The 288,358-nt window shown below is 45.9% G+C and overlaps 3 protein-coding genes, 3 long non-coding RNA genes and 1 pseudogene across 9 annotated transcripts; 6 read left to right on the top strand and 1 right to left on the bottom strand.

The window, feature by feature from the left end:
• The first annotated feature begins 48,279 nt into the window (after positions 1-48,279).
• LOC112441864 (uncharacterized) lies at positions 48,280-61,426 on the top strand. Its single transcript, XR_003029800.2, has 3 exons — positions 48,280-49,153; positions 57,341-57,446; positions 59,844-61,426. It is a non-coding gene; the product is annotated as an uncharacterized lncRNA (long non-coding RNA).
• Positions 61,427-64,908: 3,482 nt separating this feature from the next.
• Positions 64,909-137,138, top strand: PPP2R5A (protein phosphatase 2 regulatory subunit B'alpha). 2 transcript variants are annotated; one of them, NM_001081728.1, is given in 13 exon segments: positions 64,909-65,596; positions 97,405-97,601; positions 103,721-103,822; positions 119,363-119,455; positions 123,639-123,769; positions 124,428-124,487; positions 125,404-125,512; positions 126,333-126,386; positions 132,395-132,445; positions 132,726-132,845; positions 132,926-133,053; positions 134,082-134,183; positions 135,925-137,138. In NM_001081728.1, coding segments are annotated over 13 exon segments (1,470 nt in total). In that variant the 5' UTR covers positions 64,909-65,406; the 3' UTR covers positions 136,058-137,138.
• LOC112441935 (uncharacterized) lies at positions 71,613-71,713 on the top strand (annotated as a pseudogene).
• A 1,139-nt stretch (positions 137,139-138,277) lies between the features above and the next one.
• PACC1 (proton activated chloride channel 1) lies at positions 138,278-173,791 on the bottom strand. 3 transcript variants are annotated; one of them, XM_059875545.1, is made up of 8 exons: positions 168,788-168,873; positions 166,692-166,781; positions 149,596-149,805; positions 148,084-148,235; positions 145,604-145,746; positions 144,280-144,424; positions 141,588-141,695; positions 138,278-139,777 (listed from the first exon to the last, which is right to left on the bottom strand). In XM_059875545.1, the coding sequence occupies exons 3-8, from the start codon at positions 149,705-149,707 to the stop codon at positions 139,616-139,618; spliced, it is 822 nt and encodes a 273-aa protein (XP_059731528.1). In that variant the 5' UTR covers positions 149,708-149,805; positions 166,692-166,781; positions 168,788-168,873; the 3' UTR covers positions 138,278-139,615. The 3 variants fall into 3 exon arrangements, with proteins under 3 accessions (XP_059731528.1, NP_001040045.1, XP_059731529.1); NM_001046580.2 differs by lacking the exon at positions 166,692-166,781 and adding an exon at positions 173,636-173,676 and having other exon boundaries at positions 139,024-139,777; positions 168,788-168,884; XM_059875546.1 differs by lacking the exons at positions 138,278-139,777; positions 144,280-144,424; positions 166,692-166,781 and adding an exon at positions 173,636-173,791 and having other exon boundaries at positions 141,584-141,695; positions 168,788-168,884.
• A 10,335-nt stretch (positions 173,792-184,126) lies between these two features.
• Positions 184,127-190,700, top strand: NENF (neudesin neurotrophic factor). The gene is given in 4 exon segments (NM_001076419.1): positions 184,127-184,306; positions 188,188-188,248; positions 189,087-189,190; positions 190,138-190,700. Coding segments are annotated over 4 exon segments (510 nt in total). The 5' UTR covers positions 184,127-184,138; the 3' UTR covers positions 190,315-190,700.
• Positions 190,701-208,041: 17,341 nt separating this feature from the next.
• Positions 208,042-214,531, top strand: LOC112441863 (uncharacterized). The gene is made up of 2 exons (XR_003029799.2): positions 208,042-208,220; positions 209,714-214,531. It is a non-coding gene; the product is annotated as an uncharacterized lncRNA (long non-coding RNA).
• A 30,063-nt stretch (positions 214,532-244,594) lies between these two features.
• LOC101906463 (uncharacterized) lies at positions 244,595-287,430 on the top strand. The gene is made up of 4 exons (XR_009490918.1): positions 244,595-246,007; positions 270,086-270,224; positions 273,200-273,387; positions 274,554-287,430. It is a non-coding gene; the product is annotated as an uncharacterized lncRNA (long non-coding RNA).
• The last annotated feature ends 928 nt before the right edge of the window (positions 287,431-288,358 follow it).

Here is a 288,358-nt window from a genome sequence, read left to right as displayed (position 1 = left end):
TTCATGGCAGCACTATTTATAATAAAATATAATACAAATTAACTTACTTACAAAACAGAGACTCACAGACACAGAAAACAACTTTATGGTTACCAAAGGGAAAAGGGACTTCTCTGATGGCTCAGCGGGTAAAGAATCTGCAGGAGACCCAGGAGACACTGGTTCAATCCCTGGGTTGGAAAGATCCCCTGGAGGAGGAAATGATGACCCACTCCAGTATTCTTGACTGAAAAATCCCATGGACAGAGGAACCCAGCGGGCTACAGTCTCTGGGGTCGCAAAGAGTCAGATACAACTGAGCGACTAAGCACACACAACACAAAAAATGGAAAGGGTTAAGTGAAGGTTGCTCAGTCGTGTCTGACTCTTTGCGACCCATGGACTATAGGGTCCATGGAATTCTCTAGGCCAGAATACTGGAGTGGGTAGCCTTTCCCTTCTCCAGGGACTCTTCCCAACCCAGGGATTGAACCCAGGTCTCCCTCATTGCAGGCAGATTCTTTACCAGCTAAGCCACAAGGGAAGCCCAAGAATACTGGAGTGGGTAGCCTATCCCTTCTCCAGCCGATCTTCCCAACCCAGGAATCGAACCTAGGTCTCCTGCATTGCAGGCGGATTCTTTACCAACTGAGCTATCAGGGAAGCAGGGGAGGGATAAATTAGGAGTTTGGGATTGGCAGATGTAAGGTACTGCATATAAAGTAGATAAACAACAAGCACTTACTGTATAGCACAGGGAACTGTATTCAATCTCTTATAATAAGCCTGAGAAAGAATATACATATATTTATATATCAATCACTTTGCTATATACCAGAAACTAGTACAACATTATGAATCAACTATGCTTCATTTAAAAATATAGAAATGTTCATTTATATTAAATAGGAGATTTCACATAAAATCCAAAGTTCCAACTTCCCTCGAAATGTTAGAAGAGTTGGAAACACTGGCAATAATTGGCAAGAACAAAGTTGGGCTGCTCCCCTAAGTGGAGCAAGTGTTCTCTTGTTTTGCCACAGTCCCCATCTCACTCTGTTGCCTGACACCCTGCTCATATTCCTCATTCATTTTATATTCTAGCTTTCTGTAGGCATTTGAACTTGCCACCCCAGCTACAGTTGCCAGACAGAAAAACAGAACTTAAGTTAAATTTGAACTTCAGACAATCAACAAATAAGATTTTAGTATTTGTCCCAAATAATGCTGGACATCTTGAATTTTTATTTGTTAAATCTATCAGCTCTAACCCCGGATCCCTAGCACTCCATAACCTGGCCTCTTGATTCCAACTTTATCTCTCATTAATCTCCTTTACCAGAGAAGGCAATGGCAACCCACTCCAGTACTGTTGTCTGGAAAATCCCATGGACAGAGGAGCCTGGTAGGCTGCAGTCCATAGGGTCGCTAGGAGTTGGACATGACTGAGTGACTTCACTTTCAGTTTTCACTTTCATACATTGGAGAAGGAAATGGCAACCCACTCCAGTGCTCTTGCCTGGAGAATCCCAGGAACAGGGGAGCCTGGTGGGCTGCCGTCTATGGGGTCGCACAGAGTCGAACATGACTAAAGCAACTTAGCAGCAGCAGCAATCTCCTTTACAGGTTTTAACTTCTGGCCACACCAGACTGCTCACCAGTTTCCTAAACATGTTATTTGCAATCTTCTCCTGTCTTGGAGATTCTACTTCTGTTCCTCTGCAGTCATATAAGATTAAATGAACAGCCTTCTAGACCAAGTGGATGTTTCCACCCCCGCAGAAATATTCTCTGCCTTGGGGATCACTTCTTTCTGTCAATGCTTGTAGCAGTATTGATAGAACTCCCTCAGCATTTATCATTTTGAACTGCAGTGATACTTATTTTTTCTAGGTAGAACAGTTCTCCAACTAGATGATAACTTTGAGTTTTTACTCATTATTGTATCCCCAGGGCCTAACAAATCCTTGAAAATAGGGGGGAGTTGGCATGAGTACATACATGTAAGACATAAGGATGATGTATCAATTAGCTTTTCATAACAAACTACCCCCAAACTTCATGACTTAAAATAACAAGTATTTATTGTAGCTCATGATTCTGTGGGTTGGTTGGGTGGTTCCTCTGATCTGGGCTGGTTTGTTTGGGACTGGATGGTCTGGGATGGCCTCACTTGTAGATCCAGAGCCTCAGGTGACTTGCAGGAGAACAATGGGTATGGTCAGAGCCTCTTTGTTTGGTACCTGTCATCCCCGAGGGGACGTGTTCACAAGGTGGCAAACGTTTCCCACCAGAGAGAGCCTCCACTGTGTCAAATTTGCTATCATCCACTTGCCAAAGGCTTCCCTGGTGGCTCAGACAGTGAAGAATCCACCTGCAGCGCAGCCAAGCCAGGCTTGATCCCTGGGTTGGGAAGATCCCCTGGAGGAGGACATGACAACTCACTCCAGGATATTCTTGCCTGGAGAACTCCATGAACAGAGGAACCTGGCAGACTACAGTCCATGGGGTTGCAAAGAGTCAGACACGACTAAGCTACTGACACACACACACTCGCAAGAGAAGGTTGTACAGATTCCACAGAAGCCCAGATCCATCAAATAGAGAAATAGACCGCTGCTTTAGGGGGAGAGGGACAAAATCACACAAGAATAAACTGGAGACAATTACTGCAAAAGTCTACCTGAGATGATAACAAGAACCCAGCTTTCATCTCAGTTAAACAGATATGCTTCAATCTTGGTCTCTACATATCAGTTAAACTGGACTTCTTGTGATATGCCTTATTCCTTTCCCCAGGGATCTTTCCCTTACTGTCTGCTCTGCCTGGAATGTTCTTCCCCACCTCCTTGGCAGGATAATTGTTGCATTTCCTTCAAGTCCTTTTCTGAAGTGACTTCATGTGGGAAGCCTTTCCTTACTCTGCAGACCACATCAAGTCTCCTGCTCTGCACACTCAGAGGACCATGGACGCTGCTTTTACAGGACTCGCAACCATTGTTATGAATTTCTTTGCTGTGTAGTTTTTTTTCTTAATATATATATTTTTAATTGAAGTATTATAGTTGATTTACAGCGTTTCAGGTGCACAGCAAGGCGATTCAGTTATACATATACACGTGTATTATTTTTGAGATTATTTTCCGTTATAGGTTATCACAAGATACTGACTGTATTTACTTGTGCTAGATAGTAAACCTTTGTTGCTTGTTGCATATCTATTTTTTTAAATTAGAAATCTAGCATTCTGTTCACACTAAGTCAAAAGAGTGGAATGGAAATGTCATTCATTTTTCAGTTAGGCAAAAATTCGTCAGTGTTCTAATGTTGTGTGCTTTTTGTGTTTAGCGTCATCTCTCCCTCTCAGCAGAAAGAGCTCCGGGACAGAGATTGGGTCTGTCTTGTTTGATGCTGACTCCTCAGCATCTAGCCTCATGTCCGGCACATTGTAGGTGCTCAGATTTGGAAGAATAAATGAATAAACATATGAATGAATGGCTGACATGCTCAGCCATTCTGTGCTCAGAATGGAATAAGACTGTTAAGAGTACTCTGACTCTGTGGGGGTAGAAGGCCATGGAAAACTGCAGTCTGTTGGGGACATAAGAATGGGTTGTACAAAATTATTCAAGAACTTAGGAGCAAATAGAAACTAAACATCAGATTAGTTCAGTTCAGTCACTCAGTCCTGTCTGACTCTGGGACCCCATGGACTGCAGCACACCTGGCTTCCCTGTCCATCACCAACTCCCGGAGCTTGCTCAAACTCATGTCCATCAAGTCATCCTCTGTCATCCCCTTCTTCTCCTGCCTTCAATCTTTCCCAGCAATTACAGTCCAGCATCTGATGTTTCATACTGAGAAACCCATGAAGAGTATGAAACACCAGATGCTGGACTGTAATTGCCATGGGAGATTAGGGAGAAGAAATCTGGATGTGCCAAGTGATTACCGAAGGCATCACCTAGGAAGTAGCACTTGAACTAGGTCCAGAGAGAAAACAGGATTTCAATGCAATGAAATCAGGGAAGGAAGCTAATAAGTTGAGATTATGAGTTTGATCCGCTATAACACTTATTACACTGGTGTCCTCATAAGCGGCTGATCACATGAGGAACCAGGCAGGAGAGTAAGTGGAGCCATTCCCGAGACCACTGAAGCAGCTCAAGATTGCTTCAGAGGATACTGCCAAGTCCAGTGTCATCCACATAAATAAATAACAGTTCACTCAGAGACCAGACTCCTCTGCCCCGTTAAAAGAGAACAACATAAACGTCTGCTTCTACTGCAGGAAACCTTGTTCTAATGCTCTGTGTCTCCCACTCTTGTTTTTCCCGTCTTTTGTGTTTATCTATTATGAAAACTTCCAAACATACACAAAGAAAAGAGTATAAGAAACCCCACATTAAGTTCAACAAGCATCAATATTTTGCCATACTTATTTCATCTCTCTCCCTATTTTCCCCCCAAAACATTTAAATTTTTTATTTTACTTTACTTCTGGCTGTTCTGGGTCTTCGTTGCTGTGCAGGCTTCTCTCTTGTGGCACCGAGCGAGGGCTACTCTTGGTTGAGGTGTGTGGGCTTCTCCTTTCGGTGGCTTTTCTTGTTGCCGAGCACAGCTCTTGCGCGCATGAGCTTCAGTATCTGCAGTGCATGGGCTTAATTGCCCAGCAGCGTGTGGGATCTTCCTGGATCAGGGATCAAACCGGTACCTCCTGCGTTGCAAGATGGATTCTTTACTACTGAGCCACCGAGGAAATCCCCTGCAAAGCATTTTAAAGCAAATCCTACATACCATGTCCTAACATTCCGAACCACGTCAGTATGCATCTCTAAAGGAAATAAGATCATTTTCTTACATAACCACAATACCTTTTTTCACACCCAACAAAATGAAGCATTATTCCTCAATGTCACTTAATATCCAGTCCATATTTAACATTTTCTGAATATTTAAAACATCTTTTTGCAGTGGGTTTATTTGAATCAGGACCTAAACAAGATTCACGGATGGAGTTGACACATTTCTTGTACCTCTTTAAATCTAGCTAGACAACTGTTAAATTAATTAAACAGGGAAGTCATTAGGCAGAGGTGGCTCTAATTCTGTGGCAGACTATAAAAGCAAACCAAAATCTAAGCCTGTAAATGCCTCACGATTATGAAATAAAAACACTGAGGAGAACCAATGACGAGCAGCCAACGAGGCTTTAAGCCAAAGCCAATCAAATAATTTCCTTTCTCTACTTCCTCATTTTCTCTATGTAAGTCCTTCTCCTGACTCCTCTTGCAGAGTGCTCCTAATCACTTCGTTTGGTGCCACCCAGTTGGGAATTGATTTTTGCTCAAATAAACTTTTTAAATGTTTACTATGTCTCAGTTTATCTTTTAACACTGTGGATGTTCTCTTCTAATTGGGGCTTCTCTTGGCTGCCAACCACCTCAGCCTCACAGCCTTGATCTGTCCCCTGAATGAGCAGGGAGTTGAGAGGTTAGAAGATTTCAATATGGGAAGAGGACAGGTGGATGGAGTGAGTATCAGAGTCCTCAGATCTTACGGAAAAAAAAAAAAATTCCAACGGGCTTCAGGGCAAACGTTTAATAAGAGACTCTTAAAACTAGAATTGACCTACATAACTTCCTAGCACTTGAGAATGACAAGAATTTACCGAATTGTAAGAGTCTGATTCCTACAAATGAGAGGGACGGTGAGAGAAAGGAAATCTGGATGAACTGATAGACAATGGACAAGCTCAGGCAGGACCAGTTACACAATTTGCAGACGCCCAATGCAGAAAACGAAGATCATGGCATCCGGTCCCACCACTTCATGGGAAATAGATGGGGAAACAGTGGAAACAGTGTTAGACTTTATTTTTCTGGGCTCCAAAATCACTGCAGATGGTGACTGCAGCCATCCAATTAAAAGACGCTTACTCCTTGGAAGGAAAGTTATGACCAACCTAGATAGTATATTCAAAAGCAGAGACATTACTTTGCCAACAAAGGTCCGTCTAGTCAAGGCTATGGTTTTTCCTGTGGTCATGTATGGATGTGAGAGTTGGACTGTGAAGAAGGCTGAGCACCCAAGAATTGATGCTTTTGAACTGTGGTGTTGGAGAAGACTCTTGAGAGTCCCTTGGACTGCAAGGAGATCCAACCAGTCCATTCTGAAGGAGATCAGCCCTGGGATTTCTTTGGAAGGAATGATGCTAAAGCTGAAACTCCAGTACTTTGGCCACCTCATGCGAAGAGTTGACTCATTGGAAAAGACTCTGATGCTGGGAGGGATTGGGGGCAGGAGGAGAAGGGGATGACAGAGGATGAGATGTCTGGATGGCATCACTGATTCGATGGACGTGAGTCTGAGTGAACTCCGGGAGTTGGTGATGGACAGGGAGGCCTGGCGTGCTGCGATTCATGGGGTCTCGAAGAGTTGGACACGACTGAGCGACTGAACTGAACTGAACTGAATGCAGGAAAAAAAAAAAAAAATCCCAGAGTCCTGGTTAAAAAATTATTAGGAATTTCAAGATACTATACAGATAGATAACTAATGAGAACATACTGTAGAGCACAGAGAACTCTGCTTAATGCACTGTGGTGACCTGAATGGAAGGAAGCCCAAAAACGAGGGATGCATGTGTACATGTACATGTATGGCTGATTCGTTTTGCTGTATAGTAGAAACTAGCACATTATAATGAAGAAGGAAATGGCAACCCACTCCAGTATTCTTGCCTATGGGTAGAGGAGCCTGGTGGGCTGCAGTCCATAGGGTCGCACAGAGTCGGACATGACCAAAGTGACTTAGCAGCAGCAGCATCAACACATTATAAAGGAATGATACTCCAAAAAAATTAATTTTTAAAAGATGACAACAGAAGAGCATTAGAACAAAATGCAGGGACCTTGTGAGCACAGGGACCTAATTGCCAGCACAATGTGCATGCCCACCCATGAAGCTGATCCTTGCACCAGTGGCAGAGTTAAGAGGCCCCAAGGAGCTGTTCTACAAGACAAAGCTTTCTCAGTCTGTCTCTCTCTTGCATTTCAGAGACATGAAAACATAGCGGAAACTGGTTCCATGTTGGGTGGTCACTACCAGCACCTCAGGGTGGTGAACAGCTTTAGGAGCATCACAGTGTTGGGCACGACACGGTTCTCAGGTCACAAACAGTGCTGGTTCTGGCTCCCGTAGCCTTTACACTAGTCTGTGTGAGCACACGGGCCCTACAGCCAGAATTCCTGGCTCTGCGTGCAACCTCTATCACTTCCTGGGTCAAGTTACTTGAACTGTCTGTGCTTATTTCCTCATCTATAATATGGAGCTAATAAAAGTACCTGCCTCATAGGGTTGTTTAAAGATTAAATTCGTTAGAATTTGCTGGCACCGGGTAAGCACTATGTGTGTTTGTTAAATCCAGAGGCTAGAATTGGAAGGGCCCGCACAGATCTCTGGTAACGTGGTTAACAGGACCAAGACCAACTCTGCTCTTCTAGTGGAGGGAGGCTGTGCCTGGCATGTTTATTCTGCTCCCCAGAAACTTACACAGTGGTCATTCACTCTGCAAGTATTTATTGGGTATCTGCTACGTGGCAGACACTTACTGAGTAGAGAGTGAGCCAGGCATGGTCCTTGTCTTTCTGGGGATGATTGTCTAGCAAAGGGAGAACTTTGCTGCAAAGTCAGCCCTGCCCGGTATGGGACCAGGCCCTATGCCTGGTAGGAGGAAGAGGAGACACCCTGGCCTGTTTCCCACCAAGCTCTGCAGCTAGTAACTTGGTTTGATTTCAGTATCCTGATTCCCTGTTATCAATCCTCTTTGTAAAGTTCTATTTTGACCCAGCCCCTGCCTGATATTTCATCATTCCCCCCTCTAAGATGCAACATTACTTCCTGCCCTGGAACCTAGACACCCCAGTAACTGCTGTTGAAACCCCGAGGTGCTATCAGCTGCCTGGCTGACCCCCTTGGAGAGGCTCCAAGGAACCTGGGCTAGATGGAGTCCACCTTGATGAACAACTATGTCACACTAGCCTTTCCAGGGTGACCTGAATGCATGTGTGTCCACCTCTCCATTAATTAGTCCCCACCCTTGCCCTCCTGGCCTTAACTCCTGGCCATCCCTGCCTGTGAGCAGCTGTGTAGATCTGAATCTCTATCCTACCAACAGTCAAGCCCAGCATCCGAAGGATACAGGCAGGAGGGGCTGTGGGAGCCCACTGGGGGAAGTCTCCTCTCCTTCAACTAACAAATTCTTGGCCCCCTGCCTTTGAGGGGAGTTTGTGGCAGGATGACGTGGGAGGGTAAGATCAGGTCATAGAGGTAGGGGGTGAGTGGTGCGTCGAGATGCCAGCTGATTTCCTTGGGACCATTTTGAGGCTGTTCTAGAGCATCCTAGCGACACTATTTAGTTCACCACCATCCTGGCTCAAGGCCTCGGGGCAGCTGGACTTTTCAGTAGCTGGTGATAAAAAGTGGCAGGTGGGAGCCAAGGGTGAGTTTTTCTGCATATCTTCCTCCTCCCCCAGATCTGCATTTTAGAATTTCTGAAATGGTGAGGCGGAAAAAAGTTTCTCCAAGGTCACAAAGAAGCAGTGGCTCTGAATTTCCTCCCTTAGGGCCACAGAAACTAAGTAAGTTAGAGAATTGCAGGGCCTGTCCGTTAAGTATTATCAGAACAGCAGAGAACCACGTCCCAGAAGGGTAACCCAAAGAAAGTCGGAGGGGGACTTCAGTGTGTAAATCTAGGGTGGCCTCAGAACACTTTGGCCCTGGGAAGGGAGCACAGCGCCCAGCCTTCAGGAGGCCAGGCGGCAGGACAGACAGGGGACAGTGCCAGGGCCTTTCCCCTTCTACTAGCCCTTCGCTTTCCTGCAGCTTCCAATCATCATCCTGCAGAAACCCTCGGATTCTGAATGGAGAACAGAGTCAGTCTTGAGGCTAAACTTTGTAAACTAAAAGATTTGAAAACAATTGATGTTGATGTCTTAAAGGACAAGCCAACAAAGCAATCAACAGTATCTCCTAAACAAAACCGGAGGCTGGTTGGGGAAGGGAAGGAGTAAACAGTGCGACTTCCCTAAAGCCTAGTTGAGCAGAAGAAACTTTTTAAATTCTAGAAAATAGTAGCAAAATATCCAGGAAGAGAGAAGTAACAATTTACAGACCATATAGGATACAGAGTTCTGCGGCGGCAGAAATCTCGCCTGTCGGGTGTCTGGGAAGACATGGACAGGGTAGAATTCGAGCCCTGGCCTCGCTGGCAAGAATCTGCTTGCAATGCAGGAGACCCGGGTGCGATCCTGGGTCGGGAAGATCCCCTGGAGAAGGGCATGGCAACCCACTCCAGTATTCTTGCCTGGAGAATCCCACGGACAGAGGAACCTGGTGGGCTACAGTCTATGGGGTCACAGAGTCGGACACGACTGAGTGACTAACACACTTAGCACACTTGCTGGCTGGGGAGAATCTAGATTCCTTCCACATTATGAAAGACCTACTGGGTGCCAGGCACTGTGATAAAAGCCAGGAGCGTGAAGATGAGCGCTGGGTGGGCTCTGTCCTGACGTTAGTGCTCCCAGCCTACGTAGGCAGCAGGTATGCGAACAGAGGGCAGGGCAGGGCCCTGGGAAGAGGTGTGATGGTTGAACGGCCAGGGAGGTAAGCTAGAAGCACGGGGGGTGTGTGTGTGTGTGTGTGGTCTCTGGTATGTAGAAGGAGAGAGAGTTTTCTGGATGAGCTCCACTGAGGATATGAGCTGAGTCTTAAAGCCTCAGTTTCGTCTGTAGACCCAGAGGAAGGAAGAAGAGCATCCTAGGAGAGGAACAGCTAGTGAGAAAGTATTGTGAGGAGCCACAAATTGGAGACAGGGCGAGAATTTAGAGAAATCTGTGTGACCGGGACAAAGGTTGCTTGTGGGCACACCCCTATTCCCATCATATCAGGGGAAAGGAGGCTGAAGGAGTCTTGAAGTCCTAGGTGTCAGATAAATAATGTGCCTGTTTATCATGTAAGGCATCGGGAGCCAGCCACAACTTTTAAGCAGGAGAGGGTGGCTTCATGCCGACCTTTGCAAAGGTTATTGGGAGGGGAGAGTCCTGGGGCTCAGAGAAGCCAGAGGAAGGGGACCAGTTCTGGCGATGAGCAGGTGAGGTGTGTGCAGCAGCTAATCAGATGCTTACAGCCATGGGGTGTTGAGGATGGATTAAGGACAGGAGTACTATTTGAGGGGGAAATGCCCTGTGAAAGCTGTTTATTTTGACAAATGTTCTCCCATTGCCGCGTCCCTGCCCTGGTGCACGTTTCATCTGGGGATTGTTAAAAGAGCTGTCATTTCTGTAGCTTTCTGAAGTTTGGGTGATGGTTTCCTTTCCCACTGAGTTGAATTTTCTGCTTCTCAGGAATCATGAGAGTTGACTTCAACATTTTGATTTCTGAGGGCTTCTTGAGAGTCTGTTGCCCCTGGTCTTTGGCTGAAGAAGGGTCTGTAACTATCACAATGGTGTAAATTTTCTAGAAATATCTACTGCAATCAGCTGGCATGATTGTGTTTCTTTAAAAAACAAACAAACTTGCCAGGGTGGTCCCTAGATTCTGCAAAAGGCAACCCTTTGCCTCCCTGCACAAGTGGTTAATCCCGTTACTCAGCACACCCCACTAGATGGAGGTTTTATAAAGTAGTTCTGCCCTCACAGGAAAAGCTGGGCTAGAAGAAAAGGGCACTGAAGGAAGCGACTTTTGTTCTAATGCCAAATCCCTGGGAGACTGGTATTTGGAGTGTTTACATCCTCCTGACTTTTTACATGATTTCCCCAACTCTTACATTTCATACATCAAGAGCAAAATAGAACTTGACTCTGGTTTATTACACGGTAGGTCTGCCAGATGGCTCCGGAACAGTGGCTTTGCCATGTGCATGGGCTGGTTAGTCAGGAGACAGGAGCAGACGGCGAGTAAGTTGAGGTCGGGGTTGAAATTCCTATAGAGGCCATTGGCCGGGCACACCCTGCCCTTAGCACGCTCTGGCCCGGGTCACCAAGGGTAACAGGGTAGGGAATGGCAGCCCAGCCCCGCTCTCATAAATCGTATTGCATGTCCTGAATGGTGGGTCAGTGACTAGGAATTTCAGGCATAATGAGACCTTGATTAAGAAGGCCTGTGGGAAGAAGACACCATGATAGGTCTCAGCTGTGATTTGTTCCCCCCCAGCTTTCATTAGTGATGTGAAGCAGTGTTGATTGTAGCAAATTCTCTACTAAACAGAAAATACCTTGCTGCTCCAAAGAGAAATACCTGCCTTAGAGCATCAATTTGTCCCCAAATCGTTGTCGTACACAAGGTAAGGCCACGTTTCCTTCCCAGCTTCCTCCTTCTCCGTCCTTCCCCGCTCACTGGTGGCCTCTCCTCCCCTGCACCCCCTGGAGGCCTTTCTTCTCCTTATTAAAGCAGAACAGGCTCTTGTTTGGGTTTGCAGGCTGACAGATTGGCCTTCTTGGAAATGATTTCTGTCACCCTCTCTTCAACTAAATGTTGCATTTCAAAGTGTTTCCTGGGGATCGTGGCTAAGAGCTCATGGCCTAGAACCAGATCAAAGCCAGGCTGGGATCTGGTCCTGAGGGTTACCAGTGGTGGGAGGTGGGCTGAGGGCTTCTCCTGGCCGAGCCTCAGTTTCCCCTCTCTGTGAAGGAAAGCCCACACTGATGCAGGGCTGTTTTGAGGACTGAAGGAGAGAACGCATGCTGGCTCTCAGAATCTCCCGGCACCTGGCAAGTCTCAGCTATGATTACTGGTTGGTGAACTGCTCCGTAAATGGCCTTTTTCTACTGGGAACTTAGTGTAACAGCTAGCAAGGGGAGAGAATGTTTTCAACTGATTGTATTAGGAAAAGTTTCAAATGGGTGGAAAAGGTGAAGGAATAGTACAATTGACACTGGAGCCCCTCTCCTTGATTCTACAATCGCTTACATTTTGCTGTATATACACATTTTTTTTTTCTGAACCATTTCAAAGTAAAATATAGACGTGACCCTAAACACTTAAACACACACCTCTTGAGCAATAAGGGCATTTTCCTACATGTTCACAATAATCTTTATTACATTTAAGAACATTAATAATGATTACCCTGAATTACTTAATTCCTAATCCATATAAAGGGGGCTTCCCTTGTGGCTCAGCTGATAAAGAATCCGCCTGCAATGTGGGAGACCTGGGTTCAACCCCTGGATTGGGAAGGTCCCCTGGAGAAGGGGAAGGCTACCCACTCCAGTATTCTGGCCTGGAGATTCCATGGATTGTATAGTCCATGGGGTCGCAAAGAGTCAGACATGACTGAGCTACTTTCACTTTCAATCTATATAAAGAGTTTCAAAATGTCCCCCATTAAGCCTTCTAACAGATTTAAAAAATTTTTTCTCAAGGCCTTGCAGAGTTTAACCTTTATTATTTATTAATGGCTATGTGGTATGCAGGATCTTTAGTGCCCTAACCAGGGATCAGATCCTTTCTCCCTTCAGTGGAAGCTCCGAATCTTAAACAATGGACCTCTAGGAAAGTTCTAATCATTTGAGTCGCTCAGTCGTGTCCAGCTCTTTGCGACCCCATGAGTTGCAGCACGCCAAGCCTCCCTGTCCATCACCAATTCCCGGAGTTTACCCAAACTCAAGTCCATCGAGTCAGTGATGCCATCCAGCCATCTCATCCTTTGTTGTCCCCTTCTCCTCCTACCCCCAATCCCTCCCAGCATCAGGGTCTTTTCCTATGAGTCAACTCTGCGCATGAGATGGCCAAAGTATTGGAGTTTCAGCTTCAGCATCAGTCCTTCTAATGAACAGCCAGGACTGATCTCCTTTAGAATGGACTGGTTGGATCTCCTTGCAGTCCAAGGGACTCTCAAAAGTCTTCTCCAGCACCACAGTTCAAAAGCATCAATTCTTCAGCGCTCAGCTTTCTTCACAGTCCAACTCTCACATCCATACATGACCACTGGAAAAACCATAGCCTTGACTAGACGGACCTTTGTTGGCAAAGTAATGTCTCTGCTTTTGAATATCCTGTCTAGGTTGGTCATAACTTTCCTTCCAAGGAGTAAGCATCTTTTAATTTCATGGCTGCAATCACCATCTGCAGTGATTTTTGAGCCCCCCAAAAATTAAGTCTGACACTGCTTCCACTGTTTCCCCACCTATTTCCCACTAAGTGATGGGACCAGATGCCATGATCTTTTCTGAATGTTGAGCTTTAAGCCAACTTTTTCACTCTCCTCTTTCACTTTCATCAAGAGGCTTTTGAGTACCTCTTCAATTTCTGCCATAAGGGTGGTGTCATCTGCATATCTGAGGTTATTGATATTTCTCTCAGCAATCTTGATTCCAGCTTGTGCTTCTTCCAGCCCAGCATTTCTCATGATGTACTCTGCATAGGTGTTAAATAAGCGGGGTGACAGTATACAGCCTTGATGTACTCCTTTTCGTATTTGGAACCAGTTTGTTGTTCCATGTCCAGTTCTAACTGTTGCTTCCTGACCTGCATATAGGTTTCTCAAGAGGCAGGTCAGGTGGTCTGGTATTCCCATCTCTTTCAGAATTTTCCACGGTTTGTTGTGATCCACACAGTCGAAGGCTTTGGCATAGTCAATAAAGCAGAAATAGATGTTTTTCTGGAACTCTCTTGCTTTTTCCGTGATCCAGTGGATATTGGCAATTTTATCTCTGGTTCCTCTGCCTTTTCTAAAACCATCTTGCACATCTGGAGGTTCACGGTTCACGTATTGCTGAAGCCTGGCTTGGAGAATTTTAAGCATTACTTTACTAGTGTGTGAGATGAGTGCAATTGTGCAGTAGTTTGAGCATTCTTTGGCATTGCCAAAGTTCTAATAGATTTTTTATTTTTTCCAAACAAAATCCAATCAGGAGTCTGACATTGAATTTTTTGTCTAGTCTCTTTGTTCTTTTATATTTGGAGCAGTGGAGAAACACCGAGACCGACCTTGCTCCTGAAAGGCTGCAGGTAAAAACGGCCACGGTTCCCACTGAGGCCCCCTGGGGCTGGCACCTTTCCTCACACGGGCCCTGCAATGTACCTGCGTTGTTTGCTTTGTGGAACACGTTCACTCCTGGTTTTACTGCTTGATAACGTGAGGTTAGGAACTCTTATTGTCTTCATATTCCCACCACCCACACGGGACCGACACACAAATGGTCAACAGAAACCAATGGAAGGAAAAGCGATGGGGTGGGAAGGGGGAAGCAGAGGAGGGGACTGGGAAGGAGGCCGGCCTGGCCCTGAACCTGCTTCTCAGGCGGTAGGTGCCTTGGGGGACGGGGGACCTTCTGCTGTCCTGGAGGCGCTGCGCTCCTTGGATTTGGGGAGGACAACTCCCCTCTGTGGCCTGCGCCTTCTTCCTCCTCAGGCTCCTTTCCCCACTTCCGCCTCCCTTGCCTGAGCACTAGCTGGGCTCCCCTTGGACCCTTTGTTAACTTTCATCTCTTCCTCTCAGGAGACGCAATAAACATTTGACAGTATTTTTAGAAAGTAGTCTATCATAGATTATCTCTCCCTACCACCACACTCATTTATCCAGTACCCTGGGGGGTAACTGCCACGTGATTTCCACCTTCAGGAAGGAAATTCCTGACACAAAGGGAATCCTGGCGTGCATGCACTCTTTGTCAGGAAGGTGTCAGGATACCTCTGAGAGCAGGATCTGCTGAAGGGAAAGGACACGTCAGGGTGGATGAGCCCCTGAGGCCAAGAGGAGCTGTCTCCAAACACAACTGACACAGCTGGGCTCAGGCTTCAGGGTCAAAGTGTTAGTCCTATTCAGTGTAGAGAGAACAAAGACTGAATTGGCTGGGAACAGACCAAAGTTTGTAGACCGAACTTTCTCATGCATGCATGCATGCTAAGTCTCTTCAGTAGTGTCTGACTCTGTGCGACCCCATGGACTGTAGCCCACCAGGTTCCTCTGTCCATGGGCTTCTGCAGGCAAGAATACTAGAGTGGGTCGCCATGCCCTCCTCCAGGGGATCTTTATACCTAATCCCTCTGTAAAATGCTGAGCTGAACAAAGGCAGAGAAGATACAGGGGATGAAGGTTGGAAACTAGATTATCTGCATGGTGGGTTGGCTAATTTCCATTCCAGGCTCACCTCATGGATATGGTTCTCCATCACCTCTCCTTGCTGAGAAGTTGGCTTCCAGTCAAAGTACATAGGCCATTTAATTATTAATCTGAGCAAAACATTGTTAGGAAAGTTAAACTGTTGAGTGTGTGTGTCTGTGTGTACACACGCGGATGCTTTCTGGGTTATCTGGCTGTTTTGTTTTTTCTGTTTACTTTTCTGGGCCCCTGCTCCTCACCATTGGTGGAGACGCCTATAAGGTGATCATGACCAACAGTGAATCCCTATGAGCTGTTCGGTCCCCGGCTCCTTGGATGTGTGTGGAAATGTTTGTCAGCTGTAGAGGGCTCAGTACACCAAAAGTGGCTGACCTTGACCTTCGATTGGACAGTGTATCTGTGACCAGGAAAAAGTTCAGTGTTCATGTTTGATGATGGTTTTATGCCCTCCTGTCAGTAGAAAGTATTTTATAGAGCTTGCTGATGGCCCAGGGCTCCAGGAACTATCATCATTATTTAGCCAATGATTTTAATGAGTCTATATAAACTCATTCTATTTTTACATTACTAACAGGGAGGGAGAAGTTGGAAGATTAAACAGAGGGGAGGATGGGTTTTAGCTTCACTGCTCAGGGCTACTGGGAAGACTTTTACAGAATTGCTGTTGCTGCTGCTGCTAAGTCGCTTCAGTTGTGTCCAACTCTGTGCGACCCCATAGACGGCAGCCCACTAGGCTCCTCTGTCCCTGGGATTCTCCAGGCAAGAATGCTGGAGTGGGTTGCCATTTCCTTCTCCAATGCACGAAAGTGAAAAGTGAAAGTGAAGTCACTCAGTTGTGCCTGACTCTTAGCGACCCCATGGACTGCAGCCTACCAGGCTCCTCCGTCCATGGGATTTTCCAGGCAAGAGTACTGGAGTGGGTTGCCAAGGCTATGGTTTTTCCTGTGGTCATATATGGATGTGAGAGTTGGACTGTGAAGAAGGCTGAGGGCCAAAGAATTGATGCTTTTGAACTGTGGTGTTGGAGAAGACTCTTGAGAGTCCCTTGGACTGCAAGGAGATCCAACCAGTCCATTCTGAAGGAGGTCAGCCCTGGGATTTCTTTGGAAGGAATGATGCTAAAGCTGAAACTCCAATACTTTGGCCACCTCATGCGAAGCGTTGACTCATTGCAAAAGACTCATGCTGGGAGGGACTGGGGGCAGGAGGAGAAGGGACGACAGAGGATGAGATGGCTGGATGGCATCACTGACTCGATGGACGTGAGTCTAAGTGAACTCTGGGAGTTGGTGATGGACAGGGAGGCCTGGCATGCTGCGATTCATGGGGTCGGACATGACTGAGCTACTGATCTGATCTGATCTGATCTGATTCTCATTATTTCCTTCTTCCTATGGCTGTTCTTCTTTATTTTTCTTTCTTCCTTTCTCCTTCCCTTCTTTCTTTTCCTCTTTCTTTCTTTCTTCAATATTTACTGCATGCTTACAATGTATTACACACAGTGATAAGTGCTGGGTATACAGAGATGAACAATACATGGCCCCAGCCCTCCTGGAACGTGATTTAGTGGGGAGGCGGAGACACAGTTCATTCCAACACAGTGGGAAAGGATGGAGGTAAGCTTGGTGGAGAGGCCCTAAATCCAGCTTGGCTTGAGAGAGAGGCAGAAAGCTTCCTAGAAGAGATAACTGGATGATTGATTAGGAGTGGGCATTGGGGGACAAGTAGGGCCCAGAGCCTTTACCTGGGAAACCAAGTCATTCATGTGGTTCAGGAGGGCTGGACAAAGGAATTGGGGTGAACTCTGGGGCTGTGGGTTTTCCATGGATGAATGACCACAGACTTTGATGTCACTTGGTGTAGTTAGGACCACATGGACAGGTAGAAATGAGGCCTCCTTCTACTCTGGGAAAGTACAGGTGACCTACCCAGGAAGTACTGAAAATGATCCAAGATGCCTGCTCAGATAGCTGACCCCAGGGAATCCTGGCGGACATGGGAGAGAAAGTGAGGGGAAGCTCACCATTGAAAACCAGTGCTCAGGGCTGAAGAGTTATGTTAAGGGTAAGCAGGCAAGGTAATGAGGTATGGATAAAGATCAGTGCGTACCAGGGTGGGGCAATGTGGGTTGGAGAGTCAGAGAACTCCTGGCCTCCTACCAAACAAGGTCTAACTTGCGCTGCAAGTTTTATTGGGACCTCAAGAACTCAGGAGTTCTTTGGTCAGTAGTCAGGCAAGTGGCCACAGTAGTTCTGTTCCCCAAGAACAGAGCCCTCCATGAGCTGCTTCATGAGCTACAGGAAGCAGGAGAGCTCAGATAATCTCAGGAACATGAGAAGGAGTCAATTAAGGGAAATTTGATTTCTGCTTCTTGGAGGTCTCAGTCTGAGTAGAAAATGCATATGAGCCCGAAAGATAAAAGTATCATGTCCAGTAATATCAACTGCAGCAATATTAATACCACTGTAGTCAATGTCTCCTCTGTGGCAGAGTGTTTCATGTATATTTCATTTAACCTTCACACAACAATAGAATGATATATAATGGTAGAAGTCATTATGACTCACTCATTTCATAGGTGGGGAAATTAACGTTTAGATGGGTCATAGGTGTGGAATCATAGAATCACTTATTAACCCAGAACATTCTAATTCTTAAGCCTCTGATCTCCTTACTGTGAATACTCAGTGCCACCCATCTTTGAGGACAACAGTCCAACAGAAGTGGAGGAGTGGAGAGCCCCTAGACACGGGTGAACTGCTTTTCTGTAGCACAACTGGCTGTTATGAAGATGTATAATTTTTAAATTTCCATTGCTTTAACTACTATAGCCTTAGTACAATAAAAATATTAGCATTAGCCACAAATATATGATTTATTGAGAAAAATATGGAATCAGAGAATGGGCTCTCTGAAGTCGATTACCTTGATAGTTATATTGTGTCCCCACAGAATTCATCTCTTGAGGTCCGATCCCGGTGTGATTGTATTTGAAGGCGGGCCCTTGGGGAGATAATTAGATTTAGAGGAGGTCATGAGGGCGGGGCTTCCATAATGGGATTATCACCCTTAAGAGTAAAGAGATGCCAGAGTGCTTTCTTTGCCTTCTCTCTTTCCTACCCCCTACCTCTGCACACCATGTGCAGACACAGTGAGAAGGCGGCCGGCTATATATAAGCTAGGAAGACTCACCGAGAATGGAATATACCTACACCTTGATCTTGAACTTTACTCCCTCCAGAACTTTGAGAGAATAAACCTCTCTTAAATCATCCAATCTATAGTATTTTGCTAGAGCAGCCCCTAAAGACCAAATTAGTAGTTGACACCAGCAGCTGGGTAGACACATGTGTGTGTGTCTGTGAACTAGACCCCCTTGGTCAGAGGGTTGTTGCCCGTATCTTGAGACTCTCTCACTCTCCACGTGACTTTTGGATGTTCTTGTCTCATTGATATTTATGAATAATTCTTAGCGCAATAGGCAGTGTGTCAGTCTCATAATCTGAAGGTCCTGAGTTCGGGCCTCAGAAAGGGCAGCTTGTTTGGCTTCCCTGATAGCTCACTTAGTAGAGAATCTTCCTGCAATGTGGGAGACCTGGGTTTGATCCCTGGGTTGGGAAGATCCCCTGGAGAAAGGAAAGATTACCCATTCCAGTATTCTGGCCTGGAGAATTCCATGGACTATATAGTTCATGGGGTCGCAAAGAATCGGACACGACTGATCGACTTTCACTTTCGTGCAACAATGACTTTTACAAAGCTTTCTAGGGAAAGTATGTGAGCTGCCTTGTGAGTCTTCAGCAGATGAGATGTTGACCGCTGCCCGCCATCTGTGGGGCCCAATGAATGAATGGTAGTTCGCGCAGCAGTTCTCACCACTGAGGGGAGAGCCAGGGTCTGCACAAATCGCTGGACTGCCTGCCTGGCTCCTCGCTCTGGGTGTCCGCGAGCCTGAGGGAGGCACACGTCAAGTGTATCGCAGCTGCAGTCCTCTTGAACACCCACTGGACTCCCAAGCTATGTGGTCTCCCAGGAATTTGCCACAGGGAGTCTGGTGTGTGTTCAGAGGGACTGCAGCTGCGGTCCCCGTGAGGAGAAACGTGTCCTCTAAAAGCAGATGAGCAGAGAGCTGTGGCTTGGGACAGGGACAACAGCATGCCTCAGGCTTCCTTAGCAGCCTGGTACCCCTCGCAGAGGGACCACATTGCTTTTCAACATGGGCGGCCCATCAACTCCCTGACTAGGAGGAACCTGCAAAGGTCATTCAGTCCAGTGCTTCTCAGTCTCTTAGGTACGAGAGTTTCATCTGGGAATTTTGTCAAAGGGGAGATCCTTACTCAGTAGGTGGCAAGTGGGGCCTCGGTGTCCTGTATCCTTAACAATTTCCCAGGTGAGGCTGACGCTGCTGGTTTGTGGACCACCCATGGAATAGGGAGAATCTACTCTTTTCCTCTATGTCAATGTAGGCTGAACTTCAGCCACCATCTCAGTCCAATAAGAATCCATCCTGCTGTAAAGAAGGAAGTTCTCTTGTTCAGTTTTCTTACCTTCTGGGAGTTCTGCTTAGGAAGACCAAATCCCTTTAGTCAAGTCCACTGAGGCCCTTGGAAGACCAAATCCCTTTAGTCAAGTCCACTGAGGCCCTTTGGCCAAGTTTTCCTCTCAGTGGAGATGGAACTCTAAAGTAGCCCTCTCTCATATCATAATACTTGATTATTAAAGGCTACTAAGTCAGATCTATTTTTTAATATAATTTTATTTATTTATTTGGTAGTACTGGGTCCTCATTCCTGTGCAGGCTTTCTCTAGTTGCAGCAAGCAGGGGCTACTCTCTAGATGCGGTGCACGGGCTTCTCGTGGCAGCTTCTCTGGTTCGGATACAGTCTCTAGGGTGCATGCACTCAGTAGTTGTGGGTCCCAGGATCTAGGTTAATAGTTGTAGTTCACGGGCTTAGTTGCCCCTCGGCACGTGGGATCTTCCTGGACCAGAAATCAAACCTGAGTCTCCTGCGTTGGCAGGCAGATTCTTTACCACTGAGCTACCAGAGAAGCCTGACCTATTTTATTTTATTTTTTTAATATTTATTTATTTGGCTGCATCGGGATCTTCATTGCAGCGCTCAGGATCTTTAGTTATGACATGCAGGATCTATTAATGTTCCCTGATCAGGGATTGAACCTCACCCCCCTGCCTTGGGAGTGTGGAGTTTTAGCCACTGGACCAGCAGGGCCCAGACCTATGTTTAAAAGCACCGCTTCTCTTTATGTTCTTACCCCTGCATTATCCAGTTTGGTCAGGAGGAATGAAATTATCGGGATGCTTTTGGTGGAGGAATTAGCATTTGGAACATTCATGTAGCGGCTCATCCAACTGGAACATCCTCACACACTATCCACTCTGTTTTCTCTAATAAACGGGGTGGCAGATGTTATAAAAGTCAAAACCTGAAGGGAGAAGGAAAATCTCCACTGAACCTTCAGCATCATCACTGTACTTATCAGAACCTGATCATAGCATTGATCTCAGGTGACAAGGACCTACTTTAGGTTTTATCTTTTCTCCCTGACTGTATATTTCTCCCAGTTGAGAGACTTGGAAACAAGGATTCGGTCATCTACCCTGGCTGAGCAAAGGAATGTGAATTACCCACAACATGAACCAAAGTCAGTAAATTGTATTTTAAGTACCCAATCATCTGTGACAGGTGCCTCGTCACTTTCATCTCTGCTGTAAACTGTGTTTTCTTTCCACCCCAGAAAGTCTGGCATCTACTTTTTGCACCTTTGTGTGTTAGTCCTTCAGTCGTGTCTGACTCTTTGGAACCCCAAGGACTGTAGCCCACCAGGCTCCTCTGTCTATGGAATTCTACAGGCAAGAATTCTGGAGTGGGTAGCCATTCCCTTCTCCAGGGAATCTTCCCGACCAGGGATCTAAACCCTGGTCTCCCACTTTGCAGGCAGATTCTTTACTGTTTGAACCAACAGGGAAGCCCAAGTTATATACAGCACTCTAAAGAGTGCCTGACACTTAACAGGCATTTAACTAATGTAAACTGTTAGCTTCTGCCAAGAAACAACTGGTGTGGGACTAAGATTACTGATATGTTGATATGCCTGTTGTTGCCACAGTCAAATCTTCCCCTGTGCCTGGGGGTGTTAGGACCTCAGCAATGCCACAGCTGGGAACTTGGCCCCAGCGGGGATGGGAGCCACAGATGCTGAGCTCGGCATAAGCCTCCACCCCACTGGACAAACCTCATCCTCACTCATTTGATCTAAATGGAGCTAGGTAATCAGTTAGCGCTTGATGGTCAAGATAACAATGATGATGATAAAGAATCTGTGTAAAGTATAACTTAGATATATAGCCATTCATTTTATGAACTCAATTTTATAGTCATCATTCATTCCCACTTTAGTATGGGGAGTCACACAGTCAGACAGCTGCACAATGAAATAAAGCCTGGGAATGCCAAGGTATGTCATTTGTCATAGTCCCATGCTGGAAAGGGGAAAGTCAAATTGGAAAGTCAGTGATGCCTGCCTTCAGTTGATAAACTCTGCTGCCTCTAGGCCTGCAGTTTCCCTGGGCCTCAGATTCTTCTGTGGGTCTCTTCCTTAGTGAAGCTCGTGGACACCTGCAGGTCCTGGTAGTTTATGGTTGGAGAGCTCACATAAAACTCCTTACAGACATCTGTTAAGACACTCTCACAGTGTTATCATTATATGTAGGTGAGTTTCTCAGTGGATCCTATTTCTTTCTATATTCCTAGTGACCCTTCTAAGGGGTCCTTCTGTTTAGAAAAAGGCAGAGTAGGCCCCCTGCCTTCCCCAGTGAGGGCCTGGCTGCTGGTGGTATTAGGACATTGGCAGGCAAAGCCATTTTGAAAAGACAGTGCCAGCATCAGCCTCCATTGTATGATTCCAAGTAAGTCCCTGAAATAGCTCCACCACTAGTCAGTCACTGAGCCCCATTAATAAGGGGCAAGTCTTCTTCCTCAGGTCAAGGGGAAAAGGTTTAAACATACAATGAGAGGTAGAAGTTGCTTTAATTAGCCTTGAAAAGGGATATTAGATCATGTCTAAGGTTCATTCCAGTTCTGGGATTCTAGAACCGGAACAATCTTGAGCTGAAGATAGTTTGAAGCTGGGCTGGAAAAATCCCAGTGGAAAGAAGAGAGAAGAAAAACTCCAAGATGGTTTAGAAAGAGAGTGAGAAATGCTTTGCGATTTTTCCATTTGGTGACCTGGCTGCATTTAGAGTCATTTTTTCAGCTCTACTGGGTTCACCTTTCTAAAAGGCTTGCCTCTCTGAGATTTAAATCAGCTCACCCGTGTTGCTAATTGGTGCAGCTTGAAAGTAGCAAAAGAGCAGGTAATTCAAGGTCTGGCTCCTTTGCTGTGCTTGTGCAACCTCCAGCACGCCCAGTTTGCACATCCCCGATCCTTGTGGTCCTGCAGTGGCCTCCTTCCACTTACAAGGTCTTCTCTCTGTATCAAGATGTCATGGAGTCAGATAGGCCTGGCATGAATCCCACTGATGGCTATGCAACTTGAACATATTTAAGCTCTTTAAGCTTCAGTTTTCTTACCCATAAGATGGGATCACACTAACCTATAAGCTATTATAGAGTCACGATGAGAATCAAAAGTGGACATTCATACATGATCATACTTAGACATTAACTGAAAAGCTTTGGAGACTTCCCTGGTGGGTCACTGCCACCAAGTTAAGTATCTGCCTTCCAGTGTAGGGGTGGATTCAATCCCTGGTCCGGGAACTAAGATTCCAAGTGCCAGGGTGGGGGGCGGGCAACTAAGCCTGCATGCTGCAATCAGAGAGCCCACAAAAAGCTCGCACTCTACAACGAAGACCCAGTGCAATCAAAAAAGGGAAAGCTTTTGATATATGTCCAAGTGTGCCATTTAGTAGCTGTGGGACCTTAAGTGAGTTGCTCAATGTCTCTGTGGCTCGGTTTCCTCATTTGTAAGATGGATATAATAAGAGTACCTACTCCATCGGTTTGGGGTAGTGATTAAGTGAATTGATATGTATAAAATGCCTTGAATAGTCATTTGCATGGCAAGTGCTATGTGATGTTAATATTATTGCTATTATTATGCAGCATACCCAGCATAATATCTGGCACAGGGTAACACTAAAAAAGTAATTCCCTGTTCCCCAATAGCTTTAGTACTAAACCTGCTGCCAGGCCTCTGGGATACCTTCCTCTCTGGTTGCCCTGCTCAGCCAAGCTTCTCTCCAGCTAACAGGAAGCTGGGGCTCAGGAGCTGCTTAGCAATCAGGCATTTGAGGCATGTGTTTGGTTGCGCAGATAAGTCAGCAGGTGTGTCCAGATGAGACCAAAGGGGTGGTGTTGTTCAGTTGCTCAGTCGTGTCTGACGCTTTGCAACCTCCACGGGCTGCAGCACGCCAGGCTTCCCTATCCATCATCAACTCCCAGACTTACTCAAACTCATGTCCATCAAGTCAATGATGCCATCCAACCATCTCATCCTCTCTCATCCCCTTCTCCTCCTGCCCTCAATCTTTCCCAGCAAGGGGTGAGAAGGGCCAACAAATTTCACTGTCTTTATTCCATTATTTGTCTGAGGCTCTAGCCTCAGTGGGGTTCGATCCTTAGGTTGGGAAGATCCCCTGGAGGAGGGCATGGCAACTCATTCCAGTATTCTTGACTGGAGAATCCCATGGACAGAGGAGCCTGGCAGGCTACAGTTCACGGGGTCACAAAGAGTCGGACATGACTGAAGCAACTTAGCACGCACTCTAACCTCAGGGACTGAGGTTTTCCCCAGAAAGGGAAACCAGAGTGTGTGACTTGGAGCATCTTTCAGGAAGCAGGCAGATGTACTGTCTTCCTGGGGGGAGGAGTCCCCAAAACAGATTGTACCCCTACAATTTGATGGCCCTTGGCACAAGCCAAAGGAGGATCTTGGTGAGCCTTGGTGGGGATGTTTTCCTAAGCCTGCAGACTAGGATACAAGATTCTAGTCCCAAAATTTCGGCTCTGCACGCAGCACTAGGCTTCCACACGCCGGGGAAGGTTCCTGGCGCTGGGCCATCCAGGGAGAACAGCTTCAGGAAGGCTGTGGTGGGGGAGGGGAGCAGACCGCCGTCCACTGCACTGGTCCAAACTGGCTGTGCTGAGGCTGCGCAGAAAGTACTCTCTCACCGGAGAGCAGACTCAGTCGTGAAATCAGACACTTACCTGGCAGGCCTAACCCATGCCCTCAAGGAGGTCACAAATCCCGTGGAAGAAACAGAAGGACTTAAAAAGTAAACGAGTAATAACAAGATGTCTGAAGTCATCTGCTTGTCCTTGCAGATATCAGTGACCTGTAGGGCTCTTTAAATTCCTGAGATTCTAGGTAGTGCAAACCCTACTAGCGCAGACAGAATAATAATATCTGCTAGATACTGGCTACTCTTCCAAAGGCTTTTCTGTGTTACTTCTTTTAGTTTTCACAGTAGCCTTTTGTTGGAGGCCTTGTTGTCCTTATATTCACACGAGGAAACTCAGGAACAGGGAGGCTAAAAGACCAGCCTAAAGTTATACAGGAAGGAGCCAGGATCCAAACCCAGGCTCTCTGGCTCCAGAAAACACACTTTCACCCTCCCAGTTAAACTACCTGGAGCTAGGCAGGGTGAACCCAGGGCCTCACACAGGAAGGGATCCTTTTCTCTGTCAGGTCATAGGGAACCCTCTGGTTACAGTTAATGGGGTTTAACTCGGAGTTAACACCCTGCCTGCCCCTTGTACAGAAGCTGCTTTCTCACTAAGTCCCTCAGTCGTGTCCAGCTCTTTGTAACCCCGTGGTCTGTAGCCCGCCAGGCTTCTTTGTCCATGGGATTCTCCAGGCAAGAATACTAGAGCAGTTGCCATTTCCTTCTCCAGGGGATCTTCCTGACCCAGAGATCAAACTTGAGTCTCCTGCCTTGGCAGGTGGGTTCTTTACCACTGTGCCACCTGGCAACAGAGGTCACTAATTCAGTCACCATCCAGGAAAGGAATCCCTCTAAGGGCAGAGGTCTCCTGCAGGCCCCACACAGCCCTTTGGCCAGCCTCCAGATGACTGCCTTTGTGGGGGAAAGGATACCAGTCCAACCAGCTGTGACCAGGATGGTGGGAGGTCATGTGATACAGAGGAATCAGATGGTTCCCTGCAGCCTCAAAGAGCCTGACTCACACGTGTGGATGGGCTGCATCCCTAACCTCACTGAATTGTTACTGGCTGCTCGGCAATGGCACCCCACTCCAGTACCCTCGCCTGGAAAATCCCATGGACAGAGGAGCCCGGTGCACTGCAGTCCATGGGGTCGCTAAGAGTCAGACACAACTGAGCAACTTCACTTTCACTTTTCACTTTCATGCATTGGAGAAGGAAATGGCAACCCACTCCAGTAGTCTTGCCTGGAGAATCCCAGGGACGGGAGAGCCTGGTGGGGTAGCACAGAGTCGGACACGATTGAAGCGACTTGGCAGCAGCAGCAGCAGCTCACTTACAAGTCTTAAAATATATGTATATATGGGCTTCCCTGGTGGCTCAGACGGTAAAGAATCTGCCTGCAATGTGGGAGACTGGGTTCGATCCCTGGGTCAGGAAGATAGCCTGCAGGAATGCATGACAACATACTCCAGAATTCTTGCCTGGAGAATCTGATGGACAGAGGAGCATGGCAGGCTACTATATATACATATAGAATATATATATATGTGTGTGTATATATATATATTTATGCTCTGTGTGTGGGCTTAGTCGCTCAGTTGTGTCCGACTCTTTGCAACCCCATGGACTGTAGCCCACCAGTCCCCACTGTCATGGAATTCTCCAGGCAAGAATACTGGAGTGGAGTCCAGAGGATCTTCCTGACCCAGGAAGTGTATTTACAAGATTGTTTATAATAATGAAAAATAATACTATCCAGCTATCCAGCCATTGGAGATTGATTAAATAAATTAAGGTGCACACAAACAACTGCTTCTTGCCTGGAGAATCCCCATGGACAAAGGAGCCTGGCAGGTTACAGTCCATAGTGATGCAAAGAGTCGGACATGACTGAGTGACTAAGGAGAGAGAAACAAGAGATTAACATGTAGCTGTTAAAATCAATGCTATACAAACATATTTATTAACATAGATGGTTTTAGCATGCTGCTAAATGTGACAACCCACCTGAGAAACAAAATGGATATTCTGATCCAGTTTTCATAGGAAAAAAAAGTACATATGTGTATACAAAAATATCTCATTTGTGTACACAAAATATTAATAGATGCTATCTTTGATAGGAAGGATGACAGATTGTTTCATTTCTTTCTTGTTTGCTTATTTATATTTATGTTTTTATAGTGGACATTTATTTTTTCACTAATAATTTCCATTTCTGAGAATTTATTCTGTGCCAGGCAGCACCAAGCTAAGTTATTGACCCTATTTCACAGATAAAGAGATAGCCTGGGAGACTGGGAAGAATTTGTCCAAGATTAAGAGCTAGCAACGTGGGGAGCTGGGGTTTGAACTCAGGCAGACTTCGGAGCTAATAGATTCACATGACAGACCACTAGAAAAGGTACACAAGGGTATTCAATGGAAATCCACCCTTTTGCCCAAGTTCCCTAACCTCACATTTCCCTCATCAGAGACATCCACTTTCGCCATGCTGCGGATCCCTCCAGAGAAACATTTATACCCCAACATGTATGTATCACAATTTATTGACTAATCTGTCCCACTGATTTGAAACATAACTTTTATGGTATTAGTATAATAGATTCTTATATGTATTTATATTACTCCTTTCTGAGCAGATAGTAGACATTTTAAAATATATCTTGATTTATTTAGGCTACCCAGGTCTTAGCTGAGGCACGCGGGATCGTTCATCTCTGTTGCAGCGCATGGGGTCTCTTTAGTTGCAACATACAAACTCTTAGTCGTGGTTTGTAAAATCTCGTTCCCTGACCAGGGATCAATCCCGGGGCCCCTGCATTGGGAGTGCACTGCCTGAGCCACAGGACCACCAGGAAAGCCCCCAGACATTTATTTTTATGCAGTAAACTTATTTTTTAAATCTAATAGTATATTACAAATAACCCTAATTTTATAAAAAGAATCATCTCACCTTAAATATGAGACAGCAAAATGTTTAAACGTCTTCTCTCTTCCATTTTTGGTGGAAAGCAAATAGTATTCACTGTGGAGAATGATACTAGGCCAGTAACTTACCTTTGAATTACAGAATATAAGAGCTAGAAGGGATCTTAGAGGTTGTCTAGCCCAAACAGAGGAGCCTGGCGTGCAGTCCGTGGGGTCACAGAGTCAGACATGACTTAGCGACTGAACAACAACAACTAGCCCAATTCCTTGTTCAGCAGATGAGGACACTGGTCTTCTAAGTGCTTGGTAGCAAAACCTTGACTGAAATCCCCGTCCAGGGCATTTTCTGCACCATCATGCCATGCCAGTCCACTTGCCCCACTGACACACAAAGAGGACTGGAGTCATCTAGTGCGGAGGTGACAACTCTAAGCAGAGGACAGGCTTTCTTCTGATGATGGTCTGTTGCACTTTTCAGGTCTACTGAGAAGCAGACATGGAAATTGGGTTTCATTTACTGTAGATCTGATAGTGAGAGTTGATATCTTAATGGGAATCTCCTATCTGGAAAACTGCTACGTGATTCCATGTGAAGGCAGGGGCCAGACCACAGGTCTTCTCCCCGTATTCTTTCGTCTTCTACAGTAGTTGAGTCATATCTGCTGCTTGGGGTATTTTCAGTTGTCTTCCCACCATTTATCTTTCTGGGAAGTAGGGTAGTGACAGCAATTCAGTCAGCATACTCTAAATATTGCTCTTAACCCTTTGTGAAGCTAACTTTGAGAAGCTGCACTGATAACTTTTCTTTGTCAACTTCCCTAGAGAATTCTTGGCATCTAGCCATATTAGTCAAGGCTTTTCAGTTGCACACACCAGAAACCCCACAGGAACAAGTTTAGACAAAAAAGGGAATATATTGGTTCATGGGATTCAAGGGAAGTTGAGTATCTAAACTAAGCAAAGCTTCAGTCAGTTCAGTTGCTCAGTTGTGTCCAACTCTTTGCAGCACACCAGGCTTCCCTGTCCATCACCAACTCCTGGAGCTTGCTCAAACTCATGTCTATCAAGACGGTGATGCCATCCAACCATCTCATTCTCGTCAAAGCTTAGGGATACATGGATTCAAGAACCACTGGAACTAAGGACTTCAGGGCCAGGCCTTTGTCTCTGCCTCTTGTCTCTGGTTCTCTCTCATGGTTGCTTCATTCTCTTTCATGGCACAGGCTGGCTCCACTTTCCATGTCCATATTTCCTTGTGATAGCCTTTTTCACCAGAGATGAACTTTCCTGATAATTTTTCCTTGCCCCAGGTTAAGAAATCCCATAGGAGGGCCCGTGTGGGTGAGCCATGACCAGGTGCTGGGTCATGTAAGAACATGATAGTGTCGGCAGGAACACATTGTTTGTCTAGAAGGAAAAGCAGACTTCCCTGGTGGTCCAATAGTTAAGACTCCCCTCTTCCATTGCAAGAGGGCACGGGTTCGATTCCTGGTCAGGGAACTAAAATCCTACTTGCTGCATGATGGGGCCAAAAAGTAAAAACAAAAAAAATAAAAGGAAAAGCAGGTCCCAGAAGACTGGGAGGTATTTAATGAGACAAGGATAACCTCCACCCTCTCCTTTGAGATAATGAGTTTGAAAAGAGACTGAAAAACTAGAAGGTGAGTGAGAATCTTAAAAACATAAATATAAAAATCTGGAAAATGGGATGTGCCTCACCAGGGACATTCCTTTTTATAATGACTGACATCCAGTGGAAAAAAAGACCATGGTGAATCTTCCTTGACAAGGCCCCCAAAGAGACACACCTGGGTATTGTAGGACTTAAGTTTCAAGAGATGTGCCCTCTCACTCTTCCCAACCTGCCTTTCAGAGACCTAAACCGTGGGGGTAACAATCCTGTAATTTTAACTGTATTTATAAATCCCTGATCCTTTGTGTAGTGCCTTTTTCTACTCGGTGCTTAGTCTGAATGTTGCTATTTTCACAGAGGAAATCAGAGGAAAGAGGCTGTAATTACAGGTCCAACAAGAGCTCCGGAAGCAGCGAAGGCAACAGAGAGCCGGTGGCTCCGTGCCCTCTTCCGGGTTGCAGCCTGGACGTCTCCCCCCTCTTTTCCTTGGGCCTCGGTCAGCTCCTCACGGCTTTATGTCATATCTTTCTCCCTTTTGTTTGCCAGTCCAGCGTGTCACGAGACAAAAAGAGAAAGTTAGAACTGAAAGTCAAGGAATTAAAACTGCATGATGTTGGGGCAGACCTGTCTCTTGGAGATAATTCAAATGGAAAAGAAAAGGGGGGAAGAAAAACAACCAAAAAACCACCATTTCAGGTCATTGGCCTTTTTAAACAGACCGCCGGCAATATTTACTCCTCCTGAAATAGCACAGTCACATGAAATAAAACCGTGTTCTGTAATGCCTGCAAAACAAAAGGACAATTTACAGGCTGGCATGCTCACTGAGGGCCCTCTGTTTGCCGGCGGATCTGGGCCTTTGCTTCCTGACTCTCCTGGTTACCTTCTGCCCAAGGTCTGCAGCAGGTCTGTGGGGGTCAAGGTCAGATTGCCTTGGAGACCCTCCCAGACATTTTTTCCTCCTCAAAAAATTTGGAAAGGTAGCCAGAGAGTTGAGAGAAGGGTTGGGCGTGGCAAATGGGGCCTCCACCGCAGCCCCAGTGCCTGGGGAGCCCATGACGTGGGATGCGCTAGTAACAGGAGCAGCTGCCAATGGGGCCCGTCACCCTCCTGCACGATCCGCTCTGTTCCCTCTCTTTCCTTTATCCCTACTTCTTCATCTGTTCCCTACCCACCTGTCCTCCCATCCACTTTCCCCCATTTTCCCCTCGCCCTTTTTTCTATTCCTCTTTTGCCTTCTCTCCCTATTCTTAATTCTGCTGGGGCTCCTCATGGACCGTTATATTTTTTCTTTCTTTTTTATTTTTTTAAATTATTAAAGAATGATAGCACATTTACAGGAGCCTTGGGAACTACAGAACAAAGTTACATATAGTTCCACTACATATTACAAATTATTTTTGAAGTAGATAAACTAAGATTTTTAGTTGGAGTTTCAATATCAAACTCTCAAAAACTAATAGAATGAATAGACAGAAAAGTAGAAGGCTATAGTAGACGTGAAAAACACTATGAACCAAGTCAACATAATTAAGATTTATACAATTTTTACCCAGTGGCAGGATATAAATTCTACTCAAGTTCCCATGGACTATAAACCAGGAGACACTAGAACATATCCAGGGACATAAAACAAGGTGCAAAAGTGTCATGGTCTAAATGTATTGAAATCACACAATCTGTTCTCTTACCACTGTGGAATTATGTTAGAAATCAATATCAAAAGATATTTGAAAATAACCCACATATTTCCAAGTATAATTGGACATTTATTAAGAGAGATCTTTGACATGGCCATTGAAAGCCTCAATAAAGTTAAAAGACTGATTGTAGAGAAGAAAGCATTTAAATGAGAAATTAATATCAATATGATAAATTAATACAAAAGGTACTTTAAAAACCCTATGTATTTGAAAATTAAATGTCAACTTTTAAATGACGGGTATATCTAAGAAACCATAATAAGGAAAATTAGAAAATATTTGTAAGAATAAAAATTAAAAGAGAATTTACCAGAATTGTTGCAGTTAGCTGAAGCTGCTCAATACAACTAAATGCAAAGGGGAATCATGTAAGGAATGAAAACAAATAATGGACATTAGCATAAAATTTTGTGAAATTTGAACAAAGTCTATACTTTAGTTAATAATACTGTGACACATGTTAATTTCTCATGGACATTTATGGATTAGCCCTGCTGGAAGGTATAAACAGGCTTCTGGTGGTGGGTTAATGAATGCATGGTCACATGCCAGGTCTGGGGTCATGGTAAGACTCAGACCCCACTGAGGACTCAAGGGGACATTCTTGGCCTCATTCTTCGAGACATCCCCCCTTAGTTGCCCAAGATTCCCTTTTTAAAAAAAATCAAAAGCTATTTTTTAAAATAATTTTTTATATTTGTGAATATGTTTCTTCAAAACCTTCTACATCCATTGATTTAGTCTTTATACCTTGGAAAAAAGGTAAGTGTTAGCTGCTCAGTTGTGTCTGACTCTCTGCAGCCCCATGACCTATAGCCCTCCAGGCTCCTCTATCCATGGGATTCTCCAGACAAGAATACTGGAGGGGGTTGCTATTCCTTCCTCCAGGGGATCCTCGGGATGTGAGCAAAGTAGCTTAGAAAATGGAAAAATAAAGATGTCTGGACTTGACATACCCAAGTCAGTCAGAGAACTCAGTCTCTGTGGCCCGGCCCTGTCAGTCCCTGGTTGAGGACCACCCCCCAGGTGTGTAGACTGCAGGCCCTTCAGCCTGCAGAGACCCCAGGCCAAGGCCACCCTGAGGCCTGAGAGCAGCCCTTTGACATAGCAACGCAGATGCTGACTCCTGGGAGTGAAAAAACACACAGGTTCTGCTATCTTCTCTTCTTTTTTATCCTCTTTTTCCACAAACAAATGTGCATTCATGCTCAGTCGCTTCAGTTGTATCTGACTCTTTGCAACCCCATGAACTGTAGCCCACCAGGCTACTTTGTCAATGGGATTCTCCAGGCAAGAATATTGGAATGGGTTGCCATGCCCTCCTCCAGGGGATCTTCCTGACCCAAAGATTGAACCTGTGTCTCTTGCATTGCAAGTGGATTCTTTATCACTGAGCTACCGGGAAAGCTCTTTCACAGATGTATCAGAACCTAGTACATATTATCATGTAGCATGGTGCTAAGACCCAGTATTTGTTGATAGAGAAATCACATATTGACTGATTAATCGATCAACAGACAGACTTCACTAGAGTCCTAAAAGTAATTGTCTTTACAGCTCCTCAGTCCCTGTTTCTTTGGCTTCTGTGCTTCAAAAAAGACAAAAGGAGACCCATTGCAGATGCCAGAGAGAGGCTCTTCCAGAATCCAGGGTGAGAAATACATTAGCCTGAATCCCTGGCTTATCAAACTTGGACACTGTGTTGATCCTCAACTTTGTCACCTGGAACTTAATGAAATCAGTTTCCCTAAGTGTATACATTTCTTTCCTTCACACCAACAATCCAGCAGGTACCGCCTTCATTTTCTTTTGTACGTACAGTAAGTGGGAAAGAGCCAGAGACGTGTATACAGTGTTCCATTTCCCCACGTCTGAATGGGATATGGCTCCAGTTCTAAGAAGGCAGGACTGACGGGAACTGAATGCTATTTGATGCTTTAGGGGTTTCCAGTTCAAAGAACTGGAAGACAGAACTGAGGCATGGAAAACAGCATCCACACAGAGGGCAGAGGTCAGGCTACAGTCCTCAGGGTCGCAAAGAGTCAGACATGACGGCCATGGCTCAACATGTGCTTACTGGGTATAGGGTTTTGCAAAGAGTCGGACACGACTAAGCGACTGAACTGAACTGAACTGAACTGATGCTTGCAAAACCTTGTGAGTGTATTAAAAACCACTGAATTGTGTACTTTAAAGTGGCAGATTTTTGTGGTATGTAAATTATATCTCAATTTTTTAAAACAGAAGGAAACAATTGGGAAACTTTGGGGGTGATGATGGATGGCCCAAGATCCTAATCCACCAGAGTTACAAACTAATAAAATTTTGGTTATTTACGTTAATGCACCTTCTTCTGTTATCGGAATTGTTCCTCATTAGGCTGGTGATGATTGGGATCATGGCTTTCCATAAGTATTGAAGGAGGTGTGGTCTTGCAAACTGTACAGAGGTTATGACCTCTCTGGTTGTCCATGGTGACCCCATATCTCTGTGAACCTCTTCAACACTTATGATCTCCACTGCCCACGACGGAGGGATGGAGATTTTTTTCTAATTGTTTCCTGAGTGTCCATTTTATTTTCTTAGCTGCAATGTAAACTTTTTGAGGGTAGAAACTGTGTCTTTTTAGAAAATTAGGAATTCTCTCTTCTTCTCTGCCTTAAGCGAGCACCCAAAGGTGGTCCTCGATCATGTGACCTTCTCATGCTGACTCTAAACTGGATCTAGATCTGGAGTCTGGCAGCAGGACCTACGCTGTGTGAGCCTTCGACTCTGGACAGGGCTATATTCTATTTGCTGCTAATCTCTTAAGATTCTTCTCTGAAGGTCGGGGATGGTTCATGGAACCAGAGATTTTTCCTCATTTCTGTCCTAATGCTTGGCATCCTTTGTTCCCTTCAACAGGAAAGCTAGAATGACCTCTGCAGGTCATGTGTCACCTGCTTCTTCTGGGTCACAATATACTCCAACATGGAGAAGGCTGATTATAATAATAGATTTGATATTATTAATAAACTCCATCAAAACTGAGGCCTAACCAACAAAGCCAGTTCAAAAGTCACTACAAGTTTTCTCTTTTTTATTATCGGTATTTTTTCACTGAAATATAGTGGATCATAAAATGTTGTGCTAATTTCTGCTGTACAGCAAAGTGATTCAGTTATATATACATATATTCTTTGTTTAATATTATTTTCCATTATGGTTTATCATAGGCTATTGGATACAGTTCTCTGTGCTATACAGTACGGCCTTTTTGTTTATCCATTCTACATATAAAAGCATACATCTGTGCATGCCCCTTTCCCACTCCATCAAGTTTTCTCTTCCAGTGGAAGAAAAAGGAACTTCCAATTAACATGTTAGTGTTTATCTCCCTCTATCCAGTTCCTCCTACGTTTCCTAAACTTTCAGGAATAAAAACAAATCATTTCTGACAGTGGTGAGTTCCTCTCTGCTCCGGGAAGCCCAGTCGGGAAGGTCATCACGTCCCAGCCGTCCTTTGAGTGCTGTGCAGCCCCCTGCCTCTCACCCCTCCAGCAGAGAAACAGACCAGCACAGCCGGGCCTCCCCTTCAGGGCCTGCACTTCAGAGTCTCCAGACACGCAGGTTGGATGTTGACTGGAAGGCTTGGATGAATAGTAATGTCACTTCCTTGTTGCAGAGCTGGCAGACTGCCCTCTGTTCCTGCTGGCTGAGAGCCAGAGATGGCCCGAGGTCTACACGTCCTCTCTGCAGCCACATTCTCAGCCTCCCTGTGGCTGGGGCACGTCTGGACTCAGCATTTCTGCCTCCCAAGGGGATACGCGTGCTTGTGAGTGTTATGTGGATGTTTGTGGAGTTTGTATATATTATGGGCTGGAGAGTTTGTGTGCATGTATGGGTGTGTATATTTTGGGAGGTGAAGTTCTACATATATGTAAAACTCAGTATTTATTGCAGAACAGTCTAATAATAAAGAAAAATATAAGTGAAAAACTACTCATTATCACCTTAGTGAACATTCTCCCTTCTCTCTCTCTCTCCCTATATATATATATATATATATGTTGTTCAGTTGCTCCATTGTGTTCAACCCTTTGTGACCCCATGGACTACAGCACACCAGGCTTCCCTATCCTTCACAATCTCCTGGAGTTTGTTCAGACTCATGTCCATTGAGTTGGTGATGCCATCCAACCATTTCATCCTCTGTCGTCCCCTTCTCCTCCTGCCTTCAATCTTTCCCAGCATCAGGGTCTTTTCAAATGAGTCATTTTTGGCATCAGGTGGCAACCCACTCCAGTGTTCTTGCCTGGAGAATCCCAGGGATGGGGGAACCTGGTGGGCTGTCATCTCTGGGGTCGCACAGAGTCAGACACGACTGAAGTGACTTAGCAGCAGCAGCAGCAGCAGCAGCAGCCAAAGTATTGGAGCTTCAGCTTCAACATCAGTCCTTCCAATGAATATTCAGGGTTGATTTCCTTTAGGATGGACTAGTTGGATCTCCTTGCAGTCCAAAGGACTCTCAAGAGTCTTCTCCAGCACCACAGTTTGAAAGCATCAATTCTTTGGTATATATATATAAAACCATTCTCTGAGGTAGGTACTATCAGTACCCCTCTTCTACAGATGAGGAGACTAAGTCATAGAGATCAGCAATGTTAGCCTCCAGTCAATGGCCTCACAGCCAGTAAGGGTGCAGAACCTAGATTTGGACTCAACTGATTCAGGAACTCTGTTCTTCACCATAGGGCCCAGAAAGGGAGTTCATTCATTCATTCAACATTTACTGAGTGCCTAACATGGGCTATGTCATGAAGGTAAAAATATGAACAAGACCCAGATCTTTTTGAGACTCAAAGTCTTTTGAGGGAGGAAGATATGTAAATAAATCATTGCAACTCAGAGTAATAAGGCAAATTACAGAGAGAACAAAGGGGAAGCTATTAATACTAGCTGGAGAATTTATGGAGGTGACATTTTAATTGTGTCTCAAAAGAAAGAACAAAGAGAAACTATTTACAACAGAGTTAGGGTGGGGGACCTTAAAGGATAAGGCCATTTCAGGCTGGGCAAATAGCATGTGCAAAGGTACTGAAATCTCAAGTCCGTGGTGTGACTGCAGGGAGAGTAGGCAAGCCAGAGCAGGTGTGTGTGTAGGGGGCAGCTTACAGATGGGAATACAAGACTGTTGAGGGTCTGGGTGCTCCACTGAGGAGTTTGGCCTTCATTATATAGGCAGGGGGGAGCTACAAGGGTGTTTGATCATGGTGATGCTTTAAAAGAACAGCTAGGCGGTGGCTCAGATGGTAAAGTGTCTGCCTGCAATGCACAATACTTGCAGTAGTTGTGGGTTCAATCCCTGGGTCAGGAAGATCCCCTTGAGAAGGAAATGGCAACCCACTCCAGTATTTTTGCCTGGAGAATCCCATGGACGGAGGAGCCTGGTGGGTTACAGTCCGTGGGGTCGCAAAAAGCTGGACACGACTGAGTGACTAATACTTAGACAGCGTCCTGCATGAAGGTTCAGGGTGGAGCGGGATAGCGAGCCGAGATGGTATTAATAGTTACGTGTGAGGCAGAAAAACAATGGTTCTCAGTCCTGACTGTCCAGGAACACACCTGAGGAAGGAGCCTAAAACTCAAAAGAAAGATCTGGGCTGGAAAGATTTTAGGGAGCTATGAACATATGGGTGGAAAGTTGGAAGTTGTAGAAATAGATAATGAGGTGAACTCAGGTGAGTGAAGTTGTTCAGTGGTGTCTGACTGTTTGCAATCCCACAGACTGTAGCCCGCCAGGCTCCTCTATCCATGGAATTCTCCAGGCAAGAATACTGGAGTGGGTTGTGATTCCCTTCTCCAGGGGATCTTCCCGACCTAGGAATCGAACCCAGGTCTCCTGTGTTGCAGGTGGATTCTTTACCTCTGAGCCACCAGGGAAGTAGACAATGTTTTGATACAATTCGCCTAGGGTGGTACTGAAAGGTGGTATTGGCTTTAAAAACTTCCCAAATGATTCTACTATGCCAACAAGGTTGGAAGTATGTTAGCACAGGGCACTGGTTATGGCTACAGGCTCTTAGCTCCAAGGCTTACCAGCAAGCAGGGGACCTTGCACAAATTACTTAATATCTTTAAGCTTTCAGAAGTCTTCTCATCTGTAAAATGGAGATGGTAATAGCTACCTCATTAGCTTAAAATTGAATCAGGTAAGGTATCTAGGAATTTGAGCACTGTTCCTGGCACATAGTAAGCATTCAATACCTAGTCATTATTTTTATATTTCTGTGATTCTTACAATTACAAGAGGATTGAAACTAAATCAAAGGCAGGGAAGATAGCAAGAAGAATACGAATTATAAAGACATTTCAGGGGTGGAAAGATGGGGCTCAATGAGCAGTTAGATGGACGATGGGTGAGGAAAAGAGAGGTGAAGAGAATGCCCTGATTTCAAGCTTGAACAACTCGAGTGGAGCTGATGCTATCACTGAGTCTGGCAATGCAGGAGGAATAGGGTACAAGGCAAGAGAAAAGAGAAGAGAAGTGTTGGGATGGAGGAAACAGTCGGACTAGAGATATTGAGCAGGGTACTTGAGGACCACGCAGTAAAGGCATCTAGCAGGAAGTGGAGTTATGGTCTGGAGTCAAAAGAGAGGTCTAGGCTAGGTTTTTTGGGGAGCCATGAACATATAGGTGGAAAGTTGAAACTAAATAAGTAGATGGATCTCTCGGGGCAAGTATACATAGTGAGAAGTGATGAGAAGCCAAATCTAGAAATTCAAATGCCCACAGGTGAGGGGCAGGGGGTAGGGAGTCTATCCTCCAAGAATGAGGTACAGAGTAGAAAGAATAAAGTAACAGGAATTAACATAAGGAAAACACTCAGAAATAACTGGCTGCAGGGAAAGAAACAAGCCCAAGATGGAAAGCGGTCTGGTTAAGAGTGTTGAGCAAAATAACAGATTTTTTAAATTTGGTCCCTTTGATTCAAGAGTGCTCTTAAAAGATTTTCCAGTTCCCTCATTTTGCCCACTCCTTTCAAAGGGCATCTTTTCCTTCCAAATCTGGATGGCAGACCTGGGGGCAGGAGCCGTGGCACAAAGCCTCAGCCACACCCAGCCCGGCTGCCGTGAATCATGGTACAGGGCATCACTGCGGGCAGCCGTGTATGCGGAGAAACTTGCCTGAAGCTCGCAGGAACCAGCCTGGGGAAGTCCCTGCCGCCCAGCATTCCTCTCCAGCTCTGTGTGATTCACAGAACCTACCTGACCCCTTCCTCCTCATCTCTACCCTCCAGTCAGGCATCCTCGCCTCCCCATTCTCCATCTGGGGGAGTGTTTTCAAAGTAGCTCCTTCCCAGGAAAGATTTAGAGGAACCAGCTCGCTCACTGAGCCCAGAGAGAGACCTCAGAAGTGGGCAGTGTTGGGAACCGGGTCTGTGCAAAGAGCCTGGCTGCTGAGGACTGGTGGAAAACTTTCTGAAGCTCATGTTTGATTGTAGTGGTTCTCAAAGTTTGGACCAGCAGCATCACCTAGGGGCTTGTTAAAACTGCAGATTCTCGAGGCGGGTCCCAGACCTACAGCTTCAGGAGCTCTGGACGTGGAATCCTGCAAGCCCCTCTGGGTGGTTCTGACCCATGTTCAAGTTCCAGAGCTGCTGTCCTGCATCTTTAACAGAACTGGAAACACCAAGGTTGAGAATCTTTTCTGTCTCTCTCACCCTAGTACACAATTCTGCAGACAGAAGAGCATAATAGATCCTAATCAGCAAGTATTTACTGGGGACCTGGTATGTGAAAAATTCTTCACAACACTGAAGTAAACACACACACATTCACACACAGACTTTATCTTTGAGAGCTCACGGCACATGCAAAAATTAGGTTGAAGACTGGGTAACGCAAGGTGTAATTGTTGAAATGAGTGGATTTAGACACTACTACAAGGAAACGTTGGCCAAATCCAGAATGCAGGACACTACAGGACCTTGTTTGATTTATTTACTGAGGTGATGGCATGGGGAGGGGAGGAAAATTGGACTACTCTAGTTTAGTCATATCTGACTCTTGGTGACCCCATGGACTGTGTAGCCCACCAGGCTCCTCTGTCCATGGGATTATCCAGGCAAGAATACTGGAGTGAGTTGCCATGCCCTCCTCCAGGGGATCTTCCCAACCCAGGGATCAAACCCAGGTCTCCTGCATTGCAGGCAGATTCTTTACCATCTGAGCCACCAGGGAAAGATATTCTGCTTTAAAAGGAGTTAAAAGAGATCTCACAGACAAAACCAATTATGATAAATAAGCGTGACATTGTTTGGATCCTGATTAAAAAAAACAGCCAACTCTAAAAATGATTTTTTTAAGAACAACTTTGGAAACTTGAATATAGACTGAATAATAGGTGTTAAGAAGAAATTATGATCAGTTTTATTAGGTGGGATCATGGCTTTGTGGCTATGTATAACAACGTCCTTTGGGGGGACACATGCTGAGGTGTTTGTGTATAAATTTGTCTACATTGTCTACAATTTGATTTAAAGTGTTCTACCTTCCCCCTAACACACCCCCAAAAAATGTGGAGACAGGATAGATGAAATAAATACGGCAAAATTTGATGGCTGTTAAAGGTGGCTGGTGAGCTCATGAGGGTTTTATATCAGTTTGGAAATCTTCATACTCCAAGTTTTTGCTTGTATGTTGGTAAGTGATGTAGACCTGAATGGTGGAGCAGTTCCGAGCTGGGTGCTAGAGGAAGGACTGGAGCCCTCAGAGAAAGATTTGTGAAGGGGATGTTGCCAAGTACTTTCTTCCTCCTTGCCTGCCTCTCTCCCTCCCTAGGAGTTAGCACCTCCCACATACCAAGTGGGGTACAGTATAGTAAAAGCAGCCCAATGGGAGCAGTGGGTGTCCTCTGCGGAGAGGGGAGGTGGTTGCAGAAGTCAGCTGCCAGACTGCAGAGGAGTGTGGGAAACGCCAGGCTGCCTGTCTGGCTGGACTTTGTGTTGTAGGCAGTGATGAGGCTTCTGTGCAGAAAATGCAGTGATGAGATCTGTGTTCTGAGTGGATTCATTTTGACATACTAGGCAGGATGGAGAGATCTGGAAGGGGGCTGTTACCAAGGTACAGGCTTGAAAACGTGATAAGGGCTTGGGCTTTACAGAGTGGCAATGACGAAGGGCCAGTCGGGTGACATTTTAAGATGAACCAAGAAGCAGCCAGAGCTGCCGGTGACGATTTAGGAAGGTGGCAGGTGAGAGTCAAAGATTCACTTGAAGGACTGGGTACATGGATGTACTGCTTAATAGAAATGACGAAACTGGGCTGATTTGGGAGATGAGGATGAAGAGTTGATTTCGAAGGTGCAAAATCTAAGGTGAGAATAGAACTGAGCTGAGTTATATCAAACAATGCTTAGTCGCTCAGTCGTGCCCAACTCTGGGACTCCACAGACTGTAGCCCTCCAGGCTCCTCTGTCCACAGGATTTTTCAGGCAAGAATACTGGAGTGGGTTGCATTTCCTTCTTTGGGGTATCTTCCCAATCTAGGGATCGAATCCGCATCTCCTGTGTCTCCTGCGTTGCAGGCAGATTTACCCGCTGAGCCATCGGGGAATAGACTGTTCCAAATAATAGGCTGATTTGAGGGGAAGTGAGGAAACTCAGAGTCAAATAAATCGACTGGTTACATAAATAAAGCCTGATGAAAGTTGGAGACTGGAGTCTGAAAAAGAATATGGAAAAGCGAGTGGCTCAGCAGAGATAAGAAGTGAAACTCTGGGGACAGTGGGGGAGGCAAGTGGGTGTTTCTAAGATGGTGAAGAAACCCTGCTTTTGAAACCCTGCTCTCTTGTGGTGTTTGCTTCCCGTTTGAGATAGGAGAAACTTCCTAAGCTTCCATCCATTGGGCATGGCTTGGTGGCTCAGAGGGTAAAGCGTCTGCCTGCAATGCGGGAGACTTGGGTTCAACCCCTGGGTCAGGAAGATCCCTTGGAGAAGGAAATGGCAACCCACTCCACTATTCTTGCCTGGGGAAGCCCATAGACGGAGGAGCCTGGTAGGCTACATTCCACGGGGTCGCAAAGAGTCGGACACGACTGAGGGACTTCACTCACTCACTCACTCTAGGGGGCATCAGTGTGCACCACGCTGCATCTCAGTTGGATACTGATAGCTGAAGGACACGCGGCACCAGGCTAGAAGCTCCAGAGGGTGGGGATCACTCATTACTCCAGAATGCAACGTGCTTTCTGGAGATGCCCTGGTAGCTGCTGCTGAGCTCCCAGCTTTGAGCCTCGCAGAACTAGGGGACTAGTTCTTGCCCTGAGAACCCCATGAACTATATGAAAAGGCAGAAAGATAGGACACTGAAAGATGAACTCCCCAGGTTGGTAGGGGCCCAATATGCTACTGGAGATCAGTGGAGAAATAACTCCAGAAAGAATGAAGAGACGGAGCCAAAGCAAAAACAATACCCAGTTGTGGATGTGACTGGTGATGGAAGCTAAGTCCGATGCTGTAAAGAGCGATACTGAATAGGAATCTGGAATGTTAGGTCCATGAATCAAGGCAAATTGGAAGTGGTCAAACAGGAGATGGCAAGAGTGAACGTCGACATTCTAGGAATCAGCAAACTAAAATGGACTGGAACGGGTGAATTTAAGTCAGATGACCATTATATCTACTACTGTGGGCAAGAATCCCTTAGAAGAAATAGAAGAAATGGAGTAGCCATCATAGTCAACAAGAGTCCAAAATGCAGTACTTGGATGCAATCTCAAAAACAACAGAATGATTTCTGTTTGTTTCCAAAGCAAACCATTCAATATCACAGTAATCCAAGTCTATGCCCTGACCAGGAATGCTTAAGAAGGTGAAGCTGAATGGTTCTGTGAAGACCTACAAGACCGTCTAGAACTAACACCCAAAAAAGATGTCTTTTTCATTATAGGGGACTGGAATGCAAACAAGAAATACCTGGAGTAGCAGGCAAATTTGGCCTTGGAGTACAGAGTGAGGCAGGGCAAAAGCTAACAGAGTTTTCCCAAGAGAACACACTGGTCATAGCAAACACCCTCTTCCAACAACACAAGAGAAGACTCTACACATGGACATCACCAGATGGTCAATACCAAAATCAGATTGATTATAATCTTTGCAGAAAAAGATGGATAAGTTCTATACAGTCAGCAAAAACAAGACCAGGAGCTGACTGTGGCTCAGATCATGAACTCCTTATTGCTAAATTCAGACTTAAATTGAAGAAAGAAGGGAAAACTATTAGACCATTCAGGTATGACCTAAATCAAATCCCTTATGATTATACGTGGACTTCCCTGGTGGCTCAGACGGTAAAGCATCTGTCTACAAGGCGGGAGACCTGGGTTCGATCCCTGGGTTGGGAAGATCCCCTGGAGAAGGAAATGGCAATCCACTCCAGTACTATTGCCTAAAAAATCCCATGGACAGAGGAGCCTGGTAGGCTACAGTCCACGGGGTCGCAAAGAGTCGGACACGACTGAACAACTTCACTTTCACTTTATGATTATACAGTGGAAGTGACAAATAGATTCAAGGGATTAGGTCTGATAGACAGAGTGCCTGAAGAACTACAGATGGAGGTTCATGACATTGTACTGGAGGCAGCAAAGACCAAGGAAAAGAAATGCAAAAAGGCAAAATGGTTGTCTGAGGAGGCCATACAAATAGCTGTGAAAAGAAGAGAAGCAAAAGGCACAGGAGAAAAAGAAAGATATACCCATTTGAATGCAGAGTTCCAAAGAATAGCAAGGAGAGTTAAGATAAGAAAGCCTTCCTCCATGATCAATGCAGGGAAATAGAGGAAAACAATAGAATGGGAAAGACTAGAGATCTCTTCAAGAAAATAAGAGATACCAAGGGAACACTTCATGCAAAATGGGCACAATAAAGGACAGATATGGTATGGACCTAACAGAAGCAGAAGATATTAAGAGGTGGCAAAAATACACAGAAGAACGATACAAAAAAGATCTTCACGACCCAGATAATCACGATGGTGTGATCACTCACCTAGAGCCAGACATCCTGGAATTCAAAGTCAAGTGGGCCTTAGGAAGCATCACTACAAACAAAGCTAGTGGAGGTGAGGGAATTCCAGTTGAGCTATTTCAAATCCTGAAAGATGATGCTGTGAAAGTGCTGCACTCAATATGCCAGCAAATTTGGAAAACTCAGCAGTGGCCACAGGACTGGAAAAGATCAGTTTTCATTCCACTCCCAAAAAAAGTCAATGCCAAAGAATGCTCAAACTACCACACAGTTGCACTCATCTCACACAGTAGCAAAATAATGCTCAAAATTCTCCAAGCCAGGCTTCAACAGTATGTGAACTGTGAACTTCCAGATGTTCAAGCTGGGTTTAGAAAGGCAGAGGAACCAAAGATCAAATTTCCATCATCCGTCGGATCATCGAAAAAGCAAGAGAATTTCAGAAAAACATCTACTTCTGCTTTACTGACTATACCAAAGCCTCTTACTGTGTGGATCACAACAAACTGGAAAATTCTGAACGAGATGGGAATACCAGACCACCTGACCTGCCTCCTGAGAAACCTGTATGCAGGTTAGGAAGCAACAGTTAGAACTGGACATGGATCAACAGACTGGTTCCAAATAAGGAGAGGAGTACATCAAGGATGTATATTGTCACCCTGCTTATTTAACTTATATGCAGAGTCATCATGAGAAATGCTGGACTGGATGAAGCACAAGCTGGAATCAAGATTGCTGGGAGAAATATCAATAACCTTAGATATGCAGATGACACCACCCTTATGGCAGAAAGGGAAGAAGAACTAAACAGCCTCTTAATGAAAGTGAAAGAGGAGAGTGGAAAAGTTGGCTTAGACCTCAACATTCAGAAAACTAACATCATGGCATCTGGTCCCATCACGTCATGGCAAATAGATGGGGAAGCAATGGAAACAGTGACAGACTTTATTTTTTTTGGCTCCAAAATCACTGCAGATGGTGACTGCAGCCATGAAATTAAAAGACACTTGCTCCTTGGAAGTAAAGTTATGACCAACCTAGACAGCATATTAAAAAACAGAGACATTACTTTACCAACAAAGGCCCGTCTAGTCAAAGCTATGGTTTTTCCAGTGGTCATGTATGAATGTGAGAGTTGGACTGTGAAGAAAGCTGAGCACCGAAGAATTGATGCTTTTGAACTGTGGTGTTGGAGAAAACTCTTGAGCGTCCCTTGGACTGCAAGGAGATCCAACCAGTCCACCCTAAAGGAAATCAGTCCTGAATATTCATTGGAAGGACTGATGCTGAAGCTGAAACTCCAATACTTTGGCCTCCTGATGCGAAGAGCTGACTCACTGGAAAAGACCCTGATGCTGGGAAAGATTGAAGACAGGAGGAGAAGGGGATGACAGAGGATGAGATGGTTGGATGGCATCACCAACTCGATGGACATGAGTTTGAGTAGACTCCGGCAGTTCGGATGGACAGGGAGGCCTGGCGTGCTGCAGTCCATGGGGTTCCAAAGAGTCGGACATGACTGAGCGACTGAACTGAGCTGAACTAGGGGACTGTTTGTCAATAATTACTGGGCTAACAAACAAGGGAAAAAAAATGTCACACGGGGCAAGATTTCAAGAGCAGAATTACTTCAGCTGCCTGTGGAAATATCACCAAGTTGTGCAACAAGGCTTTTGGGGTGAAAAGCACACATTCGATCTTGGTCGGACAGTCTGACCATTTGTAAAGCACAGCCCATTTTCCCTTTTTTGGAGCTGCAGACAGGACAGTGGTGAGTTGCCCACCCTCCACAAAATAAAAAAAAATAAATAAAAGAGAGAAAGGCCTGATACTTAGTAACACTCTAGAAGCTTTGTGTTGGGTTCTCTGATTCTTTGTTTCCGGAAAAGGACATCAAGAAGCCAATAAGACACAAGATGGGTTATTTTTTTTCTCAACTGCTTTCCTTCCTGTGGAAAACCTCTCTAGCTCTGCCCATCCCCTCTTCTTTACCCCACCCTCACCCCACGGCAAAGCCACTTCCTCCCCAGAGTCTTGCCTCTCCACTGACACCCCATTTCTCCTCTGCTCCACACTCCTCCTTTCACAGCTGCCAGCCCAGTGCTCACACCCAGGCAGCTCGATCCTGGCCGAGATTCCACCCTCACTCAGCAGCCTGGACAGAGCTGGCATGGCCAAGCGGGGTCACCTTGGGAGAAGGCAGGAAGCGGTGACTGGGGTGGTGACTTGAGAGCACAGCCCATCTGGGCCCTGTCTTGCTGGAGTCATTTTAAATATGACTTCCTATTATTACCACTCGTAATATTCTTAATATATGAAGAGAAGCTACCATTGAGTGAGTACCTGATTACATGCCAAGCGCCTTGCAAGACTTCTCATTTAATCTTCCTGGAAACACATAAAGTAGGTGCTGTCACTGTCCCCTTTGTATCCATTCATCCATTAATGGACACTTAGGTCCAGTATTCTTGCCTAGAAAATCCCATGGATGGAGGAGCCTGGTAGGCTACATACAGTCCATGGGGTCACAAAGAGTTGGACATGACTGAATGACTTCACTTTCACTAGGTCTCTTCCATGTCTTGACTTTGGTAAACAGTGCTGCTGTGAACACAGAGGTGCATGTATTGGTTGACCAAAGAGTTTGTTCCAGTTTTTCCATAACATCTTATGGAAAAACCCAAACAGACATTTTGGCCAACCCAATATCTTTTCGAATGAGAGTTTTTGTCTTTTCTGGATATATGCCCAGAAGTGGGATTACTGGATCATATGCTATCTCTAATACCATCCCCTTCTAAAACATAAGGAGATAAGGGTCAGAGAGGTCAAGCAACCTGCCCAAGAGCAGACAGCAGCAAGTGGCCATGCTGGGGTACAGACTCAAATATGCCTCATTCCTGATCCCCTGCTCTTAACCACCATGTTACACTGCTTAAAAGGCATTTAGTTCAACTTATTCCCACCCACTGAAGTAGGGAAGACCATTTCAAACAAGAAGCTCTTTGGAAAATGAAGCTGGTCACCAGACGTCTGGGGTTATACTTAGCCTCAGAATCCACAGGGACCTGTAACTGGTCATCTGCAGGGAACCCTGCTCTTTCTCAAGCTTGCAGTCACCAAGCTCCCGCTTTGCCAAGCCTCTCGGACCACATCCTACTTGGGCAAGTGGTAATAGGGCCAAGGTCACAAATCTGATTCCTTTCGTGGTTCTGCTCACATCCATCTAACCTGTGGTCACAGATGGTACTCCTAACTTGGGCCAGCATTTCTCAAGTGTAGACCCCTGGATGGCAATGAAAGTGGCTTAATATGATCCTCTATTTTTAAAAAATAGACAATAAACTATGAAACTAGATCAATTGTCAAAAGTTACAACTTTATATAAAGATAGTTATCTATTTGCAGTAGAGACCTGGCATCTCACTGAATCCTAATCCCTGGGATTAGGAAAGGCCAAGCTCCCAAATTTACTCCTTTTTCCTTAAAAGTATACTGAGAAATTGTAGAGGTGTTCTAACAGAGGCGAGGCATCAAATTTTAATTGTTCTGAGCTTGTTGAGGTCATGACATACCACCTCCTGACATCCCTGAGACAGCAGTGAAGAATCTAGTGTTCAGTAATTGGCACAGATCTGGTCTTGGGCCAGGTGTACGGCAGAAATGAACAGCTCCAGAGAAAACCATACAGGTTGGCCTCTTGCAACCATGGCTGAAGACTGTGGGGATTGCGAATTGTACAAAACAGGCTCAAGGCCAATGAGGGAGGCGAGCTCCTCTGTGTACACAGCACTGCAGAGGGCCTGGTGGAGAGCCAGGGCCATGTGCAGAACTTCGACCTGAGTGGAGGTGGCAGGGAACACACTCATGCAGGTGAAAATAGGCGTGGAGACATGCACCCACAAGGACAGTACACACAGCGATGAGGGGGCAGAGACACGAAGGGAAAAGAACCCCGTGGGTTTAGAAAGGGAATAGATGTCCAAAAGAGGGAGAGCATGGAGCTCAGAGGTGAACAGTTTAAGCCTAGATGGGGAGAATAATGTGTCCCTGTGTGTGGACATGGGGCCCAGGTCAGAGAGGGCTTGTGGAGCTCAAGGCTTATGCCCAGGAGAACACTGGAGATGAAATCAGCTGTTTTCTGTGGCACCATGCCCATGCCAGATGGTTTGGATGGTTTTACCCCCAATCTATAGCCTAACTGATTAATTCATCAACATTTATTGAGCTTCAGTAAAGTGACTAGCATTGCGCAAGACAGCAGAAATATGATTATGGTTAAAAGATGGTCTTACCTTCCAAGAGCTTATGGTCCATAAGTCTAGTTAGGGAAATATTAAAGCAAAAAGATGATCACAGCATATGGTAATAGAGACAATGATAGAGACACGCTATCAGGAGCTCAGAGATAACCTAGGGGGGAGACCAAGCTCCGGCAGGGGGTGTCAGGGATGGTGGCACCCGAGGCATCTTAAAGAACAAATAGAAAATGGAAGTGGTTTAGGTGCGAAAATGCATTCTCAGAGTTCAACATGGGCAATGCTATTGAAAGGAGAGAGCATATGGGGAATTAGAAGTATTTAGGTGTGGCAGGGTGTGTTAAGGAAGAAGAGACAGGCAGGACTAAATGGCAAACCAAGGTTGCAATGGCAAGCATCTTGGGATTAAAGATCTTAAGTGAACGTGAACATGAAGTCGCTCAGTCGTGTCTGACTCTTTGCGACCCCATGGGCAGTAGCCTGCACCAGGCTCCTCCGTCCACGGGATTTTCTAGGCAAGAGTACTGGAGTGGGTTGCCATTTCCTTCTCCAGGGAGTCTTCCCGACCCAGGGATCGAACCCAGGTCTCCCACGTTGTAGACAGACGCTTTACCCTCTGAGCCACCAGGGAAGTCCTAAAGATCTTAAGGAGGGAAATAATGGTGTTAGATTTAATCCTTCAGCGGTTGATAGTCATGGGTCTGGAGTGAGAAGAGAGAATAGTTTTATGGAGAATAACCACAGCGCCTCTCCTGAATGCCCATCATCTCTCCCTTAACACTTCTGTTTTCTTTTTTCGCCCTGTACTATTCAGTGCCCACACCAAGAACGTTGTGAGGATATCTTGATTCTACTCCACTAAAGAACATGAGCAGGCCTGGGGTTAAGTTCAGAGGCCTCCATGTGAATTTCTAGATTTCATTCCAAGGTATCCTTCGAAAGTACCCAGGAGACTGAAAAGTAGTTTGGTAGGAAGATGCCTTGCAAAGTCTAGCAGATATCTCCTACCTCTGCTCCAAAATCCCAGGGTAAAGGCAGATGTGAACATGAACACATGTTCATGATATTTCTGATGTTAGTTCAGAACAATCTGAGAATAGATAGGGTAGATAGATGAATAGATAGATAGATACACAGATGGGCAAATACTGGTATTGGTATCACAATCATATTCTGCTACTCAAGTTTCTCTTTTTGATAGCTACCTTCTCTATTGTAAGAACTTTAACCTATTTACATATAATTATTTTCCCTCTAAAATGGTTTAAAATGCCCATTTGATTTCTAAGACACAGTGGGTATTGGGGGCACGGACTACCTTTTTAAATGGGCTGGTTTCTTTCAAAACAGGAAGCAGTACCAGCCAAGTTCATTAAAAATCAGCATCAGAGAATACTTACTAAGTACTTAATTATGTAATCAGATTTTGGCTTGGGGGCTGGGTACAAAGTTAGAAAGAAAGAGAAAGAGACTGGTTGTACCTAGCTGGGTGAAAAGAGAGCAAGGGACTGAGCCAACTGGGTCCCTCTCCACGCATGCTGGCCTCTGGTGGCCCACGTCTTTGAGCCTGGGGGCCAAAGCCCCAGACCTGAGATGTCCTACTTCTCCAAGTCCAGTGATTAGGGACCCTTTTCCCTGGGGAGGATCCACCCCCTTCTGGGAATGATTGTCATCCGTGCACGGTGCCTAATGACACAGTCTAACTTTAGAATAGCAGAATGTTTTTAAAGATGTAGATGTACATTTAACTGGGAAGATGTTCCAGGGGTTAAACCTGCCTTTTCCCTGCCCTTGCTTTGTACTCCTTTGGACCTCCTTTGTAGGTTGATCTACCTCTCTGTCTCAACGTAGCAGTCAGCCTTTTAGAAAACATCTTCGCTATATTTTTCAGATTTCATAGCATTATATCATTATACAGAATCATAGAACTTTGAGGAGGGAAGGCACCTCCTCAAACCCACATGAGTCACTACCCAAACTCACACTGAAACTAGTGATAAAGCCTGAATCCTGTCTCTCTTATCCCTACCATGTTGCCTCCCTTTCTCCTTGCCAATTCACCATCATCTTAAAGCCACAAAAATGCAAAACAAACTTGAACTTTGTGTTGAGACCTAAGCCTATGAGTCATGGTTGAACAACAGCTTCTTTCTCTCCACATTAGCTGTGTTTCCTCCACTGCAGTCCAAACAAGAATCAACCATGCTACCGTGAACGTCATTAAAACGACGTTGGTTCACTCAGTGGCAACGGAGTGGCAGTCAGGGGCTCCTGTCGTGGAACAGGCACTGTTTGGATCCTGCAGAATCCGGGTGGTAAGTTGTCTTATCCTGATGGAGTGAGCAGGGGGATTTCTGAGTGTAGACAGCACCTGACCTCGTTCACTTTCAGATGGTCAGCAAAGCCTCTGGTGGAGAGGAGGATTTCCAAACATCTGAAATACCTGAGGGCAGGGAAGGCTCCCAGGGCAAGAGGAAGGAATTTTTGGGAATAAGCTGTCTGAAATCAGCAAAAGAACTGATTGGAATGAGACCTTGTGTCACTTTCTAAAATTGGACGTGGCTGAAAATAGCTATTGGAGGGACTTGGGAAAGAAGGAGCTTTGCCTTGAGTTCTAGGAATGTCCCGCAGGGTGGGTGTCCACTTTGCTTCCTGACCTCTGTTCTGTCCTTCGCCACCACCTCTGCCCCTCTCACTTCCCACATCAGCTCTGTTCTGCCTGTTCATGCTTATCTCAAACTTCTGCTAAAAACTTCCTCTTTCCAGTGATGCTCTTTGTTCTTTGTAGAGGATACTTGATTCTCCCGAGTCCAAACTCAAAAAAAGACCTTCCCTCTAATGTTTTCAAATGTTCCCCACTTGTGGACCAAATATTTTTTGAGCAATTATCATGTACTGTTGGAAAATTCACAATTTATAAAACATTCACCCTACATGATTACTTTAAAACAATATGAAGTAATATATGGTTAAATGTCAAGGAAATGGCAACCCATTCCAGTATCCTTGCCTGGAAAATCCCATGAACAGAGGAGCCTGGTGGGCTACAGTCCATGGGGTCACCAAGGAGTTGGACACGACTTAGGGATGACAACAACAACATACGTAATGGGTAGGAGGTGTTTAAGGAATTTAGAAGAGACAGAGAGATCATGTTGGAGCTGGAGTCCATACTGAAGGCTCCACAGAAAAGCAAACCTCCAGACTAGATGGTAAAAAGATGGAACTGGGGAGATTTGAAATAAAGCCAAGCTTAGCGAACAAATACTTGCAGGAGGAATTTCATGGTAGAGAATAATAAAAATAATGTTTAACAACTAAAGAGGATCTTATGGTTTGCAACTGCTTTCACACATACACACACACTATTTGAGGGGTACCTCACCATGCAGCTTGTGGGATCTCAGTTCCCTGACCGGGGTTCAAACCTGGGCAGTGAAAGAGCTAAGTTCTAACCACTGGACTGTCAGAGAAGTACTTCCCCCACCTCTACTATCCCTACACTATTGAATTTAAGAGCAGTGAGCTGAAACAAGGTCCTGCTGTATAGAGGGGGAACAATATCCAATCTCCTTAGGATAAACCATAATGGAAAGGAATTAAAAAAAAAAAAAAAGAATGTATGCTACTGCTGCTGCTAAGTCGCTTTCAGTCGTGTCCGACTCTATGCGACCCCATAGACGGCAGCTCCTCCGTCCATGGGATTCTCCAGGCAAGAACACTGGAGTGGGTTGCCATTTCCTCCTCCAGTGCATGAAAGTGAAAAGTCAAAGTGAAGTTGCTCAGTCGTGTCCGACTCTTAGCGACCCCATGGACTGCAGCCTACCAGGCTCCTCTGTCCATGGGACTTTCCAGGCAAGAGTACTGGAGTGGGGTGCCATTGCCTTCTCCCATATATGTGTTAAAAAAAGAATCTTAAAGAGTGGATATGTATGTATGTTGTATATGTGTAACCAATTCACTTTGCTGTATACCTGAAACTAATGCAACATTGTAAACCAACTATATTCCCTTAAACAAACAAACAAAACAAAGAGTCATGAGCTGAGCCAGATTACAGACACTTCTGAACACCAGCTAATACATGGAAGATTCAGCAAGTTTGTGGTGGGCACCTACCTCCTATCAAACAATTCTGCATCCCTTAGCTCATTTAATTCAATAACTAAACTTGTGAGAAACATGTTGTTATCGCTATTTTACAAATGAGTAAATTAACGGTTAAGAAATTTCTCAAGGACACCTAGTTAATAATAATAATAAAACAACAGCAATGGCTATTACACATAGTAATTCCAACGTGTTAGATACTATTTAAGAATTCTTATAACAACTCTTACAGTGAGGTAGGAACTATTGTTATTCCCCATGTTTTAGATGGGGAAAACTGAAGCATGGAGATGTTTAGCAACTTGCCCAAGATATACAATTAAGAAGTATCAGAGTCTAGACTTGAATTTACGCTATTTGAAGTCTCTACCCTAGAGTGGCCAATAGAAATACAGTGCAAGATACAGATGTGAGTCACATATGTAAGTTTAAATGTTCTGGTGAAAGTGAAAGTTGCTCAGTTGTGTCCAAGTCTTTGGGACCCCACTGACTATACAGTCCATGGAATTCTCCAGACCAGAATTCTGGAGTGGGTAACCTTTCCCTTCTCCAGGGGATCTTCCCAACCCAGGGATCAAACCCAGGTCTCCCACATTGCGGGGAGATTCTTTACCAGCTGAGCCACAAGGGAAGCCCAAGAATCCTGGAGTGGGTAGCCTATCCTTTCTCCAGTGGATCTTCCCAACCCAGGAATTGAACCAGGGTCTCCTGCATTAAAGATAGATTCTTTACCAACTGAGCTATCAGGGAAAATAAAAAGAGGGGAATTCCCTGGTGGTCCAGTGGTTAAAATTCCATCCTTCCACTGAAGGGGACACAGGCTCAAACCCTGGCCAGGAAACTTCCTGGAACCCATGTGGTACAAGCAAAAAAATTTTTTTAATAAATAAAAAGTAAAAAAGGTAAAATTAATTTTAATAACATATTTAATACCAAATATCTTTAAAATGTTATCATTTCAATATGTAATTATTATATTTTATATTATTTATATTTTTGTATATTCAGTTCAGTTCAGTCGCTCAGTTGTGTCCAACTCTTTGTGACCCAATGCACTGCAGCATGCCAGGCTTCCCTGTCCTCCACTGTCTCCCAGAGTTTACTCAAACTCATGTTCTTTGAGTCAGTGATGCCATCCAACAATCTCATCCTCTGTTGTCCCCTTTTCCTGCCTTCAATCTTTCCCAGCATCAGCGTCTTTTCCAGTGAGTCAGTTCTTCACATCAGGTGGCCAAAGTTTTGGATGTCACATTTTTATTCTAAGTCCAATGTGTACTTTTAAACTTAGACCACATTTCAATGCAAATGCTAAAATTTTCATCAGAAATATTTATCTTCTATTTCATACAATTTATAGTTTAAAAGAGTAAAGTTTTTTCAAATTATTTCAAGCATACTGAAAAGTTTTCCAATGACTGAGTTGAGTTCTAAATATCACTCTTTCAATGTGGGCATCTGTATTGTCAAACTTGGTTTTCTTATTTTAGAAGAAGTGACCTGACTTTGAAGCAAATTGAAATCAGTTTCAATTCTATCTAAGTTAAGTAATTCACTAACTTTTCTGTAAACCCAGTATTATTAACGTTCAATTCAAAGAAGTATTGCCCAAATTGAAAAGCAACTATGAATTCATCGATATTCATATTCATATAAAATATTCATATTTTTATTTCAGTTTTTGCAGCTGACTTACATAATGCTCTTGGTTACAATGAAAATCTTCTGTATATTAATTCATGTTTGAAAATATGAAAATAAATTATTGTTAATGTTATTATTGTGAAAAATTTCAATTTCAGTATAAATTCTTATACCTTCTTGATAGTACTGGTGCCTGTTGGGGATCCCTGCTGTAGAGTCTCTTCTAAAAGCCACAGGAGTTCAACAAGTTCTCTCCATTCTGCCTGGTTGGAACTTGAGTGTTTCCCAGCTCTGCTAAGGAGCTCAGTTCACTTTTAGCAATCTGAGTTCTCTTTCCTGAGTCCCATAGAGTTAGTTGTACGTTATGAGTTTAGCATTCAGCTTAAGATTCAGGGGGACTCAGGATTTCTTTCTCCATATACCTCCCTGTTCTCTGCTATTCTGCCTCAAAAAATACAGCTACCTCATCCTGCCCAAACTCTGATCTTTTTGCCCTCGTTTTAGCAAGACTGTTTTGTCTGCTTGGATCCCTCTTCTTGTGACCTGGAAAGTGCCTCCAGGCAGAAAGCTAGGCATATTGTCCAGATACCTACTTCCTTTGTTTCTCTCCTCCCAGGAATCACAGTCCTGCACTGTCTCTTGTACGATGAAAACAGTTATTTCATGCATTTTTGCCCCAATTTCTTGTGTCCTGTGAGAGGGTTAATCCAGTTTCTGTTAATATTCATGTCTGGAAGTGCAAGTTTTTTCATCGTGATTTCTTTTTGCACTACTAAAATAGCTCTTGCTTAAGTCAATAAAAATATTTTTCTGTACACGTCAAACTGTCTTCTAACTTTCCTCCTTGATGTCACTGACAGGCTATTACTTCCTTTCTCCCCAGGAATCTAAATCAATGCATTTCCTTTGTTTTTGTTTTTGCAACCCATCTGTTCTGGCTTTTACTCTGCTGGTGCTACTTCAGTGTCACTTTTCCTGTGGGTGGACATTCTCTGAAGTGGTGCTCAAGCCTCTCTTTCTTCCTTTATCTAGCTCACTTTAGGGAATCCTTACTCTGCTACCTGAAAGTTGGCAGTCTGTCTGCTGGCTGGATCTAACACACATTGCAGAGAATTCTCTCCGTGTCTGGGTTTCCCCTTTCATAAATGCCCAAGTATCAGCAGGAGGAGAAGGGGACGACAGAGGATGGGATGGTTGGATGGCATTGCCGACTCGATGGACATGAGTTTGAGCAAACTCCAGGAGTTGGTGATGGACAGGGAAGCCTGGCATGCTGCAGTCCATGGGGTTACAGAGTCGGACATGACTGAGCGGCTGGACTAAACTGATCAGCTCAATTTTACCATTTTTAAAATACAGTGACCCCGACCAGGGAGTTAGCTGGTGCCACCCTGCATTGGAAGCGCAGAGTCTTAACCACTGGACCACCTGGAAAGTCCCCGCTGAGCCCTATTTGCGAGAGCACCGAGGGCCGCTTTGTTCTTCATCCCTCACCCCACAGCGGCTGAGCCCTGCTTCTCCTCCTGCAGCCCTTCTTCACGTTTAGCCTTGGAGATCCCCGAGGCACACGGCAGGCTGCACATCTTTTGCCCATTTGTTTCTGTCGTTCTTTTTTTTTTTCCTTGAAGAAGAAAGAGAGGTTTGTGTTGTTTGTGTAATTTCCCTCTTTGCTCTGGCCTACTCCAGGCGGCCAGCCCAGTCTAGTCTTCATCTTTCCCTCTGTTAATATCTAGCATGTCATCACCTCTTTTTAAAAATAAAGATCCAGCTCTCCACCTCAATGACCTTAAGAAACTCTGTTAGCTCGACGTGCCTAGCCTCAGATTCATCTTTGTGTCCCCTTTCCTTCCTTCCTCTGACACTCCTTTCGTTCCCCTGCCACAAGAGAAAACTAAAGGCCTCCAGTTCACATGGCCCACCAATTCAAATTCTTGGCACCATTTGTAATTCTTCCCTTTCAGTTGCCACCCTCACATCCATCCAGTCTCTGGTATTTCCTTGTAATGTCTTTCATACCTGTTCTCAGGGCCATTTTTAGTTAAAGCCTGTGGTCATCAAGGAAGGGGGAATGAGGCCAGGCGGGGTGCAGTGAGTCAGGATTGTCATTTGGGAATTTTTTCAAAATACTGTAGAGGTTAAAAAATCTCCACTGGGGGCTGATACACTCTGCTTAGCACCACTCAGTCAAGTCCTTATCCTGGACACCTATCCTCACTTTCACCTAATCTCGTTGGCTTCCACTTTTCCCACCCACTGCTCTTAAAACACCTTCAGTTCAATTCAGTTCAGTTCAGTTGCTCAGTTGTGTCCGACTCTTTGCAACCCCATGAATCTCAGCATGCCAGGCCTCCCTGTCCATCACCAACTCCCGGAGTTTACTCAGACTCACGTCCATCGAGTCGGTGATGCCATCCAGCCATCTCATCCTCTGTCGTTCCCTTTTCCTCCTGCCTTCAATCTCTCCCAGCTTCAGGGTCTTTTCCAATGAGTCAGCTCTTCGCATGAGGTGGCCAAAGTATTGGAGTTTCAGCTTTAGCATCAGTCCTTCCAATGAATACCCAGGACTGATCTCCTTCAGAATGGACTGGTTGGATCTCCTTGCAGTCCAAGGGATTCTCAAGAGTCTTCTCCAACACCACAGTTCAAAAGCATTGGCTCTCATCAAATACTGTCCTGAGAGAGAAGTCATTAATATCTTTTCCTGGGCTTATGCCTCATCTCTTCCCCTCGAGTTGGTGCTCCCTTAGGGCTGGGACCACAATATTTACCCATAGGCTGTGTTCATAACAGGCCTCATAAATCGGTGATGGTGCTTGTGTGGTCCATAGGATGACCAGCCCTCCTGGTTTGCCCATCTGTGTGTGCAATTATACCATATTTCCTTTGCTGCATGATCCCTGCTTTGTCCTCTTAGTTGAATTTTTTTAATATTTATTCATTTATTTATTTATTTGGCTGTGCTAAGTCTTAGTTGCAGCATGCAGGACCTTCCATCTTTGTTGGAGTGTGTGGGATCTAGCTCCTTGACCAGAGATCGAACCCCGGCTCCCTGCAATGCGAACTTGGAATCAGCCACTGGACTACCAGGGAAGTCCTCATAATTGATGTGAGCTCTCCCCACTGATGGTGAACTCCATGAAGTCAGTCTTGTGTCACTCATAGCTACCCTCTGAGCACCTGGAATAAACCAGGGACGTTATAGATTAATGGATATTTTTTGAGTGAATGAGTAGGAGACATTGGACACCATTATATCTCTTGATAAGCTCATTTTCCCTCTAGGTAACAGTACTTCAGAGCGCCAAATTTACAAATTTTTTACAGTGCTGGGCATCTTATAGCAGTGAGATTTCAATCCAGTCAATTAAATTTCTTTGTGAATGTCTCTATACAGACTGAATAAACAGAACTTGAATTTCCACTGATTTCTTTTTTTTTTTTTTTTAACTTTTGGATGTCACTGTGTACAAGTTTTGAAGCTTGAAATTCTTTAGATCATCTTACAAGCGCAAGTAGGTAAGTGTTAGTCACTCCGTTTTGTCTGACTTTGTGTGACCCCACGGACTGTAGCCTGCCAGGCTCTCTAGACAAGAATACTGGAGTGGGTTTGCCATTCCCTTCTCCAGGCTCCACTGATTTCTACAAGAGAAGAAAAGAGAACCCCAGAGATGCTATATATAAAAAAATTGTTCTTGGACATGACAGAAGTCACTGGAAACAAGGAGAATAGGGGAATCCTAGGACAATAGAGATGAGTATCACACAGATGAGAGAGACCTTAATAATCTTGTTTGATCTCTTTCTGCCAGATTCATTGTATGAATAATGCCTGGTATATGGTAGGTGTTAAATTTATAAAGGTGATTATATATACCTACCCAGAGACACACACAGTTTAAAAAGAAAAAAAACAACTGTGTCCTTTGGCACAGACGTCAAATCTTAGGATCTGGAAACACTGGAGAATTTCCGGTTCAATAATTCCTGAAAATCCTGTAATATTACTAGTACTGCTTCTTCAAAGCATAGACATCACCTGATACTGAGGATATAAGGTTAATTTCTTAGACTTTCAGACTGACTATTTTTTGGAAGTTTGAGCCAAAGTAGCAAGCCAGTAGAGAGAACACATTGCCGGCATGCAGCCACTAAGGTATTTTAAGACAGGCACTGCTTCAAAACTTACTCTATGCTTCCTCCAGGCAGATGGAAGAAGACCAGTTACAGGTTTGTATAAAATCCACGTGTAAGTGGAACAGTAAGTAGCATATAGTGTTTGTTTATGGGCTTCCCAGATAGTGCAGTGGTAAAAAAAAAAAAAAAATCCACCTGCCAACGCAGGAGATGCTGGAGATAGAGACATGAGTTTCATCCCTGGGTCAGGAAGATCCCCTAGAGAAGGAAGTTGCTACCCACTCCAGTATCCTTGCCTGGAAAATTCCATGGACAGAGGAGCCTGGAGGGCTACAGTCCATGGGGTCACAAAGAGTCGGACAGGACTGAGCAAGAATAACAACAGTATTTTTATAATTACTGTGCTGCGAAATATAGCCAGAGAGCAGTCCTGTTTTGAATTTAATCTGCTTTTTTTTTTTTTTTTCTTTTTGCCCATTCACCTCCAGGTCAAATTCTGATTCAAGGTGTGGTATAATATATTCTTCTGCTGAAATGGATTTTTTTTTTTTTTTTGGTACCATGTTGTATGAAATAAGTAAATTCATTGACTGAGATATTGAAATCTTTTTTCTCAGTTCCCTCACCAGGAATTGAACCCAGGCCCGTGGCAGTGAAAACCCAGAATCCTAACAACTAAGCCACCAGGGAACTCCCTGGAAATCTTTTTAGTAATGAAGAAAGGTGGGTAAATTAGTTTCTTTAATGGCAAGTATTCTTCTCTGTTGTTTTTGTCCTTATCCACATAAAATTTCTGTTTTGTTTCAAGAATCACTTCAAACATTACTCTTTCTATTACATTTTCTCTGACCCTCTTTGCAAACCAAATTTGCTCTTCTTTCCACTGTGTTTACACAGTGCTGTAAGGAACACTTAAGTTATACTCTTTGATCATTTGTTTGTGCTATCCCTCCTCACTAAATTGAAAGGTCCATGCTTCATTTATCTTTCATTCCTAGCATCTGGCATATTGCCTGCCACATGGATGGCACTTGAAAAATACTTGCAGGGTTGATTTAAAGAGTGGAGAGTTCACCAAAATAAGTCTTTTAAACCCCACTCTGCAAGGACGAAAGGATATGGCATGAGCTGAGTTCCTTCAAACTATTCTAGTTCCTCATCTAGTATACAGGTAAAGCATTGCCCACATCAGGGGTTATCCAATATTTTCGACTCAGCCCATTTAGATGGGGCAAAAGACCTCACAGCTATGGGAAAAGGATTCAGAGATCATCATAAAGTCTAAGTGTACCAGCAAATGTTTTGGGGGAATTAGTAATACTTCTGCTGTACCAACAGTTCACATTCACTCCTTCTGCAAGTCCTATGTAATCCTCCGCTAAGATAAATCTCCAATCTAACCATCTCTACAGCCACTGACCTTGTCTGAGTTCTTGGTTGACCAACACATCAGCCTGTACAATAGCCCACAACAAACTTATTTAATAATGACAAGCTTAACTGAAAGCAATTTATAATTGAAAGCAAAAATGGCATCAACTGAAAACCATGACCACCGATCTTGCCCTGTTGACAAGGGATCCTTCCTGAAAATTGCCGAAATTCCAATTGTCTCAATGTGCACTTGTGTTTGAACAGTGGCCAGAAAGACAACACAAAATCAGAGTTCTTGGAAAAAGCCTAAAAAGTGCTGAATTTAGTTTATGAAAACCAAGTGCCAAAAATCTTTGACCACTTGGAGAGTAAGTTATTAGTCAGAAGATCTCATTGTATACAGAACAAAAGTCTCCTGTAAGTCCTGAAAAAAAAAAAAAAAAGGACTTTCCAGTTTGGATCAGTTTGAGGTCTGTGAAGAGGACCTTCTTGGTCTACCTGGGGTCAGGTAACAACTTGATTTGATTAGCATCTAAGGGCCCTTCAAATTTCATATTTTATTGATTCATAGCATGCATATATAATATCTGTAACATGAGTGAATTAATAAAATAATGAAAGAATGAATGCATGCTACTGGTACTGCTAAGTCGCTTCAGTCGTGTCCGACTCTGTGCGACCCCATAGACGGCAGCCCACCAGGCTCTGCGGTCCCTGGGACTCTCCAGGCAAGAACACTGGAGTAGGTTGCCATTTCCTTCTCCAATGCATGAAAGGGAAAAGTGAAAGTGAAGTCGCTCAGTCGTGTCTGACTCTTAGCGACCCCATGGACTGCAGCCTACCAGGCTCCTCTGTCCATGGGATTTTCCAGGCAAGAGTACTGGAGTGGGTTGCCATTGCCTTCTCCGAATGAATGCATAGATATGAATAAATCTGTATGAACTTTGGAAGCTTCACTGATGTATAGAGCAGTGGTTTTCAAACTTCTTCAGTGATGTGTGCTCAGTTGCTCAGTCGTGTCCAACTCTGCAATTCCATGAACTGTAGCCCGCCAGGCTCCGCTGTCCATGGAATTTTCCTGGCAAGAATATTGGAGCAGATTGCCATTTCCTACTCCATCTTCAGTGTTGAAATACCTATAACTCATGTAGCTTTTGGTAGAGCCTCTAAAAATGTTAATTTATTAAATCTTAAGAGAGTAAACTGATTCTATCTCTAGAAGCACATAAAAGAATCTGATAGCATTGATCGCCTCCCAGGAAGAGAATTTTACATAATTTAAATGTACTTAAATAAGAAGGAATGGCATATTAAAATTAATGGTTTATGATGCTATCTTGACTTAGATTCAAGTACAGTAGTGCAGTTGTAAGAATCAAAATTCTAAGAAAGATACAAGGGAAAAATCTTAATTTATTTTGTTTCTGTAAATTGGGAAAAGATCACTACTATTTGATTTTCAGATAAAGCATATTTGTTTGGTGTTCTATAGGAGTACCATTTGGGAATCATGGTTCTTAAGGAAAGAGAGATGTTGGCAGCCAAAACTTTGCTTGGACATGCTGTAGAGAATTTCACAGTGATGTGAACATAATACTGTCTCTGATGCACTCTTTAAAAAAATTTCTTCTAGTATTCTTGAAATTTAAAGCATAAATAATATGCTTAGCCATCAGAGTTGCTGGAATGTTTTTTCCTCTGATGCACACTTTAAACCATTAAAAGACCATGATTTTGCTATTGTAGGTATTGTCATCTTACTCAGTTCAGTCGCTCAGTCATGTCCGACTGTTTGCAACCCCATGGACTGCAGCACAGCAAGTTTTCCTGTCCATCACCAACTCCCAGAGCTTGCTCAAACTCATGTCCATCGAGTCAGTGCTGCCATCCAACCATCTCATCCTCTGTCATCCCCTTCTCCTCCTGCCTTCAATCTTCCATCATCAAGGTCTTTTCCAGTGAGTCAGTTCTTTGCATCAGGTAACCAAAGTACTGGAGCTTCAGCTTCAGCCTCAGTCCTTCCAATGAATATTCAGGACTGATTTCCTTTACGATTGACTGGTTTGATCTCCTTGCTAATTTTCCCCAGCAAGCTAGTCATTGTGAATAAAATAATGAAATCAGTAAAGAAATCAAGTCATGTGAGGATAAAGTAAAGCGAAGAATTTGACAGGGATGAAGTCTTGGCCTCTGACTTTTATATGGGTCTTCACATCTGGGAAAAAACAGGAGTTCTACAGCATGGAATCATCACTGACACTCATCCTTCTCAGGGGTACAAACAGTTCAGCACTGAGATTGTGGTTTTCTGTTAGATGATTCTTAGTGATCAAATCTGTTTATGACTCAGATACCTTATTCACTTAAAACAGTGCATGGAAAAGAAATGATTAATATCATGCACGTGATAATTTTTTGGACATACATATATTCATAAAATTATCAAGTGCATGATATTCACTTTTCCAAGTGTTTGTTTTATGTATCATATTTAAAACTCATGCCAATATTGTAAAGAAGTCTGGTTACTTTTTTTTTTTTTCTGATATACAAATGTGGAAACCAAGCCTCTGAGAGGGTAAGTGACTTGATGGGACCTACTATAATTAATAAAGTCAGGCCTTTTGAGTCTTTGGCTATAGCCCTTTCCATCCCCCCAAAATGTTTGGTAACTTGAATCTAGAATGCCATCTTGCTCTCTTCTTCGATTTTGACTCACACTTTCTTTAAAATATTTCTCAAAATTCTTCTCCAAGAGGCTGTTTCAGAAAACCCAGACAGTTTTGCTGGTTCCAAGCCTCCCAAGAATTTGTTTCCAGTATCTATTTTCTATCTGTTCTATTCAGCCTCTATTTTCCATTATTTATTACGTCATATTCCAGTATGAATTTTACCTTTGTTGGTGTGCTTTCTGCTATTTATTTCCCCTTCTTAGCCTATGCAAATTCTCTTTATTACAAACTCTGGACATTTAAGATCTATTTTAAATAACATCCAGGTGACTGGAGAATAAAGTTTCAAATATTAATGTGCATAAGAATGACCTAGGGAACTTATTAAAAAATATATTTCTCAGGGGACTTCCTTGGCAGTCCAGTAGTTAAGACTCTGTGCTTCCAATGCAGGGTGCGCAGGTTCAATCTCTGCTTGGGGAACTAAGATCCCACATGCTATGCCATGTGGCAAAAAAAGATATTTTAGTGCTTTTGCCATTGGTTCTGATTCTGTGTGTCTGGGAGAATTCTGTGTGTCAGGCCCAGCAATCTGCATTTTACACAAACACCCCAGAGGATTCTTACGCAGGTAATCCAATGACTATACTTTTAGAAACCCTGTTCTTGAGAATTAAAAATTAGATTGGTACATACTGCATATTTATACTTTGTTCAGTAAGAGATACAAAGGTATAACTGAGTCCTTACTCTTTTTTTATTAATTTCTTTTTGGCTGTGCTGGGTCTTCATTTCTGCACGCAGGCTTCCGCTAGCTGCAGAAAGTGGGGCTACTCTCTAGTTGCAGTGCTTGGGCTTCTTACTGAGGTGGCTTCTCTTGTGGCAGAGCATAGGCTCTAGGCTCGTGGGCTCAGTTATAGTGGTATCCAGGCTTAGTTGCTGTAGGATCTTCCTGGACCAGGGGTCGAACCTATGTCCCCTGCACTGGCAGGCAGATTGTTTACCAGTGGACCACCAGGAGGTCCCTTACTCTTTCGATGTTTACAAACAGCCGGAGAAGAAAGAGCATAGCACCTGCAATCTCTGATCTTATATGAGGGCAGACTCTGTGAGTGGTGTAGGTGATAAATGCTCTGTGCTTAGTTGCTCAGTCACGTCCGACTCTTTGCGACCCCATGGACTGTAGCCCACCAGGCTCCTCTGTTCATGGGGATTCTCCAAGCATGACTACTGGAGTGGGTGGCCATGTTCTCCTCCAGGGCATCTTCCTAACCCAGGGATCGAACCCAGGTCCATCGAAGGCTGTTCTTTACCATCTGAGTCACCAGGGAAGCCCCAATAAATGCTTTACGAATTCAAAGAAGAAAGGCATCACTTTGAGCCAGATTATCATGAAAGGCTTCAGGAAAGATAGGGGTTGAGCTGATTTGAAGAAAAGATGGGCCTAAAAAATATGGGAGGTGGGGAGGGGATTATTTCAAGATGTTAGAGCTAGTGATGGTCAAGGAAGCTGCTTCTAGGATATCAGTATGTGGAATGAGGCGTCTAAATTGAAAAAAGAATTTGTGTAGAGACATGGCACAATTTATGCCTGGAAAGACATCCACGAGTTAGAATGAGAACCTAGAATTGGGACTTTATTCCATAGGTACTGAATGGTTCTTCACACATGCCAATAAATTAAATGCGGCATTTAAAAAGACTTATCTGGCAGTGAGTTTGAAAGCCCTGAACTACATTTGGGGATCAGTTAAGCAAATTGTAAGGAAAGCTTGGTTTGAACGTTTGTTAATGTAGATTCAACACAGTCTGGAGATTGATTGGATGAGAAAGAGAAAGATGTCTAAGATACTGCTGAAGTTTGAACCTCCTTGACTAGGACGCTTGTGTACAATTTCACTACTCAGTGAATATAAGGAGGGAAATATTTTAAGGTAGCATTTGATTCTAGATCTAGAATTCAACTTCCTACCACCTTCTTTACCTGTGGATCAGGTAATGTTGCTTAAATATATGGCAGCTATTTTTAGCATGTCAAAAAGAAAAGATCTGGGGCTCGTCGAAGAGAAATAGAGATTGGGGTCCACTAGGCCAAAGACGGTTACTCTTTGGAAGAAAAGTTATGACCAACCTAGATAGTATATTGAAAAGCAGAGACATTTCTTTGCCAACAAAGGTCCGCCTAGTCAAGGCTATGGTTTTTCCAGTGACGTATGGATGTGAGAGTTGGACTGTGAAGAAAGCTGAGCGCTGAAGAATTGATGCTTTTGAACTGTGGTGTTGGAGAAGACTCTTGAGAATCCCTTGGACTGCAAGGAGATCCAACCAGTCCATTCTGAAGGAGATCAGTCCTGGGATTTCTTTGGAAGGAATGATGCTAAAGCTGAAACTCCAGTACTTTGGCCACCTCATGCGAAGAGCTGACTCATTGGAAAAGACTCTGATGCTGGGAGGGATTGGGGGCAGGAAGAGAAGGGGACGACAGAAGATGAGATGGCTGGATGGCATCACTGACTCGATGGACGTGAGTTTGAGTGAACTCTGGGAGTTGGTGATGAACAGGGAGGCCTGGCGTGCTGCGATTCATGGGGTCGCAAAGAGTCGGACACGACTGAGCGACCGAACTGACTGACTGACTGAAGCCAAAGACAAGACAAGCTGTGCAGTTTACTTATTTTTATTAGGCATCATTATACAGAAAGCACCAGACAAAAAACTAAGATGACCAGCATTTCCGGTCTTTAAGAAGTTTAAAATCTGAATGGAACCTGTAAGAGATTCTAGTAAGAGTAAACGGCCAGTCCTCAAATCTACAAACTTCTGATCAGCGAATTCATACTCGTCCTGTGGAAGCAGTTCAAGGTCTCCAGCTGAAAAAGGGAAAATTAATAGGATGTTAAATTGGGAATGAGAAACCTCTTCTTGGAGGATGTGGATTTGGGAAAGGCTTTCAAGTAGTAGGCACCAGACAGTCCGAACTCGCGGTAAAACAGCTCTCAGGAACGCGTTGCCAGAACCTTCAGAGAACTGTAAATTTATCCGGTAACTTCCAGTTCAGTTCAGTTCAGTCGCTCAGTCGTGTCCAAGTCCTTGCGACCCCATAAATCGCAGCACGCCAGGCCTCCCTGTCCATCACCAACTCCCGGAGTAACTTCCAAGTGCGCGGCTTAGGGCCAGAGAGGCTCCAAAGCCCGCCCAAGAGTCCAGCATCTCGCTCCCATTGGACAAGCTCATTTCCTCGCCTTCCTCCGCGGGGCGACTTCAGCCATCAATCACACGGCTTGTTGCTCCACCCCTTTCCAGTGACGTAACACCTGGCACGCCTTCTCGCTCCAGCCTCCAGTTGCTGAAGCGACTCCCCACCAGTCGCTTCAGCTCCTTATTGGCTAGCTGAGAGAGGAGGAAAGGGTACGGGTCTTCTCTTTTGCTCTCTAAACTCCCTCGTCTAGTTTCCCGGTCTCCTCATAGGCTGTCCACGAACCCATAGTCTTGAGCTGTCGCGCAGGCGTGCACATACGCTCACTGCCCCTCAAGCCTTCGAGTTACGCGGTTGTGACGTGAGAGGGGCACTCCGTTAAAGACTTACGATTGGCTGTGGCCGAGGTCCGTCACGTAACCACGCCCCCTCCCTCCGCCCAACCTCCCAATTTGATAAGACCTTGCAGGAGGCCACGCCTCAGCCCGTTGGACCGCTTCGCCCTGCGATTGGCTGAGGGAGCTGGCATGCTTTCCCACCCCCCACCCCGCAACTCCTTACCGAGCTTCCGAGAGGCTGGCCGGACCCCGCGGAAGTTGTCAGTCAATCTCCTCCCTCCCCATCCCCCGCGAGGCCCCGCCCCCGGGCCGCGCGCCGCCAACGCGCGCGCGCACACGCACTTGGACTCCCCCTCCCGCTGCCCGCCCCTCGCCTCTCCCAGCACCTTCTCAAGTTGTAGCGGCCGCTCGCCAGGGGTTCTCTGTGGGCGGTGGAAGGGCGCGTGGGGGAGGGGGTCCGGACCGCTGGGCGCTTCGAGGAGCGAGTTTGTGTGTGTGTGTGTATGCGCGCGCGCGCGCGCGTGCCCAGGGCCGGGGCGGCGGGTCACCGCCCCGGGAGATGAGGGGTCGGCGCTGACAGGGAAGAGCGCCGGCGGTGGAGACAGCGGCTCGGAGGGGCCCAGCGATGGCAGCGCCTCGGGAGGAGGCTCGAGACAGGGCGGGCTGCCCTGGCAGTGGCCACTGAGGTGCTGGCGGGCCGGCCGCCCGGGGACCCGGGCCGTCAGGGACGAGAGGCGCGTTCGACGTCCGCACCATCGCGCCCTCGCCTCAGTTGTCTGAACTTCGGGCTCCTGTCCACCCGCCCTCGGAACTCGGGAGTCAACAACTTCTTCACACACCACCCCCTCTCCGCCCCCGCCAGCCCCGGGGAGCTCGCCGAGCGGCGGGGACCGGGAACCTCCGGCCCTGAGATGTGGCCGTGAGGCGTCGGCGGGCGGCGAGAAGAGAGCTCGGCGGGCGCCCGGGAGCAGGAGGGCGGTGCGGCTGGGGGCACGGGGCGGAGGGGCGCGAGCTCCTCGGCGCCTCTCCCCCGCCTCCTCCTCCTGGCGCTGCCCGTTCCGTGCAAGCCGCAGCGGGAGCTGCCAAGCGCCAGGGCCGCGGAGATGTCGTCGTCGTCGCCGCCGCCGCCGCCGGCGGGGGCTGCCAGCGCCGCCATCTCGGCCGCCGAGAAAGTGGACGGCTTCACCCGGAAATCGGTGCGCAAGGCGCAGAGGCAGAAGCGCTCGCAGGGCTCGTCGCAGTTCCGCAGCCAGTGCAGCCAGCCAGAGCTGCACCCCTTGCCCCAACTCAAAGGTAGGTAACCTCCGAGGGCGCAGCCCGGGGAAGAACGCGCGGGTTCTCCTCGGCGTCGCCGGAGCCTTTGCTTTCTCGGGCGCGGGGGTGGGGGGTTCCTTCTGCCCACCTGGGGCTCGCGTTCCCCAACTTTCCTTGGCGTCCTCCCACCGTCTTTATGATTCAGACAGGTTTGATGTTAAAAGAGTCTTGCTTTTTCTCCCCCTTCACTTATCTGGGTTCACTTTAACTCTTCCCTTCTTGGAGGAGGCCAGCACCCCTCCCTCCCCACCTGCGCGCTCGGGTTCCTGCCCTTGGGATTGCAACTCTCCTCCTGAGTCTGGAGGGGTAGACTTTTTCTTATTTCAGTCTTCTTCTTCGAGTCTTGCCCTTCCCCATCTTGTTGTAACAACCTGTCTTACGTTCCGACCTTCACTTTTCTGAGACCTGCCTCCTCTTTTCGGCCTCTCTTAGTTAATCTTTTGCTTTTCCAATTATAAAGCGTCTTTGCGCACATTATAACTTTTACTTCCCTTTGATCTTTCCAAAGAGTCTTAGGACCAGAAATCCTAATGCGTACACCGGTTAAGAGTTACCTGCCTTTAGATTGATTTATAAAGAAAAAGCCTAAAAATCTGACCAGGGTAGTGTCTTACTTACTGGGTCATTAGATTTAAATGTTACTCTTTAGCCCAAAGAATGGAAAGATTTAAAATATTGTCTGAATATTTGCAATGAAACGGGAACTTAGTTCGCCAAGCAGTGATTCCAGGGACTCTGTAGGTTTGTACAGTAATTCAAATTGGTGTCCGTGCCTAACGCCTTACAAGAGAACTTGGCACTCCTTCTGGCTCACTTACTTTTCCCACTAGGTTTAGAGGATTGAAAAAAAAAAAAAAAGAAATTGGTTCCTGACGTTCTAGTTTATTTTTTGTGTGTGGATTACTACCTTTTAATTTTATAATTTTAACGTCTTTGCTTTTTATGAGATAAGCATTGTCATGGAACAAGATGATAATGGTCCTAAACATTTGATTTTTTTTTTTTTTTTTTTCTACAAAAGAAACCTGATAGAAATCTAGATCATCTGTTTTGCAAGATCAGGAAATGAAAGTTTCTGTACCGAAATAGATAATGTTCAGGAGGTTTTTCGATCAGTTTCAAAGAGCTCCAGCATCCGGTTCAAGGCCAGCCTGGTTCTGATTTGTCTTTAGGCCTAGGAATCCAGTCTTAGTTTGGCCAGGAGTCTAAAGAAAACCCCAGATCAAATCACAGTTGACCTGCAGTAACTTTGGAGCCCCATTCACATCCTACACTACTATCCTGCTTCTTGGGGTTCTTCTAAGCATCCCACCACCAGAATCACACTGGCTTTTGAAAGAAAGTTTTATTTAAGATGAGTAGCCTGTAGTACTGCGTTTTTCATTTGCTCTTTAGTATACAAAAATTGTTCAGACATAGGCATCATAGCCTACAGTAGACCACGAATGGTAGATGTTGCCAAGACTTTAATTCTTGAGTGATGTCATAGCTATAAAACAATATTATCTTACTTGTTAGGACATTGAACTGCTATTCATGAATTTAAAATTTTAAACTTAACTAAAACATTGTAGTTATTTTTACATTATTGGGTTTTTTCCCCATTAAATTGGCAAATTATTTTTGCAGTTTGAAGGTTTGGTGCTAGTGTTAGTGTCTTTCTTTCATATGTCTTTGCTTTTCAATGAGATATTGTGGTTCTTTATATTGTCTTTTTCATTTTTTATCAATTTTTATTAGAGTATAGTTGCTTTACAATATTGTGTTAGTTTCTACTGTACAATAAAGTGAATCAGTTCTACATATATCGTCTGTTTTTTAGATTTCCTTCCCATTTAGATCACCACAAAGTACTAAGTAGAATTCCCTGTGGGTTCTCATTATCTATTTATTTTATACATAGTAGTGCACATATGTCATTCCCAATCTCCCAGTTCATCCCACCACCCTCTTCCCTGCTTGGTGTCCATACGTTTGTTCTCTACATCTGTATCTCTATTTCTGCTTTGCACATAAGTTTATCTTATATTGTCCTTTTATATATAATATTTATTTATATTAAATAAAAGTAATTGAATATTAAACATACATTGATAGTTACTTCAAGCCAGGAGATGCAACTTTAATGTATTTTGCTTTTAAAAGCCTAGCAAAAATATACAGTCAGTAATCATCTAAGTTGTATGGTGTATATAGTTCGACAAGTTGAAGGTGCCATTAAATGTTTTATTTATAATATTTTGCTCACTAGTAGAGAAAAAAAATCTAAATTTTAGATTTAATCTATGTTTTTCACATGAAAATATAGTACTCTTTATAAGGAAGTTTATGTATTCAGGATAAATTTATGTAAATTTAATTGAGGAATAAGATTCTTACTTAGATTACCCACTATTAGGAAAAATGACTTTTACTCCCGATGCCAAAATGCTTGAAAAGTGGCTTTTTAAAAATTCAGTTGCTTCACTTAGAACTTTGGCAGTGTCCTTGATACCACATGTTGTGTGCTTTTTCTGTCAGTAGTAGTTTTTTCCATTTGTGGCCTTAACAAAAACCAGTGGAAAGCCCTGTAATATGTGTATGAAAGAGAATTTTTCTTCCTGCTCTGAAATGCCATCTTACAGTGGAGTGATTCAGGTATCTGTGGGCATCCAAGATCTTTTCAGTGTTTATACCAACCTGCTTATGTTACACTTTGTCCACATGGATCTGAGCTGGAAAGGTGCCAGCTGTTTTCCTCAAAGCATACTGTGGGTTAAAGATTAACAAAATAATCCCACTTTTTCATCTAAAGAAGTTTATTTGTGCAGAATAAGTAAGTGGGTTGCAGAATTTTAATGGTAAAAATGTTCAGAGAAAATAATGTTTTATTGGAGAAAGTATTTTAAAAACAAGCCTTGTTAAAATGAGTTTTTAAAAATGAGAAACTGTTATATAGGCCCTCAATCTGCCTTGTATAGCTTAAAAACAATTTTTTTTCCAAAACGCTTGAAATTTGTTACGTTAGTTCTGTACGGTCTTCTGACTAAGTATGAGAAAATAAAAGTAGGGACAGTCTATCAATCATTTCTCTGTATTTATATTTACATTAGTATTGTACTTAATTTTTCTACTTTAAACTTTTCTTCTAGTAACCAACAGTTAGGAAACTTATAACTTAAAAAAAAAAATAACCTGTTAATGGGAAGTTTTTCTGTCTGTTTGACCTGTTTTGTGTCTCTGAAATAATTGGTTTGGTAGAATAATAGATGTTATACAGTTATATAACGGCATTTATAAATTATTTTATACATTTCTTTACATTTTAAAATTATAAGAACAATATCGATCATAATTGAAATAAGTGAAACAGCCCAGAAAGTTGTGTAATACCTAATCCCGGGTATCTGTTTCTTTTTCGCACCTACTGAGGTAATGTTGTGTGAGAATCCACTACCCTGTATTTTTACAAAAATTGCATATCATTGTGTCATCCCAGCAACTCTGTGCAAGACCAATATTATTCCCAGATGTGACGTTGAGACTTAGAGAGCTTAGTTTCAGGCCTGTGATTATTTCTCTGGGTGGCAGTTGACACTGGTACCCAGGTTAAATGATTAGAGTATATTTGCTGTTAACCTGCTTTATGAACATTTGAGCAGGATGATAATCGAGTTGGGTCATTGGGGTCAGCCCTGGGTCAAAGGTAAAAGTTTAATCTTTCTGAGTTACTATCCTTATCTGTAAAATGGGGATAAAACCTTCTATCTCCCTAGGATTGTGGGGCTTATGTGAAATAATGTAATTGGTGCCTAAAAATAGACAAAGAATATTAGTTCCCATTCTCTTTGATATTTGAAAATCCAAATTAAAAGTATTTTTTAAATGAAGGGTTCACATAAATAGTAAAACTTTGCTAGTGTAAAGTATAAATTATTTATAATCAGATCTCAGATATGATCTATGTGCACTGAGGTGAAACATCAGCATAAGTGTGGATATGGAAATAGGGTAGAGTGACTTTTTAAATGTTGAATGCTATAGTTAGAAGTTTTTTTTATCAAGCAAAGAAATTGAATTAACTAGTAGAATTATATAGGTGTGCGTCTCTCATAGGAGACAGACCGTAAATGGCAAAGAACAGAATGAAACTGGCGTTGAGATTAAAGTCCCCTTAAGATGAGGTAAAGAATTTCCCAAATTTCCTCAGTTTCTTGGTTGTTATATTCTTAGAAGTTGGGTCCTCCTGGAGGTATTGAGGCTTGTAATAGTGGTGTTCATTTGAAGTGTTCCCTTGTCTTTAGGGAACACTTTTTTTTTGTTTGTTTTTCGTGATATATGTAGTCACAAAGAGTCGGACATGACTGAGCAACTGAACTGATGTGGTCTTTTGGGTATCTGGTACAAGAATACTGACGTGATTTGAAATTTCCTTAACCAGTGACTTTTTTTGTGCTGGTGAGGAACACTACTCACTCAACTTTTAAGGTTTATAGATTTTTTCCCCCAAAGTTAATTTCATTCATCTAAACCCAAAACCCATTTTAGTAATTGGGATAGCATTAAAGGAGAGTTGAAATTCCCCTGAATATGTTAAAAGTGTGTTTACAAAGGAATATATAACGTTTTAGTCATTTTACAGCTATCTTCTGGCAGTATTAATAATACCATATTTCTTCTAGTCAACTTATATTTTAATTTTTAAAAACTTTCAGGATATACCTCTAGAGAAATTAATATAGTGTCATTGTTGGCCTTCACATGAAGGAAAAACTTTTCCATTTAAGTCTTAATTTAACATTTTCAGAATTCCTGTTTAGGGTCAGACTTCTTTTTCCCCAGTTTTATTACCTCCTCTGATTCTTAATTGAACTTTGGATCCTTTTATGAAGTGCCTGTAAAGTAAGACTCAAGTTAAATGTGTTTCAGTAAAATAGTATGATCACTGGGACAGAGTACTGTCCTGTAAATAGACTGAAATTGTCTTCCTGCATTATTGATGAGTCACAATCACTTTGGGCTAGTTGGTTAACCCTTCTAAACTTCAGTTAATCATTTTTACTTGTAAAAATAGTATTTTCCCTTGATACAGTCTTAAAGATGAATTAGTCTTTAGTGAGTTAAAGACTTTGGATGACAAAGACAGGTTTATCAACAAAAATGATACATTTGGAAAATAATAGATTTTTGAATATTCTTTGAATTTTAACTTTTTAAAAATTGTAAAAAGTCGGGGATGGAGACTAGCTTATTTTTATTTGTATGTGTTTAGCAGGGTTGTCAACCCTGGCTGTGCCCTTAGTTTTAAAAAACATCAGTGCCTGGGTCTTACCCTCAAGTGACTCTAAATAAATTGGTCTAATGTAGGTTGCAGGCATTTGTATTTTTGAAAGCTCCCAGAATGATTCTAATGTGCAGCCAGGGTTGAGAATCACTGGTTTGACATTATCTATTGATTTAATTCATTAATTGAGACTTTGTCCTTTTCTCTAGATTCTCATGGCTCATTACCCAGCCTGTTAACATTTCCTGCCCTTACTTCACCTGCTGCTATTTACTTTTCACTCTTAACTTTGCTGCCCCCTATGGCTAATCAGGTACTTTCCTGAAGAGCGAGAATGCTGTTGGATTCTGGAGTTTTAGACGTGATCTTTTGTATTTTGTTGTAGTTCGCGTAATTAAAACTCCACTGTTATCCTTTGATACAAGGTGATCAGGTTTGTTTTTTTTCTGTAATTTTGGAGCTGTGGCTGAGCTGTCAAGCAGAAGTGAGAACATAAGAAAGCAGTTTGCCTAGTTTTAATCCCATTATCCAGGGTAACATAATCCCAACCAATCTGGAATGTAAAACTATTTGCTGTATGTTCACAGCATTGTTCCACCTCTTGAAGACTTAGAACTAATATAACTACTGTATAAATTGACTATTAGGTGTTGAACAAATGAGATATTGTTGATCATAACTGTGTTTTTGGTAACGCCTTATATTTATTTAGCATCAAGTAATGTTTTTCTTGTGGTTGCCTTGGCAGCACATATACTAAAATTGGAACTATAGAAGATTAGCATGGCTTCTGCACAAGGATGACACATATTTGTGAAGCATTTCAGAATTTTGCAGAATAAACAGAGCATTTGGGGCTGGGGGAGAGAGAAAGAAATTTTTTCTTCAGAGGGTTTTCACATCTATCCTCTAAATCTTGACCATAGTCTTTAACTGAAGGTAGGGCAGCAATGACCTGGGGCCATTTACATTTTATAACCGTCTCTTGTCGTTGGCCTTTCTGCCAGCCAGTTTGAACAACACCCGTATTTGTTGATTTGTTGTTTTGAGTCAGTTTCAGTCGTTATGTACTCCTCTTTGCAGAATGAGATGGTAAGATTTTTGTGAAAGCAGAAGTCACCTGTGTTTTCATATCCTGTTATAGGACCAAAATACAGTGTTATGTGCATAACAAGTGTGATCATGTAGACAGTCACTGTTTTGATTAAGAAATTACCTGTTAGCCCTCCCTTTACACCTTTATTCAGGGTTTTTTAAAGTAAATTAATTTTGGGTTTTTAATACCATGGTAAATAGGAGATATAGTTTTGAGACAGATGATTGCTTGCTCCTGTATTTGGGGCTTTGCCAGTGACTGGTGTGACATGTAACATTATTGCTAGGGAAGGTATTGTGTAAGATCTGTGTGGAAAAGTAATACTGTGTTGACGTCCAGATGTGGACAGCTGTATTTCAGATAAACTGAAATAACTAATTTCCAGTAATTTCTAAATTTAAGGTTCAGTCTTTATTTATAAGGACCTTGAAGGAGATGAAAGGAACAGATTTTAAATATATAATTACTTGTAGTGCATTATTATGTAACAGGTAACCCACGTGATGTACCAAAAGAATTTTACACGACAGGCTACGTTTACGTGAAATAAGCTGTACTTGTCTGAGCAGGATATTCACTAATAAGCAGTTTCAGACCACTTTTTATGTATATGTTTTTCAACTCTTCCCTGAAGAAATTTATTCATGTGGGTTTTTGTGTGAGTAATCGTGGATTTTAGAAATCCTGCAGTTTTGATCCATATTTCTTAAAGAAACCTATTAGGATTTTCTGGTAGTTTGCTGCGTATCATAGGTTCACATTATAAAATCCAAAGAACCTATTTCTAACTTGGATACTGAAGGCAAGGGATTCCTTGGGAACTCACTCCTCCTACTGGAATGCTGATGCTAATTGCATTTATAGTTCCCTTACTGCGCTGTTGTATCTAGTTGAGCCTTCCAGTGCTGAATGGGACCTCAGGAGTCATTCTGGTTTACCTTTCATTGGGAAAGAGTTTCACTGTTCTTAAAAAAAAAAAAACAAAACCTATGCAGGAGACCTGGGTTCGATCCCTGGGTTGGGAAGATCTCCTGGAGGAGGGCATGTCAACCCCCTCCAATATTCTTGCCTGGAGAATTCCCCATGGACAGAGGAGCCTGGCGAGCGACAGTGCATGGGGGTCACAAGACTTGGACACGACTGAGTGACTAAAAACACACGCACACACACAAAATAAATATCTTATTTTCTCACCAGAAAAGCCTTCTTTAAGGTAGGGAGAAAAAGTATAGGGTTTTTAAGCTCTTAGATGCTCCCTCAGAATCTGCTTAGTTAGTGAGTAAACTGCACAGACAATAACTAAAAAAATGTTAGCTGTATGAAACCAGAATTTTTTAAAGACTGGACTTAACTTGTAGTAAAGGAGTATAAAATATTAACTCTAGCTTCAGAAATGATACATTTTCTCTGTTTGATTGGTCTTTGCCTTTGATTCACACTCACTGATAAAGGATGTTCTAGAATTATAATTATTATCAGGAGATGATTGTTTGAACTCATGGTTAATCCAGTGCCTTTACATTTATAAAGTAAAAATGATGAGACAGTTTTTGTCATAAGCTCTGAATTTTGATTTAGCAAAGAGGGGTGTCTTGAAAACAATTTTCCAAACAGACTTTTCTAAAGATAAACATTTGTTGAAGTCATGCTGCTGCTGTTGCTAAGTCACTTCAGTCGTGTCCGACTCTGTGTGACCCCATAGATGGCAGCCACCAGGCTACCCCATCCCTAGGATTCTCCAGGCAAAAACACTGGAGTGGGTTGCCATTTCCTTCTCCAATGCATGAAAGTGAAAAGTGAAAGTGAAGTCGCTCAGTCGTGTCTCTTCAAGACCCCGTGGACTGCAGCCAACCAGGCCCCTCCGTCCGTGGGATTTTCCAGGCAAAGTACTGGAGTGGGGTGCCATTGCCTTCTCTGGTTGAAGTCATGAGTAAAATAAAATATAACTTCTATAGGAATATATGCTTTTTTTTTTCACTTGTAGTACCATTCTTTTAATTAGCCAGAGGAAAAATATTTTGTTTGCCTGCTATGAAACTGGAAATATGCTTTGCTTTCAAAATCTAGTACAGAAATATTTTTGTCTTTGATGTTCATAGTGCTTAAATTTTAGGTGAACCATTGTAGAGGTTAAAATTTTACTCAGTAAAGGTAATAAAATGATAAATGCTTTTTCTTTTGAAATGTCTTTAGGAGCTTGTGGTCTGGTGGGGTACATCTAGACATGTAAACTGGTGGTTTCAATTAGCGACAAGTGTTGTGATAAGAGTAAGCAGTAAAAGCCTAGGGGAGTGTGTGAGGGACCCAACTCAACTTTGTGTGTGAGGAGAAAGATCAGGGAAATCTCCCTGGAGAAAGTGACAGGTAAGCTGAGACCTGCAAGGCTAGACATGTTAGACCAAGACAGGTGAGTTCTAAGAGGCCTGCCAAGGACAACGTGGCCATCGTTAGGGTAAATAAGTGGCTGTGATTTGCTTCATCTCTTTGCATGCCCATGGGCTGTAGCCATGGGATTCTCCAGGCAAGAATACTGAAGGGGGTTGCCATGCCCTCCTCCAGGGGATCTTCCCCACCCAGGGATTGAACCCTGGTCTCCTGCATTGCAGGTGGGTTCTTTACCATCTGAGCCACCAGGGAAGCCTGTGACTGTGATAAAGAATATTACAATAGGGAACTGGCTAGAGAAGAGATTGGAGCAACATTTAGGGTCTAGGTAACAGCTTTGGTGCTATGTCCTGCAGTTATTCCTGACAGTAGTGTGAAGAATGTTTTGGGAGATGAGAATGAAAAATCCTGGTTAATGCTGGCACAGTAATACAAACAAGAGGTAATGGTCTCCTTGTCTAAGTGGGAGTGAGTGATATCACAGCAGGGACTTGGAAAGAAGGAAAAATCAATGATGATACATTGCTGACTTGGGCAACTAGATGTATGATAGCAGTTTACTGAAAGGGAAAAAGAGTAGATCAGATGTGGGAGAAGATAGTGGTTCTACACGTGGGATGGGTTGAACTACCTGTGGAAATAGAAGTGAAGAGTCAAGTAGGACATTAGATATTTGGGTCTGGAGCTAAGTAGAAAGAGCTGCGCTAGGAATCAGCATTTAGAAACTTTAAAGATGATTCTTGAAGAGATGCAAATAGAAGCAACTGCCTACTGGAAATGTATAGAACAAGAAAAGGGCAAAGAATATCATCATTTAGATGATGATCAGAGGAAAAGGAGCAACAGCTTGAGTGGAAGATAGGAGAGAGTAGGGACAAGGTGGTCAAAGGAAGAAAATGTGTTTTTAAGTAGGGGTGAGGTGGGGCTAGTAGCAGTCAGAAGAGCTGCTGACAGGTCCAATATTTAAGAACTGAAAAGCTTCAGTTTTGGTAGTCTTCAGGCAACACTGGTGACTTCGAGATGTATTTCAGAGGGTTGATGATCTTGAAACCAGAGTTCTCTAAGGTGGGGAGTGAATGGAAATGGAGAGCCAAGTCAGTAAGTATGGACATCTCTTTCAAGAAGCTTGACAATTAAAAAAAGTATCACTCGAGCTGCTGGGTGGAGAATGGATTGTAGCAGAACTAGATTTTTAGGAGGAGGACCAGTCAAGAGTTTGTTTTAAAAGGCTAGATGGGAAATGATATGGCTAGGTCTGGATGGTAGCAATAAAGATGGAGAAAAAGAGATGTGTTCAAAGTACAGCTAAGCTGGGACCTGTTGATGAATTGTATGGAGGAGATGGACAGACAAAGGTGTAGGAGTCAGAGATATTTCCCAGGTGTTTTAGCTTGGATCGCTAGCTGAGTGCATAGGTCTACCACCACTGAGAAGGAATACGTTAGAAAAAGAACCAATAAAGAGGGAAAATTCAGGGTTATCATTTAGACATTCTAAGTTTGAGATGTCTTTCGGAAACCTGGGTATAAATATCAAATAGACTTTTGGATGTGTGAATCACAGAGTGCCCATTGGTAATTTCTGTAACTTCTAAACATGAATTAAAAGATGTTGAGATTGTTTATTAGAAAATGTTGGTAGTTTGAGATGCTGACCACTATATCTTTTGGCCAAAATGGGATTACCTAGCCCCATTGAGTGCAGTGTCTGTATAAGACATCATATAGTGGTAAGATATCCTTGATATATGTGTGAGGTGATCACAAAATATGTTGGGACAGGTGCATGAATAGGGTAAGCCACTTAATTGACTGTTTTCTGCCTTTAGACTAGAAGTTAAATACTTTAGGACTTAAGATCCATAACTTCCTTCCCAGTATTCAGGCATTCAGTGCTTGGTTTTAATATTTATTAAGTAAAGTAATGAAGCAAATGCTATTAAATTGATTTAAAGAAAAACACCATTTTGTGCCATGCAATAATTTACAATTTTATAATGATTTATAATTGAGTGATAGTTTACATACAGCTCCAAATTGAGCATTTTGTTGATGAAGAAACCAAAACATATAGGTTATATTCTTGTGCAAGTCATTTATAACTTCATCTTCTCAGTTAATTCCTCCTCTTTAATATGAAACTGAAGATATGTATTATCTGCAGTAAAGCAAAATTAGCACTTTATTTTTTATTTTTAGCACTTTGTGTTCTAACAGTGCAAAGGAGAAATAGTTGAGAGCCTTACAAGAAAGATACTGATTTGTTATAGGACCTGGGCAGGTAGGCCAGTATTGAACATAGGTTTTTCCAAGACCCTGTAAAGCAAAAGATCTTTATGTCTTAAAACTAATACAATTATGTAAAGTTTAAAAATAAAATAAAATTTAAAAAAAAGAAGAAGAAAAGAAATATTTTAATGACCAAAAAAAAAAAAAAAGATCTTTATGTCTTAAATTCTCCTGGTATAAAAATGCTTTGTTGATCTTCTTTGCAGGTCTTCCTTTTGGCACAGTTCTTCCATTTTTTAAGTAACATAAAATTTTCCTGTAGAAGAAATTGAAGAAGAGTATCTGTTTTATGAATGAGTACTGAGAAGCAAGATGCAGTGAACTTTTAAATCAGTTAGCACATTTGTGTCAGCTAGATTTATAATTTGGTATCTCTACTCAGTTAAAAGTTATAATCTGTAATTAGCAGCTTTGAGGAATTATGGAATTGTTATGGGATATCACAAACTGATTAAATTCGGTCCACTTATTTTTTCCTCTCTGTTGCCCGCTACACGTGCTATGTACAAATAGTTTTTGAAAAAAAATTTTTTAACTGTGGCCACGTTACATTGTACTTTCTAATCATTATTTCCCAATTCAAGGAAGGAAAATAAATTGGAGCCAGATAACTGAGGCTTAAGTATAGTAAAAGTCAACTGGGCCAATTCATCTTATGACTTGACTGTTACTATTCTCCTGCTAAATTCCCCCCCAAAACTGAAATTAGACAATATGTCATCTCCTTAAGTAGTTATCTACATACATTTGTGCTCCCAGACTAAATTTGAATCAGAAGTGGAAATAAAGTAGCAAATGTAACAATGAAATATTTTTAAGGTGCATTTAATTTTCACAGTTGTATTTTCTTCATAGGAAATTTCTATGATTCATGTAAGAGAGGTTAAAAAAATAACCCAGCTTTTACATACCTACCAGATACCTAGGCACTGATTTTGGTACTTCATATAGTTTGATAATTCTGTTTTTAATTTGTACCACCTGGGTAAGCTTACACATGACGTATTTTAATATTTTGAGAACTGCTTTAAAAAAAAATCTAGAAAAGTAGTTTCTTCTGTGGAATAAGAATGACTATTTTAGGATACAATACTTGCAATGAGTCATAAGTAATCTCAGTTTTCATGGTTTTCTAAAATAAATTCATTTAAAGACCATGCAGTAAGAAATGTCATATTCTTAACTTCCCTATTTCTTGTATAATGGCTTTATTATTTTTGTATAAACTTACAGACTCACTCTTAAAAAACAAGCCAAAAGAGAATCTTAAAAGATAGAAAGTAAAAATCCCCAGCCAGGAGAAACTTCTAAAATTTTGAGCATCTTCTTAGATTTTCCCATTAGTGAGATCATATAATAATGTATGCTGTTCTATAATTCATTACTTTGACTTTAATAAAATATTATAAATAGCGCATTTCTTAAACAAAAAATGAAATCAATTTAGAATTGTTTCTGACTATATTATTTTTGGAAATGCTGAGTCAAATAATTTTAAACCTTGATTTTGAAAGTTCATTATGTTATCCATAAAAGGAGAGAAAATAATTTCTAAGAGTAGTGGTACTTTATTTTAGGGAGATTATACATGGATCTCTTAGAAAATCTAAAGGAATCCATCATCATCTCAGAAAATACATACAGTATTTTATATATAATTTCAAGGTCCTTGAATTGCACCACCACCACCCTGAAGCCCATCTCTGGTCAGATAGAGGAGAGGAGTGGGTAGGGTATTTTGTGGACTATCATAGGCCTTGCTCTAGAAATCTCAACAACCTTGTTAAAGTAGGTAATCCTTTTTCTTAACACAATAGCAGGTGTTTCTTAGGGGGTGCAGGTAGGGTTAGCTAAAAGACAAAACTCATCACAGCTATCAGAACCATCTATAAAAACGCTTAATACTTCTTGTTCCCCAAAGGCCCCAAATGAAACAGTTCAGTTCAGTCACTCAGTCGTGTCCGACTCTTTGCCACCCCATGAACCACAGCATGCCAGGCCTCCCGGTCCATCACCAACTCCTGGAGTCCACCCAAACCCATGCCAGTTGAGTTGGTGATGCCATCTAACCATCTCATCCTCTGTCGTCCCCTTTTCCTCCTGCCCTCAATCTTTCCCAGCATCAGGGTCTTTTCCAATGAGTCAGCTCTTTGCATCAGGTGGCCAAAGTATTGGAGTTTCAGCTTCAATATCAGTCCTTCCAATGAACATCCAGGACTGATCTCCTTTAGGATGGACTGGTTGAATCTCCTTGCAGTCCAAGGTACTCTTCAACTTCAATTCTTCGGTGCTCAGCTTTCTTTATTTCTTTATAGTCCAACTCTCACATCCATACATGACCATTGGAAAAACCATAGTCTTGACCAGATGGACCTTTGTTGACAAAGTAATGTCTCTGCTTTTTAATACGATGTCTAGGTTGGTCATAACTTTCCTTCCAAGGAGTAAGCGTCTTTTAATTTCACAGCTGCAGTCACCATCTGCAGTGATTTTGGAGCCCCCAAAAATAAAGTCAGCCACTGTTGCCACTGTTACCCCATCTATTTGCCATGAAGTGATGGGACTGGATACCATAATCTTAGTTTTCTGAATGTTGAGCTTTAAGCCAACTTTTTCACTCTCCTCTTTCACTTTCATCAACAAGAGTGCTTCTAAAAACCTTTACTGTATTTAATGAACAGTAGGCTTTATAATCAAATTAAGCAGATTGATAGAGATATTCCATTTATTCTCCTGGGAGCCTGTTTTTCAGTATTATGCTTCTCAAGGTTCTACATTCCAAGAAATCCACGTAACATGCCCCACTAGCTTATCTTCATTTCTTGTTCTTATCTACTTTAAAGTGGTTTTTTAATTAAAAAAAAACAAAACATAGTGAATTTTTTGAGATAAAGATTGAGCAGTTACTTTAACCCTTCTTTAGTAGTTCTGGACATACTCATATTTGAACAGTAGTTGAGTAAGACATGTTAATATTTATGTTCTTTAAAGTTTAAGATAGTGTTCTAGGGGTTTTCTTAAAATGGTATATACAGTTGTATATTAGAATGCATTATCAGACTGGTAGGGTGCATATATTCAGATTCCTAAAATGTGATATCTACAGTTTTCCCAGCATTTTCAATTTTAAGGAAATCATAGATCCTTAAGTCATATTTAGTTACAGTGCTATGAATCATTTGTTAATAAACATTTCCGTTGTTACTTTGTAATAGCTTGATCCTCTAAAGTTTCAAATAAAAGCTGATTTTAGACTCCTAGTTATTAATGTTCTAGGGGTATTGCCAAAAAAAGCTACATGTCCTATATTCTGTGCCAGTTTCTTAAATTAGAATCTTGGATTGCATCCTCAGCGTGTCACTGTAGTGGTATTGCTGGGTTGCTATGATACGGTGCTTGTTCTATAATTTGTAGCATGAAGCTTATATGAGCGCCTACTTTAGATTTCAAATATGTGAGCAGCAGTAATTGGGAATATGTTACCTTTTTTCTTTTAAGAAAAATTATACCTATAAAACTGTTACTTCTATTATGACTTCTGATACCTAGACCTTCAAACTGTTCTTAGATGTAAAATAATGAACAACTTGAAATAATTTAGTTATCGCTATGAAGTTTATCACATTAACTTTTATGAAAATGAACAAGAAGAGGAAGATTTTATGATAATGAATATTTTAAGATTTCAATGTTCTCAGTATTTGAGGTCTTGAAAGAAATGAATGTAGACTAGATTTTCTGATAATATTCATTTAAGACAGTACCAATAAAACCATATGACAAGGGAAAACTCCAAGTTATATTACTGTTCTGAATGTAATTATTTTATTCAGTGTACTGTTCTTAAAACCAGCCTTATTAAAACATGGCCATATTAATAAACTATTATTATCATTTCTTTTTAAAAAATGTTACTGAAGTATAGTTTATTTGTAATGTGTTAATTTCTGCTGCGTGGCAAAGTGATTTAGTTATGTATATGTATATATTAACTTTAATATTATGGTTTAATATTATGGATAATATTATATATTATCATTAATATTATGGGCTGTGGTCAACCTAGACAGCATATTAAAAAGCAGAGATATTGCTTTGCCAAAAGAGGTCCGTCTAGTCAAGGCTATGGTTTTTCCAGTAGTCATGTATAGATGTGAGAGTTGGACTATAAAGAAAGCTGAGTGTTGAAGAATTGATGCTTTTGAACTGTGGTGTTGGAGAAGACTCTTGAGAATCCCTTGGACTGCAAGGAGATCCAACCAGTCTATCCTAAAGGAAATCAGTCCTGAATATTCATTGGAAGGGCTGATGCTGAAGCTGAAACTGCAATACTTTGGCCACCTGATGCAAAGAACTGACTCACTAGGAAAGACCCTGATGCTGGGAAAGATTGAAGACGGGAGAAGAAGGGAATGACTGAGGATGAGATGGTTGGATGGCATCACTGACTCGATGGACATGAGTTTGAGTAAACTCCGGGAGTTGGTGAAGGACAGGGAAGCCTGGCGTGCTGCATTCCATGGGGTCGCAAAGAGTCAGACTCAGCTGAGCGGCTGAACTGAAACTGATTATGGTTTATCAGAATATTGATTATAGTTCTCTGTGCTATAAAATATGACCTTGTAGTTTATCCATCCTATATATAATAGTTTGCATCTGCTAATATCAAACTCCCAATCCTTCCCCTCCACACTCTCCTCTTCCCCTTGGCAACTGCAAGTCTGTTCTCTATATCTGTAGCCTGTTGCATTTAATATGTCATTTGTGTCATATTCTAGATGCCACATGTGAGTGGTATCATATGATACTTGTCTTTTTCTTTCTAATGTATTTCATTTATTATAATAATCTCTAGGTGCATGTTGCTTCAAATGACATTATTTCATTCTTTTTTATGGCTGAATAATAGTCCATTGTTTGTGTGTTGGTGTGTGCGTGCATGTGTGTGTATATATAAAATACTACAGTTTCTTTACCCATTCATCTGTTGATGGGCATTTTGATTGTTTCTATGTCTTGGCTATTGTAAATAATGCTGCTATGAACATAGGTGTGCACGTATCTTTTCAAATTATAATTTTGTCTGGGTATGTACCCAACAGGGAGATTGCTGGATCATATGGCAGTTCTAGTTTTTTGAGGAAACTCCATACTGTTTTCCATAGCAGCTGCACAACTTACATTCCCATCAACAATGTAAAAGTGAAAAGTGAAGTCGCTTAGTCGTGTCCGACTCTTTGCGACCCCATAGACTGTAGCCTACCAGGCTCCTCTGTCCATGGGATTTTCCAGGCACTAGTACTGGAGTGTATTACCATTTCCTTCTCCAGGGGATCGTCCCAACCCAGGGCTCGAACCCGGGTCTCTCGTATTGTAGACAGATGCTTTACCATCTGAGCCACCAGGGAAGTACTTGTAGACTTTTTGATAATGGCCATTCTGGCCTGTGTGAGGTGGTACCTCATTGTAGTTTTGATTTGCATTTCTCTAATAACTAGTGATGAGGAGCTTCTTTTCATGCGCCTTTAGGCCATCCGTATGTCTTTGGGGAAAAGTCTGTTTAGGTCTTCTGCCCATTTTCCAATTGGGTTGTTTGTTTGTTACTGAATTGTAGAAGCTGTTGGTTTAATATTTGTTTATTTTGGAAATTAAGCCTTTGTTGGTTGCATCATTTGCAAATATTTTCTCCCACTCCATGGGCAGTCTTTTCATTTTGTTTATGGTTTCCTTTGCTGTGCAAAAGCTTATAAGCTTGATTAGGTCCTGTTTGTTTTTGCTTTTATTTCGGTTGCTTTGGGAGACTGACCAATCGCTGATATTTTTTCTGTCAGAAAAGAAAAGAAAATTAGTCGCTCAGTTGTGTCTGACTCTTTGCGATCCTGTAGACTGTAGCCTGCTAGGCTCCTTTGTCCATGGAATTCTCCAGGCAAGAATACTGGAGTGGATTGCCATTTCTTTCTCCAGGGGATCTTCCCAACCCAGGGATCAAACCCCAGTCTCCTGCATTACAGGTAGATTCTTTACAGTTTGAGCCACCAGGGAAGCCCCAGTAAAATTTCTGTCAGAGAATTTTTTTAAAACTTTTTATTTTGTATTGTGGTATGTAGCTGGTTAACAAAGAGTGCTGTGATAGTTGCAAGTGAACAAGGAAGGAACTCAGCCATACTTAGTATGTATCCATTTTCCCCCAAACTCCCCTCCCATCCAGGCTGCCGCATAATGTTGAGCAGAGTTCCATGTACTATACATAATGTAGGTCTTTGCTGATTATACATTTTAAATGTAGCAGTGTGTACTTGTCCTTCCCAAACTCCCTTACTATCCCATCCCTCCAGCAACCATAAGTTCATTCTCCAAGTCTATAGTCTCTCTCTGTTCTATAAGTTCAACTGTATCATTTCTTTTTAGATTCTACGTATAAGGAATGTCATACAGTATTTCTCTTTATCTATGTCAGAGAATGTTTTGCCTGTGTTCTTATTATTAACTCTTACATGATGGTTTTTAATTTTCATTTACATGTTCCATGAAAATTTCTAATTTAGTATGCTAGATTAGTATAGGCAACATAAAGACAAAACAGGAATATTCTAAGCATCTGTTGTAAACATATACATTTATGGTGGAATGAAGTTTATGTGATTATTATGTGTATATGATCTTTAAACTGTAATTTATCTTTAAACTTTTACTATCTTTGAATAATATCTTAGGTATTTGACATAAAAGTATTTTAGAGATCAGGACTGGATTAAATTTTTTAAACATCTTTATTTAGATATGATTTATGTACCATAAAGTTAATCTTTTAAAGTATATAATTCAGCGGCTTTTGGTATATTCACAGATAAGTGCTACTATCACTATAGTCAATTTAGAACGTTTTCATTATCTCAAGAAGAAATGTTATACTCTTTATTACCTCCATTATCCCTTCATCCCTGCCATCCCTACACTAAGCAATCACTTATCTATGTTCTGTTTCTACAGATTTCCCTATTCTAAACATTTTGCATGAATGGAAGCATACAATTATGGCCCCCCCTTTTTTTTGGCATGCTCAGTCGTGTCCGACTCTTTGTGACCCCATGGACCGTAGTCTGCCAGGCTCCTCTGTTCATGAAATTTCCCAAGCAAGAATACTGGAGTGGGTTGCCATTTCCTTCTCCAGGGAAATGGCAGTAGTTGTGACAGGAAAAGAAAGTGAAAGTGAAAGTTGCTCAGTCTGTTGGACTGTTTGCAACTCCGGACTATACATGAATTCTCCAGGCCAGAATACTGGAGTAGGGAACCTTTCCTTTCTCCAGGTGATCTTCCCAACCCAGGGATCCAACCCAGGTCTCCCACATTGCAGGCAGATTCTTTGCCAGCTGAGCCACAAGGGAAGCCCAATAATACTGGAGTAGGTAGTCTATCCCCCAGCAGATCTTCCTGCATTGCAGGTGGATTCTTGACCAACTGAGCGAGGACTTTTTGTCTTTTCCTGACCACAGCCTAACTTTAAATTCCAGTGACTTTCAGCTAACTGCTGTCTTGTTTTCAACAATGCAGTGGAGCATCATTGTTCAGCAATCCAATCAAATTCAGGCTCCTTTGAAGGAATAGTTCTTGATGTTAATGTTGGGTATTTGTTCTGACACCAGGAGGGCTCCTCTAAGCTGCTCCTTTATCTGGTATTGTCTTGGAAACTCTCCAGCATAGAGTTTAGCCTTATATCCTCATTGAATCTACAGATCTCTCTATTACCTTTTACCACAACTGCCACTGTCTTGAGAGATTCAGCTTAAATTTTAGCTTGAACTTTTCATGCTCTGTTGAAAATGAAGCCAGTTCCTTTGGGAAGAGACAAAACAGCCGATTTATGGCTTGTTTCTCCCCCTTCCCCAGGCAAAATCTTGTGAGCCAGAGCTCTGGAGCTGGGAGTGGGGAAAATGGCATGCTTCTCTCTGAGGAACAACCCATTTTAGGAGCTGAATATGAGGTGGAGAGGGGGCAGGCGTCTGAGATTTTCTTGGCTTTCATCTTCCAGTATGGAACCACAACCTTACAGTCCAGGACTAAGGTAATTGGAGCCCCAGTGTTTTCAGTGGTTCTGCACCAAGAGTAGAGTCTTTGTCCCATGGATCGAGGTTGGGTAGAAGATCGGACTTCTACTCAGGTAGGAGAAGGACTTCTACCCTTCTTGACAACACTGGCCTGGGAGTTGACCTCAGCAACAGGTAGCTGTGGGCAGAATGAGAACTGCCAGCATTCTGCTCCACACCTGAAGAAAGCTGTCTGACTGGGAGCTGGAGGTAGAGGGATCCTTGGGTGTACCTCCCTGGAGTGGAATTTCTGCCTAGCTGAGCTGATAGGAGAAAGGGAGAAAGCTGTCTTGGTTCAGATACTAAGACTGGCTTTTCACTTCAGATATTCATAGATGCTCTTGGATAGATGATTCCTTATTTACTTTTCGCCTTAGGATCATTTCCAGAGGCTTTAAAAAGTTATTTTTAAAATGATTTTCATCAGTTTCACTGGAGAGCAGGTCTGTGGAGCTTTTAAGCTTGTCTTGCTAAAAGTTGATCTCCCTGTGGACTAAAAGATTTAGCTTCTTTTATAGTAATAATTTGTACCTTACAATTATCTAGAAATTCATAGCTTGCAGGTATATAATAATGCCAATAAATTTGAAAACTTAGAGGAGAGGAGTTGGGAAAACCCCTTGAAATAAACAAACAGCTTTCTCAAACTGACACAAGAAGAAACAAAAGTCTGAGTAAGTCTTACATCTATTTAACTGAGTTCTAATTAAAAACCCTGGCAAGGACAGTTCAAGAAAAGGTGATTACAGACCAATATCCCTTATGAACATAGATGGAAAAATCTTATACAGAAGATAAGTAAATTGAATTTAGCAGCATATAGATAATACATCATGATTTATGTGGGATTTATGCCAGGAAGCTAAGGTTGGTTTACATTCAAAATGATTTGCTGAATAAATATTGATAGAATAAAAATGTCCTATTATTACTTCAGTACAAATAGAAAAGTAGAAAATTCCTTTTCTGTATAGTTAGCTTCTCTCTAGTACTTTTCCATGCAAATTCCAGCCATTCAAGAGGCTTGATCTGCAGTGTCTATTTAGCTCAGTCTATTTGGCTTTTGCTCTTTTGAACCTGTATTGTTTCTTCCTATACTGCAGTTACAGATAGAGCTGTTACAGTTGTGGAACTCACTCTCTTTTCCTTCTCTCAGGAATAGCAGTCCTGTACTACCTGTTTTCCAGCATCTGAAGACAGTTACCTCATGTATTTTGTCCAGTTTTTAGTAGTTTACTATAGGAAGATTGGTCTGCCAGAAACACAAGTCTTGCCCACACTTTTTGTCAACCTTATGCAATAAGTATGAAATGATATATGGCATTTCATACATAAACTCATATATATAGTTTATATATATTTACATTTTTCTCCTTAGCTAGTGTGGTTAAAAATCTTTTCTTCTTTATTGGTGCTTTGTGTTTCACATGCCTTTCTATAGGTTTATTTTCTTTATCTTACTGATTTATAGATTTTTTGTGTTTGTGCGTGCTGGATGCCATTCAGAGTTGGTTAGAAAACTCTAAATACTTTATAATTTTCCTATCCACATTTAGTTTTTTAGTTCTCTTGGAATTAAATGTATAAATAAGTGAGGGAATCTAACTTTTTAATATGAATAGCAAGTTGTCCTTGCATAATTTTGAAATTCCCCACTGACTTTTTAAAAAAAAAAAAACAACACCAATTTTATTGTAGATTAATCTTCTGTGTATGTGCACATGTTTGTAGGTGCCTTATTTCCCTGGCCAGTGGTCTTTTTGTCTATTCCTGCACAGTACCATTTAGTTTTAATTACCTTGTGTGATAAGATCACTGTTCCTTTCTTTGTCTTGAAAATCATCTTGGCTATTCTTGGTTGTTTATTTTTCCAGATGAATTGTGAGAGCAACTCTTCAAGTTCTAGCAAAACACCCTGTTGTAATCCAAAATGTATCTCTGTTATTTATGTCTTTGATATATTTCTTCAGAGTTTTATAATTTTTCTCATAAAAGTCATGTTTTGTTCTTTGTTAGATCTCTCAAATCACTTGCCCCTGGAACCAAGTCACCATATGATGAGGAAGTTTAAGCCGTATGGAGAGGTCACGTATGGGAGTTCTGGCACTAGCCCTAACTAGTCGTTCAGCCAGAGGCCAGAATCAACTATAAGACATATGAGTGATTGAGCCTTCATATGATCGCAGTCCCTAGTTTTCTAGTTTTTTTAGCTTGAGGTCTTAGATATCATGAACCAAAGATAAGTTGTCTGAATCTCTGACCCAGTGAAATTGTGAGAGATAATAATTATTATTGTTTTAAGCCTCTAAAGTTTGGGATAATTTGTTTATTAAGCAGTAGAAAATTGGGCTTCCCTGGTGGCTTAGAGGTAAAACGTCTGCCTGCAATGCGGGAGACCTGGGTTCAATCCCTGGTCGGGAAGATCCCCTGAAGAAGGAAATGACAGTCCACTCCAGTATTCTTGCCTGGAGAATCCCATGGATGGAGGAGCCTGGTGGGCTACAGTCCCTGGGGTTGCAAAGAGTCAGACACGACTAAGCGACTTCACTTCTTTCACTTTCAGTAGAAAATTAATACACTGGATACCATTCTGGTTATGATTTGGCTTCTCCTATAAGCAAGAGAGTTCCAGAAAAACATCTACTTCTGCTTTGTTGACTATGCCAAAGCCTTTGACTGTGTGGCTCACAACACTGGAAAATTCTTCAAGAGATGGGAATACCAGACCACCTGACCCACCTCCTGAGAAATCTATGTGCAGGTCAAGAAGCAACAGTTAGAACTGGACATAGAACAACAGACTGGTTCAAAATTGGGAAAGGAGTCCGTCAAAGCTGTATATTGTCACCCTGCTTATTTAACTTACATGCAGAGTACATCATGTGAAATGCTGGGCTGGATGAAGCACAGGCTGGAATCAAGATGGCCAGGAGAAATATCAATAACCTCAGATATGCAGATGACACCACCCTTATGGCAGAAAGCGAAGAGGAACTAAAGAGCCTCTTGATGAAAGTGAAAGAGGAAAGTGAAAAAGCTGGCTTAAAACTCATTCAAAAAACTAAGATTATGGCATCCAGTCCCATCACTTCATGGCAAATAGATGGGGAAACAATGGAAACAGTGACAGACTTTATTTTTTGGGGCTCCAAAATCACTGCAGACGATGACTGCAGCCATGAAATTAAAAGATGCTTGCTTCTCAGAAGAAAAGTTATGACTAACCTAGACAGCATATTCAAAAGAAGAGACATTACTTTGTCAACAAAGGTCTGCATAGTCAAAGCTATTGTTTTTCCAGTAGTCATGTATGGATGTGAGAGTTGGACCGTAAAGAAAGCTGAGCACTGAAGAATTGATGCTTTTGAAGTGTGGTCTTGAAGAAGACTCTTGAGAGTCCCTTGGACTGCAAGGAGATCCAACCAGTCAATTCTAAAGGAAATCAGTCCTGAATATTCATTGGAAGGACTGATGCTGAAGCTGAAACTGCAGTACTTTAGCCACTTGATGTGAAGAACTGACTCATTAGGAAAAACCCTGATGCTGGGAAAGATTGAAGGCAGGAGGAGAAGGGGGTGACAGAGGATGAGATGGTTGTATGGCATCCCCGACTCTATGGACATGAGTTTGAGCAAGCTCCAGGAGTTGGTGATAGACAGGGAAGCCTGGCGTGCTGCAGTCCATGGGTTCGCAAAGAGTCAGACATGACTGAATAACTGAACTGAACTGAACCTGATAGGTCTGCTTAAGGTTTAACTGGGCTTCCCTGGTGCCTCAGTGGTAAAGAATCTGCCTGCCAATGCAGGAGACGTGAGTTCAATCCCTGAATTGGGAAGATCCCCTGGAGGAAGAAACTGCCACCCACTCCAGTATTCTTGGCTGGGAAATCCCATGGACAGATACAGTACTTGGAATAATTTCTCATCCTAAGTTAATAAATTAGCATTTGTTACTATGTCATGAGCTTGGCTCATTTGTATTTTATGTGATAAGAAACCATGTATCTGCATGTATAAGGCCGAGGAATAAACTCATTGAAAATTCATCATGAACACCATGTTTCTTGAGAAACTGACCTTCTTCTCTTGAGAATGAATTAACATACCAATGTGGTTGAGATTGGAAGTTTTCATGTATTCCATGATACTTATATAGTCAGATACAACTTGTACTATGTTAAAAAACCTGAACTTGTCTTAAATACCTGTAAATTTGGTGGTACGGTCTTTATAGGTTTCATAAACTGACACCAAAGAATACAGTGTAAAACTTCCTTACATTTTTCTAAAGACTGTAATTTACTTCAAAAACTCCTTAAAAGTTCACTAATATCAAATGAGTCAGGTGATCAGCTAGGTTCTATACTTAACTACATAGGTGTTACTTTTTTCTCAAATAGTTTATTCTGTGAACCTTGAGATATCTTGTGACTCCAGCAAGAATCCACCTTGGAAGTCATGTTGCATCACTTCCGCAGTATTCACTCTGTTCCCTGGAAGCAAGTCTCTTTAGTCCAGCCCACATTGACGGCAAGAGAAGTAGACTCCACCTTCTGAAGAAAGGAGTATCAAATAATTTGTGGACAAATTTTAGAACTACTGCGCTTGATAGTTTGCAGTAGTTCTAGGCTTCCCTGGTGGCTCAGACGGTAAAGAATCTGCCTGCATTGCAGGAGACTTGAATTCTATCCTGGGTCAGGAAGATCCCCTGGAGAAGGAAATGGCATCCCACTCCAGTATTCTTGCCTGGAGAATCCCATAGACAGAGAAGCCTGGTGGGCTATAGTCTGTGGGGTTGTAAGAGTCCAACACAACTGAGAGACTTAACACTTAACAGTCCACTTGATAAGCTTGAAATTAGTACAAAGGAAGTTTTATAAATTAATGATATTACGCTTAACGTATCCTGATTCTCTGTCTCACAGTACAGGGTATAGTTGTGTTTAATGGTCCTGGTAGACTTAAAATCCTTTGACTAAAGTTTTTTACTGCAAGAGGAGAGAGTAGGATGAATTGAGAAAGCAGCATGGACATATATACAGTAACATGTTTAAAATAGGTAAATAGTAGGAAGCTACTGTATAGCACAGGGAGCTCAGCTCAGTGCTTTTTGATGACCTAGAGGGGTGGGAGAGAGGCTCAAGAGGAAGGGGATATATGTATACTTGGAGATGATTCATGCTGTTTGTACAGCAGAAACTAACACAGCCTTGTAAAGCAGTTATCCTCCCAATTAAAAATTTTACAAATAAAGTTTTTTACTCATTGAGTAGTGTTTGCATGGGCACTGTCTTTACTTGCTTCTAAAGAAAATGAAGAAATAATGATGGGAAAGTGCATTCCAGCCAGTACATGTGCAGACGGGCCACCTGGGGAACTTGGAACTGTCAGCATGAATGGAACTTAGGATGTAAAGGGGGAATGATGGTAAGTGAAGTTGGAAAGGTAGTGCCCCTCAGTTTCTCCTTCTCTCCTTTCACCCTCAGCTTTTGTCATCTTTACATTTTTAAGGTTAATATTTTCTATGGCCATAATTTCTTTTGCATTTCTTTTCCGTGGGGATGGTCTTGATCCCTGTCTCCTGTACAGTGTCATGAACTTCATTCCATAGCTCATCAGGCACTCTATCTATCAGATCTAGGCCCTTAAATCTATTTCTCACTTCCACTGTATAATCATAAGGGATTTGATTTAGGTCATAACCTGAATGGTCTACTGGTTTTCCCTACTTTCTTCAATTTAAGTCTGAATTTGGCAATAAGGAGTTCATGGTCTGAGCCACAGTCAGCTCCTGGTCTTGTTTTTGCTGACTGTATAGAGCTTCTCCATCTTTGGCTGCAAAGAATATAATCAATCTGATTTCGGTGTTGACCATCTGGTGATGTCCATGTATAGAGTCTTCTCTTGTGTTGTTGGAAGAGGGTGTTTGTTATGACCAGTGCATTTTCCTGGCAAAACTCTATCAGTCTTTGCCCTGCTTGATTCCGTATTCCAAGGCCAAATTTACCTGTTACTCCAGGTGTTTCTTGACTTCCTACTTTTGCATTCCAGTCCCCTATAATGAAAAGGACATCTTTTTTGGGTGTTAGTTCTAAAAGGTCTTGTAGGTCTTCATAGAACCGTTCAACTTCAGCTTCTTCAGCGTTAGTGGTTGGGGCATAGACTTGGATTACTGTGATATTGAATGGTTTGCCTTGGAAACGAACAGATCATTCTGTCTTTGAGATTGCATCCAAGTACTGCATTTCGGACTCTTTTGTTGACCATGATGGCTACTCCATTTCTTCTGAGGGATTCCTGCCCGCAGTAGTAGATATAATGGTCATCTGAGTTAAATTCACCCATTCCAGTCCATTTTAGTTCGCTGATTCCTAGAATGTCGACATTCACTCTTGCCATCTCTTGTGTCAATTGACCGCTTCCAATTTGCCTTGATTCATTGACCTGACATTCCAGGTTCCTATGCAATATTGCTCTTTACAGCATCGGACCTTGCTTCTATCACCAGTCACATCCACAACTGGGTATTGTTTTTGCTTTGGCTCCATCCCTTCATTCTTTCTGGAGTTATTTCTCCACTGATCTCCAGTAGCATATTGGGCACCTACTGACCTGGGGAGTTTCTCTTTCAGTATCTTATCATTTTGCCTTTTCATACTGTTCATGGGGTTCTCAAGGCAAGAATACTGAAGTGGTTTGCCATTCCCTTCTCCAGTGGACCACATTCTGTCAGATCTCTCCACCATGACCCGCCCGTCTTGGGTTGCCCCACGGGCATGGCTTAATTTCACTGAGTTAGACAAGGCTGTGGTCCTAGTGTGATTAGATTGACTAGTTTTCTGTGAGTATGGTTTCAGTGTGTGTGCCCTCTGATGCCCTCTTGCAACACCTACCATCTTTCTTGGGTTTCTCTTACCCTGGGCGTGGGGTATCTCTTCACGGCTGGTCCAGCAAAGCGCAGCCATTGCTCCTTATCTTGGACGAAGGGTATCTCCTCACCGATGGACAGGGAGGCCGGCGTGCTGCGATTCATGGGGTCTCAAAGAGTCGGACATGACTGAGCGACTGATCTGATCTGATCTGATGGCCATAATTAAGTTTTATGTGAATTGTTAATTATAAAAGTTGAAAGCCAGTGGGCAGGGTTTACGTGTGACTGCATAGGCTCCAGAGCTGCATAATATATTTCCTTTCTTGTTTAGTTTTTTTAAGTATTTCCTGGAATTTCTAATTGTCTATTTTTTTCCCACCTTTAACATACTCTCAGTTTTTTCCTCCAAATCTCCATGTGATAAGATACCCTAATTATTCTGCTTTAGAGACCAGTTTCTTAGGGCCTTCTTTCCTCCTGCTCTAAACTGATCCAGTTTTTCTCTAGGTCTGCTTTTCTTGAATTTCCATAATTCCTGGATTCCATTCCTTTCCCTTTCTCCCTATTGCTCCGTCATGTCCTCAGAATTTCCTATAAAAGGTTGTTTGAGGGTGCTAAGTTTTCCAAGTAGTTGCGTGTCTGAAAGCACCGTTTTTGAACCTGTATCCTATTTCTGCTTTGTTGACTATGCTAAAGCCTTTGACTGTGTGGATCACAATAAACTGGAAAATTCTGAAAGAGATGGGAATACCAGACCACCTGATCTGCCTCTTGAGAAACCCATATGCAGGTCAGGAGGCAACAGTTAGAACTGGTCATGGGACAACAGACTGGTTCCAAATAGGAAAAGGAGTACGTCAAGACTGTGTATTGTCACCCTGCTTATTTAACTTATGTGCAGAGTACATCATGAGAAACACTGGGCTGGAAGAAGCACAAGCTGGAATCAAGACTGCCGGGAGAAATATCAATAACCTCAGATATGCAGACGACACCACCCTTATGGCAGAAAGTGAAAGAACTAAAAAGCCTCTTGATGAAAGTGAAAGAGGAGAGTGAAAAAGTTAGCCTCAAGCTCAACATTCAGAAAACGAAGATCATGGCATCTGGTCCCATCCCTTCGTGGGAAATAGATGGGGAAACAGTGTCAGACTTTATTTTTGGGGGCTCCAAAATCACTGCACATTTTGGAGCAGTGATTGCATCCATGGAATTAAAAGACGCTTACTCCTTGGAAGGAAAGTTATGACCAACCTAGATAGCATATTGAAAAGCAGAGACATTACTTTGCCAACAAAGGTCCGTCTAGTCATATGGTTTTTCCAGTGGTCATGTATGGATGTGAGAGTTGGACTGTGAAGAAAGCTGAGCGCCGAAGAATTGATGCTTTTGAACTGTGGTGTTGGAGAAGACCCTTGAGAGTCCCTTGGACTGCAAGATCCAACCAGTCCATCCTAAAGGAGATTGGTCCTGGGTATTCATTGGAAGGACTGATGCTGAAGCTGAAACTCCAGTACTTTGGCCACCTCATGCGAAGAGTTGACTCATAGGAAAAGACCCTGATGCTGGGAGGGATTGGGGGCAGGAGGAGAAGGAGATGACAGAGGATGAGATGGTTGGATGGCATCACTGACTTGATGGACATGAGTTTGAGTGAAGTCCAGGAGTTGGTGATGGACAGAGAGGCCTGGTGTGCTGCAATTCGTGGGGTCACAAGGAGACGGACACGACTGAGAGACTGAACTGACTGAACCTTGTTATCAATATCAGAGGTATTTTGAAGCGATGATGATAAGTATGAATATATTGGTATTTCAAGTCTGTTACATTGGCCTAGTAAAAATAGCCAAGGAAAAACAATATGTGACCTTACCACCTGAAAGTACTACATTGCCATATTGAAACACCACTGAGTATGCTTCATTTGCAAGCATGCTTGTAATGGGGAAACTGAAGTATAAAGTCGTCAGTGTAGACACTGTCAGTACTTTTTACATTTAGTGAACAAAATTATTATACATTCTTTTTCTCACAAATTACTTTTTATTCATATTTATGAAATACAGCCAAGCTATAGTCTTATTTTTTCAGCTTATTGAAATACATTTTTTGTCTCCTTTTCTTATGAGAATATTCTGAAAATTGATGTTTCAGAAAGATCCCTAAGAGTTAGGCTATATTAAACATCTATTTTATAATTTTTTAATGATGAAACCATTGATCTTTTCTTACTAGGATAACCATTATAAAAACTTGACCGATATAAAAATGCTATGTGTCTTGAACCTAGAAGTAGGCCAACCAATAGTAGATGACAGGAGCATCCTCTCTTCTCTCACTTAACCTTTTACAATCTGATCAACTCCTCCACCATTGTTTTACCTTAGCTTCTAAGAGACTCAACGCAGAGTGCTTAAATACAACAGTCAGATACCTTGTATAGCTTTCCTGCTTTTAATTAATCCTGATTTTATTTTTAATTGTTCTGTTCATATTTAATCTTGTAAGCACTCTCAAATTCTTTTTGACTCCAGGTTATATTTTTTAAGGTTTTGTATCTTGCCTTCTTCAGCGATCAATGCAAAGAAATAGAGGAAAACAACAGAATGGGAAAGACTAGAGATCTCTTCAAGAAAATCAGAGATACCAAAGGAACATTTCATGCAAAGATGGGCTCGATAAAGGACAGAAATGGTATGGACCTAACAGAAGCAGAAGATATTAAGAAGAGATGGCAAGACTACACAGAAGAACTGTACAAAAAAGATCTTCATGACCCAGATAATCATGATGGTGTGATCACTCACCTAGAGCCAGACATCCTGGAATGTGAAGTCAAGTGGGCCTTAGAAAGCATCACTACAAACAAAGCTAGTGGAGGTGATAGAATTCCAGTTGAGCTATTCCAAATCCTGAAAGACGATGGTGTGAAAGTGCTGTGCTCAATATGCCAGCAAATTTGGAAAACTCAGCAGTGGCCACAGGACTGGAAAAGGTCAGTTTTCATTCCAATCCCAAAGAAAGGCAATGCCAAAGAATGCTCAAACTACCGTACAATTGCAGTCATCTCACACGCTAGTAAAGTAATGCTCAAAATTCTCCAAGTCAGGCTTCAGCAATATGCGAACCGTGAACTTCCTGACATTCAAGCTGGTTTTAGAAAAGGCAGAGGAACCAGAGATCAAATTCCCAACATCTGCTGGATCATGGAAAAAGCAAGAGAGTTCCAGAAAAACATCTATTTCTGCTTTATTGACTATGCCAAAGCCTTTGACTGTGTGGATCACAGTAAACTGTGGAAAATTCTGAAAGAGATGGGAATACCAGACCACCTGATCTGCCTCTTGAGAAATTTGTATGCAGGTCAGGAAGCAACAGTTAGAACTGGACATGGGACAACAGACTGGTTCCAAATAGGAAAAGGAGTACGTCAAGGCTGTATATTGTAACCCTGCTTATTTAACTTATATGCAGAGTACATCATGAGAAACGCTGGGCTGGAAGAAGCACAAGCTGGAATCAAGACTGCCGGGAGAAAAATCAACAACCTCAGATATGCAGATGATGCCACCTTTATGGCAGAAAGTGAAGAGGAACTCAAAAGCCTCTTGATGAAAGTGAAAGAGGAGAGTGAAAAAGTTGGCTTAAAGCTCAACATTCAGAAAACAAAGATCATGGCATCTGGTCCCATCCCTTCATGGGAAATAGATGGGGAAACAGTGGAAACAGTGTCAGACTTTATTTTTGGGGGCTCCAAAATCACTGCAGATGGTGATTGCAGCCATGAAATTAAAAGACGCTTACTCCTTGGAAGGAAAGTTATGACCGACCTAGATAGCATATTGAAAAGCAGAGACATTACTTTGCCAGCAAAGGTTCGTCTAGTCAAGGCTATGGTTTTTCCAGTGGTCATGTATGGATGTGAGAGTTGGACTGTGAAGAAGGCTGAGGGCCAAAGAATTGATGCTTTTGAACTGTGGTGTTGGAGAAGACTCTTGAGAGTCCCTTGGACTGCAAGGAGATCCAACCAGTCCATCCTAAAGGAGATCAGCCCTAGGATTTCTTTGAAAGGAATGATGCTAAAGCTGAAACTCCAGTACTTTGGCCACCTCATGCGAAGAGTTGACTCATTGGAAAAGACCCTGATGCTGGGAAAGATTGAGGGCAGGAGGAGAAGGGGATGACAGAGGATGAGATGGTTGGATGGGATCACTGACTCGATGGATGTGAGTCTCAGTGAACTCTAGGAGTTGGTGATGGACAGGGAGGCCTGGCGTGCTCGATTCATGGGGTCGCAAAGAGTCGGATGTGACTGAGCGACTGATCTGATCTGATCTGATCTTGCCTTTTCAACTTGCTTCTAAGCTCTTGAAGACAGGAAATCATCTCTAACTTTCAAAAGTAGCTTCAATGGACTGTTTTGAAGTTAAATAAATAGACATAGGAAACACTTAGAATTGTATTTGGCATGAAGGAAATGCTAATGTTAGCAGCATTATGTTTTATTATGTTCAGACTACTTTATAGAACATGTACTTATAGGAGGTATTTAGGTTAAGAAAAGATTTTTCTGTTCCTCAATACTTAACAAAAATTTGAGGACTGGACATTTGTGTTTTAACTCAGTGCCAAATGAGTTGAAATGTTAACTGCTTTCTAAATATATCTAATGTTTGGTAAAATCCAAAGGTGACCTCTTCCATCCAAATATTAGGTAATGCTGGGACATAATTCTGGAGGAGAAAGCAACTTGAAAGAAGTCTTTAGGCTAAGTAGCACATTACGGAATTGAGAAGCTATGAAAAACATTAATTTATTCTCAGAGGAGGCTGAAGAGATAGGTGCCCAGAAAAAGAAACTTACTTTTTATATGTAACATGTTCCTGAATCTACTATTTGCTAGTCTTGAAGATCATATTGTGTCTTTGAACATGTTAGCTGTAGGCTACTAGCCTGTCATGTAAGAGAACCCCATGGACTTTAGCCCACTAGGCTCCTCTGTCCATGGAATTTCCCAGGCAGGAATACTGGAGTGTGTTGCCATTTCCTTCTACAGGGGATCTTCCTGACCCAGGGATTCAACTCGCGACTCCTGCATTGGCCAGTGGATTCTTTAGCACTGGGGGAAAAAACCTGGGAAACCCCCTATATATCCCATGTTAGTAGTAAAAGAGATGAAAAGGAAAGCCTGCTCAGTGAATGATCCTTGCCCTTGAGGAACCGTCTCTGAGTTGGGAAGATCCCTTGGAGGAGGGCACTGGTAGGTGGTGGTGGTTGTTTAGTCTCTAAGTCATGTCTGACTCTCTTGCGACCCCATGGACTGTAGCCCGCCAGGCTCTTCTGTCCATGAAATTTTCCAGGCAAGAATACTGGAGTGGGTTGCCATTTCCTACTCCAGGAAATCTTCCCAACCAGGAATTGAACCCATGTCTCTTGAGTCTCCTGTGTTAGCTGGCGGATTCTTTACCACCACATCATGTGGGGAGCCCTAGGATGTCACGGCTGTAGTCTAAATGATCAATGTGTGAGTCATTAAAGTGGCAGAGGGAGTGACAAGAAGAGGATAGATTCCAGATAAAAAATGGAATCAATAATACTTAATGATTGATTATGGTAGTGAGATAGGAGGAAGGTAAAATTTCATTCCTGGCATGAATAATGGGATTATATGGTAAATTTCTCACTAGGCTTTTGAGAGAAATTTTACTTTATGTATGTGAATAGCTTCTGCAAAATAGTAAACATATGAAGGTAACTTCTGAGTAGGTCATTTCTAAGTTTCTCTCTATTTTTATTTATAGATGCCACCTCAAATGAACAGCAAGAGCTTTTCTGTCAGAAGTTGCAGCAGTGTTGCATACTGTTTGATTTCATGGACTCTGTTTCAGACTTGAAGAGCAAAGAAATTAAAAGAGCAACATTGAATGAACTGGTTGAGTATGTTTCAACTAATCGTGGTGTAATTGTTGAATCAGCGTATTCTGATATAGTAAAAATGGTAAGCTTCTAGACTTAAGTTCCTCAGATTTATATAAATTCAAGTAAGATCTGAGGTGTAATTACAATTTAATGAGATTGATTTTTAGTAAATGTACAGTAGTTGATGTACTCAAAAGAATGTTTTTTAAAATAGTCCGTTTGAAAGATTATCCATTCCAGTGATGCTGTCATTGCTTTATGATAGTTTGGGAATTCAGTAGCCACAATGACTGGTGGCTACCACATTGGAGAGTGTGGATCTAGAACTTAGGAGAAAGATGTAAGCTCAAGATTATATGGGTTGGTAGGTAATTAATGTCATGCAGCTGAATAGAGAAAGAATAGCTAAAGGGCGAAGAAAAGACTAATGAAAAAATACGGGGCTCTCCACATCTCAGAAATGGATCAGGGAGTCAAATATAGACCATTCTTATTTAGGACATTTTGATATCATATATGTAGCTTCTATAGCACTGAATTTTAATCAAAACTCAGGACCTTTAAATGATATAAACAAACATTTGAAATATCTGATGCGAAAAAAAAAAAAACTATTGAAGAAAGATTGTTCAGGGTACTGTTTATTAATTATTTAACCATATTCTTCAAACTGTAGAAATTTGTTTAGGATGTATGATTTTTGTATTTTAGTGCATAACAAAATATAGAAAAATTCATTTGGAATAATTAGAGTCACCAGGCACACAGTTTAAACTTGTGTTGGTTGTGGAAGGTTCCACAGAGTCAGACATGACTGAGCTACTAACACACAGAAAGTTATAGCAAGTATGATCTAAACTAAGTCATACTCTTTGCATTGGTCACTTAAGGCTTTCTTATCTCGCCTTGCTATTCTCTGGAACTCTGCATTCAGTTGGGTATATCTTTCCCTTTCTCCTTTGCCTTTTGCTTCTCTTTTCTCAGCTATTTATTAGGCCTCCTCAGACAGCCACTTTGTCTTCTGGCATTTCTTTTTCTTGGGGATGGTTTCGGTCATCACCTCCTGTACAGTGTTATGAACTTTCATCCATAGTTCTTTGTGCAGTCTGTCTACCAGATCTAGTCCCTTGCATCTATTCGTTACCTCCACTGTATAATCACAAGGGATTTGATTTAGGTCATACCTGAATGGCCTAGTGGTTTTCCTTACTTTCTTCAATTTAAGCCTAAATTTTGCAATAAGGAGCTGAAGATCTGAGCCACAGTCAGCTCCAAGTCTTGTTTTTGCTGACCATATAGAACTTTTCTGTCTTTGTCTGCAAAGAATATAATCAGTCTGATTTCGATACTGGCTATCTGGTGATGTCCATGTGTAGAGTCATCTCTTATGTTGTTGCAAGAGGGTGTTTTGCCAACATATGCTGGGTCATAGAAAAAGTAAGGGAATTCCAAAGAAAAGTCTACTTCTGCTTCATTGACTATGCTGAAGCCTTTGACTATGTGGATCACAACAAACTGTGGAATATTCTTAATGACATGGGAATCCCAGACCATATTACCTGCTTCCAGAGAAACCTGTATGCAGGTCAAGAAGCAGCAGTTAGAACTGGACATGGAACAACGAACTGGTTCAAAATCGGGAAAGGCTGTATGTTGTCACCCTGCTTATTTAACTTACATGCAAAGTATTTCATGTGAAATGCTGGGCTGGATGAATCACAAGCTGGAATCAAGATTGCAGAGATAAATATATCAACAGCTTCAGATATGCAGATAATACCACTTTAATGGCAGAAAGTGAAGAGCAACTAATGAGCCTCCTGATGAAGGTGAAAGAGGAAAGTGAAAAGGCTGGCTTAAAACTCAACATTCTGAAAACTAAGATTATGGCATCTGCTCCTATCACTTCATGGCAAATAGATGGGGAAACAATGCAAACAGTGACAGACTTTATTTTCTTGGGTTCCAAAATCACTGCAGATGGTGACTGCAGCCTGAAATTAAAGGATGCTTGCTCCTTAGAAGAAAAACTATGACCAACCTAGACAGCATATTGAAAAGCAGAGACATTACTTTGCCAACAAAGGTCCATCTAGTCAAAGCTATGGTTTTTCCAGTAGTCATGTACCGAGGTGAGAGTTGGACCATAAAGAAGGCTGAGTGTCGAAGAATTGACAGTTTTGAACTATGGTGTTGGAGGATCAAACCAGTCAATGCTATAGGAAATCAGCCCTGAATCTTCATTGGAAGGACTGATGCTGAAGTTCCAATACTTTAGCCACCTGATGCGAAGAGCTGACTCGTTGGAAAGGACCCTGATCCTGGGAAAGATTAAGGACAAGAGAAGAAGGGGGTGACAGAGGATGAGATGGTTAGAATGCATCACTAATAGCCATGAGTTTGAGCAAGCTCCAGGAGATGCTGAAGGACAGAGAAGCCTGGTGTGCTGCAGTCTATGGGGTTGCAAAGAGTCAGACATGACTTAGCTACTGGGCAACAACAAAATAAGCTATATGTATATATTTGAGTCAAATTATTCTGTAATTTGCCATATGTTAATAAATTCTGGGATTTAATTCATTTTCCCAAGCAAAAGGTATGTTTTTTGTCTTAAAAAAACTTTTTTTTTTAACTTCTGGGTACTTCATTTCTAGTTAAGAAGCCTACTCACTTAGTTCTTTAAAGCTTTTTGGTGTATTTGGGATACACAGTTAATTTTACTGGTGGCTACAAGTATACTTTTTCTTTTACTACCAACAATAATAAGTATGATTTCAAAGGCAAATTATGCCCTTCTATGGGATATATTCCCTTTTAGAGTTCTAGCTATGACTTTCGGCCACTTGTTGTGAAATTGATATCTATTAAACTATCTATTGGCTCTTCCCCATATATAGGTTTTGAGTTTTAGCAAATCAAATTTTAGATTTTTACTTTCTAAGTCTTATGGGTTGTGCGTGTGTGCATGCTAAGTCAGTTTAGTTGTGTCCAACTCTTTGCAACCTTGTGGACTGTAGCCTGCCAAGCTCCTCTATCCAAGGGATTCTCCAGGCAAGAATACTGGAATGGTTTCCATGCCCCCTCCAGGGTATCTTCCCAACCCAGAGATAGAACCCACATCCCCTGTGTCTACTGCATTGCAGGCATATTCTTTGCTGCCGAGCTACTGGGGAAGCCCCTTATAGTAATTGACAGTTAACAGTTATTTGGCATACCATAAATGCCACTTCATAAGAATGGTTGCGAATTTGCTTATACCACCAAACAACCATAGTTCATCAGATCGAGTTCCTTAAATCAAGACAATCCCCATGGAAAAGAAATGCAAAAAAGCAAAATGGCTGTCTGAGGAGGCCTTACAAATAGCTGTGAAAAGAAGAGAAGCGAAAAGCAAAGGAGAAAAGGAAAGATAAAAGCATCTGAATGCAGAGTTCCAAAGAATAGCAAAGAGAGATAAGAAAGCCTTCCTCAGCGATCAATGCAAAGAAATAGAGGAAAACAACAGAATGGGAAAGACTAAAGATCTCTTCAAGAAAATTAGAGATACCAAGGGAACATTTCATGCAAAGATGGGCACGATGACGACAGAAATGGTATGGACCTAACAGCAGCAGAAGATATTAAGAAGAGGTGGCAAGAATACACAGAAGAACTGTACAAAAAAGGTCTTCATGACCCAGATAATCACGATGGTGTGATCACTCACCTAGAGCCAGACATCCTGGAATGTGAAGTCAAGTGGGCCTGAGAAAGCATCACTACAAACAAAGCTAGTGGAGGTGATGGAATTCCAGTTGAGCTATTTCAAATCCTGAAAGATGATGCTGTGAAAGTGCTGCACTCAATATGCCAGCAAATTTGGAAAACTCAGCAGTGGCCACAGGACTGGAAAAGGTCAGTTTTCATTCCAATCCCAAAGAAAGTCAATGCCAAAGAATGCTCAAACTACCACACAGTTGTACTCATCTCACACGTGAGTAAAGTAATGTTCAAAATTCTCCAAGCCAGGCTTCAGCAATACGTGAACTGTGAACTTCTGATGTTCAAGCTGGTTTTAGAAAAGGCAGAGGAACCAGAGATCAAATTCCCAACATCCGCTGGATCATGGAAAAAGCAAGAGAGTTCCAGAAAAACATCTATATCTGCTTTATTGACTATGCCAAAGCCTTTGACTCTGTGGATCACAGTAAACTGTGGAAAATTCTGAAAGAGATGGGAATACCAGACCACCTGACCTGCCTCTTGAGAAACCTGTATGCAGGTCAGGAAGCAACAGTTAGAACTGGTCATGGGACAACAGACTGGTTCCAGATAGGAAAAGGAGTACATCAAGGCTGTATATTGTCACTCTGCTTATTTAACTTATATGCAGAGTACATCATGAGAAACGCTGGACTGGAAGAAGCACAAGCTGGAATCAAGATTGCCGGGAGAAATATCAATAACCTCAGATACGCAGATGACACCACCCTTATGGCAGAAAGTGAAGAGGAACTCAAAAGCCTCTTGATGAAAGTGAAAGAGGAGAGTGAAAAAGTTGGCTTAAAGCTCAACATTCAGAAAACAAAGATCATGGCATCTGGTCCCATCCCTTCATGGGAAATAGATGGGGAAACAGTGGAAACAGTGTCAGACTTTATTTTTGGGGGCTCCAAAATCACTGCAGATGGTGATTGTAGCCATGAAATTAAAAGACACTTACTCCTTGGAAGGAAAGTTATGACCGACCTAGATAGCATATTGAAAAGCAGAGACATTACTTTGCCAACAAAGGCAAAGTCATATGGTTTTTCCAGTGGTCATGTATGGATGTGAGAGTTGGACTGCGAAGAAAGCTGAGCGCTGAAGAAGTGATGCTTTTGAACTATGGTGCTGGAGAAGATTCTTGAGAGTCCCTTGGACTGCAAGGAGATCCAACCAGTCCATCTTAAAGGAGATCAGTCCTGGGTGTTCACTGGAAGGACTGATGCTAAAGCTGAAACTCCAGTACTTTGGCCACCTCATGCGAAGAGTTGACTCATAGGAAAAGACCCTGATGCTGGGAGGGATTGGGGGCAGGAGGAGAAGGGGACGACAAAGGATGAGATGGCTGGATAGCACCACCGACTCGATGGACGTGAGTTTGAGTGAAGTCTGGGAGTTGGTGATGGACAGGGAGGCCTGGCGTGCTGCGGTTCATGGGGTTGCAAAGAGTCGGACATGACTGAACCACTAAACTGAACTGAACTGAACCAAACAACATTTGTCTCATCCTCTATTCCCCAAGTAATTTATCTTAAATGACCAGTGCCTCAAGTGTTAGGGCCTTACGTTACTGAACCATTTGGTCTGTCAGTCTGTTGATCATTCTTCAAACACTTTTGAGTTGGGCTCATAATCTATTCTTTGCTAAAGAAGGACTGTAGTGTACTTTGGTACTAAGACAGTATGAAAGATGAGTTAGAATCTAAAATGAAGAGTCTCAAAGCATACCTTTATTTCAGAGAGATTAGTATTTTTTAAAAGGCTCAGGGTAAATGAAACCAAATTATCTAAATCAAATCATCATCAGTTCAGTTCAGTAGCTCAGTTGTGTCCAACTCTTTGCGACCCCATGAACCGCAGCATGCCAGTCATCCCTGTCCATCACCAACTCCTGGAGTCCACCCAAACCCATATCCATTGAGTCAGTGATGCCATCATGGTGTATTATAAACTATGTCTGTAATGGCCATATACCCCCATCCTCCTCCGCTTTATAAAATGTGGTGTGTGTATAAGACTAGAGATATTTTACCAAACTCTTTTGGGTTATAAGGTAAGTAAAAGTCTGGGTTAAAGTATGGGAGAAGTTGTGGAAAGATGAAAAGAGGAAGTTAGGGATAGGGAGAGTTAGGAACTTTATGCTCCCCTCCCCCAATTTCCTCCCCTCCACTTTTTTTTTTTTTAAGCAAAACTTTGAAAAAAAAAAAATTTGTGATTTAAAGAAGAGGAATCTGGAGGTAGTCTATATGAAATTTGATGTCTGTAGAGGTCAGAGTTATGGGATAGAGAAAATAAAGAAATAAATGGCTGCCTTCATATCTTGAAGAGGTTTATAGGTTTTGAGCTAAACTTATAGTCACAGCTTTTTTCTTAAAGTTATCTTTAAAATATTTCATTTTGCATTTTTAAATTTAACTGAACAACAGAGAAGTCTAAATTTATTTTTCTTTACAGATCAGTGCTAACATCTTCCGAACTCTTCCTCCAAGTGATAATCCAGATTTTGATCCAGAAGAGGATGAACCCACACTTGAGGCCTCTTGGCCTCACATACAAGTATGGAACATAATTTTATTTATGCTGTTCTGCTGAAATCGTGGAACTCTGTTTTAGATTTGAGTGTCTATTTAAAGTACTAGATTTTTAATACATTTTCTTAACATTTCCTTTTCCCAAAATATTGCTTTTCATTTTTTTAATAGTAAATTACACTTAACATTTACCTTTTAAACTGTTTCAAAGTATATTCCTTAGCGTTAAGTACATTCGTAATGCTAAGCAGCCATCACTGTTACCTAGTGTAATAGGCACCTTTTCATTACCTTTTCATCATCCACAGTCTTTTCATCACCCCAGATGGAAACACCCTTGTCATTAACAGTCAGTTCCCATTCTTTACCTGCCCCCTACCTCCCAGCCACTGGCAGCTATTAATCTACTCTCTGTGTCTGTGGATTTGCCTTATATGCTTACCATAATATTTTCAGGGTTCATCAATATTGTAACATGTATCAATATGTCATTCCTTTTAATGGCTGAATAATATTCCATTATATGGACATACCACATTTTGTTTATCCATTAATCAGTAGATGGACAGTTAGGTGGTTTCTATTTTTTGGCCTTTGTGACTAGAAGTGGTATGAATGTGTAAGTTTTTGTTTAACATGTTTCCCATAAGTTTTGACATGTTGTGTTTTTATTTTTATTGATTTCAGAGTGTTTTCTAACTTCCTCTGTGACTTATTTGGCCCATTAGTTATTTAAGAATGTGTTTAATTTCTGGGCTTCCCTTGTGGCTCCGCTTGTAAAGAGTCTGCCTGCAAGGCAGGAGACCTGGGTTTGATCCCTTGATTGGGAAGATCTCCTGGAGAAGGGAAGGCTACCCACTCCAGTATTCTGGCCTGGAGAATGCCATGGACTATCGTCCATGGGGTCACAAAGAGTTGGGTACAACTGAGGGACTGGGCTTCCCTAGTAGCTCAGCTGGTAAAGAATCTGCCTGCAATGCAGGAGACCCTGGTTCAATTCCTGGGTCAGGAAGATCCACTGGAGAAGGGATAGGCTACCCATTCCAGTATTCTTGGGCTTCCTTGATGGCTCAGCTGGTAAAGAGTCCACCTGCAATGCCAGAGACCTGGGTTCAATCCCTGTGTTGGGAAGATCCTTTGGAGAAGGGGGGATAGGCTACCCACTCCAGTATTCTGGCCTGGAGAATTCCATGGACTATATAGTCCATGGGGTCACAAAGAGTAGGACAAGACTGAGCAACTTCCACCTGAATTTCTGGCTCCCATATTTCTTTCTGTTACTGATTTATAATTTTATTTCATTGTGGTTGGTGAATATACTTTGAAGTTTTCAATCCTTTTAAATGTATTAGGCCTAGCATATAGTTTATCATGGAGAATGTTTCATGTGTGCTTGAGAAGAATGTGAATACTGTTGTTGCTGGATGGAGTGTTGTGCTGAAATCTCTTAGATCTAGTTGGTTGTTTTAAGTTTTCAGTTTCCTTGTTGACCTTCTGTCTAGTTCTCTCCACTATTGAAAATGAAATATTGAAATTTCCTACTGTTACAGTTGAATTGTCTGTTTCTCTTTTCTGTTATGTCAGTTTTTGATTCATGTATTTTGGGGTCTTATAAATCATGTTTATAATCATTTTACAGTTTTTGTGTTAAAATACATTTTGTCTGATATAGTATTCTATAACCACTATTTGAATACTATATATAAATACTAATAAATTTACGTATATAAATATTACATAAATTTATAACCACTATATAAATACTATATATAGTATTTTACAGCTACTCTCTAACTCTCTTTTGGTTACTGTTTGCATGATATATCTTTTCTGTACATTGACTTCTTATCTATTTGTTTCTTTGAATCTAAATTTTATCTCTTGGGAATTCCTTGGTGGTCCAGTGGTTAGGACTTTTCAGTTTCACTGCTGAGGGCCTAAGTTCAATCCATGGTCAGGGAACAAAGATCCTGCAAGCCACACAGTGTGGCTAAATAGTGTCTCTTGTAAACAGCATGTAGTTGAAACCTGTTTTTTTTTTTTTAATCAGTTTTGACAGTCTCTGCTTTTGACTAATGTTTAATCCATTTATATTGAATGTAATTGCTGGTAAGGTAGAATTTACGTTTGCTGTTTTGGCCTTCCCTGGTAGCTCAGTGGTAAAGAATCAGCCTGCAATGCAGGAGATGTGGGTTCTATCCTTGGGTTGGGAAGAACCCCTGGAGAAGAAAATGGCAACCCATTCCATTATTCTTGCCTGGGAAATCCCATGGACAGAGGAGCCTGGCAGGCTCCATGGGGTCACAGAATCGAACACAATCTAAACTAAGCAACATTTTGCTGTTCTATGTCTTATGTCTTTCTCATTCCTCTACCCCTCCGTTATTGTGTTTTGTATTAAATACGGATTTTCTGGAGTACCATTTTAATTCTCTTGTTTCTTTAACTATACTTTTTTGAGGTATTTTCTTAGTACTTACCCTAGGGATTACATTTTAAAATGAACTAGTTTGGTTGAATAGTAGTAGTATTCAATTTTAGTAGTATTAGTAATTTTAGTAGTATACAAAACTTTGGTCCAGTATACCTCCATTCCCTCCCCCTTCTTCTGTGCTGTTATTGTCATACAGATTGGATCTTTATGCAGGCATTTTATTGCACTTTACTTCATTGCACTTTGCAGATATTGCATTTTTTTTTTTACAAATTGAAGGTTTGTGGCCACCTTGTGTGAAGCAAGTCTATCAGCACCATTTTCTTACTTCATGTCTCAGTGTCACATTTTGATAATTCTTGTAATATTTTCAACTTTTACATTGTTATATTTTTATGATGATCTGTGATCAGTGATCTTTGATGTTATTATTGCAAAAAGATTACAGCCTGCTGAAGACTCAGATGATGGTTAGCATTTTTAGCAATAAAGTATTTTTAAATTAAGGTATGTACATTGTTTTTATAAAACATAATGTGATTGCATATTTAATAGACTATAATGTAAACATAACTCGAGAAGGCAATGGCACCCCACTCCAGTACTCTTGCCTGGAAAATCCATGGACGGAGGGGCCTGGTAGGCTGCAGTCCATGGGGTCGCTAAGAGTCGGGCATGACTGAGCAACTTCACTTTGACTTTTCACTTTCATGCATTGGAGAAGGAAATGGCAGCCCATTCCAATATTCTTGCCTGGAGAATCCCAGGGACAGCGGAGCCTGATGGGTTGCTGTCTATGGGGTCGCACAGAGTCGGACACGACTGAAGCGACTTAGCAGCCGCCATAAACATAACTTTTATATACTTTGGTAAGCCAGAAAAATTCATGTGACTTGCTTTAGTGCAAAATTCACTTTATTATGGTGGCCTGGAACCAAACCTGCAATATCTCCGAAGTATGCCTGTACATTGTACATCCATCAACCCAGTTTTATAATTACTGCTTTATGTGGTTGACTTGTAAAACAAAATGAAAGAGTTATAAATAAAAATACATTTACACTCTTTCATATTTACCTATGTAGTTACCTTTACCCATGCTCTTCCTTTCTTCCTATGAACTCAAGTTACATACAGTGTCATTTTGTCTCAGCCTGAAGGATTCCCTTTAATATTTCTTGTAAGGCAAGTCGATTAATCTGGGAATATCTTAATTTTCCCTTCATTTTTGAAGGACAGTTTGGCTGAATATAGAATTCTTGGTTAACTGCCTTTTCCCCTCAACACTTTGAAGGTCTCCTCCCACTGATCCTCTGGTGTCCATGGTTTTTTATCCAAGTCAGTTATTAATCTTACTAGGATCTGATGTAGGTGATACATTATCTCTTTCCGCTTGGAAAATTTTCTGTTCGTCTTTAACTTTTGTCAGTTTGATTATGTTGTCTCTAGATATGGATCTCTTTGACTTTATTCTACTTGGAGCTCCACTGAGCTCCAGTTGAGTTCCTTGTATAAATTAATACTTTTCATCAAATTTGAATTGTTTTTAGCCATTTCTTCAACTGTTATTTCTTCCTCTTTCTCCTCTCCTTCTGAGACTCCCATTGTGTGTAGTATGTCGGTATGATTGATGGTATCCCACAAGTCTTTGAAACTCTGTTCATTTTGTGTTCAGTCTTTCTTTTGCACCTCAAAGTAGATAATCTCCACTGACCTGTCTCTCTGCCAACTCAAAGTGTTTTTCATGGTTTTTTTGTGGGAAAGCAAATTTACTGAAGTCCTCACTCTGCCATTGCAGAAGTCCTCTCTGAAGCACATCTTTTTAGTTGAGACTGAGGGAGGAATAGTCTTCCTGCCCTAATGCCACTGTGTGACAACTCACTCCTCATAATTATTGGAAAACTGGTAATAAAAACTTACTTTATGAGAAGGACCAATTCTTCCATTAAACCTTCTCCAGCCAATTCTTTCTAGCCCTAACTTCTTTATTCAAACATTCCCCTCAAATACATGGCTTTAGTATAAGGTCATCTGAGGTTCACCCAGTTAACTGAATCACATTGGTGCTACCAATACTTAAATAACTAGGGCTCTTTAGATAAAGATTCAGAGCAGAACATATTGTAATTATTATGCTGTATTTAAAAACTGTTACAAAGGTTCCATTATAGCTATGAAATATACTTACGTGTGTTTAGGGTTTCGTCTGCATGCATGCATTGGGGGTGTGTGTGTGTGCTCAGTTGCTCAGTCATGTCCAACTCTGCAATCCCATGGACTGTAGCCCCCCAGGCTTCTTTGTCCGTGGAATTTTTCAGGTAAGAACACTGGAGTGGGTTGCCATTTCCTTCTCTAGGGGATCTTCCCAACCCAGGGATCAAACTGGGAAGCCCTTACAGGGTTTCTTTGCGCATGTTTTTATATGGCTAGTCTTTATGATTGTTGGTTTTTTTATTGTATACATTAGGTTTTATTTTTGCTCTCCAGAATGTCTAATTAAAATGCTCTGAGAAGACCCATATGATGCCTTCAGTTTACAGATATTTTCTTACTTGTAAAATAAGCAAAGCTGTGAGGGAGAAAGTAAAAGGTACTCTTGCCTAATACTTCCAACTATAGTGACTTTAATATTTTTTATTGGGGTATAGTTGATTTACAATATTGTATTAGTTCCAGGTGTATAAATAGTGATTCAGTATTTTTTATAAATTGTACTCCATTTGTAGTTATAACATATTGGCTATATTTCCTGTGCTATGTAATATATTCTTGTAGCTTATTTATATTATAAATAGTTGTTTGTACCTTGTAGTCCCCTACCCCTTTCTTTTCTCTTCCTTCGTTCCTTTCCCCAGTGGTAACCACCCGTTTGTTCTTTATATCTGTGAGTCTGCTTCTTTTTTGTTATATTCACTAGTCTGCTTTATTTTTTAGATTTCATGCTTAAGTGATATCATATATTTGTCTTTCTCATTTATTTCGCTTAGCGCAATACTCTCCAGTTTCATCCATGTTTTTGCAAATGGCAAAATTTCATTCTTTTTATAACTGAGTAGTATTCCCTTGTATCTTTTTTATCTGTATCTTTTTTATCTGTTCATCTGTTGATGGATACTTAAGTTGCTTCCATTCTATCTTGTATATTGTAAATACTGCTGCTGTGAACATTGGGATGCATGTATCTTTTCAAATTAGTGTTTCTGTTTTCTTGGATATACACCTAGGAGTGAAATTGCTGGGTCGTATGGTAATTCTGTTTTTAGTTTTTTTCAGAACCTCCATATTATTCTGCACAGTGACTTTATCAGTTTACATTTCCACCAGTAGTGCACAAGTCTTCCTTTTTTGCCCATATCCTCACCAATATTTGTTGTTTGTGGTCTTTTTGATGATAGCCATTCTGAAAGGATGATTTGTATATTTTTAAGATAGTGTTCAGTCAGTTCAGTTCAGTCGCTCAGTCGTGTCTGACTCTTTGCGACCCCATGAATCACAGCACGCCAGGCCTCCCTGTCCATCACCAACTCCCAGAGTTCACTCAAACTCATGTCCATCGAGTTGGTGATGTCATCCAGCCATCTTATCCTCTGTCGTCCCCTTCTCCTCTTGCCCCCAATCCCTCCCAGCATCAGAGTCTTTTCCAATGAGTCGACTCTTCACAGGAGGTGGCCAAAGTACTGGAGTTTCAGCTTTAGCATCAGTCCTTCCAAAGAAACCCCAGGGCTGATCTCCTTCAGAATGGACTGGTTGGATCTCCTTGCAGTCCAAGGGACTCTCAAGAGTCTTCTCCAACACCACAGTTCAAAAGCATCAATTCTTCAGCGCTCAGCTTTCTTCACAGTCCAACTCTCACATCCATACATGACCACTGGAAAAATCATAGCCTTGACTATAGACGGACCTTTGTTGGCAAAGTAATGTCTCTGCTTTTGAATATTGTATCTAGGTTGGTCATAACTTTCCTTCAAAGGAGTAAGCGTCTTTTAATTGGATGGCTGCAGTCACCATCTGCAGTGATTTTGGAGCCCCCAAAAATAAAGTCTGACACTGTTTCCACTGTTTCCCCATCTATTTCACATGAAAGGATGGGACCAGATGGCATGATCTTTGTTTTCTGAATGTTGAGCTTTAAGCCAACTTTTTCACTCTCCACTTTCACTTTCATCAAGAGGCTTTTGAGTTCCTCTTCACTTTCTGCCATAAGGGTGGTGTCATCTGCATATCTGAGGTTATTGATTTTTCTCCCGGCAGTCTTGATTCCAGCTTGTATTTCTTCCAGCCCAGCATTTCTCATGATGTACTCTGCATAGAAGTTAAATAAGCAGGGTGACAGTATACAGCCTTGACGTACTCCTTTTCGTATTTGGAACCAGTCTGTTGTTCCATGTCCCGTCCTAACTGTGGCTTCCTGACCTGCATATGGGTTTCTCAAGAGGCAGGTCAGGTGGTCTGGTATTCCCATCTCTTTCAGAATTTTCCACAGTTTATTGTGATCCACACAGTCAAAGGCTTTGGCATAGTCAATAAAGCAGATATAGATGTTTTTCTGCAACTCTCTTGCTTTTTCCATGATCCAGCGGATGTTGGCAATTTGATCTCCGGTTCCTCTGCCTTTTCTGAAACCAGCTAAGATAGTGTTAGTGACCTAAAATCTGCAGGCAAGCACAATGAAGTGTTTTTCTAGAGAATTGAATGTATTTGCCTACATATAACCAATAATATTAGTTTATCAGATGGCTTGCTGATTGTGTTTAGGTAATTATGTATGTCTCTGTGTGTGTGCTCAATCGTGTCCAACTCTTTGCAACCCCATGGACTGTAACCTGCCAGTCTCCTCTGTCCATGGGATTTTTCAGAAAAGAATACTGGAGCAGGTTGTATAATAATACTATAAAAAGTAGATACTGTTCATTTTTTAAGGATAAGATTAAGATTAAGCTAAAATAGATCAAGAATCCTGCCCAAGATTATACAAAAAGTAAGTGGTAGGATAAGGTTTATAGCAAAATATTGCTCCAGTGTCCTTGTTCTGCATTACTAAAAGCTTTACTGCTTCCCCTAGATACCATCTATGGTCCAAGACAGATATATACAAATTCTTATGAAGTTTTAATTCATACCTTTTTAGCTTCATTTAACACCATTAAATAAGGTCTCCCACTAGCTATCACTTTTTTTTTTTAAGCCCCTCATAAGTGACTTTTTAAAGGTATAATTATACAGGTACAGATGTGCCTTGGTTAAATGGTACAGAAGTTTATATATACATATTCTAACAAGATACAAGAAAAATATTATTACAAAGTATGGTGAAGTGGAAATGATCCTGGTGACAGACCTCTACTCAATCTCAGTTTTGTTAACTTACCTATGGAAATGACCTTAATTAAGCTGCTAAATTTCTCTGCATCCTCCTTTACAAAGCTGGCATTAAACAGGGTTGTATAAAAATTGAATGGGATAACACATGCACAAAACATGGCACAATTTTTTTTTAAAACTATAGTACCTGTTTTCTTTGCATTCCCCCTTTTTTAAAAAGATATACTTTTGATATTTAGAAAGAGGTGTATATATACATATATACACACATATATAATATATATATATATATATATATATATATATAATGGTTGCCTTTATGCTGATAACTTTAAGAAATACCCTTGGTGCTTTCTTTTGTAGCTAGTTTATTGATTCTCTAGAGTGAACAGTATTGAAATTAATAAATAGTCTTTTCTTCCTCCACTTCCTGCCTCTCTAGCATCTAGTGTAAAGTAATACAGTTTTACTCTCACAGTAAATACCTATATGCCCATCACTTGTCATTAGTTCTACAGGAAATATATTTAATATTTACTGTCAGTCCTTATGAAAAATTTTTCTGATCATTTCTTGGTAATTTGAAGCTCATTCTTCAGTAGAAGGTCTCATGTGAACATTGTTTCCTGAGTTCTTGCATGTTTCATAGCAGTTTGTAGCCTTCATGTTTAAAGATCAGCTTGAATTAATATAAAATCCTTGGTTCAGCTTCTTTCCTTAATTTCCTTAAGTACCTTGAATATTCCATTGTCTTCAGTCTGATTTTTTTTTCCTTTCATATTCTTAGTGGTTTTGCTTGGATGCCCAAAAGATATTTTTCCTTTAAAATATCTTTTATTGAGCTATCTGTAAGTCTTGACTTTTCTACATCAATTTTCCCAGTTGAATGGTGTTCTTTCACTGTAAAAAGCCCACTTTTATTTCTGAAACATTTTCTTCAGTAATACTTTTTAGTATTTATTTCATTCTGTCACGTTGTTTTTCTTCTTCTTTCTGCTGTTCATGTTGATTCTGTTCTCTCTCTGTATCTTTTCCCTTGAAATCTTTTTGTTTTTCTCATCTCTTTCTTTATTTTGTTGAATTGTTTTTAATTTCTCTTTTTCCTTTACTCTTTCATGTTTCCATTACTGTAGTTGAAAGGCAGACTGACAGAATGAATATTTAGTTTTTCCTGCTTCAGTAGTAGAGACATATTGGGGGAAGGGAATGGGTGTTATATTGGCTTATCTGTAATGCCTGCCACAGGCTTGAACCATTGGAGACAAGAGTCTATCCTGAATAAAATGAAAAATGATAGCTTTGTTAATGACAATAGGATAGATAATATCAGCATTTTCTACATAGTCCCTGGGAGATAGAGAAGAACCATGCTTTATATATGGGTGCACGGTGTTGCTTCAGATTATATTGTTTGGTTTGGGGAAGGTTGGGTTTTTTCTGGCGGCATCATGTGGCTTGCATGTGGCTCTTAGTTCCTCCTAGGCCCTTGTCGTGAAAGTGCAAAGTCCTAACCACTGGACTGCCAGGGAATTCCCCCAGATTATATTGTTGATTTTTATTTTGCAAGGACTTGAATTTTTTTAGTGACATTTCATTTTATATTTTATTATAAAAGACAAGAGAAAGAAATTTATATTCTTAACTACGTGGGACATTTTAAAGCAATAGTCTGCTTCATTATTTATTTCGTCTGTCTAGCACCTATACTGGAGAAGGCAGTGGCACCCCACTCCAGTACTCTTGCCTGGAAAATCCCATGGATGGAGGAGCCTGGAAGGCTGCAGTCCATGGGGTCGCTGAGGGTTGGACATGACTGAGTGACTTCACTTTCACTTTTCACTTTCATGCATTGGGGAGTGAAATGGCAACCCCACTCCAGTGTTCTTGCCTGGAGAATCCCAGGGACGGGGAAGGCTGGTGGGCTGCCGTCTATGGGGTCACACAGAGTTGGACACAACTGAAGTGACTTAGCAATAGCAATAGCAATAGCACCTAAACATCCAAATAGAATGAAAGAGGAATCCTAGGATTAGTGTAAATTGATAAAACTTTTAAGATTTATCAGCACATTAGAGCTTATAGAATAGAAAATCTGAAGTGGTAAACTACTTTTTAGTAGCACTGCACACAGTTCATCTGAAATTTATGCCATGGTTTTTGTAAAACTAGCAATACTGGGTTTAATAATACAGAGGTTTTAAAAGCATGAAATTCTCGTTAGCTGTTAAGTTGTACATATTTTTAATCACATGTAGTTGGATAATCTCAAAAGAATCTCTTCAGTCTTTTAATTTTGAAAAATGGTTTTTCCATTAAGATATTTTTATATGCCCTTGAGAATTAACTGTAAAATTTCAGCCATACATACAGTGTGCTTTCTGTTTTTCACTGGTATGATTTGAGATTTCACTTAAATTTGCTGAAACTAGTGGTTCTTAAATTTTAGGGGATGGTGAGTTACTTTCAAAATATGATTTTTAAAAATGGGTGTTCTCTGAGACAAATTCACAGAGACACACAAGAAATATTATACATCCATAGTCTTCTGATTAAAAGGCTCTGGTCTGTATATATGTGTTTATAGTTTAAAATATTTCTAGTAATTAAATTTGGTATACCGTTTTTAAATCTGGCAGTCGATGGCCTGGTAAATTGAAGTGAACTGATTGGTAGGATTTGTTACTATTTAGTCATCATATTTTCTCTACAGTAAAATGTTAAAGCTGTTCTGATGAATGAAATTATAGTGTAGCACTGAGGAAATTTGCTCAATTAAAATTTCTGTCCTGTTTGTTAATATTATTTGAATCAATTCACCTGAAATTTTTTGTTTGGTACTAAGTTTGCATTTTATTAATACATTTAGCTTATTGGATCTTTGCTGCTAGAAATTAACTTGTTAGGGTGAAAAATAAAGATTAAATTTGGTCAGTGAGGGGAATAATCTCAAATAATTTCAAAACCTTTCAAAATTTTGTTTCTTCAACCTTTTCATGAGTTTTCTTAAAGTGTGCTAATTTACAATTTCTTTTTACTTTTTTTTCACACTGTAATGGAAATACTAATGAACAATGGAATAAAGAAACACAGAAGAAAAGAACAAAAGAAAGGCCATTTCAGTACTAGGGGATTGGTGGATTGGTCATGTCTTTTAATTTACTAAATATTATATGATAATTATTAATATAAAACAGTTATGTTATTTAAAAATTTTTTGTCCTAAATATTATTGCTTTATATTTATTGAAGACCAAAAAGATAGTAATTTTCTATGTACCTAGTTTTAGATAATTAGAGAGGCATGACTGCTCTACTAGCCTGGAATACAGGCAGATTATGTAGTATTTTTGTTTTCTTTTATCAATTTTCTTTTTGGCACAGATAATTAAGATGCAGTTATGTAGGATACTGAATAGAACATAGACCTTTTTAAGATAACTTGGCTTTAGGGACTAGAGGCTCTTCTTTATGATCTGTATAAGTAGAAATTTAAACTGGGGACATATATATTTTATAATGTACACCTTCGTGTTCAAATACTTCTTGACCAGATACTGTATTTTAAATATTTGCATGTTCTAAGAATCTAAAATTAAAGGGACCATAGCTTAATGCACTAACACTTATACACAGAAATAGAAAAGAAACATCTTTTATCCTTATTTAAGATTGATAAACATTTTTATTACTTTAACCTTTTTATCATAGTTGTTATTAATTATCTTTTTAATTATTATAGTTAAAAAAGAGCAGGAGGGAAAACAGGTTGATCCTATATAAGCTATTCAGGGTTCACGCAGAATATGTCTTATTTTTAAAAGGATTACAGAGGGGAGAAAAAGATTCTTACACAACTAAGATTTTGTTAGTGTTTGCTATGTCCCAGGCAGTAGGTGGCACTAGTGGTAAGGAACCTGCCTGCCAGTGCAGGAGACGTAAGAGATGTGGGTTTGATCCCTGGGTCAGGAAGATCCCCTGGGTTGTATGGCAGCCCACTCCAGTATTCTTGCCTGGAGAATCCCATGGACAGAGAAGCCTGGTGGGCTACAGTCCATAGAGTCGCACAGAATTGGACATGACTGAAGCGACTTAGCATGCATGCAGGCAATGTTCTAGGCCCTTACTATCTCTCATTTAGCTTAGTATATGTTAATTCTTATATAAATTCTTTCAAAGATTAGATGAATTTTTAAAACTCCATTTAAGTTAGCTTCCTCTTAATAGAGGTTGGAAAACATTCAGTCAACATATTCCTTGAAAAAGAGCCTTTTGTGTATTTGTAAATCATTAAAGTTGCTTTTAAATCTTTACCTTTCTAGGTCTAACATTTCTAGTTCCTTTAGCTTTTGGTATAGGTCTTATTTTCAAATACAGTAATACATTACAAATACATTAATAATCTTTGCTGTTTTATATTGTACCTTCTAAAATCTTTTATTGATAAAGACCAGAATTTTATGTATTTTACCTACCATAGGAAAGATACAGTCAGTACTGAGTAGAAAGGAAAGATTATCCTTCATTCCTTATAGTTTTTAGTTATCTTAGTTATCATTTTTAGGGTGCTTTTTGGCTTATAGGAATAGGAAGACCAGCCATAACACCACTCGTGCATTAAGTTTGCCATTTTATTAGAGAATTAAACTCACTGCTGAAAGTATCTGTTGTTCTTTGCAGCATGGTTTCTGAGGTTCTTGGGGCAAATCAATTTTTCATGTGGAAGAAGATAGAGAAACTTTAATACAGAAATACAATTTCTCAACAACTATGATATTTCATTCAGCAAATATTTATTGGGCATCTGTTGTCTTTAGGCATTATTCTAAATATTGGGGGTTAAGTATTGAACTAATAAGCAAACTGTCTTACATTCTTGGGGGAAAGAATAACACAATAATAGGGTGTGATAGATACAATAAAAAAAACAATAGCACAGGATAAAGGGTGTAGAGAGAGTGACTGGAGACAGGACGCAGTTTTATAGAAATGCAGTCTTAGTTGTGCCACATTGAAGATTTTTAGCTCTGTAGATCACTCGTGTTTATTCTGCCCCTATTTGGGGTTATTCAACATGTGTTTAACTTTTTGTCATCATCTCTTCAGTGGTGCTAAGTTGGTAGCATAAAAGCAATTCGCTGCTAATCCTGACTGGTCACTTAATTAATGTTCACTGTCAGGTAAACAGTGCTGATGAAAGCTCTGTAAGAAATAACATGTCATATTTGTGATAGGTGCAGGTGTCATCTGGCTATGTGATTTAGAGGGTGCATTTTGATCTGGAATTGATGTCATGTAAGTTTCCCAGAAGACATGCTATTGCTGTTAAAATTAATAAGCCTTAAGCCCTCCATTTCTGATGCACATCTCAAGAGGTAAAGTGTATAGGTTAATGCATGCCATACTTGACTCAGGGTTGACTTGGTCCCACCTTACCACGGCTTTTAACTCGGAATCTGCATAAGGATTCTGCGTTTCTGATTCCATACCCACCAGCTTCTACCCTACGCGGTCTTCTTCTTGAGACAGTTCTACTTATCTTATAAAAGCCCTCCTCTTTCTTCTTGTCCAAAATTAAATCTAATGCAGGGCTCAAATTGTGTGTCCTCCTTAAAACTTGCCCTGTTGACCTTGTCCCACAGTGATACAGCCCTTTTCTAAATGTCTCCTGCACTCATAGTTTTGTCATATGGTTCTTGTGTATATACCATTTTACATGTTTTTATTTTTGTCTTCCCCAATAAGTGAATGCGCTTTACAGTGCCTACTATCTGTTCATACTAAACGTAGCTAAAGGAAGACTTGTTTTTTCTACCCTCAACATTGGTAAGCTAAGTCGCTTCAGTCGTGTCCGACTCTTTGTGACCACATGGACTGCAGCCTACCAGGCTTCTCCGTCCAAGGGATTCTCCAGGCGAGAACACTGGAGTGGGTTGCCATTTCCTTCTCCAGTGCATGAAAGTGGAAAGTGAAAGTGAAGTCTCTCAGTCGTGTCCGACTCTTAGCGACCCCATGGACTGCAGCCCACCAGGCTCCTCCATCCATGGGATTTTCCAGGCAGGAGTATTGGAGTGGGGTGCCATTGCCTTCTCCATACCCCCAACATTTCTGATGCCAAATACATAGATTTTCTACACCAAGAAATTCTCCAATTCTCACTGTGTGTCCTACAGTTTATTTGTTCTGACACTAACTAACTACCCACAGTTAGCAAGGACCTCTAGGGTGAAGGGCTCAGTCCATCAAGACTGTTCCTCACTGCAGATGATAGTCATAAATATGGGGTTACCATGACAAACTTTTCCAGTTCAGTAATTTGTTATAAGAGCTCACAGAACTCAAGGAATCACTTTACTTACTGTTACCAGTTGATTATAAAGGATAAAACTCAGAAACAGCCAAATAGAAGACAGGCATGCGGTAAGGTGCAGCAAAGGGCTCGGGTTTTGTGTGCCACCCTCTTAGCACTTTGATGTGTTCACCAGCCCAGAAGTTCTTCAAACCCCTTTGCTTAGGGTTTCTAACGGTCCCATCAGGTGGTGGTGATTGTTGTTCAGTCGCTAAGTTGTGTCCCACTCTACCTCTGTTACCAAGTTGACTGTCACGGCATTGCAGTACTGGTCTTCAAGTAACCCTGATTTGGGGCTAAAGAATGCACCTGCCAATGCAGGAGTTTGATCCCAGGCTTGGAAGGATCCCCTGGAGAAGGAAGCGGCAACCCACTCTAATATTCTTGCCTGGGAAATCCCATGGACAGAGGAGCCTGGCAGGCTACAGTCCATGGGTCGCAAAAGAGCTGGACACAACTTAGCGACTAAACAGCAACAACCTTTAGGGATGCCAGAGAGAAGCTGTGAAGTGCTTTAAGGAAAAGGTAAAAGTTCTCAACTGGATAAGGAAAGAAAAAAAGCATATGCTGACGTTGCGATCTGTGGTAATAAATCTTCTATCTGTGAAATTCTGAGGAAGGAAAAAAAAATCACGCTGGTTTTGCTGTTACACCTCAGACTACAAAAGCTATGGCCACAGTGCGTGGTAAGTGCTCGGTTAAGCTGGAAAAGGCATTAAATTTGTGGATGGAAACCATGAACAGAAAAGGGTCCAGTGCCATTCAGTCATGGGGAGGTGGTGCTTAGAACTTAGCACTCGAGGGTAAGAGGGCAGTACTGTATTTGTAAGATGCTTAGCACTTTTTAAGTAGAGGTTTATTAGGGCTTTTAGTTTATTCACTGTGGTGCACAGACATTTATTTCTGAGCCCTGCACTTGTACGATTTGGTTAATTATTTCTAAAGTGTGGATAAGATATCCTGATTTCAATTTAGTTACTTTTTTTCCACTGTAGTTTTATAGAAGGACTTGAAGTTTTTCTCTTTTTTAAAACTGATACTGATATACTGTCCCTTACAATTCAGTTTATTCTTATCTGGAGGTTTCTGATCCTGCATTTAGGGAACTCTGGAAATTAAGATGAGGTAGTTTAGCAGACCACTGAAGAAAGGTTCCCAGTGAGTATGGAATGCAAAGTCTTGTAACTTAAATATTTTATAGGCATTGTCTTTGTTTTCTGGCTCCTGTAAGGTAATATTTTCAATGAATGATGCAAAGCAGTAAATCCAAAATGTACCAACTTGGGAGACCAAATTGTGCGTATATATTTAGTTCTGAAAAAAATGTTACCAATTCACATTTTATAATGAGATCTGAAATCTCATTACTAAGTTGTTAAGGGAGGTATGTTTTTGATATGAATTTCACATAGGGTAAAATTTTATAGGCTTCATCTTGGCTGTTATTTCATTTTGTCTTACAGTTGGTGTATGAATTCTTCTTGAGATTTTTGGAGAGCCCTGATTTCCAGCCTAGCATTGCAAAGCGATACATTGATCAGAAATTTGTACAACAGGTAAGGAATTTTTCTGTCTTAAATTTCCTTATATTCGTTTCAGCAGTGATTTATTAACTTGTGATTAAAATAGTCTTTCAAAAGTTTAAGGATTTCTTTTTAACAGTACCTGATATTCTTGCCAGATGATGAGAACTAAAAGTAAAGTAGCTTTGAGAATACAGGAGTATTTTTAATCAAAGTTTGCCTTCTGTTATATCAATTAAATTATCTTGTCTAAATCCTAAGTTTTCATAGTTGTTTTATAAAGACCAGAAAAGCAAGCCTTGTTGGAATATCTAACTTAGAAAATTTGGTATAACTAAGGAGAGACCATTTTAAAAATTTTTAAGTCTTTGAGCTTGAACTTGACATATAGTTCTAAGCACTGTGACAGAGAGGGGGAAATAAATAAGGAATTATTTTTAGAAGTTTGGGCTTTATGTCACTACCTTTTCTCCCCTACTCCTTCCCACCTTATGAATTCTAGCCACCCAGTTCCTAAACCACAGATAAAATATTGAAGAAGGAAAGGAGCTAAATATATGTGATACCTTCTTTCTTTTTATAAGTTGATTGTTAGCTGGGGATTTTTTATTTTGGAATCTAATACTTAAAATTAGTTTCTTAGAATGTGTTCATTTTTATTTTCAAAATCTTTTCAATAAGTTAAAGGCATCTTTCAAATACAGAGGACTTTACTGGCCCTAGACAAGATTGTGAAGTACACCAAACCTCTGGGTCCATTTTCTCTTTTGAAGTACTTGGCTGTGAGTTAGGTCTCATTAGGAATTTGATACTCTCCTTTTCTAAAGTAATTAGCATTTTAAAGAAAGGCAGAGGATGAGTGGAAGGGTAGTAATGAAGTGCTGAGGCCAGGATTAAAGATCATTACAAGGACCTTTGCTGCCTTCTTCCCACCATTATGTGCCCCTAGGATAAAGCTCATGAGCTCCACATATTGGAGTTAATTTCTGGTCATCTGCTGTAGCTACCACGTAAAGTATTTTCACTAGTGCTGTGAAGTATTGATAAGAACATTGTCATTGTCCTTTAACCTTTCAAGTAGTTCTTCATAAACTATGACGAAATACTAGGTGTGTGTTAACTGTAAAATGTTAATTTCATTTTAATACCAAGTTAGAAGCAGTCATTAAATGGAGCTGTATTATTTTGGTATTAGAGATGAATGCATGTTTCCTTCTGTAGCTCTCGTGTGCTATAGAAGAAATACAGTGTATTAAGGAACTTTAGTAATGCTGTGTTAAATTGTATTTAAGATAATAGCAGGTTGAGTGGAACAGTTACTGTAGGGCTTCTTCACCCTGGAGTCTGAGGTATTTTGGCTGCTGGATTATTCATTGGGTTTGGGGGGAGCAGGAAGAATACTGGTAGGATAGGACCCATTTTCTGCCGTCTACTCTAAATGCCTGAACTGTCCGAGAAGCCAAGGCCCCATAATTTGTTTCTAGCAGCTTACATCACTGTGCTTTCACAGATCACTACTCTGAGGTATTCTTAGTGTGTTGCTTCAATAAATACCATTGAAAAGCTGACATTTCTCAGCTTTTGTATTTTGAAATTATTTAATTAGGTGGTAAGTTTAAGACGTAGAAGTACAGGAGAATAATCTGAAGTATAAATTTGGACGTTTGTTACTGCAAGAGGAGAAAACAAGTATATAATTACAGGTTGTGCTCAAATCATTTCCTGAAGGAGGAAGCTAAGAATTATTTAGTGCTTTTTATGTACCAGGCACTGTCCTTATCTGCTGTTACATAAAGAGCTAGATCATGTCCAAATTTACAGAGCTAGAAGATGGCACAGTCAGGATTTAATTATATAAAAATAGATTATAAATGTGATTATATAAAACAAATTATTTTATTTAGATTATAATATTTCAAAATATTTACTTAAATAGATTTTCTACTTAGCTAACAACTGTTTAATATTTCACATTGACCCCGAGGATCAACTTGTATTACATTATATTTGTTCTTGAATTAGACATAGTGACCTGAACAATTAAGGATTGCTTTTATTAATTTCAAAGCATATCTTCCAAGTAAACTCAACATCAGAAACTTGTATTTGAGTGTCTTAAGTGAATAGTTTAGCTATTTTAATTAGAATAATTTGAAGTGACTTAATTAGGTATAATAATACAAATTCTCATGCTTTATGGATATTTTTAGCTGGAGCCTCATGCAGTACTTAATAATCTGGCAAATACCAAATGCAGACAATAAGCAAGATACTTTAGGATTATAACTGAAGTCATCACTATTCTCAAAGAATACCCACTCTTGTAGAAGAGATACACAAATTAGCAATTACATATAATTCAAGACAGAATGGAAAAAAAACTTTAAGGTTCAGAGCTTGCTATCGTGACAGTAATTATTAGATTGATGAAAAAGTAATTGCAGTTTTGGACCATGAATTTTAAATCATTACAACTATGCTTAAACACATATTTATTAATAAAATAGGAACCATTACAATCAACACATTTTTGCTGAGATACAAGTTTGTTTATTCCTGTAAAAATCCATGCTTCAGGTTCAACCAAGTCTTGAAAAGCATTTTCTGCCTCCTGCTAGTTGTGGAAGCATTTTCCCTGAAAGAAATTGTCGAGATGCTTGAAGAAATGGTAGTGTGTTGGCAGGGGCTCAGGTGAATATGGAGGATGCGGCAAAACTTTGTAACCCAGTTCATTAAACTTTTGAAGCATTGATTTTGGGACTTGCAGTCAGGCGTTGTTGTGGAGAATTGGGCCGTTTCTGTTCCAGTGCTGACTGCAGATACTGCAGTTTTTGGTGATCTCATTGATTTGCTGAGCATACTTTTCAGTGTAATGGTTTCACTGGGAATCAGAAAGCTGTGGTGGGTCAGACCAAACAGTGACCATGACCTTTTTATGGTGCAATTTTGGCTTTGGGAAATGCTTTGGAGCTTTTTTTTGGTCCACCCACTGAGCTGGTCACCAGTGGTTGTCGTTTAAATCCACTTTTCGTCACACGTCAACAATCCAATCGAGAAATGGTTCGTTGACGTATTATAGAATAAGGGAAGACAACATTTCAAAATGATGATCTTTTTGATTGTGGTCGGCTTATGAGGCACCCACTTACTGAGCTTTTTCACCTTTCCAATTTCCTTCAAATGCCAAATAACTGTATGATGGTCAATGTTGAGTTCTTCAGCAGTTTCTCATGTGATTGTAAAAGGATCCATTTCAATATTGCTCTCAACTGGTCATTGTCAGTTTCCAGTGGCCAGCCACTGTCTTTGTCATCTTCAAGGCTATCATCTCCTTTGCGAAACTTCTTGAACCACCATGGCCTGTACATTTGTTAGCAGTTCCTGGGCCAAATGCATTGTTGGTGTTGTGAGTTGTCTCTGCTGCTTTACGACCCATTTTGAACTCAAGTAGAAAAATCGCTCGAGTTTGCTTTTTGTCTAACGTCATTTACATAGTCTGAAATAAATATGAAATAAACAGCAAGTAATAAGTCATTGGGCTTTTATTAGCAAAAAACGTAAAGCGAGAAACACACATTAAAATGATGTATAGCATAACCACATTTACTTAAAAATGTATTCCAATATCAAACAGCAGGTTTCAACAGTGCAAAACAACAATTACTTTTGCACCAATCTAATAACAATCCCAAAGTACAGAACGTGAAATTCCTTGATGACATCATAGGTAATTGTATTTTATAAATAGATTTATATTTTCTCCTAAGAAAATCCAACTTTTTATTTAAAACACAGTAATATAAACTTATTTATTTAACAATTTGCAATCTACAAGCTTAAGATTCTAAAAGCATTAAAAAAAACCTGATTTCAACAGTTTAAAATTATAAGCTATGTTTAGTAGTCAAGAGTAGGACAGAATTTTAAAATGAATGAGAAGGCAAAAAAAAAACACACTTTTTTTTTTGAAGTGTTTATTTGATTTATTGTGCATTCTTTTTCAAAATGAAATAAAAGAAATACTCCTTAAGCTTTAGCGCCACTCTTTAGTGCCACTTCTTTAGTGCCATTATTTAGCAATAATAAAGTCAATCTGATAAGGCGCAGAGTCTTTTTTAAAAATTTAAAGATTTTGTGGGTTATCTTAAAATCAAAATTAGAGTGAAGTGTTAGCTCGATTATTTTTAAAAAGTAATTTCTCAGATTTTTTTTAAAGCTCCTGGAGCTTTTTGATAGTGAAGATCCCAGAGAACGTGACTTCCTGAAGACTGTTCTACATCGAATTTATGGGAAATTTCTTGGATTAAGAGCATTCATCAGAAAACAAATTAACAACATTTTCCTCAGGTAAATTATTTGTATATTCATGTATAGCACTTTTTTTCCCTTCCATATTTTTTTTATTCCAATTTCTTTAGTTTTTAATGTCTGAAACTTATGAACTTAACTGATAGTGAAGTGAAGTGAAGTGGAAGTCGCTCAGTCATGTCCGACTCTTTGTGACCCCATGGACTGTAGCCTACCAGGCTCTTCAGTCTATGGAATTTTCCAGGCAAGAGTCTTGGAGTCCTGGACTGGGTTGCCATTTCCTTCTCCAGGGGATAGAGGTTGAGTCATTTCTAGCCAATTTTGTGGATATCATTTGATTGCATCTAACTTTTTCTTGTAACTTCTCATCTAAGTGGATAGTACTAATGACAGTTTTTAATAGATAATACACATGTTATTTATAGTTAAATTTTATTGAGAGAAGAATTTGTCTGTTTGAGCACTTGTTTTAAAAAATCCTGTATAAATACTGTTTAAATCAATAGCTCTTAAAGTATTTTCAGTTGATGTTCTGACAAAGCTAATTAAATGTATGTGGGCCCTATCTTGACTACTTTATAAATGAAATCATTAAGTAGGTTTCACATTAGGGGGTTTTGCTTTAATCTTTGTACCTTCCTGCATCTTTCATTCAGTTTAGTTTTCTGATGTTTTTCCATCTTTGTTTTAAATTCAGGTTTATATATGAAACAGAACATTTCAATGGTGTTGCTGAACTCCTTGAAATTTTAGGAAGGTAAGTCAGTTTTTTGTTCTTTTTAAGAATTAAGTAACTTTGAATGTTTTATGTATTAAAATATTAGCTGGGATTAGAGAAATTATTTCACATTTTAGAATTTGAATATACAGTATAAGGCATAGTTTCTCAACTGAGTTCTTACTGTAGCTTTTTAGGGGGTCAGCATATTAAAGTAGTGCCACACAGAGCATCTGTTTCAGAGTGGACTTCCTGCTTTTGAAACTGTGGCATATTTTATGCCTAATCTTGCTAGACCGCCTCGGAAATTTACAGGATCTGACTGGTAAGGGATGAAATAAGCTGTAGTGAATCTTTGATGAAGTTACGGGAGTTCTTGTTCCAATGTTGATGGACCGTTCCCGTACATCTGTTCTTTTTAGAAGAGTCTATAACCTTCGATTTTAGTTCTGTGATCTTTGTTGCCTTCTTGTTCATCACATAGCAGTATTAACCTGAGAGTTTAGACCCTGTATTTAAAGAATGGTTTTAGTCTCCTCTGTTAATATTTAGGGCATGATTATAGAGAGAACTGTTCTTAATTTCAGAACTTTCAAAGTAAGAGAAACTACCCATTTACTTCAGGATATATTGAAAATTCTAACAATATTGTGATACTGACTCTCCTGTACTTTAGAGAAGAAAAATAAAGGCATCAATAAGTGATAGGCTTTATAGAAAACGTAAAATTTCTTCGTGGGACATTGAATTGGCAGTTCTTATTTTCTTTGGGACCATTGCATGACTTAGAGGAACAGGCTTCCTAGTGACAGTCTGTGTAATTTAGGTTGCAGATAAGTAAGTCATTCAACACCAGGCCTGAAGCAGAGCAGTTCCTATGTACTTGGGGATGTAATAACCTAGAAATAAAGTAGTAACTACGTAACCCTTCCCCTGCCTTTTTTTCCCCCTCCAGTATTATCAATGGCTTTGCATTGCCACTGAAAGCAGAACATAAACAATTTCTAATGAAGGTTCTTATTCCTATGCATACTGCAAAAGGATTAGCTTTGTTTCATGCTCAGGTAAGTAGCAGATTTCAGGTGAAATGAACATTGTTTCAAAAACCAATATAAAGGCAGAGAAACTGAGAAATACTGAGGTGGCAATTTTAAGTATACTTAAGCAATTTGCTTTGTAAGTTGCCCAAAGCAAATTTTTAATTATATCATAATTTTTAAAGCGTGATGATATTTAGTACTCGTAAATAAGCTCAATGCACTTTAAGTATAGATATAGGAAAAATCAGGTTCTTTTCTAGTCCAGGCCTTGACCTAATTAACTGTGTGACTTTGAATACATCCCACATATTTTCAGAATGTTCTGTCTAGCCTGCATGACCTAGTTAGACAATGATTTTGGTTTCTTCTATTAACACTCAGAGAATATCATATCAGCACAGGCATACATGTTAGAAACACGCTAAAAAACTAAAATGTTAGCGCTAGTCTTATTTCACTCAGATTTATTTATCTATCTGTTTATTTAGTGGGCTGTGGTTACATTTCTGATTTATAAGACAAAGATAGTTAATTTTAATTCCCCAAAGAACTGGTCTACCGCCTCAATGATATCGAAAGATTGATATGCCCAACTACATTTTATTTAATATTCATTAATATTAATAAAATACATTTATTTAATATTCAGAAGTTAATACTGAAAAAAGGACATCTTTTTTAAGTAGAAGTTATTTACATAATTATGGGTATATTTATTTTTAATATATTGCCATAAACTGAAGTTTATTAAAATGAAGTCGTTTTGTTAGCTAAATATAAAAATCCTGCATTACTAAATGTTATTTCATTCAGTAATATTTATAAACTGTCCCTTGCATTTTAGCTAGCCTACTGTGTTGTACAGTTCCTGGAGAAAGATACAACACTAACAGAACCTGTAAGTGTTTTACTTATTTTTATGTTTTTGGTCTACATCATAGCATTTTATTTTAGCTTCCTTTATACTCTTAGAGCTCTACCAAACAGTCGTAGTAATATATTTTAAATTAAAATCATTTGGAAGAAGAAAAGTGAGGTTAATCTGTATTTAAAGAATAAGAATGGGATGGCAAATTCTCATGAATTGTGTATCTTAAATAACTTAAATATAGGTTAAAATTAATATATAGTAGTTAAGATGTGTGGTGACAGGCTCAAATGACTACAGTGAAATCATTTATACATTTATTATCTTCAATGGTAGTCTTTTTCATCTTCATTCACCTTTTAAAATTAAAACATTAAAACATACTGTAAGGATTCCAAAACTATTTCCTTGAATTTTGTTTTATCTTTAGGAATAGGATTTTCCCTCTTATTTATGATAAACCATGTGATAGGGATTGAAAACATTTCCTTGTCTTTGGTGACTGAGCTATAATCTTGGAGTAAAGATAATTTACTTTATGAATCAGCATAGCAATTCAGTCTTAGAATTCTCCTGCTTACTAATTATCTATTAATACAAAGATTCGAGAGAATAAAAATATTACCATGAAAATTGACTGAAGATTGAAGAAAAACAAAGGATAAGTTTAGGGAGAAACAGAAAAGGATAAACACTTAGAAAACAATGTTTTAACCTTGGTGAAATAAGTATTCTGAGAGAGTGTTTTCTAGGTATTCTAAATCTAAATAGTTAAAGAGTTCTTGACAAATAGCACAGGGTTTGAAGGATTTAAATTATATGATTTTCTTCATATTAGAACTTTCTGAGGCTAGGGTCACTTGCAAAAATTACATACTTGGTCTTCCTTTGACTTGAGTTTTGTGTGTGTAAAGGAACAAAAGGTATTTTTCCACTCGCTGATATTTAGAGCTTTAGACTTTTTAGATTTGCTGTTCTTTCTGAAATAGCTAAAAACAGTTTTTAAAGACAAATAGAATTAGAAGCCCAGTACTTACATGAAACCACATTAACCTCTAAAGTGGATTAAAACTTAATAGAAATCCATGATAACATATTAGAATTTAGAGAAAGAAAGCCCATAATATGGTTTATGCATGGTGGCTAATAAACAGATATGCATTAAATATGGTTAAGTTAATATGGAGTGGATTTGGGAGATAGCTGATTTCTTTTTAAAGAGTGAAAGGTTAGGGAGAGGGATGAGGGCCAGGCATTTGAGTTAGGTGAGTTGAGTTAATAGCAATAGGAGCTGCATGAGGAGGTAAAATGTCCAAGTTAACAAAGGAGAATATTTTTCAATTCATTAAGATCTGCAGATAATAGAGATCTTGGAATTACTATTCTAGGCCATCCTAGCACCAAAATTATGGCCATAGTACTTGGGTTTGAGCCCTAATAATCATTTTCTAGAAGCCTGGCATTCATATCAAAGCTTCCTACAGATTGTAAATAAGTCAGAGGTTTGGCTGGTTTGTTACATTCTTCATGTTCTTAGATCTTGTATTGAAATTATTTTATTTTCCAAAATGGAAATGACTTTATTGTTATATCCATTTATCAAAGGAGTGTATTAATTTGATTCACATAAGACAAAACCATAAAGCATAATGTGAAGGAATTCCTTGAAATTCCCCTAAAGATAACCATAAACCATACAAATTGGTGAATACATTTCTATAAATTTTGCATGTATATTTTTGTGTAAAGTTAAACAGTGGGAAATGCTGACTGGGTTTTTTCACCTCAGTATAACATGGATATCTTGCCATATTACTCTGCTTCATATTTTCATTGGTAGCATCAAATTCCATTGTATGGATTGACATAACATATTTAACTCATCCTTAATTCATGGACACTTGAGTTATTGGAGTTTTTGTTGTTATTAACATGTTGCCGGGTTATGGGGATGTTTTAGTGTGTTGGAATTATTCTTTGTCCTGTCTATAGTGTTGCTTACCAAATATATCTTAATGTATGTATTAAATTAGCCTCAGAACTGCACACCAAAAAAAGATAAGGTTTACTGTATGTAACATTTTTAATAAGCCAAGTTACTGAAATTAAAACCTGTTTCTGGGTCAGAGTACAATGTGTCATGGTGCCTGTTTCCCCACATCAGCCGGTACTGAATATTTTAAAATTTTGCTAGTCCGATAGGTATGAAATATTTTAATTGGATTTTTAAAATTATCACAGCCATTCTCTTATAAAGTTATTGGTCATTTATATTTCTGTGTCCTTTCCCTACTTTTCAGACTTTGCCTATTGTGTTTTGCAAGTATTTTTTTTAACCATTTGGAGTTTTCCTTTTAACTTTGAATATACTGTTTTTAATATTTGCCTTTTTAAAGAACTAAAAAAAAATTTTAATGTTGGGAAATCTATTCATCATTATAGCTTCTGGCTTTGGTGTCATGCTAAGTAAAATCCTTCTACCTTTTGAGATTATAAAAACACTCTCTAGTATCATGTTCTAGTTATTTAACGGATTTAGTTTTTACATGTAAAAACTTTATTCCATCTATAATGTTTTTCTAGAGCTACCATGACAAATTACCACTATCTTGGTGGTTTAAAATGACAGAAATGTGTTCTCTCACAGTTCTGAAGGCCAGAGTCCAAAATCAAGGTGTCATCAGGGCTGCGCTCCCTCCAGGTGCTCTAGGGGTGATTCGGTTCCTTGCCTCTTCCAGTTTCTGGTGTCTCCAGGCATTCCTGGTTTGTGGCTGCATCTCTCCAGTATCACATTGCTGCCCCTTCTTCTGTCTCTCCTCCAATGTTATCTCTCATAAGAATACTTGTCATTTTGGATTTAGGGCCCATCCAGATAACCCAGAATGATTTCACCTTGAGATCCTTAATTATATCTGTAAAGATCCATTTTCCAAATAAGTCACATTCATAGATTTCATAGAAATTAGGACATGAACATATCTGATTGCAGGCCACCATTCAACCCACCACACTGTTGGAAACTGAAATTTTCATGTGACAAGGGTAAGAAATTGTATTTGTCTTCTATTACTGCATAACAAATTGTCACAAAGTTTAGTGGCTTGAAACAACAAGCATTTATTATTGGATAGTATCTGTGAGTCAGGAATCCAGGCACGACTTAGCTGGATCCTCTGCCTCAGGGTCTCTCATAAGACTGCAGTCAAGGTGTTGGCCGGGTAAAATCTCAGATGAGGGAGGAGCTGCTTCTGAGTTCACATGATGGTTGGTGGTAGCATCCAGTTCTTCACATGCTGTTGGACTGCTGTTCCTAACTGGAAGTTGGCGAGCAGCCACCCTCCGTTCCTTGGTACTTGGGCCTGTCTGGCTTCCCAGGTGGCATTAGTGGTAAAGAACATGCCTGCCAGTGCAGCCGATGTAAGAGACATGGGTTTGATCTCTGGGTTGGGAAGATCCCCTGGAGAAGGTCAGCACAACCCACTCCAGTATCCTTGCCTGGAGAATCCCGTGGACAGAGGAGCCTGGCTGGCTACAGTCCGTGGGGTCGCACAGAGTCAGACATGACTGAAGCAACTTAGCATGATGGGCCTCTCCAGCATAGCAAACTTGCTCTATCAAAGCTGCAAGACAAGAAGGCCCAGGAGAATCTGTTCATAAAATGGAAGTCACAGTCTTTTGTAACTTTCCCATGGAAATGACATTCTGTCCCTTTTGCCACATTCTGTTGGTTAGAAGCAAGTCCCCAGGCCAGTGCACACTTAAGGGAAGGGCTCGACTACACAAGAGGGTGAGTTCAGGAAATCAGGACCATAGAAGATTCTTTCAGGCATCTGCCTCCCACAGGAGCTACATTTTTTTTCTAATTGGTGACCCACCAGTTCAATTGATTGACTAATTTAGCTGTTTTCCAGAACTGAAATGCCACCTTTGTCATATATTAAGCCTTGTTTATACTTAAGTCTGTCTAGACACTCCTCTATGTCATATCTTTTCTGTCAGTTTCCATGCTAATACCTTACTGTTTTAATTATCTGATTATTATAACTGATATTTTGTTTTAAAGGTATTGATTTTTATATATTTATTTTTTATCTAACCACATACTGAATTTTCCTATTCATTTTAGTACTTTTTCAGTTCTTTTAATATTTATACACTTAGGCAAGTAAGTATAATTCTGGTATTCCTTTCCAACATTATTTATCAAATTCTTCTTACTGGATCGGCTCCAGAACAGTGTTCTTCCTCAGTTTTAATTTGAATGAGTGTTCATTACTGGACGAGACCAATAACTATAAACTTACTTAAAAGGCTGTCAAAGATTTACCTCTACCAAAGCACCCAAATGGTTTACTGCCTATTTCCAGGAATCATAAGTTGATTGCTGATGGTTTCTGATAAATTCTTAGTTTAAGCTTACAAAATTGTTATCAAAATATATAGTCAATCAAACAACTGTTCAAAATCTTTTGAGATGATCGTATAGTCTTGGGGGTTTTTTTCATCCCTTTTAACCTATAATGAGTTGAATCATTCTGGAATTTCTGGAATAACTTATGGGGTAGATAGTATTATTCTGTTAATATACTGTTCAGTCACTCAGTCGTGTCTGACTCTTTGGGACCCCATGAACCACAGCACGCCAGACCTCCCTGTCCATCACCAACTCCCGGAGTCTACCCAAACTCATGACCATTGAGTCAGTGATGCCAACCAACCAGCTCATCCTCTGTTGTCCCCTTCTCCTCCTGCCCTCAATCTTTCCCAGCATCAGGGTCTTTTCAAATGAGTCAGCTCTTCGCATCAGGTGGCCAAAATATTGGAGTTTCACCTTCAATATCAGTCCTTCCAATGAACACCCAGGACTGATTTCCTTTAGGATGGACGGGTTGGATCTCCTTGCAGTCCAAGGGACTCTCAAGAGTCTTCTCTAACACCACAGTTCAAAAAGTATCAATTCTTTATAGACCAACTCTCACATCCATACACGACTACTGAAAAACCATAGCCTTGACTAGACGGACCTTTGTTGACAAATTAATGTCTCTGCTTTTTAATACGCTGTCTAGGTTGGTCATAACTTTCCTTCCAAGGAGTAAGCATCTATTAATTTAATAGCTGCAAATCACCATCTGCAGTGATTTTGGAGCCCCCAAAAATAAAGTCAGCCACTGTTTCCCCATCTATTTGCCATGAAGTGATGGGACTGGATGCCATGATCTTCGTTTTCTGAATGTTGTGCTTTAAGCCAACTTTTTCACTCTCCTCTTTCACTTTCAAGAGGCTCTTTAGTTCTTCTTCACTTTCTGCCTTAAGGGTGGTGTCATCTGCATATCTGAGGTTATTGATATTTCTCCTGGCAATCTTGATTCCAGCTTGTGCTTCTTCCAGCCCAGCATTTCTAATAATGTACTCTGCATATAGTTAAATAAGCAAGGTGACAGTACTCTTTTTCCTATATACTGTTATATTCAGTTTAATACAGATTTTTACAACTGTGTTTACTTGAATTCATGACCTCTTGTCTCACTGTATTTGGCTTATCAGAACTGTGCTAGCCATGAAATAAATTTGGAAGCTTTCTGGCTTTTGGGGGGTGCTTCATGATGGTTTAAAAAACAGGAATTATCTGTTCCTTAGTTTTTCCATAAAATAACCTCCCTTCCTCACCCCACCAAGTCATTATCTCATACTTAGTAGGAAGTAGCCCTTACTACTATTAAAATTACTTTATTTATAAGTTTAATTGCTAACTATGTCAGTCTTCCTGCTTCATGAAAATCAGGGACCATCTTCGTCTTGTTCATCAGTGTGTCCCTGATCTAGAGCAGTATCTGGTACAAAGGCACTCAACAAGTATCTGTTGAATGGGTAAAAGCCTAAATAAAGCTGAGCAGAGTAAGGGGAGATGCAGAGGTATTGAATAATACTTTCTTCTACTTCAGAATGAATATTGATATTATCACGGTTATTTAAAATTTCCTGAGGTTAGCCAGCTTCATTGCTTAATTCATGCCAAATTTTTCCCTTTTTTGCAGGTGATCAGAGGATTGCTGAAATTTTGGCCAAAAACATGCAGTCAGAAAGAGGTGAGTTTTAACAAAAACAGTGCATTTTATTAGAACTTTTCAATCTCAGGGCTATAAACCGTGCTTCCTTGGGTTGCGGGTATCACCACCACTACCTACCAAGTGGACACTGTTCTGTGGGGTTTAGAGAAACTTGGTGGAAGAGCTGTCCATTATGGTAAGTGGCATGTACTGTCAAGGTATTTTTCGTCCACTGTTAACCTTCTCATTTGTGTTTTCTGTATTAACATCATATAATTTGTCATATTATGTTTCTTAAAAGAAAATTTTTTTAACCTAGGTGATGTTTTTAGGAGAAATTGAAGAAATCTTAGATGTCATTGAACCTACACAATTCAAAAAAATTGAAGAGCCTCTTTTTAAGCAGATATCCAAGTGTGTATCCAGTTCTCATTTTCAGGTATGGTGTTTTCAGTGAAGCCATTTTTATTTTACACTATTACTTTTCTTAGTTTTGATGTTTCTGAATGTCTTTTTTAGGTTGCAGAAAGGGCACTGTACTTCTGGAACAATGAATATATTCTTAGTTTGATTGAGGAGAATATTGATAAAATTCTGCCAATTATGTTTGGCAGTTTGTACAAAATCTCCAAAGAACACTGGAATCCGTAAGTGTCTTTAATGTTGATTGTGTCATTTTTGTTTTTCTAACATCTTTGTCATTTGATCTCATAACTCATACATAGGAAACCTATACAGATTTGGAACTCCCAAGGTTAACATCACATGGTTCTATTCTGCAGTGAGTTTTATGAAGTTGTACATATATGTGGGTCTGTATGTTTGTTTGTTTGTAGCAGAGAAAGGTTTATTGCAGGGCCAAATGAAAAGAATGGGGTGGCTTATCCTTAAAAACTCTGAACTCCTGCATGTTCTTAATTTCAGTTTAGAATTGCAAATCTAGGGACTGTTTGGTATGACATTCTGCCAGTATCCAGGCTCACATCTCAGCTGGCTTAGCCCAGGGAGAAGCGTCAGTGCTCAGGGTCACGTCAGTGATGTTTAGATTGCTTATGTTCTAAATTCTGTAACATCCTTATCCTGTTGTCTACTTTTCTTTCTTCTAACAAGTCATAGTAATTGCATCTTTTTCAGCTGCTTTTAATACTATTATTCAGGAGTTGTGATAGTAGACTCTAGAGTAGTCCCTGTGTTCCCTCATAGCTCAGTTGGTAAAGAATCTGCCTGCAGTGCAGGAGACCTGTGTTCGATTCCTGGGTTGGGAAGATACCTTGGAGAAGGAAATGGCAACCCACTCCAGTACTCTTGCCTGGAGAATCCCATGGAGAGAGGAGCCTGGCAGGCTATAGTCCATGGGGTCGCAAGAGTCGGACACGACTTGGTGACTAAATCATCAAATCAGACTCTAGAGCAGACAGGAAGCTGGCCATAACATTTTTAGGGTTTAACCCAAGCATGACACAGTGAGAAAAATGTGAATTTTGGAACCAGATAGACCATCTCTGCTACCACTGGCTTGGTGACCTTGAACAAATTACTGAACTTCTTGAGCTTCAGTTTATCCTCACTAGTGGATTGACTGAGTCAGTGTCAAAGCCATTTCAGAGATGATAGTGATACATTTCCCATCTGGTAGTAGCATCAGTAACCCAGCACTGGCTTGTTTTCCTTTTAGGACCATTGTAGCACTGGTGTACAATGTGCTGAAAACCCTCATGGAGATGAACGGCAAGCTTTTCGATGACCTTACTAGCTCATACAAAGCTGAAAGACAAAGGTATTTGACATCTTTAATTACAAAGTTAACTGTACATTTTAGATTACTTGAATGTGATTCAGTCCAGTAAGGTATTCTAGGTTAAAATTATGTTTAAAAAGCCAATTACATCAGCCATTACAATTTGAACATCTCAGGTGGTGTTATGGTTTAGAACCTGCCCACCAATGCAGGAGACGCAAGAGACACGGGTTCAAGCCCTGGGTCAGGAAGATCCCCTGGAGGAGGAAATGGCAACCCACTCCAGTATTCTTGCCTGGAGAGAATCCCATGGACAGAGGAGCCTGGTGCACTACAGTCCGTAGGGTCACAAAGAGTCGGACATGACTGAAGCGGCTTAGCATAATAAACACTTTATGGGCTTCCCCGGTGGCTCAGGGTAAAGATTCCGCCTGCCAATGCGTATGAACAGAGGAGCCTGGCAGTCCAGGGGGTTGCAGAGTTGGACTTAGAGATTAAACAACAACAACAATAATAAATACTTTAAAGTCATATGCAGGTAAACTCCTAATGGTAAGATGGTTTTAATGTGGATCATAAATTCTGATCTCATTGTGAGCCTTAGACTTCATCAGTCTTGGTAACATCTACATTGTGAAATACATTTTATATTAAATTTTAAATACTGTCTTACTCAGTTTGTTTTACATTTATGAGAATTGCTTTGTCCTCTTGGGCGTCCATAGTGAGCTTATTCTTCAAGCTGCTCCTTGCACAATATTTAAACTTAAGGTGGACAATAACTGAGGTACCTGAGCCCATATATTTGTAATAATTGTATCACCTATTATGTTTGGAAAAACCGATCTGCTTTGACTGTAAGTTCCTAGTCCTGGTTTTCTGGTGTCAAGTAGAGAAAGGATCTCTCTCCTTCAAGGTCATCCTAGTCCATCAATAACTAACTCAATGCGTTATTTCTTTTAAATAGCACCTTTCAGGCAGGAATACAAATTAGGAGCCCCGGAAGCAATAGGAAGAAGGAAGAGATGACTGGGATCATATGAAACTTACATTGAAAAATGCGTATTTCACATAAGACTGATCCTTGTATCTCACTATCTGCATAAATCAGCACTTTTGTCCCCTTAAAGCATATGTAACTGTGGAACTGTAAGCCTGTGGGTTTTTCACACATTTATATAGCCCTTCAGAATAGTTTGATCCACATTATTCAAAAATGTTCTCTTTAGAACTGAAATTAAGTATTAATAGTTGAAGCAACATGTTTTGAGTTTTGTGGGGTTAAGAGATTATTCAGAGTTTAAAGTTTCCATCTGACATGCAAGAGACAAGAGATTGTAAGACACAGACTGGTCGGTAACTTAGAGATGGGATGCGGAAGGATGCGGGTCCACCAGGAAACGGCCCCAGACCGACTCGCGGCCAGCCTGTCAGTCTGTTGGCAAAAGAGCAATTGTGACGATACAACCACTGCACGGGGTTTACGTGACTGAGTCCACGTTGAGTGGTTTGTCAACCATGAAGCACTAACACAGTGGCCGTGGCGATGCTGATACATTTCAGTTGGTGCAGGAGACGGACGGACTTGGTTAATTACACTGAGGACGGTAATGGCAAATAATGCAGTACCCTAGGTAAACCTGACTGTCAAATGCTTTAGGTGGAGGGGTTTAAGTGAAATGTGAGTCAATAAGTCTATTTTCCAGGAAACTGCCAAACAGCATGTTTCTTCAAGCTATGAAACAAGTTTCTAACTACAAAATTCCTGCTCTGTTTACAGGGAGAAAAAGAAGGAATTGGAGCGAGAAGAATTATGGAAAAAATTGGAGGAGCTAAAGCTGAAGAAAGCTCTAGAAAAGCAGAACAGTGCTTACAACATGCACAGTATTCTCAGCAATACAAATGATGGATAAAAAAAAAAAGCCTGCCACCTCTGTTGGCTAGGCAGTTTTGTACACTTTTTTGAAATATGTAAAAATTATGAAACAAACCTCATCAGTATAATATAATTAAAAGGCCAATTTTTTTCCTGGCAACTGTAAATGAAAAAATATATGGACTAAACATAGCCCTGTGCTGTATCATGGCCACAGTATATTGTAACCCTTGTCTAATCATTGATTTGTGTCACTTCTGAAGTTTCACAGAAATGAACGAACTTTCTCATCGATGTGATGAGTGAGATAATTACGGGAGTGGTAGGAATCGTGGCTGGAATCCTGGTTTGGGTTGTGTTGCACACAGGTGTAGCCGTCTGCTCTGTGTATTTTTCCCTTTGATAACGTGCTTTTCACATCGCTGCAGACCTTAGTTACATCCTAGGAAAAAGACTATTTCCTAAACTAAAACTAAGGTGTAATTCTTATGCTTTCCTTCATCTCTTCCAGAAGTATGATGGAGGGAACTACTTGCCCTAAGCCTTCCTTTTGATATATTACTGTACTCTGGAATTTGAGCAAAAACTTAATTTCCAGGCTTTTAAAAGCACAAATTATAAATGCTGGGAAAGTAAACCAGATTTCAGATCAGTCCTTATGCACCTCCTCCTTCATCTGCAACTCCCCAGGGTGATGAGCACAGACGGGTGGAGGCAGCACGGGCAGCACGGAAAACACAGCCTGCCTCTCAGTTCATTCCTCCTCTTCCTCCCAAAGGCTGAAGGCAGGGCCTTCCCAGTCCTCACAGCCTGCCCTTCTCCGGCCCCTCCCGACAGGGATGGAGGCTTTGATTCCCACGGTGTGGTGGTGCAGAGCGCGCGTTGTCACTGCCTGGCTTTACGTAAAGGAAATGCAGTAGGCTTCCTATGTAGGGTTCTGAAAAGGCGGCCTGTAGGAAGTCATGTATGTTTTTACTTGGTCAAGTTATTTCTCACATTTTATTATCAGAGTACCATTCCAGTCTCTTAACTTGGAGTTGTGTGGAAAACTGTTTTGTAATGAAAGATCTTTATTGGGGGATTGAGCAGCATTTAATAAAGTCTATGTTTGTATTTTGCCTTATGTCACCTTTGCTTTTTTCAGCACTGAGTTGAGACGTCCAGAAGCCCGCCCCCTCCGTTCATTCATATATATGTACATACGTGTGTACAGAGAAAACCTGTAAGGCAAACTGCAGGTTGTGCGCCAGTTAAATAGGAAGACTGTGTGCCAGAGTCGAGTGTTCCAGCCATTTACCAGTGTTCTATTTTATAGAATTTGTACATAAAATTCCAAATTTGAGGATACCTCTCCATCTTCCTTCATGTCCCTTTATGTTCACAGGATGGGTTTAACTTAGCTTAAATGTGTACAAATACACAGTGTTAATTAAAACAGACCCAGGAGCAAAATCTCAAAATCTGTAAGTAATGGCACTGTTTTTTATGGGGGCAGGCAGGGAGATTGTGGCAGAATCAGAAATTGTTACCAGGCTTTCAACTACTGATACCTGCTTCTGCTCTTTCACAACCATAAAAAACTCTAGCAAAAATTCTAGCACACTATTCCTAGGTCACTACGAAAGCAGCTCATTCCACTCACTGTGGCCCCAGGAGAAACCTCCTTTCGGAATACGGCTCATACTTTACAGTAGTTTCCAAGTGGCAGCCTTACCACAACCGTCCAGACCCAGTGTTCTTGCCCAACGCTCCACGCTAACCTGAGGCCAGCTGGGATTACTGACAGCTGGGGGCAGCAAACGCAGAAGAAAAGGGATCCTACTGCTGAACACCGCAAAAGGCAAACCCAGCCCCCTAGAGGGAAGGCTGGTCTAAATGCCTTATCTTGTCAGTGTAAACATATATCCTTTACTAAGAGCAGCTAGAGCAGGTTTTGACAGGCTGCAGTTAATAGCTAGAAACGCTCACTTCCGACCTAGGTACTCACTCTAAAGCATATTCAAGAGGCCTCTCAACTTCCTAAAATAACAGGAAGTGCAGTTGCAGTATGTTCATTGGAGCCAATTTTGTGAGATACTTAGTACGAAAATGGTGTGTCAACTTGAGAAATCCTTTAAAAACACACACACTTGTTTTTTAGTACTGTTAATGTAAGCTTCTGTACCAGACTCTGCATTTGCCTTCCAGAAAGGTGCTACAAGACCTCAGTTAAAGTCTGTATGCCTGCTTCAGTGCCACAGAAAAACAGCACAGAATATTTCCTTACACAAGTTCACTTTTAATAATTCAACCAAAAACCACAGTTTCTTGCTAAGTTAGACATGAGATTAAAATTGGCCCCCTCATACATTGGAGTTTTTCTCTTTGAATTACCTAAATCTAAATTATGAAATTGAAGTGCTACCCACAAAATTGAAGAAATGCTACCCAAGTCCTCTCTGGATGCAAAGGTCATGTAAACAGTTTAGAACTCCCCAAAATAATTTCCAAAACCTTAAGTCAGTCAATGGCTACCATGTGAAAAATGCCCAGACGGTACTCCTTTCAGGCTAGGCTGAAAGCTCTGAGGGTCCATGCAGAGGGTGCCTTTCTCAGATGGGCGGGCTGCAGGACGGAAGAGTTAACACAGCTTATTCACGGAGCTTCACCGCCACTTCCTGCCCACCCTGCCCTTCCCTGCACGTGCTTGTGACATACCTTGGGAGTCCAGGCTCACACCCCCTTTTATTTGGAGGTCACGGGATAAAAGCATACCAGTGCCTACTGATGTAGCAGATGCGCACACCGGCTCACTGATTGTTTCTATATTAACCTAACTTTTATTCACCTGTTAATGAAATCAGAACACACTGAGGAGGGACCTACTCTGCACACATACCCTAGCGCTTCTGCATGTTAATCACACCAAACTCATAACATCCATCAGTCAATATTCTAGCCAGACAGGTAGGTAGGTGGCTGCTCAGTCCACAAGCGATCTAATTACTATAGTTTCCACAGTAGTTTTAAAAAACAGTCTCATTTAATATTTAACACATGAGTGAGTGCATCAGAGACTCGCACATGGCACCAGAGATGTGATGGGTTTTGTTTCTCATGAATAACACACTGGTTCCACACTGTGACCTCCACCACTGGAGAGTCACCAGTGGGGGAGAAGAAAGTCACACACACTTTTGTTAATTTAAAAAAAATCTCAAGGAGAAAACCTACGATCAGAACCTTAATCATCCTGTTAGACCTTAACTATACACCAAACCAAGGAGAAAGGAAGACGGCTTCCACAAACCTTCAGAAAACTGGATTCTATCTGAGTCCATCTTCCATTTGACATATTCATGTCATATGTCAAAAAATGTTCATTAATAATTTAAATACTTAAATAACGTTTAGGTCATCCACTGGATCTGTTCCACCGGGCTCTAAGACAGTCTCGTTGGGGGACCAGGTTAGAAGCTGCAGTGTGACAGGCTAGGCCCCCGGCAAAGCCCATTTTCTTCAAGTGAGGACTGGATCGTTGGCACCTTGGTTTACCAAAGTGGAAGATGAGAACTTCCATCAACTCGGGCAGTTTCTATGAAGAACACTGGCAACTTCAGCTTATGTGGTTTGTTGCCTGACCTCTTTTCTTAAGGTATCGTCTCCGAATTTTGATCATCCATTTCACACTTAGTTTGGCAAATTCTGCAGCTTTAAATAATGCCAAGAAGGCCCCACAGAGAAGAGCAATTGTGTTCCAAGGATTGGCGGTGATTATCTGTGAAATGGAAACAAACATAAGTTTCTCAGTTGGCTTCCATTTTTGATTCTCAGGGTTATTGTCAAAGAGCCCCCTAGATTACTGGCACAACAAGAAAAACAACTGGATTTTAAGACCGCCATAACTTGGGGCTTTCTGGCTGTCCAGTGGTTAGGACTCCGTGCTTCCCCAGCAGGGTGCGCGGGTTCGGTCTCTGGTCAGGAAACTAAGATTCGGCATGCCACCTGGTGCAGCCAAAAAATTATTAAATTGCCATAACTCTATACTTGGTTCATAGCTCCAGTTTGAGGAGAAAAATATTAGTCCCTCTTGATAATAAAGCGATCCTGAAAGAAGAAGAAAAAAGAATTTTTCAAAAAAGCTCTGCACAAATAAGATAATCAGTGCTGAGTTTTAAATTTCTGGCCTAATTCACAATGCGACCTTGCTTCCAAACAACACTGATGGCCTGCAGGCCAGGCCCCCCGACTCACCTGCCCTCACCGCTTCCCCGAGTCACTGATCCTTCCAGGCCCTTCACAGCTCCCGCTGACCACTAAGCCAAACCCTCTCAATGTGAGCAGAGAGATTTCTTCCACAACCTCCCCTGGCAGTTCCTCACGGTCTGCAATTACTTCCTTTATGGCTTAGGCGGTCCTCTGACCCACTGAAACTCCTTCAAGGCCGAGGTCACAGCTTGTACGTCTGAGTTCCCTGCTTGGTCAACACATAGCACTTCTAAGTTCCCGGTTCAGCAGAGGGACCTCGGGCTCATCCATGAAAGGGGTTTCTCTACCACCACCATTCAGGATGGCTGTGAACGTGATGGATGACTTAAGTCAAGGGACCTTGAGCTCAGGGCTTTACGTGGCCCGGGATAGGACTTAAAACACTGAGCACAGCAGGTTAGAAAATGCCTGATCACACACTTGCCCTGTGGAACTAAAGGCATTCATTCTTCTACGTGGCGTCTTTTATTCAGGGGGTCTGCACACACTTAATGTGTGCACGGCCCAGCCAGGCCCACAGCTAACAGCGTGGTGGGATCACGCACCACATCACAGAGACCCTCCGGGTTTGAGCCTCAGCTCTGCGATGTCTTCCCCCAGCCCACAACCACATCAAGATACTTTATGATGATCTTAAAACAAAAATTGCTTATCAGATACGGGACTAGCTCTGGTGGATGGCGTCTCAGGAATGTTCTGGCAAAGCTGTCCCATTATTCCTCCCCTTCTGAGATGGTGAGTATAGAATCTGACATTAATTGATGCTCTCTTTAATTTCTGATTAGTACCTTTCTTTTTTCTCTTTGGCCCCACACCACAGGGCAGGTGGGATTGTAGTTCCCCGACCAGGGATCAAACCGGCGCCCCTTACATTGGAAGCATGGAGTCTTAACTACACTGGACTGCCAGGGAAGTCCCCTGAAAAGTACCTTTCTACTTCGACTTATGACAAATTAAAGATTCTTATTCTACAGAGAAGCAATTAAAAACAAAAAAACAACGGCTTTCAGCAGCAGTAACTAGATGATTAACTTTGTGCTTTCTACTCCACTCACTCACTACCACTGCTGAGTGGCTACTCTGGACTAAGCACCGTGCTGGACACCACTTAAACGGTAAACAAAGACGAAGCCCCCATGTTCACAGGGAAGACAGTCCAGCGCTGAAGACGAGATTAAACACAAATGAGAGAGAACAAGCATGTCATAAATACAAGCGGCAGATCAGCGCTACGGAAGGAGATGAGGGCGGCCCGCGAGGATTAAAGCCTAAACGGCTCAGGCTGGAAGCTCATGGTCAAGACCTTAGGTGATACTCACATCCTGGACTTTCTGGATGAAAGGATCTTTCCATTCAAAGACCACAAAAAACAACTGAGCACTTTTCTCGGCAGCAGGTCTCTGGTCAATGTAGTTAACCACACTGGTCTAGGTACAGAGGAGAGAAAGCAGTGTTACTGCCTGTGTGCCGCCCTGGCCAGGGCTGCAGGGGAGGAAAGGGCATTTTAGGGGATCTGACACCCCAGCTCCCCTCGCTCCATCTTTTGGAGGCAGAGAGACAAAAACCTCCTCTACACGACGTCCTGAGATTGGTCCCAGAGCCCAGGCTTCAGCCTGGTTCCCATAGGACCTGGAGCACACAGTGGGTGTTTTGGACTGTCACCAAAACCTGTCACTAGGTACCTGTGCATGCTAAGTCACTTCCATTGTGTCCGACTCTGTGCGACCCCATGGACCATAGCCCACCCAGCCTCCTCTGTCCATGGGATTCTCCAGGTAAGAACACTGGAGTGGGTTGCCATGCCCTCCTCTAGGGGATCTTCCCAACCCAGGGATTGAACCTGTGTCTCTTATGTCTCTGGCACTGGCGCCTCTTGGGAAGCCAGATATCTGTACTCCTGATTAAATCATTTTCAAAGTAATGTGTAAGACTCAACTCACAACATAAAAATCTCACATTTCAAAATACTTGACCTGAAGAGCTGATTCTTACAACCCTTCCAGTCTTCCAGGACAAAGTGCAGCCTCACAGACTGGCCCAGCTGAGCACTCCCTGTAAACAGTTAGCAGGCGTGCTTGGAGAGGCCTGGTTACAGCTACTGCAGAGGCTGGGAGGTGAGATGGAGAGCAGACAGGTCCCAGGAGCAGAAGCCTGGCTGTGCCATCATCTGCTCTGAGCCTCTCCTTTGCACTCATCAGTTCAGTTCAGTTCAGTTGCTCAGTCGTGTCTGACTCTTTGCGACCCCATGGACTGCAGCACGCCAGGCTTCCCTGTCCATCACCAACTCCCGGAGTTTACTCAAACTCATGTCCACTGAGTTGGTGATGCTACCCAACCATCTCATCCTCTGCCATCCCCTTCTCCTCCCGCCTTCAATCTTTTCCAGCATCAGGATCTTTTCAAATGAGTCAGCTCTCCTCTGCACTCATAAACAGGACAAAACGCCCATCTCACTGAGCTGTAGCGAGGCTCTCGTAAAACAACACAAAGGAGAAGCATTTTGAACTTTACAACATGATATAAAAACATTAAGAAAATAATTTTTAAAACATTTTTGTTCAAAGGAGTGTTCACATTCCCTGCCAAAGACTTCCCATTGTCTGACATTCAGCAGACAATGCTGAAAGGCACGCGCGCCTTCCACAGCGCACAGGCTCGTGGGTGAGGGGGCTGGCCCCCTGGTTTCAGATCACTGCTGGAGCTCCCAGGGGAGCCAGGGAGGCCTGTGAAGATCTAACTGTAAGGTGGACACGCCGAGTCTCCTTTCTCAGCTGATTTGGGGGCCAGATAAAAAAGAACTTGTGGAGTTCTTGGCAGAAAAGCATGGTGTAAAAACCCAGGCGATGACAACTATCTTGCAAAAGAGAAATATTTTAAGGACCTACTGCCAGGGGGTCGTCACCACCTATGACAGGGAAAAAAAAAAAGCCTCTCTCTTAAAGAAAACTGGCTTCACGCCTTTCCCAAAGGCCTCCCACCTGGAGAAGTCCTAGGAGCATGGTTCAGGCAGGGGCAGACCCAGAGGAGACCCTGAGTGCCTGGCTTCCGTCGGCCCGTCTGTCAGCTGGAGTGGGTCCTCCTACTTCAACCCGGCCCCTTCCTAATGCTGCCCTTAAAGCCCAGCCCAAATGGAACTCCCTCCACGGGGGAGCAGAGGATGCGAGAAAAGAGCCGCCTCCTGCATGGCCCTGCAGGCCCCCAGCCACTGACACACAGCACATGGGTGGTCGGGGCCTGGGCGTGCATGCCGGCGGGAGGACTGAGCCCCGCAGGCGCTGAACCGAGGCAACCCCAGGGTCCCCTCCCTCCACCCTGGCTCCACGCCTGTTTCCAGGAGCCTCTCACTCTCCTGCCTGGGTCACGGCATACTTCCTGGCCTCAGGTCAGAGGGCTGAAAGCTTTCGTATCACACTTCCCATTAGCAAAGCGTTCTGAGCATGTACCCAACACATTGATCACTCTCTTACAAGTGACATTATTTACTATTACTATCCTGACAGTACCTGCGTTTTAAAACACTCAAAAAGACAAGAAGAATGAGATTTTTTTTTTTGAAAACCAGATTAGAATGAGATTTTAAAAATATAAAAAGATATTTTCCTCCTGTGTCCCAGTTGGTCATCATGCACCTAACACTTCAGAGGCCATCCCTGCATCTAACCTCTGCCCTGTGAATAGTCTTCTTTTTCAAATGCAGCTGCCAGCTGCGTGGGAGGGAGTGGAGCAGAGCTACAAACCAGCTCAGATCCAGCTGGACCAGGCACCGCTCTGTGAAATGCTCCACCGTGTGCGCTCTGGGAGCCGCTGGGACAAAAGCAAAGGATCTGGGGCAGGTCGGGCCTGCAGAAGAAACGCGCGGCGAACCCCCCAGCGGCGGGCCCACTCGCTTCCTGTCGGACATCTACTCACCCTTAAGAGCCCGGGGCGAAGCTGACCCCTCCGAGAGGCTCCCTGCACCTGGACTCAAGGGTGGACCCAGGGAAGGTGCAAGGCGAGCCCAGCGCCACCTACCTCCTGCCGGAACTCCACCGCCTCCCGCCCGTCCTCCTCCTTGGTCTCCACCAGGGACATCTTGACCCAGGTGCGGAAGCCCCCGGAGAACTTCCAGCTGGAATAGGCGCTCTCGCAGGCCTGCATGAAGCCAGCTCTGTCTGGGCTTGGAGGGCAGAGAAGGAAGGTCTGTGTTATCAGGCAGGGCTCGAACTTAGCCAGACTCAAACTCCAGCCCCTACGGCCAGCATCTCCTCTGCTAGTACTGGGAGGACCCAGCTCACCCCCTCCTTCCTCATGGCTGGAGGGGAAGCTGTCACCTGCCTCAAGGCCGAAGCGTGGTCCCTGGAGCTCCCAGCAGAAGCCCCCCACCCCACCCCCCTCCCTGTCTTCTCCACCACCTGCTCCCAGAAAAGAGGCCTGCAGACTGGGCTGGGCCCCACAGCACCCTGGAGAACTCAGCTTCAGCAGCCCTGGGGTGCCCTCACTGGCCATCAGCCTCTCTAAAGGCCCGGAGAGGGGAGGAGGGTTCCCTTGGGAGCTCTTGGCCAGAAAAGGCATCCGCAGCGTGCGCCCAAGGGTCACAAAGCACCCACGGCCAAGAGGAAACCACAGTGCAGCGCTGAGAACGCTCAGAGGGGCACAGGGACGCGGCCCGTGTCTGCAGGGAAGGGAGGGGAGCTCCAGCTGGAAGAAGGGGCAGAAGAGGCGGAGGCCCCGAGCCCCAGGATGGGGCCACGGGTGTGACCGGCGGAGGCGGCTCACAGCCACGTCAGCCCAGGGGTTGGGGGGGGCGGCCTCCCTTCAGCCTCAGCTGCCGACCTGCTTCCTTGAAACAGAGCCGCTGGACCCGGAGGACCTGAATCACCGCCCCCTCAGACCCCCCTGCAGGACACGCTCCTGCCACCCACAACCACTCTGGGCCCCAGAGATGGTGCAAGAGGGGTGTCCCAAGATGAACAGGAACTTGCACCCTCCTACTAGAAACGGGTGTCAAGCGGGCACCGGGACCTCCCTTAGGGCCACCCCAGTCCCTGGACACCGGGGGAACACAGTCCAGAGCAGAGGCTGGACGCCCGGGGCCTCACAGAACCCGGGCAGCTCCAGCCTGTCCTCCGCAGCGCCGTCAGGGAGCGGGGGACCCAAACGCCCACCCTCAGGGGCACAGCCAGCTCTGCGTGCGGGGTCAGAACACCCCCCAGGCTGCCCGGAGTGTCTCAGGGGGCCCTCCGTCTGCCCGGCAGCTGCCTAGCATCCCGATTCCCCGCACCTGCCCCCGCCCCCAGCCCAGGGATGCACACGGCTAGAGTGAGATCCCGGGGGTCAAGCAGGCTCTGAAGGGTACCTCTGCAGGAACTCCTGGAAGGACGAGAAGAGCAGGTAATCGATGGCGCTGAAATCCTCGCTGCTCTGGTTCAGGCGGAACTGGAGGAAGACCAGCTCCCGCTTCTGGACCTCCCGCGGCCCCCGCACAATCAGGGCGGATTTCTACGGAGACAGAGAGACCAGAGTGCCAGCCGGGGGAGCCGGGCACACGTGCCTGCCCACCGAGGTGGGCCTCCCAGTGGACCAGGCCCGGGAGACCCAGGACGCAGGAGTCTCCCCCAAGGGGCGGCCCCCACCCCACCTCGACCTTCCCCCGGGGCCGAGGCAGGACACACCTCACAGGTCCGACCCCGGGGGCGTCACCGGGCCTCGGCAGGCAGCCCTGCCTCTCCAGGGAGCTCCACCGCGGCCTCTGCTCCTTCTCCACTGCTCTGCCTGGCGCGGGGAGGGATGCGGGGCCTGGGGACCAGGTGCCTCCTCTCTAGTCCACATCCGTGGACGGCAAGGAGCCACCTCGGGCTGAAGGCAGTAACTGCAGTCAGCTTCCGTCTGCACAGAAACTACTCTCCTTTTTGAGCCCTCATTTCATCAATTTCTATGATACTCAGTTAAACTCTAACTATTGTAACAAATCCAACCGGCCTGGACGGGTGTGGACCACAGTGACTCCTGGTAAGCGTCCCACTCAGAGGGGAGCCAAGAGGAAGGCAGGCCAGGGAGCCTGTATCTGCAGCGCCATCTAAGTAGACACGGGCTGGTACCCAGAGAACTAAGAGAGCGGGGCATCCGGACGGTGTCTGCACTGTACTATCCAGCTCCTCGTTCCAATTTCTCACGGTTCTTTTCATTTAAATTAGCTCCCATTTCCTGGAGTCAATTCTGTCAGTTCCTCTCCCGCCTCTTGTGCTGTTGGTCTCCCGGCGACCCTGAATTCTCCATTCCGAGTGTGGGGTCGGGCTGACTAGCGCGGGTCTGGGGTGTGGGCTTCCTGCTAAGCGGGGCTCTTGCAGGCTCGCCCCAGCCTGGGGCTGACGGGGAGGACGCCCCAAGGCGGTGGGCCTTGCGGGCCCGCTCCATGTCCTCATCTCCCATGAAGAGTCCTTTCCCCCAGGGCTCCCCTCCTTCCGCCGCGGATGTCCCGTCTCGAGTTCTGCTGTTCCTCTCCATTGGCCCAGTGCCCAGGCAGGGACCCCCCACCCCGAGCTTATGCAGAGAAGGGCCCCGGGGCCTTCCTCCAGAGCAAACACCGTCCCAGCAGCCCATGGGGGCTGCAAGCCGGGCCGCCAGGCCTGGAGCCAGGATCCCAACTTGCCCAACAGGCAGCCCGGCTCTTCGTGATGAAACAGAGCTAGGAGTGGGAGGAAAGCCTTCACCACAACAGCAGGGACTCTGGGGCACCTGTTTTCGGGCGCAGGCTTTCCCTGGCCCTGCTCCATTGATCAGATCCAACGGGCTGTTTATACTTTACACCAGTTCCTCAAAATCTCTGGTCCTCCTATCCGTTCTTGGTTGGCAGGGTTATTATCGATATTGTACCTTACTCTATCGTGTGCAGGAGTGGGAATCATTTCAGCAGGATTTCAGGAGGAGGTCTAGAATACATATTAACAAAAAGTCTCAGAGGAATTCTTTCATCTCAAGGTCCACCTGGGGCCTCCCTATCACCCAAGGGGCAGGTCCTGCTCTGTACTCGACACGCGAGCTTCCTCGTCCAGCCGGCCCTTCTGTCCACAGCTTCGCCATCTGCTGCCCTTTGGGGGCCCCTGGCTCTCCAGAGACACCCACCTGTGCAATTTTGCTCAGAGGCACAAACAAGCATGCCGCTGCCTCCCTTTATGTTTTGGTGCAGAGTTCCTCTGCCTAGAAACCCTTTCCTTCCTTGTTTTGAGCTGGAAAACTTAACGCAGCCCTGTCCTTTTGGAAACAAGGATACGGGAAGCAAAGGAGAAGATGTAAATATACACAGAATTCCTTCCTTGTCTCCAGAACCCTCGTCGTCCACTCCCCTGCTGAGCAGAGCCTCCGTGACGGCCAGGGCCGGGGTCCTTGTTCCCGGACCAGCGCTCCTTCTCACACTGGCCCCCATTACTCCAGAACACGGATTCCCAGGCCCCGACCCCAGGAACCACGATTCCGGTGGGCCCAAGTGGGACCTGGAATCTGTATTATCAGAAACAATCCTGGCAGTTCTGTCGAGCACTCGGGTATGGGGCCCGCCTGGCAAATTCACACCAGCTCCACTCTGCAGCCCTGTCTCCTTCCATCCAGGACCAGGTGTCTCATCACACTGCCGGGAATCACAGAGGGTCACTCAGAGAAGGCCGAGGCCCACTGCCGCCCTGGATGCAGGCGAGCCAGCCACGGCCAGACCCCAGAGGACAGCCTCACGTCTGCTGTGGGTGAGGGCCCACACCACGGGCAAGGGAGGCTAGCTGGCAGAAAGAAGACAGGGGCCCCGGGGTGCGCGCTGCCCAGCCCCAGCCGGGAGACGAGCGTTACCAGGGTCTGATTGGAGAAGGGGTCCGTGTAGTTGACCCTCTGGGTGGTGCAGTTCACGTCTCCGGGCTGCCCGGGGCTCCTCAGAGGCGGGATCACCTCGTAATAGTGCTTACAGCTGAGCAGCTGGGCCTGACCGGGGTACAGGGCGATGCCTGCAGGGGGAACAGAGAGAAGTGAACACACCCCTAAAACCATGTCATGAGTATTTTTTTCACACTCATCAATCACCTAAGTCCAGGACTCCCGGGGTGACTGCAGAGGAAGAAAAGGGCTGTTTACAGGGGGTGGGGAGCCCCGTGCCCTGCCCTTAGAAAGCCCCGCTCTCATGGAGGCAGCCAGGGCCTTCTCATAGCCCCTCTCCTGGCCAGGGACACAGCCTCCCCGGTGCCTACAGCAATACCCACCCCATTCAGAGCCCTGCTCCACGTGCTCCCAGGGGGTACCCGAGACCGAGCCGGGAGGCCAGGCCCCCGGGACCACCACACACCTGCAGGCTCACCGGGTGGCCCTTGGTGGTGGGACTCCCGGACTGGGAGCTCCACGTGTGCAACTCACATCTCCAAAGTCCCTCCCCTTCCCCAGCCAAGGCGCCGCGCTCCAAGCTGCAAGGATGGCAGCTGTTCTAACTACACTGAAAGCTGCACGTGGACCTGGGATACCGGCAACGTCAGAGACGCAAAGGGACCAGATACAGAGAGTAAAACCCACAGAGAGAAAGACCACAGCGGACACAGAGAGGAGGGACAATCACGAAACGGGCGAAGACACTGGGACCAGTACACGTTGTCAAGAACCCCCCGGGAGGGAGGACCCGAGACTCCGGCTCTGCGCTGTAAGGGTCACTCGGGGGTGTCTTGTGGGCACAGCAGGGGGGTGCTTAGGCCGGGCGGGCAGAGCTCAAGCCCCCAGACCTCATGCCGCCCCCCAACCCCCACTGTTCACACCATGCTACCACAGCCCGGCACCAGCACCGCCACCCTGGAGCGGACAGTCCCCTCCTCGGCAGAGATGGCTCCCGGTGGGTGATGTGGCCTGGGGGTCCTCACTCCAGGCAGGCCCCAGCCACCTCTGGATGGCCACGCCTCCCCTGGCCCCCAGAACTTCCACTTCCCCTGGTCACTGGCCGCCAGCTCCAGCCAGGCTAGACTCATCTCCCCAGAGAAGCCCTGTCTCCCTAAGTTCATCTCTGCTCCTACAGACCCACCTCCCAGAGAAACTCTTCCATCTGCCAAAGCCCAGCTCAAATCCTGCTGTGAACGAAGCCTTCGGTGCCCACTCCAGCCCTGCAGCCAGCAAGCACTCCAGGCTCGGTCTGCCTCCCTCCTCGGCACACAACCCTCTGGCTGGGTACCAAGGGCAGCTTGTGGGGTGGGGCACCCCACACCCAGACTGTCTCAGATTCCCCTGCCCTGCCCGTAGTGCCTGACACCATGCCAGGAATGCAATGGTGGCTCAGGGGGTATTTAGAAGTCGCTGCCTGGGACCCAATGCTTGTTCCGGGGCAGACGCTACCTGGGGCGTCGTAGCGATCCACCTCCTTGTAAGACACCGACATGACAGGGTGCTTGAGCTTCTCGCGGAAGTCCATGATGGTCTGGTAGACCAGGAAGACGGCCACGGCCATGAGCAGCAAGTAGATGAAGATGAGCAGGACTGAGAAGACGTTCTTCAGGCAGGCCTTGCTGAAACGGATGCTGCTGGAGGCCGACTCGCTGTCCAGGGCTGAGCGACAACAACACACACATGACCCAGAGGGCGTCTCCAGACCCTTGACCTGCTTCACCCCAGAGGCGAGGCTGTCTGCACACCTAACCCTCCAAAGCCCAACACCTGGCACCCGTCAACACACACCACACTCCTGCTCTGCCAGGACGGGGACCCAAGCTGAAGGAGACTCCCCGGGATGCTTTCAACCCAGCATGGGCGCTGCCCACCCCTGAGCAGCCCTATCAGTGCGCCCTCCTCTGCCCCGAAGCCCCTCTCACCCCAAGCCTGGCCTGAAGCACTGTTCTCCCAATGGCTGCCTCCTAACTCATCCTTCAGGTTTCAGTTTAGAAAGGCATGTCCTCAAGGAAGCCTCCCCTGACCCCATAACTTGACTGGCACCCCATCCTCAGTGCTCCCAGGACACCCTAAGGTCCTTGTCATCACTCTGCAATGTCACCGTCTACATGTCTTTTTATCCCCCAGGCTGTGAGCTCCACGTGGGTGGATACTGAGCCATTCTTGTCCACACTGCACCCCCAGCCCTTCAGGCAGTGCCTGAAATACAGTGGGCCTAAATGGTGTGTCCTGAGGCCATCCCCTCCCCAAAAGCCCTAAGGTGAAGACTTAAGACAGGATGACAGTGTCTGGAGCAGGGCAGTCAAGGAGCTAAGGAAGTTCAAGAAGGTCATAAGGATGGGCCCTAATCCAACAGCACAATTGTCTATAAAGAAGAGAAGAGCCCAGTGGCATTTTTCACAGAAATAGAACAAAACATTTTCAATTTGTATGGACACACAAAACACCCTGAACAGTCAAAACAATCTTGAGAAAGAAGAACAGAGTTGAAGGAATCACACCCCCTGACTTGAGACTATCAGTTCAGTTCAGTATCTGACTCTTTGCGATCCCATGGACTGCGGCACGCCAGGCCTCCCTGTCCATCACCAACTCCTGGAGTTTACTCAAACTCATGCCCATCCAGTCGGCGATGCCATCCAACCATCTCATCCTCTGTCGTCCCCTTCTCCTCCCTTTTTCCACCTTTCCTAGCAACTTGAGACTATGCTACAAGGTAATCAAAACAGTATGGTATGGGCACAAATGCAGAAACGCAAGGCAAAAGAACAGAATATCAAGCCCAGAAATAAATCCACACACTCGTGGCTAATTAATCCATGACGAAGGAGGCAAGAACATGCAAGAAAAAAGAAAGTCTCTCCAGTACGCGCTGTTGGAAAACGGGACAGCTACGTGTGAAAGAATACAATTAGAACATTCTCTAACAACATACACAAAAATAAACTCAAAATGGATAAAAGACCTAAACGTAAGACCAAATACTATAAAACTTCCAGAGGAAAACATAGGCAGAACACTCCTTGATATAAATCGCAGCAGTATTTTTTTAAATCCACCTTCTAAAGTAATGGAAATAAAAACAAAAGTAAACAATTGGGACTGAATTAAATTTAAGAGCTTAAAAACGAAAAGACAATCTTATGGTCTCGGAGAAAATATTTTCAAACTACAAGACTGACAAGGGATTAATTGCCAAAACATAGAAATAGCTCATATAGTTTAATATCAAAAAAACCAGAAAACAATCCAATCAAAAAATGGGCAAAAGACCTAAACAGACATTTTTCCAAAGAAGACATACAGACAGATGGCCAAAAGGCACATGGAAAGATGCTCAACATCGCTAACTATTAGAAAAACACAGATCAAACCACAACGACATCATCACCTCTCACCTGTAGAGAATGAGCATCATTTTAAGAGGTCTACAGATAATAAACGCTGGAGAGAGTGTGGAGAAAAGGGAGGGCCTACACTTCTGGTAGGAATGTAAACTGGTACAGCCACCATGGAGATCGTTACGGAGGGTCCTCAGAAAACTAAACACAGAATTCTACACGATCTGCAATCCTACTCCTGGGCCCATATCTGGAGAAAACACTGATTTGAAAAGATAACATGCACCCCAGTGCTCACTGCAGTGCTGTTTATAACAGCCAAGACAAGGAAGCAACCTAAGTCTACCAACAGGTGAATGCATAAAGAAGATGTGGTACACATCCACAGTGGAACACTGCTCATCCATTAAACAGGATGAAATACTGCCATTTCCAGCAACATGGATGAACACACAGATGGTCATATTAAGTGAAATCAGTCAGAGAAAGACAATCATCATTAATACGTGGAATCTAAAAAAAATGATACAAATGAACTTATTCACAAAACAGAAATAGACTCACACACTTAGAAAACAAATTTATACCAAAGGAGATAGCAGGAGGGGGTGTGGGGAGAGAGAAATTAGGGTGTGGGATGAAATATACACGCTACTATATAAAAACAGGTAAACAGCAAGGACCTGCTGCATAGCACACGGAACTGTACTCGGCATCACGGAATAACCTATACTGGAAAAGAACCTGAGAAAGAACATATGTGCATAACTGATGCATTTGCTGTATGCTTGAAACTAACAAAACACGGTAAATTGACCATACTTCGAAGAGGGAGAGACACGAGGGTGCAGACACTCAGAGAAAAAGTCACACATGAGAACACACGGACTGAAAGCCAAAGGAGAGGGGCCTCGGGAGACTCCAAACCTGCCGACACCGGGACCCTGAACTTACAGCCTCCGTAACTGAGAAAAACATTTCTGTTGCTTCAGCCACCAGCCTGAGGTACTTGGTTAGGACAGGCCGAGCTGAGACACTCCCACAGTGCTCTTGGAGGGTCTCTGCTCCTGAAACCATGGGCTCCCTGAGGAAAAGCCTGTCTCCTCCCCAGCAGCTGAGCACAACGCTGAGGAGGAAGCAGGGTAGGAATGGAAGCCCCAAAAGGTACGTGCTTGGCTTCTGGCTTCCAACAGTGACAAGGCTGTGTGGTCACAGCACCCTTCTACAGAACACAATTACAAACTTGGATGAAATAATTTAAAATTATTTGAAGGCACTGGAAAATGATCAAAAGCAAGCTGAAACCAAAAGAGAATCTACCCCTTTTGAAAAAAAAAAACAAACTGCATCTGGTGAGATTTGTAAACTTGCAGCTTTTTGCCTGAGGGCTCTGAACAGTCTCTCTAAGGTGTGGTGCAGGGAGACAGTGGACAAAGTCCAAGGCTGGGGAAGCAGCTGGAAAGTTAGGGGGAAACTCTGAAACGGAGGGAGCCACAAGGGGGAATGAACTCGCAAATCTGCAAACAAAACATGCTCCAGTTCTTGCTGAAGACTCCAGGAGGACCAGGAAAAAACAGCAGCTGGAAACCGCAAGACTGAGAAGAGATCAGCTGCTCTTCATGCAAGGAATATAGGCGATTAGAACTTGAGTCTTGCTATTTTATCTACTTGCTAAAAAAAATTTTTCACAGGATCGTAAGAGAATTCAGAACCTCTATAATGTGTCACTAAAAATGTCTGCTGCTGCCGCTGCTAAGTCGCTTCAGTCGTGTCCGACTCTGTGCGACCCCAGAGACGGCAGCCCACCAGGCTCCCCTGTCCCTGGGATTCTCCGGGCAAGAACACTGGAGTGGGATGCCATTTCCTTCTCCAATGCATGAAAGTGAAAAGTGAAAGTGAAGTCGCTCAGTCATGTCCGACTCTTCGTGACCCCATGGAAAATGTCTAGTGTTCAATAAAATAAATCATTAGACATGCAAAGAAACATGAAAATGTGACCCACACTTGAGGAAAAAAGTAGTACATGCAAACAGCACTAAGATGACCCCAAATGTTGCAATTAGCAGACAGGAATTTTACAGCACCAAAAGGACTTACAAGAAAATGTATGGATAAGGAATGAACAGAGGAGAAATACAGAAACCAATGGGAATTCTAGAATGAACAGAGGAGAAATACAGAAACCAATGGGAATTCTAGAGCTGAAAAGAAAAATAAATAAATGAAAAACTCACTGCGTAGTCTTTAACAGCAAAAGATGGCAGGAAAACAAAAAAACAGTGTAGCTGAAGTTAAATGAACAGAAATTATCCAATCTAAAAAAAGAAAGATTGAAGAAAAATCTAACAGAGCCTAGATAACTGTGGGACAATATCTAGCAGTCTAACAAAAGGTAACTGGAGAGAGAAAATAGATGCAAAAAATATTTGAAAAAAGAATGGCCCAAACTTCCCAAAAACTGGAGAAAAAAATATCAATTTATAGATTCAAGAAGCCCAATACATGCCAAGCAGGATAAGTAATAAACCAATTCTAGGCAAATCATCCTGAAACTGCCAATGCAAAGATAAAAAAATCTTGAAGGCACCCAGGAAAAAAAGGAGGGGGGGAGCATATTACATACAGGAAATTAAATCTAACAACAGGTTAATGTTTGATCAGAAGTAATGAAGGCCGAAAGACAATGGGGGCTTCCTGCAGCTCAGATGGTAAAGAATCTGCCTGCAATGCAGGAGACCCGGGTTCGATCCCCAGGCTAGGAAGATCCCCTGGACAAGGAAATGGCAACCCACTCCAGTACTCTTGCCTGGAGAATCCCATGGACAGAGGAGCCTGGTGGGCTACAGTCCACGAGGTCGCAGAGTCAGACACAACTGAGCGACTAACACTACTGCTACAAGGCGACGGAACATCTTTAAAGCATTGAAAGAAAAAAAATTCCATCAACTCAAGAATTTTTAAATTCCAGCAAACTAACCTTTAAAAATGAAGGGGACAAAAAGGCATTTTCAAACACAAAAGCAGAGAGAATTCACTACCAACAGATCTGCACTAGAATGCATGCTAAAGAAAACTCTGAAATGACACCAGATGGTAACTCTCAGATGTATACGAAGGAATAAAGATCCCTGGAAATGTTAAATATGTGGGTAAATATAAAAAGCCATTTATATAATTTTAAAAATTTAAGGCTATCTAACGCAAAAATTATACAACAATACTGCAAATTTTCTAACTTTCAGGAAAGAAGAGACAGAGAAACAACAAACATATGAGACAGAGAACAATAAAATGGTAGAACCAAATGCAACCGCATCAACACTTGCAGTAAACAGACTAAACACCAATGCAAAGGCAGAGATATCAGTCTGGATTAAACACAAGACCCAACCAAATGCTGCAATTAAGAGATGGACTTTAAATACAAAGACACAAGAGTATTTGCTCATAACTATCTCATTTTCTTTTATTTAGAAAGCACAAAAGCGAGAGGAGCACAGAACTATAAAGGGTCCTAGGTGGTCAGAAAGAAGGAAATCATTCACTTTACATCTACAAACAAACATCGAGCACCAACTCAACGTGTAACACTGTGCAACGTGCAACACTGTGCAACGTGCTTCAGGGAGATATCGAGAGAGGATCCCGAGAGAGGAGGACTGATGGTTTGTGCTACAAGCGCTGCAGAACTCCGAAGGCTGTGAGATGGAAACTCTGAGATTTCCTTTCCTCAGAGGGCTGGAGGGGAGTCAGGGAGCCGGGCAGAGGTCAGCAGAGGCTTTGTGGAGGAGGCTGCGTTAGCTCTGGGACTAGCGCACCGGGAGGATTCTGAGGAAGACATCATCTGGTGCTCACTAGTCACGTGTTGGTGAACTGAAGACCAGATCTCTAGCCCAGCGGCACAGCGGGAGCGTGGGCTGCACACCAGGTCTGCTGCGGACTCTGACTACTCTGTGGCCCACAGCAAGCTATCTGGCGCTCGCAGGGCCCACTTGCTGCATGTGAAAAGGAAATCACTTCAGTTTTCTAGCACTTCTGAGAGAAGCAAATGACAAATCTGCTTCAAATGCATGACAGAGTACCTGCCCAATGAATTACTGTCATTGGAGAGACAGACTGTACCCTCTAGCCCTCAAAAAATGAAGCCCTCAGCAATGAAGATAACAATGATGAAGACCATCAAACAACCATCTCATAATTAATGAGAAAAAATACATGAAGATAAAATGGAGGTGGGACAGAACAGTCTTTCACATAGTAGGCATGTAATGTTCTCATGTCTGTTAAATGGATGAACAGCCCAAAAAACAGATGAACTAAGCTGTGCAATGCCAACTTAGCTACCTCTCAATTGGTCAGTACATTTCAGGCACATAAAACTATAAACCAATTGATGTGCCTTATTATTAATAGCAAAGTTTAAAAAATTCTTCCTTTATAGGAATGCCAATTCGCAGAAGTGTTTGTGTGGTCCCTTCAGGTCGTGAAGAGCAGGTTACGCTAGACAATGGATGTTTAACAGGAAGCAGGAAACCCCAAGGAAACCCCTTGGGTAGCTGAGAGAGAAGCTAAGGTACAGAGCAGCTCCAGTTCTGCAAAAGGAATTAACGCAACTCATGTTTTCAACTTCGGTTGTCTCTGATTCTACTTCTGCTGCTTATTGTTACGAGGGACTGTGTCAATTTCTCCTCCTTCACAGCTTTGCCACCTGCCTTCTCCCTGTGTCTCTCTCATAACTCTGCTCCATTTTACTCTCAAAGTCTTTCTCTAGTCTCGCATTCAGACTTTCTCCTGGAGAGTATCCTGTATAGAATAGGGTTCCCCATTAGGCATGTCACAGACATGGCCCTTCTGCACACTCAACTGCAGATGCCTTCCTTTCACTCAGGTGCTGATCCCTGATCGGTCACCGAAAGTACGATGGTCTGTGCACAGGGGCCTGCCCGCAGCCGTTTTGCTGGGAAGGCACTCCCAGCCCCTACGGCCCACGTGGGACCACAGGTTCACTTCAGCACGAGGCAGGCAAAAGCACGCTCACTGAGTGGCTCGGAACTGCAGTGGCAACAGGCGTCAGGGTGCTGCATCCTAAGATCCCAAGATGAGAGGGAAGGAACTCTGAATGACTGAATTGGTGCACAACATCTGAATAGAATCTTCTAAGAGTTGTTAGGGACCCAAAAGGCCATCTGGTCCAACTCCATACCTTGTGCAGCGATGCTGGCCCCACAGTCAACAATGGACATCAAATGAGGGTCCTGGAATACTGACTCCTAGACTCCAAATTTAACTTCTTTACAGGGCTTTCAGTTCAGTTCAGTTCAGTCGCTCAGTTGTGTCTGACTCTTTGCGACCCCATGAATCGCAGCACGCCAGGCCTCCCTGTCCATCACCAACTCCCGGAGTTCACTCAGACGCACGTCCATCGAGTCAGTGATGCCATCCACCCATCTCATCCTCTGTAGTCCCCTTCTCCTCCTGCCCCCAATCCCTCCCAGCATCAGTCTTTTCCAATGAGTCAACTCTTCGCATGAGGTGGCCAAAGTACTGGAGTTTCAGCTTTAGCATCATTCCTTCCAAAGAAATCCCAGGGCCGATCTCCTGCAGAATGGACTGGTTGGATCTCCTTGCAGTCCAAGGGACTCTCAAGAGTCTTCTCCAACACCACAGTTCAAAAGCATCAATTCTTTGGCACTCAGCTTTCTTCACAGTCCAACTCTCACATCCATACATGACCACTGGAAAAACCACAGCCTTGACTAGATGGACCTTTGTTGGCAAAGTAATAGCTCTGCTTTTCAATATGCTATCTAGGTTGGTCATAACTTTTCTTCCAAGGAGTAAGCGTCTTTTAATTTCATGGCTGCAGTCGTGATTTTGGAGCCCCCAAAAATAAAGTCTGACACTGTTTCCACTGTTTCCCCATCTACTTCCCATGAAGTGGTGGGACCAGATGCCATGATCTTCATTTTCTGAATGTTAACTTTTAAGCCAACTTTTTCACTCTCCTCTTTCACCTTCATCAAGAGGCTTCTTATTTCCTCTTCACTTTCTGCCATAAGGGTGGTATCATCTGCATATATTTCTGAGGTTATTGATATTTCTCCCAGCAATCTTGATTGCAGCTTGTGTTTCTTCCAGCCCAGCGTTTCTCATGATGTACTCCGCATAGAAGTTAAATAAACAGGGTGACAATATACAGCCTTGACGTACTCCTTTTCCTATTTGGAACCAGTCTGTTGTTCCATGTCCAGTTCTTACTGTTGCTTCCTGACCTGCATACAAATTTCTCAAGAGGCAGGTCAGGTGGTCTGGTATTCCCATCTCTTTCAGAATTTTCCACAGTTTATTGTGATCCACACAGTCAAAGGCTTTGGCATAGTCAATAAAGCAGAAATAGATGTTTTTCTGGAACTCTCTTGCTTTTTCCATGATCCAGCGGATGTTGGCAATTTGGTCTCTGGTTCCTCTGCCTTTTCTAAAACTAGCTTGAACATTTGGAAGTTCACGGTTCACATATTGCTGAAGCCTGGCTTGGAGAATTTTGAGCATTACTTTACTAGCATGTGAGATGAGTGCAATTGTGCGGTAGTTTGAGCATTCTTTGGCATTGCCTTTCTTTGGGATTGGAATGAAAACAGTCCTGTGGCCACCGTTGAGTTGTCCAAATTTGCTGGCATATTGAGTGCAGCACTTTCACACCATCATCTTTCAGGATTTGAAATAGCTCAACTGGAATTCCATCACCTCCACTAGCTTTGTTTGTAGTGATGCTTCCTAAGGCCCACTTGACTTCACATTCCGGGATGTCTGGCTCTAGGTCAGTGATCACACCATCGTGATTATCTGCATCGTGAAGATCTTTTTTGTACAGTTCTTCTGTGTATTCTTGCCACCTCTTCTTAATATCTTCTGCTTCTGCTTCTATCAAGCCCATCTTTGCATGAAATGTTCCTTTGGTATCTCTAATTTTCTTGAAGAGATCTCTAGTCTTACCCATTCTGTTTTCCTCTATTTCTTTGCATTGATCACGGACGAAGGCTTTCTTATCTCTCCTTGCTATTCTTTGGAACTCTGCTTTCAGATGCTTATATCTTTCCTTTTCTCCTTCGCTTTTCGCTTCTCTTCTTTTCACAGCTATTTGTAAGGCCTCCCCAGACAGCCATTTTGCTTTTTTGCATTTCTTTTCCATGGGGATGGTCTTGATCCCTGTCTCCTGTACAATGTCAGGAACCTCAGTCAATAGTTCATCAGGCACTCTATCAGATCTAGGCTCTTAATAAATCTATTTCTCACTTCCACTGTATAATCATAAGGGATTTGATTTAGGTCATACCTGAATGGTCTACTGGTTTTCCCTACTTTCTTCAATTTCAGTCTGAATTTGGCAATAAGGAGTTCATGATCTGAGCCACAGTCAGCTCCTGAGCTTGTTTTTGTTGACTGTATAGAGCTTCTCCATCTTTGGCTGCAAAGAATATAATCAATCTGATTTAGGTGTTGACCATCTGGTGATGTTCATGTGTAGAGTTTTCTCTTGTGTTGTTTGTTGGAAGAGGGTGTTTGCTATGACCAGTGCATTTTCTTGGCAAAACTCTATTAGCCTTTGCCCTGCTTCATTCTGTATTCCAAGGCCAAATTTGCCTGTTACCCCAGATGTTTCTTGACTTCCTACTTTTGCATTCCAGTCCCCTATAATGAAAAGGACATCTTTTTTGGGTGTTAGTTCTAAAAGGTCTTGTAGTTCTTCATAGAACCATTCAACTTCAGCTTCTTCAGTGTTACTGGTTGGGGCATAGACTTGGATTACTGTGATACTGAATAGTTTGTCTTGGAAACGAACAGAGATCATTCTGTCATTTTTGAGACTGCATCCAAGTACTGCATTTTGAACTCTTTTGTTGACCATGATGGCCACTCCATTTCTTCTGAGGGATTCCTGCCCGCAGTAGTAGATATAATGATCATCTGAGTTAAATTCACCCATTCCAGTCCATTTCAGTTCACTGATTCCTAGAATGTCGACATTCACTCTTGCCATCTCTTTTTTGACCACTTCCAATTTGCCTTGATTCATGGACCTGACATTCCAGGTTCCTATGCAATACTGCTCTTTACAGCATGGGACCTTGCTTCTATCACCAGTCACATCCACAGCTGGGTATTGTTTTTGCTTTGGCTCCATCCCTTCATTCTTTCTAGAGTTATTTCTCCACTGATCTCCAGTAGCATATTGGGCACCTACTGACCTGGGGAGTTTCTCTTTCAGTATCCTATCATTTTGCCTTTTCATACTGTTCATGGGGTTCTCAAGGCAAGAATACTGAAGTGGTTTGCCATTCCCTTCTCCAGTGAACCACATTCTGTCAGATCTCTCCACCATGACCTGCCCATCTTGGGTTGCCCCACGGGCATGGCTTAGTTTCATTGAGTTAGACAAGATTGTGGTCCTAGTGTGATTAGATTAACTAGTTTTCTGTGAGTATGGTTTCAGTGTGTCTGCCCTCTGATGCCCTCTTGCAACACCTACTGTCTTACAGGGCTTTCACTGATCTACAAATTGGCATGTAATGTAAATAAAAAAACCATAGAACTGTTTATCATCCACACATGCTATATGTGACACTCCAATGCCTCCTGAGAAATCTGTATGCTGGTCAAGAAGCAATGATTAGAACCAGTCATGAAACAAAGGACTGGTTCCAAACTGGGAAAGGAGTACGTCAAGGCTGTATACTGTCACTCTGCATATCATACGAAATGCCCGGCTGGATGAAGCACAAGCTGGAATCAAGATTGCCAGGAAAAATATCAACAACCTCAGATACGCAGATAACACTACCCTTATGGCAGAAAGCGAAGAGGAACTAAAGTTCATCCTGATGAAAGTGATAAAGTAAAAGTGATGAAGTCACTCTTGATGAAAGTGAAAGAGAAGAGTGAAAAAGCTGGCTTAAAACTCAACATTCAAAAAACTAAGATGATAGCATCCAATCTCATCACTTTATGGCAAACAGATGGGAAAACAATGCAAACAGTGACAGACTATTTTCTTGGGCTCCAAAATCACCGCAGATGGTGACTGCAGCTATGAAATTAAAAGACGTTTGCTCCTTGGAAGAAAAGTTATAACCAACCTAGACAGCATATTCAAAAGCAGAGACATTACTTTGCCAGCAAAGGTCCGCATAGTCAAAGCTATTTTCATGGATGTGAGAGCTGGACCATAAAGAAAGCTGAGAGCTGAACAACTGATGCTTCTGAACTGTGGTCTTGGAGAAGACTCTTGAGAGTCCCTTGAACTGCAAGGAGATCAAACCAGTCCATCCAAAAGGAAATCAGTCCTGAATATTCATTGGAAGGACTGATGCTGAAGCTCCAATACTTTGGCCACCTGATGCGAAGAGCTGACTCATTAGAAAAGAGCCTGATGCTGGGAAAGATTGAAGGCAGGAGAAGGGGACGACAGAGCATGAGGTGGTTGGATGGCATCACCAACTCAATGGACAAGAGTCTGAGCAAGCTCTGGGAGTTGGTGATGGACAGGGAAGCTTGGTGTGCTCCAGTCCATGGGGTTGCAAAGAGTCGGACACAACTGAGTGACTGAACTCAATGAATGCTAAAAGTAGACACTGTTACATTTTACCATTATTTTTCAAAAGGTGCTAGATATTTGATAAAATGTCCCGTGTCCCGTGTACTCTTCAGTCAGAAAAACCAAATACTGGCTATTCTGTGGCAAGTTGGATGAATGCTTTTCAAAAGTATATGCGCCTGTGCTAAGTCGCTTCAGTCAGGCCCAACTCTTTGTGATGCTATGGACTGTAGCCTGCCTGGCTCCTCCAGGCAAGAATACTGGAGTGGGTTGCCATGCCCTCCTCCACAGGATCTTCCTGACCCAGGGATTAAAGCCATGCCTCTTAGGTCTCCTGCACTGGCAGGTGGGTTCTTCACCACTAGCAGCACCTGGGAAGCCCGTACAGCCTTTATTTATATGCAGACTCACAGCAGTAGAAAGACAAAAAGAATGCATAAGACTTTCTTGAGAAAAGTAATTTATGAGTTTTGTAAAATCCATAACAGAACTGTTTCAAAAACCAAACGTGGCCCAGAATGTATTGGTAAGTCAGTCCATTAAGAAGATGTGTGATGAACAACTCAATTTCTGAAAACATCGTTGAGACCTTTATTCACAGGAAAGGAAACTGGCTGACCACCATAACCCTGCAAAACTCTACCTTGCAGACAGCACTGGGCTAAGATGCATTCAGATTGCAAGGAAGAAATGAATTCTTGGTTTATCCTTTTCTTCTTTTTAGTGATGTGACGGGTTTGTTGTTTTAATTTCATTTGGGGTTTTTTTAGATATAATTTATATCCATAAAATGGACCTTTATAAAGAGAATATATTTAGTAGTTTTTAAAATATTCACAAAGTGTACAGTCACAACCACTATCTAATTACAGAACATTGTCATTACCCAAAAAGAAACTCTATACCCATTAGCAGTCACTCCATCTTTATCTCAGTCCCTGGCAACCAACAGTCTACTTTCTGTTGCTATGGACTTACCTATTCCAGGCAAGTCTCATAAGTGGAATCATACTATATGTGACCTTTTGTGTGACTTCTTTCACATGACAGAACGTTTTGAAGATGTATCCATGTCGTAACATGTATCAGTTCTTCATTCCTATTTATTGCCTAATAATATTCCATTGTGTGAACACAGCATTTTATTTATCCTTCTTCAGTGAATGGACATTCGTGTTGTTTCTACTTTTTGTCTATTATGATCCTGCTATAAACATTCATTACAAGTTTTTGTGTGGACATACAGTTTTCATTTCCCTTGGATATATAGCTAAGAGTGGAACCACTGGGTCATATGCTAACTCTATATTTAAACCTTTTGAGGAACTGCTGGACTATTTTCCACAGTAGCTGCACCATTGTATTAATACATTTTCATCAGCAATGTCTGGGGTTTCTAATTTATCTACATCCTCACCAAAGCTTGCTTATCACCGTCTTTTTGATTGTAGTCATCCTGGTCGGTATGAAATTACACCTCATTGTGGTTTAGATCTGCATTTCCCTAAAGACTAACAATGCTGAGCATCTATTCATGTGTTTATCTGTCATTTGTATACCTTCTTTAGAGAAACATTATTCACATTCTTTGTCCACTTTTAATTAGGGTGTCTTTTATTACTGAGTTATAAGAGTTCTTTATAATTGCTAAATACAAGTCCTTTATCAGATATATGATTTGAAAATTTCTCCCATCCTGTGGGCTACCTTTTACTTTCATGATAATATCCTTTGATGTGCAAGTTTTTCATTTTGATGAGGTTCAATTTACCTTATTTTTTCTTTGGTTGCTTATCTTTGTCTGTTCTATTAATATACAGTTGTTTCCGTGGAGAACTAACTAACCAAATGTTCTCAATTTGATTACATCCCTAATACATAAACTGCTTATTCAATTAGCACGTCCCATCTCATCTTTTCCTTTGAAAAGAATAATAAGCAGTTGTGCTTCCCCTGATAGAGAGGAAATGAACAGACTGAGGCTTTAACTACATTATGGCATGGAATTACTTCCCTCAGAGAGTAACACTGGGAATACAATCCTGAATGCCAGGTGCTTAACTCGAACCTCCGCTGCTTAACACTCAGCATCCCTGTACTGTCTTCCTGTCTTGCTACCCTGAGCTCCAGCCCACCTCCTCTTCTGGCCTCCAAGTGAGGACCCTTCCCATGCTCATGGCCCTTCCCTGCTTATTCCACATTCTGTGTCCTGGCTTTCTTCCAGGCCCCTAACCCTCCCACTCTGGGTCCAGTCCTCACCTCTCTCCTGTCAAGCCTGTAGCTCTCACTGCCTCTGGGCCAACTCCACCAGACACCACACCCACTGAAGCTCGTCTTTTCGTCCAGCCACTTGCCCCTCTGGACTGTATCTCTGTATGTTATTCTCCTCCTCACCTGGCTTCAAACCTCAGAATCTTCTTTGATTCTTGCTTCTCCTTCCCCCACATCAAAGCAGCCTATCATATCAGCCTCCAGCCTCTGACATGGCACAGCTGCCTTCAGTTCAGTTCAGCTGCTGGGTCCTGTCTGACCCCATGGACTGCAGCACGCCAGGCTTCCCTATCCATCATCAACTCCCTCAGCTTGCTCAAACTCATGTCCATTGAGTCAGTGATGCCATCCAACCATCTCACCCTCTGTTGTCCCCTTCTCCTCCTGCCTTCAATCTTTCCCAGCATTAGGCTCTTTTCCAAGGAGTCAGTTCTTTACAACAGGTGGCCAAAGTATTGGAGCTTCAGCTTCAGCATCAGTCTTTCCAATGAATATTCAAGGACTAATTTCCTTTAGGATTGACTGGTTTGATATCCTTGAGGCCCAAGTGACTCTTAAGAGTCTTCTTCAACGCCACAGTACAAAAACATCAATTCTCTGGTGCTCAGCTTTCTTTATAGTCCAACTCTCACATCCATAGATGACTACTGGAAAAACCATAGCTTTGACTAGACGGACCTTTGTTGGCAAAGTAATGTCTTGCTTTTTAATATGCTGTCTAGGTTGGTCATAACTTTTCTTCCAAGAAGCAAGCTTTCATGGCTGCCGTCACCATCTGCAGTGATTTTGGAGCCCCCCAAAATAAAGTCTGACACTGTTTCCACTGTTTCCCCATCTATTTGCCATAAAGTGATGGGACCAGATGCCATGATCTTCATTTTCTGAATGTTGAGTTTTAAGCCAACTTTTTCACTCTCCTCTTTCACTTTCATCAAGAGGCTCTTTAGTTCCTCTTTGCTTTCTGCCATAAGGGTGGTGTCATCTGCATATCTGAGGTTATTGATATTTCTCCCGGCCATCTTGATTCCAGCTGTGCTTCGTCCAGCCCAGCATTTCACATGATATACTCTGCATACAAGTTAAATAAGGAGGGCGACAATATTCAGCCTTGTTGGACTCCTTTCCCGATTTTGAGCCAGACTGTTGTTCCATGTCCAGTTCTAACTGTTGCTTCTTGACCTGCATACAGATTTCTCAGGAGGCAGGTAATGTGGTCTGGTATTCCCATTTCCTTAAGAATTTTCCACAGTTGGCTTGCTTCAACTTAATCCAGCCCCACACCCTGCCACACTCACCTTCCTTAAATGCCCGCTTCATTCCTTACTGTTCTGTTCTAATTCCTTTAAATACTGCTGCTCCCTAGAGAAAGCCCAAACCGCCAATGCTGAAACCCCAGCCCCAGTCTGACCCAGCCAGGCTTTCCTACCTCACCTCCCTCTGCTTCTCTCATCAAGCCTGTCCAACCACTGTGCTTCCTACTGATTCTGAAATGTCCTATTTTCATTTCCACCGCTATGTGCTTGCACATGCCACCCCTCCTCCCCGCCAGCCCTTCTTTTCCACCCATACATCACCCTCGGATTAATCCCACTTCCTTCAGCAACTAGCCCTTGCTCATTCATTCCTGAAGCCCCTGTCTCTAGCATTTCTTTGGCCTTCGTTCACTCATTCATTCAAGTTGGCTTAGATACGATGCTTTCCTGCTCTAAATCCCCACCTCCCTCTCCCAGAGCACCTAGAGAGGGCCAGGCTACTAAGCACTGGAATTACAGTGAGAGTAGAGGGGACAAGCCTTCGTGCCTCCCAGAACTCCGGGGCAGGCCCAAGGGGCTGACGCAACTGAAGAATTACAGTCAGTAAATGCGCCCTCTCAGCTGTGCTACATGCTACAAAAGAAGAGTAATGAACGCTAGGAAAGCAGGCAACAGGGAGAAACGGACCCCTTTCGGTTGTTCAGGGCAGGCTCTGTAGAAGGAGGGTTATGTTCTTCTCGGGGTAACCTGCCTTCTCTCTCCACATGAGCTTCTCTCTCCATGAGCTCTTGGAAGCAGGCCATGTCTCACTCCCCTTCTTTGTGGTTTTGGCATTTGGCGCAAAGATGAAGGAGTCCGTGAGTGACTCTGGCGGATGTCAGGCAGGCGTTTGGGACAAGAAAGCCCCTCATCCAGGAACAACTGAGCCAGAGTCAGAATACATTCAGAGAGACAGGCCTGGGTTCATCGGGAGCCCTGCCATTCATTCAGCCGGAGCACGGTACTCCTCTGTGCCCCTGGTTTGTCTATCAACTGGGACTAAACATCTCCCCCAGAAAGTGGCTAGGAGGATTATAAAGTAGTGATAGAGTCTGTAGAGAAAGCCCCACCCAGGCCTGGTACAGGAAAGCACCTAGCCAGCATGGCTGTCGTCATCAGTACCATTAGTTTTACTACCGTGAGGGGACTCAGAGGCATGCCACGAGCTCGGAAAGTTGCACCCCACATCGTCAAAGTCACTACTGAGACCCGCTGAAGGGACTTCTGAGCACCGGACTGTCTACGGTCTAAACAGGACACATATCCAGCAGAGTTCCCCAAAATCAGGGAAGGCTCTTGCTGGCCAACAAACTACCCAAAATCCGTTCTGCCTGGTGGCTGGCTTCCTGCTCTGACTCATCTCAGGCTTTGAGGCCCCAGGAATCTGAGGCAGAAAGAGAGGCTGCTAAGGTTGAAGGTCATCATGGCCATGTCTTCATTTGCCTGGCATTTATCTCTGAAAGGAAGCACAACAGGAAACTTCGTCTTTCCAAGCCTGGCCTCCATCCTCTTCCTGCTGCCTCCATCCATCCTCTTCTGCCTCGGGGCAAGAGGGCCGTTCGGGGTGCAACAGGCAAAATAATGACCCACCACAGGTGTCCACGTCCTCAAGCTTGGAGCCTATAAGTATGTCAATTACAGGGCAAAGGTGGGATTATAGTTGCTGATTATCTGACCTTAAAACGGGGAAATGGGACTCTCCATTCAGGGGCTGAGTCCACCTGCCAATGCAAGGGAAATGGGTTCAATCTCTGGTCCAGGAAGAACCCGCATGCCTTGGAGCAACTGAGCCTGTGCGCCACAACTACCGAAGCCCATGTGCTCTGGGGCCCGTGAGGCACCAACTACGAAAGCTCATGCACCTAGAGCCTGTGCTAAAAAACAGGAGAAGCCACCGCAGAGAAGCCTAAGCCTGTCAGTGCAACAAAGAGTAGCCCCTACTGCCACAATGAGACCAAGTCCACATGCAGCAACAAACACCCAGCACAACCCAAATACACAGATAACCGATTCAAAACAGACAACAACAGGGAAATGATTCTGGATTACCTGGATGGGCCCAGTATAATCACAAGGGCTCTTTAAACATGGAAGGAGGAGGCAGAAGTCAGTGTCAGAACGAGCAGATCTGAGAAAGACCTGAAGGTGGAAGAAGGGACATGAGCTGAGAAAGGCAGGCAGCCTTGAGACGCTGGAAATGGCACTAAAATAGATTCTTCGCTGGAGCCTCCAGAAAGGAATTGAGGCCTGCTGACACTTTAACTTTAGCCCAGGGAGACTCATTTTGGACTTCTGACCTCCAGGACTGTCAGATAATAAACCTGAGCTGTTTTACGTCACTAAGTTTGTGGTAATTTGTTACATAAAAGTTAGAAACGAATACACAAGGCTTTCAAAACCTTCTCCCTAGGACCTCAGGGCATTGTCTCCCTCGGAGGCAATGTCCAGAGTCAGAGTCGGCGCAGTCCTGCCACAACCTTTAGCACATTGGAATTTAATAGAAGGATGCGTAAGCTATTTTTTTAAAAAATCACAGGTGCAGTAGAAAGCATCTGGGGTCAGACAGAGCCTGATGCAGTCAGTCTGCAGGCCAGCTTCAAGATTCTCCCACAATGCACTTAATCTCCCTGAGCCTTAGGGCCTCAAGTGGAATCAAGAGGATGACCACCTCACAGGGCTGTCATGAGAATTAGATGGGCCGTGGGGATGACAGAGCCTGGCCCAGGGGAAGCAGTCAGTAAATGTTAGCCGCCCTTCCTGCCTCCTTCCTTCTACAAAGTCTTCTCTAAGGATTAGGCACAGTCACAGAATTTCCGATCCCATCCCCACCCCTCCAAATATGGGAGTCTAGAAGAGCAGAACCCCACCTCCCTCAATCCACCCAAGAAGCTGGAGTCAGGCAGGACTCCACTCACTCACTCACTCACTCAGGCATTCATTTGACAAATCCTTATTGCACGGCCAGGGCTGAGTGGGGAAGCAAAAGGGACTGGTCTCTACCTTGGTGGGGTTTATAGTCTAGTAGACTACACAGACAGTAACCCAACAGTCAGGCAAACTCTTACACCATTCCATCAGCGACAGTTGCAAGCCAGAGACGCGAGGCTACCAGTGACAGTGGACATGATCTAGCCAGGCAGTCAGACAAGGCTTTGCAGGAAAAAAAGAGTGAGCTGACAGCTGAAAGATGATTATGCATTAACTAAATGACAGACAGAAGAGAACTCCAGGCAGAGGAATAAAACAACAGAAAAGCCTGGAGCGAGGCCTGAAGAAAAACACCAGCAGGGTCAAGGGGCAGTGAAAACGGGGAAGCGGGGAAGGAAGGAAAAAAGATTGACTCTCGGGTCCAACTGGGTGGTGATGGCATTGTCCCTGGAAACAGGAAACACTGGGAGAGGGTCAAGCTGGCAGTGGGGAAAACATGAGGTCAATTTTGGACATGTGGAGTTTGGGGGAACTTTAGGACATCCAGGCAGAGCCATCATCTGGGAATCAGGGTACACAGCATATGTAAAAAGGTACCTCTGGGCCAGAGATAAAACCACAGCAGACACGTGTGTGCAAACAATGACTGAAGCAGGGGAGGGGGCCTGGGCGAGGCCACCCACCAGAGACTGAGAGAAGGGGGCCTCTGACAAACAGTTAACACCCAAGAGCGGGAGGGTGACTACAAAAGAGGCTGCAAGGAGTGGTCTGAGAAGTACAGTGTCACGTTATGGAAGCTAAGGGAGCAGAGTGTAGGCAGGAGGAAGAGGTGGTGGAGGTACCAGACGTTGTCACTGCCAGGCCCTGCAGGATGCCACCTTACTGATGGGACCAGCTAGCTGGGCAACAAAACTGGAGAGGCCTCTTGTCGGAGATGTGAGCTTACCAGATAATCTCCCAGAGGGCCCTGGGAAGTGACCCAGGTATCAGAGGCTCAACTGCCGACAGCTTCCCAGGGAAAAAGAAACAGAAAAGCAGAGATGCAAAGTCCCTGCCATTGCATCCAATATGTATGGCCGCAAAATGACGGTGACACTGGAGATCCAACACCGGGCAGGACTACCCCTCTGACACAGGTGTCCGGCTGGACTGGGGCCTGCAGCCGCAGCAATGGCTCAGCACCGGTCACGTCCACCCCCAGTGCTGAATCCACTCACCTGGTAAGATCCCTGGACCATGGACCTTGACCGTCTCCTTGTCCCGCTCGTCCGCCTGCTCTGAGTTCTCAACCACCTGATCCAACTCCTCACTCAGCTAAAGGGAGGAACAAAGAGCACAAAGAAGTCAGCTACATCAGCTTTGCCTTTCTAGACTAAAATAAGAAAGCAGAGGCTGCTTCTCAATTATCACCAAAAAAAAAAAAAAATCATACATCGCAGGGTATGTGCATGCGTGCACGTGAAGTCGCTTCAGTCCTGTCTGACTCTTTGCAACCCCATGGACGAGCTCCTCTGTCCATGGGATTTTCCAGGCAAGAATACTGCAGTAGGTTGCCAGGCCCTCCGCTAGGGGACCTTCCCAACCCAGGGATTGAACCGTGTCTCTTTACGTCTCCTGAACACCCAGGAATAGAACCGTGTCTCTTTAGGTCTCCTGAACGGGGCAGGTGGGTTCTTTACCACTAATGCCACCGGGGAAGCCCATGATGCAGGGTATGTTATACCAGCTCTACAGATGAACACAACCAAGTTCAGGAATTTCAAATAACTTCTCATATGTTAGTCTTCCAGGGCTACCATAACAAAGCACCGCAAACTAGCTGGCTGAAAACAACAGGAATTTATGCCCTCATAGTTATGGAGGCTAGCAAGCTGAAGTCAAGGTGACGGCAGGGCTGGTTCCTTCTGAAGGCTGTGACGGAGAACTTCTTCCATGCCTCTCTTCTAGCTCCAGGTAATGCCAGCAATTCCTCGTGCTCCTTGGCTTTTAGACACACCCACTCTCCAAACTGTCTCCATCTTTATATGGAGTCTGTGTCTCCACACAGTCATCCTTCTAATAAGAACACCAAGCAGGCTGAGTTAGGGCCTTTCTCCAGTACAACCTCGTCTTAACTAAGTACATCTGCAATAACCCTCTTTCCAAATAAGGTCATTCTCTGAGGTGCTGGGGGTGAGGACGTCAATGTATCTCTTCAGGGAACACAATTCAACTCACAAGACTTTCCATGGCCACAGAGACAGGAGCCAAATCCAAGTTAGTCTAGTTCCAAAACCCACGCTCTTAATCACTTTCCGGAAGAGGAGGAAATGCAAGCTTAGCGTCTGCTGAGGCACAGGATGGAACAGTGAAGTCGGTATCAGAGCTAAAGTTCACCAACTCAGGCTGCAAATACAGAACAATGTAGGGAGGGCAGGCCACCCCAGAGACAGGTGCTAATTAGCAGCCTAATGCAGGCAACCTCCACCTCACTTCCTCAGTGTTCTCACCTGTCAAATGGGGACAATGATACAGTGATAACCGACAAGGTTCCACAGTATTAAGGAGAAGAGCAAGAAACAGCAAGACCAGAGTGTCTCACTCCAGGTAGCAGCCAGCAATCCCCTGGACTGGAAGGGTGGGGGCAGGGATAGATTGTCGCAGTATTTTCTTAGGTTCCCAGTGTCAACACTCAAGGTCTCAAGATTTTTTCTTTTTTTTTTAAATATTTTTCTCATTTTTTCAAAAATAATTTTACTTCTTTATTTCTGGCTGTGCTGGGACTTCACTGCTGCTCAGGCTTTTTCTGTAGTTGAAACAAGTGGGGGCTACTCTCTAGTGGCGCATGGGCTTCTCATCGCAGTGGCTTTTCTTGTTCCAGATCACAGGCTCCAGGCGCACTGGCTCAGCAGTTGCAGCGCGCGGGCTTAGCTGCTCCATGGCATGCGGGATCCTCCCAGACCAAGGATCGAACCTGTGTCTCCTGCATTGGCACGTGGATTCTTAACTTCTGGACCACCAGGGAAGTCCCTCAAGACATTTTCATTAAAAATTCATCTCTAGGAGACTTGAGCTAAAATACAGCTCTTACGTACCTAATACTCTTCCATCTCCTCCTCCATGCCTGCCCTTTTAGAATCAGGGAAAACTTCTAATTTAAAGCCTTCCAAGCCCAAAAGACAAGGAAAACCAATACGTGAAAGAGGGCTAGAAGCTTAAAGAAGATACCACGAGACCCAGGCCCCCAGTGGGAACACAGACCAAGAGAGCCCCAGGGCTCTCGCTGGCCAAAGGAAAAGGGAGGTACAAGTCCTGGAAAGGCCCAGCACTCTCAGATCCAAGCTTCACAAAGGTTCAGCCTATATCCTAACCCAGCTCCCCTCCTGACTACCTGAAGCCATAATAAACCCACCTTCTTGCCTGGCCCTGGCCAAGTTCTCTAGCATGACCCCTGCAAGAAAGAGTCAGGAGGCCTCCTTCTTCTGAAGGTGAGAGACAGGACCTCCAAAACGGGCCACTGAGGAAGCCAAGGGGAGGGGTCCTTCCAGTGTCTCCCACCATGGGGAACCAGAAACTGAATCCACCCTTGGCCTTGACCCTGCAAGCAGGATAACTGCCTATGTTTTAGCAAACGTGTCAGGAGCCCTGCTTGAGAAGAGGACGGTGGAGTTTACATGCGGATGATGAGAGACAGGGTCCTGTAAACCAAGACCCCAGTGCTTCCCAGAAGCAGGAGCTGCCCACATCCTGTTAATAAGAACTAGCATTCACTGAGGGGCCACTACTGCCAGGCACTAAGCTAAGCACCCTACATACCAACTCAGCTAATCCTCACAGCCCCATGAGATAAGGACTACCATTACCTTCATTTTACAAATGAACTGGAGGCTCAGAGAAGTGACTTGACAAAAGTCACACAAATGGCAGGAGGCAAGGCAAGGAAAGGAACTCAGACTTTTTGCCTTAAAAGTCCTAGTATTTGGGGATTCCCTGGTGGCTCAGTGGGTGGTGCCAATGCACGGGTACAACCCCTGGTTGGAGAAGATTCCACATGCCAAGGAACAACTAAGCCCGTGCACAACTGCTGAGCCTGTGCTCTAGAGCCCAGGAGCTGCAACCACTGAGCCTACACGGCCTAGAGCCTGTGCTCGGCAATGAGAGGCCCCCGCAATGAGAAGCCTGTGTACTGCAATGAACAGCAGCCCCCACTCACCGCGACTAGAGAAAGCCCGCACAGCAACGACCCGGCAGAAAAGAAATCAAAAAAAAAGTTAAAGTCGTGGTATTTATCCGTTATGCTCTATTCCCTATAAACCTGAAAACTTGCAGAGTCAGGAAAAGACACAACTTATTCCCCAGGATTCCTCCACTGCCGTGGGTACAGAATCTAGGGGCCACAAAATCCCAAGCACTGGCTAAAATCCAACAGGCTCCTTTGGGATAAAGGAAATGGTAGGAGAAACACAGAAATTTGTCCCCAAAGTCAGATTCTAGCTCGGATCCTGCATTAAAAAATGGCAAACCTCGGGTAAATATATCATCTCTTTTCAACTTGACTTCCCTTTCTACTATAGGGCGAAGCCATCTGCTTTACAGACTCCACACAGTATCATTTACAAAGGGTGAAATGTACATGAGTATTGATCAGTATTGCTCAAGGCAGCAGCCGCTCAAATGAGAGACTGACAGAAACTTCAGACTAGCCTGGAAAGTCACACCGCATGGAGCACGTGAGATTTGAGATCCCTCCTTGTAAAATAAGGGAATTTTAACCAAAGGACTTGAAGAAGCAGTGTGAGCACAAGCATAGCAGGGGCACATTTTGAAATGGTGTTTCCAGTGTGGTCAGAACCTAGGTGGGTGAGGAGATGATGACAGGATTCGGCTGCAGGGCTGTCAGAGCTTGCTAGGAAGTCTGGACTGTTCTGCGCAGACCAGGGGCAGCATCAGGTGTATGTACAAAGGGATCCTCTGGAATCAGGGTAGTGAAGTGAAAGTCGCTCAGTCGTGTCCGACTCTTTGTGACCCCACGGACCATACAGTCCATGGAATTCTCCAGGCCAGAATACTGGAGTGAGTAGTCGTTCCCTCCCCCAGGGCATCTTCCCAACCCAGGGATCGAACCCAGGTCTCCCACATTGCAGGCAGATTCTTTACCAGCTGAGCCACAAGGGAAGCCCAGGATCAAGGTAGGACCCTGAACAAATGTGTACAGCATGGGAGACACCAAACAGGGAGAGGTGATCAGGGCAGAATTAGGGACTCAAACCTGAGGATGTAAGCTGTCTGAACTTGCCAAGAGATGGGGGCACGGTGAGGGGCACAGGGGAGGCGAGAGCACCGGAGATGACCAGGGTTTGGGACCCTCGAGGAGGAACAGGAAAGCTGGAGTCAGGAGGAGAAGCTGGTCTGGGGAAAGAGCTGGAACCGCTCGTCGGTAGCTCAGGACAGGCAAGAAAAGAGACAAAGAACTGGAAAGTGAGAGTTACAGTCGTGGGAGGAGGTGAAACGGGGGAGAGAAAACGGAGCGGAGCGAGAAGCAGCTCTGTGGGAGAAAGCACACTTTCAAAGCTTGCTAGCCATCCAGACGGGCTGTGATCATCGCTACCGCTAGCAGCTGAGGGGCCACGAGGCCCTGGGCGTGGAGGTGGGCTGCCGCCCAGCGCGCCTCTACTCCGGCCGGGGAGAAAGAAGGGCGCGGGTGCTTCCACTTGTTGCAAAAAACCCCACGGTCCTCGAGGCGACCCGGGGTGCTGCCCGGCGGGCCGCGCTGCCGCCCGGGTCCGGACGAGGCTTTTAATCAGTCACGGGCTGGTTACGGGTCGCGGCTCCGGAGCCCCGGGGCTCCATCCTTCGGCCCAGCCACGGCCGCGTCCGGAGGAGGCTCCGCGCCCCGCTTCCTTCCTGCTCCGCCGCAGCTCGGGACGCGGGGGGACCCCTCCCCCGACCGCTCCTCGGCGGCGCGCTCTGCCCACCCGGACGCCCCCTACCCCGGGCACCCCAGAAAACGCCCGGACCCCCGAGACCCGCTCCGCCTCGCGGCAAACTGTGCTGTAGCACCCTCCCCGCCACTGCCGTGCGTGTACCTCTTGGTAAGATGTGGAGAGCTCCTGGCGGATCATGGCCCTGACCGGAGCGAAGGCACACCTGAGCCCGCTCGAGTTCGCGAGAGGCAGCTCCCCGAGAACGGCCGCCGCAGCCCCGAGATCCGCCGGCTCTCGGCGGCAACGCGAAACCTGTTCGGAGGGAGGAGCGGCTTCGGGACCAAGGCGGGGGCCGCACTCGGCGCATGCGCCTCGCGCCCCACGGCGCCGGGGCCGCAAAAGGCCTGCTGGAAAATGTAGTTCTGGGCGCGGGACGGTTCCATTCAGTGGCTCAGTCGTGTCCGACTCTTTGCGACCCCATCGACCGCAGCACGCCAGGCCTCCCTGTCCATCACTAGCTCCCAGAGTTTACCCAAACTCATGTCCATTGAGTTGGTGATGCCATCCAACCATCTCATCCTCTGTCGTCCCTTCTCCTCCTGCCTTCAATCTCTCCCAGCTTCAGGGTCTTTTCCAATGAGTCAGCTCTTCGCATCAGGTGGCCAAACTATTGGAGTTTCAGCTTCAGCATCAGTCCTTCCAATGAATATTCAGGACTGATTTCCTTTCGGATTGACTGGTTTGATTTCCTTGCAGTCCAAGGGACTCTCAAGAGTCTTTCTTCTCCAACACCACAGTTCAAAAGCATCAATTCTTCGGCTCTTAGCTTTCTTTATAATCCAACTCTCACATCCGTACATGACTACTGGAAAAACTATAACTTTGACTAGACGAACCTTTGTTGGCAAAGTAATGTCTCTGCTTTTTAATAAAGCAGGTTGGTCATAACTTTTTTTCCAAGGAGCAAGCGTCTTTTAATTTCCTAGCTGCAGTCACTATCTGGAATGATTTTGGAGCCCCCCAAAATAAAGTCTGTCACTGTTTCCATTGTTTCCCCATCTATTTGCCATGAAGTGATGGAAGATGCAGGGACCGCGCTCCACTTTCCTTGGACAGCGAAGCCTGGGGGTTACCCAGAGCCACGTGTTCACCAGGGCGTTAGATGCACGTGCTTTCCTCATCTCTTACTTCCTCTCTTTATTGGAGGGGGAAGGACGGAGAAGATGAGTGTAAAGTGGAACGAGGGGGCCAAGTCAGAGGGGTAGGAGATCCTAATCTATAATTGCAAGAGGAAGCCTGGCCTGGTGCTTGATAACTGTTGTAAATATCTGCAGAGCAATTTGTTACCGAGCAAGTTCATGGCCATTACACCTTTTATCCCGCGAGGAATCCCATGAGGGCATGTTTCTTTCTGTTTTACAGATGAGGAAACTGAGGTACCTTGTTTCAGAAAGGACTGGGAGAAGGCCATGAACAAATGAAGATTATTTAACGCAGGAACAAGAGACAGAACCCAGTTCTCTCATTATTCCTGGGCCAAACCCTTGGAGTTAGAACCTCTCGATTCTCATCCTGGCTCTCTGCCCCTCTCCCACAGGTCTGAGCTGTCCTCAGTTCGCCTTAGAATGCAACTGCTAAATGCTACCTGCTTCCTAGATCCTTCTTTGAACCAAAGTAGGTCATGCAGCAAAACCCAAAGGTGCTGTTTGCAGCAGCAAAAGCCTCCTGCCCTGAATGTGGTGTAAAATTGGGGGTTTGCCTTGTAGCCGGGCGGACTCACATCTTTCCCTCCTCCCACTGCCGGAACAGCTGTTCTGTGTGGTGCCCTGGGCTGCTCAGTGGTGCAGCAGATAGAGGTTGCTTATGCCTTGGTGAATGCTTGCTCTGTGTTCCGAGCAGCTGCAACTCTACAGACCCCTGCACGCAGCCACTCAGGGCCTCTTCCCTCCTCAGTGGCAACCACCGTAGCACCAGCCACATCAGAGTGCCCTGAATCTCCAGAGTGTTCCTAGTGAGGCCTCCACCACCTCTTCTGACCACTCCACCCCAGCCTACGCCCTCTCAGTTCAGTTCAGTCGCTCAGTTGTGTCTGACTCTTTGAGACCCATGGACTGCAGCACGCCAGGCTTCCCTGTCTATCACTAATTCCCCTCTCACATCATTAAATGGGACAATATATATAGCACCTAACACATAGTAAGCAATCAGCAAAAACGTGCTAAGTTTATGAATGGAACACTTATTCCAGCCATTTCATTTAACAGTTGCTTACCAAAACAAACAGACAATAATAAACAACTCATTAAATGCCCTATATTACTACAAGGGTGGTTGATAGAACAAGTCATGCAATCATAGAAATTTAGAACTAGAAGGAACCAGAGAAGTCTAGTTCAGCCTTATCATTTCTCTCTACTCTGTTGGTATGACCAAATTGGGAAATGATGGGTTCCTGCATTTGAAGGAGATACTGATTAGTATGATATTTGACATGGTTTAAATACAGTGTGATCAGCACTGGGATATAGACATGAATAGGGTACTCCAGAGTCCTTGCTCTCCTGGCTCTTCCATGCTAGAGTCGAGAAACAGGCTGTGTGCATGTAAATGGAATTTTCTATCCTTAAATGTCCCTGAGTCCTCTCCTTCCATTTCCATATGAGCACACACCAATCAGGTTTTTATGTTCTCCACTCCGCTGAGAGGGTGCTGTTTAAGGTTTGACCTCTGAATTGTCAAATCAGATGGCCATTTTCCCATCCTCCTCTCTCTTGATCTATCGACTACATTGGCCTAGCTCTTCCTCCCTCCTCCTTGTACACTTTCTTCCTCTGGCTTCAGGACACCACGTACTCCCATTTTGCCTCCCACCTCACTTGCTGCTCCTTCTCCAGACTCCTTTTTGCTGATTTCTCCTCATCCCCTCAACTCTACAGGGTGGCCTTCCTCAAGCTAGGTCTTTGATCTTTCTTCTTACTCCCGAGGAACTAATAAAGTGGTCTCTTGTAGTCTCATGGCTTGAATTACCACCTATCCTGCAAATTCCTGTTATGGGTTGAATAGCGTTCCCCCAGAAGGTACATGGAAGTCCTAACCCCTGGTATCCCAGAATGTAACCTTACTTGGAAAAAGGATTGTGGCAGATGTCATTAGTCAAGACGAGGTCATGCTGAGCAAGGCAATCCCTTCATCTATTATAACCCGTGACCTTACAAGAAGATGGAAGAGGATATTAAGATACCCACACCAGGAGAATGCCTGATGCAGCTATAGTCCATGGTGAGCTGTAATTCACCTGCTGGTGCATGGTTCAGGAGGCCAGGCTCCATCCTTAGCCTGGCAATGGGCAATATTCCGAGGATTGCCAGCCACCACCAGAGGCTAAGAAGAGGCAATTAAGGATTCTATCTAGAGTCTTGGAGGGAGCATGACCTAGCTTACACCTTGATTTTGGACTTCTAGCCTCCAGAAGGAAAAGGCAATGGCACCCCACTCCAGTACTCTTGCCTGGAAAATCCCATGGATGGAGGAGGCTGGCAGGCTGCAGTCCATGGGGTCGTGAAGCGTAGGACACGACTGAGCGACTTCACTTTCACTTTTCACTTTCGTGCATTGGAGAAGGAAATGGCAACCCACTCCAGTGTTCTTGCCTGGAGAATCCCAGGGACGGGGGAGCCTGGTGGGCTGCCATCTGTGGGGTCGCACAGAGTCGAACACGACTGAAGTGACTTAGCAGCAGCAGCGGCAGCCTCCAGAATCGTGATAGGATACATTTCTGTTATTTAAGCAGCCAAGTCTGTGGCATTTTGATATAGCAGCCTTAGGAATAGAGCACAATTCTAGTGTGAATTTTGTATTCCAAATGAATTCAAATGCATATCTCCAGCCTCCAGCTCTCCCCTGAGCCCAGGCTCACCCATCCGGGTGCCTAAGCAACTTCTCCACTGGATGTCCACCTGGCAACAGCAGAGGGTAGCTGTGACCAAACTGCCTGGTTCTAAGTCTTGGTTCTGCCACTTACTGAATGGGAACTTTATTTAATCTCTCTGTGCATCCATTACCTGCCATGAAAAATAGGAATATTACTACCTATCCCTACAGCTCTGAGAGGATTAACTGAGTCATCGGTTGTAAAGTGCTTGGAACGCCACCAGGCACACTGTAAGGATCCGGTGTAGTAGTATCAGTGGTTACTGCAGGCTTTAAGTGGAACTACTGATCTTCCTATCCCAAACCCACTCCCCTCTCAGGCTTCCTCAGTGTCGTAAACTCCATCTTCCCATTTGCTTTGGTGAAATCTGGAGTCATCCTTGTTTGTTTTCTTCCTCTTACACTCCACATCTAAATCAGCAAATCCTGCTGACTCTACTGTATTCAGAATCTGGCCCCTTTTCATCACCTCTATCATCACCATCGTGGTACAAACCACCAGCATTTCTCATAGGTTACTTTCAGTTGCCTCCTAGCTGGTCTTCTCTATTTCCACCCTGGCTACAACCATGGCCAACTCCCAACACAGCAGTCAGGGAGAGCCTGCTAGACAAAGGCAGATCATGTCACTCCTCTGCTTCGCCTCCTCCAAAGCCAGAGTCCTGACAGGGACCTATCAGGCACTATAGGATCTGTCCTGCAATGCCTACCTTGTCTGTTTTTCCTCCCCTCACTCTCTCTCTCCTTACCTTAACATGCTGAGCATAAGAGACTTGTAGTGGCTGTTCCCTGTTCTGGGACTGCTCTAATCCTGGGAGTTCTATGACTCACTTCCTCACTGCCTTCAGGTCTTTCTCCCAATATCTCCTTACCTATATCAGTATCACCTCCTCTGAGCATCCTGTTAAAACAGCAAACCCCACTGCCAGCTCATCCCCCTACACGGCTTTAAATTTTGCCCTAGTATGTACCACCTTCTGAGTTTCTTATATTGGGTTTGAAAATTTGAATATTTCCTGCTATATCAGTAAACAAGAATGCAAGGATATCATAGTCATCAGCCATTCCAGCTCTCCCAAATGAGCCAGTGAGTCCTAAGGGAACTCAGGAAAGAGAAGAGTGTCTGCCATCTAGCAGCCATCACACTGCAGCCTCTTCCTACGATAAACCTTGAGGAAAGAAAGCATAGGATGTGAGAATACCGAAACTGGCCCCAGATAGCTGAGGAGCATATGAAAGGAATGATTTCAGTGAGCCCAGATCTTGCATCTTCCCATACACAGAAAAGAGCTATATTCCTTAACTGGGTTATCTGGCTTTCTTTAATTAACAATCATCTTTTGATGTTCACTACCTGCCCTTTGTTGCAAAACTTCCACATAACCTGGCTCCTCCCCTCGCCTCCTCAAAGCAGCTATCCCAGAGTCACTTGAGATGCTATCTCCTGGGCTGGAAGTCCTAAAAAGTCCCACCGAATAAAACATAACTCTCAACTTTTAGGTTGTGAGTACTTTTAAGTCGACAGGATTTTTCTGTAGCAGATTCCAGAAAAAAAAAAAACCCGTACGAACTTTTTGGCCACCAATATTTTCAGCCTCCTTGTACTGTTTCAGCTCCTTGAAGATGAGGTGCTTATGTGTTTGGCTCATTTCTGTATCCCAGGGCCTCTGACAAGGATATGATTGGCAGTTGCTGGTACCCAGAGTAGTTGAATAAAGAAATGAACAAAGTAATTTCACATAGTGACCAGACCTCTAAATAAAGGAAAAGAGAATATGGGATAGCATAGCGAGTGCCAGGGCGGCTGTGGGAGGAGGTGCTGATCATGGGGAGTCCAGAAAGGTCTCAAGACGGTAGATTCCTGTGAGTTGAGACTTGGGTGACAAGAGGGTCATGATGACCTGCGCCCCAGGCCCATGAGGACTTGTACCCAAGTACAGAGGCCCAGGCTGGGATCCAAACAGAAGGTGATGTGGCTGGAGGGGGCTGATGGAGGGGCCCTTAGGAGACAGTCAGATGGCTGCAGGAAGGAAGCCGATTCTGACTCTGTGTTGGAAACTGTTACTTTGACTTGCTTTTCGTTGCTTTTGTTATTATAATTATACTTCCTGGCTTTCCTCCCTGCCCCCCACCCCCCCACCTGGCCTGACTGTAAACTAAAGCGCCTTTGTTCAGCTCCTGGAGTGACGGTTTGTCCCTGCCCACCTGTGAATCGAAGAGATTAACACACCTCTTCCAAAGGCTGGCCATTCCCCTGGAGATGTTTTGTAAGACTGTAGACCCTTTCACTTTACTTCCCCACTGCCTCTCCCTCTTTGCTCTGCCTTTTGACTTTAGTTCCTCATTGCTTCTTTCTGTTAGGTAGTTAGAATAGAAAACAGGAGTCCAAAACGGCGGTGGCTAAAAGACAAGGAAGGGAAAAGCCTGCAAAAATAGAGCAAAGGAAGGTCAAAGGAAGGTCTGAGGACCTGAGTGAGGACTTCAGGTAGAACAGCACTCCTGGCTAAGCCCAATTTGCATAGTGCAGGCCCAGGAGGAAGAAAATGACATATAAAAAGAGCCAAAGGGCTCTCTCTCTCCCCCTTCCCCCACCGCCCCCCTCCCTCACCCCACGTGCCTGCGCTCTTTCTCTCTCTCTCTCTCTTACTCTCTCTCCTGCGCACTGGGGCATTCTCTTCGAGTCTTTGGATCGACGTGCTCTCACGCCTCAAAGATGGATTTTCCTGCTATTATCTAAATAAAATAGAGATGTAACACAGAGCTGTAACACTGATTTGTCTAAGAGCTATAACACAGTCTGTTCGAGACCTGAGAGCTATAACACGGACTGTCCAAGACCTGAGAGCTGTGACACACCAAGGAGAGCTTTAATGTCCGTCACCCCAAATCTTTGTTGTGACAAGACAGAACCGAGCAGCATACACTAGCCTGACATTTCTCTCTGATCTACAAAAGAACCTGGCATCCAGACCCCAATAAGATGGTTATCTTGAGGTGCTAGCCTGCCATCTTCTCGGTCTGCTGGCTCCCTGATTAAAGTCTCTTCCATGCCTCAACCTCTGGTCTCTCAGATTCACTGGCCTGTCGTGCGGCCAGCCAAGAGAGCTTGGACTTAGTAACAAGATGAGCAGGTAGAAGCCAGGTTGGTGGAGGCTGGGTTGGGCTGATCCTGGGCTTGTTTGCTCTCAGATCCCATTCTTGCCTCTCCTGCTCTGGGTTACAGGGACAGGTCCTGAAGGCTGGGTTTCCACTGGGCTCAGCCAAGAGGAAGCTCTGCTGGAAGCCTGAAGCAGAACTGGACAAACGGGAAGCCAGAGGTTTTCTCTCCCTTGTGCTCTGCCCCAGCAGCTTCCCTTCCACAGCTCTAGGCCCGATGCAAACGTTGTGTGTGTGTGTGTGTGTATGTGTGTGGTTCTAGCTTCAATCAGGTGACCCAGGCTCCTAAGCTCTAAAACACTCCCGATGTTACCAATCTTCCTGTTTTGCTAATCTCTGGGCTCCCTCAGGGTTGCTTCTTAGCCTCTTCCATCACCTATATAACCAACTCCCTACAGTACAGCCGTAGTTTCTGTTTTCCTTGAAGGTAACTGGCTGATTCATTTGGGAAAACAAATCTGGGTTCAAGTAGAAATCTCTTCAATCTGGAAAGAGCAACCAGGAGGATGCCTGGAGAAATCCAAGGGCGTGTGAACACGCTATTCCATTATAGACTCACACTCAGCGTCTCTGGGACGGGGAAGCTATATCTGATCAGTAGAAATTATAGGCAGTTCCTTGGGCCCAAAGCAGTTCCTAACAATACAATTGTAGGGAGAGAAAAGGGCTCAAGCAGAGATGCTGCACCCTGTATGCCAAGGAACAGGATGCATCAGGAAAGGGGTGATATTCTAGGCTTAGCAGGGCCTCTTCTGACCCGGAGACCTGGTGACACGGTGTAACATGGATATTGCACAGCTTACACAGCTTTTCACATCTGTATCACTTTTAGTTTCAGCACAGTCCTATCTAGGAGGTAGGCTGGTATGTTACTGATGTGGAAATTAAGATTCAGGTGGTTTGTGGACAGGTCCTGTTTAGGCTGCTCTGTAATCAAAGCCCACTCTTGAAGAAGTACAGGGCTGAGAACTTGGTACAATCACGGAAGGGAAGTATAGACTGGTGGTCAGGGGCAGACTCGGGGACATAGGGCCCATGCTTGAATCTTGGCTCTTCCACCTACTGTGTGACACTGAGCAAGGCACTTAAGGTCTGTGCAGTTCAGTTTCATCATTTGCAAAATGGGTGATAATAACAGCTCTTACTTACTACGTGGAATGGGATTCCCTCGTAGCTCAGTTGGTAAAGAATCTGCCTGCAATGCAGGAAACCCTGGTTTGATTCCTGGATCTGGAAGAGAAATCCCATGGACAGTGGAGCCTCACAGAGTTACTGCTGCTGCTGCTAAGTCACTTCAGTCGTGTCCAACTCTGTGTGACTCCATAGACGGCAGCCCACCAGGCTCCCCCATCCCTGGGATTCTCCAGGCAAGAACACTGGAGTGGGTTGCCATTTCCTTCTCCAATGCATGAAAGTGAAAAGTGAAAGTGAAGTCGCTTAGTCGTGTCCGACCCTCAGCGGTCCCATGGACTGCAGCCTTCCAGGCTCCTCCGTCCATGGGATTTTCCAGGCAAGAGTACTGGAGTGGGGTGCCAGGAGCTAATACATGTAAAAGTGCTTAGTACACAGCAAGCCCATCTTTGGTGGCTGGTTCTTCCAACCACAAAATGTTGGCGAGCCTCAAGAACTCAGTCCTCAGTCCTGCCTCCTTTCAATCTACATGCCCTTCCTGATGATCTCATCCGTTTGGTGGCTTTAAATACAAACTAAATGCCAAGGGTTCCAAATTTTCTCTCTCTAGCCTGAGCTCTCCCTCCAATTCCATACTCATACAGCCAACTGTGTATTTGATACTTCCACCTGGCTGTCTAAGTGTTCTCAGAGTGAACAAGCCTGATCTTGATCTTCACCCAAACCTGCTCCTCCTACTGTCTCTCCTTATCTCAGTAAGTGGAGACTCCATCCTTTAGCTGCTCAGGCCAAAAACCCTCGGGGTCATCCTTGGCTCCTCTCTGTCTCTCAGACCCCATGTCTCATCTGTCAGCAAATCCTGTGAGCCACACATGCAAAACAAATCCGTGATCCACCCACTTCTCATCACCTCCCTTGCTATGGACTGGGGCCAAAGCACCATCATCTCTCGCCTGGATTATAACAGTAGCTCCCACTTCTGTCTCTTCTCCACACAGGAGCCAAAGTCATTCCATGAACATTTTAACTCATTCCTCTGTTCCATTCACTCAGCCTAAAAGCCAAAGTCATTAAAAAAAAAAGAAAAGCTGTGAGGCCTCACAAGATCTGCCCCTTGCCTCCAGCCCCCTGTACCCCCTTCCCCCCAACCTCACTGCCTACCGTTCTCTCCTTGCTGTACCTCCAACAAGCAGGACACTCTCCTTGCTCAGCATTTCTGCAGTTTTCCCTTTGCAAGGATTGCTCCCCGCACCCCGAAGCTACCTCCCTCATTTCCCATAGTGCCTATGTGTGTTCCTCACTCAGTTGTGTCTGACTCTTTGCAACCCCATGGACTGTAGCCTGCCAGGCTCCTCTGTCCATGGAATTCTCCAGGTAAGAATACTGGAGTGGGTTGCCATTTCCTTGCCAGGGGATTCTCCCCACCCAGGGAGCAAACCGGGGTCTCCTGCACTGCAGGCGGATTCTTGGCTCAGAAGTTAAAGCGTCTGCCTGCAATGCGGGAGACCAGGGTTGGATCCCTGGGTAGGGAAGATTCCCCTGTTGAAAAAAATGGCAACCCACTCCAGTATTCTTGCCTGGAGAATCCCATGGACGGAGGAGCCTGGTGGGTTACAGTCCACGGGGTCCTAACGAGTGGGACACGACTGAGCGACTTCACTTTCACTTTCTTTACCATCTGAGCATATTTCCTCTAGACGTTTATACAAATACTGTCTTCCTTGGGGCTTTCCCCCACAGCCTATTCAAAATTCCAGTTTCCAGTGCTCCCTGTTCAGTTGCATATTTTTCCCCTCTGTAGCATTCATCACCACCTAACTGTACTCCTTTTGTCTATTCCACCCATAGAAGGTAGACTCCGTTGGGCGTGGATCTGCCTTCTTCAGCTATGTGTCTTCAGTGGCCTGGTATGTGGAAACCCCAAAAAGCATTTGCTGAATAAATTAATGAAGACATCCTTGCACAAATGTTAGCTATTATTATTTCAGGGTATGTCTTTGATGTGCCCCACCTTTGCAAAAATCCTTTGGAGACCCGAAATTTAAACACAACTGGGAAGAAAAAAAAATCAGCCCAAAGTAAAAATGAATTAAGAAAGTCGGGGTCCTAGGTTATAAATACATCTTCCTAGGTGTTGGAATGCTGGGCTGAGTCAACTCTGTAATCTTAACACAAGGGACTGTTGTGACACGTGCCACTCTTTGGCGAAATTTTCAGTCTGCAGTTTGTAGACCCCATTAACCCAGCTCCAAATTTCCGGTCTCCGGGTCGGGGTGGGCGAGCGCGGGACGCCGCGCGCTGGAGGCACGTTGTCCGGCTCTCGGCTCCCGGCTCGCGGGCCTCCCAGCGCTGGGCCGGCGCGCGCGGGGCGGGGCTCCGGGGCCGCGGGGCGGGCGCGCTCGGGCTCCGCCGCCCAGGCCGCCCCTGGCCCGGCTCGGCGCGCTCACCATGGCGGGCCCCGCGCCCGGGCGGCGGCTGGTCGCGCTGGCCCTGATCGTGGCGCTGGCCGTGGGGCTCCCCACAGCCGGGGCCGGGCAGGCGCCGCGTCCCGCCGAGCGGGGTCCCCCGGTGCGGCTCTTCACGGAGGAGGAGCTGGCCCGCTACGGCGGGGAGGAGGTGAGCGCGGGCCCGGGGACTGGGCCGAGTCCGGCCAAGCGGAGATGGGGGCGGAGACCCCCGGGAGGCCGCGGCGCGCGGGAGAGATTTCCGGGTGCAAGGGAGCAGGCGCAGGCCTCGGGGGGCGCCCCCTCCCGGAGTCCTGGCCCCGAGCGGGGCGCGAGGCCTGCCCGGCCCTCTGTCCAGGCCTGATCGCCGCCTGGGGGCACGGGGAGGTCCCCAGCCGGCGGGGCGCCCATCTCCCCGCTTCCTGGGCCGAAACACCCACCCCGAGCCTCTCCCTCTCTCTTCCCTGGAGCTGTTTCCTTGAGACGCGTTTTGACTCGCAGTCAGTACAGGAAACGGAGAAACTTTTTTGTTTTCAGTGTGAGCATCAGTTGGGGACAGACACTTCTGCCTCCTCCGGGGAAGGGAGAGAGGGCAGCAAGGCCTGTTCCCTGGGCTAGGCGGGCGTGGGGGCAGGCCCAGGGGTGCTCCAGTGTCTCCCTGCTCTTCTGTCTTCTGGCCTCCGTATCCCTGGACTCCTCAAACTGGTTTTTAGTACCTGTGCTCTTGGGGCTAGACCAGAGCTGGGGGAGCCGGCAGAGGGGGAGATCGGAGGTTAGAAACAGAGATGTCCCACCCTCCTCAGCCGGTCAGCACTCCAGGATACCGCTCACAGTCAACCTGACCATTCTGGTTGGTGGGGCCCAGTGTGATGGTTGTGGAGCCTGGGAACAGAGTCCAACTCTGCCAAATTCTCTGAGTCTTTCTCATGAATCTCCAAATCTAGGGGTAATCCTAGGGACCCCCAGCACAGAACCCAAGGGAAGAAAGAGTTCTAAGTGGCGGTCATATCCAGCAGCCATGCCTAGGCTGCAAGATAAAGACCCTTGGTTTTTCATGCAGGTATTATTGATGGGTGCTCAGCTCCGGGAAGGAGAGAGGGAAACTTGAGATGGAAGCAGGTTAAGGGAAAAATTGTTTCCAGGTGTGGAGCCCAGAGGATGTCTGTAGTAAGAGGGGAAAGAGGCAGTTCAGTGCAGCTGGTTTTAACTGCCTTGTGCTGAGGTTTGCCCTGGGTGGTTCTGGTTTATGTCTGTTGTCCCGGGATAATTATTAATAGCATCCCTTTTCACTCTCAGAAGTGTTAACTGTTTGTATAATGCTCATTAGAGCATTAGGCGTTTGAATCATATCTGGGTTTGAGTCCCTTTGAGCAAATAGCGAAAAATCTCAATTTTTTTTAAAAAATCTGTGATACTTGTTATCAGTCAGGGTTCCACCAGAAACAGAACCAGTTAAAAAATTATATATATATGTATGTGTGTGTGTATATATATATATATATACTGGCTGCACCACGTGGCATGCACGATCTTAGTTCCCCAACCAGGGAGCAAATCCATGCCCCCTGCAGTGGAAGCTTGGATTCTTAACCACTGGACCACCAGGGAAATCCCTATATATATTTTTATATATTTTAATTGCAAGAATTGGTTTATGTGATTGTGCAGGCTGGCTAGGTAAGTCTGAATTGAGTAGGTCAGGCTGTCAGAAAGGGCTGGCGAGAAACCTCTGGGCAGGAACAGATCCTGCAGTCCACTGGTGGTATATTTCTTCCTCCTCAGGGAAAACTCAAAGGCTCTTAAGGCCTTTCAACTGATAGCATCAGGCTCACCTCGATTATCCAGGATAATCTTCTGTACACAAAGCCAACAGTTGTAGATATTAATCGCATCTACATAATACCTCTGTACAATACCTAGATAAGTGCTGAATAAGGCTACTGTCACCAATCCAAATTGACACATAAAACTGGCCATCATACTGGCTATAATAAGAGTTTCTACTCTGTGTGGGGGTTTTGTGAGAATTAAATGAGATGGTGGTGTGCAAACTGCTTAGCTGAAGCCTGGAGTAGTCTTCGCGCAGTAAACCTTAGACAATCTTAGCTGGCTATTAATATTATTTTTATTAGTTTATTATTAAAGATACAAACAAGAGGCAGTGTAACAGACCCGTAATCCTCTTACGCAGTTCAGAAATCGAAGAAAAGAAGCTTTGAAAAGCAGAAGGTTTTTTTTAATATCATTTGACAGCAAAACCCTGCCTGATCTGAACGCCTTTGGTAACGGAACCTTGTTGGAGCTACGCAAGTTTATTTATAGACTTTATTTATCCTACCTACGGCGCGGGAGACCTGGGTTCAATCCCTGGGTCAGGAAGATCCTCTGGAGAAGGAAATGGCAACCCACTCCAGTACTCTTGCCTGGAAAATCCCATGGACGGAGGAGCGTAGTAGGCTACAGTCCACGGGGTCACAAAGAGTCGGACGCGACTGAGCGACTTCACTTCACTTCACCTAGTATGACTGTTCACCTTTATGCTTTACTGTGAAATACTGATATCCTTGATGACGGGGTGCTTCCTCAGACCCCCGTGGGTGTTCTGGTATGTGCCTCATGACACCTTTCTAAATCTGACAAGTTCTGAATTGCGAAACACATCTGATCCCCAAGAGTTTCTGCTGTGGGATTGTGGACCTTGTAAACAAGTCGCTCTGAAACACCTAGCGATGAGGTCTCATTTGTATGATAATCATTTTGGATGAACGCCAGGGCAGACCCTCCTGTCCCAGACTCTGCAGTGCACTTTGTGCTGAGAGCTCAGACCCCCAGCAGGGAGCTGCACAGAATCTTCGGTGGACGCTTCAGATTGGAGATCACAAAAGACAGGGGTCCCGGCTGCTGGGGTCTTTCACAGAACCTACTGTGTTCTGGGGGCTTCCCAAGTGGCTCTAGTGGTAAAGAACTGGCCTGCCAACGCAGGAAACACAAGAGATGTGGGTTCGATCCCTGGGTCAGAAAGATCCCCTGGAGGAGGGCATACAACCCTCTCCAGTATTCTTGCCTACAGAATCCTCATGGACAGAGGAGCCTGGTGGGCTACAGTTCAAAGGGACACAGAGTCGGACACGACTGAAAAGACTTAGCATGTTCCATTTTTCTAGATTCCACACATATGTGTTAATATACAATATCTGTTTTTAACTTAAAATTCCTCCAGAGTCCTTACCTGTCACTTAGGAACTACATTTTATTTTCTGTCCTTCCTTTTGAATACCCACAAATATAGCAAACTGTAAAATGTAAAACCCATGGTTACAGCTGCGAGGAAACGGCATTGCTTGTATATTTCTAGCGCCATAGATGGCTTTTTGAAGGACAAACTGGTAAAATATAAAAAGTGATTATGTTGTTCATCTACTTGGGCCCCAGAATTCGATATAGTGAAATAGGCCTCCAGGAAATAGCTCAACACATTAGAAAGTAACTTGAAAGGTATTCGTAATGCTGCCATTATGGTTCTAAGGAATTGGAAACCATCCAGATAAGCCAAAATAGGAGAATAGTAAACAGATACAGCATAACTAAAATACGACAGAGCTGTTTAAGTGACAGCTGTTTTGGTTATTTCAACACATGACAATGTTTGTATGAACTAATATTACCTATAAGAAGCAAAACATATCATAGATCATTTGCACTGATTACAGCCACGTGTGGTGAAAATGAAAGGAAATTTAAACCGATTTAAGTAACTTCAATATTCTTTTGAATTTTTATCTGAATTGAGCTGCTTTAGCTCCTGATTTTTCTTTAAAAGAAAGGTATTGCCGCAGACTTGTCATGAAGCTTCGTAACTTTTCCCAGGTTTTGTGAGTAGGCATGATTCTGCAGGTAGGGTCATGTGCTGGCTGAGGACTGACTGACAGCGGCTGCTTTGTACCTTCACCCACCGCCCCCTGCACTGCCCTTGATGGGAAGAGATGTTACTAACTTGAGCCAAAAGAGCAGGGCTCTCTGCTTCCTCCTCACACCTTCCCTCTTGTTTTCTAGGAAGATCAGCCCATCTACATGGCAGTCAAGGGGGTGGTGTTCGATGTCACTTCTGGAAAGGGTAAGTGGCTTGCTTTCATGTACCCTTACCTCTGGGGGGTGTGGTGGCCAAAGTGGGCGTTCTAGGAGTGAGGGAGCAGACGGAACACAGGCAAGTCCTTTCCCTCCAGAGTGAGCTCATAATTTTTTTTTTTTTTTCTTTTTGGCTGTGCTGTGTGGCCTGCAAAATCTCAAATCCCCGACCAGGGATCAAACCCTGGCTAGACTGCCCGGGAAGTCCCTGAGCTCATTGTCTTTGTCGGTGCTGTACTTCAGCAGTGTTTTTCTAATAATATCATGCTCCTGCTCAGAAGTCTTCTATGGCTCCCTGTTGCCTATAGAGTCAGAGTCAAAATGGATGATTTGCCTTAGTAAAAAACCCTTTACTTAGCAAAGGGTTGAGATCATAGAACACTGTAGAACTTTTTAATGCCCTTTTGTGTTTTCTGTAATGGAAACTGTAGCTGATATCATGGAAGCTGTCTTGTAATGGTTCGTTGTTTATTTAATACCAAACCAAAGACGTATGGAAATAGACTTGGCTTCCATGAGCATTTAGGCAGACAGGACATTCCTCTTGTTTACATTTTAGATATTTTTAAGAGATTGTTTTCATCTTATATTTTTAAAAAAAGTCACCTGTTGGCCCAGCATGTATGACTTATTCCATATTCTGAACTGTGGGACTCAAGCAGATGGCTGGGGTGGCTTGTTGGACTTCCCCTCCTCACTGCCGACCCTCCCCTCAGGCCGGAGTCTCTCCAGAACTTGGGGGGGGTGGTTCTCAGAAGCGCCCCACACCCGCTCCTAGCTGCTCTGTGCACACCTGCTCATATCCTCTTCCGTCCTCCCCACTGCAGAGTTTTATGGACGAGGAGCCCCCTACAACGCCCTGACCGGGAAGGACTCCACCAGAGGGGTGGCCAAGATGTCCCTGGACCCTGCAGACCTCACCCATGACACCGTGAGCCAGATTTTGAGCCTCTGTCAGAGTGCCCCACCTCCTTGGCCATGGCCTTCCCCCTGACACACACACCCCTGGGCAATAGCAAAGCTTCCTAACTAGTCTGTTTACATTCCAGTCCATTCCATGTGATAGCTGGTTGTTTTCTTAAAGTAGAGATCTCACTGTTAACACTCCTGCTCAAAAATCCTCCATGGCTCCCCACTGCCTGCAGAGTCAAGGCCAGACTCTTGGGCACTTGTGATCAAGCTCAGTGGTCCTCACAGTCTGGCTCCCGCCTGCCTTGGCAGTGCCATCCCCCTTACAGTCTGTCCCCCGCCTCCCCAAGCCCCTGGGTGCTTTGCTCTTCGTTTCTGAGACCTACTTCCCAAGCCACTCCTGGTTGCTCAGGGGATGAAGCAGAGGCTCCCCCATGCTCATATTTCTGTGAAGGAGACAACAGCCCTAACAAAGACCATTTCAGGGTCATCTCAGTCATCCTAACAGAAAGGCTGGCATTCATTCCAGTGTCACTCAGATGAGTCAAACTCTGGAGTGACAACATTACAGAAACAAATTAAGAAATTGTGGAGTGGGGAGGGTGTGCAGATCTGTAATGGGGGGAGAGTAGAGAGCAGTGGGAGTCATTCCGGGGAGGAGGTAGCTGCAGACCACACAGGGCGCCCCCCACACCACCTGGGAGCTCTCTGGACCCTTTCATCCCCACGTCAACCAAACCCCGCAACCTGATGTGGCCCCTGCTTCCCCCATCTCCTCCCCCCAACACTCCTGAGCACACAGGTTGGCCTCTTCAAAAGTCAGCTGTCCGCGATTTGATTTTCGAGAGATTTTTTTTCTCTTGCCTGAAGGATATGGGGAGAATAAAGCAGGGAGGAGGCGTGAGAGGCCAGGGCCAAGTCCAATTCATTCATTCCCAACCCTGGGTTTCTTGGGCTTTTCTCCCCAAGACGGGCCTCACGGCCGAGGAGCTGGAATCCCTGGACGACGTCTTCACCAGAGTGTACAAAGCCAAATACCCGATCGTCGGCTACACGGCCCGAAGAATCCTCAATGAGGACGGCAGCCCCAACCTGGACTTCAAGCCTGAAGACCAGCCCCACTTTGACATAAAGGACGAGTTCTGATCATCAGGAGTTTGGCCCTGGGAAGGCAAGGCGGGGAGACCCTCCAACGCGAGATCTCCTGCAAAACAGGCGTTCGGAGCCTCTGGTCACCACCGGCTCTGAACAGAGCACTCGACTCACCTGGAACGCTGAATGGCTCTCGTCACCCTCGGTCAAGTGTTCTGTTCACCCGGGTGTCCTGCCTGCACGCCAGCGGGGAGGTCATGGTGGCCGAGGGGGGATGCCTCCTAGGTGTCAGCGGGGGCTTCGTGGGCAGTGGAATTACAAGTGGCCTTTATATCTTCTTTATATTGTTCTATACTTGTCAGATTTTCTACTGTGGCCGTGTGTACTTTAAGCACCAAAATAAACTTCCTGTTTTTGCGAAAGGAGGATTCTTCCCCGCAGGGCATTTCTTGGAGCCTCATTAGCGCCACTTGTCTCTGCTGGCCTGCTTTCTGTCTGCCTGGCAAGCGAGGGGGCGAGGCGGCAGAGGCGTCCATGAGATGTGGCAGAAAGGGGGTGCATCAGGTGGAAGGGTGGAGAAGGGGAAGCTGAAACTGTTAGTTGCTCACTGGTGTCCAACTCTTTGCGACCCCACGGACTTGTCCCGCCAAGTTCCTCTGTCCATGGGATATTCCAGGCAAGAACCCTGGAGTGGATTGCCGTGCCCTTCTCCAGGGGATCTTCCCTACCCAGGGACTGATCCCAGGTCTCCCACACTGCAGGCGTATACCTTATCGTCTGAGCCACCAGGGAACAAGCCACAAGGGAGAAGGGGAAAGGGAGCTATTAAAGGGCCTGGCTCCTCACCACAACCAGGAGAGCGGTGATGTGAACTGGCTTTAGCCCCACCTGCAGCTGGAAAGTGGTGAGGAGGGCGGGGGTTCCGTGTGTGCAGGGCCTGGCCTGGAGGTGATTCCAACAGCGGTGAAGAACAAGCAACACACTGAACTCAGCTCAGATTTCATAAGGAAAAACTCTTGAGGGCAGGATTTTTCCCTTAAGGGACTTTTGGCAGTGTCTGGAGCTGTTTTGAAATGTTTGGTTGTTAACAACTGTAGGATGCTATTGGTATCTAGTGTGTGGGGATGTTTTTAAACATCCTCAATGCACAGGACAGTGCCCAGAACAAAGCATTGTCTGGTCCAAAATGCCAGTTGTGCCCAGGTTGAGCAATTCTGCGTTAGACTCATCCTGGAAATTTTATAGCAGAGACGAATTTCTTTGACACAAAACTTTGTCTTTTATTAAAATAAATAGCACTTACCCCTCAAGAGAGAATATTATACTAAGCAGAAGACTCTCCGAGGGTGACTGTTGAAGATGCTGATTCCTGTATCCTACCCCCAAGGCTTAGCATTTAGTATTTCTGGGATGCCGCCTGGGAACTGCATTTGTAATGCGCTCCCTTAGAGACTGTGATACACTTGGGCCCAGATGGACTTTCAGGAGCACTACCTCACCAGTCACCTCGGGGAGGACTCATCCCCATCCTTACTAAGGTCCAGGTTTGACCTTTGCTTTACTCTTTGGTGTGTCCAGACTAACAGCGGACTCCTGGGTCCCAGCCAAGAAGCTGGGAGCTCACTGGCCATCCAAGAGGAGTGGGTCTAGACCTTATCAGGCAGGACTCTGTGGCCTGGAATTCAAGAAGTTGTTCATGTTGCCAAGGCGGTCTCTACTGGAACATTTTGCCCTGAAACAGATAGGTTACAACTCCTTGGGGACCTCCGAGAGATGACTTTCCTTTACGTGCCACCAACTGCCAACATCACCAAGCAATGGAAGGGTTAGGATTCCGTTTCTTAGAGCCCCATCTCTGCAGGGTGAGCGAGGTCTCCAAGCCCAGTCCCTGGGGACTTTTCAGGACTCCTGTTTCCCCCACTTCTCTCTTCTCCCCTCGCCTCCATCACAGCACAGTTTCCCATCAGGGTCTTAGGATCCCCACTGCTGGGGCAGTTCTGCCTCTTGCCCTGCTCTGCACTTCAAAGACCGCCTCCCACACCCCAGCAGGGGTCTTCTCTGAATAAGACTCTCTCATCACCAGATTCCAAGTAAGCCTCTGTCAGGGCTGAGCACACAGAAATCTGGGCACCTCAGACGGGCTCTGCTGGAGGTGGGGGCTGGCGGGAGAGGTGCAGGCGGGGAGGGGATACAGCCTGGCCTGAGGATTTGTACCACTGGCCTCTATGGGACACACACATCCCTGGAGCCCAAAGCCCGCTGCCCCATTTATCCCTTCTCCCACATTTGCTTATCATGTCTTCTTCACTTTAAAGGTTTATATCCTCTTACAAGACTCAGTCGGGATGCACCTCTGCCAAGAAGCCTTCCCTTCTGGGGTCCCGTAGAGCTTAGCGCACACCTTATAACTGCCAGGTTTTTAAAAACATTTTTATGGTACTTATTTGGCTGCACCAAGTCTTAGTTGGGGCATTCAGGATCTTTGATCTCTGATCTCCGTTGTGGCACTAAGGATCCTTCACTTGTGGTATGTGGCATCTAGTTGCCCGACCAGGGATTGAACCTGCAACCCTCTCCCCTCCCCTTGCCCCCCACTGTGCATTGGGAACTCAGTCTGAGTCTTCTGCTAGACCACCAGGGAAGCCCCTGTAACTGCCTTTTGATGAGATTGTCTCCTCCAAACATGAAAACATCGAGGGTGGCCAAACTTGCCGGACTTCTTGGGTTTTACACTGAAACTCTCACATCCCAGGAAACCCCTCAGTCCTAAGTAGACCTGGGGGACAGAGTTGCACCAGCCTCTGAGGCGAGAACCCCTTCCAGCAGAGGACCCCAGGTCTAGTGGGGAGGTCACGCATCACCCTGGAATGAAGCAGGAGGAAAGGACCCGTGACCTATACCCAGGAGTGTGAAAGTGAAAAGTGTTAGCCGCTCAGTCGTCTCTGACTTTTTGTGACCCCATGGACTGTAGCCCACTGGGCCCCTCTGTCCATGGGATTCTACAGGCAATAATACTAGAGTGGGTTGCCATTCCCTTCTCCAGGGGATCTTCCCAACCCAGGAGCTGAAACGGGTCTCCCATATAAGCAAGCCTTAGGAGAAGTGAAGGTAAAGGAAAGGCGATGGGAGGTGGATGGGGGCTGGGTTCTTAAGCACACAGGTTCAAGTTCAACCTCTCAGAGTGGACACTCAGCTCCTGGCCTATGCTAGGTGGTGGTGGTGTAATTCATGAAGTCCTTCCCCAGATCTAAGTTCCTCCATCGAGCAGCAGCCCCTCCACACTCCCCCAGGGGGAGCACAGTCAGGTCCTCCTCCCTCCACGTGCTCCCTGCTGCCCAGGCCTCCCCTGCAGGTGGTGCTGAGCCGGCTCCCGGCCCATAACCGGAACGAAGAGGCTTAAAGCTGGACAGGCCGGAAGCAAGGCCCTGGAGCGGGGAACCTCATTCTCCATTTGGAAGACTATTAAGTATTGAATGTCCCATAACAGAGATCAGTGGAGCTGACCAGCTCACAGAGGAGCTGGCGGAGGGGTGTGACCAGCAAGCCAGCTCCAAGAGGTGGGGTCGTGCAGAGGGCACCCTGCCTCGGTCCCAGCCTGGACAGATGACCCCCAGACTCACACACCCCATGTCCTTCAGGCTTCTACTCACCACCTCATAAGCTTCCTGGAGAAAAACTAAGGGTCTGAATAAAGCAGTCTCACCCTCTACACTGACTTCCTTCAAAAGGCCGCTCCTCAAAGCCCCAGGCTCTGGCAAGCATGGCCTACTGGGGCTCTGTCAGCAGACAGAGGCTTCTGGGGACAGCGGCTTCCAGGCCTCACGTGGGCCTGCAGCTGCACAGGGGAGCAGGCTGCCCCACGGCCGGTGGGGAAGCCGTCCAGGCAGGGGTTGGTCCCGCTGGCCTCCGTCCGGGGCAGCGGAGGTAGTCGCTGCCTTGAGGCTGCAGTGTGCTGTTCACTTCTCACGCGTCGCTTCCCAGTCTGTCAGCTCAGCACACGTGGTGTCAGCTCTCAGTGCGGACTCGGCTCTCTCCCCTCGGCTCTCTCCCCTCGGCTCTCGGCCAGGCAAGCTGCCCCGAGCCATCCCCAACAGCGGGTGCAAGGACTTAGCCTCCAGGGGGCAGCCCTCCACCAGCAGGGCTGACACCCGTAGACCAATCCCGCCCGCTGAGGCCCATCCTTCAGGGCTCCTAGGAGGTGCTGAGCCCCAGCTCTGCACAGTGGGAATCCACTCCATAGCACTTTTTTTTTTTTTTTTCTGCCGCGCTGTGAAGCATTCCGGACCTTAGTTCCCTGACTAGGGATCAAACCCATGCTTCCACTGCCGGAAGTCCAGTCTTAACCACTGGACCGCTATGGAAGTCCCCCATAACACATCCTTGAACTGTGCGAGCCCATGGATCATTTCCAAAATGTGGGTCCCTGCACACAAGCCCCTGCTCCGTTTTTGCTTTTGGGGGAGAACCCTGGTTAAGACAAAATTTACTTCCTAAGACATTGACACAATCCCCTTATGCCAAACTTAGGTTTACTAACTACATCTGACCATTGTATAGCACTTTACAGTTTATGAACCTCTCATTCCAGTGACCATGGCTTACAAATCACTCCCAGAACTTAGTGGCACGAACCGGCTATTTTTGGTGCTCAGAGATTGTGTGTGAGGAACTCTGACAGAGCACAGTGGGAACCACAGGGGCCGTGGTGTGAACCAGCTATTCTTAGTGCTCAGAGATTGAGTGTGAGGAACCCTGAGAGGGCGCAGTGGGAACCACAGGGCCTGTGGTGAGCCTGACTGCCAGCAGGAGCTCCGGTCCTCTCCACGTGTAACTTCTCACAGCGCGGTGGCCGGGTTGAGCCTCCTTTTATTACCCAGCCTCAGCACCAGACAGCGTGACTTCTACTTGCCAAGGCAGACACAGAGTTCCACCCTGGCTCAAGGGAGCAATGGGCCATTTTGGGAAAATACAATCTGCGATCATTCCTCCCATGTGATCTCATTAGATTCTCGGAGATGAGATGGTGTCTGCATTTTGGTTTGCAGTACTTAGCTTGGTGCCTGGCAAGCAGCTGTAAGTTCCATTATAGAGCAAATCATCTCGTGGGGAGATAGGGTTTAGCATCAGACTGACCCGGTTTGAATCCTGATTTCATGACTTCCTACCTGTATGATCCTGGAGGAGTTATTCAGCTTCTCTGAGCCTCCGTTTCCTAACCTCCGTTTCCTAACCTTTAAAATGGGGGTGGGGGTGGGATCCAGTATACCTGTTTCACAAGGCTTCTAGGATTAGGCTTGGTCGCATACGTGCATGAGGTGTGCACGTACGTGAGAGTGCACTCCTGACACTGGGTGGTATCACTTTGTCTCCCCGTGTCCATCCCCTTCTACCCCCACCTTAAGGACAATGGCCTCTTGGACTTTCTGGAAGGATCATGGACCGAGGTGACAGCAAACTTTAACTGTGTGTCTGGGGTCTTGGGAACAGGCTCGGGTTGAAGAAGTCAGGCTGACCAGCTATGGCACTTTCTGTCTCTCTGTCTCCCCTTTCCCAGGACACTAGTTGCTCAGCTCAGAACTATGAGCAGCAACCCAGCTCCACTGATGGAATCTGCCTCCAAGAGCTCAGACTCTGTGGTTCCCCGGAAGCCTTGGAGATTCTCCCAGAGTCCCAAGGGCAAGGGGGAGTCGTGCCCCTCCCTATCCGCTCCTGCCAGGGCATTGTGTGGACTCCAGGCATGCTGCCAGAGGCCTGATGTCAGGTGTGCCTGGGGGTACCTGCTGTGGTGCAGCTGTCCCACCCCACCTCCACCTGATGCCCTGGGGCCCTGCCCAGCTTCCTCCCTCGCCCACACTGCCGAAGTTAAGTGACTTCAGTTCTCGAGGGTGCCTCGCTCACAGTCTCCCCTGGCCCCTTGCCCACGCTGCTCCCTCTGCCTGGAATGCTCTTACCCCTTGTCCACGTCGCCTGCAAAGCCTTATCCTGGCTGAGATGTCCTCTCATCAAGGGAGTTTTCCTGGATCCCTCTCTGCCAAGATGGTACCCATGGTACCCTGTGGAAGCATCTGTGTTTAGTTTGTCCATCTCTCCACCAGGCTGAGATGCACTCACCCCGTTCTCAGCTCTCTCCCCCACCTGGCCCACCACACAGCACCTTCTGTGTTTGATGAAATGAATGGGTGAGTGAATGGATTGGTGTTCCCACACCTGGGGCACCCCTCCCCTTGTTATGCCCCACCCCAGGGATGTAGATCTGAATCCTGGACCCACTCCTGAGGCCTCATGACAGCTCCTACCTCCCATCAAGGCCTCCAGAGCCCACTGGGCATTGCTGCTTCCCAGGTCCCTCCTTGACCCACCACTCCTGTGCCTGTCCACAGGCTTGTCATGTGGGAACATGTAAAAATAGTCAGTGGTTCCCCTGGCAACCACCACAGCAGATGGAAACCAGCGTGGACAGTCTCAGAAAGCCTGAGGGTGGAGGGAAGAAGCTGGGCCCTGAGTGTTGGTGTCCAGTGCGGGCTGGGCAGGGCCCATCGAGCTGCCCCTCCTCTCAGAATTCCTGAGGACCACCCGCTCTGATGCCCAAAGGGAAGAAATGCATGAAGGAGCTGCCCCTCTGCCCAGACTACCCACCCCTGTCCGTCCCCACACGGCTGCCCTGTCCCCCCCATGGGTCACTGGGGGTCCTCCATCGGCCGCGCCCCCACCCCCGTCCAGGACTTCTCATGGGGGACTGCCCGCAGGAGACCCAGTCCTGCTGCCGGAGGCCTAAAATCACATGAGCCCATCATGTGCTGAGCTCACCCCAGGCCTCACCCGCACTGTCCGGGTCTCTGCCCAGGACTTCAGAGCCCACCCTCCAGCCAGGTCCGCGACCTTGATCCTGCCAAAACCTCCTCTCTGCTCCGTCTAGGCCATGCCTGTGACCCCACCGCTCTCGAGTGGCCCCTCCAGGGGGACTAGAGGACTTGGGGCTCCTGCCGACTTGAGGTTCTGGAAGCCCCTGGAGTGTGGGAGGCAGAGGCAGGAGCTGCAGAGGGTGCTGGGAAAGATCTGGAAAAGCATGGCCGAAGGGTGAAGCAGCGTGTGCGGCAGAGAGACTGAGGGAAGCTGGGCTGTGGTGGAATCAGGAGAGGGAAGAAGAGGGGCAGCTGAGAGGGGAGGGTGAGAGGCAGAGCCTGGAGAGTAGCCGGAGGTGGGAAAGCGGATGCTCTCAGCCCGGGAGGTGCGCTGGGGTGTGTGGCCTGTCAATCACGCTGCTCCCCTTCTCCCCACTCCTGAGCATGACTCCCCCACCCCCCTTTCCTCTCTCTCCTGGGGTACTGAGTTTGTGGAGGTGACCACAAACTTTGGTCACCTCCACGAAGACAAGCCCACCCTGTGCATGCCCCTCCCAGCTGGACCTGGCCTCGAACCTCCTCTGCACACTCATCCTGTTGGTCACTGATGCTGGGGCCCCACGCGCCTCTTGTTCACTGCTGTCGGTGACAATCGTGAGTGGCACTTCACTGAGCCAGGCGTGAGCTATGCACTGGGTATTCGCCTCTTTGTCTGATCCTCTGCAAGGAGGTAGTAACATGTCCTGGGTGATGAACTGGGTCTCAGGAAGGCTAAGGAAACTGTCAGGGAAATCACACCTCTGACAGTCAACTAAGGGGTGGAGAACTGGGATTCCAATACAAGTCCTATTTCCACCCTACGCTCTTTCCACGCAGCCTCATTCTACCTGAAAATAAGTCTTCCAGAGGAGGCTGACCTCCGGGCAGGTAGAATTAGAATGCAAAATGCTAGGCTGGGGGCTTCCCAGGTGGCTCAGTAGGTAAAGAATCCGCCTGCAATGCAGGATATGATGGTTCATCTCTGGGTCAGGAAGCTCCCCTGGAGGACGGCATGGCAACCCACTCCAGTATTCTTACCTGGAGAATCCTGTGGACAGAGAAGCCTGGCGGGCTACTGTCCATAGGGTCACAAAGAGTCGGACACGACTGAGTGACTTAGCATGCACACACATGATTGGCTACAGGCAGAGATTCTCAAATCCTTGAGGGTCTCTTGAATGCGACTTGTGGACTACTGACATGTGTTACAGGTTCAGGGTGCTGAGCCCTGGGGCTTCACCCAGAGGAGGCGGCGGGGGCCAGGCCACGCGGGAGCTCCCAGCCTGATGGTGGCTGCTACAAACCACTCCAAAGACAGGAGAGGCTACCGATGGTCCTGGGGCCAGTGGTGCCCACCTGAGGTCAGCTAAGCGGTTCTGGGCTGCTTGGGGTCATCACCCCCGAATCCTGGTGCTGCCGCCCGGGGCTCTGAGGTAAGGATTCGAGCTGGATTCTCTCACTATTGATAATGAGGATTCTCTCACTATTGATAATGAGGATTCTCTCATTATCGGATCTCTGAGCTACCTCTGATGATTCCTTGCCTAAGCCTTCTACCCTGTTTTCCCAAATAGCCACGACCCTCACCCTAACCATCAGCCATAACCCTCTCTCTGATCCATATCACTCCACACTCTCACCATTCCCACAGTGCATAGGCAGTTTCCTTTCCACAGTTTATTAATGACACTGGACTTCACACATCCATCTACCAACCAACAGTTCAGTTCAGTTCAGTCGCTCAGTTGTGTCCAACTCTTTGTGATCCCATGGACTGCAGCACACCAGGCCTCCCTGTCCATCACCAACTCCTGGAGTTCACCCAAACTCATGTCCATTGAGTCGGTGATGCCATCCAACCATCTCATCCTCTGTCGTTCCCTTCTCATCCCTCCTTCAAACTTTCCCAGCATCAGGGTCTTTTCAAATGAGTCAGTTCTTCACATCAGGTGGTGAAACACACGCCTGCTATGTGTCCAGGGCTGTGGTAGGCCTGGGGATAGGCTGGGGGCAGGATGAGGTGAAGGAAAGAAGCCAGGAAAACAGGCAAGACCCTGCTCTTACAGGTCCCTGAGGAGGAGAGAGGTGGGCTGAGTTGCAAAGAGGACCAGGAATGCGTGATCTTCCAGGACGCTAGCCACCGCGTCCTGAACAGGACAGGCTGGGGCATGAGGTTGTGCTGAGGTGTTGGGCTTTTTATGCTCCAGTTCTGGCCCAACCGCCCACCACTTGCATGGGATGGTAGTGCCCCCTGGCGGTTGATTCGTGAAACTCTCCAGCAGCTGTTTTGCAAAGCCCTGAGGATTAAGCTCCCCTCAAGAACATCTATTTTTGGTTCCCAATTTTTCCATAATGAAATGCTAACAGGAGCAGCCAAAGGGCTTCTCAAAGGACTCAGAGGCTGCTTGCTGAAGCCCCACATTCTCCGACTGCCTGCTCCCCGGGGGTCAGAGCTGTCCTTCATTCCCAGGTCCAGTTTCTCCCTTCCATTCAGTTTGACTCAAGGGTCCTGAGGCAGCGGCCATAGGTCCACTTTGCCGAGTGTGAGCCTGGCCTCAGGGGGAAGACCGTGTGCACATTCAGAGTGACGTGTTGGAAAGAACACTGGATCCGGGATCAGAAGGCTTGGATGCTCGCCCCACGTCAGTCGCTAACTAGTGATGAGATAATCAAGACAATAATAGCTATGTTTATTCAGTATTTACTGAGTCAGGTGTCGCACCAAGAGCTTTATGTACGTTTCTGACTGATCCGTACAGCAAACCTCTGAGGTTGGGATTATTACTATTTCCATTTTACAAGTGAATAAATCACGGCACAGAGAGGTTAATTAACTTCTCCAAGCTCACAGAGTGTGCGGCAGAGTCAGGACTTAAGTTCTTGGCAGGATCCACAAATTGGTCTTTTTATTTTATTTACTTTTTTTTTTAATTTACTTTTTTTTTTAACTGATATTTTTGATGTGGGCCATTTTTAGTCTTTATTGGATTTGTTATAATACTGCTTCTGTTTTATGTTCTGGTTTTTTGGCCATGAGGCATGTGGGATCTTAGTTCCCCGACCAGGGATTGAACCTGGAGCCCCTGCGTTGGAAGGTGATGTCTTAACTTCAGGACCAGCAGGGCAGGTCTCAGAGTGGTGTTCTTAAATGTCCCCCAGGTAGTTGTGTTGTGGAGCCGTCTTCGGAATCTATGGGGTCTCATCAGTTCTCACATTCAAGCAGTCCAATGCCTTTGGAGGGTCAGAAGGTGAGGCGATGATGCGGAAGAAGCCTAGGCTCGGCCCTCATCCCCCTGCGCGTACAGGTGTACCACAAGCCTGGCAGAAACGCCGCAGAGGGCAGGACAGTCCTCGGCCCACCGTGCTCTCAATCTGGAAATGGTCTGTGGGACAGGAGAGGAACTGCCTCTCTCGACATTCTTCTCGGAATTGGCGATGCCACCCACGCCACTAATTCATAGATCCGTCATCCATCAGTTCATCGCGGTTCATCTAGAACCACTTGATATTGTGAAGTCGAGTCATTTGACAGACACTTACAGAGACCTACTACGTGCCGGGCACTGGGCCAGATCCTGAGTCTGCAGACATGAAGGGGCTGACATGACCCTGCCCTTGGGGGTCTGCTGTCTAGGGGAGGAGACCGGCAACACACCTCAAAAAACAGAACTCCCCCCATGACAGGTGCTCCGAAGGGGATGGAGAGCAGTAGGGTGGCAGAGGGACTCATCAGACGGAACAGGCTGGGGAGGCCTCCACGAGGAGGCGATGTTTAAACGGAGTCCAGAAGAACACTTTTAGCCCATACCTCCTGTTGGTAGGGGCTTCCCTGATAGCTCAGTTGGTAATCTGCCTCCAACGCAGGAGACCCCAGTTCGATTCCTAGGTCAGGAAGATCCACTGGAGAAGGGATAGGCTACCCACTCCATTATTCTTGGGCTTCCCTTGTGGCTCTGCTGGTAAAGAATCCACCTGCAATGCAGGAGGCCTGGGTTTGATCCCTGGGTTGGGAAGATCCGCTGGAGAAGGGGCTGGAGAAGGGAAAGGCTCCTTTGGGTATTCTGGCCTGGAGAATTCCGTGGACAGTATAGTCCATGGGGTTGCAAAGAATCAGACATGACTGAGTGCTTTCACTTTCAGTAGAGGAGTCTCCCTGTGTTTCCTGTGTAATGAGCAATTTAAATGCAGAGGATTCTCTCCCAGGACAGGGGTGGGCACTTCCCCACCATCGGCCAAGATGTCCCTCCAGAGATGGAAATGTTGAGCTTCCTTTTAATACAGGATCTCAAACCAGGGGGCTCTTTGGGGCTGGGGAGGTAATGGGTCCAGGGGCAGACAGTTCAGAATCAGAAAAGTACCCCCCACCCCAGTCAAGGGCATGAGATTGGCTGACTTGGTTCTGACACTCAAGGGGCGTGACCCACAGTCCAGGCTGCAGGGAGAGAGCTTGCGGTTTCTGTGTGTGTGTATCTGTGTGGTATGTACCTATATGTGTGTACTTGTGTATCTGTGTGTGTATCTGTTTCTGTGTATGTACACAGCTCTGTCTGTGGTGTGTATCTGTGTTTGTGGTGAGTGTATATGTGTGTGTGTGTTGGTGTGTCTGTGTGTGTGTACATCTGTGTGTGTGTGACGTGAGTGCCTGTGTGTACCTGTCTGTATCTGTGTGTATGTGTATTTCTCTGTGTATACTGTGTACATATCTGTGTGTATCTGTGTGTGTTGTGTGTGTGTACATCTGTGTGTGTGACATGTGTGTGCCTGTGTGGACCTGTCTGTATCTATGTGTACGTATATATCTCTGTGTATAGTGTGTGCATATCCGTGTGTGTACTGTGCGTGTACTGTGCGTGTATATCTATGTATGTATCTCTGTGTGGTGTGTGTAAATGTGCGTATCTGTGTATATCTGTGTGTATATCTACATGTGTAGCTGTGTTCGTGTATATCTATGCGTGCATCTATGTATTTGGTGTGTGTATATCTGCATATCTGTGTATATCTCTCTGTGTGTGCATATCTGTGTGTGTATCTATGTGGGTAGCTATGTGCGTGTATATCTATGTGTGTATCTCTGTGTTGTGTGTGTATATGTGCATATCTGTGTATATCTCTGTGTATATCTACATGTGTAGCTGGGTGCATGTATATCTATGCGTGTATCTATGTGTGTGGTGTGCGTGTATATCGATGTGTGCACACCCACACGTGCAGGAGAACAGGTTTCCCCTCTCGGTATGCTGGTTTTCTGTCTGTCCCCTTTCTGAGGCGCGGAGTCTGGGACTGGCACGCAGCTTCTGGCTTTGGCGGCGGCTCGCGATTCGCCTCTCTGCGGGTAGGAGGCGCTGGAAGCGGCCTGGCGTGCTGGAGGGAGCCCGGCTCCTGGCTCCCGGTCCTAGGCGCGAGCCGCGCAGCTGCCCCGCCTTCTCCCCGCGGAAGCCGGGCTCCTCCCCGCCGCCGCAGCGAGTCCAGGCTGCAGGACCAGCGTCGTCGCCCTGCCTGCCACCCCAGAGAAGGCCCACCAGCCGACCCGCCCCCACCTCAGAAGTCTGGGCCCAACCCTGCCCGGGAACCCCTGCTCCTGGGTTCTAACGATTCCGTATGCTGCCCTCCCTGGGCTTCCCGCGGCCGCCACCCGCCTCCTACACGGTTAGGTTCTCCTCACCGGGCTCAGGTGGCCCAGCTCCTGTCCTGGCCTCTGGGGGCCTTTCGGGCCCTGGAAAGATCAAAAGCAGGTGCCCCTGCAGGTGGTTATTAATTGCTCTCTGTTGAGAAAGGGGCCAGCTTGTCCCAGAGAAGTCACCGGGTCCGTTCTCAGCTCCTCCCTGGGAGGACCTCCACGTGTCAGGGGGGAAGGACAGGGGGGAGAGGGGACACGTGAGACCCCCGCTCCAGCCTCTTGCACACCCACCCCATCCCACCCTCCTGCCGGCTGGCTGTTCCGCCCACAGAGTGCTCTGGGGGGCCGGGCTCCTCCCGAAGGTCCGGGTGTCCCTCCACCTGGGTGGGAGGACCTTTGCAGGAAAAAGGCACAGGGTGGCTGCCGGCCCCGCGCGGTCACCCATCCCTGTGGCTGACCCATAGGGCTGGCCAGCCAGCAACTGTGTCCCAACCAGGTAGAGATCCATCTGTTCCTGCCTTGGAAAATTCCGGAAACTGAGCTAGCTGAGGGCGCCGCCGGGAGCACTCCTGAGATAACCTCCAAGTGTGAGGGAACCCGGGTGGAAGCTGGGCAGAGTGGGGCGGGGGCAGGACGCTCCGATGCCTTTGGGGGAGGGACAGAGACTGGCTCCTGGGATCCTGGGCCTTTCTGTTTCCTTTTCCAGGAAAGCCTTTCTTTACCAGAAAACCTCTTTTGCTGCAGTTACTAGGCTGAGTCTTTGTTTCTTCCTCCCAGAAAAGCCCAGGAGGTGGATCCTAAAGGGAAGAGAAGAGGAACTTCCCTGGGGGTCCTGTGGCTAAGACTCCACGCTCCCCATGCAGGGGGTCTGGGTTCAATCCCTGGTTGGGGAACTGATCTCACATGCTGCAACTAAAGCTCTTGCACACGGAGATGAAGGTCAAATATCCCGCGTGCTGCAATACAGACCTGGAGCAGCCACCTAAAGAAATAAAAATAAATACTGAAAAAGACACCCAACATGTGCGGAGGATCTCTCTGTGACGGGCAGCGTACTGGGGGCCTGGGCCCACGTGTGACACCTGAGGTCTGGTTAGCATCTCCAACTGGTGGCGGGGAGGGGAGCACAGTCTCAGAAGACAGGGTGGCCCCGAGCCAGACGCCAGAACCTCACAGAATGGCTGGGACGGGTAGCAGGACGCTGGGCCGCAGGCAGGAGCAGCTGTCTGCCCTCGTGTATGTTCTCCTTTGGTCTAGCTCTTCCGGTTTTGAAGCCGGGGCAAATACAGTTTCTCAACCAAAAGTAAATGAAGAAGCACTGCTCGAAATATAACTCTGTGGACAGAAAGACCAGGTGGTTGGCATCAGGCTTCTGAGAGGATGGGGACATCCGGGCACGCCGCTTCCCCCAGGCCCGGAACCTTTGCCGCTACAAGAAATACAGGCAGCGCTGTAACTGGCACCTGACCAAAGCTTGTCTGAAAGTGAAAGTTGCTCAGTCATGTCCGACTCTTTGCGACTCCATGGAAATTCTCCAGGCCAGAATACTGCAGTGGGTAGCCTTTCCCTTCTCCAGGGGATCTTCCCAACCCAGGGATCGAACCCAGATCTCTGGCTTTGCAGGCGGATTTTTTACCAGCTGAGCTATCAGGGAAGCGAGTTTATCCAGTCCTCATCTTTCCTCTGTAAAGCTCGTCACAGCCCTCTTATGCTTAGGAACACCTGCCGGCATGTCAGCAGCATCTTCGAGAAATCATCAACACAAAAGCACAAAAACTCTAAAAACAAGCTGATGAGACACTAAAAGGATACTTGTTTCCAGTTTGGGGGTTGAAATGAGAAGGCAGAGCATCTCCTTATGACGTCAGCTGGGAATGTCCCTGTCGGATGGTTCCAATTTTCACCACTTTGCACGTGTTCATGAAGGACCACGAAAGAGCCCTGAGTATTGATTTGGGGGGAAACATGTTTCAGAGAGTAGGTGAATTTGCAAGTGATCAATCTATAAGTACTGAGGATCGATCGTGTTTTCAAAGTTCTGTTGGCCCAGCGGGGTGCAGGATCTCTTGGTGACCTGCAGTGGGAGTTGGGAGTGGCGGGAGGCACAGAGCATACAGACTGAGGGTGAGGGTGCAGCCCTGGGGCATCGGGAGAGCAGCGTGGGCCGGTGCCTGTGGAGGGCAGGTACCCTGGGCCTGGGCTGTGGCTCTTGCTCTCCACTCGGCACCTAAGTCGCCGTGAAGCCTGAACTTTTGCGCCTCCGCACGGTGGCTCAGTATTCAGAACTGGTTTCCCTACAGGAATCACTTTTGCTGGGCTGTTCCCCAGCCTGGGTCCCAGAGGCCCACTTCACACCCAATTAGACAAAGTGGTGGCTTTGTGGGGCCAGGCCCAGGCCCTCACCCCAGCCCCTAGACACCCTAAGAAGCCTCCCCACAGGGCTCAGGGCTTTGGGCTGTAAGAACAGGGGAGGCCCTGAAATGGAGGGGGTCTTCAAGGGTGGTCTCAGGTGGAGGGCCAGGACAGTGCACTGGGCAGGCGGTGGAGACGCCTGCCTTGTATGAGGTGGGGTAACAGCCAGGGATGGTATTTTCAGAGGGGAAGTGGGGCAGGTATCTGGGGGTGGGCAGGGGCACAGGCCAGGGAAGGGGTGTTCTGCAGCCACCAGCTCCCCTCCTCTGTCATGGACATGCTCCCAGGTCACAGGCCCGGCGGTTCTGCAGAAGGTGCCCGGTGTTCCAAGAGGGAACTGTGTGGTCAGGCCCGTGATGGGCCTGAAGCTGAGCTCTCAGCGCAGGTTCCGTGGGACCCCCCACCTCCCACCTGGGGCAGACACCTGACGGAACACGCACGCCTGCCTCAGACACTCTGGGTGGCCGCGTCCCCCAGGTCCAGCTGAAGCGGGGGTGGGTGTGAGCAGAAGGCGCACAGGCACCGGGTGGGGCCCAGGAGATACCGATAAACATGCCGTCTTGTTCTCTGTGAGGAGGAAGCTCACCTCGCTCACGCATTCTTCCCACATCACAGCCCTCGTGTGCTCGGGCCACCCGTCTGCCCTGCCCCTTGCTCACCGCCTGACACGAACAGGGTGGAGGCCTGACCAGCCGGTTCAGGAAGAGTTCACGCTTGAACCTGCTCACTCCCGGGAGCTCTGAGTCCAGGCTCCAAGGAGGACGTGGGTCCCGGTCAGGCAGTGCTGGGGAGTGGCCTCAGGTGGCGCCAGGGGCCGAGGGGATGAGCAGGATGTGAGGGTTGGAGGATCTCAGAGCCAAGCTTGGGTTCTGAGATGAGGTGTGAGTCAGGCCTGTCCCACAGACCCCTGGACCCCAGCTGGGACTTGGCGGGAGGCTCAGGCTCCCGACCACCTCTCGGTGCGGGGCAGTGGGGTGGCCCTTCTGGGAAGCCCTTGTCACTGGGTAACTGAAGCTCTAGGGGGTTGAGGGGGTCTCAGGGGTGGAGTTCTTACTCAGAACCTCTCAGGAAACTCTTTGATTTCATCTCTCTTGGAATTCGTGTCACTGCTTCTTTTCAGAGGGTTTTAATGTTTACAAGCTATGACCAACCTAGACAGCATATTAAAAAGCAGACATTACTTTGCCAACAAAGGTCTGTCTAGTCAAAGCTATGGTTTCTCCAGTAGTCATGTATGGATGTGAGAGTTGGACTATAAAGAAAGCTGAGTGCTGAAGAATTGAGGCTTTTGAACTGTGGTGCTGGAGAAGACTCTTGAGAGTCCCTTGGACTGCATGGAGATCCAACCAGTCCATCCTAAAGGAGATCAGTGCTGGGTGTTCATTGGAAAGACTGATGCTGAGGCTGAAGCTTCAGTACTGTGGCCACATGATGGGAAGAACTGACTCATTGGGAAAGACCCTGATGCTGGGAAAGATTAAAGGCAGGAGGAGAAGGGGACAACAGAGGATGAGATGGTTGGATGGCATCACTGACTCTATGGATATGAGTTTGAGTAAACTCTGGGAGTTGGTGATGCACGGGGAAGCCCGGCGTGCTGCAGTCCATGGGGTCACAAAGAGTCTGACACGACTGAGCCACTGAACTGAACTGAATGTTTACAAGCGTGAAACCAATTTTCTTCAGTAAAAAATAATTCTCACCGATGACTGTCTTATTTCTTATCCTTCCTCAGTAACGAGAATGATCCAGCTAAATGGATCCATTCCTTCCGTCTCCTCCTTCCCTCTTCCCTCCTTCGTACCAGGGCTGAGTACAAGCCACTTCCTCCCCCAACTGATGCCTTTGCTGTGGGTCCCCTTGGACTGGCTGCCCCGCCCCCACTGTGCCTCTCACTCACCCCAGCCGACCCCCCAGCTCAGGGGACACCTGGGAGAAGTATCCCCCTCTCACCCTGGCGCCAAGCACAGGCTGCCTGGCATTCTCCTCCTGGCTGATCCCGCTGGCCTCAGGGCTCTCCCTTTCTCCCCCCCAGGCCTCCTGTAGGAGGACTTTCCGTTGCCTTGCGGTGTCTCTGCCGCGCCTTCACTCCAGCAGCCCCTCACTGACGTGTGTGACTGCTCCCCCAGAGGAGCCTGGGTTTGCTTTTGTGGGATTTCTCTTCTGGACTTGCTTCTGCACCGGTGTGTGTTTGTACCCTCTACACACTCCCCAGCAGACTGGGAGCTCCCCCACCCAAGGGCAGAATCCTTTCTTTCCTTCCTTCCTCTCGACCTTAGGGCTTCAGGTAGCATTTCTAGGGGAGAAGAATCCCAAAGCTGTCCCTTCCTCCTTGTGACCCTCCCCTGCAGCATGGCACACCCAGGGAGGTCACCCTGGATGGGTTTCTGGGACTCTGGTGGGCAGAGAGGTGGGGTTCATTGAACCAGAACAGGCAAGGCTTCCCCAAGGCAGGGAGCATGCAACCAGGAGGGCTCTGGGCTGGTGTTTAAACCCTGCGATGTGAGCTATGTGTTCCTGGCAGACGGCCCCAGGGCCTGGGGAACAAGGGGAGGCCTGGGGGAGGTGGGGGAGGCAGGACCCGGCCTCCTGGCAGTCAGTGTGGGTCCTCTGGTTTTAATGGGCTTGCACTTGAAGAACACGCTTCTGCAGTCTCAAAACTTGGCAAACCTTCCGCCTAGCCTAAGCTCACAGCTCTCCTCTGTTCAAATGACCTTCGAGGTCCTCAACCAGGGCTGTAGGCTGGAGGCAGGTGCCCACAGTGGCCACGTCACAGTGAGACTGCAGCCCTGAGCCTACCACGTGTGGTCAGCTGGAGAGGGCAGTGCCCAGGGAGCTCAGAGCTGCATGCACAGTGTCCCGAGTGCCAGATCAGAAGGGTGAGGAGACGTGGATCAGGCTTCCCCGGCCATCAGACACTGGGGGTGTTGGGGGTCCCAGGAGCACCCCATACCCCAGGAAGTGCTGCTTTCTGAGGGAAAGAGCCCTTGCTGAGGAGTCCAAGGGGCTCTGGTCCCACTCAGCAGCCTGGGACCCCGGGGCCTCAGGTAAGTGACTCAGCCCCCTCACCTGTGCAGATGGAAGTGGCGCCTCTGAACGTTCTTTCTTGTGGGGTTACATGTGGAGCTCAGGGTGTTTTGAACATTGTCTGGTGTTGTTCACATACAAGGTGCTTCTGTGGCTCTGAGTGCTGTCCTCAGGTGAGAATGAAGGCTAGGGGTGTCCTGGGACGTTAGGGTCACCCCCCACCCCAGGCTGGTCTTCCTGAGCTGAGTTTGACAGTAACCGGGGAGTCACCAGCTCATTCGTGGTCAGGGGTTTATTTGGGAGGTCACAGCCAGACCCACCGTGCTTGTTACAGTGTGGGTTTCAGGGCTTTTGTCAGGAAGGGAGTGGGTGTCCCTGGCCACCCTGAGGGGCTTTGGGAACAGCAGGGTTTTTCTGTTGGGCATAACACTGGGTCTTCCAGAGTCAGCCCCAGGACATTGATCCCTTTATCTCCACCCTCTAACCTGCAGTGCTAACCCACCTGTCTGTCCTAATCCAGGGTGGGTATGAGACCCAGCCTTCATCCCAGGGGAGGTGGGGCAGGACGTGGGCTGCCTGGCCAGCACTGACAGCTGAGCCGGAGGCTGGAAATAGGGGGGGAAGCTTGGACACAGGAGAGGTGGTGGGGTGGGAAAGACGTGGGTGTGGGTCCAGGAGCTGCATAGGGCAGTTTGAGTGGCTGCCGAAAGAATGCAAGATAACAGGTTTGCAGCCCAGAAAGGGAGCTGTGGACGTGCAAGTCCTTTTGTAGCCTGTTCCTCTGCCCAGGCCAGCTCGCATCCTCACCTGCCCACTCAGAGAAGGCCTGTCAACCTTACACAGAACCAGGGAGGCAGGACAGCAGAGAGTCCCAAGATGCACGTGTCCCCAGGGCTGCCTGGACAGCCAGGCATCTTGAAAACATTTTTGTGTTACAGAGGTCATTGGTACTCGCACGAAAAAACCACGCAAGGGATAAACAAAAAATGAAGAAAAGGAAAGCTTTTCCTCCCTGCCTGCCAAAGGCTCCTGGCCCCCTTTGAAGCTAGGCCCAATAAAATATTCCCAACTTGGCAAAACCAAGTATACGCATTGACCTGTCTATATTCCTGCGGGTGTGTCCATTGATATGTCCCTCCGTGGGACAGTCCCCAGTTCTAACTCCAAGCATGTGTCACAACAAACTTGGAACGTGGTTTTTCACACAAGTGGGCATCAATGACTGAACCAACCCAAAGCAACAGGTCATCTCAAGCCAGTTCTCTTCAGTGTGGGCTGCATATTTGGCTTTATAAATTTGTGCTTGCTGCAGAGTTTGCTTTCTAGAAATGCCTAGTTCTGGTGACATGGAGTCCACTTGGGAATAACTGAGCCCAAATCAATCATTGGAGTTGGGTGGATGACCTGAACCCAGAAGTGTTTTCTGAGGGGTGGGGGGAATTAGCAGAGTAGTTGGAGTGGAGACTCAGAAGTATGAAACAATTTGAAAGTCAAAAGGCCAAACTCTCCCCAGGTGTCTCTGCCGCTATCAGATCCCTCCTCCTTGGAGTCAACAAGAACCAGCGTGCAGCCAGCTCTGGGCTTCGCAGGGGTTCAGTGGTAAAGAATCTGCCTGCAATGCAGGAGACGTGGGTTCGATCCCTGGGTCGGGAAGATTCCCTGGAGAAGGAAATGGCAACCCACTGCAGTATTCTTGCCTGGAGAATCCCATGGACAGAGGAGTCCAGCGGGCTACAGTCCATGCGGTTGCAAAAGAGTTGAATGTGACTTAGCAACTGAGCACCAACAACAGCCAGTTCTGCACAGACTGTATGACCTCGGGGAAGATGCTGGGCTGTTCCCCACTGGCCCTTCCAGCTCTGTGCCCCGGAAGCTGGCCTAAAGCTGCACTGGTGGGCTCCCTCACCGTCTGGCTTCAGCTGGACGAGAGGAGAATGTGGCCTGGATGCCCTCCCTGCTGGACTGGGGCTTGGCAGTGGCAGATGTCTCTCCCAGAGGCCCTTGGCTCCTCGTGGGCAGCTGTCTCCTCCGGTTACGGCACATACCAGATCCCAGAGGCCTAGAGCGGCAACAGCCCCCTGCTTTGCAGGCTCTGGGTGCCCACCGGCCCTTGTGGGTCCCCCAACTCTGCTCACACGTCTGTACATTGTCTTTTCATCAAGCCCTTCAGCCCCTGTTCTGCATGTGTCTTCTGCCTCTGAACTGCCTGCAATATCACTGAACCCTCTTAGCTTGTTTCCCCATCCTTCTGCTGGGGACCATGATGACATCTGCCTCTAGAAGCTGGAAGAGACAAGGAAACGGATTCTTTCCTAGAGTGATGCAAAGGAACGCTGCTTTGTAGACACCTTGGTTTAGCCCAGACACTGATTTTGGAGATCTGACCTCTGGGCTGTAAGAAGATAAACTTTCGTTGTTTTAAGCCACAACGTTTGTGGCCATTTGTTACAGCGGCCATAGGATACTGCTACACGGGTCCAGGCCCCAGATAAGCAGTGACTGTAATAAATTCTGGGCTCTTCCCCAGCTCCAGCTGAACATTCCAGGAGCAGCTGCTCAGGGGCAACCTGACCGTGACCTCCCAGAACCTCAGTGTCTTCATTTTGGCCTAGGAGGCACATGTGTTTTTTTTTTTTTTCCCCTGCCAGGGTGAAATGCTGACAACAAATTATGTCTCAAGGGTTTCAGACTCCAGTGTTATCAGGAGCCTGAGTAACATGGCAAGTCGCCTGAGTGAGTGGGATGGTGTGAAGCAGTGGGGAGTGGTGGGCCTGTGGCAAACTGGAGAACTCACACCTTGCTTAAAGACATCAACTTTACGACTTCCCCAGCTTCCCTGGTGGCTCAGATGGTAAAGTGTCTGCCTGCAATGCGAGAGACCTGGGTTCGATCCCTGGGTGGAGAAGATCCCCTGGAGAAGGAAATGGAAACCCACTCCAGTACTCTTGCCTGGAAAATTCCATGGACGGAGGAGCCTGGTAGGCTACAGTCCATGGGGTTGCAAAGAGTCAGACAAGACAAAGCGAGTTTGCTTTCACTTTAGGACTTCCCTGGTGGTCCAGTGGTTGAGAATCCACCTGCCAATGGAGGGGACATGGGTTCGATCCCTGGTCAGGGAAGACCCGTGAGGCAGCTGGCCTGCGCACCACCACCACTGAGCCCACGCTCTGGAGCCTGAGCGTTTCAACAGCTGAGGTCTGCTTGCTCGAGAGCCCACACACCAAAATTAGAGAAAGCCCAGGCACAACAACAAACACCCAGCACAGCCAGATAAATAATTTTAAAAAAAGATATCCACTTTAAGTGACAGGAAGAGCAATAAATCCAGCCAAACAAAGTCAACATCTTATCTGTCCACGTGGCTTACGGACTAGGACTTTGGGATCCCATATTCACCTTCTAGTTTCACAGTGACTCCAAGGGGAGGTGCTCCACAGGGTAGGGAGAGGCCCTGAATATGATGAGGGTGAGCCTTGGCTGCCCCTTAGAGTCACCCTTCCCCTACCCCAGACCTCTACCACATCTAGCCTCTGTTTCCTAAAAGGGGATTTTGATACAGAATCTGGTGAGAGCCATTGGGCCCGCTGGCTCACTGGCATCGCCTCACCTCCATCATCCTTTCCCACCCACACAAAACTCTCACAGTGCCCCCTGGAGAAGTCGGTCCATTAGCCCTGGGGCACCACCTCTCACCTTCCTCTCCAACATGGGAGGAACTTGTGTGGAATAACCAAAAGTCTACTACTGTTGGGTCAAGCTCTAACCAATCCAAACCACAGGTTGGGGAGTAGGAGACACAGAAAAGAGGGGCACTGTCCCCCCAAAATGATGAGAACAAAGATGTCCTGGTAGAGACCATGAGTTTTGGAGTCAGACAGACCTGGGTGAGTCCCCACTTCACCACATACTAGCTGTGTGGCTTCAGGAAACATATTTGACCACTCTGAGCCTCAGTTGTCACATCTTTAAAATTGGAATAACATTAATAATACCTCTTTGCATTGTTGCTGTGAGAACTAAATCAAATAATGTATGTGAGGGGTGGTCCCTGGCCTACAGGAGGGACTCCGCTCAGACTCTGGACCCAGACAACTTGGGTTAGAGATCCCTTTAGTGGTTGCGTGACCTTGGCAAGTTACCTCATGTGGCGTTCTCATCTCACATGTGGGTTCACTGGTGTCCTCACAGGGCTGTCGGGAGGATGAGGTCAAGGGTGTGAGACCTTGCCTGGACTTCGTAAGGACTCCGTGAGCCCACGAATTATTTACTAGGTGTGTTCTGACATTGGTGGGTGTGTGTCTCCCGTACCCGGTGGGCCCTGGCATGTGTTTCTGGGATGTGAAGTCAGAGCCTGTTTCCTGGTTGTCGGGAGAGGCTGACCACATTCTACCTATACCTGCCTGTCTAGTTCCTTCTCCCGTTCCTCACCCCACCTCCAAATCTTCCACCCTCTTCATCTCCTGTCCCCCAGCTGCTGTCTGTGACTTTCCCCAGACACCTCTCTGGTAGCCCCCAAGCCTGGGGTTGCAGGGCTACTGGGCTCCGTGGTGTGCCTGGGAGGGGCCTGGGGCTGCCCCCTGAGTAGCCCCGATGTCACCGGAGAAGGCAAGCATTGCGCTGCCCTCGCTCCAACGCGTGTGCACATGCCAGGCAGTCTCGGATGAATCATGTCCACACCGTGCTATTACTAGGCTTGTAACAGAGGCCCTGTGTGCTGGCTTGGGGTATAGTGTTTCTTTCCATTCCATGATTCAGAAAACATCAGTCACTCAGCCATGTGATTCCCTCATCTTCCGCCAAGGAGCTGAGCACAGAGGTTTGCTGGGAAACCCTCAAAGGACAGGGGAGGGCAGCTGTGTGTGGTTGCCAGAAAGGGGATTGAGCTGAGAGAACTGGAAACAGGAACTGGAGAGACTGTCATCAGGAAAAGAGCATCAGGGGACTCAGGTGTGATGAGGCCAGAGCCCTGCCCACGAGAGCAGCTGCTGGCAGATGAAGGGAGCTCACTCAGCTATACACTACCCCAGCCCCAGAAAAAACAATGATTCTTGGGCCTTATTATAAATGTAAAGTTTGCTTATGCAAAATTCTGATCAGCACAGAAAGTTGTAAAAAAGAAAGGACATACCTCTCACATGTTGCTACCAGACACAGTTTTAAATTGTTGGCACACATCTCTGTGCTTGGAACTGCCAGGTTCTGGCCCTCCAAACTACTGACCAGCCGGGGTCTGATCCGGGCTCCTGCCCCAGTCCTCAGGGGACTGTCCTGCCTCAGGGGACACTGAGCTCCAAATGCCCTTGGAGATGGGCCAGGTCTGGGCTCTGGCATCTGGGTTCTAGTCCCAATTTGGTTGTGTGCCCTTAGGCAAATCACTCTGAGTCCTATTTGTGCGGTTACAAATGGAATAATAGGGACTCCCCAGATTGCCCACTGGTTAAGACTCCATGCTCCCAAGGCAGGGGGGCCTGGTTTCAATCCCCGGTCAGGGCACTGAGACCTCACATGCCAGAACTAAGACCCAGGAAAGTGAAAAAGTGAAAGTCGCTCAGTTGTGTCTGACTCTTTGTGATCCCATGGACTCTACTGTCCATGGAATTCTCCAGACCAGAACACTGGAGTGGGTAGCCTTTTCCTTCTCCAGGGGATCTTCCCAACCCTGGGATTGAACCCAGGTCTCCTGCATTGCAGGCAGAGTCTAGACCCAGGGTAGCCAATAAATAAATAAAACAAATATTTTTTAAAAATAGGATAAGAATTGGGCTGATTTGTCCAGAGGATGAAGCATATGAGGGGATATGAAAACTGTAAACCTGCAGAATCTCTTCAAACAGAAGGGGAGGGCCTGCATGATGCCCATTCTCTTGGGGAGGCTCCTTTATCTAGGGGCAGCCTTGAGCCAGCTCTCTTGCTCCACAGCAGAAACTGGTCTGCCCATGTTGACCAAAGGCCTTCCCCCAACCCCGGACTGGCTCAGAGCAGGGAAGCCTCAGTTTGGGATCCCCAGTCATGCCAGTACCACCTCTGAACACCAGTTGAGCACCAGAGTGGGCAGGCACCTGGTTCAGAAAGCTTCAAAACCTTGTTGTGTCGCCAGCTTTGCACCCAGGTAACTGTCTTCCTTTATCTCCCTCACAGATACTGTCACCCCAGCGGGGCCCGTTCTCAGAGCCATCACTGCTCAGAAGCCTCGTTTGATTTCAGGGACCTTTGCGGATGCCCCAAGCGTTGTATCAGTTTACACTGCAGTGATTTGTAGTAAATCCTTGTGTTCTTGTGGAGGGACGGTAATGACAATATAAGACCATTAGATCGGCTATTTCCAAACTTTTTTTTTTTTTTTAAGATGTTTATTTATTTATTTGGCTGCACTGGGTCTTTCTTCGTTGTTATACTTGGGCTTTCTCTAGTTGCGGTGAGCAGGGGCCACACTTCATTGCTGTGTGGGCTTCTCGTTGCAGTGACTTCTGGTTGCGGAGGGCAGGCTCAGTGGTTACGTCACACACTTAGTTGTTCTGCAGAATATGGGATCTTCCTGGACCAGGGATCGAACCCATGTCCCTTGCACTGCAGGGTGGATTCTCAACCACGGACCCACCAGGGAAGCCCCTCCAAAGTACTTCTTACATTCACCCCTGTAACACACTAAAAGGGCTTGGGTTATTGGGATTATCACCCTTCTCATCTCACAGAATTGAGCCAAGGAGGCTCAGGGGACACGTGTCTCTGAATAACACAGTATTTCCTTGTGACTCTGTTTCCCCGGGTCTCTGCCTCCCAGCCCCCCTGGAGCCAAACCAGCTGGGACCCTGTCCCTCCTGGTTCACACACATCTAGTCCAGAGGCAGGAAGCCCCGGGGCCAGCGAGGCCCTTTCCACATGGCTCCCCACAGCAGGGCCCAGTGCAGACCACTACAGCCAAGCAATCCCACATTACGTCCCCAGGCACCTCTGCTCACCGACGGTCCCCAGGTAGATTCTGGAGATGGTGACCCTGGGTGTACATCCAAGTTTTTCCACAAAAACAAGACCTTCCCAGTTCATGTGTCTAGGCGTTGACCTCAGTTCCCCTACGGAGGCCCTGTTCCCACGGTGGGTCCCCTGACCCCTTCAAGCTCCCTTGAGCCCCGTCCAGGAGGTAACAGGGACTGACCACCTGCCTGCAGTCCACTCCCTCCCTGAGGCAGGGTTCCTTCTGTCTGCTGGACGCCCTGCAGCCGGGAGCCCTCCTCACACATACTCGGCCCTGGGCCTTGCCTCACCAGCAGGACCCTCCCTATTGGCAGAGTCTCAGACTCAAGACCCCTCTCCAGCCCATTCTGACTTACTTGAACCAAACAGCCATGTTTCCTGACTGGAAGTAGCAAAGCAAGGACTTGAACCCAGGGCCTCTCACAACCACCCCCACATTGTCTTGTGCAGACCACAGAAAGATAGAGGAGCTAGCATCTCTTAAAGCTGCACTGGGTATGGAGGGAGGGGAGCTGGGAGGTGGGTGTGGGCCACCAAGAGGTGAGAAAGCAGTGGAGGACAAGGGGCCCTGTGTGAAGCGAGAGGCGTATGGTGGGAAAGTCACTGGGTGACCAAGTAACAGATAGTGGGAATTAACCAGGAGGGGCCTGTGTGGCTCTCAGACGCACAGCTGCCCTGAGGCTGCCCGGAAGACTACTGTAGCAATCATAACCATTACGGTAATGGCAGGCAGCACACAGGGAGCACGGACTGTTTGCTAAGTGTGGGGCTCAAATGCCTTACCTGTGTGACGTCATTTTACCCTCCCAGCAACACGATGAAACAGGTGCTATTCGCAGCCTGTCTCACAGGTGTGGCGGCTGAACAGTGGTTTGGCTGAACTACGTGCCCAAAGGCATTATCTCATCAGTGGAAGATCTGAGAGGAGCATCCCGGCTGTCTGATTTCATGTTCTAACTTTGATACCAATCCACCCTGCCCAGAAGGTGGGTCAGGACTGTCAGTCTGTTGAGGGAAGGTGAATGCATGACAGACGTGTGAGCACTTACCTGGCTTCAGCACAGGGAATCCCAGTGACCCCAGGGTCTGGGGGCCCTATAGGAGAAGGCTGTCTTCCCTAAATAAAGACCCAGTTTCAGGGCCCCACAGTGCAGCGGCGTGGGGGCTTAGCAGAGTGGGGCAGGGGCAGGGGAGGGGCCTCCGAGAAGCAGCCAAAGCAGGCCTGCTGCATCCAGGCTGGCTGGACCACCCTTCCGTCCACTCATCTGTGGGGGTCTGTGCCTGCCTGGGACGCAAGGAGGAAGTCCTACAAATGGGTCAGGACTGGTTGATGAGAAGCAGTGGAGACTAAATGATAAATTCATACACTGGATTTTTAAAATATGGATCTTATAGTAGGATTTTAGGACTCCCCTGTAGCTCAGGGAAGGTAAAGAATCTGCCTGTGATGCAGGAGACCCAGCTTCTGTCCCTGGGTCGGGAAGATCCTCTGGAGAAGGGAATGCCAATCCACTCCAGGATTTTAATGACAAATATGCACTAGGAAAATATAGCTTAAGTTTGGCTCCATACAAGCTGTGTAATTCAAACAATTACTGAGCTCACAGGCCTCAGAGTTTTGATGAGGCTCTGGTGAGTGAAGTTAAGTAGGTGAGGTGCTGGGTCGTCATCTGAGGGCCACTTCTGGAAGCCGAGGGGCACAACCCAGCTCTGTGGCCAACAGTTTCCCTCCAGGGGCTCGTTAGCAACCACCCCCACCCCGCCTCCCATCTATTATGTGGTGTAGACTGGCTGATGGGAACTCACTTTCATATTAACTCGAGCAAAACATGGGTTGTAAAACTCTTGTAAACAAGCATTGTGAAACTAGAGGAGAAAAATGTTTGGTAATATATATGTGGTTCTTAAACATTTTTGACTGAACTCACAGTAAGAAACACATTTTAGGAATTTCCCTCACCTTTCAAAGTAGGGGGTGTGGGTTCAATCCCTGGTCAGAGAGCTAAGATCCCGCATGCCTCAGGGCCAAAAAAAAAAAAAACCCCAAAACAGAACATAAACAACAGAAGTGATATTATAACAAATTCAATAAAGACTTTAAAAATGGTCCACATCAAAAAATCTTTTAAAAGAAAGAATATATTTTATATCATAGTCAAGTGTGTGCATGCCTTCATACACAGATACACACAACTAAAACAGAATTCCCAATACTTAACCATACCACATGAAATGCACATGACACTGTAAACTGTAATTTCAGTTCAGTTCAGTCATGTCCAACTCTTTGCGACCCCATGGACTGCAGCACACCAGGCCCCCCTGTTAATTTCACTTAAACGTAGCATGACCTGAGACGTGCTAAATTGTTGCCATGATTCACTAATGTGCAACCACTCATGCTTTAAAAAACACTAGCTCACCACGCTGATAGTGAGCAAAAGCACCAAACTGAATAGTTCATCCACCTCGACTCCCTTTGAACATAAATTTCCCTGGGTCAGAGGCTGTGTCCTCCCATTAATCCCCCTGGGGAGTCAGCACCCATGAACCTTCTGCAAACGCTGGGACAGAAGGGAAGGTTTCAGGGGAGAAGGTACAGGCGTTTCTCGTCTAGTAAATATTTCATTAGGATTCACTTAGCCATTAAATAACCTCCAGGGAGTGGGAAACAGGTTGAACGACGGTGGAGAACAGGAAAGAAGACAGTTAAAGGCAAAACGCTCCTCAGTGTGGTTCTGCGTGTCTCTGGGCGACCAGCACAAGGATGGTTAAAGGGCAAGCGGTTCAGAGCAGAGCCTCAGGAGCCAGACTCCCACTTCTGGCTCTGTCACCGCAGCTGTGTGACTGTGGCTGAGTCCCTCTGCCGCTCTGTGCCTTGATTTCCTCATCTGTAAAATGAGAACAGTACAGTATTTAGTCATTAGGGTTGTGACCTAATCAATACACCAGTTGTTGATGCTACACAGGAAGGCAGCTGCCTTGGCCTCCCAAATTAGGCTCCAACTCCAGCCAGCTTCTCTGGTGGTTCAGTGTGAAAGAATCTGCTCGCCAAGCAGGAGACGCAGGTTCAAGCCCTGGGTCAGGAAGACCCCCTGGAGGAGGAAAGGCAACCCACTTCCATATTCTTGCCTGGGAAATCCCATGGACAGAGGAGCCTGGCGGGCTATATCCATGGGGTCACCAAAGAGTCGGACACAACTTAGTGACTAAACAACAACTAAACAATGACAACAGCCATCAGCTGTTGCCTGGCAACATCTACTGCCTGGCAACAGGCAGTAGAAAGCAGAGAGCAATTGCTATTAAGTGGAGTATAAGGGAAGGTGAGTGTTAAAACCCTCTCGAGGCCGCATGGCAACAAAGAGCTCTGCACCAAGAAAGATCAAAGAGGGGATTCAAAACGCTCCCACCCAGAGTCAGCAGGCTGGTCCTCAGGCTCAACAGCACTCAACAGATTAATATAAGACCTGTCATTGTCCAGAGCAGGGGTGCCCAACTGCGGGACCGAATGCCCGATGATCTGAGGAGGAGCTGATGTAATAATTATAGAAATAAAGGGCACAATAAATGTACGGCTCTTGAATCATCCCGAAACCACACTCCCCCATAGTGCCCTCTTAGGAGGATGTATTCCAGGGCACCCAGCACCCCTGCCCCGGGCCTGCAGAAACACTGTCTTCCCCGAAATTGGTCCCTGGTGCCAAAGTAGTAGGGGCTGCTGCTCCAGAGCACGTTTCTGCTGGGTCATCAGCTTCCGTGCTTATCTTCACAAGTTAGCTGTCTTTCAGTTCTCTGTCGCTTTTCCACGTCTCCAGTCCTGTAAGCCCCTGGGAGAGAGCACAGGGGGCGAAGGGGTGGACAGCAAAGAGCTTCAGATGGAGGGTTCTCGAGCCTCGCTGTGCGTTCCATCCTCCACTACAACCATCCCAGATTCCACACCTTTGCTAGAACGATGGTCTAAAGGGCAGACTTGAAGATGTTCCCTCCCTTCGTCCCTGTATCACACCCCTGCTCAAACCCTTGCACACCTTGCCATCTCATCTTCTACCACCCTTTTCTCCTTTTGCCTTCAATCTTTCCCAGCATCAGGGTCTTTTTCAATGAGTTGGCTGTGTATAAATACATACATACACTGTGTACAATGCGTTTCAAACCTTCCTGGAGGCACAGCCTTGGCTCCGCTCCCCAGCCTTACCTTTCCCCATCCTGTAGGAGCCTGCTCGCCATCCTACCAAATGCTTTGCGTTCCTGAATGATGCAATATAGGCTCAAGCCATACCTTCCTTATCCCCTGTCAGGGCCCTAACAGCTGGACTGGCCCCCTTATAAAGAATGACCAGGCTCAGTGGAAGCATCGTGTTCGCTGGGAGGCTTTCCCTGGCACCAGAGCGCCAGAGAGCTCCTTCTGCGCGCTCGCACCATGCTCTGATGCCAACCTCGTCTAGGAGGCAGTTCGGAAAGGCTTGACTGGCTTACCGGCTTTGGCCACTAGAGGGCAGTCGAGTGTAGCGAGCGTCTGCTCCCTTATGCACAGGACTGTCCAGGCTGCCTTCTTAAACCATTCATTTTATCACCCTTTCCCGTCCCCCAACCACCCCACCCCTTCCTCAAGAACACTCAGTAGCTCATTAATTCTATATTAATCCCAAATTGGTCATCTTGGGTTTCTTTTGTTTTTTAAAGTGTTGAAACTTCAATAACAATTTTAAAAAATAAGAAAGAAAAAATTCCTGTCTACCCCTCAATTTTCTTATTTTTGGTCTCTTTTTCTCTGTATTATATAAATACAAGTTGCTCTTATTGTTCAGTCACTAAGCTGTGTCCGACTCTTTGTGACCCCATGGACAGCAGCACCCTGTCCCTCACTATCTCCTGGAGTTTGGCCAAGTTCATGTTCATTGAATCAGTGATGCTATCCAACCATCTCATCTTCTACCGGCCTTTTCTCCTTTTGCCTTCACACTTTCCCAGCGTCAGGGTCTTTTCCAATGAGTTGTCTGTATATAAATATATATACAGATACAAATGGGCCTCCCAGTGGTGTTAGTAGTAAAGAACCTGCCTCCCAATGCTGGAGAAGTAAGAGGCCTGGGTTCCATCTCTGGTTCAGGAAGATCCCCTGGAAGAGGGCATAGCAACTCATTCCAGTATTCTTGCCTGAAGAATCCTATAGAGAGAGGAGCCTGGCGGGCTGCAGTCGAAAGGGTCACAGAGAGTTGGACACAACTGAAGTGACTTAGCACGCCTTGCTGCTGCTGCTGCTGCTGCTGCTAAGTCGCTTCAGTCGTGTCCGACTCTGTGCGACCCCATAGATGGCAGCCTGCTAGGCTCTGCCATCCCTGGGATTCTCTAGGCAAGGACACCGGAGTGGGTAGCACACCTTATACAAATTTATATGTGTGCGTGTGTGTGTGTGTGTGTGTGTGTCTGTATACACACAATATATATATTTGTGGTTGTGGTCATGGCAAAGATACAATTTTGAATTTAACTATTTTGGCTTATTTTGAAATCAGAGACACTTTTTCAAATTACCATTCTGGCTTTATAAAATGTTGCTATGAAGGAACGCCAGCTTGGGTTTCCAGGCCAAGTTTGCCAGCCCTCCTGTTCCATTCAGGATCCCCAGCACAGACTGGGCTGCTCTTCTGTGCTAGAGAACCTGCCAGTCCCCCATCCTGGGGTCCTCACCTTTCCCAGTCCCCTCTCTACTAAGCTGCATGGCAGATCCCCCAGACCTCTGGTCAAACCCGCCCTCCACCAGAGCTCGTTTCCCCAGCAGTCAGCCCAGCTCTGCCAGCCTTGCTCCTGCTGCCCGGCCCTCTCTGGTGCCGCCCCATTTTCCCTTGGGAGACTGGAAGCTCCCTGAGGATTCGTGGGCACTGTCTGTCCACAGACAGCTGTAACAAAGTGCCACAGACTCGCTGGCTTCAAACAACAGACGCATTCTCTCACTGTTCTGGAAGCCAGAAGTCTAAAGTCACGGTGTCCCCGACATTCTAGGGGAGAATCATTCCTCACTTGTCTTGCTTCTGGTGGCAGCCAGCATTCCTTGGCTGTAGCTGCATCACAGCACTCTCTGCCTGTCTCACAGGACCTTCTCTCTCCTTGTCTTAAATCTCCCTCCGCCTCCGCCTCGTAAGGACCCTTGTCCTACTTGTTGGATAATCTTCTCTTTCAAGATTCTTAACTACATCTACAAAGATGTTTCTTTGAAATAACGTAACCTTCACAGGTTCCAGGGATTAGCGTGTAGCTGTATATTAGGGGGCTGCCACTCAAGTCACTATAGTTCAGAGCTGTGCCTTGGGGTCAGTGTGGAGTGAAGCGGGGGTCCCCAAACCTGAGCGATCTCCAGAATCATGCCTGTGAGTGGGACTTGGAAAAATGCCTCAGTGTGGGCTCCCTTGGTGATTGAGATTCGGGGGTTTGGGACATTGCCTGGCCATCAGTCAGGATCGGAGAGGTTATGCTACAGTAACAAACACCCCCAACCTCTCACTGGCTTGATGCAACAAACGTTTCTTTCATGTTTACTCCAAAAGGTCATCTGGAGTTATTTGGGACTCCTCTCTGAGTGGTCCTCACGCCAGGACCCAGGCTGATGGAGTGGCTACCATCTGGAAAGCTGCTGGCTCCTGTGACAGAAGGGGGAAGCATGGTGAATTAGGAACTGGATTTTAATGCTGTTTCCACCCAGAAGTGACGCTCATGACTTCTGCCCCCATTTTCGCCGGTGTCTCTGTTTTCAGAAAGCACTGTATGTTTGGGAAGCATGGGGCCAAAGAGCTGCAGAGGGACATCCGCTGATGTCTTAAATGATGATGCTAAAGCATCACCTCTAACTGCCCTTCTGTCCCCCGAGGGTCAAGGCCCCAAGTCAGAGCATCCTTTGGGCCGAATCTGGGTCACACCAGGGCTGGAGGACTGTCTGCCCCGCACCAAGGCCACTCACTGGACCAGCTTCCTGAGAAGAGGGCTCAAGGTGGGCAGGCAAAATTCAGCAGACGGCATCCCTTGAGGTCCTCCTATTCCCTCTCCAGAGAGAGAGAGTTCTGGAAGGCATTCAGGAGTTCACGTGACTCTGCAGGAGCCCCTTCACTCCGTTTTGTTTTTTTTTAGGAAAGGGGGTTGCTGAAGAGAGGGAGGTGCACGATTCCCCTGATCAGCTCTGCTCTGGGCTCCCAGAGGCCACCAGTGTCCACCTGGCAGAGCCGGGGTGATAGGTTTCAACGTGGTGGCCCCTCTGTTCACCGAGGAAGGAGCTGGCCGGGGGCAAGTAGTGGGAAGTGGAACCACCCCAGCTCCATCGTGTACCTTCCCGGAACAGGTGGCAGGGTCTCAGGGCAAGTCAGGATCTGGGTGAAAACCAGGTGTGCAGAAATCTCTGTTGGGCTCGGAACGGTCGTGTGAACTGGCTTCTCTGTGTGTCACAAGCACTATGTGCCTCTCTGATGATTCTGACAGCACTCTGACGCTTCAGGAAACCGCCCACTTTTAGAGCAGTCTTTTGTCACAGCCCAGGGCCACAGAGACACCTGGACTGCAGACAGAGGGGCTGGGAAGGAGACGTCAGCCCTGCTCAGAGGGAGAGGAGCTCCGGACGTGGGAGAAGGATAGTAGCGTGAGAGAAAGACAGTGTTTCCTGACACAGGGGTCCTCAACCAGCCTGCACAGCCCCAGGGCGCCTTTGGGTATGCACGGGCCTGAGTGGAGGACCACCAGTCACAACCACGGCACCCCGTTAAGTCTGAACATCAGACAAACAACAAACGAAAAAAAATTTTTTTAGTGTAAGTATGCCCCATGCAATATTTGGGATATACTTATCTTTTTGAAGTTATTTATTTTTCTGAATTTCAATCTTAACTGTATATCTGTCATCTCTATTTGTTAGACCTGGACAAGTTATTTGGGTATCCTGATTTGCTTTTATTTTGGGGGGCTTAGGTTGGATTTTTTGTTTTGGAATCAAAGTATTCAATGCTAAAAAATAAGTTTAGAAAGCCACAGCTAACTTTAATTTTTTTCCCACACCATTAAACTAAGCTGTAATGAATGTTTAATGCATTCTTTCACCCCAGACATATTTCATGGAGAGTTTTTCAAACTCTGATATAGCCAGTGGGGACAACATGAGGTAAATAAGACAGAGCTGTGCTCTCGAGTTATTGAGGGAGAGAGTCAACCACTGACCACCTGTGGTTGGAAGCGCAGGACACGTAGAGGGAGTTAGCACCACGGGGACCATGGCAGAGCCGTGAAGAATAAAGAGACACAGTAAAGGGATGCTTATTAAAGAGCAGAAATGTTACTTTGCCAACAAAAGCCCATCTAGTCAAAGCTATGGTTTTTCCAGTAGTCATGTATGGATATGAGTGTTAGATCATAAAGAAAGCTGAGCACTGAAGAACTGATGCTTTTGAATGGTGGTGTTGGAGAAGACTCTTGAGAGTCCCTTGGACTGCAAGGAGATCCAACCAGTCCATCCTAAAGGAGATCAGTCCTGGGTGTTCATTGGAAGGACTGATGCTGAAGCTGAAGCTCCAGTACTTTGGCCACCTGATGTGAAGAACTGACTCATTAGAAAAGACCCTGATGCTGGGAAAGATTGAAGGCAGGAAGAGAAGGGGATGACAGAGGATGAGATGGTTGGATGGCCTCACCGACTCAGTGGACATGAGTTTGAGCAAGTTCCGGGAGTTGGTGATGGACAGGGAGGCCTGGTGTGCTGTAGTCCATGGGGTCGCAAAGAGTCGGACATGACTAGTGACTGAACTGAACTTGAAAGGGATGCTAATCAGGCACTGCCACTGGCCCACTGCTTTCTACAGGTCATGGTCCAAACTGATGAGTGTCATGTTGGGAAAACCCTGATCCTCTTGGACTTTCCTTCCTTTTCCTCTAACTTATGGTTTAACAATGACTCGGTTAAGACTGATGTCAAGCAACCACTTTCTGTTTGGTTGACTTACAAGGATGACATTAGCAAGCCATTTCCTTGGGGGGGTGTTTTCAGGATCTCACACTAGGGTCTGGCCCAAGATCCTGCTGGTTTGGGTAGGCACCACCTTCACTGTGTTCCTGAGACTCCGGTCCATCCTTGAACATGGATGAGGGAAATGAAATTCTGAAGGAGGAGGACTGTTCAAAGGGCAAAATGCTCTCTACCTTATTAACTCTCAAGTAAACACCTTAGCTCCATGTGTTGATGAGTAAGCCGGGAGGGACCCAGGTCTGGGAAGGCAGAGTGGCTTTCTATTGCCTAAGGAAACAGCAAGGGCGAGGTGAGAGTTCTCTGTTATTACAGACAGTGTTGTCATTAAAAAAAAAAAAAAAAAATCATTAGAGGAAACTATTTTCTTTCCAGAAGAGTCTGTCTTCTGGGAACCGGGTACCCAAAGGTAGGTGTCAGGCGGGCTCCTGGAGGATGGGCTAGAGGTCAGGAGACTCAGCCTTGGAGTCTGGTCACACTTGGCAATGACAGTGTGAAGTCCCCAGCATGTGACCCCATCGTGTGGGTCGGCGTGTGACACCCCCAGCGGTGTGGCCCATGGAAATGAGGCTCAGAGGCGGTTTTGTGTGAGTCCAGAACAGCCACATGGAGCTGAGGAGCAGCGAGCCGACCGCAGGCCTGTGGAAAGCAAGACAACCATTGTCTCCTGCTCCCACGGGAGCCAGAAATAGAACTCTGCCCTTCGGCCTTGAGGGGCTGAGGCCACTGCCGGGCGTGGGTGTCCCGGCCACAGGGCCCTCTGTTCCTCTCTCCCCGCCATTCCTCTCGCCCGCCCTTCCTCCCCCGTGACCTTTGCCCCAGCCTGCAGACGCTGTGCTCAGCCCCACTGCTGGGCATCTCCAACCTGGCACGTTCGGAGTTTGGGGGGCAGGTGTGGCAGGGAAGAATAGGGCAACCCCTTTCTCATGGGTCTTAGCTGCTACCTAAGCCCGGACCTGGGGCTATTCAGAAACCTCTCACCTCTTCCTGCAAGTGATGCTTCCAGGGTCTTTGAGACTTCATTCCCTGAGACTCAGAGTCAGAGGTGCTGTGCGTTTTACACCGCACCCTGTGCATGCCCTGTGTCCTGGCCTCTTCCACACGTGGGCCGGGTCCGCGGCTGCTGGCCCTCAGGCTTTGCTGGGTCCAGCTGGTGGACCGCCCAGCAGGAGCTGGGAAGGAGGCAGGGCAGTGAGGCTAAGTATTCATTCCCCATCGACTGCCGCAGGCTGGCTGGCCTTCTCCCTGGGCCAGTGACCACAGCTCCTGTCTGAGCCTTCGCCACACCACTCTCTGTCTCCAAGTCCTGGAACCACCTCTGCCTTAAAGCCTGAGGGTGATGCCTTCAAGTCTGAGGGTGATAACCAAGCCCCACAACTCTTAGATCTGGCCCTACATTAGCTCTTGTGACTTCCCTACATCCTACCCATGTCTTTATAAATTGTTCCTTTATTAAGTGCCCACAAGTGACCCAGTCAGAATGTGCCATCTTTCTATTGCTGTATCCCTGTAGCACATGTGTGTTCATACATACAACACACATATACACAATAATCATTTAATAATACTCACCCTGACTCCTCATGAGGCATTCTGACCCATGTGACCCAATTCTGGCTAATTATTAAGGATGCTCATCTCACCCACTCAATTCATTCCATGACTCATTTATGGTCTTGCTCCCCAGTTTGGAAAGCCTTGCGTAGGGCCAGCCCAGGGGAGGCAGCTGTCAGCTGGCCTGGCTGTGGCACCTGGCAGAGGTCAGCGTAGAATATGCCAAGGAAGGGGGGGCCGTCAGATGACTCTGCAGAGTGGGTGTCCCATGGGACTCCCCGGGGGGAAGGCTGCATGCCTCTCGGGTAGTAGTTCCTTTCTGTGGTCATCCCATTCCAAGGGCTGAATTTCCACTTTGTAAGCTAGAAATCTGTGCTGGTGAGACATTGCGAGGTGACGGGGCTCAGGGCTGACCTGCATGCCACGACGAGCATAGATAAATATGACCGACGTCCTGATTCAGCCTCTCCCAGTGAGGACACAACCATCCAGGGGGGCCCGAGAGCCATGTTCACCCATCGACACCTTTTCTCTGGAGGGAAATTCTATCCAGAAGGCCAGGCTGTCATCAGAAGGCTCCTGGCCAGCACGGCCTCAGAGCAAGGGCATTCTTCGAAGACCAGAGCGAGTCTGGGTGCCCAGAGCACTGTCTCTCTGGGGTGCCTGCCTCTTGGCTCCCCCTTTGTCCCCACACCCTTGCTGACCCATCCCCTCTGGCTCACCCGCTCACTTTCTTGCTCTGTTCCCTTCTGGGTCTAAGCTAGTGAAGCTGCTCATTCCAGTCCTTGGTGGGGGTGAATGGAGGCGGCTACACCCATGGCTGCCTGATGGGAGGGGGCTGGTACCTGTTTTCAGGGAGTCGGGGTGCTTTCTCTGCCTCGCCCTCCAGGTGGTCCCGAGATGTGCGGCCAGCATCTGGCCGACTAGCAGTAGGAAAAGTGCACGTTTCTCGATTCCTTTGTGGAAACTAGGCTGGTCTGGGGGACTTTGAAAGTGAAAGTGAAGTCACTCGGTCGTGACCGACTCTTTGCGACCCCATGGACTGCAGCCCACCAGGCTCCTCCATCCATGGCATTCTCCAGGCAAGAATACTGGAGTGGGTTGCCATTGCCTTCTCCAGGGGATCTTCCTGACACAGGATCTTCCTGGATCTTCCAGACCCAGGGATAGAACCTGGGTCTCCCGCACTGCGGGCAGATTCCTTACCACCTGAGCCACCAGGGGCTCCTGGAGGACTTTAAGTCCTGCAGGACTTGAAGCTGTCTCATTTCTCACCCCTATCAACTCATGAGCAAGAACCTGCTTCCCCATCTGGTAAAGGAGACTGAGGCATGGAGCAACCAGGCAACTCGGCTAAGGTTGTGATGTAAATCAACTCCTAGGTGGCCCTAGAAACTGTAAATACACACATGTGCTCTATAAGAACAGGGAATGTGTCCCCAGCCCCACGAGCTCTCACCGTGGAAGGCAGGACTCTTCCTTGTTCAGTAAATTCCCTCTCTCTACCCCGGCTAGTCACCGCGGTGCCCAAGGCAGGACTCAGCACGCCAGGGTGCCCAGTTACCCACGCTTGCTGACACATGCAGATGGGGGACCAGCCTCTTGCCAAAGCCAGAAGGCCAGCGGGCGCCTCAGACCACAGGGAGGTGACTCCGTGGACTCACCAGACCGTGGCAGTGACTCAGCTGCCTGGCTGATGGACGGCACACCGACGTCAGACCTCACTGTGGCCCTTCCCTTTTTTTCCCCTGGAACAATAACAAATCCGGGTGGTGTGGATTCAGTTGCCATAGGAACCAGAAAACATTTGATAATGCAAGAGACTCTGAGACAGGTGGGCTGAGCGGGTCTGGATGAAAACAACCCTTTCCTGTCCCTTCACCTCAAACCCCCCCCCCCACCCCCCCAGGGAATCTCATCTGTTTGGAGCAGATTAGGTAAACAGGCAGCAGGGAGCTACAGGGCCGCCTGGACCGAGGGCCGTGTCCAACCAGGAAGTCTTCGGCAGTCACAGGTCTGCATGACCGTGAGGTCGAGCCCCAATTCCTGCCGGGAAGAAATGGGATCTGGGACACCCTCTGCCCACCGGAGAGACGGAGTGTCACCTGGCCTGCCCGCCTGCCACGCTGGCATACGTGGGCCTGTCCCAGACAGGGAAGAGGAAGGAAGAGGGGAGACATAGGTCCCCCTGCTCAGAGACCTCCCGGCCTGCGGGCGGCAGGACACGCACCTGGAAGTCCTGCCAGATCCCAGCCCGCATTATTCCTGGTTATTTCCAGGAATCACCAGGAAACAGCGAGCGAAAGGGGCTTCCGTGGTGCGGGATGGGGTTCGGTAATGAGAACCAGAGTCCTGAGTCCCCAGCAGGACCCGCTGAGTGTGACCCTCACACACTCGGTCACACACGGGGTCATGGTGACAGCGGGGGCAGGGGGCTGGGTGCCCCACAGAGGCTCAGCCTCCCCGCCCTTCCTCTCTGCCCTTTCGTGAGCACCGGGCACTTAACATGGGGCGCATGGCTCAGAAATCCTGCCCACAGTGTCCCTCCCCCACCCCAAGACTCAGCAGTATCCACACCCACCCCTCCTCACGTCTCCGACACTAAAACACCGGCATTTTTCCAGGTTCAGCGACATTCTGTGTCCTCACCAATGACCTTCCTTCCTCCTGAGTCTCTCCCGAGGGCATCCCCTTTCCTACCCCAGGGCCACCCTGCACGTGACCGCTGTAGAAACCCCTATAGGTTTTCTTCGTCCCATTTGGGCTTGGAGTCTGTGTTCCTCAGGGGCTTGACCTCTGCCCTAATTTCCAGCGTTTTCAGCCTCTTGTTGACCATCGCCCCACAAAATTCAGACTCAAAATGGCCGAGACAGAACTCGAACCCTGCCCTCCCCACAGACCTTCTTATATTTCTATGTTAAAACGTATTTGTCTTTGGTTGCGCTGGGGCTGCATTCCTGCCCGCGGGCTTTCTCTAGTCGTGGCGAGCAGGGGTTGCTCTCTGGCTGGTGTGAGGGCTTCTAGCTGCGGTGGTTTCTCTTACTGTGGAGCACGGGCTCCAGGGCGAGCGGGCTGCAGTAGATGCAACTTCTGGAGCCGTTGCAGCTTTAGTTGCTTTAGTTGCTCCGAGGCATCTTCCCAGACCAGGGATCGAACCTGTGTCCCCTGGGTGGGCAGGCAGATTCTTATCCACTGTACCACCAGGGAAGTCCCCTTCTCTTAGATGGGAGTGCCCCAGCCTCCTCACGTCTTCCTGCCTCCTGGCTCTGTCTCCCTCCACTCTCCTCCAGGCAGGGGTCAGAATCCACTTTCTAACACACAGCTCTTCACGCACTGCGTGGTCTCCTCACTGCCTAAGAGTGATGCCCGGGTTCCCTGGGAGGGTGGGTAAAGGCCTCCCAGTGGCCCCCAGTCTTTCTTTTTGGCCTCACCTCCAAGCTCGCTGTCTTTCCCTGCCTCTTCCCTTCCCTCCCTCTCTGTTTCTGTCTGTGGTCTCTGTATCTGTCTGTCTCTCTCTCACACACAGGCCACAGCTCCGGCTACACCACCCTGCTGTTCCCTGTGCCTGGCTCTTTTCCAGCTTCGACCCCTGTGTCATGCTGACTCCTCAGCCTGAAAGCCCCTCTTCCTCAACCCAGGGAACCCGCATGCCTCCCCAAGGCGCCCAGCCCAGCCCACATATCTTTCCAGCCCCGCTGCACCCCAGGTCCGGGGCAGGGTTCACCACACCCACCCCGTGCACCCACAGAATTGGAGCGTGTTCCACACTGGGAGTAGGGGTTCCTGTTTGCATTCTCATCTGCGGGCCCGCGGCTCCCCTTCATGCCCTGGCATCTGGCTCCAGCCGGGTGCCCACCAGCCTTCTTTCCCCCAACCTGGCCCAGCATCTGCCTCGACCCCCCGTCCCATCTCCAGCTGCCCTCACAAGGCCGCCGGACCCTCCTGTGGGAAGGTTGGAAGGTCTGCACCCCCTTGCCTGACCGCCCTTTGCTCTCTGACCGGAATCTCTCCCTCCCTGTCTGTCCCCTTGCCTGTCTTCTCCACCAGGAAGCGAATGCCTCTTATTCACTCTCTCAGGTGTGCACATCCCAGCCCCTCCTTGGAGATGACTTCTCCAGTCAGGACTGAACTCCCTGCTTCCCCCACAGCCCCTGAACGCAGCCCACCGGGCCTTCCTTCACTGCTGTTCACCACATCCTGTTTTCTTCCCCTGCACGGGGTCCCTGGAGGGCAGGAAGCCCACCTCACTTGTCTCTGTTCCCTGGAGGTGCTCTGCACCTAGCAGCTCTCCTCAGAATGCTTGTGGAAGTGCTGAAACTTGCCATTCCCTGTGCACAGCCCCGCAGTGGCTCCCGGGGGCCTGTGACAGGCCACACAGGGCAGCGGGTGACCTGTCTGCCTCCCAGATCAGTAGGGCTGCTGGGGTGCCTGCCACCACAGCAGGATTCCCTCAGGCTTCCAGTCAGCCTCCCATGCCTGCTGGTGGCCAGAGATGGCTGGAAATTTCCTCAGCTCCCTCCCGGCCCCTCAGTCCTCTGCCTCCCTCACCGTGCCTTCCTTCCATCATTTCCATCAGCCCAAATTCCTGGAGCTGGGCACACAAGTGCCTCCTAACTGCCCCCACTTCTGCCTCCTGATACACAAACCCCTGACCCTGTCTCGAAACTTATATTCCTGTCTTTAAAGTATAGTTTCTGGTTGATCCAGGCCTCCTCTCCTGCATACTTGACAGGCAATTATGGCTGCAATTCCCCTTCTCTGAGCACCTCCCTGCTCTTTTCCACTGAACCGAATCCTCCCCACTGCAGGCCCAGCTCTGGTCTCCCTACTCCGTGAAGTCTCTGACGAAGAACTGGCTCTGTGAGCTACATTACACTCCTGTTGCAATCAGCACGCACCACACCAGTTAATGTTTAATTGTCCTCCACAATTTTATTTAATGCACATCCATTTTCTTTGCCCACCTAGACGATAAGCTCTCAACAGTAAAACTAGTTCTTAAGTTGCTGGAGATGGCAGGCCAGTGTAGGCTTTCTCTAAACTCTGGTAGCTTCTTGTATACCCAACTTCAGTAGAATCATCTATTAAAGTCCTAATGTCTAACCGATAAAAAATCTTGGGCAGCCCTGAGAATAGATCACAGATTACACGGAAGCCTCACACCATAGACTTCCTGGGCTGGGAATTTAATGGACTAACGACCCAACTTCAGCATTCAGTCCAGCTGGTTGGGAGAGCTTCCCCAGGGGTTAGAGAGACTAGGGTTTCCACACTGTGGGAGAAATTGTAGCTTGCCTTTGCGGTCACTGGGGAATGACGTCTGTGACTGGAGCAATGCTGTGATGGGACCCATGCCCAAGGGAGGTGAGCCACCCGGCCCTCTGGCTGGCCTCACAGAGGAGCCTGCCTGGAGCCAGGGGGCGAAGCCAAGGGCCTTGTGATGTCCTGCCTGGCACTGGGCACTGTGACCATTCCTTCTCCAGGGCCTTCAAGTGGGGCTGGCTTTAGAGAGGGGCTTTAGCAAGCTGAGATGAGAAGTGAGATACAAGTCACTCAGTCGTGTCTGACTCTTTGTGACCCCATGGATTATAGCCTGCCAAGCTCCTCTGTCCATGGGATTCTCCAGGCAAGAATACTGGAGTGGGTAGCCATTCCCTTCTGCAGGGGATGTTCCCGTGTTGGGATCGAACCCAGGTCTCCCTCATTGCAGGCAGACTCTACTGTCTGAGCCACCAGGGAAGTCCAAGGTGGAGTTAGTGGCAAAGAACCTGCCTGCCAATGCTGGAGATGTAAGAAACACAGGTTTGATCCCTGGCCGGGAAAATTCCCTGGAGGAAGAAATGGCAACCTACTCCAGTATTCTTGCCTGGAAAATTTCACGGACAGAATTTTCAGCCTGGCTGGTGACAGTCCCTAGGGTGGCACAGAGTCGGATATGACTGAAGCGACTTAGCGCACACGCAGCATACGTAGCAGGCCGAGTAGGTTGGCAAGAGAGCCCCTGGAGAACTGTATTTGCAGCGACTTGCCAGCAGCTTCCTTTAGGTTAGGTTACAGGGGATTTCCTTCAAGTTAGACACGTGTCCATCCTGTGGCGGAGCCACCAGCAAGTCCATGAGTGCTGGGGCCCAAGCCTCCAGGGAGCACTCATGGTGTGAGCCCAGGGTCTAGGAAGGGGAGTCCAGGGCCCAGGGCTCGAGCTCCTCTGTCCCCTCCAGATGCTTCTATCCCCTACTCTTCACGTTGTCTCCTTCCTGCCGATTTCCTTTTCTGCAACCTGCAGCTTCTCTTCCAGGAGAGAGAGCTCTCTATCTGATTGCCTCACAGGCAGATTCCTCAGTGGTCTCTGCCTGGCCCATTTCAGGGCTGCCTTCCCTTCTTCCTCTGCTCTCCTCCCCTCTGGAAAACTTGCTTTTCTGGAGGGTCGCCATGGACGACGGTGATGGCCCCTAAGTTTCTGGAGCCCACTTTTCTCCAGTCACCACATAAACTGAAATACCTGCTGAGCACATACAGTGTGGAAGCTGGGGACACCGGGGGCCAGCCCCTGGCCTCTGCACTTGGGAACTCGCATGGTGGCGGAGGAGGTGGGCACACCAGCAGCGCATTGCGAGGGCTGTGATGCTAGGGAGGTGAACAAGGCTGAGCGGTCCAGGGCGGGGTGGGCAGACAGGGTCGCACTGGGGAAAGATGGCCCAGGGGAAGCGGCATCAGAGGGGCAGGGGGCTTGAAGAACGGTGGCAGTTGGCTGCAGCCTTGGGGAAATTCTGTGTTACACAGAGAGAGGTCAGAGAGAGCACGAAGGTCTTAGGGAACTGCCAGTGGGTCTTATCACTCAGTGTCCAGGGGTGAGAGTGGAGGTGGGACTGGGAGACACAGGCAGTGGCTCCAGGGCAGGAAAGGTGGCTGAACGAGCCCCGGAAGGTGCAGAAGGGTCTTAAGCAGGGGATGAGCAGGTGATCCGACTGACTAGGTGATGCTGGGAATATTCATTTCTATTCACACAGTGGGGAAAATGCAGAAGGAGGCTTGCTGCCACCCAGGTTCAGTAGATGGAAGAAAGAGGCCTTGAGCTCTGCCCAGGGCCGGCGGTGGGCAGGGCCCAGCTGGCGCTCAGCCCCATGCCTGTGCTGGTACAGGTGCAGGCGTACAGAGAGGGCAGTGAGGGGAGAAGTTGGGACTCTCAGGTCCAACTAACAGAAGCAACCTTGATCTGATTTAAGCTACAGTGGACCCTGGCTGAGAGGATACAGGACCATGGACCTTAGCTGAGAGGATACAGGCTCAGGGCAAGATGAGACAACTTGCAGAGGAGCCCTGGTTCAGAAGCAGGCGTCCCCAGGACCCTTTCTCCACCTCACTCCCGTCCCTGCCTCCTCCCGCCTGCTCCACCCTCCTCTCTGCGGCCCTTCTCAGGCCCTCTGGCTGCAGGCACAGCCTGCTTGCCCACACTGACCTTGAGGTGGTGAGTTATGGGCCAGCTCTGGGTTCCAGATCCAAGTTCCCAGGAAAGAGCGCTTCTGTTGTAAGCAGCTGCGGCCCAGGGTGCCGCATGTACAAAGCCAGGGGCTGGGTGGGGCTCACCGTGTGCAGTGGAGGGGGGTCCCCAGAGAAGGAGGACCGTGTGCCAGCAGGCCACAAGTCTGTGAAGTCCTGAATGGCACGGTTTCCACCCCTCCCGGGTGTACAGTTATATAGAACTGTATAATCTTGTAGGGACAAAGGACAAATTCTCTATAATCCAAAGGATTGTAACAATAATAATAGCTAATGTTTTTGAGCACTTACTCTACGCTGAGTACTTTGCTAAGTGATTCATAGTTATTTTCTTGCTTCATTCTTATGACCCACTGAGATAGATGCTGTTATTTCCAATTTACAGAAAATGAAAGGGAGGCACAAAGAATTCTAATTGAGTTTTCCTGTCCTGTTCCTGAGTCACAGCATGCCAGTCTTGGAGCAAAGAGGAGGAGAAAGACTGCCCTCTTACCCAGTGGTGCCCCGGTAAATGTTTATTAACCAGATCCATGTCAAAAAAAAAAAAAAAAAGCTCTGGTCTGTAGCATTTACTGATTTTCGAGGTGTGAATACTCCTATCATGGCTGCTTTCAAGCTGCCAGCTTCCTCAGACAGTTTGAGAGGCTCCCACACATGTACGTGTTACTCAGCTGTTTCCGACTCTTTGCGATCCCATGGACTGTAGTCTACCAGGCTCCTCTGTCCATGGGATTTCCCAGGCAAGAATACTGGAGTGGGTTGCCATTTCCTTCTCCAGGGGATCTTCCCAACCCAGGGATTGCACTCGGGTCTCCTGCCTTGCAGGCAGATTCTTTACCGTCTGAGCCACCAGGGAAGCCCCTCCACATATACAGCCTCTCTTTTGGATGAGTTCTGGAGATTTAGAGCAGTGCTTCTCAAAGTGTGGTCTCTGAACCAGCTGCATCGGCTTTGCCTAAAAATGTGCAAATTTTCTGATCTCATCCCAGACCTACCTACTGACTCAGAATCCCTGGGGTAGAGGGGAGGAACAGCTCTCTGTTTTCAAGCCCTCTGGGGGTTCGGATGCACATTCAAGTTTGAGAACCTCTGGAGTGATGGGGTAACATGCCCTCTTGCAAACCCAGCTCGTCCCAGTCTTCATTTTCTGTTTGGAAGAATGGGGCTTGTTTCCCACTCCTCAGCAGATGGGTAAACTGAGGCCAGTGAGGTGAAAGTTGCTGGAAATGGGTGGATGAGAAAAATAGATTAAGAAATCCTCCAGCCTGGGTCTCCTCCCCAATAAGGTAACGAGGGGAGGGGGTCTCTGCAGAGTCTCTCAGCCCTGGCCCTCCGCTGGTCTGAAGGGATTGTTCATGGATTGCCCAAGGTTAGTGGGAGGGGGGTTCCAGGTAAAAGGCCTGAGCAGAGAGGAGAGAAACCCAGAGGGAAGTGAGGAAAGAGCCATGGAAAAGCTTAGGGCTCAGAAATGCCTGGCCCTGGGTCTTGGAGGCTGGTGCACAGAGGTCCCCAAACTGCAGTAAGTCCCAGGACGGTGCCGCAGTGTCCCAGTCACAATCTCTGGGCCTCAGGCAGGGCCGGGAAGACCCGTGATGACTCCCAGTGTGGGGGAGGGGCAGGGGGGCTGGAGGTCCCGGTGCTGCCAGGCTTTTGTGAGACGTGTTTACCGTCTGGTCGTCTCAACAACTTCCCTCGACCCCAATCCAGATTTACCATTAACCAAAGACAAACAAATCGGGAGCCAAGCATCAGAAGTGATGCAAATTCCGTGTCAGCCCCGGGAGGCCCTGAAACACCTGGGCAATCAGCAAGGCCATGATGTCACCTGGAGAAATGCTTGGCTCGCGGGGCAGCTGTGGTCACGTGACACGGCCCGCGGCCCCGGTCACATGGGCGGGGTGGGGAGGGGCTCCCCTCTGAGCTCAGAGCCACCGCCAGAGAACCAAAACACAAACAGAAAGTGTCCTGTCAGGGCGAAATCCGTAAGTCATGTGATGGGGCTGTTTTTCCACCTCCAGGTTCGAGTCATAGAAGCGAAGATTCAGAGCCAGCATTACTTAGCAAAATCAGGCCCTGCTGGGGTGCTGGCCTGGTTTGCTCGGGCTGGAAAACTGGGTTCCCTCACTTGGCTCACTCTCCTTTCAGGAAAGAAGCTGTGTAAGAAGGAGTTTCCTCAGAGGCACCTGCTCTAGAATTTCTTTAACAGAAACCCTGGACCCAACCCCCGCCTTCCCTACTGGATGGCCCCCTCCCTGTGGGGTCTCACCCCGGCTCAGCCTCCGTGTTGTCAGTCGGTCCGCCCCCAGGGAGACACCAGCGGCCTGGACAGCCTCTCCTCCCTCCCACCCCAGAGTGGCTCACAGACGCTGAGTGAATGCCAGGGGCAAGTTGAATTTCTTAGGCCGTAGGGAGGTATGAGAGGTTGGGTGCCAAGGGGCAACTGCCTGCTTCCTTCTCTTGTCCCCTGTCTTCCGGGCTCCTGCTCTTTGCAAAGCAACTGTTGACCACCTGGATCCTGGCACTAGGCAATGGTTTGGGCAGTATGTAAGTGGGCAGCCAGGTCACTGCCCTCAAGGGGCTCACGTTCTACTTAGGAAGACAAAGCTCTCATAGCCCAACAAAGTAACAAGGGACAGGCAACAGCATGTGACTTAGCACAGACGTGCCATGACGCTCGACAGGAACTGTTTGGATGGTCCCTGTGTCGGACACACTGCATCTGAATTCTAACCTGGCCACTCACTGGCCGCTGTGTGACCTTGGGCAAGTTGCTTACATTCTCTGAGCTCTAGTCCACACATCTATAAAATGGAGATAAAAATGTCCAACTCACAGGGCTGTTGTGAAAAATGAAATAAGGGCTGCAAAACAGCTGGTAAAATGCTCGGCACGTGGTGCTCAGTCATTAGGTCGTGTTCAACTCATTGAGACCAGGCTCCTCTGTCCATGGGATTTTCCAGGCAAGAATACTGGAGTGGGTTTCCATCCTCCAGGGGGTCTTCTTGACCCAGGGATTGAACCTGCCTCTCCTGTGTCTCCTGCATTGGTGGATTCTTTACCACTAAGCCACCTGGGTGGCTATCCAGGCCCGATTGTAGGTATTTGATAAATTGTAATATTCCCCATACCTGGACTGAGATGAGCTGTGAAAGATGAACCATTTGTGCCTGGTCTCCAAGCTTAGAGGAGATTAAAAGCAATAAAGTGAAAGCGCTAGAGGGAGGCTCAAAAAGAGAAGGGAAAATCAGCACACGAAAGCCTGACAGTGACAGAATCCTAGAAAAAGTATAAATGCAGGTGTGAAAATACAGTGGTGTCCAGGAACCATGAGGGTGAAATAAACAGCCACCCTTACTCCACAGTCTCCAGTTCAGTTCAGTTTAGTCACTCAGTTGTGTCTGACTCTTTGCAACCCCATGGACTGCAGCACGCCAGGCCTCTCTGTCCATCACCAACTCCTAGAGCTTGTTCAAACTCACGTCCATCGATTCGGTGATGCCATACAACTATCTCATCCTCTGTTGTCCCCTTCTTCTTCTGCCTTCAATCTTTCCCAACATCAGGGTCTTTTCCAGGGAGTCACTTCTTTGCATCAGGTGGGCAAAGTATTGGAGCTTCAGCATCAGTCTTTCCAGTGAATATCCAGGGCTGATTTCCTTTAGGATTGACTGGTTTGATTTCCTTGCAGTCCAAGGGACTTTCAAGAGTTTTCTCCAACACCACAGTTCAAAAACATCAATTCTTCAGTGCTCAGCTTTTTTTATGGTCCGACTCTCATATCCATGCATGACTACTGGAAAAACCATAACTTTGACTAGACAGACCTTTGTGGGCAAAGTAATGTCTCTGCTTTTTAATATGCTGTCTAGGTTGATCATAACTTCACTTCCAAGGAGAAAGCATCTTTTAATTTCATGGCTGCGGTCACCGTCTGCAGTGATTTTGGAGCCCAAGAAAATAAAGCCTGTCACTGTTTGCAATGCTTCCCCATCTATTTACCATGAAGTGATGGGACTGGATACCATGATCTTAGTTGTTTGAATGTTGGGTTTTAAGCCAGGTTTTTCACTCTCCTCTTTCACCTTCATCAAGAGGCTCTTTAGTTCCTCTTTACTTTCTGCTATAAGAGTGGTGTCATCTGCATATCTGAGGTTAATGATATTTCTCCTGGCAATCTTGATTCCAGCCCGGCATTTCGCATGATGTCCTCTGCGTATAAGTTAAATAAACAGGGTGACAATATACAGTCTTGATGTACTCCGTTCTCAGTCTGGAACCAGTCTATTGTTCCATGTATGGTTCTAACTGTTGCTTCTTGACCTGCATACAGATTTCTCAGGATGCAGGTAAGGTGGTCTGGTATTCCCATCTCTTGGAAAATCTTCCACAGTTTGTTGTGATCCACACAGTCAAAGGCTTTGCCATAGTCAATAAAGCAGAAGTAGATGTTTTTCTGGACCTCTCTTGCTTTTTCTATGATCCCATGGATCCAGGGCCATCATCATATCACAGGACAAGGGAACACACAATGTATTCAATACTCTCTAGGAAGCCAGAGATGAGCATAGTGCGCTTAAAACATATTCTCATCAAAAGTATTTAACATTTTTTTTAAATATAAAAGTGCTTGAAGTGTGTGGGGCTGGTAAATTTTCAGGTGTCCAGAAAATTCACCTTCCACAACTTCTCGATGATTGGATTAGCTGAGTTTTCACTCTACTTTTTATACATTTGTCAGAGAGCTTAGAACTATGCTGAGCACATCATGGGGGCTTACCAGGCCCCTGTTTACTGATTAATTCATATAGTGTTGGGATTTTTTTTTCCCCCGCATTTTCAGCCCTTCTATGCATTCACTAAGGCAAGGGATGGGAACTATCTTCTCTTTGAAAGGGCGGTAATTGATCATATCCAGCCTCCCCTGCCATCCCCATCAACCTGTCCCTCTTTCTGTATTTCAGGTTTTAGGCAGCAATAATAACAATTACATTAATGAAATTAGTAGGTTACATGTGTGTTGATACAAGGCTATGTATTGATACAACACCTTGTCTTTTTCCTCCCTTAAGTCCCACAAGGTAGGATTATTTTGGTTCTCAGATGCAGAAGGTGAGAGTCAGAGAAGTCAAGTAATTTGCTTCAGGCCACCCAGCTCCTAAGAAGCCCCAGACACATCTGACTTCTTCACCCTGTGTGCAGTCTCAGGTCCTGCCCAGAGGGGGCGCTCGAGAACAGCCACTGCCTGGGCTCCCCCACCCCCAACCCCCGCAGGCTCTAACACCAGGGGCCCAAATCTGGGGTGAAACCCGAGGCCCTAGGCTTTCCCTGGTCTAGAGACATCTCTGTGGAAGAGGAGGGAGTCGAGTTCCCTTTCCACTTGTTGAGCCTCGTAGGGGACTCGGGGGACAGGAACGAGGCCCCAGGAGGAGGAAGGCACCCTGCGTGTCACTGCTGGCCGCCAGCCCCAGGCAAGAACGTTGCCAGGACTCACCTCCCCAGGTCCTGGCAGGTGGCAGAAGGGACTTGGTGAGAGCAGAGACCCCACCCCCGCCCTGTTGGTCCTCCCACCCTCTCCCTGACCCTGTCTCTGAGATCCCATCGAAAGGTGCTCTCATTTCCCACGTGTCTCCTCAGTTTGCCATTTCATTTTTGATTTTTATTTCATGCTAATGCTTTTCTTTTTTTTAAGTGTAAAACTGATTCAACTATTCTGGCAATTAGCCCATAGATAAGTAAGATAACCCCTATGTTTGGAAATACCCACTTGGAGCAATCTGGGCCTCTCCACTCCCTTTTCCTCCTAACCTTGTCAGAGTTCTGTTCTGGAAAAACACCGAGAGCCTCCCCATCCCTGAACCCCCTTCTTTCCTTCCTCTCACATAGGCACGGAGCCTGGCAGGGACAAGGGAGCCAGGCCGATTCTGGATTTTGAATCGGAACTGCCATTTCCATGACCCTGGGTGAGCTATTGAACAGCTTTAGCTTTCATTTTCCTTATCTCTAAAAGGGAAACTGGAACTGCTCCCTCCCACGGGAAGATAACAGAAGCCTCCCCTCCCCCACCTGTATTGAAGTGCCTGGCATGAGGTGAGCTCTTATTGGATCCGACTGTGGCCCCTTTCTTCCAGGAAGTCTTCCTCGATTGTCCCAATTTTGGCGGAGAGAGCTAACTCCCAACCCCATCTCTACTCCCCCCTTTTTCATTACTAACGAAACCCCAAGTTTATTTGGGGGAGCAAAGTGCCGAGCTAAGAAACTACGTTTTGAAGTGATGGTGTGCATGGGACACAGGTATGGCTAAGGAGAGGTATTGGGTTGGCCAAAAACTTCCTTCAGTTTTAAAGTAAAAATAAAAGACACATTTTTTTTCTTTTTCACCAAGAACTTTATTGAACAATGTATTCACCATTTTGTTCCACTACATTCTGCCATTTTTCAGGCAGTTTCATAATTCTATCTTCCCCAAACGTTTTATCGTTTTTTGAGCAACAAACTGTTCCTAGGTGCCTTTTACAATCTTCCAAGGGATTGAAATTTTTTCCATTAAGAGAATTTTGTAAAGACCAAAATAAATGTAATATCCGAGGGTACAATGGCTGGTAAATACAGGGGATGAATCAGAACTTCCCAGCCAAGCTGCAACAGTTTTTGCCTGGTCATCAAAGAAACATGCGGCCTTGTGTTATCCTGGTGGAAGATTGTTTTCTGTTGACTAATCCTGGACGCTTGTCATCGAGTGCTGCTTTCAGTTGGTCTGGTCGGGAGTGGTACTTGTTGGAATCAATCATTTGGTTTCCCAGGAGGAGCTCATAATAGAGGACTCCTTCCAATCCCACCATATACACAACATCACCTTCACTGGATGAAGACCAGACTTTAGTGTGGTTGGTAGTGATTCATTTCACTTGCCTCATGATCTCTTCTATTCCACAGTATTATACAGTATCCACTTTTCATCGCCCATCACAATTTGTTTTAAAAATGGAATGTTTTTGTTACATTTGAGTAGAGAATTGTATATGGAGACACAATCAAGAAGCTTTTTTTCGCTTATGTTGACTCCAAATATTAAAGCAATTAACATAACCAAGCTGGTGTAAATGGTTTTCAGTGCTTGATTTGGATATTCTGAGTATGTTGGCTATCTCCCTCGTGGTGTATTGTGGTTGACTGTTTTCAACTAATGCCTCGATTTGATCACTATCAACTCCAGCAGGTCTACCAGACTGTGGAGCATCATCCAGCAAGAAAACTTCAGCACGAAACTTTGCAAATCACTTTTGACACTTTTGATGAGTTACAGTACATGCTCCATACACTGAACACATTTTTTGCATTTCCATTGCATTTTTACCTTTCTTGAAGTAATAAAGATAATATGCCAAAAATGTTGCTTTTCTTCCGTCTTCAGTATTAAAATGGCTACACAAAAATTGACCAGTGTTGGTTTTTTAAAAATGCATGCTAATATGAAAGCTATCACAATATAGTGTAACGAAATTGTTCCGAATGACGTTAAAGACAACTAAATGTTACCTGCCATCTTACCAAAAAAAAAAAAAAAGAACCTTTTGGCAGTCCAATGAGTGAAAGTCGCTTGAAGGGGCTCTGAGAAAGCTCTAAAGGAAGTTGGCTCAACTGTGCCACTTGCCCCTCGCCCGCTTTCTCCTTTCTCTTGTCTGGAGGGAGTGATATCTGGAGCCACAGTGATCACGTTATGACCATAGGGCAACCTTGATGGAAGTCACATCTCATGGCAGAGCAGAAGAGCAGAAGGAGCCTGGGCCATGGAGGGCATGGTCCTCAAGACATCAGGATTTATGTTACATGAGGGCAGAAGAAGCCAGGTATTTAGGATTTCTATTACCTGTAACCCAACATGGTCTCCATAGATATGTGGCTTGGTGACCTTGCTCTCTTTGAGCTCCAGTCACACACACGGTCACAACTGTATTCAGAGAGATTTTTGGTTATAAGCAAAGTAGGCTACCAATCTAGATTGTTTGGAGCCCCGTTATGTGAGGAGTAGAAAGTTCCTGATTCATGTCGGGTGTCTGCACCCCAAAGCTACTGAGATCCTGCATGCAGCTGGGTTCTCTTTCATCTGGTCCTTATCTTATGGGAGGAATGAAAGACAGTTGGATGCTGATTGCAAAGCAAACACTGTTCGCAGGACTGTTGTTTAGTTGTTGTTGGTCAGTTAGTAAGTCGTGTCCCACTCTTTTGTGACCCCAGGGACAATAGTCCGGCCAGGCTCCTCTGTCCATGGGATTTCCCAGGCAGGAATACTGGAGTAGGTTGCCATTTCCTCCTCCAGGGGATCTTCCGGACCAAAAATGAAACCTGCATCTCCAGCATTGGCAGGCAGATTCTTCACCACTGAGCCACCAGGAAAGCCCTTGCAGGACTGTAGAATCTGTTTAATCAAAGGCAGAATGACAGGGAATGAATCAGCAGAAGCCTGCAGGTCTCCAACCTGCCTGTGGGGTTTGGGGAAAACTTGGTGCCCACTGATTATATGAATGTGACTTCTAGACCATGGAGAAGTAATGAGTCCTACGTTGGGCAGCATAAGTATTTCTTCATATGTCCACATTCTGCATCCCCAATGAGTTCAAGTTTGCAAGTAAATTTAAAGGCATTTGTATACTCCCACATGCAAGTTTCTGTGCTAAGTGCTACAGGGAACTCGGAGATGAATAAGATCCTAGCTTTGCCCTCAGGTAGTTGGCAGTCGAGTTTGAGGGATAGCAAAAGCATATACGATTCTCACACAAGTGCAGGAGGCTGTGGAAAGGCAATCACACAAGCTGAGAAGGAAGGGGAAATACAAGAGAGGAGGAGACCGAGGCCTTGAAAGGAAAATGCCTCTGAGCTGGGCTTTGGAAAATGGATAGCATTTCAATGGGGAGTAGGGTGGGAAGGGCTTGCCCAGCCGGAAGGAGCAACAGGGATAAAAGCCAGAAAGGTCACGGGGCGTGGGGTGAGTTCAAATGGCCACAGTCTAGTAGGGCTACAGAGCCGGGAGCCTGAGGAGGCGAAACGTGGGTGCTGAGTGTGGGAGAGAAAGCTATGACTGAGTTTAAAAATAAGGCAATGACACAGCACACACTGTGTGTGATATGTGCCAGCCACGGTTCTAAGTGCTTTCTGTGGATTAATTCACAGCCATCCTCGAAGGTGAGGACTATTGCTCTGCCCATTTCACTGGTCAGAAAACTGAGCTTTCACCATGGACAAGTTTGCTTGCTCAAAGTCAGACCTCTGAGAAGAGCCAGGATTGAGCCCAGTTTGGCTCCAAGGTGTACTTTCTTAGGCGCTAAGCTGTCGTGTGGTGCAGTGCTTAGTCGTTCAGTCATGTTTGACTCTTTGCAACCCCATGGACTGCAGCCCTCCAGGCTCCTCTGTCCATGGGGATTCTCCAGGCAGGAATACTGGAGTGGGTTGCCATGCCTTTCTCCAGGGGATCTTCCCAAGCCAGGTCTCCTGCACTGCAGGCAGATTCTTTACCATTTGAACTACTAGGGAAGCTGTCACAGGAAGGGTCAGACCATGGGTGGGGTGGCGGTGTTAAATGCCCCTCTAAGGGTTGTGGCTTTTCTTGCACAGTGAACGCTGGCTTCCCTTGGAGAAGCCAATGAGAAGTCATCAGAAATAGACTGGTGACTTTGATGCATCCTCCGGGGCTCCCTGAGGAAGGGCTGGAGCAGTGACAGTCAAGTCAGGATCCCACTAGGAGTCCAAAGTTCAGGTGAGAACTACGGCAGGGACTGGCCTGGGGCAGGGCCAAGTGGTTAGAGCATCACTGCAGAAACATGCCAGGGTTCGAGCTTGTGAAGCTCTGAGTATATGTGATGTTAACTGATTAGTACTCAGGGAGCAAGATGAAGACTTTAAAGAGAGGAGGAAGGGATGGAGGTGCCTGGGAGGAGTAGAAAGCCTGTTCAGATTTGATCAAACTTGTCCCCAGATGTATCCTACAGAGACGTCACCTGTATGTGGCATGATGTATGGGCAGGTGTCTACACCGAAGTATTTTCTGTAATAGCAAAGGCCTGGAACTAGGCTGGAAGTCCACCAACAGGATAGCGTTTGAATATGTTACGGTTTATCTGAACATTGAAATACTACATTTTTGTATTGCGTGTGAGGTAACGTGGTTTACACTTTTCTAAATGTTTGGAAAAAATGGAGAATATTTTGTGATATGTGAAAATTACATGATATTCAAATTTCAGGGTCCATAAATGAAGCTTCATTGGAACGCAGCCACGTTTATTCATTTCTGTGTCATCTGTGTCTGCTTTCCCACCGATGGCAGAGTTGAAAGAGGCCCTATGACCTGCAAAGCCAAAGATATTTTACTATCTCATCTTTTGGAGAAAAAGTTTGTTAACCTGACAAAGGTCTCTGGAAGGTTGCACGAGAGATGAACCACAGTGACTGCCCTGGGGCGGGGAAGTCCAAAGGGCAGAGTTGGAAAGGAGACTTCTTGCAGTATGATGTTTGTAGTTTTTGAATTTTGAGTCATGTGAATGTTTAACCTATCTTAAAGCTTTTAATTTGAAATTTAAAAGAGGGAAAAAGGATGCTTCCCATCCTGAAGGAAGAGAAGGGAGGGAAGGAAGAAACGGTACCCAGATTCTAGCCCTTTGGCAATAGATCTGGGTGAGGTCATGGGCCTCCAGCCAGGAGAAACTAACAGGTGAGTTTGGCCTTGACTTGCTAAACCACCCAGGACAGCTCCTCTTCCCTGGGGCTGAAGGGTCAGTGAGTCTCACCTGCCAAGAGGCCCTGCCACAGAAGGGCCTGGAAGACTGGTCTCTATCTCTTTGCCTGCTGTGATAACAAGGGAAACGGACAAGGAAACCCAGGCTGTGGCCTCATCAGTCATCGATAAACAAGAAACCAGTGGATTGGGAATGTGCAGCGGTGAGGAGGACACAAGGACTCCGGACACTGAGTCCTGGTCCTGCCTAGCCACGCACTGCCCCCGTGACCTTAGATTAACCATTTCCCTTTGGGGCCTAGCTCCATCTCTGTCAACAGGGGCTTGGACCAGATGATGGAAATCCACCTGCCACCCCCCCACCCCCTTTGCCCGCTCCCACCTACTTTACCTATTGGGCATCCCTGCAAGACTTTACCGAGGCCCTGGGTTGAAAAAAACAACAGCAAACCAGTCCAAACGATAGCCAGTCTCGCTTAGATGGTCTCCAGGCCGAGGGGTTTCGTCACTCCATAGCTCTGAGGGTCAAACCACCTCCCCGGATACAATCCCTTCAGGTAGGGAGATCAAAGGAACATTCTTCAGTCACGGGCTGAGTAATGGGGATCCCCAGAGCTCTGGGTGATGGCTTTTCTGACAAAGCAGCGTCGGGCAGGAAGTGGCTGCTGGGAGGGTGGTGTCAGTGCACATGGTGGACGGCTCCTCTGGAGCAGATCCAGGCAGATGCCTTAACAGCCCAAGAGCTGCAGCCTGCTGGTCGGTCCCTGGGGAGGTCCTGCTAGAGGCAGGGCACCTTCAGTGGAGGTTGTTCCCCCTGAGCAAGGCATGTGGCTGCATCTTCCTGGCCCTCGTGGTCAGGAACAGCCAGCCCAGAGTCTGGCCAGCATCCTTAGAGAGGACTGGGTGTAGGGCCCACGGCTGCCCTCCAGGCTGGGAAGCCTCTCCTCTCCCTTCTCCCTCTGCCTCCCTGTCATAACTTTGTCCTAAGTTTTGCTCCAAAATTTTCCTCTTGAACACAGAAGCCAACTTGGAGGTGCTCCTGACTCCCAAACTTGAGATTGAGCAACAACAAAAATGATCACAATAGATTATAACTTATAGAATAAGAGGAAAAAATAGGAAATAATACGTCTGTAATGATACAGTAAATATTTGAGTAAACAAATAAGGGAAAAGGGAGAGCCTTCTTACAGAAAAAATTCTGACTGTTGAATATTCGAAGGCGTGAAGGAAATAGAAAACCACCCTTGGCAGACACCCACGGTCGTGATTGTTTTAAGCAAGACTCATCAGCGGAAACAAACATTTGCGGGTGAAAATAAGATGAGAAACAGGATGTTTACATCATCTCAAAGTAGTTCCCCATGAGATGCCTATTAACTCAACGGGGAAAAGAATAATTTTACAGTGGAAAAACCTGCAGACCCCACCCGACTCGGGTGATCAGAATCAACAAGTAACAGCTTACTGGCCTCGTGTGCTGCCTGATAGGATGTGCTGAGAAGCGCACAGCATCACTTCTGTGGTGTTCTTGTCAAAATGCACAACCCGGGGCTTCCCTGGTGGCTCGGTGGTAAAGAATTTTGCCTGCTAATGCAGGAGATACGGGTTTGATCCCTGGTCTGGGAAGATCCCACGTGGCTCGAAGCAACTGAGCCCATGTGCCACAACTGCTGAGCCTGAAAGCTGCCACTCCTGAAGTCTGTGAGCCCTAGGGCAGACAAGAGAAGCCACTGCAATGAGAAGCCCGCACTTCGCAACTAGAGAGTGGACCCCACTCGCCACAGCTAGAGAAAAGCCCGTGCAGCAAAAAGATCCAGCGCAACCAAAAATAAAAAATAAATAAATTTGGAAAAAAATGCACAGCCTGAGGACACAGCAGACCAACTCCCATGGAGGCATACTCTACAAAACCGCTGGCTAGCACTCAAGAGCACAAAGGCCATGGCCGAGTAGGTGAAGGTGCTGTCCCAGCTGGAGAGACTAAGGAAACATGTGCTACGGTGATCCTGGATTGGCTCTGGACCAGATGGGGAACTTGATGAAATCTGAATGAGGTTTGTAGCTAATGCTAATTTCCTGGTTTGGATGACTGTACCATTAATTTGTATAGTGTTAACATGTGTGGAAACTAGGTGAAGGGTATTTGGGGATTCTTTGTACTGTTTTGGCAATGTTTGTAGAAGTCTGAAGTTATTCTGAAAAAGTAAAACAGAAACTTTTTCCTGAAAAAGTAAAACAGAAACCTTTTCCTCCTTTGGCCGACTTCCCTGGTCACTCCTAGCTGTGCATAGCCAGCTGCTGGATGTGGTGTATGCATACGATTTATTTATGTGTCTGCCTCCTTCAAACCCTGAGTTCTAGGAGGGGGTCTATGTCTCATTAATCTTTGCTTTGGTCTCATCTTATAAATCTTATTTGGGTGGGAGCTGACTGGCTATTCCTCATCAAGATACTCCGTCCTCTATCCACTCCCACTGTAAAAAGCACCACGGTCTTTTCAGCTGCTTAGACACCAAAGTCCTAGGGGTTGTCTTCCATACGTCCCTTTTTCTCTCGCCCCAGGACTGGCAAGTCCTGTTGGAGTTCTCCAAAGTTCATCACAAACCAGAGCACTTCTCCCCTCTCCTCTGCCAGTGCTCTCAGCCAGGGGTTCTCATTTCTCCTCTGACCGTGAACCTCGCTCTCCTAACTGGTCTCCCCTTACCTGATCCTCAAGCTTATTTTCCACAGAGCAGCTGGAGGGATCTTTTAAAGGGAAAAGTCGGGTCTCACATCACTCCATTGAGTGGTTTCCCGTTGCAGTTGGTGTAAAACCCCAATTTCCAGCATGTTCCATGAAGGTTCTATTCTCTCTGCCCTCGCTTGCCCTGCTCCAGCCACATGGGCCTTTCCATAGATATGCTGAGTTAGTTCCCGTGTCTGGGGTGTGAGTCTTCTGCCGATTTTTCTTCTCAACATTCAGGCTTCAGCCCAGTTGTTACCTCCTCAGATAGACCTAAACTGATCTGTTAGCTAAATTAATCCTTTTTGTGTGTTAAGCTTGTTGAAAGTGAAACTGTTAGTCACTCTGCTGCTGCTGCTGCTGCTGCTAAGTCGCTTCAGTCATGTCCGACTCTGTGCGACCCCATAGACGGCAGCCCACCAGGCTACCCCATCCCTGGGATTCTCCAGGCAAGAACACTGGAGTGGGTTGCCATTTCCTTCTCCAATGCATGAAAGTGAAAAGTGAAAGTGAAGTCGCTCAGTCGTGTCCGACTCTTTTCGACCCCATGGACTGCAGCCTACCAGGCTCCCCTGTCCATGGGATTTTCCAGGCAAGAGTTCTGGAGTGGGTTGCCATTGCCTTCTCTGTTAGTCACTCAGTCCTGTCCAACTCTTTGAGACCCCATGGACTGTAGCCCACCAGGCTCCTCTGTCCATGGGATTCTCCAGGCAAGAATACTGGAATGGGTTGCCATTTTCCTCCTCTAGGGGATCTTCCGGCCCCGGGGATCGAACCCAGGTCTCCAATTTCATTATCTTGTTTTATTGCAGGTGGTAATTATTGTACACTTTACCATCTGAGCCACCAGGGAAGCCCATTAGTTTGTTAGGGCTTCCATTACAAAGCACCACAGACTGGTGGCTTAAACAGCAGAGATTTACTGTCTCCTATTCTGGAGGCTAGAAGCTTCTAAGATCAAGGTGCCGGCAGAGTCGGTTCCTTCTGAGGGCTCTGGGGAGAACTTGCTCCATGCTTTCTCCGAGCTTCCAAAGGATGGAGCCATCTTTGGTGTTCTTGACTCTGAGCTCTCTTCCTCTTCACACGGCATGCTCCTGGTGTGCCTGTCTCCACATTTTCCCTTTTATAAGGATACCTGTCATATTGGATTAGAGCCCACCCTAATGATCTCTTTTTAACGCAATTACCTCCATTAAGACTCTACCTCCAAATAAGGTCATACTCTGGGCCTTAGGACTTCAACAGCTTTTGGGGGAACACAGCTCAACCCATAACCCTTCCCATTCCCTTGTTTTATTTTGGTTAGCCCCTTTATAACCATCTTAGTGATCTCATTTGTTCGTGGTCATTGTCCGTGTCCCTCCATTACAACATAAGCCACATGAGGGCGAGGATCTACCCCAGCTTTGGTGTTCGGTCCTTTTCCAGCCTTGCAGAGGGACACTAGCCCCTATTTCCATAACCATGTCACCCTGCCGAGCGGTTTCCCATTACAGCTACTATAAAACCTGTTTCCAGCATGTTCCATGAAGGTTCTGGATCCGTCCCTCGGCTTCTCCCAGATAAAAGGAACAGACTTACCCTCATTCCTTTTCATAAGCAACTGATGTGCTTGCTACACGTTCATCACTTAGCTCAAAGACCAGTCAAAGATCTGCAGCATCAATACCGAGATCAGCCACGAATCTCAAAGCCCCAGAAGTGCTCTCCCTCTGGCCAGTGCAGCTTAGCCTGAGGGCTGTGGGACTAGATGGCTTGGCTCCACCACTTAAGCTGAGACCTGGGTGATACATCACTTACTCACTCTTTGCCTCAGTTTCTCCAACTGTAAAATGGAGAGAATTTTTTTTTTAAACTGTAGACAATTTAAGAGTATCTCCCTAGTAAGTTGTTGTATAAAATGAGATCCATACGTGATGAACAGAATGTTTGTCCACTAGGAAGTGCTTTATGCTAATCTAGGTCTCATCCTTTATATCTGGTCTGAGGTCTTAGGAAGTCCTGGTGGACAAAGGGACCAGAGCCCAGGAGGCCTCTGTGGTCAGCTGGGCACACAGAGGCTCCAGGTCACTGCTCAGTCTCCATCCCCATCTGCCCCCAAGATAGCAAGCCAGCATTGGGGAGACTTTGACCTTAAGATGCCGGGTGGGCCTTGGAGTTTCACTGGTAACTTCTGGCTGATTGAGGAGAAGAAAAAGGAGGATCTGAGTCCTCAGAGTCTTTCTGAGCACCCCATGTGAGGTATGTGCTTCCAGATGACTCAGCAGGCTCAGTTTCCTTGGAATCGGCCACTCTGGCTGGAAACTGATCGTGTGGTAACAGCCCCACTCAGCCACCCCCAGAAAAGCTGACCCACCACTCAACTGACTTCCTGATTTAGCCACTATATATAGCCATATGGGTAGACCTTTCTATATGTGTGCACTTAGAAACCAGCGAGCCTGAAAATACCCCTGCCCCATAGCTCATTTCTTTGTTTTCTGTAGGTTCCTTGTTCTAATTTTACCAAAGCTCAGGAAACTGGAAATTGCTGTCAGAATGGAGTGACCTCCGTGGGTGGCAGGAGGGCCAGAGGACGGGCTCTGTTTGAGAGCTGAGGGTATCCATTCCCAGCCCAGCTCTAAAGCCAGTGTGCTGTGATGCTTGGAATATCCGCCTCCTTGCTAGAGCTCAGTGTCCTTCAACTGAAGGAAGACCTGAACTTGACGGTCTAAGGTGTTTTCTTGCCCTTCCTTTCATTGGCTGAGTGCAAAAGCTGACACCGACACATCAGAACAATTGATTCCTGTTCATTCACTCAGTTGACAAGTATTTGTTGAGCACTTAACTGTGTGTCTGGTAAAAATCTCTAACCTTAGGGACTTAAATTCCCATTCGTTCTCAGTCATGCTCAGTCTCCTCTGACTCTTTAAGATCCCCTGGACTATAGTCCTCCAGGCTCCTCTGTCCACGGGATTCTCCAGACAAGAATACTGGAGTGCACTGCCATTTCCTTCTCCAGGGGATCTTCCCAACCCAGGGATCAAACCCATGTCTACTACATTGCAGGCGGATTCTTTAACACTGATTACCCAGTAGGGGTGACAAATAGTAAACCAGATAAATAAAGATTATACGGCTTCCCTGGTGGTCCAGTGGTTAAGACTCCACCTTCTAATGCAGGAGGTGAGAGTTCGATCCCTGGTCGAGGAGCTAAGACCCCACATACCTTGGGACCAAAAGCGTAGACCAGAAATAACATTGTAACAAATTCAATAAAGACTTTATTAAAAAAAATAAAGACATAAAAATATTTAAAAGTTAATGAAAGATAAAACAAATAAATATTATAGTATGTTTGGTGATAGGTATCATACAGAAAAAGAAAGTGATCACAGGACAGAAATTGGAGGAGGGTGGTGCAAGGAGGCTGGGGAAGGCCTCACCGAAAAGGAAGTTTTTGTACAAAGACAGGAATGAGGCTGTGCCCAGGAGGAGAGGCAGTGAGCACGTGGAAACCCGGAAAGGCGTCCAGGCCGAGGAGCTGCAAACCCCAACCCCTTAGGTTGGGAGCATGCCTGGTGAGTTTGAGGCCCCTGTGGTTGGAGGGGTGTGAGAAGGGGAGCGAACCCTAGGAATGCAGGCGGAGAGGTAGTATGGACCACTGCTCCAGACAGCATGGGGCCCTGCTGAAGGGCACTGCCCTGACCCCTGTCTTCACAGGATAGTCTACCTCCTGGGATGTTCACAACAGACTACAGGGCACAAGAGTGGAGGCAGGGAGGCCATTGAGGAGACTACTGCAAACCAGGCAAGGGCTGACGCGGGCTTGGAGCAGGGTGAGGGAGACATGGGGAGAAGCGGTCAGAATCTGCATGTTTGCTGATGGAGTGGGTGCGAGTATGAGAGAGACAGAAGTCAGGACTGACTCCAAGGTTTTCAGCTTGAACAATGATGGAACTGTCGTGAATTCAAGTGAAGAAGACTATGGGAGGAGAAAAGATCGAGGACTTACTAGTTTTGGACCTGTGAGGAGAGAGATGCCTATTACACGGCCCAGTAGAGGAGCTGAGTGGGCAATTGAGTGTGTGTCTGGAGGTTGATTTATTGTTGCTTAGTTGCTCAGTCATGTCTGACTCGTTCTCGAGCCCATGGACTGTAGCCAGCCAGGCTCCTCTGTCCATGGGATTTTCCAGGCAAAGAATGCTGGAGTTGGTTGCCATTGCCTTCTCCAGGGGATCTTCCTGACCCAGGGTTGGAGCTGCAACTCCTGCCTGGCAAGCAGATTCTTTACCACTGAGCCACCTGGGAAGCCCTCCACTCTGGTACCTGTGCTTATAAGATGCAGGATGGAGCTGTGCTCGGATCGCAGCAGGAAACCCTTTCCCAGCTGTTGTCCAGGATGCACATGGAATCCAGGCTCCTGCCTGAGCAGCCACTGGCCTGAGGTCTTCTGCAGGGGGCCTGAGGCAGCTGCTCCCAGTGCGGGGTGGGCCTGGGGAAGCTGTCAGCCCTGCCCCAGCAAGCCGCCTGCAGGCCCTGCCCAGGAAAGGAGGAGGGCCAGAGGTCCTCACTGGGCTAGAGAGGTGGTGGCTGGCTTTATTCTTCCACTGGTTTTCCTTTTGTGGGCAAAGAGAAGCTTGACTTTCCTCTGTGATAGATGCTAACAGGGGAATAAGTGCTTGGAATACCAATGACATACACGATTTTGAGAAAAGGGAGCGTGGTTCCTAGTTGACATCTCTGTCATCCTCCAGTTTTCTCTTGGGAACTTGAAAAACATTTCTCTCTTGCCTGCCCAGAGGTAATGGCCAAGTCTGCATTTTTCCTGGGATCTCTAGGATCCAACAGAACCAGCTCTGGAAGCAGCTGGAGTGTGGGGATCTCTGGCCTCGAGGAGCGTAGGCTCAGCATCCTAGACAGACTCTGACCTTCACACACCTCCAGCTAGCTCCCGGGTCCTTTTTCAGTGAGCCTGCACATAGCCCAGCGGGGGAGCTCTTGTTTTACTTCTGCTAGGCACTTCCACTGCACACTGTTTTGTTTAGCATTTTATATATATAAACATGGGCTTGCCAGGTGGCTCAGTGGTAAAGAATATGCCTGCCTATACGGGAGACATAAGAGATGAGATGCTGGTTTGATCCCTGGATCAGGAAGATCCTCTGGAAAAGAAAACGGAAACCCGCTCCAGTATTCTTGCCTGGAAAATCCCATGGACAGAGGAGCCTGGGGTCTCTGAATGGTGGGATTTGAAGTGATTTTCATTTCTTCTTTCTTATCTATATGTTTCAAATTTGGTAAAAAGATCTACAGATTCCCTTTGTAGTTTTAATTAATAATGATGATAATAAAGAACGAGGTGATGAATCCCTGAAAGCCCCTGGCCTGCCACGGTCCTGGGCTCAGAGCCCCCAGTCCCTACAGTTTATGGGGTCACAAAGTGATCACAATCACAACTGAGTGAGTGTGCACGTGTGCGCACGTGCGCGCGTGCGCACACACACACACACACACATTAAGGCATTTAGGAAGAGGAAAGAACTTGAAAGAAGGCATGGAGACAAAATTCCAAGGAAGTGGAAACCTTGAGTCATGTATGGGAGACAGAAAATCATGCTGTTTGACTGGAGACACTAAGCTTGGATGACAAGCAACCCTCTCTCATGAGGTCTCTCTGGGGATTCAGTGAGTTCTAGCATAGACAGCCCCTGGCACACGTTGCAGCTTACTGAAGCTTCAGCTGTTTTCTGCCACCCCCACCCCCGGCCCCGACATCGGCACCTCTGCCAAGTGGGGGTCTCTGAATTCTTGGAACACTGACGGGCAGAGGACTGGCACTTTCTCCACTGTTACCAGTCTCTCTGGCTGAAGGCCCTCAGTCCCTAGTTTTAGGGGCCATGGAATTTCCCTCCCCGTGTACCCACTCCCTTTCAGGGATTCATCGCCTCCTTCTTTATTATCATCATTATTAATTAAAACTACAAAGGGAATGTATGATCTTTTTTTTACCAAAGTTGAAACATATAGAGAAGCAAGAAGAAATGAAAATCACTTCAAATCCCACCATTCAGAGAGAACTCTGGTTAACATGTTAGGGTACCTGTCTCCTCTGGACTTTACCCCATTCATATGCTTGTTTAAATAAGTGTGTGTATATATTTGGGCCAAGGAGTCAGCATCCTCATCCCCAGGCCCTCGTTGGAGGCCCCCTTCGTTGGGCAGGGCCCCAGATCACTGTGGGGGCTCTGAGCCCGGGACCCTGCAGTGTGCTCCCCTGCCCCAGCCGAGCCTGGAGCTGCCTTCTCCCTGCCCTACACCAATGCCCCATCCTGGGGCTGCTTTGTGACCCCTCCCACGGACAGCTTGTGTGGGACGATTGCATCAGAAGGAAAGCCTGCAGGCAGGCCCCTGGAAATGAATTGGGCCTTTATGTGAAAAGCCACTCTCTGCTGCATGTCCAGCGCCTCCTAAGTCACTTTGCAAGGTAGGGCATCACTAATGACTAAGATAGGGAGAGGGTAGGGTGGGAGCAACTTTACAACAGCTGGAGAACTTACTGGCAAATGCAAGGGTGATACTGGTCAGGCTTTCTCAATTCCTCCCGTATCTGGGGCAGCGGAGTTTGCTTTCACTCTACCATGGAATTTCTCAGCGGTCTTAAAAGTCATACTGGCTGTGATTTATTGAGCATATGTCCTGTGCCAGGCCCTTTGCAGAAAGTATGTTTAACCCTTACCTCAATTTTACAAACTAGATAAGGAAACAGGAAGGCCAGTGGCTCGAACCAAGCCCTGCCACCAGTAAGAGAGTAAACAGAGGTCTGAACCTGGGCAATCGGACTCTAGAGCCCAAGCTGTTTATTTTTGCATAAAAGTAATATTTATTAAAGTGACTTATTCCCATAGTTAAAAAAGTCAAATGGGGCTAAAATGTATAGTGGGATCCAAGGGCCCATAGCTCGCCCCTCTCTGTTGCTATGCCCTGCTCCCCGACTCGGTGCCCGGTACCTTCGTGCTCAGTCATGTCCGACTCCTTGTGATCCCATGGACTGTAGGCTTCTCTGTCCGTGGAATTCTCCAGGCAAGAATACTGGAGTGGGTAGCCATTTCCTTCTCCAGGGGATCGTCCTGACCCAGGGATTGAACCTGTGTCTCTGGCATCTCCTGCATTGCCAAGTGGATTCTTTATCGCTGAGCCACCTGGGAAGCGCCCTCCCCCCAACTCAGTAGCTGCTTTTTTTCCTTCTCTTCACTATAGATTAAAATGTTCACCTAAATGCCTTTTATAATACATTTTTTTTTTCAAGAACAAATAATCTAGGACTTCCCTGGTGGCCCAGTGGCTAAGACTCCATGCTCCTAAAGCAGGGGGCCCAGGTTCCTTTCCTGGTCAGGGACCTAGGTCCCACATGCCTCAACTAAGATCCAACACAGCCAGATAAGAAAATAAAAATATTTTTAAAAGAAAGGATAAATAACCCCCCTTTCCCATTTCTCAGTTTCTTCTACTTGTACCAATTTCCCCCAGTTCCTTCAATGGCTCTATCAGTCCCTAGCAGTAATTTGCCTGCTGCCCAACAGTGCTGTATAGCCAGTCCTTGCCCTGTGTACCTCACTCTGGAAACTTCCTTTCCCTGTGCAGTTTCCACTGCTCAGTCTGGGCTGGCTCCTTGCTCTTGGTGCAGAGACTTCCCTCTGTTTTTTCCTTTGCTGGAGCCTTGGGCTTCACTGGTGGCTTAGCAGTAAAGAACCCCCCTACCGATGCGGGAGACATAGGTTTGATTCCTGGGTTGGGAAGATCCCCTGGAGAAGGGAATGACAACCCACTCCAGTATTCTTGCCTGGAGAATCGCATGGACAGAGGAGCCTGGTGGGCTGCAGTCCATGGGGTCGGGAAGAGTCAGCCATGACTGAGCACGATGCATGCCTGTTCCTGGGAGCCATGGCTCCCTCTTTTATGATGAGCCCAGGTTTTGAGAGTTGCTTGTCTAAAAACATCTTTATTTTCCTCACATTTGTTTGATCATTGGGGTGATTATAAAATTCTGGGTGGAAAATCATTTTCCTTCAGAGTTTTAAAGGTATTTTTCTATTATGTTCTATTCAGTGTATCTGGAAAGAATTTTGATACCCTTCTAATTACCACTCCTTTGTCTGTTAGGGATTTTTCTCTTTCTGGAGCTTTCTTTTAGTTTCATTAAAAAAAAATTATTGACGTATGGTTGCTTTACAGTGGTGTGTTATTTTCTATACAACAAAGTGCATCAGCTGTATGTATACACATACCCCTTCCTCTTGATCTCAGGGCAGTGTTCCAAAAGATTCAAGGCAGAAGCTGCAAGGTCTCCTAAGGCCACGTTTTAGAAGTCAGGCAGAATTCCACCGAATTCTACTGGTCAAAACAAGTCAACCCAAATTCAAGACCTTTTCTCTTGATGAGAAGAGTCGTGAAGTTGCATTGTAAAGGGACATGTATTCAGGAATAAGAAGAATTGTTGTAGCCATCTTTCAAGAGGAAAAAAACCTATGATTGAGGGAGAGAAAAATAAATGCAGGAGATCAAGCTTCTGTGTTTAACTGGAAGTGATACAAGTATCACCCACACCACCAGAGTCTGTGTCCTGGACATAAACATAAGATCTTTTCGGAACTTCGCTAACCAAACCTCCATCGTTCTAGGTATGTGTGAGCATGCGCACTGTAACCCCAAACTGGAGAGGGGAGTAGGGCGCAATGAGCTCAGTCGAGTTCACTTCTTTGTGACTCTGTAGACTGTAGCCGGGAGAAGGCAATGGCACCCCACTCCAATACTCTCGTCTGGAAAAATCCCATGGGCGGAGGAGTCTGGTAGGCTGCAGTCCATGGGGTCGCTACGAGTGGGACTCGACTGAGTGACTTCACTTTCACTTTTCACTTTCATGCATTGGAGAAGGAAATGGCAACCCACTCCAGTGTTCTTGCCTGGAGAATCCCAGGGATGGGGGAGCCTGGTGGGCTTCCATCTATGGGATCGCACAGAGTTGGACACGACCGAAGCGACTTAGCAGCAGCAGCAGCAGACTGTAGCCGCCAGGCTCCTCTGTCCATGGGGGTTCTCCAGGCCAGAATACTGGATTGGGTTGCTGTTTTCCTCCTTCAGGGAATCTTCCCGACCCAGGGATTGAACCCACGTCTCCTGCATTGGCAGGCAGATTCTTTACCACTAGCTCCACCTGGGAGCCCCATCAGATCAGATCAGATCAGTCGCTCAGTTGTGTCTGACTCTTTGCGACCCCATGAATCCCAGCACGCCAGGCCTCCCTGTCCATCAACAACTCCCGGAGTTCACTCAGACTCACGTCCATCGAGTCAGTGATGCCATCCAGCCATCTCATCCTCTGTCGTCCCCTTCTCCTCTTGCCCCCAATCCCTCCCAGCATCAGAGTCTTTTCCAATGAGTCGACTCTTCACAGGAGGTGGCCAAAGTACTGGAGTTTCAGCTTTAGCATCATTCTTTCCAAAGAAATCCTAGGGCTGATCTCCTTTAGAACGGACTGGTTGGATCTCCTTGCAGTCCAAGGGACTCTCAAGAGTCTTCTCCAACACCACAGTTCAAAACCATCAATTCTTCGGCACTCAGGTTTCTTCACAGTCCAACTCTCACATCCATACATGACCACAGGAAAAACCATAGCCTTGACTAGACGAACCTTTGTTGGCAAAGTAATGTCTCTGCTTTTGAATATGCTATCTAGGTTGGTCGTAACTTTCCTTCCAAGGAGCAAGCGTCTTTTAATTTCATGGCTGCAGTCACCATCTGCAGTGATTTTGGAGCCCAGAAAAATAAAGTCTGACACTGTTTCCACTGTTTCCCATCTATTTCCCATGACGTGATGGGACCGGATGCCATGATCTTCGTTTTCTGAATGTTGAGCTTTAAGCCAACTTTTTCACTCTCCACTTTCACCTTCATCAAGAGGCTTTTTAATTCCTCTTCACTTTCTGCCATAAGGGTGGTATCATCTGCATATCTGAGGTTATTGATATTTCTCCCGGCAATCTTGATATTAGCTCGTGTTTCTTCTAGTCCAGTGTTTCTCATGATGTACTCTGCATATAGGTTAAATAAACAGGGTTACAATATACAGCCTTGACATACTCCTTTTCCTATTTGGAACCAGTCTGTTGTTCCATGTCCAGTTCTAACTGTTGCTTCCTGACCTGCATACAGATTTCTCAAGAGGCAGATCGGGTGGTCTGGTATTCCCACCTCTTTCAGAATTTTCCACAGTTTATTGTGATCCACACAGTCAAAGGCTTTGGCATAGTCAATAAAGCAGAAATAGATGTTTTTCTTGAACTCTCTTGCTTTTTCCATGATCCAGCAGATGTTGGGAATTTGATCTCTGGTTCCTCTGCCTTTTCTAAAACCAGCTTGAACATCAGGAAGTTCACGGTTCACATATTGCTGAAGCCTGGCTTGGAGAATTTTGAGCATTACTTTACTAGTGTGTAAGATGAGTGCAATTGTGCGGTAGTTTGAGCATTCTTTGGCATTGCCTTTCTTTGGGATTGGAATGAAAACTGACCTTTTCCAGTCCTGTGGCCACTGCTGAGTTTTCCAAATTTGCTGGCATATTGAGTGCAGCACTTTCACAGCATCATCTTTCAGGATTTGAAATAGCTCAACTGGAATTCCATCACCTCCACTAGCTTTGTTCGTAGTGATGCTTTCTAAGGCCCACTTGACTTCATATTCCAGGATGTCTGGCTCTAGGTCAGTGATCACACCATCGTAATTATCTGGGTCGTGAAGATCTTTTTTGTACAGTTCTTCTGTGTATTCTTGCCATCTCTTCTTAATATCTTCTCCTTCTGTTAGGTCCATACCATTTCTGTCCTTTATCAAGCCCATCTCTGCATGAAATGTTCCTTTGGTATCTCTGATTTTCTTGAAGAGATCTCTAGTCTTTCCCATTCTGTTGTTTTCCTCTATTTCTTCGCATTGATCGCTGAAGAAGGCTTTCTTATCTCTCCTTGCTATTCTTTGGAACTCTGCATTCAGATGTTTATATCTTTCCTTTTCTCCTTTGCTTTTTGCTTCTCTTCTTTTCACAGCTATTTGTAAGGCCTCCTCAGACAGCCATTTTGCTTTTTTGCATTTCTTTTCCATCGGGATGGTCTTGATCCCTGTCTCCTGTACAATGTCACGAACCTCATTCCATAGCTCATCAGGCACTCTATCTATCAGATCTAGGCCCTTAAATCTATTTCTCACTTCCACTGTATAATCATAAGGGATTTGATTTAGGTCATACCTGAATGGTCTACTGGTTTTCCCTACTTTCTTCAATTTAAGTCTGAATTTGGCAATAAGGAGTTCATGGTCTGAGCCACAGTCAGCTCCTGGTCTTGTTTTTGCTGACTGTATAGAGCTTCTCCATCTTTGGCTGCAAAGAATATAATCAATCTGATTTTGGTGTTGACCATCTGGTGATGTCCATGTGTAGAGTCTTCTCTTGTGTTGTTGGAAGAGGGTGTTTGCTATGACCAGTGCATTTTCCTGGCAAAACTCTATCAGTCTTTGCCCTGCTTCATTCTGTATTCCAAGGCCAAATTTGCCTGTTACTCCAGGTGTTTCTTGACTTCCTACTTTTGCATTCCAGTCCCCTGTAATGAAAAGGACATCTTTTTTGGGTGTTAGTTCTAAAAGGTCTTGTAGGTCTTCATAGAACCGTTCAACTTCAGCTTCTTCAGCATTACTGGTTGGGGCATAGACTTGGATTACTGTGATATTGAATGGTTTGCCTTGGAAACAAACAGAGACCATTCTGTCGTTTTTGAGATTGCATCCAAGTACTGCATTTCAGACTCTTTTGTTGACCATGATGGCTACTCCATTTCTTCTGAGGGATTCCTGCCCGCAGTAGTAGATATAATGGTCATCTGAGTTAAATTCACCCACTTCATTCCAGTCCACTTCAGTTCACTGATTCCTAGAATGTCGACATTCACTCTTGCCATCTCTTGTTTGACTATTTCCAATTTGCCTTGATTCATGGACCTGACATTTCAGGTTCCTATGCAATACTGCTCTTTACAGCATCGGACCTTGCTTCTATCACCAGTCACATCCACAGCTGGGTATTCTTTTTGCTTTGGCACCATCCCTTCATTCTGTCTGGAGTTATTTCTCCACTGATCTCCAGTAGCATATTGGGCACCCATTGACCTGGGGAGTTTCTCTTTCAGTATCTTATCATTTTGCCTTTTCATACTGTTCATGGGGTTCTCAAGGCAAGAATACTGAAGTGGTTTGCCATTCCCTTCTCCAGTGGACCACATTCTGTCAGACCTCTCCACCATGACCCGCCCACCTTGGGTTGCCCCACGGGCATGGCTTAGTTTCATTGAGTTAGTCAAGGCTGTGGTCCTAGTGTGATTAGATTGACTAGTTTTCTGTGAGTATGGTTTCAGTGTGTCTGCCCTCTGATGCCCTCTTGCAACACCTACCATCTTACTTGGATTTCTCTTACCTTGGGCGTGGGGTATCTCTTCACGGCGGCTGCAACGGGAGCACTAAAGCGCAGGCAGCTGCGACAGGTGCACTAAGCCAGCGGAGAGGAGCTACCTCATGTTCGGGGTCAGGGGCAGAAGCCGGGAGGACCTGGGGTATCTCCTCTCAGCCGTTCCTGCGCCGTCACAGTCTGGCACTCTCGGCCACTGCCCCTGACCTCGGACGTGGGGTAACTCCTCTTGGCCACTGCCCTTTGGTCCTGGGGTCCTCCTGGGAGCCCCATAGAGCACAATAACTGCTATCAAAGGGTTTTCAGTTCAGTTCAGTCGCTCAGTCGTGTCCAACTCTTTGCGAACCCATGAACCACACCATGCCAGGCCTCCCTGTCCATCACCAACTCCTGGAGTCCACCCAAACCCACGTTCATTGAGTTGGTGATGCCATCTAACCATCTCATCCTCTGTCATCCCCTTCTCCTCCTGCCCTCAATCTTTCCCAGCATCAGGGTCTTTTCCAGTGAGCCAGTTCTTTGCATCAGGTGGTCCAAGTATTGGAGTTTCAGCTTAAGCATCAGTCCTTCCAATGAACACCCAAGACTGATCTCCTTTAGGATGGACTGGTTGGATCTCCTTGCAGTCCAAGGGACTCTCAAGAGTCTTCTCCAACACCACAGTTCAAAAGCATCAATTCTTTGGCACTCAGCTTTCTTCACAGTCCAACTCTCACATCCATACATGACTACTGGAAAAACCATAGCCTTGACTAGATGGACCTTTGTCGGCAAAGTAATGTCTCTGCTTTTGAATATGCTGTCTAGGTTGGTCATAACTTTCCTTCCAAGGAGTAAGCGTCTTTTAATTTCATGGCTGCAGTCACCATCTGCAGTGATTTTGGAGCCCAGAAAAATAAAGTCTGACACTGTTTCCCCATCTATTTGCTGTGAAGTTTCAAAGGGTTTAGCAATGGAGAAACTTGGATCAGATCCCAGTTCCACTGCTTACAGCCCTGTTACCTCGGCACATCACTTAGTCTTTCTGAACCTGAATTCCCTCATCTGTAAAGTGTGGTTTGTGTAAAATAAATGAATACATGGGAAACCCATTCTTAGCACAATGTTTGACACAAAGCAAGTGTTCAGTAGTACCAGTGAGTGAGTTTTTTTCTGGGAAGATATTACCTTTCTAGTTATTTAACCACTGGAGATGGAATTTGAGAAAAGAGTTTAAGTCTAAGTTTAAGTTTGAGTTAAGTTTAAGTTTAAGGTGTTTCTTAGAGAAACACCTTCCAGGGCTTTTGCGAGGATTCAATGTATTAAAGCACCAGAAGAGCGCCTGACACATGATTTCTAAACCCTTTGATAGCGGTCATCGTGCTCAGCCAGTGTTTATGTGTGTCCCTGCCTGCCTAGGTGGGCATGTCAAGCATACCTGGGCTCTGACACAGCCACTGGGAGGACCATCCCCACCTGTCAGGGACGGGGGTGTTTGTTCCATCAGGTTTAACCTGCTGGCAGCAGGTTAAAGTCACTGCGTCTGCTCTCCAGGGTCCGAGCGGTCAGTTCACAGATCTGCCCAGTCTCTCTGGCAGGGGTTCTTAATCTGGGTGTTGTGATTGAGCCTCAGGGGCTGGTACAGAATGCACGGGGTGTGAAAGCCTCTTTCTGGGGTGAGCGTTCACAGGTTAGATCCTCAGAGAGGTCACTCACCCTCAAAATACTGAACATCTCACTGTAGAGGCTCTTCTGTCTTTCCAGTTTATCTCCTCCTCGTGAGGTTTGGACTGAGAGAGAAAGATGTGTACTGTGTTAGCATTATGATTAAAGTAGGAGTCAACAGTACCTGAAAAGGCCTGCTGGGCTCTCCTTCTGCAGAGGGGGTGAGCTTCATGATGAACAACCCTATGGACTCCACTTTTTGCTGCCCAGTGGTCTGCTTTTGCATTCTGGCCTTTAGCTGTTTGCAAAATGTGGATGACTACTCTAGTGGCCACCCGTGAAGTGAGCTGGTTTTCACCAGGTCCATGCTGGGTCTACAGACCATGGATCCTGGGCCCCGCATGTGTGCTCTATCCTAACCTGTGGGTTTGGGTGCATCGAAGAAGTTCTCACGCTGCACCCAGGAGCAGACAGGGGAAGGTCAGCCTTGTCTGGTGACCTCCAGTGACATCTGCCTAAGGAGATCACCAGCTCTTCCTCGACAGACGTTTTCTCATGCTGGTCCTTCTAACAGTCACATGTACGACCAAAAACATTGACGTTTAAGGGTGGGACTTTCCTCATGAACATGGCTGTGTGTAGTCTTTAAAAGAAAAAAAAAAAAAAAAAAAATCCCAACAGAACTGCAATCACTAAGCTAAATCTTGCTCTCAAGTTTAATTTTTTAATCACCCTCCTCTCTTAGAATTCAAAGGCAGAGAAGAGGATTCACCCAAACTGTGAAATATTCCCTGGATGATCCAGTTCTAGGAGGGTTATGCAAGACCCTTGGAAAGAACTCAGGGAGTGACCCGGAGCCTGACTTGACAATACCCTAGGAAATTCGGTGGCAAGCAGAAAGTGAATTCTGGAGCCCTTTGGGTCGTGTACAGATTCACCACAGGGCATCGACTTTGCCCAGCTGAAGGCTGTCTCCCTCTGCCCCCTGCTCACAAGCTCACGGGACAGCACTCAGCCTCTGGCTGGGGCCTGGGGAGGCCGCCAAGCCCAGGGCAGCTGAGACCAGGGTGAGTTAGCCTGTGTCTGCAGACGGCCCTTCCCCCGTGCCTCTCACCACAGGGATTCAGTGACTCACTCTGAATAAGGCACCATAAATTTCTTCCTAAGAACACACTTGTCACTGAACCATTCCAACAATTTGGCAGGACCGGAGATCTGGCTCAGGGCAGTGGGGCCAATAGGTAATCCCCTGTTTATAAAGTGTTTCCCTCTCAGGGCTGGAGAGGGGCGAGGACCCTCCAGTCAATGTCACACATTCCATTTAGAGCTGGAATGCTCACACCCACTTCACAGATGAGGGCTGGAGTGACTCGGCCCTCAGGCAGCACTGGGGAGGCCCTGCAGGTGAAGGATCACAGTGGAGGGGGCGTGAATCTCACCTCTGTCTGTTCCAAGCTGGGCAATGACCTCAGGCAGCTTCCTTAATCTCTCTGGTCTCTCTTTTCCTCATCTGTGAAATGGGATACTACTTGACTCAAGAGGCTTTTGTGAAGGTATGGTGAGGCATGTTGGGTTCAGAGCTTTAAGAACAGCCAGCAGGCAGTAAGGGCTGCGGAGATTAGGGTTCTGTGCTGACCCCGGCCAGGTGCCACGTGCCTGCCTCAGCCCACACCTCCGTCTGTCTTACTGCCGTTCTCTCCTTTGGCACTCCGTTCTCTCATTTTTTTCTTTTTAAATTTCTACCCCCCACCCCGTATTTATATTTATTTATCTGACCGTGCCGGCTTTAGTTGCCGCTCACGGGATGTTCCATCTTCACTGTGACCTGCGGACTCTTTAGTCGCAGCATGAGGGATCTTGTTCCCTGACCAGGGATCAAGCCTGGGGCCCCCTGTGTTGGGAGTGCAGGGTCTTAGCCTCTGGACCACCAGGGAAGTCCCTCATTCTTTCTTTAGAATGAAGAAAGGTGGCCACTCCTCCCTTAATACTCGCAACTGGTATTCGAGGGAGGTCTTCTTATCCGCAGTGAACAGAGGTTGGAAACTGAGGCTGGGCGAGTGCAGGTGACTTCCCCAAGCCCACCACTAGGGGCGCGGCAGAGCGGGCAACACAGGGCACAGCAGCTCATGGGGGAGGGCAGGGCGGCCCAGGACCCGAGAGCAGCTGCCAGCAGGGACGCTCGGACGCGGCCGAGTATTTCTGTCACTGCATTCTTCCCAGGCAGCTCACTCTTGGGGCTCTGGACAGTCGCCAAGGAGGTGTGCGCGAGAGGGCAGAAGGAAGACTTCCTGCGGAGGCGGCAGGAGGCAACGGAGCTGCCGTTTACCGAGCCCTTGATCGGTGCCCTCCGCGCTGAGGGTGCATCTTTGACCCGCACCCGCTCCTGTGAGCCAGGCCCGGTGCAGTCCCTACTCCACAGCCTGCACCTGGGTGTCCTGCTGTGCTGCTCATCTCTCCACCCGGGGCCTCCCATCAGTGTGGCACCGAGTTCGGCCAGAGCAGTCCATTTTGGAAACCACATCAGGCTCAATGACCTCCACCCGCCACCAGGGGCAGAAATGGTGGGCCTTGTATTCCTTCAGGGGCCCCCAGGCCTCTTACTAAGCATCCTTGAATGTGTGTGTGTATGGATCTGTGTGTGTATGGATGTGTGTGTATGTGAATGTATGTGTGTATGTGTGTGTATGGATGTATGTGTGTGTGTATGGATGTATGTGTGTGTGTGTATGTGTATCTAAGGATGTGTACGTGTGGATGTGAGTGTGTGGATGTGTGTGCATGAGTGTGTGTGGATGTGTGTGCATGAGTGTGTATGGATATGTGTGTGGATGTGTGTGCATGGGTGTGTATGGATGTGTGTGTGGATGTGTGTGCATGAGTGTGTGTGGATGTATGTGTGGATGTGTGTGCATGAGTGTGTGTGGATGTGTGTGTGGATGTGTATGGATGTGTGAGTATATATGTGGATGTGTATGCATGAGTGTGTATGGATGTGTGTGTGTGGATGGATGTGTGAGTGTGTATATGTGTGGTTGGATGGAGTGTGGATGGATATGTGTGTGGATGGATATGTGAGTGTGAATGAGGGACAACTCCTGCTGTTTTCATGCTTCCCGGGGGGCATCAGAGGGGGCATTGGCTAGGCAGCCTCCTCAGGACTGCCCCCTTGAAGCTGGACTGCGGTGGAGTGTCTGCGGTGGAGCTGGACTTGATTAAACAACGAGGCAGTCATGGAGCCCACAGGTCCTCTGCCTCTTTCTGCAGTAAACTGACCAGGCCTTCCCATGAGGATGGGAGCGAGCCCTCTGAGAGCGGAGCCCTGCCTCCTTCACCTTTGCATCTCCATCACCCGGAACAGTGCCCGGCCCTCGACAGGCCTTTGACGGCTGACCAGTGATGGACTGATTGATGATGATCTGATGGACGAAAACCAGCCAGCCCCGGGATAAACAGGAGCCAGCGTGGCAGGGACTTGCTGGGCCACTGAAGGCTGACGGGGTTCACAGGGCTCCCTGGGCAGCGGCAGCGTGGAGAGCTGAGGCAGGCTGGATGGAAGGAGCATGAGGGGGACTCCAGAAAGCACGGCTTCAAACCGGCCGAGGCCGCTGTCAACGGGAGGTGTCGACAGCCTGGCTGGGGGGTGGCGGTCTGGGAGTCGAGGGATGCCTGGCCACACACTGGGCCTGTGTCATGAGACATCAGGCTGCTAAAGGACTCCTGTCCCCAGCACTGCCTCCTCTGTCTCTGACCCAGAAGAAGGGGCTGTGGGGTCCCGGAAGCCCTCCGGACTGGGAGTTACAAGATCTGGGTTTGCAATCTCTCTGCTAGCCGCTCCCGGTGACACTGGGCCTATCCCTCCATCTGTCCATCGTAGCTCCCCAGGACGGTGGTGGATCCAAGAGGCTTTAGTCTGAGAAGGCCCTGGACCCCGCTTTGCCCCTGTCTGTCACAGCTGAAGGCAGTTACCCCGCCAAGGCACCACGTCCCTCGGGTGCCTCCTCTAGCGTGAACTGTCCACATCCCAGCCCAGAGCACCGAGCCTCTCCAGGCCTGGTACCCACTCCTCTGCATCCTGCACCTGGCGTGGCCCACCCTCCTGTCCTAGAAGCCTGGCCTCCCCGTGGAGCAGTCCTGACACAGAAAAGGAAATCGTTAGCATAATCACCAGTTCAATTCTCTCTCCTCACTTCCCTGTGAAAACCATTTGCTGGTGCCCGAGGCAGGGCTTCTCCCGCAGCCAACAGGCCCAGCGGTGGTGAGGTTTGGGAATTGTGGAATCCCGCGCTAATTAAGTGGAAGTGATACTCCCAGGCTCGCGTTCCTGCCGCTCTGAACATAGCACATCAAACGCAAAAGCGGCCCCTGGAAATCACAGGGAAGGCCCCGAGGAATGTGAAGGACAAAGATGATTAGAGGGCTGGGAAATGAGATGGATGTGGGATGAAAGGTTAAGGCAGTTGAAGTATTTAGCCTGAAGGGAAGAGGAATGAAGGGCAGGCCGCTTAATCATTCCCTCCTCTGTTGTAGAAACACGATTCCCCCTTGATTCTGTCCCTCCTCCAAGCCAGTGTTCTCTTGTGCTGGCTCTGAATCTCATGCATCTCTGTGCTCTGTTCACTTGTCCATTCGCTTTACCGTCTATGGAGCATCGACTCTCTATCAGACACTTTGCTAGCTTCTGGCGATGAAAACACAGAGTCTCTGCCTTGAATGTCAAGTGGGAGAAGTGGGCCCATAACCCCAAACTACCGACACTATAGGACTGGTTGGGCTAGAGGGCTTCAGGTCCCGTCTCTGCTCTCAGAGGAGGGAAGGCCCAAGTGTCAGGTGCAAAGGAAGCTCGTGATCAAAATGGGTCCTCAGTCCTGTCTGGATATCAGGGAAGGCTTCCTGCAGGGGGTGACCCCCAAGTGCAGTCTTTACCATCTGAGCCACCAGGGAAGCCCCTCCAAGTGCACCTTGAAGAAGGACTCAGTGAGCCAGGCGCTGAAACCGGGAAGGGTTCCTTTTCAATTTACACTGGATCTGCTTCTGTGCCCTTCACCCTTTTTTGTTTTTATAAACATACCTAACAGCCCGCCTCAGGGAGATAACCTGAGCCGCCCACGTGTGAAGGACTGTAAGGAGGGGAAGCTGATACATCCCCCTGCCTGAGGCTTGGCCTTCTAAGCGACTCTTGCAAGGACTGAATAGTCTTTGTACTTGATTTCCTCACCTTCCCCTGTACCCAGCCCCATCTCGGATCCATGCAAGAACCTGGCAACCAGGCCCTGACAAGGTAGTTATTTTGAGGCACTAGTCTGCCATCTTCTCCATCTGCCAGCTCCTGAATACAGTCCCTTCCTGATCCCAGCACCTCGGATTCACTGACTTGTCTTGTGGCAAGCAGAGCGAGCTTAGACTCAGCAACAGCGAGGACAACGGGGAGGGCATTCCAGACAGTTGGAGTAGCCCAAGCAAAGGCCCAGATATTCAATGCAGAGTGGATATAGGCTGGTGCAAACTGTAGAGACCGCGGTGGTGTGGGGTATGGCTGGAGGGCCATACGGGGCCCAGATCCCAAGACCCTGACCCTGTGGTAGGGAACGTGGGCTTCAGCTGGATGCACTGCTTTCCGGAGTGTTCGGAATAACCCAATTTTGTGCTGTGTTCAGAGTCCTCCCCAGATAAAAGGTGCTTCTAGGTCCACTAAGTTGAGTGATGTTGAGTTAAGCTAGTGGTTCTCAGGTGAAGGGTGATTGGTGAGAGGGAACATTTCTTTCCTTTTCTGTAGCTATTTTTGAGGCCTGGGATGCTGCTGGCCATGCTATAACACACAAGACTGCCCCTTACAGAAAACTCTGCCCTGGCCCTGCATAGGCTGGACCTCCAGCTCTCTAGATGGCTGTGATCTGTTTGTTATCAACAGTCTCTCCACTAGTCCCTACACTATATCTCCTCTAGATTATGCATGTCTGAATGGCTGAGTTCAGATAGCCAGTATCTGTGTTACCAAGTCGAAGCTTGCTCTGCTCACCAGGTTACATTTGGGGGAGGGAAGGAAAAAAAAAATCCAGGAGAAGAAGACATCCTGGCTGGGATGGTTGGAGAGGGCAGCACTGGGTGGAGTCAGGCTCCTGGGGGATACTCCTGCCAGCAGGGGGCCATTCTAGGAGGTTCTTCCATCCTAGCAGCCCCCATCAACTGCAGCTACGGGGTGTGGGAGTCAGACACAGCCCAGCAGAGCTGGGCGGATCAGTAAGGGACCCACTGCGTGCTGAACACATATGGGAGCTGAGAAGAGCATCCCCTGTGGCCAGGTTCTTCTTGCCTGTTTTAATTTTCTTCTAGCATCCTTTAACAGATATTTTAAGGTTTGTTTGCCTGGCTCTGCTGTTCACTCCCCTTCCCACCCAGAATGTTGGCCCCGTAAGGCAGGGACTTTCATCTGTATTGTTCACTGCTTTATTCCCAGGGTCTAGAACAGTGCTAGAATTGATGGAGAAGACTCTTGAGAGTCCCTTGGACTGCAAGGAAATCAAACCAGTCAATCCTAAAGGAAATCAGTCCTGAATATTCATTGTAAGGACTGATGCTGAAGCTCAAACTCCAGTACTTTATCTACCTGATGAGAAGAACTGACTCATTGGAAAAGACCCTGATGCTGGGAAAGATTGAAGGCAGGAGGAGGGGGAGATGACAGAGGATGAGATGGTTGGATGGCATCACCAACTCAATGGACATGAGTTTGAGCAAGCTCTGGGAGTTGGTGATGGACAGGGAAGCCTGGCGTGCTGCAGTCCATGGGGTCGCAAAGAGTCGGGCATGACTGAGTGACTGAATTGAACTGAGAACAGTGCAGACATGTAATATGTGTTTCATTAAAATGGGTTGAAGCAACAACTGCTGAAACCTCCCCCCGACCCCAAATACAACACTTTCTGGGACAGACCCAAGTGCCTGGGTGCCAGGCCAGATTCTGCCACACATGGTCCTTCTCCTCTGCACCGACCAACAGGAGAGATTCCCCAGGAGCCGCCCACCTAAACCACGCAGCATCTGTCCATTGTCAAGACAGTGCCAGGCTGATTTAGGAAAAGACACAGCAACTTGACCCACACACCCCGAATCTTCCCTGAAAAATCTGGGATGATGGACTAACCACTAGCTGAGGGAGGAGGGAGTGGGGATGATGCAAAAAGCCAAGCAGGCTGGCAGCCAAATGAACTGTAGCCCGATGACATGATGGTGGCATAAACAAAGGCCCTTGCTGCCTCCCGGAACCGTTGCCAAGCATTGTGACACTTGGGCTAATCGCATCTGAGTGTGCTGTTGCATACGAGGGCCCACAGGCTGGCAAGGCTTCAGTCACTGCCCACTTGCCCGAGGAAGCCCATTCATCATGGCGTGAGGCCAACAGGGCACTCCCAATTTCATGGGGTGAGGGGACCAAAGAGGGGAGCGCAAGTGCCTACTGATCCCCTTGGAAACAAATGTAAGAACATAAAAACCCGTGGGTTGAAACAGGTGCCCAGGTCTAGCCGGGGTTGCCAAGGAGTTTTGTGTCAATGTCGGGGAGGAGGGTCTGTGTACTCACAAGGCTGCAGCCCAGAGGGCTTTTGTTAAGCTTGGGCTCATGGCCCAGGCTGTGGGCAGCAAGGATGTTAGAAATCTGGGTTCAAATCCCAGCTGACCCTTCAGGCTGGTAGTTCCAGGCTACAGAGGAACAGTTTTTCTGAGCTTTGTGGCCTCAGGCAGTTCAGTTCAGTTCAGTTCAATTCAGTCGCTCAGTCATGTCCGACTCTTTGCGACCCCATGAATCACAGCACACCAGGCCTCCCTGTCTATCACCAACTCCTGGAGTTCACTCAAACTCATGTGCATCAAGTTGGTGATGCTATCCAGCCATCTCATCCTCTGTCGTCCCCTTCTCCTCCTGCCCCCAATCCCTCCCAGCATCAGGGTCTTTTCCAATGAGTCAACTCTTCGCATGAGGTGGCCAAAGTACTGGAGTTTCAGCTTCAGCATCAGTCCTTCCAATGAACACCCAGGGCTGATCTCCTTTGGAATGGACTGGTTGGATCTCCTTGCAGTTCAAGGGACTCTCAAGAGTCTTCTCCAACACCACAGTTCAAAAGCATCAATTCTTCGGCGCTCAGCTTTCTTCACAGTCCAACTCTCACATCCATACATGAGCACTGGAAACACCATAGCCTTGACCAGGCCTCAGGCAAGTCATCCATAAAAAGCATGTGTGGGTGAAGGAAGGTTTACCTGTTCTGCTAACCTAACAGGTTTACTGGGAGAATAAATGAGTAGAAGGGCCTTGGGAACCATAAAGCCTGGAGTGCATCTAGGCGTTGGGGGATGCCACCGGGCTGTCTCAGGGACAGGGGTGCGTAGGGAACCAAGGCGGCGGGGGGGGGGGGGGTGGCCTTCGGGTACCTGTGGAAACCAACTGCTGTTCGTATGGCACACCCCTCACCTGCGGGAGATGCCTTCTCACACCTTGAGGTGATTCTTGGAATCGCTTTTAAAGTCTCTTAATGGACAACCCCATGGAGGTCTAGAGATGTACAATTCATCTGGGCTATTATGAACAATTCCTTTAGGCAGATAAATTTATGGTTGGCTCATAGTCACATGGGACTCTCCCTTTGGTAAAGTTCATATAAACTTAATCCTTAAATAACACCAAAAGATAGACGTTAATATACTCATTTTACAGGATGTAATTTTAGAGACTCAGAGAGGTTGGGTGAGTTTCTCCAGGTCACACAGCCCGTTTGTAGCAGAGACAGGCTTTGAATCAAGGGCTCTGATTTCCGGGCTTCCCAGGTGGCACCAATGGTAAAGAACCTGCCTGCTAATGCAGGAAACGTAAGAGACACGGGTTTGATCCCTGGGTTGGGAAGATCCTCTGGAGGATGGCACGGCAACCCACTTCAGTATTCTTGCCTGGAGAATCCCATGGTCAGAGGAGCCTGCCAGGCTACGGTCCACAGAGTCGCAGAGTTGGACACAACTCAAGTGACTTAGCATAGAACTAACACCCAAAAAAGATGTCCTTTTCATTATAGGGGACTGGAATGCAAAAGTAGGAAGTCAAGAAACACCTGGAGTAACAGGCAAATTTGGCCTTGGTATACAGAATGAGGCAGGGCAAAGGCTAATAGAGCTTTGCCAAGAAAACGCACTGGTCATAGCAAACACTCTGTTCCAACAACACAAGAGAAGACTCTACACATGGACATCACCAGATGGCCAACACCAAAATCAGATTGATTATATTTTTTGCAGCCAAAGATGGAGAACCTCTATACAGTCAGCAAAAACAAGACTGGGAGCTGACTGTGGCTCAGATCATGAACTCCTTATTGCAAGATTCAGACTTAAAATGAAGAAAGAAGACAGTGGGGAAAACCACTAGATCATTCAGGTATGACCAAAATCAAATCCTTTATGATTATACAGTGGAAGTGAGAAATAGATTTAAGGGACTAGATCTGATAGACTAAATTTGATAGATCTGATGAACTATGGACGGAGGTTCGTGACATTGTACAGGAGACAGGGAGCAAGACCATCCCCAAGAAAAAGAAGTGCAAAAAAGCAAAATGGCTGTCTGAGGAGGCCTTACAAATAGCTGTGAAAAGAAGAGAAGTGAAAAGGACAGGAGAAAAGGAAAGATATACCCATTTGAATGCAGAGTTCCAAAGAATAGCAAAGAGAGATAAGAAAGCCTTTCTCAGTGATCAGTGCAAAAAGATATAGAGGAAAATATTAGAATGGGAAAGACTAGAGATCTCTTTAAGAAAATTAGAGATATCAAGGGAACATTTCATGCAGAGATGGGCTCAATAAAGGACAGAAATGGTATGGACCTAACAGAAGCAGAAGATATTAAGAAGAGGTGACAACAATACACAGAAGAACTGTACAAAAAAGATCTTCACCGCCCAGATAATCACGATGGTGTGATCACTCACGTAGAGCCAGACATCCTGGAATGTGAAGGCAAGTGGGCCTTAGGAAGCATCACTACAAACAAAGCTAGTGGAGGTGATGGAATTCCAGTTGAGCTATTTGAAATCCTGAAAGACGATGCTGTGAAAGTGCTGCACTCAATATGCCAGCAAATTTGGAAAACTCAGCAGTGGCCACAGGACTAGAAAAGGTCAGTTTTCATTCCAGTCCCAAAGAAAGGCAATGCCAAAGAATGCTCAAACTACCGCACAATTGCACTCATCTCACATGCTAGTAAAGTAATGCTCAAAATTCTCCAAGCCAGGCTTCAGCAATACGTGAACCATGAACTTCCAGATGTCCATGCTCATTTTAGAAAAGGCAGAGGAACCAGAGATCAAGTTGCCAACATTCACTGGATCATGGAAAAAGCAAGAGATTTCCAGAAAAACGTCTATTTCTGCTTTATTGACTATGCCAAAGCCTTTGACTGTGTGGATCACAACAAACCAAGGAAAATTCTTCAAGAGATGGAATACCAGACCACCTGACCTGCTTCTTGAGAAACCTATATGCAGGTCAGGAAGCAACAGTTAGAACTGGACATGGAACAACAGACTGGTTCCAAATAGGAAAAGGAGTACGTCAAGGCTGTATATTGTCACTCTGCTTATGTAACTTATATGCAGAGTACATCATGAGAAACGCTGGGCTGGAGGAAGCACAAGCTGGAATCAAGATTGCCGGGAGAAATATCAATAACCTCAGATATGCAGATGATACCACCCTTATGGCAGAAAGTGAGGAAGAACTAAAGAGCCTCTTGATGAAGGTGAAGGAGGAGAGTGAAAAAGCTGGCTTAAAGCTCAACATTCAGAAGACTAAGATCATTGCATCTGATCCCATCACTTCATGGCAAATAGATGGGGAAACAGTGGCTGACTTTATTTTTGGGGGGCTCCCAAATCACTGCAGATGGTGACAGCAGCCATGAAATTAAAAGACACTTACTCCTTGGAAGGAAAGTTATGACCAACCTAGATAGCATATTCAAAAGCAGAGACATTACTTTGCCAACAAAGGTCTGTCTAGTCAAGGCTATGATTTTTTCAGTAGTCATGTATGGATGTGAGAGTTGGACTCTGAAGAAAGCCCTGTGCCGAAGAATTGATGCTTTTGAACTGTGGTGTTGGAGAGAAGACTATTGAGAGTCCCTTGGACTGCAAGGAGATCCAACCAGTCCATCCTAAGGTGTTCATTGGAAGGACTGATGTTGAAGCTGAAACTCCAATACTTTGGCCACCTGATGCGAAGAGCTGACTCATTTGAAAAGACCATGATGCTGGGAAAGATTGAGGACAGGAGGAGAAGGGGATGACAGAGGAGGAGATGATTAGATGGCATCACCCACTCAGTGGACATGAGTTTTTGAGTAAACTCCAGGAGTTGGTGATGGACAGGGAGGCCTGGCATGCTGCAGTCCATGGGGTCGCAAAGAGGCGGACACGACTGAGCAACTAAACTGAACTAAACTGAGCACTCATGAAGTCTGATAACTGGTTGGATTCTTGCCGGTTGTGTAGACGTGACTGTCTCTCCTTCCAGAGTCCCCTTCACCCTTTCTCTTTTAGGATCTTAGGTTTGGGGCCCGCTTTTGTTGTTTGCATTTTGTAACCACCTTCGCTGACAAATCTAAGCAGAGCTCTCTGAAGAGGACAGCTGGCAATAGGGAATTCTCCCTGGAAAGAGCTAGTGTTTCAGGAGTCTGAGCATGGTGGGGCAGCTCCCATGGCGTGCAGCATGCCTGCCTGAGGACTTGCAGTCCTGTGGGAGGTAGACACGACTATCCCAGCATCTACACGGGTCTAAGAATGTGGTTGCAGTAGATCTCCTAGATAGGAGACGAAGGACACTCTCTCTCCTTAATATCAGTACAGTTCACTTCCCTGTGGAGAGCTTGTGTCTGGATTGTGAATGCTGAGAATGAAACAGAGGGGCGAGAACTTTCATTTGTAATAAAGTTAAAAGTGCTCCCTGAGTTTTAAATGACACTTCACATATTACCAATCAAGTTCACATTCATGACCCTCTTTAATCCTTACAATAGCCCTGTGAGAGCAGTTGTAATCCTGTGAGGTATTATCATTCCCATTTTAAAGACGGGGAAACTGAGGTTTAAAAAATGTGTAGGTGATTTGTCCAACGTCATAAGGCTGATACATGGTGGAGATGGAACAAAGACCTGCTTCTTCTATCTGCAAGTTCAGGGGGCTTCACAGATGACATTTTTTACTTTCCACGGGTGAGATGTTAATTAACAGTAAATTCAAAGGTTGATTAGAACTAGAGACTTCTAGTGGGAATCCCCTTACATTCCTGGTAGCATCATTATTTACCTCTTCTCCGAGAATCATAAACCCAGGCTAACGGCATCTAATCTGTTCTCAGTACAAGACTGTAAGCCGATATCATAGCAGATGATGAATGAAGACGGAAGAGATATATTAAAAGACTCACTGGGGATGATTTGAAGTTAGGGATACGGGAACTGCCTTTCCAGGCCTCCAGGGTGGCTTCAACCAGCATTTATGGAGCAGCCCCAGGTTTCTTGTCCAGATACACAGAGAAATTTCAAAGTAAGTATAAATCATAGTCCCTGTCTTCTAGGACTTTACAATTTGGTAGGAAGCTGAGACCTGTTATGGACTCTTTGAATGACAATGTACAAAAACAGAATGGAATTAAGTACCTGTGTGTTCAGTGTATAATCCTGGAAGGCTTTGTGAAGGAAGCAGATCTTGAGTGGGTTGAGAATGGGTAGGACTCAGAGAAGGAGGAAGGGGAAAGAGTTTACTTCTGGTGGAGGAGGAGGTACGAGCAGCAGGCAGGATGTGGGGGTGCATGTTTCCCAGCACCCTGGTCATTCTGGGCACATTCCCTGAGTCCTGGTATAGCCAGGTTTTAGTGAATCTTGAAGACTTGTATGAACTATTTCCTCTTCCGGAAAGAACCTCCCTTTCCTGCTTCCATGTCCCTTGATCTCTGGTGCCCTACCTGTCAACACCTGTCCGTTCAGCTTCACTTCTGCTGTGAGCCTGTCTTTGATTCCCGGCAGGGCAGACTTTCCTCCTCATGGCACTGGCCATGTGACATGACGATGTGTTCGTCAGTCTCTGTTCTCCACCCCATCACGACCCTTGAGGACAGGGCCTCCCTTCTGTTCATTGTTTCATGGCCATCCGTTGAGTAAAGACAAATGAGAGATGGAAGTGCAGACTGACTGCACGAACCAATCTGCAGAAAGAGACATGTGCGCTGGCACCTAGAACCAGGGCTGCCCTGGGCCTCTAGATGTACTATGTCTCATAAATCTGAGCAGAATGAATGATTCTTCGATGGATGAATGGTTGATGGAGTGACCAGGTCACTATGTACATGATGAGGAAAACCCAGGATCATTATATAGCTAACTAGGTTGACTTTTTACACCTTAACCTTATTTATTGAACGCTGGTGAGGCTGAGATCTGAAGGACCCACAGGAGTCAGTGCAGGGGAGGGCGCCTGGCGTCCAGAAGAGCCCCGTGAGGCCTGGAGGTAAGGGAGGGTGGGTGCGGGAGGTGAGGGGCTCAGGAACAGCTCATGGGTGATGGGCAGTGTCTGCAAAGGTGAGCGAGGGGCTGCAGAGCAGCCGGAGCCAGGCTGAGAAGGGGATTCAACAACTTCCTGAGGATAATGGAACACAAGTGGACCTGTAAGTGGGGTGTTGTTGCAAGACTGTTTTTTTTTTTCCTTTTTTAAAGCAAAAGGACCCTGACTGAAATGTAGAGAATGGATCAAGGTAGAGCGAGACCGAGAAGGCGGGAGCCTGTTTGTAAGGATGTTACCAAAATTGGGGCATGAGATGTGTGGTGGAACGCGGTAAGTCACTTTAGTCGTGTCTGACTCTGTGCGACTCTATGGACGGTAGCCCACCAGGCTCCTCTGTCCTCTATCCTTGTTCTCCAGGCAAGGATACTGGAGTGAGTATTCTGGACCCTGTCCTCAAGGGTTGTATGGGGTGGAGAACATAGACTCACAAACACATCATCATGTCACATTGCCAGAGCCATGAAGAGGAAGCACTGCCCTGCCAGGGATCAAAGACAGGCGCACGTGCCCTCCTCCAGGAGCTCTTCCAGATCCAGGGGTCGAATCCAGGTCTCCTATGTCTCCTGCACTGGCAGGTGGGCTCTTTACCACTAGCGCCACCTGGGTATGAGCCAGTGGGGGCTAAACTAGGGAGGTGGCTGAGGGGATGGAGAAAAGCAAGGAGATGTGAGAGAGCTAAAGAGGAGAACAGACAGGACGCACTGAGAGCTGGGATTGACAGGCAGCCAGCTATGCTGGTGGTGAGGCTGGTGCAAAAAGAGTGGAGGACGAGGACGCTGAGGAACCTGGCTTGGGAAACTGGTGCATCTGAACTGAGATGAAGAAACCTTGGGGGAGAGGTACAACTGAGCTAAGAGAGAAAGGAAATAATGAGTTATTTCCAGAAATTACTCTATACATAGATTTTGTAATGAGAGTCTTAATTATATGGTACACATAGATGTAGGTATACATAGATATAGATATATTATGATTGTTCAATGAATATGATAATATCTTCCCGTTATATTATAGACTCTTCATAGGCAAAACTTTTAGTAAGGGACAATCTATAAATAGATATGCAAACCATCAGAGAAAATGAGTCAGATATTCTGATCGAAGAGGGTATTTCATAGGCCACACACGTGCAAGAGTAGGTTGGCCAGCCAGTGGGCCCATCAACAGCATCTTCAGAGCATCTTTCTGGGAGAGACTTGTTCCTGGTGCAGTGAGTGATACAAAGAATATATGAAGAGCCTATGGTTGTACCCAAGAGGACTCAGGAGACTCAGTACCAGCCAGGGTATGAGGGACCCAGAAGGAAGTCTTGGTCTCTGGGAAAGGGGAAGGGCGTGGGTAAGGTTGGGGGGATGAGGGGGGAGTAAGATCTGCCAAAAGCTGTGACTATGAATGGAATCTAAAGAAAACTCCCCCAAGCAGCTGGAAAGAAAAAAAAAAGAGAGAGAGAGACTGTGCCTTTGAAAGTATTTTGTAATTTCTAAAGCTGAATACAAATTTAAGGGGCTATTCATTATGGTCCACATTGAAAACCATCAATTTAAAACTGACGGAAGCTTGTCTAACGTTCATCTATAAAGCAACAGGGGTGGAAAGGAGACTTTTTACGACATTCCCCTTTGTACCTTTTGAATCATTCAATAATAATTTAAACAACATCTTTTAATCTATGTAAACCAATTCTCTCTTATCCATTAACAGTAGTGATGGAGAAATAAGTCAAATCGCCAGGATTTTTTGACTTGTCCAGAAACCGTAAAGAGAAGTCAATGCTGCATCTCACAGCGACTTCATTCATTCAAAAAGAATGTTGCCCACTCCTGAATAACATCAAGTGATCACAAATTGAGTTAAAAGGAAATGAGCTAGAGTGGCTATGGGGGAAAAGGGAATATGACATTAATGTACAGGACGTGGATTCCAGTTGGGCTAAACTTCTTGCTGTTAGTGGCGTTAGTTGCTCAGTCGTGTCCAACTCTTTGCAACCCCATTGACTCTAGCCTGCCAGGCTTCTCTGTCCATGGGATTTTCCAGGCCAGAATACTGGAGTGGGTTGCCAGTTCCTTCTCCAGGGGAGCTGAGCTACCAGGTGCCTCCATTTTTTCATCTGTAAAATGGGTATAACAAAACCTACCATGAAAGATCATTGTAAAACTCAACTGAGATAAGCTCTGTGAAGGCAGGTAGTGTTGCCAGTGAATTTGAGGTTTTTTCCTTTGATGCAAAAGAATTCGGAGACAAAGCAGAGAGGTTAAGGAAATAAAGTGAAAGTTTATTTAAGCAAGGACACACTCTCAGAGGGAGGGAGAGCAGGCGGCAGGCAGGTGAAGAGCTGCCCTGCTGAGCTTCTTTGGCTAGCCGGGTATGAGGGATATGCATCGCTGATTCAATGGACATGAGTTTGAGCAAACTATGAGAGATGGTGAAGGACAGGGAAGCCTCGTGTGCTGCAGTCCATAGGGTCACAAAGACTGGGACATGACTGAGCGACTGAACAACAAATGAAGGGCTGGAATATTCACTGGGGAAGGAGGAGTTTGGGGGTCGACTTTCCTGATTTTCATCCCAGCTCCATTTTCCCAAGGGGAGGAGGGATTTTTGTCCCCATTTAGTTTAGATTAGAAGTGTCTGGCATCCAGCATGGTGGAGTATTTCTTATCTGTAAGACTAATCTTATCTACGGAGAGCACAGTGCACAAAAGGTTACTTTGGACACAGGAGATTGCCTCCTTCCCCCAACTTTCTTTGTCTGCTACTCAGACCCTTATCACCCAGAATGTGTAGTTTCCTGCTGGTCTGAAGGTGCCTGTTTTCCTTTGTCTGCCACGGACCCCTGCTGTTTACAAGATGCCTGACTTCCTGCCATCTGGTCCTTGCCCCATTTCTCTGCTCATGCCTAGCTACCCGCCTGCTGTAACACGAGCACTCAATGACCTGCTGCTCTGTACCTCTGCTTGCTGAATCTTAGAAATACCAACTTCTACATGCATCCACAGGAACGCTTTCAACTACAAATGGTGGCTACAGTAAAGTCTGCCCACAATTCGTGAGACCCAGGTTCAATCCCTGGGTCAGGAAGATCCCCTGGAGAAGGAAATGGCAACCCGCTCCAGTATGCTTGCCTGGAAAATCTCACGGACGGAGGAGCCTGGAGGGCTACAGTCCGTGGGGTCACAGAGTCGGACACGACCAAGTGACTAACACACTCAAATGACAGAAAAACTTGACTACAATGTCTGTGGTAAATAGGACTTACTTTTCTCACTGTATAATAAGAAATCTCTGGAAATAAGGCAGTTCAGGGTGTCAGGCCAGTGTATGCTCCTCGGTCCTTTGTCTCGTCACAACGAAGATTTGGAGTGATGGACGTTAAAGCCCCCTCGGCGTGTCACAGCTCTCGGGTCTTGGACAGTCCGTGTTATAGCTCTCAGGTCTCGAATGGACCAGTTATAGCTCTTAGACAAATCAGTGTTACAGCTCTATTTTATTTAGAAGGTAGCAGGAAAATCCATCTTTGAGGCGTGAGGGCACGTTGATCCACAGAGGCTAAGAGAAGAGTGCCCCGGCATGTAGGAGAGAGAGAGAGAGACTGTTGGCTCCTCTTTTTATTTGTTTTTTTTTTCTTCCCCCTGGGCCTGCCCTATGCAAATTGGGCTTAGTCAGGAGTGCTGTTCTACCAGAAGTCCTCACTCTGGTCCTCAGACCTTCCTTTGACCTTCCTCTGTTCTATTTTTGCAGGCTTTTCCCTTCCTTGTCTTTTAGCCATCGCCATTTTAGACTCCCTTTCCCTATTCCATCTACCTAACAAGGGCTCGGATAGACTAGGATAGGTGTCCAAAGTCCATATTTGTCCAGAACCATTTCTGTTTCAGCATCTAAAGTCTTGCATTTCTAGATACCTCTCAGTCCCAAACAAGCCATGAGATTGGTCCCCCCGGGAATAATGGTCATCAGTGATGCTGTTATTGCAGGAAGGGGGACCCCTTTTAGGGCCCAAGAGTGGGCTTTTGTCGAACACGTGGAAATGAATTGTCCAAGGAGACACATGCGCTGACAAAGCAAGAGACTTAATTGGGAAGGGGCACCCAAGGGGAGAGCAGGAGGGTGAGGGAACCCAGGAGAACTGCTCTGCCACGTGGCTCGCAGTCTCAGGTTTTATGGTGAGGGGATTAGTTTCTGGGTTGTCTTTGGCCAATCCTTCTGACTCAGGGTCCTTCCTGGTGGTGGTGCATGCATTGCTTAGCCAAGATGGATGCCAGAGAGGAGGATTCTGGGAGGTGGAAGGACATCTGGCATCTCCTTTTGATGTTTCCTGAACTCTCCCAGTTGGTGGTGGCTTGTTAGTTCCATGTTCCTTCTCAGGACCTCCTGTTGTAAAATAACTCACGCAAATGGTTACAATGGTGCCTGGCCAGGGTGGGTGGTTTCAGTCAACGTGTTTCCCGTAACAATACCATCAAGAACCACACGGTACGTTATTCTTTGTCACTTGGCCATTCTGACTGTTGCTTGCTGCATCACGGTTGCAAGATGGCTAGTGAGCCTCCAGGCATCATGTCTTCATTCCAGGTAGGAAGAAAACGGAAGGGCAAAAGGATCAAAGGCTTTCTCTTAGAGAGGTGTGCCTCTTAGCCGGGAAAGTCTTCCTTGAAGACTTGCCTTTACACCTCATTGAACTGTTTCACTTGGCCACCCCTAGCTGTCAGAGTAGCTGGGAAAATTGAGTATGTATTTTATTTCCAACTCTTCAGTAGAAGAACACAAAGGGAGAAGATCACAAAAGGCATGTGGCCAGCCAATCCACAGTGTTTGCTATGCCCCCTCCCTCCTTATTTTCACCCAGCAGCTATCAAACACCTGTGCTAGGGTCTGCAGAGGGCAGATGGAGGGTGAGATGCAATCCCCACGCCAGGTAAGCTCACGGGGTGGCCCCGGGCTGACCCGACACAGAGGTGATTATGTCAGAGGCAGTTAGGAGAGGGCGGAGAGTGCTTTGCCAGCAAATCTTGCCCAAGACGCTGGTGGGAATGACAGGGTGGTGGGTTATCTACGTAACAATGAGTACAGTGTCCTTTCCAAGTAAAGGTAAACCCAGAGGTGTGAGGGCAGGGCTTGGCCACGAGAAAGCTCCAGGAAGAAGAGCCAGAAGGTATGAGAAGCAGGCATGCCTGTGTAGTAAGGGCTTCTCATCTCTGAAGATGAGTTGCCTCAGGTCATTGTGACGCCATTAGGAAGCCATTCTGAAAACAGTGTGTGCGACGGGGGAGGTCTGAGGAGCCTTTGAGCGCACCCAGCAAAGAGCTGCACCAACTCCTCACGGAGACAGGTCACCTCAAGTAAATGAGATCCCAAACGCACCCTTGAGAGGGAGAAACCCAAATTTATTCCCTCTGCCTTGAGGATCCTGTTGGGTGGCCACACTCTCAGCTTACTCCAACTTGCTACCCCTCTGGGCCAGCTTCTGTCTCCCCCAGCCCATCGCTGGATCCTTCTCCAGACTGCACTGACCAGCCTCTGAGCCAGGCGGTGCAGAGGCTGCAGCCTCTGCTGCCAACCAGAGCTGATGCCGGTGCCAGAGACCTGCCTTGGTTCCTGGGCGAGTGGCAGCATGCCCCACTCGCCCGGCGCTAGCCTCGGTCCCAGCTCCCGCTTTAATCTGTGTTCCGGCTACCACCAGCCACGGGAGCAGACCTGTAACAGTCTTTCACAGGCTTTCCATCATCTCATGGAAACATCTGAAAACAGCCCTTCAAGGTGCGGGAGTCCTCCCCAGGGAGCCAGGGATGAAGTGAGGCCAGGAAGGTTAGGCAAACTCCCCTGGATCACCTCGTCACTTAGTGATGGAGGTGGGATTCAAACCTGGGTTGGACTCCAAGGCTCCTGCCTTCTCCACTGACCCCATTTCTCTGCACGTAGCTGAGCTCTCTCCCCGAGCCCCTTTCCCTGCAAGCTCTTCTGTGCCCTGAAGACCACCCCAGGCCCTGAAGGCATCCTCTGATGAAAGGTCTTGCTCTCCAGAGACCATGATGAAGTTTCATTTATTCCTCCACCCAACAGATGTTTACTGAGTATCCCGTATCTGTCAGGCATTGCACTGGGTTGCGGTATTATTTTCTGGTTTCCTGAATCTGCCCACAGCCCACAGCCAGACCTCCAAGGATCACTGGCCGCCAGAGCCCGCTCTGTCCTCAGGGCACCATGGCAGAGCTACCTGCGGCCAACGCAGACCAGCCCTAGTGCACAGCGGAACCCCTCTCTGTGTCCCCGGCACATTAATGGCCCCTCATGGCCTGCTTCTTGTCCTCTTCTGCCAGATCTTTTTGCAGTTTGAGACTGGCCTGGTCACCTCTGAGCCTGTTCCAGTTATGGCATCTTAGTCACTGCTGTGCCCAAAGTCAGGCTCTCAGAGGATGGGAAAGAAATGAAACAGCCCTTAGATCCTTTTGATTCGTGATAAACAATATGGTGAAAGTGGAGATCACAGGAGAATATACTTTGTTGGGGAGAAGCTGCCAACGATCGCACTCTCCACTGGGCTTGGAGGAAGGGAGGCTACGCAGGTGCCATTGGAGGTGCCATTGGAGGTGCCATTGGAGGCTACGCAGGTGCCAAGAAACGGAGACTTGGAGAAGTAAAATGACCAACCAAGTCCACATACTGTCATTATGTTTTTTTTTTTTTCCTTTTTGTAAAAGTAATACATGTTCATTGTGGAATATTTGAAAATACCGAATAGTAAAAAGAAAAATAAAAAATAAAAACACTCTCCAGTACTATTACCCAGAGATGATAACCACTGCTAACATTTTGTGTTTCCGTCTAGATTTTTTTTCTATGCACACATATGGGTTTATTCTGTTTTAAATCTGTACACATATGGGTACATACTGTTTTATATTCATCTTTTATCACTTAACATTATTTGGTACCATTTCCCCCTTGACACCAAGTGTTTTATTAAAATGTCATTTTCTGTGGCTGTATAATATTCCATTATATGGATATACCATAATTTGCTCAACCTATACTCCTGGCTATTTGGGTTGTTCCACTCTTCTGTTTTGTCCTATATAAATAATACTGAGATGAACATCTTTGAAATAATATATAAATATTTGTGCCCATACTTGATCTTTTCACTGGTCTGAATTCTGAGGGACAAACCACATATGAGAAGGCTGATGGCTGGGAAGCCCATCCCACAGATTCTGACTGAGTAGATCTGGGGTGGGACCAAGAGCTTGCATTCCTCCTGTGTTCCCAGGTGATGCTGATCCAGGGACCACACTTTGAGACCCTCTGCTGGAGTACAACGGGCAGGTGGGGGCAGGGCAGACACCCTCCAAGATGGCTACCACACCCTGGTTTCTGGGTGAATTCTCTCCTCTCATTATAATCCTGCATGGTGGTGCCAGGGCAAAATGTTACCACTTCCTGTAAAAAGGAGAGGCCTCCCCAAGAAAGGCCCAAGATGTGGACAAGGTCGTGTTGGCCTGTCCCTGGGGCTCTCTCCCCCTCAGGGCCTTTTTTCTGAAAATTGACTCAATTCTGAGGAAGTTCTCTCACAGCCCAACTTTCTTCCCTCTGACTGATACCTGCATGCCAAGCTGTGGCTAAGGTATTCTCTCCCTCTCAGGCCACTCACTCCAAAGGCTCCCCGGTTCTGGTACTGCTCAGGCCGAGATTGCTGGGGGTGTCTGGGGCCAGAGCCTGCTGCAGGGTGTGGCTGCACTGAGGCGGGGCCCAGGCCTGGTGCTGGGTTGTTGGGAGGCTCACCAGACAGTGACTCCAAGAGGCAGCTAACAGGGCCAACTTACATCTGCTCTGACGCCACAGGTTAGCTCATGCTCTGGTGAAAACAATGAAGTGACGTTCTTGGCAGGTCCTACGAGATTATAACAGAAGAAGAACCAACATGTATTGTGCTGCTACTTGTGCAGGCAGCAAGGGCCTCCTGTGGATCACCTGACTGAATCCTCCCTAAAAACCTACAACTGCAGCGATCGCACCACTATTCCCAAAACACGTACGGAGGAGTGGAGGCACAGAGAGCCAAGATTACTTGCTCAAGCTCTTAACACTGCTCTATAGCTCCTTCTGGGAGAAGCTTGATAACCGAAAAAGGGCAGAGGGGAGGAAACTGACACATACACTCTTTTATTCGATCATTATCTTAACACTCTATAAAGTTATTCTCATTTTATAGGTGAGGAGACTGAAACTTGGTTAACAAGCTTCCCAAGGTCACACAACTGGTAAGCAATACTGAGTCATAGCCCAGGTATGGAGCCCAGGTTGGCAGTCCCCAAAGCCTAAACTCTTCCCACTCTGCCACTCTGCCTCCCTGGGAGGGATTAAGGATAAGTGGGGGAAGGGGCCAGCTTCATCATAGGTGGTATTGGAACTAAACAGTGACGTAAGGGCTCAGGGCACATGGATGGGAGGCTGTATACACCTGCAGGAACTAACTCCTAAGACTTGAGAGTACATGACCCATCTGTCAATAGAGAATGACTGAGGGGTGGGGTGGGGTAGGTGGAATGGAAGCTCAACAGGGAGCGGGTATATGTATCAGTTCAGTTCAGTTCAGTCACTCAGTCGTGTCCGACTCTTTGCGACCCCATGAATCACAGCACACCAGGCCTCTCTGTCCATCACCAACTCCCGGAGTTCACTCAGACTCACGTCCATCGAGTCAGTGATGACATCCAGCCATCTCATCCTCTGTCATCCCCTTTTCCTCCTGCCCCCAATCCCTCCCAGCATCAGGGTCTTTTCCAATGAGTCAACTCTTCCCATGAGGTGGCCAAAATACTGGAGTTTCAGCTTTAGCATCATTCCTTTGTATACATATAGCTAAGTCACATTGTTGCACAGCAGAAACTAATACAACATTGTAAAGCAATTACACTCCAATTTAGAAAAAAATCAAATTAAAAAATAGAAGAATGGTACATACTTTCTAACAGAACAATTAGAAAAGGAAATGACAACCCACTCCAGTGTTATTGCCTGGAGAATCCCATGGACAGGGGAGACTGGCGGGCTACAGTCCATGGAGTCGCAAAGAGTCAGATATGACTGAGCAACTAAACAACAGAACAATAAAATACCACATTTGAAAATTCTGACATGTGAAAATGATTACAAAATAAACATACACTGAAAACTTAGGATATGAAACGCTTTACAGTAAAATTCCAACAAGCTGAAACTCCAGTACTTTGGCCACCTCATGCGAAGAGTTGACTCAATGGAAAAGACTCTGATGCTGGGAGGGTTGGGGGCAGGAGGAGAAGGGAGCGACAGAGGATGAGATGGCTGGATGGTATCACTGACTCTATGGACATGAGTCTGAGTGAACTCCGGGAGTTGGTGATGGACAGGGAGGCCTGGCGTGCTGCGATTCATGGGGTCGCCAAGAGTGGGACATGACTGAGCGACTGATTTGATCTGATATCTTTATGTCTATATCTAGAGAGATATAACACCCCAGAGGAAAATACTCCATCTTGTTAAATAGACACTTTAGGATGGCAGGATTATGGATGATCTTTATTTTCTTATTTTTTACTTTGTGTGCTTTAGCATCATTGCTAATGATGTGGTGCTACTTTCACAGCCATTGAAATAAATATTTTTTCTTTACACAGATGCAAGGGCGCAGCTTCTTTCCTGACACCATCACCAGGGAGCAGAGGAAACTCCTTATCCCATTCTGATCCTCTTCCTCTCCTCCCTTCCTGCTTCACAGGTTGATGTTCCAAGACTTTCCCTTTGTGAGCGCTTGATGTCTCATGCTCCTGTGAGTGAGAGTGGGCGAGATGGTATTTAATGGGATCTGCTTTGAAGACGTCAGTTCAGTTCACTTCAGTTCAGTCACTCAGTCGTGTCCGACTCTTTTCGACCCCATGAATCGCAGCACACCAGGCCTCCCTGTCCATCACCAACTCCCGGAGTTCACTGAGACTCACATCCATCGAGTCAGTGATGCCATCTAACCATCTCATCCTCTGTCGTCCCCTTCTCCTCCTGCCCCCAATCCCTCCCAGCATCAGAGTCTTTTCCAATGAGTCAACTCTTCGCATGAGGTGGCCAAAGTACTGGAGTTTCAGCTTTAGTATCAGTCCTTCCAAAGAACACCCAGGACTGATCTCCTTTAGAATGGACTGGTTGGATCTCCTTGCAGTCCAAGGGACTCTCAAGAGTTTTCTCCAACACCGCAGTTCAAAAGCATCAATTCTTCAGCACTCAGGTTTCTTCACAGTCCAACTCTCACATCCATACATGACTACTGGAAAAACCATAGCCTTGACTAGATGGACCTTTGTTGGCAAAGTAATGTCTCTGCTTTTCAATATGCTATCTAGGTTGGTCATAACTTTCCTTCCAAGGAGTAAGCGGTTTTTAATTTCATGGCTGCAATCACCATCTGCAGTGATTGTGGAGCCCCAAAAATAAAGTCTGACACTGTTTCCACTGTTTCTCCATCTATTTCCCATGAAGTGATAGCAACAGACTGGTTCCAAATAGGAAAAGGAGTACGTCAAGGCTGTATATTGTCACCCTGCTTATTTAACTTATATGCAGAGTACATCATGAGAAATGCTGGGCTGGAAGAAGCACAAGCTGGAATCAAGATTGCCGGGAGAAATATCAATCACCTCAGATATGCAGATGACACCACCCTTATGGCAGAAAGTGAAGAGGAACTAAAAAGCCTCTTGATGAAAGTGAAAGAGGAGAGTGAAAAAGTTGGCTTAAAGCTAAACATTCAGAAAAGATCATGGCATCTGGCTCTAATCTAGCCACACCTGGAAGCCCTGCTTTTCTTAGAGTGTTTCTCATCTAACCAGACTGTGGTGTGGTTCCCCTGAAATCCTCAGTAGACTTGTGAGCATATAACCTTTAAGACTCTTCTTGCGGTCTCTACACACTTACACTTCTGCCTTTACACCATTGCCTGTGTAAAAAGCAAACCCTCAAACTGAAGTTAAGTTTCTATGATCCTTAAAATTGTTTTAAAATAAAAACAACCTTGAACTTATTGATGTGTAAGGATAAAGTTGACTCCACTTATTTTTCTTTTTATGATTTCATTTTCATACATTTCCATTTGTATTTGAAGGAGTTTAACACATATGGGAAAGTATTATTTTCAGAATTCTAGATCTAAGTATAAAGAAACTGTATACAAAGAATAGTAACCCAAAAAAGTAGCTTCAACTTAAAAACCAATCCTTAGTTTGACTTATAAGAAAATTCAAGCATTTCCCCCACCCAGATTTGAGAAGTACCTCTCCACCTTCTCTCTGTACAATTTCTTAAAGGTCTAGGGTTCCATTTTCAAAATAAGTTCTATATTTTTAAGGGTGACACATACCAAGTAACCAGAAACTGGTCTTGGCTTGGGAAACCTCCCAGTTCTCATAAACGTACAATTGCTAGTTCCTTTCGGGAGGATTGACACTATTGATTGGCTCCGACCAGCTTGTGACCCAGCAGTGGGATCAGACATTGGCTATAAAACATCTCCTCATGAATTTTTCATTGGCTTGAGTGTCTGGGCAGCTGCCTCCCTGAGGGCTCACTCTCCCTGCTCGTCCTCCTCCCCTATCCCCGTGCCCCAGGGCTGATGATGCCATTCTGCAGGGCAGCATTATTGGATCAGAGCGATTAGCTGTACGGCCTGATTTTCTGAGTCAAATCCAATTTCTTTTTCAGGTACCACGGGCTTACGAGTAGTCATGTGCTTTTTGTTTTGCGATGGCATCACAGCATTACTAGAAGATGCAGTAAACTGAAGTCATTTCCCATTAATCGTGTTCCTCATGATACTAAGAGAATGTGTCACTCTAACTTGTATCCTCGGGCACTTTTCAGGAGAAAGAGTGCTTTCAGCAGCTCAAAGCAAAGCTGACAAAAGCCAAACTCTTAAGAAGCACTGTGTCAGGCACTTTCCAATATCTTAGCTTGAGATTCTCCTAACAACCCTGAGAGAAGAAGAACATTATTCCCCCCTCTTACCCTAGTAGTAACTGAATACCTGAGACACATGGTCATCTCTCAGAATTCATGCGGATTTATCAAGCTCACGCTGAAATAGGTGGCAAGGTGAAACCCTGGAACTCCAGACTTGATCAGGTGGCCGGAGCAAACCCGAGAGTTGCTAGGGAAAGCTCAGTCAGAGCAAAGCGTCCCCTGCTTCGTCTCTACTGGCCCTCATGTTCTAGATCTGGATGGAGGGAAAGACCCACATCCTCAAGTCCAGAAATAGGGCTTTAGTCCCATTGATATTTGTATCCAGGTGAAACTGAATTAAAATAAGCTTCACGCACCAATTTGGAGGAGAAAATAAACAACACAAAGGTCAGCAGGTAGTCTGGAACGGGAGGGGTAATGTCTGAAGCGGTGACTGCTTTCTCTGTAAAGCATGGAGAGAGAGCCTGTGAGAAACCTGTAACATATGGTGAGGGAGAGCTCTGAGTCTCTACACTATGGCTTTGCTGTTGTTCAGTCTTGAAGTCGTGTCCGACTCTTTGCGACCCCGTGGACTGCAGTGCACCTGGCTTCCCTGTCCTGCACCATTGCCCGGAGTTTGCTCAAACTCATGTGCATTGAGTCGATGATGCCATCCAACCATCTCATCCGCTATCACCTCCTTCTCTCCCTGCCCCTAGTCTTTCCCAGCATCAGGGTTTTTTTCCAGGGATTCGGCTCTTCGCATCAGGTGGCCAAAGGACATAAAAGAAGAAAGAAAAAAAAGTAAAGGAATCAGGAAACGCCCCACTGTAAATGAAAGTGAGAATTCTTCCTGGCTTCAGCCTCTGCTAAGGGAATCTAGATGCTACTCAGAAACAGAGACTGCTTTTCACAAAGTGTATGGTTTTGGTTAATCTCGTTGAAAACAACCTGAATACCTGAGCCATGAGCCCAGAGCTGCCAGAAACAGCAATGCCAAAAGAAATCTCTTTCTGTGTCTGTCCCTGGGGTGCTCATCACCATAGCACAATGGCACCATTTGCTTTTGATACAAATTTTTAGGTAAAACTTGATACAAATTTTTAGGTAAAACTTGAAGACCAGAAACACATGCTTACCTAGCTGGTCCCTTCTCCAGAGTTGAGATGACTAAGCTCAGATGCCTAAGAAGATTGTGTTGTTTTTGCTCCTGGGCAGTAGGTCTTTTCCTAAATTCACCCCCTTGAGTTTATACACTAAAAGCCCCAGGTGACCCCGGAGAAATTCTAAAAGTTAGTTATCTGATCCATATTGAATAGAAATGTCATACCGTGGATTCTTCCAAATTCATTAACCCAGTACCTTTGTGGGGATGGCTGTGATTTTCTTGACAACAGCAGTTAGTACAGCCATGATATTAAAGACTCATTGGATGACAGGATTCTTTGCCACTCTTCACTGAGTATCTCATACTAATTCCACAGTTTCCAAGCCTTCAGAACTTTCCAGAAAATTTGGGTTTATTGGTAAACTTTTAACCAAAGAAGATGTGTAAAATATTGCATTAAGCTCAAGGATGTCATTCTGGAATACCAGAGATGGAAGAACTCCCGTGAGTCCAGTCAGTTACTGCCTAGACCTGCAGTCTTCAGTGGGCATCTCTGTTTCCCATTTATCCTGAGGAAACAGGGGCCTGTGGTCGAACATTATACAGTCACTTCCTTACGACCATGTTCTCCTGAATTTTGGAAGCCCCATGTCCCTGTATTTGAGACTTTCCTTAGTGAAATAAGTGAGCTAATAGTGTCCCCTACCCCCAAGAGAGTTCACCGGCTAACTCCCACCCTGCAATGTCTTTTAAACTTAGAAGGGATCTTAGAGGTTACTTTGCTTAATTAAGGAGAAGGCAATGGCACCCCACTCCAGTACTCTTGCCTGGAAAATCCCAGGGACAGAGGAGCCTGGTGGGCTGCAGTCCGTGAGGTCGCTAGGAGTC

The sequence above is a fragment of the Bos taurus genome, chromosome 16, assembly GCF_002263795.3.
Source record: "Bos taurus isolate L1 Dominette 01449 registration number 42190680 breed Hereford chromosome 16, ARS-UCD2.0, whole genome shotgun sequence".
NCBI lineage: Eukaryota > Metazoa > Chordata > Mammalia > Artiodactyla > Bovidae > Bos > Bos taurus.
The sequence above is the reverse complement of the archived record's forward strand: the minus strand, read 5'-3'. Positions and strand labels throughout refer to the sequence as shown.

Excerpts from the sequence above, each read along its gene's own strand:
- PACC1 (NM_001046580.2), bottom strand. The coding sequence starts at position 173,671 with ATGATCCGCCAGGAGCTCTCCACATCTTACCAAGAG. Across the intron at positions 148,236-149,595 it reads GGATCGCTACGACGCCCCAG|GCATCGCCCTGTACCCCGGT; the intron begins GTAGCGTCTGCC and ends TTCCCCCTGCAG. Across the intron at positions 144,425-145,603 it reads TTCCAGGAGTTCCTGCAGAG|CCCAGACAGAGCTGGCTTCA; the intron begins GTACCCTTCAGA and ends CTGCCCTCCAAG.
- PPP2R5A (XM_059875433.1), top strand. The coding sequence starts at position 80,076 with ATGAGCGCCTACTTTAGATTTCAAATAT. Across the intron at positions 97,602-103,720 it reads ATTCTGATATAGTAAAAATG|ATCAGTGCTAACATCTTCCG; the intron begins GTAAGCTTCTAG and ends TTTTCTTTACAG. Across the intron at positions 119,456-123,638 it reads ATCAGAAATTTGTACAACAG|CTCCTGGAGCTTTTTGATAG; the intron begins GTAAGGAATTTT and ends TTTTTTTTAAAG.